At 36.8% G+C, this 216,262-nt stretch overlaps 8 protein-coding genes and 1 long non-coding RNA gene across 19 annotated transcripts; 4 read left to right on the top strand and 5 right to left on the bottom strand.

Annotated features, from left to right (window-relative positions):
• Nucleotides 1-15,601: 15,601 nt before the first annotated feature.
• Nucleotides 15,602-17,204, bottom strand: LOC137246185 (uncharacterized). Its single transcript, XR_010951429.1, has 3 exons — nucleotides 16,905-17,204; nucleotides 16,404-16,845; nucleotides 15,602-16,329 (listed from the first exon to the last, which is right to left on the bottom strand). It is a non-coding gene; the product is annotated as an uncharacterized lncRNA (long non-coding RNA).
• Nucleotides 17,205-17,964: 760 nt separating this feature from the next.
• Nucleotides 17,965-27,154, top strand: Pex13 (peroxin 13). The gene is made up of 3 exons (XM_067770314.1): nucleotides 17,965-18,893; nucleotides 18,950-19,176; nucleotides 19,597-27,154. Exons 1-3 carry the CDS (start codon nucleotides 18,226-18,228, stop codon nucleotides 20,094-20,096), a joined length of 1,395 nt encoding a protein of 464 aa, XP_067626415.1. The 5' UTR covers nucleotides 17,965-18,225; the 3' UTR covers nucleotides 20,097-27,154.
• Dp (transcription factor Dp) lies at nucleotides 25,363-37,428 on the bottom strand. The gene is made up of 10 exons (XM_067770315.1): nucleotides 36,682-37,428; nucleotides 34,686-34,807; nucleotides 32,244-32,298; nucleotides 32,090-32,181; nucleotides 31,955-32,025; nucleotides 31,569-31,884; nucleotides 31,269-31,504; nucleotides 30,491-30,573; nucleotides 30,338-30,421; nucleotides 25,363-27,700 (listed from the first exon to the last, which is right to left on the bottom strand). The coding sequence occupies exons 1-10, from the start codon at nucleotides 36,752-36,754 to the stop codon at nucleotides 27,504-27,506; spliced, it is 1,329 nt and encodes a 442-aa protein (XP_067626416.1). The 5' UTR covers nucleotides 36,755-37,428; the 3' UTR covers nucleotides 25,363-27,503.
• A 2,542-nt stretch (nucleotides 37,429-39,970) lies between these two features.
• Nucleotides 39,971-41,348, bottom strand: LOC137246184 (ribonuclease H2 subunit A). Its single transcript, XM_067777265.1, has one exon. The coding sequence runs from the start codon at nucleotides 41,203-41,205 to the stop codon at nucleotides 40,099-40,101; it is 1,107 nt and encodes a 368-aa protein (XP_067633366.1). The 5' UTR covers nucleotides 41,206-41,348; the 3' UTR covers nucleotides 39,971-40,098.
• Nucleotides 41,349-46,559: 5,211 nt separating this feature from the next.
• On the top strand, nucleotides 46,560-90,438 carry LOC137243095 (WD repeat-containing protein CG11141). Its single transcript, XM_067770313.1, has 5 exons — nucleotides 46,560-47,200; nucleotides 47,426-47,710; nucleotides 78,177-78,816; nucleotides 78,880-79,477; nucleotides 83,742-90,438. The coding sequence occupies exons 1-5, from the start codon at nucleotides 46,979-46,981 to the stop codon at nucleotides 84,409-84,411; spliced, it is 2,415 nt and encodes an 804-aa protein (XP_067626414.1). The 5' UTR covers nucleotides 46,560-46,978; the 3' UTR covers nucleotides 84,412-90,438.
• A 12,006-nt stretch (nucleotides 90,439-102,444) lies between these two features.
• On the top strand, nucleotides 102,445-129,011 carry Inos (Inositol-3-phosphate synthase). The gene is made up of 3 exons (XM_067770295.1): nucleotides 102,445-102,881; nucleotides 111,264-112,205; nucleotides 127,813-129,011. Exons 1-3 carry the CDS (start codon nucleotides 102,756-102,758, stop codon nucleotides 128,446-128,448), a joined length of 1,704 nt encoding a protein of 567 aa, XP_067626396.1. The 5' UTR covers nucleotides 102,445-102,755; the 3' UTR covers nucleotides 128,449-129,011.
• Nucleotides 115,269-170,910, bottom strand: LOC137243094 (uncharacterized). The gene is made up of 9 exons (XM_067770312.1): nucleotides 170,749-170,910; nucleotides 157,833-157,997; nucleotides 157,697-157,770; nucleotides 150,027-154,272; nucleotides 125,162-125,610; nucleotides 124,764-124,880; nucleotides 123,990-124,536; nucleotides 123,765-123,923; nucleotides 115,269-123,708 (listed from the first exon to the last, which is right to left on the bottom strand). The coding sequence occupies exons 5-8, from the start codon at nucleotides 125,312-125,314 to the stop codon at nucleotides 123,919-123,921; spliced, it is 822 nt and encodes a 273-aa protein (XP_067626413.1). The 5' UTR covers nucleotides 125,315-125,610; nucleotides 150,027-154,272; nucleotides 157,697-157,770; nucleotides 157,833-157,997; nucleotides 170,749-170,910; the 3' UTR covers nucleotides 115,269-123,708; nucleotides 123,765-123,918.
• Fa2h (Fatty acid 2-hydroxylase) lies at nucleotides 150,032-210,064 on the top strand. Of its 10 annotated transcripts, none has more exons than XM_067770308.1 (5): nucleotides 150,400-150,563; nucleotides 152,006-152,101; nucleotides 189,792-190,394; nucleotides 209,102-209,335; nucleotides 209,402-210,064. In XM_067770308.1, the coding sequence occupies exons 3-5, from the start codon at nucleotides 189,876-189,878 to the stop codon at nucleotides 209,897-209,899; spliced, it is 1,251 nt and encodes a 416-aa protein (XP_067626409.1). In that variant the 5' UTR covers nucleotides 150,400-150,563; nucleotides 152,006-152,101; nucleotides 189,792-189,875; the 3' UTR covers nucleotides 209,900-210,064. The 10 variants fall into 10 exon arrangements, with proteins under 10 accessions (XP_067626401.1, XP_067626409.1, XP_067626405.1 ...); XM_067770301.1 differs by lacking the exon at nucleotides 150,400-150,563 and adding an exon at nucleotides 153,957-154,248 and having other exon boundaries at nucleotides 152,040-152,188; XM_067770299.1 differs by lacking the exons at nucleotides 150,400-150,563; nucleotides 152,006-152,101 and adding exons at nucleotides 174,735-174,843; nucleotides 175,654-176,116.
• LOC137243090 (uncharacterized) lies at nucleotides 202,837-206,645 on the bottom strand. 2 transcript variants are annotated; one of them, XM_067770297.1, is made up of 7 exons: nucleotides 206,106-206,645; nucleotides 205,691-205,866; nucleotides 205,403-205,620; nucleotides 205,198-205,331; nucleotides 204,571-205,146; nucleotides 203,674-203,832; nucleotides 202,837-203,607 (listed from the first exon to the last, which is right to left on the bottom strand). In XM_067770297.1, exons 1-7 carry the CDS (start codon nucleotides 206,203-206,205, stop codon nucleotides 203,447-203,449), a joined length of 1,524 nt encoding a protein of 507 aa, XP_067626398.1. In that variant the 5' UTR covers nucleotides 206,206-206,645; the 3' UTR covers nucleotides 202,837-203,446. The 2 variants fall into 2 exon arrangements, with proteins under 2 accessions (XP_067626398.1, XP_067626397.1); XM_067770296.1 differs by having other exon boundaries at nucleotides 204,571-205,331; nucleotides 206,106-206,641.
• Nucleotides 210,065-216,262: the final 6,198 nt, after the last annotated feature.

Here is a 216,262-nt window from a genome sequence, read left to right as displayed (position 1 = left end):
TGCCTAGTAAACTTTTGTGCGCTAATTTTTGACCGTTTGCAGTTTTATGCAAAAACGCCTAATTAAAGTTTGAAAAATTGTGAAAATAATTCGAAATAATTATGTAAAAGTGCTGATTATAAATATTTTATCTATTTATACTTATTTAATATGTATTCCGGCCTTTTACAATATCAAAAATTAAATTGGAAAAAGTTGATGTTTCCATAAGCATACATGCAAAATGGTCAATGGCAACAGTGCTTATCTGTAAACAATACACACACAAATATGTTATGTACATGTACACAGACGCACACATTGATTCCTACGGACTTGGGAGTTCGGTCAAACGTGCTTCGTACGACAAACGTCCTTACGTACGGCACACGTCGGTGGGTAACTGCCGCACTATGCGGCAGTTACGAACGTACGTAAAAACGTGTCAGCTGACACGACCTATCTTATGAGTGTGCAATGTAAACGAAAACTCACCGTCGTGCAACGCCCGTACGTACGTAGCCCGGAACGTAGAAATCAAAACAATTTTGATTTTTTCCGTAAGAACGTGTCAGCTGATCGCTCTCTCACTAGACAGAGTTGCCTAGTAAACTTTTGTACGCTAATTTTTGACCGTTTGCAATTTTATGCAAAAACGCCTAATTAAAGTTTGAAAAATTGTGAAAATAATTCGAAATAATTATGTAAAAGTGCAGATTAAAAATATGTTATCTATTTATATTTATTTAATATTATTTCGGGTTGGATTTTATATAAGGTGCCACGATTTTCAAACTTTTAATGATTTGTAGGGGTAGAGGGGGTCCTAAAAATCACAAAATTATCATCCACAACTCTAGGAAACTCTTAGTTTATGAAATATAAGCCTTTTAATTTCCAAATTTAGTAAAATTTCAACTTAAGTCCTGCACTTAAAATTGGGGTCGCACATGTCGATAGCGGTATCAAAAGACGCGTATTTACGTCAAGATTCAGAATCCGAAAGCAGAAACTATATTTTTTATCTCGTTTAAAAGTTATTCGCGGAAAACCCGTCGGTACTATTGTCGCTTTTTTCGTTGTTGCAATTAAACAAATGACGGTGGTGAATAGTGTTGCCAGCTCCGCAACAATATCTTTTTATCTTGGTAGAACATTATAAGGTGGTGGCACGTCGACATAAATGCAAACAAACATACACTATTAATGTATTTGTTTTTGTAAAACACTTTTAATAATTGTAGTCTTATATTATTTGGGGTGATGCGCAGAAGGGTGTACTACGCAGAAGGACATCACCGTGGCGGTAGCCACGGTTATACCACACACCCGGACTTGGCATGGCGTAGCCCAGGGTTATGTTTTATAAGCGCGGCCGAAGGCCGCCTATGCAGAAAGGTGTTCTACGCAGAATTACCGTTGGAATCAGCATAAAAATCTCTATAAAGTCCAATTTTTTATTTTTATTTTTTTGACAAATGTGTGTATTCTGTACTTGTTCCAATTAAATACATTAATTTCAAATGATTCAGAGAATTACAAAACAAAATACATTGATAGTGTATGTTTGTTTGCATTTATGTCGACGTGTCACCACCTTATAATCTTCTACCAAGTTAAAAAGATATTGTTGCGGAGCTGGCAACACTATTCCCCACCTTCATTTGTTTTCGTTTGTTTAATTGCAACAACGAAAAAAGCGACAATAGTACCGACGGGTTTTCCGCGAATAACTTTTAAACGAGATAAAAAATGTAGTACAGGACTTAAGTTGAAATTTTACTAAATATGGAAATTGAAAGGCTTATATTTAATAAACTAAGAGTTTCCTAGAGTTGCGGATGATAATTTTGTGATTTTTGGGACCCCCGCCACCCCTCGAAAAAAGAAAAGTTGGAAAATCGTGGCACCTTATTCTAAATATTCCCCATTAATTCCAGCTGTCATAATATAAACAATCTGGCAACCCGAAAATATAACATGAAAGATGCAATGACAGAAAAGAAGAACGAAAAACAAGAAAAGTTCGAGGACATTCAAAGACACGACACAGATGAGAAAAGGCGCGTGAAAATACATACACGTGGTTTTGTGAAATTTACTTTTATATTTGCAAAACGAATTCTGTGTTAATTAAATAAAACGCTACGCTAACATAGCAAACATTACATGGTGTCAGGTAATCGAAAGCCTACGCACCGAACAAACTAAACATGGCCGAGATGGAAGAACTAAAGAAACAAATTGCGGCACTCCGGGCTGAAGTAAAAGCAACTTCATCATCGCAGGTGGTACCTGCACAAAGCGTGCTGCCACAAATTCCGCTTCCAGGACCGCCAAACATAAAGGAAGGAGACATAAGCGAAAATCTCCGACACTTCAAACAACAGTGGGAAAACTATCTCACTGCAACAGGGCTAGGTAACCAGCGAGAGGAATCAAAGAAAGCTATCCTACTAACTGCACTAGGGAACGATGTATTCAAAAGATACGCAAACATGCCCATAATAGAAAGCAGTACAACAACCGCAAGCCTACTCCTAAACGAAATCGAAAAACACCTAACTCCGACAATCAACAAACGCTACATAAGAGCAGTATTCAATATGGCCAATCAAGGACAAAATGAATCATACGACGAATACTTCGACAGGCTGAGGGGGCTCATCAAAAACGCACAATACGGTCAATTACAAAACGATCTTTTACTCGATAAAATCATCTGCTCAATAAAAGACCACGAATTAAGAGAAAAACTGTGGTTAGACAGCAACATCACGTTGGAAAAAGCCATCGAAATATTCAGATCGAAAGAAATAACAGAAAAACAACTGAAAAGCATGGAAAACAAACCTATGGAAATAAACAAAATTCAAAAAAAAGGAAAAAAAAGAACCTACAAAGAAAAAACCATGCGGGCGGAAAATTGCAGATACTGCGGTATGGAATACCACGAGAGCCTGCAACAATGCAGGGCGAGAAACTCAATTTGCAAAAATTGCAACAAAAAAGGCCACTGGGCAAAAGTATGCTTATCAAAATCATTGAAATACAATAAAAATAGCAAAGCAGTCAAGGCAACAGACAACACTAGCGAAACATCCTAATCAGAAGACGAAGAAGAATTCGTACTACAAACATTCGAGACAAACAAAGACGAAAAAGGCTTATACGTACAAATAAACATGATCAATAGCAACAATAAAGTCCACTACACAAAATGTCAACTGGACACAGGCGCAACCTGCAACATCATCGGAATAAAAGATCTAAAAAAAATCGAAGCCTCTCCAACAATAACCAAAACAAGAACAAAGCTCAAAATAGTAAAAGGACCTCAAATCGTACCAATAGGCAAAACAAAACTCAACATAAAACACAAGAACTTCGAACACAAACTATCATTCTACGTCATAAAAAGCGACCATTGTCCGCTGCTATCACTACAAACCTGCCAGCTATTAAACCTCATTGAGGTATGCAAAAACGTAACAAAAAATACAGGCGAAACCGAAGCACACGAAATCATCGAAGCCTAAAAAGACGTATTTCAAGGTCTAGGCAAACTAAGAGGAAACATCTCGCTCGAGATCGACAACGCCATCCCTCCCAGAAACGAACCGCCCAGAAGAATTCCGATTGCCTTGCGCGAACAATTAAAATCAACGCTATGCGAGATGGAAACCATGGGAGTTATCGAAAAAGAACCAGACTTTACGGAATGGACCAGCAACTTAGTATTGATAAAAAAACACACAAGCTGAGAATATGCATCGATCCGAAACATCTTAACGAAGCACTTAAAGACGTAAAATACCAACTACCAACCGTAGAGGAAATTTTAGCAGAATTAGCAGATGCAAACATATTTTCGATACTGGACGCCAAGCACGGATTCTGGCAACTGCCATTGGACGAAAAAAGCAGCAAATTAACATCATTCTGGACTCCTTACGGTAAATACAAATTTAAGCGAGTTCCATTCGGTATAAAACCTGCAACGAAAATCTTCCAAATGCGACAAAACCAAATAATATCAGGTCTGAAAGGGGTTGTCTGCATCGCAAACGACATCCTTATATTCGGCAAAGGTGAGAACAAGGAAATCGCAACGAACGACCACAACAAAAACCTAGAACAACTCCTCAAACGTTTACGGCAAGAAAATCTCAAAATCAACCGAGAAAAAGCGAAAATTTGTCAAAACGAAATTAAATTCTTCGGACACATACTCTCTAGCGAAGGAATAAAGCCGGACCCGAACAAAATTTCAGCCATAAAACAAATGCCTAGGCCCAAAGACAAAAAAAGTACTCTAAGATTTCTGGGGCTAATAACATATTTGAGCAAATTCATAAGGAATTTATCCGAGATAACAGAGCCGCTACGAAGAGTCACACACGTGAAAAGCAACTTCGTATGGGAAAACGAACAGGAAGATGCATTTTCAAAGCTCAAAACCATTATAACAAAAACACCAGTTCTGAAATACTACGACACGAACAAACCAATCGTAATACAAACAGATGCGTTCTCATTTGCGCTAGGTAGTGCGTTGCTACAAAATGGACACCCCATTATATACGCGTCAAAAACGCTAACATCAACACAACAATATTTTCAAATAGAAAAGGAAATGCTGAGTGTTCTGTTTGCATGTAAGAGATTCCATCAATACATCAGCGGAAGGCGAAATATTACAATCGAGACCGATCACTCACCATTAATCAACATATTCAAGAAACCACTCTTAAAAACCCCCAAAAGATTACAACAAATGATTCTAGGACTACAGAAATATAACTTCACAATCAAATATAAAAAAGGGACAGAAATGTACCTGGCCGACACACTGTCCAGAGCACCGGAAGATCCCCAAAGTTGCGTCGAAATATACCAAATCGACAGAGAACTCGAACGTTTCAACAAAGTCAACGACATTGAGGACGAACCCATCAGCGATACAACCACGAAGAAAATACAACAAGCTACAAAGGAAGACAACCTTATGCAAACCCTAATAAAGACAATAAAGGACGGTTGGAACGAAGACAAAACAAAGATAGATGGCACGATCAAACAATATTGGAATTAGTCACCAACAACGGACTGGTGTTCAAAGGCAACCGACTCATAATACCACACAAAATTAGAAGCAAAATATTGAACAAACTTCACCAACCGCATCTAGGCATCGAATCAACCCTAAAGCTGGCAAAGGAAACCGTATATTGGATAGGTATCACTGACGAAATCAAACGGACAGTAGAGAGCTGCGAAGTATGCAAGACAACAGCAACGAGAACCACTAAAAATTCCCGAGATCCCGCATAGCCCATTCGAAATCATTTCCATTGATGTCTTCGAGATGCCCATAAACAACAAGACAAGATACTTTTTAATAACAGTGGATCATTACTCAGACTTTTTCGAAATCGACGAGCTAGATAATCTATCAGCCACCACAACGGTAAACATATGCAGAAAGAATTTTAGCAGACATGGCATACCATCCAAAGTCATCACAGATAGCGGCACCAACTTCGCCAGCTCAGAATTCAAGAAATTCGCAGAAAAGTGGGAATTCAACCACCACACTTCCAGTCCACATCACCAACAAGCGAACGGAAAAGCAGAAGCAGCCGTAAAAATTGCAAAACATCTATTGAAAAAAGCCTTGACATCAAATTCAGACTTTTACAAATCGTTACTAATCTGGAAAAACACACCAAACAAAATCGGCTCCAGTCCAGCAAAACGCCTATTCTGCAGATGGCTAAAATGCGACATTCCCACAGCAAACCTAAACCAGGAAGTAATACCGGACGTACCGAATCAAATAAAACACCAACGCATAAAGAACAAAAAATAATTCGACAGAGGAACACAAGAAGAAAAAGATCTAAAAACAGGGGATGAAGTATACATAAAGATAAATCCAAAAGAAAATTGGGTAAAAGGCAAAATTGAACAAAAGGTATCGGAGCGATCCTTCATCATAAAAGCAAAAAACAAACAATACAGACGGAACACTATCCAAATACAAACAAACAGAAAAGGAAAGAATACCATCATGTCATTCAGACGCCAAATAACAAACCGATCGATTCACCGCAACAAGAAAATCAAGAGACGCATTCACCGTCGCAAACACCGAACGAAGAACCCTGCAAAGTATCGCAAGAAGCAGAACAAACTAACCAACCGCCGATACAAACAAGCCAACCAGCAGAATCACAACCAAGCCAGGAAAATAGCACACGAAACATTCAAGCTAAAGAAAGTGACATCCGCCAGCAAACAATATCCGCAAATCATCACCAAGATAACCAATCAAATCAGAGACCACGTAGAGAACGCAAAGTGCCAACAAAACTAAAGGACTACGTAATCGACTGAAAAAAAAAACAAACAAAAATTTAATTAAAACAAAGGGGATGTCATAATATAAACAATCTGGCAACCCGAAAATATAACATGAAATATGCAATGACAGAAAAGAAGAACGAAGAACAAGAAAAGTTCGAGGACATTCCAAGACACGACACCATTGTTTACTATATAGTTTGGCAGCTTAAGTAGAGGTTATGTTGCGAATAGAGTGGAAGGCAGTGGACTAGGCAGTCGAATGTCATATAATGAAGGAATGGTGTTCGGAGTTTTTTCAAAGTTAAAAAAAAAATGATAAAAGCTTTAATATAAATAAAACTGTTGTTTTAATAACAACAAACACGCCATATATATTCTGTATACATAAATTTGTAAGGGTTATCTCACTTTAAAATTTGAATTAAATAATCTAAAGTTTTTTTTTGAAACTGAGTCGAGAACTGTGCGTGTGAATGTGCGAATTTTCACCGATCAGCTGTTAGTTGCGCTACTTGGTAAAATTTACAATGCACGACACAGATGAGAAAAGGCGCGTGAAAATACATACACGTGATTTTGTGAAATTTACTTTTATATTTGCAAAACGAATTCTGTGTTAATTAAATAAAACGCTACGCTAACATAGCAAACATTACACCAGCCTTTTACAACATAAAAAATTAAATTGGAAAAAGTTGTTGTTTCCATAAGCATGCATGTAAAATGGTCAATGGCAACAGTGCTTATCTGTAAACAATACATACACAAATATGTTAAGCTGGAGACATTGGTGCTTTATCGGTAACCGCTTTATCGGTAACCGTATCGGTAACCTTTTAACAGCTGATTCGACCAACCTTATGAGGATCAATGCAATCGATTATTGGTGCCGCTAAAGTCGTAACCGTATCGTAGCCAACCAATTGGGTTTTGGTTTACCGTCGTAACGATAAACAGCTGATTACGTTAGGGATACGGATACAGCGATACGACATACGGCACCAATGACTCCAGCTTTATGTACATGTACACAGACGCACACATAAAAGGCTGGAATTAATATTAAATAAATAACATATTTATAATCTGCACTTTTACATAATTATTTCGAATTATTTTCACAATTTTTCAAACTTTAATTAGGTGTTTTCGCATAAAACTGCAAACGGTCAAAAATTAGCGCACAAAAGTTTACTAGGCAACTCTGTCTAGTGAGAGAGCGATCAGCTGACACGTTCTTACGGAAAAAAACAAAATTGTTTTGATTTCTACGTTCCGGGCTACGTACGTACGGGCGTTGCACGTCGGTGAGTTTTCGTTTACATTGCACACTCATAAGATAAGTCGTGTCAGCTGACACGTTTTTGGTATGTACGTTCGTGAGTAACTGCCGCATTATACATAATGAGTAGAATGCACGTATTTTAATGGGGAACGGCAGACATAGCGACACGGGCACCAGCTGACAGGAAAAAGTAGCCAACTTTTTGTTACAAGCAAAACATAAGAAGAATTCGACATTTGCCTTTTCACATTTTGCAAATTAAATTATTTTTACCACTTGTTGGTACTTTTCTAACATTTTTCTGTTAAAAACTGTAATATGACAAATGAATAGGACACAAAATATGTTAGCAAGTATTTTTCTTGTATAGTGAGAATGTTTATGTTTATATGCATCGCGAAATTTTCAAATGGAGCTGCCGAAAAAGTGAGGTATTATGGGTTATGGCATGTCTAAACGTGGTAAACTTATCCGAAAAAAATTAAATATCAGCAAAGTTAATAAATTCACTAACTCAAATATTTATAGATTCTGAATATGGCGAAAAACCAAAACCCAATTGGTATGGTTATGGCTAGGACGTTATGGTATGACCCATAGACGAACTACTTTCATTACCATAAGATTGGCCTTTTATGTGAATATGCTTCAGTGTGATACTATCGATAGTGTACATAACACATCGATAAATTACTTTTTTATGACTATAGCTATCACGGTGGCAAAATCCTGAGCCAGATAAATAATTTTGCATGTACCCTACAAGACAGGTACCCGTTCCCTAATCGATTACTTAATCGTCATCAATAACTTGTTCACCAATTATCGTCTTAATGACTTTTACATTGCTGTCGTGAAAAAGGTAACGCATGCGCTCTCTCAAAATAGTGTACGTGTGACTCGCTTTCTCGCTCTTACCTATTGTGTTTTCGACATTCCTTCTCGCTCGATGTTATTTACATTTTTAAGTTACTTCATCAGTTATGTTTTCGTTATCGCTAACCAAAACATATGCAACAACAACAACACGGGTAACTGGCCTATCGTTACCCGTATCGGTTACCTTCTGTCAAATCGCTTTTTCTATGAATGAAACGCGTCCTTTATGTTCAGATAATATTTAAATATAAATTATTCATATATACAATGTTTTTTTACAATTTAAATTACTGCCTTATTACTCTAGCGAACTTTACATATGTGAATTTTTATATTTATAAACTATATAAATACATTAACGTCTATTCATAGTCGTGCCCTTTCCGAAACCTTGTTTTGAAGTTCTTATTTTTCCTGCGCTGGTAGTGTTGCTCATCAGTGTGCAGTCATATTAGTTTGGTAGGTATAGTAACATCAGACGTAGGGAAATTAGGAAGCATGTCAGGAGTATCACCAGAATCCAAAAAAGCATGGTGATTCATTTCGTCACCTCCGTTTTCTTCCATATCCGGATTCATTTCATACTAGTCATTATAAATAGCTTGTAGATGCCACATAGGTTTAACCATACCCTCAAGATATTTCCGTTCAAATCTTGTGGTGTACACGTAAACTTGTATTTGTTCTAAATTATTCACCACATTCTAAACATAGAAAAGATGTATTAAGTGTTTGCGTAAATACCATTGTGATTACAATATGGACAAACATTCAATTCTAAACTTTTCGTTGTTACATCAATTGTTTCAGCGTGTTGTACACGTAAATGAAAATTCATACTTGAATGTATTTTCGTCTTCCAATCGCATAATTTACATTTTAAATAATGACTATTAGGCATATGAGAAATCTCATGGTCAAATAATTTGTTGAAGCTTGGTGTAGCTGCTTGAATATCACAAAATTTACATTTTGCACCACGTTCGTTATATTTAAATTTTAAATGTTCTGGTTTCTCTACACGATGCATAAAGTTTAGATCCTTTTTCCAACAATGTGCTGAATTTAATTGAAATACATACATTGGGCATTGTCTCATGATAAATTTTCCATAAATATACTGAGCCTCTTTATGTAGGCTCTTTTCTTAACATCTAATTCTGGTCGTACCGGATATGACAGTTTTGCTTCAGGTTATAATCCACACTCATACTATTTTCAGATTCTGTTTCATAATTTTCATCATTTTCAACATTGGACTTTGCATCAACATCATTATCATCATCGTCATTTTTTGATAACTCTGTTTTAAGCTTCATATTTATCAAAGGTTCATCTTCCTTAGTATTAGAATTAGAAACATTGTCATCTTCGGTTAAGTTTTTATCAAGTTTAGCTTTTTTCCTAGGCTTAAATTCTTTACTATCCGTACTAGAATTAATACCATCAAACATTTTTCGTGGTCTGTGTGAGTTTTTAAATTTGGTTCGCCTTTATCAGTATTAGAATCAGAATGGCCTTGGCCATCTTCACCGTGTTGCAAAGTAGGCGACACATGTTGGTGTTGATGTTTGCGCATATTGCGGATATGTTGGTGGTTCACTAGTCATTAATTGTTTAGAAGTTTCAACTTGTTGCGTTTGTTGTTGTTGTTGCTGGCTGATGATGTGGTGTTAACGTTTGTTGTACAATTTATTCGGGTGATTTCACATATTGTTGGTGTGTTATAGTGCTGGAAAACCTTCCGATATTGAAAGTCCTTGATTAGTGTAATCCCCACGTAGTGAACTACTCCTGTGACCGCGTCCGCGGTAACTATTACATCTGAAGGCGCTTAAGTTACAGGCATAGCTGACATCGCTTATATAACAGGTTGACTCTAAAGTAAAAACCAAAACAAAATATTAGAATCAGTGTTTATGAATAACATATTTAAAATAAGCTCTTACAACAACGTGATCGGTGGCTACATCCCCGTGAAAGTAGTGTGGTGTTCCTCCTTGTATAAACGTAGATACTGGCACAGCTGGAATATTTGGGATATTTCTATCGTCACATCGTCAAAATCAAATTACCTAGAATGAAAAAGAAACTCATATCAGTAAGAATAGATTAAAAGTTTTTAATATAAGCCGAAAAGTGTTCCATAAATAGGGCTCCACACATAGCTCTTTTCCAAAGGCACAAGAGAAATTTCAGATAACTAGAATCAGGACCTGGTAAAGTAACTTCAAAGGCGATTTAGTCGCCCCTACTTCGTATGCGCATTTCTCTACGCTCCCTTTCGGCATGCATCATCAATTTCGTCATTACTATAAAGGCCATCTTGCTCACAGCAATCCAACAATCTATTTGTCCGCAAATTCGTGGAACTAAATTCCTAATGGAAGGTTCCTCTCCAAAAACTCTGTTTACAGACAGTCTTTCGCCGTGAAAACGAGGGCAGTGAAATATTACATGTTCTGCGCTTTCCAATTCGGACGGACAGCTTGGACAGAAAGGATCCTCCTCTATCCTACGCTTATGTAGATATTCCTTCAAGCCACCGTGCCCGCTCAATATCTGTGTGAGATGGTAATTTAGTTTGCCGTGTTTTCGCTCGTACCATTCCGCTATATTCCGGACCAGCATGAAGGTTCAGCGCTCTTTTCTCGAATCTTCCCGCCGTTCTTGCCACCTAACTATTGTTCGTGACCTTGCGCTTTTCTTAGCATCTTCAGATGGTCGGCTGAATCCAATGCCATACAGATCGGCCATTTCACCTGAGAGTAGATCTACTGGGATTTTCCTGGATAAAACATGGATCGCGTCGTCGGAACAGCACATGCTATTCGTATAGCAGTAATGCGGTAGGCTGCTAGTATATCTTTTTGGTGGACCATTTTAGATCTGTGCCATACTGGTGCTGCATATAATATTATAGAGCTGGTTACGTTGGATAATCGCTGACGGGTAGCTTCGCTTGGGCCGCCGATGTTGGGCATTATTCGCGTTAGGGTTCCACTAACTCTAGAAACTTTGTCCCCCACCGCCCTAAAGTGCTCCCTAAAAGTTAGTTTTGAGTCAATGATTACTCCTAGATATTTCAAGGAGGGCTTTGAATTTATTTGAAAATCTCCTATGGTTAGGACCAACTCATCCACAGTCCGCTTTGAGCTCATCAGAACCACTTCTGTCTTATTGCTAGCCATCTCCAGCCCCGTGTTCGTCAACCATTCCGTTATTCTTCCCATGGCGTCATTACATAATGCTTGGAGCAGATCAAGTTTCTTGGCCACTGCTACTACGACAATATCATCTGCATAGCCGACAATTTCCGTGCCTCCGGGAAGGTCGATTTGTAGCACCCCGCCATACACCGCATTCCAAAGAGTTGGACCTAGAACAGATCCCTATCTAATCTATCTATCTATCAAATTATTCGGAGCAGGTACGGAACTTGTCTTGGGACACCCAAAGTGCACCCACGCTTCTCATGGCTCCAGCGGGTTAGCGGCTTCCTAGAACTTAAGCCACTTGCTGCTTCTAGATCTGACATCTGTCAGCTGGAGTCTTAGCCCGGCAAGCGCAGGGCACGAGCACAGAATAATATCGATCGTTTCCTCCTCCAACTCGCACTTCCTACATCTGCTATCACTGACCAAGCCTAATTTAAAGGCATGTGACGCCAGAAGGCAGTGTCCAGTAAGAATACCCGTCATGAGTCTAGTCTACAGTGATGATAATAAAAATATAAGAATCAGTGTTTATGAATAACATATTTTAATTAATCTCTTACAACAACCTGATCGGTGGCTACATCGCCATGTAGGTATTGTGGTGTTCCACCTTGTATAAACGTAGGTACTGTATGTGCTCAACCGTGCAAATTAACATTAGCAGTAACATTATTTACATAAACATAGCTTGGTATTTGTGCAGGCCTCAATATAGCATACATTGGTCCAGTTCGGTGTGCACCAGCCACTGGTACAAACACTTTTGAATGCATAGCTTTCATATAGGATGGATGTCCAGCAGTGCTCCGGTTGTGCCAATATGTAATGGGCTGCTCCGTCTCTTGGTACGGCTGTATAGGTATAGGCGGGTGCAATGTATTACTAGGCTCAAGATCGGAAGGTACATAGATGGCTCGAAGGCGCCTGAGGGGATTGGAGCCAGAGTTTTCGGACCCAGAACCAAAATAGCAGTAACTCTAAAAGCACATCCGAGCATTTTCGAGCTGAAGTATTCGCCATAAGTTAGTGCGCTAAGCTGAACCTTCAGCGCTGATACCCCAATGAAACAATTGCCATACTCAGTCAGGCAGTCAGGTTCCACTAAAGGCACTTGCGGCGTTCGAAATAAAGTCAGCACTTGTCCTTCAGTGCCTAGAAAAGCTGAACCAATTAGGAGCACACAACGTAGTACTGTTGGCCTGGGTCCTAGGCACAGGGGAGTAGAGGGCAATGAGCAGGCGGACTCCATGTTTAATTTGTTGCGTCTCTCCCACAAATTATCAACCCCCCCCGCAGATCCTTGCAGCGGGTCTGCGCCATACTCTCCTCTTCCGGGAAGGTATCGACCCCAATCCGGGGCCTTCTCCTGACCCCAGTACTGAGAAATGGGTACGCTGCGTTTGCCGGAAAAGAATCTTTTTAGGACGGTCATATATATAAGGGCCTGAAATATTTCAATGAACTTCCTAATCACATAAAAAGTAGTAATAACTTCAATACTTTTAAAAAAAGTTTATTGGAGCATTGTAAAACCCTTCCAATAAGATAGTTTTTTTTTCTTTTATTTTTTTACATGATATACCGATACTGGAGCGCGAAAAGGGAATGGTAATAATGGTAGCAGCAAAATACAATGCATCTGGCCCTAAGGAAAAGAAAATCGGTCGCCACCTGTAACTCCAGACAGTTCCAACAACTAATTTCGCTGGAATTCGGTATTTCCAGCTGGTATTTACTGTTGCTGATCGGAATCATTCGCATTCCGACAGCATAAATATAACAATAAAATTATATAATGTGTAACAAAAATAACGAAAATAAGGCCAAATAAAAGGTGGAGCAAGGGGGATTGGAAACACGTCCTTTTCAACCTCCCATTATATGTTGAGCTGTGCTAATCGGAATCTTCATGCATTCCGACAGCGTCTTTACTAAACAAAGTTGAGGGGTGATTGGATACACTTATTTTCAATTTCCAACATCCAAAGACATGTTTAGCTGCATTGATCGGAGACTAATACATTCCGAAAGGCTTAAAATACACATATAATTGAAAAATATAAGTTCCAAATTTTGTTGCCTTAAGCTGGGAGCACTGGAGGATTGGAAACGCGTCCTTTCGAACCTTCCTTTAATGAGTGGCTCCCAGACTCGTCCCTCTGTCACGCTAGTAAATATGCTGATCGGAATCACATGGCATTCCAACAGCATATTCAATAGAAATAAGTGATTATAACAATGAATTGTACTTAGTAGTTTAAGTTTTAGGCCTAAACAGCCGTAATAATAAATAAATTAAATTAAAAAAATAAATACTCTTGTCAGTGTTTCACGTGCAAGGGATGGTTGCATCGGACAGGTTGCTCTGGGCTAGATTCCAAAATCCAGCGTCCTCGTAACTTTTATAAATCTTTGTGGCTCTTGTTGTTCACGGCCTCATTACATTATGAGGAAATACGGCACCTGAGAACACAGCCGTATGAAGCTAAAAAACACAAGCATGTCTTCAGTGAACTCCACAAACAGGCGTCGGACCTCTATGCCGGTGATTCTTGTACTCAAAGAACAAAACTAGCAGAGGAGGAACGCACTCTCCCTAGGGAAACGAGAGTAGTCACTCTAGCTCAACTTCGAACTGGATAACGTAACAGGTTAAACTCTTACCTATCCAGAATCAACCCCGACATACAAAACATTGTCCTGTTTGTAATATGTCCCCACATGACACCAACCATCTCTTTAACTGTATTGTGGAACCAACGCCTCTAACACTCCTCTCATTATGGTCCACCCCTGTTGAAACAGAATACCAACCATCTCTTCAATTGTAATGTGGAACCAACGCCTCTAACACCCCTTTCCTTATGGTTCACCCCTGTTGAAACTGCAAGTTTCCTTGGACTCCCGTTAGAGGATATTGATGACAATTTGGTATCGGTCGCGACTATTAGGTGGGGCGAGCATTGCTACAACAACAACAACAATTGTGGACACACATAGAATACATAGAATTAGTGTAGAGAGTGAAACAAAGACATAGGCCCCTATTATGAGCATCTTTCGATCTTCGATCTTCGTTGGCTATCGAACATCGAAAATCGAATTAGAAGTTGGTATTATGACACCTCATCTCTGTCGAAATTTTCGTTGTGTACCGAATTTTGTAGCGAATAGAAATTTGTTGTCGACGCTGTATCGAATAGAAAAAGAATTGTTTAAAATGTAAATTTTTTGTATTTATGTTCTAATTTTTTACTACCTAGTAGTAATTTTAAACTATTTGAATTAATTTTATATAGGTCCAAGGTCGTGAGTACAAAACAACAGCTTGAAAGACTGGTTTCAATTATGGAAAAAAATTCCCATAAAGCAAAATTAACTTGCACAAAGGTTCAGGTGACAAAAAAGTGGGATAATATAACAGTGGAGCTGAACTGTTTAGGACCACCAGTAAGGACGACGAAAAAGTGGATTAAGGTGAACTAAAGAACCACAGAAGTCAATTCTGTATAATACAACTTTATTTTTGTCGTCTCAGGTGTGGGCTGACATGAAGTCAAAAACAAAAACAAAAATGTCGGAGAAGATAATGGAATACCGTGCAACTGGTGGTGGACTAAACAGGTTAAATATCTTTACGCATTCAGAAGAGTCTATAACGGGTTTGTTAAGTCTTCAGACCAGTGTAGATCCACCTGGACAAGAGCATGGCCTTAGTACTAATGCGAATGAAGAATGTTATATAATGTTATATAGTGATAACTTGGAATCGGATGAGAATTTGGAAGTAAGTGGACAAAGTGGTGCACCTGATGAGGAGAGGCCACGAAAAGCAAATAGAAAAAGTGCAGCAAAAACGATAGGCTCAAACTATTGCAAGAGCAGACAGCAAATCAAAAAAATGCTTAAGAAGAGATGCTGAAAACATTGGAAGAGATCAAAAAAAGTGCTCTTGAGACAGAAAAGTATGCGAAGAGAACGTATAGCTTGGAGTACTATTATAAACGTGATTTTTTTAAATTGAAACAGGAAAAGCTGGAGTTGTATAAAAGCCAAATGAAAAAATAAGGCCATCACAAATGTATGCTTTAAGTGCTGAACAATACCTGATTTTTTTTTTTTTTTAACATACATATGAAACTGAAGTGATATTTTTTATACCAAATTTATAATAAAATTTAAGACTGTATTATGAAAACTGAAAATCTTTAGCTTCTAAGAACCATAATGAATTTACCAAATATTTTTTTTATATATATACATGTATATGAATTTTTTATTTCAATAAAATGAAGTATCTACAAAACTCGCAATATTTAGTTTCTGATTTCTTCTGCTTCCGAGTTGGTTGTGGATTCAATTTCGGCGAATGGGATGTCATGGTCGTCATCTTCATTAGATAACTCTTCTACAGAAATTTGTATTGTGCAAAGCCGCACACACGTTTATAATTTGTATTGCTTTTTCTGATGTGTAGTGAAGGGCTCTTGCCTGTTCCAAATGTGATTTCAAGGCCGACATATTGAACACACAAGAATTATGTGTTGCTCCCGGATATTTTGCATTTATGTATCGGATAGTCATAGAATGGTCACAAAGCTAAAAAATATTTGTATAAAGATGTAAACTTATGTATTTACAACCTGAAACTAATATCAAAATGGTATACTTACAATCATAGCATTAATGCTGTAGAATCCTTTTCTGTTGTAATATAAATTCTGTAATTCTTTTTTGGGAGCAACAATTTTAATGTCTGTGCCATCAACACAGCCAATAATCCCTGGAATTCTGCTAATATTATAGAAATGCAACTTTGATTGATGTAGCTCAGCCTCCTCATAATTGAATTTTATCCATCTTTCACAAATAAAATTTTCCAAGACATTCAACACCTCTGTTAGAACCACAGACACATTCGGCTGGGCAAGTACGAATGCATTTTCGTTTCCAATGCTCAGTTGGTAGGATCCCCGAGCACAAAATCGGAGAACTGTTGCCTATTTTAGAATATTAGGAATATGCTTGGCTCTGGTGCATTGCTGAAGCAGTTCATCTGTACTGGACAACAAGTCCATGAACGCTTCCTTGGACAGTCTGAAGTTTTGAATAAATCTATAAACAAAACTTATAATTTCAACAATTTAACAACTTATTTAGAAAGCTACACTTACGTGGTGGAATTCATTTTCAATGTATTTGAAGCATCCCTCACGCGTGTTCTACTTCTGGCTAGCTCCAGTAAGCTTTTCTCTTCATCTGAAGAATCATCAAACCACAATTCCGTCGTAGTCATACTTATATTTTCAATATTTGCATTTAATAATTAGTTCTGCTTTTGTCTATTTATTTTATTTTATTTGACAGCTGAAGGAAATGTGCTATTGTGAACTTTTGAATTTATCGAAATTCACAATAATGCTTGCCTTCATCGAACGTGCGTCATAATACCGAATGAAAATTCGTTCGATCAGCTCTTTCGACCACAGTCGAAGATCGAAAGATGCTCATAATAGGGGCCATATATATTCAGTTACATCTGAGTATAATCTCTTCGGTATAATGCGTATTGAAATTTAGTAGTACACATTTTATACGCAGCAACTTCAGAGGTGTATTTAAAGTTTGACGCTTAGCGGCATTGTGAATGATGACTAAGTGTGATATCTTATCTGTCAACTGCCTGACAGGATGTTCAATATGGCTTCTTTTTGGCGTTTTGACAGGGTGTTCAATATGGCGGCGCCTATCTTCAGCGGGTGATAGAAAGAGATACAGAATGAGACAGCGATAGACAATTACAAATCAGGTGATCCAATTACTTTGGAATTTTGACGTCTATGCAGAAGATATCACACTTAGTTATCATTCACAATGCTTAGCAGTCCATATAAAGTTTAAGCTTATAGACGTTTACGTGAAAATAAACATGGCTTATATCTCACCTATCTACATATGGATAGTACCATCGATAGTTTTGTGGAACTATAGCTCAGTCAATTGCATTGTGAATGAAACATTTTCTCCATAGACGTCAAAATTCCAAAGTGATTGGATCACCTGATTTGTAATTGACTCTCGCTGTCTCATTCTGTATCTCTTTCTATCACTCGCTGAAGATAGCCGGCCCTAAGCGCAGCCATATTGAACACCCTGTCAAAACTCTAAAAAGTAGCCATATTGAACATCCTCTCAGGCAGTTGACAGATAAGATATCACACTTAGTTTCATTCACAATGGTCAATTGTTTATCATTCGATTTCGTTCATTTGTGATTTCATTTTAAGTGCAATGCTTTTTTCTGGCATAGTGTACAAGTATAGGTACACTATGTTTTCTGGTTAACTGGAAAAAAATATAGCAATTGTTTACTCTAACATTAACGCATATATATACAATATTACATCAACGCGCATACACAAATAATTTCTATATTGGCTCAAAGTTCAAGTAATACGTGTGGTTTGTTTTTTCACGTAGAAAACAATAACTGAAATGGTAGACAATGGAGGATCTGCAAATAATTTTCGAAGTCCTGTCTTGGTTGAAACAAATCTAATACCTCCAACGGGTATAGCAGGTACCGGACAAACGGGAACGTTGCTAGGCAGCGATGCGCAATTACGTACTCCATTTGCGGGTAATGTGCGCTCCCTATCAGCTCCACCACCACTGCCTCAAGCTCCACATGCTGCAGCAACGGGTGGCTATGGGACTAATATAGGCTTTGGGAGTTATAATGGATATTCTGGTTACAATAATTTCGGCAGCGGGTTTGGCTCCTATGGAGGTTACGGTAATGGTAGCTACGGTGCGGCAAATTATGGGGCCTATGGAGGTTTAGGCTCATACGGCGGTTATGGTAATGGTTTTGTAGGTACATACAATCGGTTTAGTATGGGTGGAATGAACCCGATGGATCCTGAAACGCGATTCATTCAATTAGCGGAAGCTAGCTCACGTCCAGCATTTCAGAGTATTGAATCTCTTGTGTCGGCTATAGGAAATATTGCTGCAATGTTGGATTCAACATTTTTTGCACTTACCAGCTCATTTCGTGCAATATTAGGTGTAGCAGCGAATTTTGGGCGTTTACGTGGTGTTTTTGCACAGTTTTGGCAAACATTTGCCGTGTTTCGTGGATTAACGTGGATATATAATAAGTGCGTCCAATTATGTAATAAAGGAACATAAAAGCATGTGTTTGTTGTTTTTTCAGACTTCTTTATTGGCTTCGCTTATCGAATATGGATCCGTCTAAGGAAAATTTCAAAGCAGCATTTGCTGAAGCTGTCAATGACTCATCACAACAATCAGGTGCACCTAAACTACCGCACAAAGGTCAATCGCCATGGCCGGTATTGGCTTTTATAAGTTTTATATTCACAGCGCCATATCTCATAATGAAGTTATTGGGTACTGTAACAAATACTGCGCAGGAAGAAGGTATGAACATTAAAAAATACATACATATGTATGTATATTAGTACAACGTTAATTAATGTTCTTTCCAACTTTTGAGTGCTACATACCACACTGCTGAACATCTGAGTAGGTTTAAATTTTAATAAGAATTCTTTTACAGTAGATTCCGACCGATACCGTATGAATATAGTTCATTTAAAATATTAAATCTTTTTTTTTTTTTGTTAGATTAATCACGAATCCATACTTTAAACCTATTCAGATGTTTGGCAGTGTGTGTTGTCTTGAATAAATAATTATCGGATTTTGCAAATGTACGTATGTCTGTTATGATACGAATTAAGTATACATAAATCACTTTACGAAAGGCGATATTCTTAATATTTTCAAAGATAAAAACTTGATCTAAAAAAACTTACAATTTTTAATTTTTTATAATAGCTCGCAATCCGAATAAATGGCTAAATCCTATTAAGACCATTGCAATGTATGATTTTCAAGCGAGAAATCCCACTGAGCTGACCATGCAGTGTAATCAACCATTGCTTATTGCACCAAAAGAAATACAAAATACGCTTGGTATGCTTAATACTGGCTGGGCTGTGGCTAGTACTGTTGATCTCCAAAGTGTTGGTATTATACCAATTAACTATGTTAAGAGTCCACAACAATTGCGCGAAGAACAGCAGCAGCTTCAACAAAAACATTACATACAACAGCAGCCGTCTATACCAACTAATCCGACACAGTTGACTAACTCAAAGATTGGCAACGAACCCCAGATTTCATTAATGGACTTATCAACATCTGCATTCCCTGCGGCACCCAAAATTCAAAACGATAGTGCTGCAAAGCCATTAGACTTTGATATATCTCCCCAACCTGTGGCACCACCCAGTGCAACGACATTTTTGACTGCAAGTAGTAATATCGAGCTATAATTAATGTATGTATATTAATGTTAAGATAATACAAATATTTATGTATGTTAATCTGTGTATGCCAGCAGAATTCCAAATTCCCTAAGTTATTTAAGTACATTGTTTGGGGTATTTGAATCAATTTGACTAGTCAGATTTTGCTTTACTATCCCAATTTGATATTTTTGCTGAGTATATTTCAACTTGCCATACGAAAACTTACACTTTCAAATTCTCTTACGAAAATCAACACTTTCGGTCTATGGCTAACGAAAACTATCAAATTCACTGACTGACAAAAAGTAGCGATTTGGTTTTGTTTTCCTGCTTGTATACAGAGTCTTGAGATGTAATGGAACTTTGATGAAAAGTTATTGCAAAAACTGATTCTGGCAACGCTAATGAAATTGATTCGTTTTCATATTAGGCTTCATTATTAATTCTTAATCGGGAAAACGTAAACGGATTGAAGAGAACACCAGTTTTTCATTTCATCATGGGTTTGAGGAGTATAGAAAATGTAGAAACCGTATACAATTTTTCACAAATTTTGCTGTTACGTGCAGAAAACTTTTGACAGTAAAATGGAAAACGTTCTACGTTTAATTGCGTCATGGGATTCCTCATGGAACTGGGGGGTTGGGAGCGGGATGGCCTAGAAGGTTTAATGTGGTCATATTAATCGTTCCCGAGATGGTCGGGGTAGTACCTTAATGGTGCTTTGTTACTGGAACGTACTGCATCTATATCCGGCAAAGGACTATGAACATCGATAACACTCAACAAAACCTTCGGGGAGTGTCTTTATCGTTAATACAACAACAACAACAACATAGGGTTGAGTATAGAAAACGAGAAACGTTTTAGAAACTTTACGATTTCTAATTTTAAACAGAGAGAATACCCCTATTCTCTCTGTCTATATTCCAAAGAAAACCTAGAAAGTTTTCGATTTTACTGTGAAAATTTTTTGACGGTTTTTACGTTTTCTATACCCAACCTAATGACTGACGTAATAAAACCAGACACATCACTAGTACAATAACAAAAATTTTACGGCCCTCATAATCCGGTCATGAATTTTAAAGTACTAGGGAGGCAAAATTGTTTTTACTATTTTGTTACTTTTTTATTACGTTAGTAATAATTTGCGGAAAAAACCAAACTAGATATATCCACATTGGAAACGGGACATGAAAGAAAAGTAGTTTAACGGGAGTTTAAATTTGACTAAGAGTTTAACCAAATTTAGTTTAAGCTTAGCTTAACTAACGGTAGTAGTGCAGTTTAGGGGCCCCACCTTAAAGTTGGGCCAAGATTTTCGAGTGAGGTATCAAAAGACGCATATTAATCTCGAGAACAATAATCCGAAGGCGGAAAAGAAAAATTTTATCTCTGTCCGGAGATATTTGCAGTTGAAGTTGGGGATTTTCATGTGGTTGTTATGTTCGTACCCACAAAAAAAATTGTGCATCACCGTGGCGGTAGCCACAGTTATACCACACACCCGGACTTGGCATGGCGTAGCCCAGGGTTCTGCGCAAAAATACTATGGATCCCACCCCCGGTTTCGGAAGTACCCGCGGGTCTTTTTTCGGTTTTTCGTTAATATCTTTTGAACGGGTAAAAAAAATTAACGGTAAAAGTCTAGTTGAGGGGTCGACTGCTAATACGCTACCAAAAATATCGAGAGAGGTGTCAAAAGACGCGTATTAATCTCGAGAACAATAATCCGATGGCGGAAAAGACACATTTTATCTATGTCCGGAGATATTTGCAGTTGAAGTTGGCGATTTTCATGTGGTTGTTGTTGTGTTCGAACCCACCAAAAAAATAGTGCATCACCGTGGCGGCAGCCACGGTTATACCACACACCCGGACTTGGCATGGCGTAGCCCAAGGCTATTTTTTTAAGCGCGGCCGAAGGCCGCCAACTCAGAAAGGTGTTTTGCGCAAAAATACTATGGATCCCACCCCCGGTTTCGGAGGTATCCGCGGGTCTTTTTTCGGTTTTTCGTTAATATCTTTTGAACGAGTTAATATTTTTATTTTCCGCCTTCGGATTATACTGATGTCAAGACGTGTCGTTTGACACCTCTCTCGATAGTGTTGGAAGCGTATTAGCGGTCGACCCCTCAACTAGACTATTACCAAATTAACTTTCGGATTCTTGATCTAGACGTGAATACGCGTCTTTTGATACCTCACTCAAAAAAAAGGCCAAATTTTAGGGTGGGGCCCCTAAACTGCACAATTACCTAACTAACTACTGAACAACCGGGCCTTATGCTGCTACAATCACAAAAATTTTGTAGGCTGTTTTGTTTTGATTTACTCATTGCGAGCAATTTTTGTTAGCAACACAGGAGCATAATGCAATAATAAAGGTAATGTCAACAACATAACCTCACTTTTTCGGCAGCTCTATTTGCCAGTCCCCCCTATTGCGAGTGTCGATTAGAGTAGAATCGACTATTAGTCGATTCCATCTTTTTCAGTTAAATTTGTTATTATGCAAGTTCATCGCCAAAACTTTAAATTATTAAAACAGTTATCTTGTACGAAACAGTTTTTGATATTGGTAATAGTCTAGTTGAGGGGTCGACTGCTAATACGCTACCAAAAATATCGAGAGGTGTCAAACGACGCGTATTAATCTCGAGAACAATAATCCGATGGCGGAAAAGAAAAATTTTATCTCTGTCCGGAGATATTTGCATTTGAAGTTGGCGATTTCCATGTGGTTGTTGTTGTGTTTGTACCCCAAAAAAAAAATTGTGCATCACCGTGGCGGTGATGTACCAGTCGCCTACAAAAATGTTTGAAAAAGATTATTGAGTAAATGATTTAAGTAATCGAACAGCGATTAAACAGGTGATCGAGGCTGTTTAATATTGTGGACGTTTTTATTAAACATCCGCCACTTGTATGAATTCACAATATTCGTGACTTAAATAAATTCACAATGAGTAAATATATATATCATGCCATGACTCAACCTAATGTACATTTGAATAGTAAATTTATAAATTTTGACAAATTTGTTGAAAACTAAAAAAAAATATTTGTGAGCGGCAGCTTCGAATAATGTTTCATTGTAGAAAATATGTATTTTATATTTCATCTTGGCGCTAATTACATTACTAAATCGAAACGGATGTTCTTGTGTAAATGGTACGTTCTCTGTGTATTAAATTTAGCCTAGAAACTTAAAAAAATTTTTTTCTTTATTTTTCAACTTTCAAAATTTATTTCTGACAAACTTCGACATTCACAATAGCAAAGGATTGTTAATTTTGTAAGGCGTTGCCATATTAAAAATAGTTAATGCTTTTAAATTCATGGAAGTTTCGTGCAATTAGAAGAAAATAAATCAAGAAATATTTTGCTTTGAGGCCGATAATGCAAATGAAATTCGTCTGACGCATTATTCTGACCGTGAATGGTTTAATTTGGTTGCAATAAAAATGTAAAATTTCCCAAATTGCCGCTTTTGTTAAGCGCAATGTGTTTTAATATTATTATGCTAACAAATGTTTTTACTAGTTTATTGTGGTTTGTGAATATGGTTTGTTAGAATTAAAATAAGCTGAAATAAATGCGAAAACAAATACTAAAAAAATGGTTTAACTTTGTAGATAGAAAACATCAAACAATCGAGTGTCATAAAGTATAGAGTAGGAAGAGTGGCATCACAGGCAAAGTATATTGACTAGTGGTGTGCGAATCCCGTTCGATACGAATCGAATAGAATCGATATTCGAGTCGAATATCCTCGCAGCGGGTTAGGGGGCTTAAAATATACCAGCGGCAGGTATGAATGTCGTAAGAGGCAACAAAAATACCAAATTGATGCAAGGGATTATATAGCGCAACCCAACCCACCACAAGTTTCTTATGAATCTAGGGGGTGGGCGTTATGGCCTAGAAAATTTCATGTCGCCATACTAAATCGTTCCCGAGATTGTATATGGTAGTCGCAGGTTTTTTTTGGGCGAGATGTGCATAAAAGTCTTCTATACATTTTCGTGGGGTATTTGAGTTTATTTTTCCGACTGTATTTAATTAATTAATTCTGTTTCCAAAAATCACATTTGCATAAGGTTCCAACACGGCATGGATAAATGCGAGCGAGAGAGATTAAAAATGTCCCTCTTAGAAAACATTAGGCATCAATTTTTTTAATTTCCAGCGAGTTACTCGCCACTCGTAGCAGACAGGTGGCTCTTATTATATTTATTCTCTTTGGTCGGGCTATTACCTCAATGGTTCTTGTTACCCTAACGTACCGGATCTATATCCGGCAAAGGGCTACCAACATCGATAACACTCCCCTAAACCTTCGGTGGGTGTCTCTTTTTGGATGGCAGTATACATATATGTAAGGTGCAGTGCAATAACGTCCGCGGTCGTATTTCCCTTTTGAATATTAAAAAAGTATTGCAAAATAACTAATTTAATTAATTTGTGTTCGCGGAAAATAAGTAAATAACCTATTAAATTACACAACAATATCTAAATTTAATCAAATTAAAGTAGTGGTGTATGGCTTTGTACATATTAACGTGTGTAGTTATATAAAAATATCTTGTGGAAGTGTAAAAAGTGAAACAAATTAGTTATAAGTTGTTTATAACAATTTTCCTGATTAATACTCGTTGGAACACACTGAGATAACATTTCCAGAGATTTTTAGTTTCCGAATAAAATGAAATGGACCATTAGTGTAAAGCCAACCCATTGTTATAAGCCGGGTGTGTTAAGCTCATGAATTCTTAAATATTCAATTTATTTGTTTAATATTTTTTTATTTTATTTTGTTTTATTCTACTATTGCTATATTTTAAAATTTTTTATTTTGTATTGTAATTTATTTTTTGTTGCCATTTTATTTTAATGTGAGCATGAAAATGTTTATAGTAAATTTTAAATGGCAACAGGGAAGTAGGCGTTATTTCCTAAAAATAAGACCATGACGCCCACGGGCTTTATCTCCCTTTAGAAGAAGAAATAAAGCCCGCATACCTGAATTAAAAAAAAAACTTCGATTATTGAATACAAAAATAAAACATTTAAACAGCAATATATTGGCACTCTGATGTTTGAGGGGAGTGTACACCGTATATATATATACGTACTTACTTAATTGGCGCGCCAGTCGCTTCTTTGCTCTGCCAGTTACATATCGATACATATGTACACAAATACGAAGTCCCCCATTCACCAACAGAATAATCATGATTAAAGTAATCCCACTTCTGAAAAATATCAAACACACTTAAGAATACATTCAAAATGATTAGAAATCATTTTTCTATTTATTTTTATAAATTTAAAACGATTTAGCTTTATTTAGCAATTTCATTACATTCTTGACAGTATCGAATTCGCCTTGATTTAAGCATTTAATTTGTTTGTCATTAACAAATATTCATTGAATTTTGTATTCACATTGAAGTAGCTCATTCATGCAAAATGCTAATTTATTCCAGATTATTTGGAAGGATTGAGCCAACTTTTAAAGAGCGAGTATTATTTGAATCAAAGTTTTCTGTTTATTAAAAAAACTTTCTTTCGAAGCTATTTGGAGCTATTTGGGGGACTTGGCAATATTTCAAACTATTTTTGAATCAAAAATAAAAATTTCCAAAATTTTTGGTATCTGTTTTAATAAATTTAAAATTAAGTTTCCTGCTGGGATGCTCATGCTCTCGCTCTCACTAATACCCTTACATTTTAGTTTTTGCCGAGCACTGTTCTAAAAGAAAAAAATTAGAATTATTTTGAGCATACTTTTCAACCTAAGTTGAAAAGCCAAATTTTAAAACCTACATCTGCCTCTTGTTCTCTTTACTTTTCCGAATATCCTCCAAAAATTAAAATCGGTTGTGAATAATTTTTAAAAACAAGGTTTCGATATTTATGGCCCCACTGTATGTCCCTGTTAATGAAACACTTCAGTTACGGAGGTACTTTTAGGATAGCTCGAGGCATACGAGTGTCGCTGACGCATGTACCGTCAAGAATACTGTTGTGAACTTTTCAATAGGCGTTTATTTGAACAAAGTGAAACTTCTGTTCATTTCACGAGAAGTTTTCAAGGTGCAATTGTTTTTTTAATCAGTTTATTTGTAGTGGTGGACCCAATTCTTTAGAGTGGAGATATCTTCGCTGACTCTCAAGTAAGTGTAAGTGAATAATAAATCCTTTTAAACAAAGTGAAGTAAAGATTAACTATTTCCAAGCTATGCAATCAAATATTGTAACTAGTGAAAGTATAATGCACTCAAAATTTAGTGTACTCGTCGTCACTAGTACTTCAGACCTGGTGCGGAGTTTAACTAACATTGTTTGATTTTTATAACCGGTTTTATTTAACACTCATTTGAGCTCTAGACAATTCAGAAACTGGTTTTAGTACTTTTTTTTCATTTTATTATGCAAATATTTGTATTGCCTAGAGCTGCAATAAAACTTAAATAAAGCTGCATTAAGTCTTTTATTTAAAGTGACACAAAAGTCCTGCTTATTGTATGTATTCAACGGATAGGATTTCTTCAACGTTTTGGTTTTTTTATCTTGCTGGTAATTGTTGCGAAAGCATTATTGGTGGACTCTGTCTAAAATATTTATAAGGATAAATTTGCAAATTCAAAATAGGTAAACAAAAATAACTTTCTGTTGATAGAAAATAATAAAGTACAAACTTTCCCAATTTAGTTAGCCAGTATTTTAATACTAATAATTAAGTCTTATGCACATTAAAATATTCAATGCATACATTCTCAAACAGATATGTAGAACAAATTATAAAATTAAGTCTAAGTAAAATAAGGGCTCAGAAAGCGAAACTAGAATATTTTGAAATATTCGCCTTGATCTATTTTTGAAGAGAACGGCTACATAGAAAATACATTGTAGCTCCGTTTTTGTGATGTAGACTTCATGAGCCTATTAGAGTATGCAAATATGGCCAAATGAATAGAAATGTATAAACAATTCCACAAAATAATAGCCTATTTTTTTAAACTACTGAGCGCATCTCACTTTACTCTTATCTTAATGCAAACCTAGTAAGGCGGAAATGAATGAAAAACTAAATGAATCCTCTGTTAAATGGCTGTTAACATCAGTGATAATTGTGCCCACTCCATTGGATGTTGTAGCATTTAACCTACATTGCGTTTGTTGCAATTCTTGCTGATCAGTTTCGGAGATTGCATTTGTATTACCAATAATATCACCACAATCTTTGCCACTGTCATCACCTGGAATAATGCTTGTTCGTTTGTTATCGCCCACAGAAAATCTTTCGTTTATTGCAGCTTTGTTGCTGTGTGAATGGAGGTTTTTGTTGTTGTTGCCGCTTTTTAATTGGTTGTAATTGTATGTATTGTTGCTGGTATTGTACGCAACTATTAATTCGCCTCAATCAATATCACTATTTTCTAAAAAATCTTCATCATCATCATCTTGGCGTATGCCATGAGCTCTTTTGGCACCCCCACTGCCATTGGCATGATTGCGCGAAAAGTTAAGCGATGAGGAATCATTAGTAAGTTCAGCATAGCCTGTCATGGTTTCATCGTCGAAATCGCATGTTAAACCTTTGCCATTACCATAAGCTATAAAAAGATGAAACAGTTTAGTTAGCCTAAATGTCTGAATATTTAAAATAAAATAAAAATAGAAAGGTAGTAACTGAAAAGTTTTGTTAAAAAATAACGTATCTCCGACATTCTGTTAATAAGGCCGTATCTCAGCGACTTCGTATCTCAGGTCAGTAAAAAAATTTTGACAGAAGAGATATGAACTAAATTTAGTTAAATTTCTTTTCACAGTTCGTTAACTACTTAATATGCTAAACGATATTATGGAAGAAACATGAATCCATATTTTGGTTTACCAATTTATGTCCTTTGCGAATTGTAACAAATAAATTAAGTTAAATTCAAAGCTTTTTTGATAATAAAAATATAAATATTTCTTCGGTTACAACCTTTTTAACCAGTCTCCTGAGATATGGCTTTAGTTATTAACGACTTCGCTCAGATACGGCCTTATTACAGGAATCTCTGAGATACGTCCTAGTTAAAAAAACGTTTAGGATAGGTCGATATATTTATCTATTAATTTAAAAATAAAATTCCATGTTGTGCATTTTCGTACGCTTTGTTCAACAAATTTAAATACCTAAAACGAAGTTACATATGAATGGTTGCCCGAAAAAATATTGGAAGCGAGAAAATTAAGTATTCAGGATTCGATTCGATTTTTTTATATTTCGGTGTAGGAGTATTCAAAAAACATTTCGGTAAGTAAAAATATATCTTCGGCCGGGACTTACTTACAGAACGGTAAGTTATCTTTGCAACACAGACTAAATTTAAGATTTGTCAAAAAAGGTATGAATTTAACTCCTCAGTATAAGTTTATTCCGAGTTGCGGAAGCGTTGATGCTATAAAGCTTTGTATTGCGCCTATCAACACCTTGAATCCCTTCGTTATTTCTTATGACGAAGAATTATACTATTTTTGCCCATACTTTCTTATAACATTTTTGGAATGCTTGCCCACATTATGAACCGGGGAATTTCGGCATGGTAAGAAAGCACACTACCGCATACCTTGGCGAGTGAAGCAATCCCAGTTTTAGTGTTTTGTAGAATAGAATCACAACCAGTCATGATGGGCCGCCAGATTTTTTTGATAAATTTTTTAGGTCGTGACTGCAAATAGTTTGAAGACCACTGGTCTATCATTGCATTTGCAAACTGGTATATATTATTATATTATTTTTATAATACACAAAAAAATATACGGAATAGAATACGAATAGAAACCAGCAACTGTCAATTTAAAACATGAATACGAAAAGAAAAATGAGAATTGAAAAAGGTGTTTACTATTCGTAGCTTGTATTTACAATGGGATAAATTTCCAATGTCAAACGCACACGATATCGCAGGTTATACCCGAAAGCTGATTATATTGCCAAAAATGAGCAAAAAAATTGGATTTTGGAAGAGATCGTGTAAACTTATTAGTAAGAAATATAAGTTGAAAGTTTATAGATCCATCATAGAACCGCACTTCTTATATTGCCCTACAATATTCTTTATTGCCAATAAAACACAAGTAGACAGGTTACAAATTATGCAAAACAAAGCTATGAGATTCATATTGAAAGTGAGGTACGACACTTCCATAAAGAGTATGCTTGATGCACTAAAAGGCTGAGCGTGAAACAGTTGATATTTTACCATAGTATGCAATTTGTATTTTATATCAAGCATGGTAAATTACCAGCCTACCTAAGTGAAAAACTTGTTTATGTGAATGAAACCCATTCTTACATAATCAGGGAAAATAATAATTTTAGATGACCTCTTCTCAAAACAGAAATGGACAATCAAAATTTATTTTACAAAGGCCTGAAATGTTTTAATGAACTACCTAATCATGTTAAAAATTGTGAAAACCTAAACACCTTCAAAAAAAGTTTATTAGAATATTGCAAAACTCTTCCAATAAGATAAAATATTTTGTATCTGTATTTCATGTTACTAATCCTAGAGCGTACACGGCAATCCAAATAGACACAGAGTAATCTTATGCATCAGGTCAAATACATATATTGCTCGCAATCAAATTAGGAAAGAATTCCTGAAAATATCGTCCCAGACAAACAGTTGGAGTGTTCATGTGAATCACGTATATTCCCGCAACAATGATGTATTGTAATTAATTGTGTTTACATAGGGGCTGGTACAGGGAGGATTGGAAACACGTCCTTTCCAACCGTCCGATAAGAGTGGCTTATTCTGTTAAGCTGCTGGCTTTTGGGTTGACCGGAATCAAATGCATTCCGACAGCATAAATAATAAAACTGGGTAATCATACGTCTTGGAGTAGGGCAGGATTGAGAACACGTCCTTCCAACCTCCCAATGATATGACTCCAAGACTCGCCCGTTGAGACCACCAGTTCCCGTGCTGATCGGAATCTCATGCATTCCGACACCCCAAACGCAACAAATCCTATTATTATTAAAATGTATTTAAAAATTTGTAATAATCTAAGTTTTAGGCTTAAAACGCCGTAATAATAAATAAATAATAATAATAATATGAAAAATTGCATGATCACATGATACGCGAGAGTTATTTCTTCCTTTAATACTTCTCATCGAAGCTACGAAGTTTGCATTATATGAACTTAAAAAAGCCAAAAAACTTTTATCATGCCCCTGTCACATATACCTTCTATGTATTTTTCAAAATTTGGTGGCACCAGGGTTTTTGCCCGTTCGATGTCTTCTTGTGAGCATTGACCTTTATCCAAACCTATGAAGAATAGTAAGCATAACAAATTTGTAACATTTTTTTTTTAATATTTTCGTGTTCTCCATTTACCACCAAGTAACCCCATTCGTTTCAGTACTTCTGCATCATCGTGCATTTCGAATTGATCATCGAATTTAAATATGTATTCGGATCTAGAACAAAATTATATTTTTAATTATACCAATTGTTATGAGGACACCATTTTTAAAGCGAGCCTAAACAATTTCTACTTGGATAACTGAATTAGTTATCTTATTGGATAGCGGGTCAAACATTAGCATTTTCCCTATACTTTGTTTTTAAAAAAATTGCAGTTGCAATAAATTGTGAATTAAAAGTGGTATTATCACTTCTATTGGTCATAACTTCTGAACGGGTAGGGATAATTTTAACATTTTTGTTTCGCATTAATCGTAGAACTCTATACTTGAAGCACAAGCCTTTAAATTTTTGGTGGAGCTATATTATTAGTACTTAGTATTTTTTTCTGCAAATTCGCGAAAAAATATTGTCTAAAATTTTCCCAAAAAAAAAATCTTTTTTAAATCGATTTAAAAAATAAAAATTTAGTAACCTCTTATGCTATAGAAATAGCAAGAGATTTTCGGATGCCACCTAGAATAATTTAATATATATTTCCGTAAAAATTTGTTTTCACTCGAATAGAAATTTGCAAAGAAACTGCTATCAAATTTCGCAATCGTGTGCAACTTTATTTAAATCAAAGTTTAGGGAAAATGATTCTTTTTGACCCCTTATCAAACAAACTAACTATTTTAGCTATCCAAGTAAAAAATTTTTTAGGTGGCTCGCTTTAAAAGTTGGTCCTATTATTCGTAATACTCACTTATCATTCGTAACGCTACAATTTATTTTTGTCGATTTGTGAGTATTTACTATGATAAAAGGTAGTTGTATGGATGAATTGGGTGTTGGTACATTGCCTTGTCGTTCCGCTTCTTTATTACGTTCGATCAGACTCTTGAAGGCAACTTGATGCAGCAATAGCTCATTTAATTGCTGATGTTTTTGTTGTATACGTTGACGACACTCTTCATTTTGCTTTTCCAGTTCAGAGCATTGCTACATTAAAATGATTTTATAGTACAACAAGAATTATTACTATATTCAAAGCAGCGATTAATACCTCAGCTGAATTCGATGGCAAACCAATCCAACGTATCTCCTTTTTGTCTTTTGAAATTATTTCCATAGCCATGAGAACGTTCAGCGCGTCATATACACGCCGACGTATATTCTTTTGATCACAGTTAGCAGAATCAATGGAATTCATATGCAGTTCTTCAGCGACTAACTCGTCGGCCACCTCATTGTAGGTAGTTACGCCTTTTTCCTTAACCTTTTCACAAACCTTAAGCGCAAAATGTCGTAAACCTTTACCGGCCTTTTCGGGTTTACGCTGCCTTCGTGCAGAGTTTGAGTGTAGACTGTTGGTGGTATGGCTATGATAGTAATAAAAGAAGAGGAATAAATAGTTCAATCCCTTGAAATTATTCTTTTAAAAAATCTTACAGTTTTGATTTCATTTTTGTATTGTTGTTTGGTGCGTATTTTGTGTACGGTTCCTCTGTTTTAACAGTGACCTATAATTATATACAAGTTTTCATTACCGTTATTATATAAAAGATTTGAGTAATTTGCGATTACTGTCTCGGGAGCTTCGTATTTAAACGTTGTAAATACCGGTTCCTGATTGCCAACACTATTTTGTGTCGATATGACGGTATATGTGTTGGAGCCTTTTTAAAAAATGAGATAATGTAGTTCAGTAGTCCTAAAACCGAAATATATTTAAACTTACTGTCACCACCTTGTATGTTATAACGGCTCAAATATTGTGCTTGACTCGAAGTTGACTGAAAATTAAAAAAGGAATTGGATTATATAAAAAACTTAGCACAAATCATAGAGTGGACAAAAGGATGATACCGTATACAGAAGGATATGCAAGTACTTTGAATGGCCATCACTGGAAATTCCAGTCGCGGGGCTCCATGCAAATGCATTTCAATAAGTACTTACTTAATGTTGCTCGCGCAAAGACATTCCTGTTTAGAACTTAAATGCGAAAAGTATTCAACCAAAGCCGAAAGTGAAATTTTGTATAAACTGCGAACTTTTAACACTATAGCACTGTGTGCATACACTTATAACTGCTACGAGAAGAAGATACCAACAGTTTTGGAGCCATAGACGAGGTGTTCGAATAACATTAATGATTACTTATTCTTTGGAAACCAGTTTGGAAAAACAATTAAGTTGTATTCCTACAGCAGCCACCATGATAAAAACATTACAAGGACCAACCAATTTTGACATCATTGACGTCTTCCAATAAAAAAATTTAAAACGTTTCCACCCATGATACAAAAAAGAAGGTAGTTCCACTCACAATTTTTTGACGTATTTGGGGATTTTTGAAGTTTCATAATGTTTGTTGTTTTGCCAGAAGCGTTGTCATATGGTTACTGTTTAAAGGCGAATCTGTGGTTTTTCGGGATGAAAATTTCCTTTAGGAAGAAAACGCAATGGTCATCTGAGACAATAATAATATGCTTTAGCAGGATTTGTGTGCATACATATCGATTGAGAATACAGTAAAACGACAGTGGACATTTCTCAAGGCATGTTGAGAAAAAGTGTATATCTAAAGTCTGCAGTGAGTGGTAGGTATTTAATTTGTTGGTACGACGGGCAAAAATACTCTCATAACTAGTGGATAACCTGCAGGACTACAGGGTAATGTTCTCACTAAAAAATGGTTAAACAATTGCCTCCTAAAGCGCAACGCTTGAATTATACAATAAATAAAAAAATATGTAATGTGGACTTTTAGCCAGTTTATCAAGAAATTGCGGTGTCGGTTTATAAGGAACTCCTTTGAGAAAGCAATTAACAAACGTGTATGCTTTGTCAACATGTTCTGAGCAAACGTACGGACAGTTAAGAAGGCCATATTCTCTTGCTTTGCATACTTCGATCCATGTTTCTTCCTCCAAAACAATTTTCGGGAGCTCGAAAAACTTATTAAAAACCTTCTTTTCTAGGCTGATATTTCGTATTAAAATATTCCCAAGGCATGGGATATTTTTTTTCTTTTTGATTTAAAATAACTATGAAAGTAATTAGGCTTATTCGTTAATATGAAATCCACCAAAATTAGAAAATTCGTAACATTTTTCAATCTGGTAGCTTGTATTTGGTGAAATTGTCATTGTCCTCGCAAAAGTAAAGTGGCTAAAGGCACACTAAATGGAACTACCTCCATTTTTTGTATCATGGTTTCCACCTACATACACACACGTATGGCCTGTTTTACTCAGTGGAAAATCTAGGAGTCAAACTTATGGTGAATAAGTTGTGCAAAAAAAAAAAAAATAAACCAAACAAGTATGTCTACGATCCGCGAATCCGCGAAGTTTTAATTTATTATAAGAGCGTACAATGGAATCGTTAGTATTAAAGGGCCTCGGGCACTGTTCAGCAGACACAAAAAACGGTCATACAATGAGGCAATTTCAAAGTAAAATCAACACTCCATCGCCTATAATCGCCTTTCGTATGGGGTAAACATGGATATGTGGCTTTTCAACAATAAAATGACATTGATAAAGGTATGGCATGTTCCTTAATAATAATAAACATTTCAATTGCTGGCGTAGCTGATGATACTGATATCATATGGATTGGACAGAGACAATACAGAAAGAATCGGCGCATTCGCTCCTTGGCAGTCGCGTCACTGTTTAAGAATATAAATTTGAGACTATGAAGGAATTCATCTATATAGGAGCCATCATTAACAGCGAAAACAATGACAGCTTAGAAATCCAATAGAGAATAACTCTTTCCAACAAGTGTTACACTGGATTGAATAGTAATTTGAAAACTAAAGATATCTCTCGTTCATGATACATGTCCTGATGTATGGTTTGGAATCATGGACGCTGTCTATGGAAGATGAGATGGTCCTTGAAACAAGGCTTCATGCGCTCCAAAGTGAATATAAAAAATATAATTAAAGTGACAGGGTAACTGAAATCTTCGGTTAAATTATTCAATTTGTGTAAACGAATTCTCATAAATCTTGTGATACGAGCTCATAAACTTTCGATATTTTCATGCTTACCAAGGCATTTAATCTTTATAATGAGTTCTATTATTCTTATAAGAATGTGAAAGAGAAGTTAATTCATGGAAGCGATTATTAAATATGAGTATTCGCGATATTTTTTTAACTTACCAACTGCGCGTAAGAGCCCGTACTTGCGTTATTCACATGCACAGTTCTTATAGTAGGAGAGTCGTTACTACCAATTGATTCTTGTTTGATATCCTTTTGTCTCAATATCTTGACGAGTTTACCTGAAAGCAAACAAGATCATATTTCTTAGCAAAACTATACCAATTATTTATTAAAAATGAGCTTAATACACTATTGTGAGAATTGAAGTTTACAAAAAAAGATTTTTTTTAAATAGTTTGTTGTCATAAGCAGGTTAATAAAAGACATTTCAGATTTCGTAAATTATGTAAGTGAAACATATTCATACATTTTCAGTAATCAGCTTTTTTAAAACAGAAATGGACAAGAAAAATATATTTTGGAAAGACTTGAAATATTTCAATGAAGTTCGCCATTACATGAAAAGTAGTGATAACTTCAATACTTTAAAAAAAGTTTATTTGAGCATTTTTAAACCCTCCCAATAAGAACCAGTGAATGAGGTTTACAAAAAACTATATAAATGCATGGCGCGATTTACCTCCGAGGTAAGTCAGAACTTCTCTTGTTTTACGCCGACTTCGGAGAGCATCTGCAAGGCAGATGAATTTTCAAGCTTTCCATGGCAGAAGTACACTCGCAGTGTTTGCAAATCGTTTCCAAGGGGCGACCCTGATTAGGAAAACTTTTTTATAAATTTTTCATGAAGTTGAACAGCAGGCAGAGCATGCTACCACCACACCGCGGCGGCCAAATAAGGTTTAGTTTTTTTCAAGTTATGCGCATATGTAAGAGCTCTGCTTGACTTTGCAATATATGACTATGTAGCGTGCAGTCTTAATACACAAAGTTTGTTAAAAACATAACCGCCTTGAACGTGAGCTTATTAAACATAAAGATATAATAAATCAGTCGCAAATCGTATTTAATATTGTAAGGGAAGGTTCTGTTAAAGGTAAATTCATATTATCCCTCAACATTGCTATATTGAGAAGAGGTAACAATCACTCAAATTCCGAGGGACTAGCACTTTTAGCTACTTATCCGACTATCATACAAACGATTTGACAATTTGAACGGTCAGTTGATCTGGCATCGAGTTGCACCTGCCGCGTAATGCATCTTAGTCCTCCGAAAGGAGCTTGAAGTCGGCATAGCCTTATCTACTGTGTAGATTTATATCTATAAAAGGACGCGCCACGCATTGGTGTGGAGACACTTGAATTTGGTAGGCTATATATTACGCTTCACAATTCCTTTAACACCTTTAGTACCGTCGTCACGCACACTATGCACTGCGCTATACACCATTACATATGTATATGAGCATCCAATACCTCTCGAGAGATTTCTCAAACTTCACACGAAAAAGGAACCAGGGCATATTGAACTTACATATTTATTAGCAACCCCGATGCCACACTGATTGCACATATAGAAATCTATCTCTGTAATTGTATATATACGTTCCAAAATTACGGGAGCTGAACTCATTAGCACTTGAATTTAATATTTATACTATTCTAGCAATTTTATCTTGTCTTCTGGCAATTACTAACATGTATTTTTTTCTCCTACTCAGCCCCATTTCCTTTTCCGTTTTGTTTTTGTGTTATGCTTTTAGCCTTTTACATTACAAATTACTCATTTTCCATTAAACGCTTTGCTGCAACGTTCAGTTTTCACGCGCTTCTCGCCCTCTTCTTTTCCTCATTCACTTCCAATTAATTTTATTCATATTCATGCCAACTAGCGCGATCTACACGACACGACCAGTAGCACAAAAACAATAACAATAATGAATAAATATTGACATGAAAATATAACACCACTACTCGGCCCATATTTGTTGGCAGTAAAGCGAAGGTAAATTAAGAAAATATTTTGGTATTTCCTTTTATTTTATTAGAGACAATACCTTAAATAAGTTTTATTTTTTGGTGCCATAAATAACTACAGTTCCAACCAACAATAAATAGATAGATCTAAATGACCATGGTTGTGCAGTACTTACCATTTGCATCCTGGATTATACAGTTTATTTCACTTGTCGTCGATGCGGCAGCAGCAGACGTTGAATGCGCCATTTTTCGCTTCGCTTTATCGTTACCTTAACTTGGTGTTTTCTCTGTTGGAACACCTACGCACCGTTGAATTCCAATTCTACCTGAAGTATTGGAAACTTTTTTTGTATTTAAGAAACTTATTTTAATTCAAGAATATGACGTTGCGCCTTAAAATAGTTCTTCAATCGATATCAATCCTCGCCCCAGACTCCATCTGCAGATACATGTACCAAGTAGGTTCAAACTTTGCTTTAGTAACTTTTTCACTTATCCTTTTGTTTTCCACAATTGGTAGACCGTACTGCCTCGGTATTTAATTGTTTAGAATCTCCCTTTATGGTTTGCCAATTTGTCGTACGTTGGAGGCAGACAAATTTTATTCGACTCAAAATGGCGAGAAGCAGCAGCGGAAATTCGAATGCCCCACCACGGCAGCGCGTTTTTTTCTAACCGTACACACACCGAAAAATACTCTTTTTTTCAGGCAATTTTAACCCACTTAATCACTCCGGATTTTTATCAGCTTAATAGCAAAAAATATACAAAAATTTTAGTTTTCGAAATCCAATGATTTAAAACCATATACTTAATGTTAAACTATTAAAAACTTTGCACAAAATTTGCAATAAAAAATTCGTGTGTGAAAAACTACACTTGTGATACTTTCGACGTGCTGCAGAAAGAGTAGGCAAATGGGCTTGACAGAGGCGAAGAGTACCAGCTGATTGTAGCGCGCCAAAGCGACCAAATCACGCATATGACAATGTTGCCGTCTTTTAATTTTATTGTAGGGAAAAACAAATGCTTTTGCCATGCTCCTTCGCCATAAAACTGATGACACATTGCGGGGTAAAGTATTCTTTGCATGTATTCTTATGGAGCTATTCACATATAGCGCCAGCAGCACTGCTATGAGCTGCATTGTTGATCAAATAGGAAAACAAGTGATGCGCCGCTGCCGCTACATGTTGCGCGGCTCAATGTGTCTTTAGCTTAAAGGCCCGAACACATAAGAATAACCTTCTTGACGATCCCCATACGAACACATGCAGTCAACTCATCTATCAGCACCCGATGCTGGAGTTGACTGCATGTATTTGTATGGAGATCGTCAAATAGGTTATTCTTATGTGTTAGGGCCTTTCGGTGTGCGGCAAAGCGTTCTATGTAGATCCAGCTATCTAACGTAACAAGAGCTGGTTCCAGTTCGGATTGCCATTGCTACTTTTCATTTCGAAACGACCAAAGCGTTTATTCTTATTTACTGTGGTGATAGAAATTTTGGTTTATGAACGGCGAGTTATCCAACTGACGTGTTTTGGACCCACACGCAGCCGAAACCGGAAATTAAAAGTTTTTCGGCTGTGAAAAGATATTTCCAAAAGAAATTAAAACTTTTCATGTGGTTATTGTAATGTTGCACACAGGAAAAGGTTTTATGTACAAAGGGATTTTGCGCGGATTAAATTTTGATGGACCGGCCAGGGTAACCTTTTATAAGCGGCGCAAAAGGCCGCCAACAACCGCCCCTACCCCCAGCGGGTTAGGGGTCAGAATATACCCGCGGTAGGTATGCCTGCTGTAAGAGGCGACTAAAATACAAGATTCAAGGGGCTGTGTAGCGCAACCTTTTCATGTTGCCAGCGCAATATATAGCTTCTCCAAACCCAAATATAAACCTCGCCTATCCGTGGCGAATCGTGTTGTACTTAAATACGAGGCTCTGAAGACCGCAAGCTCCTCATGGAACTTGGGAGTGGGAAGGGAGGGATGTCCTGAAGGTTTAATGTGGCCATATAAATCGTTCCCGAGATAGTCGGGCTAGCACCTTAATGGTGCTGTGTTACCGGATATGTATCCGGCAAAGGACCATCACATCGATAACACTCCCCAAAGCCTTCGGGGAGTAACCTTATCGCTACAACAACAACAACAACTAACTCTCCTCGCCCAATGGATGCGAATCGGCGAGTCTCTGGCAAACCTAAGCTTTACACGAAAAAGGGTTGACATCTTTATATGAAACAGTTACGTTGTGATATATCCAAAACACTCGCCGAAGAGTTTGAGGAGCACAGCGAGGTATATGAATCAGATGAACTCGATGCTCAGTATGAACTCCCACAGCACGAAGTCGTATAAGGCAATGCTAAAATTTTCCATTAGTGTGCCGCGCTTTGATTCTCCTAGACCCCAAAACTAAATTTTTTTTTCATCAGGAGGCTTCTAGTTTTTGCACAAAAAAAAATATATGCATATATATTTTTGCCTAGAGGGGCTCTGCCCCTCACCGCACCGGTGCTAGCGCCCCGATCCACCCACCTATGTTGTTGTAGCAATACTTCGCCCCGTCCGATAGGTGCGACCACCCACAAATTGTCATCAATATCCTCTAACGGGAGTCCAAGTTGACGAACAGTTTCAACAGGGGTGGCGTTGTTGTTGTAGCGATAAGGACACTCTCCGAATGCCTTGGGGAGTGTTATCGATGTTGATGGTCCTTTGCCGGATGCAGATCCAGTACGTTCCGGTAACCAGCACCATACTTATTGTGTGTTAAATATATGTACATCAGCTGCTCGAAATCACGTCCATTCCGACAGCACTAATAATTCCCGTGGTTCGGTATCACAGTTTATCCCGACAACTGATTTAATAGTATATGTACATACATACATATGTACTTTATAATTTTGCTCACCTTGTAACTGTGCAGTGTTAGAGGCGTTGGTTCCACATTGCTATTGAAAAGATGGTTGGTGTTATGTGGGGACACGCTGCAAGCAGTACATCCATTATGTATGTCGGGGTTGATTCTGCAGAGGTAAGAGTTTAACCTGTTACAGTATCCATATCGAAGTAGAGCTAGAATGATACGCGTCTCCCTAGGGAGATTGCTTTCATCTTCTGCGAGTTTCGGGTATTTATCTTTAAAAACGATGTTTGTCGGGCAATTCCTGGGTTAGAGGTCCAACGCCTTTTTGTGGATATCACTGAGGACCAATTTGTTTTTTTCTTCTACATACGGCTGAGTTCTCAGGTGCCGTATTTCCTTATAATGCTTGCGAAAACGACTTCTTAAGCACCTGTATCGCGGGCCCTCTTCAATCAGATAGGGGATGCCCAGATTTCTGGATGGAATACAAAGTTTTATCGTTAATAAATCATTCTTGATTAGATGCTTCGTTACTGACTCCCCCAAGCAAATACAACCATCAGATAACAAAACCCTTTAACTATTCATCGCCAGCACTCGCCGTACCATTACTTATCTATATTTCAACAAGATCAGGTTGGTATAAACATAATTTATTTTAAATATAGTTCGTAATAAAATATTAAATAAATAATTTGAATAATTAATACTAAAATTCTGTAACATTATCCAAACAACGTTCCCTAAAAAATCGACAAGGCTTGCGATGCACCTCCCCCACTTTTGCTGTGCCCTTGAAAAACTGCGTTAGCTTGGGACCTGCATACTTTATTTTTGGATCATCAGGCTCATCAAATTCCATATCATAAACTTTATCAGCCAACGCATTTTCGGCTGTTGACCAACTGAAACGTACAAGGCGCGGATAACCGAAGAACATATCCAAATTTTCGGTAAGAAAACATTTAGTAACCGGATCATTTGGATATCCGCTGCCAAAGTTAGCCGAAGTAAACGGTATACCCTCTGGAAACTTCCACACCTTCAAAGCATTATCGCGTGTAACCTTAGCGCAGATACTAGCGGTCGATACAATTGGAAAAGTGGAGTCAGCCTTTTTGGCCACTGTAATTTTAAACTGTGGAAATATGCTTTTCAACTTTTCTTGATATTTCTCTGGTGGCCCCACAGTATCAACATAAACCTCCTCAATGTTTACTCCTTCCTCCATAGCACGTTTTATTAAACCAATAGCTGAAGTCATGGATACTTCATTTAGTGAACATTTGGTCCGTCGAAGCATGCTGGTACTAATTATATTAGGTGATATCACCTCCACTGCCCAACCAATAGATGCACGTGGCGTTGCGGCGGTATTCATGTCGTTGAAAATCGTTTCACGTTTCTCCTCAGTTAATTGTTTTGAATCGGCACAACCTAAATCGACTAATACTTGTTTGCAATTTATTGGGCAGAATGCAATACCATAAACCATGGGTCCGAGCACTGGACCTCGTCCAGCTTCATCGACACCCAACATGCAAGGTTCCGTTTTGCAAATTTCTGGCACATCCTGGAAGTACACAGTATTTCGTGAATTATCTTGCGCAGCTAAAAAAGGTCCAAGAGTTTTGAGCGAATCAATTTTGTCCACTACTTGCTTGCCGACAATAGACTCCTCCGCCTGCTGCTTAAACTTAAAATTTGCTTTAGGCGAGTGTTGTACTTTCGATTCTACTTCATTGGTTTCTTCTTCCTCTTTAACCGTAGCAACTTCACTGTTAGCATTTAGTTGAGTTGAATCCCTTTTCATCATTTTTTTAATTGGTTCTAAATCCGTGGTCCTTCAAAAGCAGCACCCCTTTCTTCCCTCAAATGCTTTTCCCGATTTTATGTTGAAATACTTGGTGTACGCTGCGCGCCTTTCCTTTTGTTTACATTTTAGTCATAGTCATTGTAAATTTTACCAAGTAGCGCAACTAACAGCTGATCGGTGAAAATTCGCACATTCACACGCACAGTTCTCGACTCAGTTTCAAAAACAAATTTTTAGATTATTTAACTCAAATTTTAAAGTGAGACAGTTCTTACGAATTTTGTGTATATAGAATATATAAGGCGTTTTTATTGTTACTAAAACAATAGTTTTATTTTTATTAAAGCTTTTATCATTTTTTTTTTAACTTTGAAAAGACTCCGAACACCATTCTTTCATTATATGACATTCGACTGCCTAGTCCACTGCCTTCCACTCTATTCGCAACAAAACCTCTATTTAAGTTGCCAAACTATATAGTAAACAATGGTCATAGTGTACCTAGACACGTGTGTCAACTAAGCGATAAACGTCAAAACCATTTTGAATGATGACAAAGTGTGATCTCTTATCTGTCAACTGCCTGACAGGCTGTTCAATATGGCTACTTTTCAGCGTTTTGACAGGCTGTTAAATATGGCGGCGCCTATCTTCAGCGGGTGATAGAAAGAGATACAGAATGAGACAGCGATAGTCAAATACGAATCAGGTGATCCAATCACTTTGGAATTTTGACGTTTATGCAGAAGAGATCACACTTTGTCATCATTCACAATGGTCAAAACTACAAACAGCCTCGCTCACCTGATGCAAATCTCAGGTCTAGAGTTGCATTTTTCGTAAGAAGAGTACTGCAAGCTGAGTTGCATTTAATAGTTTAATAAAGCTTTGTACTATTTACACATGAAAAAGTTGCATATATTTCCGCGTAAATAAGAATACTAGAACATTTGTAACCTGCAACAATGCGGAAACATACGGAAAGCAAAATTTATTTAAATTAAAGTCAAAATATAAAGCGCCACACGTGTAACATGGAATATTTTCACTTCTAAGGCTGTTTACACAAATGCATAAGGGCAAAATTATATAAACGCTTGGGTCGCTTCAAAGCAATGATAACGTACGGTGTTTCATTGTTTTTCGTACGGCGTTCGCAAAGCGTAGGCACGCAACGAAGGCATTTATGGAAATTTTTCGATACTTCGCCCGACAGATGAATTAATGAATGCAACACAGCCAAATCGTCTATGTAAATCCGCCTTAATTTTTGTAGCTGTGAAAGTCTCCTGCAAAGAAAATGGTGCTGTAAATGCAAACAAATCAAACTCCTGTATGCACTTCGTATTTAAACGTCGTCGCGTCAAGTTCGTTTCCCCACAGTTCAACCGCGTGCAATAAAGGGACGCGATTCATGCGGTTGACAACAAAATGGCGGACAGTGAGGGAAGCGAATTGACAAAAAATTTAACTTAAAACTAAAAAGTTAGCATACTTGGAGTAAACCATTAAATCAATATTAATACTTGGAGTAAACCATTAAATCGAGATATATAATAACATCACAAAATTAAACTGAAGAATTGGCGTTGGCGTTTTAGCTTTCGAGCTGGCCAAATAATTCGAATTTTATTCGATCTTCATCCGGTATTTTATATACACGCAATGAAGTAACTTAAATCACAAAAAAAAAAAAAAAAAAACTCCTGTATGATACTACTTTATCTCCAGCTCACCGGGAAGTTAGTATAAAATCGATTGCAAGATTCAGTTTCAAGTCTCTAGGTCACCGGGAAGTTAGTTGAAAATGGATTGAAAGATTCCCAAATCAAAACTAGTTTTCTTAATATCTCGATCCATGCGCTATCTAGCCAAATTTTTTTGATCAAATATTGCATTGTCACCGGGTTGTGACTCCCGCCCAAGTTCCAAGTCTCTAGCTCACCGGGAAGTTACCTAAAAATCGATCGCAAAATTCCCTGCGTTTCTTCAGGGACTTTCGTTTATCTCGATTCGTCTGCCACCTGGCGGCATTCTGTTTTCCACGAATTGTAGTGCCACCGACTCGCAAACTATGTGCTAAGTCTCAAGTCTCTGGATCACCGAGAAGTTAGTTAAAATTCGAAATTTCCATTTTAAAATAAATTTTCTGTATATCTCGTCCCGTGCGCCACCTGTCGGATTTTTTTACTTGCATTGGAACTTCCCGAGATCTGAACTATGCTCTAAGTATCAAGTGTCTAGCTCAACGGGAAGTTACCGAAAAATACTTTTCCGTGGGTCAAAAATTCGTAAGGAAATGAGGGGACAAACATGAAAGCGACTTAATATAAAGGTACTAGAATACCCGGCAGACGTTGTCCTGCCCTAAATTTGGCCAATCTGCATACATTTTAATAATTTTTTTCCGTCTGACTCTGCCCTCCCTCCCTCTTAACTTTTTCCTAATCCTTTTATTCACTCCTCCCTCCATATTTTTCGCTTCATCTATCTCCATCTTCGTCTCATTCTATCTCTTTCTCAATCTCCTTCTCTCTTTTCTCTTCTCTCAATTTCTTCTCATTCTTCTGCATCCCTTATTGCGTGTCCCAGAAGGTGGTATGTATTTTATTCCAGTCCCAGTCCAAGTCCCACTCCGAGTCTCAGTGCCAGCCCTAGTCCTAATCCCAGTCCCAGTCCGTCTCTGGATAATATATTACTCTGTACTAAAGCACTCATCAACAGCTTTCATTTGATATCCATATTGTATAAACACTGTCTAGGCATCCACTGGTCCACGTTTTGGCCTATATCTCGAGACCCTAGTCACCCACGGGTAGGAAAATTACCCTCTGCTAAAGCAATCATCCATAGCTTTAATTTGATATCCATATTCTATAAACACATTCTAGGGGCACCCGGATCCACGTTTTGGCCTATATCTCGAGACCCTAGTCACCCAGTCACCTATCCTATATTTCAAGTTAGATCAAACTACAAACGGGGTGTAAAACAAATTCAAAATCGGTTTAGTAGTTTAGGAGTCCATTGGCCTCAATTGTGTAACATGTGTTTCTTATATATTAATATAATATAAAAACCCACGAAATACACAAGCCAGTTTGTATTTCATAGGGTTTTTTGACATTAGGCCGTTTTTTCTTTATTTTTTCTGACAAATGAAAATTTTGTTTTTAGTTTCAAAATTTTGTGCATAAAAACAGAACTAAATTCAAAGTGAAAATTGTGTGTGCAAATGAGTTTTCGATAAGTGTAGATTTTTCAGTTTTTCATAGTTAAGGAATTGACCTCCAGATTCTTGTGTTATACAAATATAGTAAACTTGGGTACAGAAATTCAAATTAAAGTTTTTCACAATAATTAGAAAAACTATACGTTTTCTCTGCTTTTTACACTTAAAGGAGTAACCCTCCGTAATAAATTAAACTTTTAATGAAAATGAATAACTCTGAACTGAACACTTTTCGCCATGATCTAAAATTAAAATGCTGTGGAACAGGAGCAACACTTTTGTGACTACATAAACCCTGTTTCAATCTTTTACGTCTCTGCACAGAACCCTAAATGACCGTTTTCAACCCAAACAACAATGGCAACCCAGATTTTCCCGTTATGCTCACTTAAGCGAGTGCCTGTCAGAAAGAAGTCAACACACTTGTACTTGTACACTATGACAATGTACTAAGGTCACAAATATGTTCGACTGTAAGGCCGCGGCACAATGACATTTTTCATATAGGTGCGTTAAACACAAGCTTATGTATTCCAATAATAGCCGTGCTTTTTAACACGCGTATATTCGTTTACTCTTAAGCTTTATATGGACTGCTAAGCGACAAACTTTAAATACACCTCTGAAATTGGTGCGCATAAATTTTGTACTACTAAATTTCAATACGCATTATACTCAGATGAAACTGAAATATGTGTCTTTGTTTCACCCTCTACGCTAATTCTATGTATTCTATGTGTGTCCACAATTCATCGCAACTGATTCAGCTATATGTTATACCCTATGGCCATCAGAGCGTTGTGTCTCCGCTTTTCGGTACACCCTGTTGCTGTAGCTAGTTGTTTAACCACAGCCGCTAGATGGGTCTCCTAAGCATTATCCATGGTTCAATTATGTACAGGTTGGCTCATCTCATCAGCTGATTTTATTTATGTCATTGCATGGTCGAAGGGATTGTCAAAAGGAGATGGCAAACTCAAAATGAAATCAACACATTGGCAACATTTTACTTACACATACAAAAACTGCTAAGTTTTAATTTTGACAATTTGAACAGACATATTTTGTTGCTTTACAGATGAGCCAACCTGTATATAGTTGAACCATGGCATTATCTAAGCGAGGATAGGCGTTTTTTTCACGCGCAAACGAAACGTATACGCGTGTATAAAAAAACACGGCTAATAGCTGTGTCTATAGACGTTTACGCTTAAACCAATCACCTGGTACTAAATTCGCCTTGGTACATATAATATAAGCTGTTAACGCAGCGTAAGCGCCAAAACGATACAAAAGTCGAATGTATTTGGGCTTTAAATGCGCTTTACATTCCACATACTTTGTGTAGCAAGAAAGAGGTGCAGCCACATGTTGAGCTCTTCTGTTGGATGAAGCAAAGCAAAAATTGCCGGAGTTACATAGCATGCGTCGTTGTGGTACTTCGCTTCGTAGATCTTACTACAAAAAGTTTGTGAATTATTAAGCGAAACAATAAGTTAAGATATTCCTTCAAATAGAGGCAGCGAGACAAAAGCTCTAGGTTAATCCGTAAATATGATTTCTGGCTTTTATAATCAAAGCTAATCAAAGGATATGAAGGAAAAACACGCCATTTCACAAATCTCCCGGCTGTGTATACCTGAGAATACTTCCTGACAGAGTTAAAATTTTTCTGTTTTAGACTTCAGATTATTGATGCTGAGGTTAGAATGCTTCTTTTGACACCTCTTCCGATATTTTTGGACACGAATTAGCAGCCGACCGCTGTTCTACACTTTTAGCTGGAGACATTGGTGCTTTATCGGTTACCGTATCGGTAACCTTTTAACAGCTGATTCGACCAACCTTATGAGAATCAATGCAATCGGTTATTGGTGACGCTAAGTTCGTAACCGTATCGTAGCCAACCAATTGGGTTTTGGTTTAACATCGTAACGATAAACAGCTGATTACATTAGGGATACGGATACAGCAATACGACATACGGCACCAATGACTCCGGCTTTTACCGTGGTCCGTCTGGCCGAATACGAAAAAGCGATATTCGGTTATGCTCTAGTAAGTTTTCCTGCTCAGCCGATAAAGCAGAAAAAGGCATTGTTTACTATATAGTTTGGCAGCTTAAGTAGAGGTTATGTTGCGAATAGAGTGGAAGGCAGTGGACTAGGCAGTCGAATGTCATATAATGAAGGAATGGTGTTCGGAGATTTTTCGAAGTTAAAAAAAAAAATGATAAAAGCTTTAATATAAATAAAACTATTGTTTTAATAACAACAAAAACGCCATATATATTCTGTATACATAAATATGTAAGGATTATCTCACTTTAAAATTTGAATTAAATAATCTAAAGTTTTGTTTTGAAACTGAGTCGAGAACTGTGCGTGTGAATGTGCGAATTTTCACCGATCAGCTGTTAGTTGCGCTACTTGGTAAAATTTACAATGGAAAAAGGAGTAAAGTAAATAAACAAACAATAAGAAAGTTTAGTTATAACAAAAAGTGATTAAATTAACGAAATACGCAATAATTAACCATTCGATGAGCTCCAAGGAATTGTATTCATTACGAGAATGGGCACCTTTAACAGATATAATGGAGAAAATACCACCGCGTATGACACGCGCACTTGGATTTTTCCCTGCCGATTTAAATATAACTTGTGTTGATGCAATTCCCGAATTTATTGCTTTGGGTAGTGATGCAGGCATAGTTTTTTGGTATGATCGGTATACCGGCGAGTTACAGAAGCTGCGGACAGAAGTGAGTATAAGAATTTTTTCCCCATTCATTCTAAAGTAGTCTTTAGATTTGCTAGTTTTAATCCATCGCAAAGCTCCTAAATGAAAAAGGATATCTATACCCAAATAAGTGACACACGCTCACACACATCATGGTACATGCAAGATTTATGTTAGCTAGCTGTCTGTTATTATGTGTCTAGTATGGTTTTATTTACAAATTTTTTCTTTTTTTTCTATTTGCTAGTTTGCAGCGCGCATCACTCGCTTAAAAATTGTTAGCACAGTGGAGTATATGATAGCGGCAGGTAATGCTACCGGTCAAGTAAGTATTTTCCAAATACAAAAACAGCTGCCGCCCGACCTAAATTTGGTGGCGCCATTTACACGCGCCAAACCCATCGAGCGTTACACTATACGCGATTTACATATTGGTGCAGTGAGTTGTGTGGAATGGTCCAAGAATGGTATGAAACTTTATTCCGGCGATCGACAGGGTGTTGTGGTGTTGACTGAATTTGATTTTCAAGCTGTAAGTAGTTGTAAAGTTTGCTTTGATAATTTTACTGTGTAATAATTGCATGCTAATTGTTTGGGGCGAAACGATGTGAAACTATATATGAAAGACCTGCCTATTTTATAATTAAGCAATAATATATTCCCGCAGTAAGACTTGGTCGGAATGGGTCCAGAAATTCAATCGGAGCGTGGCGAAATCATATTCGGCAAATGACTGGCAACATCCATAACAGTCTCTTAAACTTCAAGCAAGCGTACGGGCTTGGGGGGCTTAGAATATACCCGCGGGAGGTATGCCTGTCGTAAGAAGCGGCTAAAATACCAAATTGATTCAAGGGGTTGTGTAGCGCAAATCAACATCGATAACACTCCCCAAGGCTTTCGGGGAGTGTCCTTATCGCTACAACAACAACAACGATAGACAAAGGCACTTATAACACAAAGCTTTATAAAACCATGATAAACCTCCCAATGTTGTGTGATGGTAGCGTGCTCCGCCTTGCAGATGCCGTTCGGAGTCGGCATAAAACATGTAGGTCCCGTCCGGCCAATTTGTAGGGAAAATCAAGAGGAGCACGAAATGGGAGGAGCACCTAAGAGGTTGTAACCTCTCTACCGGTGTGGGTAAACTTTGGTCCACCGTAAAGTCCCTATCTAATCCGACTAAGCACAAAGACAAAGTTTCCATCGCCTTTGGCGACAAGGGGCTGTCGGATGCGAAAAAATGCGCGAGCGCTTTCTGCCGACAATATATAATGCATCCTACGGTCGACAAAGATAGACGGAGAGCCAATAGACACGCACATAAACACAAATTCAGCGCGTCACCAATCACCATCACCGCTAAAGAGGTTGAGGACGCCATTGGTCGCGCTAAACCATCCAAAGCAGTGGGCCCAGACGGCATAGCCATGCCGATGCTTAAAAGCCCAGGGAAAGAGGGTTTCAAATATTTAGCGCATGTCTTCAACCTGTCTCTTTCCACCTTTGTCATACCCGAGAAATGGAAAATGGCCAAGGTGGTCCCGCTACTAAAGCCTGGGAAACCAGCTAACTGTAATGGTAAAATGACTAGTCATCTTTTCAATGACACATATGGCAACACTATAACTTTCATCACTAACATGTCATTGTCATACATAAATAAGTATTCAGCCATCGTAAGGCTGTAATAGGGCCCATACATTACACCAGCTTGCATGCACAACCATGTGATTGCACAATCATGAATGAAGCATATACGATGCCATCTTGATTGTACAATTATCATTTGTTTAGAGGCATTCAGCGTGTTAAGTTGTGGATTTTGGTTAATAGATATGGATGACGATGTTATTTGTGCAGCAATTATTATTGCTATTGTCTTTAAAAAAAACGTATGAGGCGTAATCGCTTTTAATTTTCCATAATGCTGGCATTGACTGGTATAAATCTAAAAATTCACACCAAAACTGTTTTTCTTTTGCCATGTTTATTATGCGTTGTTGATGTTCTCTCAAAATATTTAAGTCGACTGTGCTAATTTCAACACCCACGACGCCATTCTGAGTGCACAATCATAAAAATATCAAACTCGTTTTGATTTAGCACAATCGGCTGGCACAATCACACCACTGGCCCACACACGGTCAATCAGCTGGCGCAATGACACGATTGTGCATGCAAGCTGGTGTAATGTATGGGCCCTATAAGGGAGAAAGATTAAGATACATATGTGGGGTGAAATATGAAAATGTCGATTTGCAATAGTGCCCTCGCCATTTCAATATTTCACCACCATCATCATATTTTTCGGCACTGTAAGTGACACACGCGTTTCTGAATTTTGTTTTAAATAAAACCAAGTAACTAATTAAAGTTTGTACGGAGTTTTTATTTGTATCGCAAATGAGTGTCTGGCGAAAAAGACCGCCTAGAAAAGAAGTTTAGTGGACAAATATGGCGACAATATGGAGGCGGCGCCCTCCACGGTGTAGAATTTGGACGTAGCATGGCGCTGGGATTACTTCCAGGTAATCGAGGGTGAGTTCTGGTTCGGCAAAGGAAAGCCGAACGCAATATGGCGACCGTGCGGCTGGAGCCTCGGTCATTTTTAAATTTGGCAGCGACGGTGAGTAGAGTGGAGTGAAAATTTGGAAAGTGGTGGTGCAGTGGAAAAAAAAAACAAATTAAATAAAATTGTTCTAACAAATATCTAAAAATTTTTAATAAAAACGGAAATAATAAAATTTTTCTAACAAATATCTAAAAAATTTTAATAAAAACGGAAATAATAAAATTTTTCTAACAAATATCTAAACAATTTTTAATAAAAAGGGAAATAATAAAATTTTTCTAACAAATATCTAAACATTTTTGATAAAAACGGAAATAATAAATTTTTCTAACAAATATCTAAACTTTTTAATAAAAACGGAAATAATAACATTTTTCTAACAAATATCTAAAATTTTTTAATAAAAACGGAAATAATTTAATTTTTCTAACAAATATACGCAAATCTATAACGAAAAAAAGAAGAAATACAATTTTCTAATAAAATACATGCAAATCTAAAACGAAAAACAGAGTTAATACAAATTCCTAACTAAAGTCCATAAATTCATAATTAATTTAACTAAATTTCGACCTAAAATTTATAAAAAGCAGCAGAAATAAATTTTTTTCTCAATTAAATCTACGACTATAAAAAGAAGCAGAGATAATACAAACAGAAACTACCGAAATGATAAGATATTTAAAAAAAAAAAAAAAACAGAAAAAAAAAAAAAAGATAATTATAATTCGAAAAACTAATTGGCCTACGTAAGGGCAAACTGTACCACCAAGCATCGGAATTTCTAACGGCATTCCTCCACCTACTCACAAAACGGCACAAAAACCACGCCATATGCATATACGAAGCAGCAGCAACAACACCAGCAGCGCATTAATACTGGCAGCGCAGTAGCAGCAGCACCAACATCGCAACAGCAACGCAGCAGAAGAAGCAGCAGCGACTAAGACAAAACCGCGGAAGCAGCATTTAAGTATATTACTATTTTACTTACATATGTCAATGTAGTTTTTCTGCAAATTTTTTCTACATACATTTACGTATATGTATACATAATTTTATTTTGGATTTTGACATAACGGTGGTTTGTGAAAAGCCAATTGATTTTTTTATATAAACGGTGGTTTGTTAAAAACCAAGTAATTTTTTTTTTGACAATATGCGGTGGTTCCGTTAAAAACCAATTAACTTTTTCTGATACATGCGGTAGTTCGGTTAAAAACCAATTAAGATTTTTTATTACATGCGGTGGTTCCGTGAAAAACCAATTCAATTTTTAATACATGCGGTGGTTCCGTGAAAACCAGATTGAGATTTTTTTTGAATAAAGCGGTGCGTCCGTGATTACATTTTGGAATTTTTACCAATTAATACTTACATACTTTTGAGCCATTTTAAAATCAATTACTTTTTACAGATTTTACATACAAATACAGCAGTTTCAATTAATTCTTCTAATAAATTGTTAAATATTTCTTTAGCGATTATTCAACTGTAAATCAGTTCCCTTTGTACAACATTTTTTTTCTTTTTCCTCAACACTTCAGCTTCAAATATAAATTCAACATTGAAACAAGTGCTTCATTAATTTCATATGTACAACCTTAGAAGTGGTAAGCGAGTGCAGATTCAGAATCCGATTCCGATAAATCAGCCTCAAGCTACGAAAGTTTAACTTCATCTTCGACCGAAAAAGTCACCAAACAGGAAAATAAGTTATCGTTGTCAGCAGATTTCTTAGGCTTCGAAAATTCTTCCATTAAAAATTTAACTTCTAATTTAGTTTCAAATCTTAACGATTCAAATAGTGAAATTTTAACTTCAACTTCTTCTACTTTAAAATCAGATCTTAACGATTCAAATAGTACAAACGTGGCCTCACTTTCTGCTAATTCAGCTCCAGATCTTAACGATCAAATCATGGCAACAGCTGAGGAAAAGAGAATTTTCATTAACACATGTGCTAATTCTATTAGAGAAAACTACAGTGGTGATCCTCTAGCACTTGATTCTTTTATAGACAAAATTGCATTACTTGAACAATTCGCTACTGCAGATTTAAATGATACTTTTATAGCGTTCTTAAAATCAAAATTAGAGGGTAAAGCCCGTGAAGCAATACCAACACAAGTAACTTCAGTCAATGAAATTAAAACAGCTCTACGTAGGATCAAACCGGACAACTCGAAAGTTGTAGCAGGGAGAATTGCAGCGTTGCACGTTAACAATAATAATTATACAGATTTTGCCAAAAAAGTTGAAGATTTAGCTGACTCACTTGAGCGGTCTCTTATTATTGAAGGGATCACTCAAGCGAAAGCTCATGAAATGGCAGTCGAACAAACTGTTAACGCGTGTAGTTTAAACGCAAAATCCAATTTAGTAAAAACCATTTTAGCCTCAACGGCATTTACAGATCCGAAAGACGTGGTAGCAAAATTAATTGTAGAACAAAACAACGAAGTAACTGAACGTCAGGTTTTAGCTTTTCGATCACGTGGTAACAACACATTCAGAAATTCACGTGGTAGTTGTCGACGTTTTTACCCAAACCGCGGCTATACTGGTTATAGAAATAATAATAGTTCATTTTCATATAATAACAACTATAACGGCAACAATAGTCAAAGATATAGGAATTATAATGGAAATAGATACCAGAATAACAACAATAATAATACGCGTCCAAATACAAATTCCAATTCAAATCAAAATAATAGTAACAATAGAGGTAACAATTCGAGATCAGCCAATGGTAGAGGTAGAAACGCAAACGTTCGCGCTTTAAACGCCAGCGCCCCTCAGGAGCGAACACTGCGGGAGGACGAACTAAGCCAGTAAGCGAACATCCCTCACCAATAGGCATCTATTGTTTAAATTTAAATTACTCTGATTTCATTGAATTACAACTTAACGAGTCACAAAAATTTTGTTTTTCTAGTAGACACTCAAGCGGGCATTTCTTTAATAAAGATATCATGTTTAGACAGAAATATAGCCTTAAATACGAACGACATTATTAACATTACCGGTGTCACTTCTAATTCAGTTTCTACTTTAGGTAAAATCACAGCAAATTTAAATTTTTCTAACTTTTCTATTAAACATACTTTACATGTAGTAAAGACTTTAATATTCCATCCGATGGCATACTGGGTAAAGATTTTCTGAAAATTAACAAATGCATTATTAATTATGAAAGAAATAGTATTTCCTTTTGGGTAGGTAATGAAAAAGTAGCGATACCAATCCTGCACGGAACAGAAAGCGACAGTTGTATCATTCCTCCAAGATGTGAAATATTCAGACTTTTTGATTTAGGAGATTCACCCGAGCCACTTTTCGTGGACTCGCAGAAAAAGGTGTTTTCACAGCTAGGCGCATTGTTAATTCCAGTAACCCAATAATTAAAGTCATTAACACCACGGATGATACAAAATATGTGAAGAGAAAAAGTATTCGGACAGAAAAACTTTCAAATTATAATGTTTATACAATTAACAAGACAGAAACAGAAGACAAACGTACGGAACAACTAACTTCGATTTTAAAAAATCAAATACCTCAACATGCTCCAAGTAAATTACTTGACCCTTGCATAGATTATGCCGAAATTTTCGCTCTTGACACGGACAAAATGACTTTAAATAACTTCTACGAGCAAAAATTAAGATTGACAGACAACGAGCCGGTATATGTTAAAAACTATAGATTGCCATACTCTCAACGCAAAGAAATAAATCACCAAGTAAATAAATTGTTAGACAACGATTTGATTTAACCCAGTTATTCCAATTACAATAGTCCTTTGATTGTAGTCCCAAAGAAAGATACTAATGGTCAAAAAGCTTATCGTATGTGCGTAGATTTTCGCGCAGTAAACAAAAAACTCATTGCTGATAAATTCCCACTAGCTAGAGTTGACGATATTTTAGACAATCTCGTTAGAGCAAAGTATTTTTCCACTTTAGATCTTTTTTCAGGATTGCATCAAATCCCCTTGCATCCTAACTCTCGTGACATTACGTCTTCAGCACTGACCGCGGCGCATTTAGATGGAAAGTGCTTCCATTGGGTTTAAACATAGCACCAAATTAATTCTCACGAATGATGACAATAGCTTTTTCGGGTATACCACCCAACGTCGCATTTTTGTACGTCGACGATATTATCGTCATAGGTTGTAGTGAAGCACACCACATTAAAAAACTTTCAAAAGTTTTTGATACTTGTAGGTCTTTCAATCTCAAACTTAACCCAAATAAATGCAACTTTTTACGCCCGGAAGTTACATTTTTAGGTCACAAATGGTCAGAAAAAGGTTTGTTGCCAGACGCCTCTAAAATAAACGCAATTAAAAAGTATACAAAACCGACTGACAAACACGCGGTACGACGATTCGTCGCGTTTGCAAACTATTACAGACGGTTTATACCTAATTTTGCGTCTATGTCAGCGCCTCTGAATCGATTAAGCAGAAAAAGAGTTGTATTTGTATGGGATGTTGAGTGCGAAAGAGCATTTTTATCATTGAAAGCAGCGTTACTTTCACCAAAATTACTTCAATATCCAGATTTTACTAAACAATTCATTATTACAGTTGATGCTTCCACGACTGGATGTGGCGCTATTTTGAGTCAAGAACAACGAGGTAGTGATTTACCAATTTGTTTCGCTTCTAAAGCATTTAATAAAGCCGAACAGAAAAAAACCATTATAGAATTAGAGCTTTTAGCTATTTACTTTGTAATCAAGCAATTTCGACCATACGTTTATGGCACCCATTTCATTGTAAAATCAGACCATAAACCTCTAGTATACTTATTCAACATGAATGACCCATATTCAAAACTTTCAAGGATAAGACTGGAACTATCTGAATATAACTTTACTATTGTATATATAAAGGGTAAATCAAACGTTTGTGCTGATGCACTATCGCGCATCACTATCGATGAAATTAAAGAAGCTAAACAACAAATTTTAGTAGTTCAGACAAGATCAATGACAAACGACAATAATCTTCATATTAAAACAGACAAAAACGACGAAAAACGAATTACTTTACATGTCTACGACAAATTTTCATTTAATTTTTCGAAAAAAGTCCCACAAATAGATCTGCAATTACGTACGATAAAAATAATAAAAAAACGAATTTAAGAATTTTTGCGCATATTAAACATAAGAAACTCGAGTTACTTAGTTTTGAGCTTGTTAACGAAATAATGACTTTAGAGAAATTACTTTCGAGGTTTGAATCAGAAGCCGGCAAACGCAAAATTAAGCAAATTGAATGGCCTAAAAACGATATTTTGTTCGAACATTATACTATTACAAATTTCAAAAATATTGGAAATAAAATTTTAAAATCATTAGAAATTATTCTAACACATCCAGTGGAGACAGTAACAGATGAAGATACAAAATTAAAGCTAATGAAAATTTACCATAATGATCCCATTTTTGGTGGACATTGCGGAATGAAAAGACTTTACGCAAAACTACGAGCAAAGTTTTATTGGAAAGATATGACTCGCGATATATCGAAATATATCAAAAATTGTAAAAATTGTCTCTTAAACAAGGTTAAACCTAAAACAAAAGAAAAACTTGTTTTGACACCAACTCCTTGTAAACCATTTGATATACTAATAATTGACACAATAGGACCCCTACCTGAGTCCAAATATAGTAACAAGTTCGCATTTACCATGATTTGCGACATGACTAAATACCTAGTAACAGTCGCTGTGCCAGACCAATCGGCAAAAACAATCGCTTCAGCAATTTTTGAAGGATTAATTTTAACTTACGGCACAATGAATGCCATAAAATCAGATTTAGTACAGAACTTAAAAATGATTTATTCGAAGAATTAACTAAACTTCTAAATATTGAACATAATTTGTCAACTGCATACCATCACGAAACTGTTGGCACGATTGAACGTAATCATAGAGTTTTTAATGAATACTTACGTGCATATTTAAAAGATACTTTTTCTGATTGGGATGTTTATTTAAAATATTTTACTTTCCTACACAACACTACGAGTAGCACAGTTTTCGACAATCAGTTTTCTCCTTTCGAGTTAGTTTTTGGGAAAAAGGCAACTTTGCCTAATGAATTGACAAAAGAAACAATTGACCCAATTTATAATGTCGAAAACTATGCCAAAGAAGTTAAGTATAGAATGCAGAAAACGCACAAAATGGCACAAAACCTAACTAATAAAAATAAATTACAAAGTAAAAATCTGTACGATAAAACGGCACGACCTTTAGTTGCCAAAATAGGAGATAAAGTACTTTTACAGAAAGAACCACATCATAAACACGAAAATATTTATCAAGGTCCGTTTACAATAACTAAAATTAACGAACCTAACGTAACTATTTTCGATGAAGCTAAAAACAAAGAAAAAGTAGTACATAAAAATCGCCTAAGTAAAGTAAATTAACATTACTTTCATACTTCGATAAAACTTTAAATTTGATTGAAAAATAACTCCAAATTTTTTTTAGTATGCACTAGCATTTAAGCAGCCACGAAGGTTCAACAAAAATTGTTAAAAAAAAAAAAATAGCACTGAAATTTTGCATATTCAAATGAAAAATGTAACCTATCAAAATTATAGTACAAGCAAAAAAAAACGTTTAACAAAAGTTTAGCCTATTATCGAACAAATTGTATTTACCAAGCTACAAACAAAAACATATTCTACATGTAACAAATTAATACTTTATAAACGAAAAAACCTTAAGTTGATATTAAAATATACATACTGTACAAAGAAAAATTCAAAAAAAAAAAACACAAACAACAAACAGAATATTTTCAACAAAAATGTAACTAAAATTCAAGTATTTTAGTTCTAAGTTCTTTTTTTCAATTAATAATAAAAATGGTTCCGAACCAACGAATTAAAAAAGGGAGGTACACCCTAATATAAATATATACTCGTTTATTCGCAACAATTTTTATAAGTTTATGGCCAAAGAAGAATGTGACAAAACTGATCACTTTGTCAATTCCTCTTTTCCCCAAAAAGGAAGATGTAATGGTAAAATGACCCAAGCCATCTTTTCAATGACACATTTGGCAACACTATAACTTTCATCACAAAACATGTCATTTTGAATACTAAGAGGAATAGGAAATATATACATAAATAAGTATTCAGCCATCGTAAAGCCCCCATTAAGCTGGAGACATTGGTGCTTTATCGGTAACCGTATCGGTAACCTTATAACAGCTGATTCGACCAACCTTATGAGAATCAATGCAATCGATTATTGGTGCCGCTAAGGTCGTAACCGTATCGTAGCCAACCAACTGGGTTTTGGTTTACCGTCGTAACGATAAACAGCTGATTGCGTTATGGATACGGATACAGCGATACGACATACGGCACCAATGACTCCGGCTTTACTGATACTTAGCATAGACTTGACTTGACTTGGCGTAAACTTGGCAACTTAGCCACGATTATACTCCACTTGGCGCAAAAAATCTGGCATCATAATCAGCGTTGAAATTTATTTTTAAATAAATGTCAATTTGTATGACAAAATGTCAAAATGAAATGGAATCAAACAAATGGCATCTCAAAATGTAAACGTCACTTAGAACTTACATAGAAAATCAAAATTCAACAGACTTCTAAGTCAAGTTAACTTTTGAGTAATCAGTAACATGCAATGTTCATTTAACAGAACTGTAAGTGACAGTTCGCAAGCCAAGTCAAGTCTATGCTAAGTATCAGTAATGGAGTCTTAAGGCTGTAAGGGAGAAAGAATAAAGCTGGAGTCATTGGTGCCGTATGTCGTATCGCTGTATCCGTATCCCTAACGTAATCAGCTGTTTATCGTTACGACGGTAAACCAAAACCCAATTGGTTGGCTACGATACGGTTACGACCTTACCGGCACCAATAATCGATTGCATTGATTCTCATAAGGTTGGTCGAATCAGCTGTTATAAGGTTACCGATACGGTTACCGATAAAGCACCAATGTCTCCAGCTTAAGATACATATGTGGGGTGAAATATGAAAATGTCGATTTGCAATAGTGCCCTCGCCATTTTCATATTTCACCACCATCATTATATTTTTCGGCACTGTAAGCGACACACGCGTTTCTAAATTTTGTTTTAAATAAAACGAAGTAAATAAGTAATGTTTGTACGGAGTTTTTATTTGTATCGCAAATGAGTGTCTGGCGAAGAAGACCGCCTAGAAAAGAAGTTTAGTGGACAAATATGGCGACAATATGGAGGCGGCGCCCTCCACGATGTAGAATTTGGACGTAGCATGGCGCTGGGATTACTTCCAGGTAATCGAGGGTGAGTTCTGGTTCGGCAAAGGAAAGCCGAACGCAATATAACATAGGAGAGACGTATCGTCCGATATCTCTCCTATCGCCAGTAGCAAAGACGCTTGAAGCCATTTTGCTCCCTTATTTCCAAGCAAATTTGCAGCTAGCCTCTCATCAGCATGGCTTCAGAAAACTCCATAGCACTACCACCGCGCTAAATGCCATTAGCACCCAGATAAATTGCGGTTTAAATCAATACGCCCACCATAGAACAGTACTCGTAGCGCTATACCTATCAAAAGCTTTTGATACGGTCAACCATGGCTCGTTCCTGCAAGACCTGGAATGGTCTACCCTTCCCCCATGTCTTAAAAGGTGGACCGCAAATTATCTGGGTGGTCGGCAGGCATCGGTGCAATTTAGAAACGAAACATTAAAACCAAGGAGAATTAAACAAGGGGTGCCACAGGGTGGTGTCCTATCCCCACTTTTGTTTAATTTCTACATATCTAAGCTACCTTCACCACCGGAAGGAGTCACAATCGTTTCCTACGCCGATGACTGCACAATAATGGCCACAGGCCCAGGCCCAAAGATCGATGAGCTATGAAATAAAATAAACGGCTACCTCCCTGATCTCTCCAGTTTTTTCGCCTCGCGAAACCTGGCATTATCACCGACTAAATCTTCCGCGACCTTATGTACAACATGGACGTCCCAAATGTCGACCATTTTGAACATCCACGTCGATGGCACTACGGTACCGACTGTCCTACACCCCAAAATCTTGGGTGTGACGGTTGATCAGGATCTACATTTTGGTGAGCACGCAGCCGCAATTGTTCCGAGAATTCAGAGCCGTAACAAAATCCTCAAATCCCTCGCTGGCAGTACCTGGGGAAAAGATAAAGAAACGCTCATGACTACATACAAAGCAATTAGTCAGCCGATTACGTGCTATGCGTCACCCATATGGTCGCCACGCCTAAAAATTACCGACTGGAAGAAGCTACAGGCCTGCCAAAATACTGCTCTCAGAATTGCCACGGGCTGTCTTCTTATGTCCCCAGAACACCATCTGCATAATGAGGCGAGAATACTCCCCATCAGGGAGAGAAATGAGATGCTGACCAAACAGTTCCTGTTGAATACCCAGAAACCTGAGCATCCCAACAGACATCTGATTGATGAACCAGCACCGCCTAGGGGCCTAAGGAGTCATCTCCGTAAGCATTTTGAGGAAATACGGCACCTGAGAACCCAGCCGTATGAAGCGAAAAAACGCAAGCAGGTCCTTGGTGAACTGTATAAACAGGCGTCGGACCTTTATGCCGGGAATTGCCCGGTGAATCCAGTACTTAAAGAAAAGTATCCAAAACTCGTGGAAGAGGAACGCATACTCCCCAGGGAAACGCGTGTCACTCTTGCTCAACTTCGTTCTGGATACTGTAACAGGTTAAACTCTTACCTATCCAGAATCAACCCCGACATACAAAATGTATGTTCCGGTTGCAATGTGTCCCCACATGACACCAACCATCTCTAATTGTAAAGTGGAACCAACGCCTCTAACACCCTTTTACTTATGGTCCGCCCCTGTTGAAACGGCAAGTTTCCTTGGACTCCCGTTAGAGGATATTGATGACAATTTGTGATCGGTCGCGCCTGTTAGGTGGGGCGAAGCAATGCTACAACAACAACAGGAGCACGACGCAAATTGGAAGAGAAGCTCGGCCTTAGACCTCTTCGGAGGTTATCGCGCCTTACATTTATGTATGTAAACCTCCCAAAAAGCAGCCTTAGAATTTTAAGAGTCATACTCACAGGTCACTGCAGACTAAAAAGCCCCATGCACAAACAAGGTACGTGGTCTAATAGCCTCATCCATCCTTTACGTGACGCGGTCGCGAGAAGTCTTAGGATCCTTGAATCGCGCAAACAAGAAGCCGAGCACCATTTGAGACTCCTCAGGGAACTCGGTTTGGACGAGGCGCTGTGAAGAGAATAAGGGCACAATAGACCTATAGCTCGCAGTGCTATACCCTCACAACGATCTATCTGCATATCTAACCTCCAGGGAATGTTTTACAGTTACAACAACAAGAGTTTGTAGAAAACATCACTCAGACTATATCGAAGGCTGAGGGGAATATCATTATATACGGCTGTCAGTTCCAAAACGCCCCACCTCGAGTTTGTTCCAAAAACGGCGTGTCTCAGTCCGTTGATAAACACAACCCAAAGTCAAAATATATTGCATTTTCGGATAGGTTGTTTTCAAAGGGCAGCCAAAATAGGATGATATTTCTTTCACTCAGCGGTTCATATATCGTCTATAGGGCGTGTTCGCATGAAGCTCTATCAAATCTATTCAAGAATAAATGAAAAAAGTAGATCTCTTGGTATAAAGCTAACCACTTTTTACAATGATTTGTAAGCCGAAACTATTTTTGTATTTTTGCTAATGAAATTGTATTATCTCGTCATCTTGTTTCCTTTTTCTTTTCCCCCTATTGTCTTAATGCTGGTCTCTACTTGCTTAATCTAATAATCATATTTGTATAAGTATTATATTTATTTTTACTAATATTATTGTTGTATTGTTTATTTACTTGTTGTTAATTCTATTGTCATATTAATTCATTTTAAATTTAGCTATTTACAATTCCTGACTAGCACTGTAAAATAATTTACCAAATTGTTGTGCTAGGAAAATATTTAAATAAATAAGTAAATAAAATAAAGCTAAGCTGATCCGGAGACGAGGCAGTTGCATAGAAAATGTTTGAATTATCAGCTTGTGCTGCTTTTATACTCTCCGCTGCTTCATTCGCATACCCCTACTAAGCTTTAGTAATTTCTCGAACTTCATGCTTGGTTATTAGCTATATACATGTATATTTGTAGTTTGTAACCATATGCGTGTGTATATGTGAGTACTATTTCGGCTGATGATTACATATGTTTGTGCGTATCTCTCCGTTGCCTTGTATATATGTGAGTAAATGGTGATTGATTTGTTTACGTATACAGGAGTGGCAGCTTGGTTTATTGTTGTTGTGCCTTTATTTAATAACCTTAGTGATGTGAGTATAAATTAGTGATGCTCATATTCGTCGCAATATTAAAAATTGCTTTAATCTGAGAACGTCATTTAATTAATTATTTCAAATTTTTCAACTACCGTCCACAGCGGGTTAGGGGCTTAGAATATACCCGTTGCAGGTTTCAAGGGAAGCGCAATTTATAGATTCTCCAACCCAATTGTCAACCTCACCTCCCCATGGCGAATCCAGTTTCTGTAAAGGCCGAGTTCCTCATGGATCTAGGGGGCGGGAGGATGGTATGGCTTAGAAGGTTTCATGTGGTTATATTAAATCATTCCCGAGATGGTCGGGATAGTACCTTATGGTGCTTGTTACCGGAACGTATAGGATCTGCATCCGGCAAAGGACCATAAACATCGAAAACACTGCCCGTTGGCAGTGGTTTGGCAACCACTCCAAGTGTATTTATTCCATGAAAAGCTTATCGGTGAAAATCGGAGTCGGCGTTAAATATGTAGGTCCTGTGCCGCCAATTTATAGGAAAATTAAGAAGGATATAAAGGGAAAATTGGAAGAGAATCGCACCAAATAATAATTTGTTTTATTATTTTTAAACTTTAAAGAGTTGGTCCCTATTTAAAATCTTTGTATAAAGAACGTAAAATCGTAGAAAAAAATTAAATACTCCTCTAAATATACAACGATTTGTATTTAATTCCTTTTGTTGGCATTTAGATTTGGTTGTATTCGGGCGCCAAATAATTCCACCAGTACTGCTACAATTCTATTTTATTGTTAATATGTTCCTTATACTCAAGCTCATAATGCTCTGAAGTATCGCAGTGAACCTTTTCATGTAGCGTTTAATTTGCTAGTGATGATAATTGTCTGAATTTCATTCGACGAACACGCGACGCTGCCACAGCTGCCCAAACTTTGCGATGAACGTAATGTTTTGTCATAAAAACTAACGCTTCTATACCAACTGCTAAGGCTGAGTAACACAGCACTGTGCTGTGTTATTGTGTTAACACTCAATAATGTGCGGCACGCACACGCACACTTATCGATCAATTTATAACACAGTGGCACACTCGATGGCACAAAGCTGACTGCATTGTACAGGTTTACAAGTATGATATGTATGAGAGGGAAACAATTTATTTCCCTTTCTAACACACGGCAGTTTGATACTTCGGTCAGTGTCAAACTAGCGTGGAACCCAGTGGAACCTGCGTGGAACATGAGTTTTGACACTGAACGAAGTGTCAAAATTACCGGGGTTGCTTCGTCGAAAGCGACACAGGGAAGCAAAAAAGGGATCGGAATATCAGATGTGGGTTGCTATGATGGTAAATTTCTTTTAACGAATTTAGTAGGAAATTTTAAGTGCACCCATGTGGGTCCTTCAGAAAATTATAAAAAAGTCTTCAATTGGGGTATCTGAGGACGCGTAGTTATTTCAGTATTAAGAATACAAACACGGGAGTTAAGTTTTTCTACCCGTTCAAAAGTTCTCCGCGAAAAACAGTTTGAAACCGAGGTCGACTGCAATAACCCGTCCAAAAAAGCGGAAAGAAAAATGAATAGACGCGTTTTGTCCTGTTGTCAATAGTCCGAAGAGAAAAAGTATTCGAATTATTGGAAGCGAGGCAAAAACGCGTCTATTCATACCTCCCCCGACGGTTTTGGTCGTGTTTTAGCAATCGTCCCCGTAAAAAAGTATCACAATTTGTTAATTAAAATTGTCCAAAATATATGGTTATTAAAGAGAGATGTAATTAAGTGCTCGTTTGAAAGTAAATAAGTATATTTCTTTGTAATATAAGAAAAAAAAATTTTAAGCAGTTTTCGATAGCAGCCACTAAACTTTGTTTGGTCCTAAGAAGTACAACAGTGCCAAATAGCATCCACAAAAAAAACGAACAAGAACAAGCATTTTATGAGGTGAGCGTGGCTGTGTATGTGCGTGCTGCTACATATCCTACTTGTAGACCTGTAAATGGCTGACTGTGCAACGCCGCTCAAACTGTTAAACATTGTGAATGATGACAAAGTGTGTTATCTTATCTGTCAACTGCCTGACAGGCTGTTCAATATGGCTACTTTTCAGCGTTTTGACAGGCTGTTCAATATGGCGGCGCCTATCTTTAGCGGGTGATAGAAAGAGATACAGAATGAGACAGCGATAGTCAAATACGAATCAGGTGATCCAATCACTTTGGAATTTTGACGTTTATGCAGAAGATATCACACTTAGTCATCATTCACAATGCTGTTAAATGCTCATAACACAGTAACACGCTCTATAGCACAGAGACCCTGCAAAAACGCTCGCGTCAATCCACGTCATTTGACTAGTCATTTTATAGTCATAGGTTATATTCAAAGTCACATTTGCATGGACGTGGGTAAGTTTTGTGACCAAATTTTTTGAGGGGAATGACACTCAGATCGTAAGTGCACATACATACATAGTCCATTGTGCTTGTGTGTTGATTGTATTGCTTTCCAATGACACTTCACTCAAAACATATTTATACACATGATACAAATATTACAAGATGAAACCGGTGAGAGGATAATGACATTTAAAACGATTTTAAAATTCTTACTGCGCTCTCATAATTTTTATTTTATTTTGATTTTTTCATAAAAAAATGGTGTCCACAGGGGCACTTACTATCCTCTTGATCAGATGATATGACTTTGAAAAATTGGAGTATGAAAGAAGATAAATGTTGCCATGATTTACTCTTCTAAATGGCGTCAAACGTGGCGTTAGAGGTAAGTAACACAGTACTGTACTCTGATATTGTGCCTACACTCATATCGACTTTCGATAATCAGTTATAACACAATTGTGTCAACACAATGTATTAACACTGCAATGTGTGCCTGTGCTACTGTGTTAACACTCAAAAATCAAAAAAATAGTGTCATTATCCACCACTACCAACTGCAGTTTGCGTTGTCTTATCTTACTTAAGCGGCAATTACCCACCGACGTGTGCCGTACGTACGGATGTTTGTCGTACGAAACACATTTGACCGAACCCTCAAGCCCTTAGGAATCAATGTGTGCGTCTGTGTACATGTACATAACATATTTGTGTGTGTATTGCATGGCGGAACGATACAAGGTGGCAGCATGGGACAGCTGATTATAAACTTTTTTTTATTTGATTTGATACATCAACTTCCGGCGCAGTACGATTTTGACATAAATCAAAATTGTTTTGCCGCAGCAGTTACTCACGAACGTACGTGCCGAAAACGTGTCAGCTGACACGACCTATCTTATGAGTGTGAAATGTAAACGAAAACTCACCGACGTGCAATGCCCGTACGTATGTAGCCCGGAACGTAGAAATTAAAACAATTTTGATTTTTTCCGTAAGAACGTGTCAGCTGATCGCGTTTGCAGTTTTATGCAAAAACACCTAATTAAAGTTTGAAAAATTGTGAAAATAATTCGAAATAATTATGTAAAAGTGCAGATTATAAATATGTAATCTATTTATATTTATTTAATATTAATTCCAGCCTTTTACAACATCAAAAATTAAATTGGAAAATGGTCAATGGCAACAGTGCTTATCTCTAAACAATACACACACAAATATGTTATGTAGATGTACACAGACGCACACATTGATTCCTATGGGCTTGAGGGTTCGGTCAAACGTGTTTCGTACGACAAACGTCCGTACGTACGGCACACGTCGGTGGGTAATTGCCGCTTTATCCACAATGGCAGTTTGAACACACTCATTTTGTTTGGGAGCATAACGCAATATTTGAACCAGACATGCTTAACCAACGAACCGATATCATTTCGTTATGATAATTAACGTCAATAAACGAAACAAAGTCATTTCGTTTCGTTTATTAACGTTAAGAACGTCAAATTAACGAAATGATTTTGTTTCGTTTTCTGCCATATCAAAGCGAAATCAAATCGTTTATGTTGATTATTAATTTCAAACTATGCTGGCAAAGCTGATTGATGGCGGAGTCATATAAGGTGAAAGCATTAGCCAAGCTGATTGCAACTTTTCTCATGAATTTTGACAGTACGAATATTTCTGAGAGTATTTTTGACATAACCACCAACGAATTACACAAACAAATTACATGGAGTTTGTGTGTATGTCCGCTCGCTGTTACCAACTTACAGCTTCACCATGGATATAGCATTGCCAGCACAATTCAAACATAAAGTATCACGTTTTTGTTAACGTTTTTAACGTTAACGAAAGCTTTTCGATTCGGTTAAAAACGAGATACCTACAATTTATCTTGATAATTTCTTTATCGATAATATTTCGAAGTGTTTCAACGGAAACGGTGGAAATTTTTTGATACACGATTAGCTTAACGTTAAGGTGCATCCCTCATTTGAACGATTCATTTTAAATTATTTCTTTTACACATCATCACAAAGGCGATTATTTGAAGACTCTGGCATCACATTGCTAAAGGGTTACCATGTTCTATAAATTGTTATACAAAGAATTCAAGAGTAGGAAATCCGGGACATGCCCCGGATTTTGATGAAATGTCCCAGATTTTACTAAATTCGAATACGAGAAAAACACCTGCTAATCCGAATGTGGCTTGTTTTTCTGAGTTTTGAATAATCGTTCAGTTATTTTTTTTTCCATTACAGCTGATAACGCTAACTGTGAGCGAGTGTTTTCATTACGAAATTCGCAATGTACGGACGAAAGGAAACGTTTCGATGTGGAAAACATGAGCCACATTACGATCGTGCAATTTAATTTTGCATACTTGACGTGCCGTGATTTTTTTTCGACATTTGTCAGACCCTATGAATGTTAAACTTCTAAAACAAATTGCAGAAGTATGGACTGAGACAGAAAAAAGTGTACAAAGATTCAATCGAAATTTATATTTGATTTGTACTATGAAGATTTGACTGAAGCTATTTATCTTACAATATGATTCGTTTCGCTAAACTGTTGAATAAATAACTGCAATATTCAATAATGCAAAATGGTCTTTATTAAAGTACGCCACAATAACACTTATACTTCGCAACCACTAGCGTGAGTTACGTCTTTATGTTAGACGCTGGGCAGGGTACTACTTACGGTTCGATAGTGCCTTTGGTAATAACTACACTTTAGTTTCGATTCAATAATATTTTATTTAATTTGGGATATTCAAGATATTGGTAGAAATTACTTATTACGTACAACTGTTTAGTGCTTTAGGAATTAGCGTTTAATTCCTTTTATTCGACCGCTATCGACAGGTCGTGGCATAGTGTACCTATACAAGTGTGTCAACTAAGCGATAAACGTCAAAACTACAAGCAGCCTCGCTCACCTGATGCAAATCTCAGGTCTAGAGTTGCATTTTTGGTACGTAAGAGTACTTCAAGCTGAGTTGCATTTGTTAGTTTAATAAAACTTTGTAGTATTTACAGATGAAATAGTTGCATAAATTTCCGCGGAAAGAGGAATACTAAAAAATACTAAAAACAATGCGGAAACATACGGAAAGCAAAATTTATTTAAATTAGAGTCAAAATATAAAGCGCCACACGTGTAACATGGAAAAATTTCACTTCTAAGGCTGTTTACACAAATGCATAAGGCAAAATTATATAAACGCTTTAGTCGCTTCAAAGCAAAGATAACGTACGGCGTTTCATTGTTTTTCTTATGGCGTTGTCAAAGCGTAGGCACGCAACCAAAGCATTTATGAAAATTTTTCGATACTTCGCCCGACAGATGAATTTATGAATGCAACACAACCAAAGCGTCTGTGTAAATCCGCCTTAATTTTTGTAGCTGTGAAAGTCTCCTGCAAATAAAATGGTGCTGTAAGTGCAAACAAATCAAACTTCTATATGACACTACTTTATTTTCTATGTATTTTCCTTGCATTTTCTCTTATATTTTTTGTCGAGTGAGCCAATAAGGTTTAAGTACTGGTGTGTGTGAACTATATTTAAAAAAACTAACGAAATACAAGAAAAATAAAACGTAGTTCATTAAAAACAAATAAGCCAGTTTGTAATTCGATAGGGTTTTTTGACATTAGGCCGTTTTTTCATTATTTTTTCTGACAAATGAAAATTTTGTTTTTAGTTTCAAAATTTTGTGCATAAAAACACAACTAAATTCAAAGTGTAAATTGTGTGTGCAAATGAGTTTTCAATAAGTGTACATTTTTCAGTTTTCCATAGTTGAGGAATTTATCTCCAGATTCTTGTGTTACACAAATATAGTGAACTTGGGTACAGAAATTCAAATTAAAAAGTTTGTCACAATAATTTGAAAAACACTAACGTTTTCGTAATAAATTAAACTTGTAATGAAAATCAATAACTCTGAACTGAACACTTTTCGCCATGATATAAAATTAAAATGCTGTGGAACAGGAGCAACACTTTTGTGACTACATAAACCCTGTTTCAATCTTTTACGTCTCTGCACAGAACCCTAATTGACCGTTTTCAACCGAAACAACAATGGCAACCCAGATTTTCCCGTTATGCTCACTTAAGCGAGTGCCTGTCAGAAAGAAGTCAACACACTTATACTTGTACACTATGGGTCGTGGTTAAAGCTGGAGACATTGGTGCTTTATCTGTAACCGTATCGGTAACCTTATAACAGCTGATTCGACCAACCTTATGAGAATCAATGCAATCGATTATTGGTGCCGCTAAGGTCGTAACCGTATCGTAGCCAACCAATTGGGTTTTGGTTTACCGTCGTAACGATAAACAGCTGATTACGTTAGGGATACGGATACAGCGATACGACATACGGCACCAATGACTCCGGCTTAAATTCCGGGCAACAACTGCCTCTTCAATATTTCTCAATCTTTTGCTTAACCTAAATACATAAGGCATCTTTTCGATGCAAATACATAATTACCTATTTACTAAGCCCACTCAACAATTCACATATTCCCACATATGTATGTACTTTGGCTGCAACATACATAGTTGCAGTCAGTATTATTATTTATTATGCTTATTGGGGTATCTCATTTCATTCAGGAATGTTTTGCATTCCCGAATGTTGACACCAATAAGTATGTCAGTTTGTATACCTGTATGCCTCTGTAGAACAACATAAGCAGAGGCATCAACTGAATTGGTTGCTATTAATGTATGTATGTTTGTACATTTGTATCATTGTAAATTTTACCAAGTAGCGCAACTAACAGCTGATCGGTGAAAATTCGCACATTCACACGCACAGTTCTCGACTCAGTTTCAAAACAAAACTTTAGATTATTTAATTCAAATTTTAAAGTGAGATAATCCTTACAAATTTATGTATACAGAATATATATGGGGTTTTTGTTGTTATTAAAACAATAGTTGTATTTATATTAAAGCCTTTATCATTTTTTTTTTAACTTTGAAAAATCTCCGAACACCATTCCTTCATTATATGACATTCGACTGCCTAGTCCACTGCCTTCCACTCTATTCGCAACATAACCTCTACTTAAGCTGCCAAACTATATAGTAAACAATGATTTGTATGCTTCCAAAGTGGAGTCATACACAAAGCCCAGTTTAGCTGGTTGCAACAAAGTATCTTATTTACTTTATTTATTGTGTGGGTGGCCTGATGTGAAATGCTGAGCAAGCATTACTTAAGACAACTAAGTTCTTATTTTGGGTGAACAAGTATATTTTAAAACATACTTGTTTTCCCTTTTTCTTCGGTATAGGGAGTATTCCACATAACTCCCCCACCGTTAGAGTTAGGAGTCTCCTGAGGCCTTTTATCTAAATTTACAATTTGATTGGGGGCTGCTTCTACTAACATTATTCCCCCAGCGTTAGGATTTGGCCTTTCTTTATTTTTTTCATTTACAATTTTTATTTTTAAATTTTTCTTACGGAAAAATACCGTCAGCACGGCGATCAGTATTAGGAAGCATATGGCTATTGTTATATTTATACCTTACGAGACATTTTTATGGTATTTTAATTCTTTAATTTCTTTCAAATTTTCGACATTTTTATTTTCTATTTCTTCAAACAGTATGTCCTGTTTATAGCTCTAATTTAACATTTTTACAGGGTAGTGAAATTTTTCTTAAAACTCTACTTTATTATTTTCAAAAATCTCATTGTCTATTTCAATTTTACAATTTGTGAATGTAATCAAAAAGTTATCTTTCAGTACGATTTCTCTATTATCGCAATTTTGGCTTAAGGCCCTTTCATGTGCATTTACAATCAATAATGTATCATCATCTATGTTAACAATTCTAGTTTTATTATTTCTTTTAAAGAGACAATCGTTTTTAAATATACAATTTTTGCTTCGCTTCAAATCCTTTAAGGGAGTATCTTTTCTGTAATTTAAATGTACTTTATTTACTGTAATAATAAAAAAAAATTAACTCTTTTTCTGCTTCAGGCATCCCCATTATGGGCTGCTGTACTGAACCTATCATCATCATTATCATCGGGGTTTAGGTTAGGCAAATTCGCAAATTCTTGTGGTCTTTTTATGTTGGAAGGGTGAACGTTTTGCAACGGGTTAATTCTGAAATATGGTTGATCCTTATGCCTTACTCTTTTATAATTTTTAATTGGCCTTGTCTCTCTATTTTCGGTGTAATCTTCTCTTTTTGAATTATGCTTGGCTATTGTTTTTTCTTTTGCTACCTTAATTCTATCTTGTAATATGGATGGACAAATGCTTTCTTTAGCGAACCTTGGAGAGCACTTGATAGTTGAGTGATATCGATCGTTATAGTTAGCTATAACCATCTGCATCCTCATTTCTGTTGAAAGACTCGTATCATCAATTCCTGTTAGTTTTTCCAAAAGGGTTGAGTGAAGTCTCTCAATGTCTGCATTACCAGTGTGGTTATTGGGTTTAGTTAAGTGGACCTCAATATTTTCGGCATTCAGATATTCTATTAATTGTTCTGCTCTAAATTCATTATCCATTATAACTTTCTTAGGTTTCCCGAATTTTGCAAATTTTTCCATTAGTATGGTCTTCTTTGACCTCCAATTCCTATCAGTAATTCTATATGCTGCTGCAAATTTTGTTAATTTGTCTATTGTGGTAACAAACGAATGTTTGTTAAAGTGAAAAATATCTATGTGAACAATTTCATTTTTATCTGTAGGGGTTTCTGTTATACTAAATTTTGGTTTTATAGGCTTCCTATCATATTTTATCTGTTGACACTTCTCACAGTTATTTATTATTAACTGAACGTGATCCCTAATTTTTGGATAAAAAATATTTTCTTTCAGTGTATTATATGTTTCTCCAATGCCGCTGTGCATCGATTCATTATTGTGATACAAAGAGATTTGTCTATACAGTTCTTCTTCCTGCTCTCTTTGTGCACTTTACGAATTCCAACTTGCTATTACAGGAGAACATGGATATTAGTAACAATTGAATTTTATGATAATCCCTATCGTCAACTTCAGAAAAAATTCCAACTTTGCCACCCTTAATGTGCCTTTCCAATATTCTTTTTAACGTTACTTCATTATTCAAGAGATCAAATTCTATTATCTTCCTACCATGTATCGTTTGGACTTCAGCTTGAGGGCTATATGTCACTATGATTTGAGTCCTGTACTTATTGACAATTTCCTCCTTTATAGCAAAGTGCTCTAATAATTCTTCCTCGGCCGAATGTATCGTATCCGACATTTCCAAATTTGATTCCCTATCATTATTTTCATTTATCTTTGGCGAATTCTCGATTCGGCTTAAAAAATCTCCTACCGCATTATTCTTTCCCTTTACATATTCTATTTCGTAATTGTATTCTTGCAATTTCAAAAGCCACCTCTGGTGACGTTGCGAAAACTCTTTTCCCTTATATTTATTATTAAGGTACACAATCGGACAGTGGTCAGTGATTATTTTTAATTTATTTCCATATATGTATGGTCTAAAATATGTAATTGCATAAATAATTGCCAGAAACTCCTTATCGGTAGTGGCATAATTTTGCTCATGATTATTCAAAGTTCTTGAAATATAGCATACTGGCTGACCCTGTTGTGACAATACTGCGCCAATGGCGTAATCACTTGCATCTGTTGTGATTGAAAATTCCTTATCATACTCTGGGTATTTAAGGATTGGGTGGGAAGAAATGAGAGATTTGAGATTCTCAAAGCTTGAAATATATTGTGGGTCATTAGGGTTTATTTTACACCCTTTTTTCAAATATTTAATCATTGGATATGCTATTTTTGAATAATCTTTTATAAATTTCCAGTAGTACCCTGTAGCTCCCAAAAAGCTCTTCAGGTGTCTTCCCGTTCTTGGTACTTTTAAATCTAAAATCACTGCAATTTTCTCTTTATTGGGCTTTATACCTTCTTTAGTTAAGGTGTGCCCTAAAAATTTTGTTTCTTTCCTTAAGAAACTGCACTTATCCGCCTGAATCTTCAAATTGTGCTCTTGTAGTTTTGAAAAAATTGTATCTGTGGAGCTCAAATGTTCCTCCAATGAAGTGGAAAATATCAAAATGTCATCCAAATAAACGACACATATTTTATTAATATACTCTCTTAGTATGTCATTCATAAGTCTTTGAAAAGTAGCCGGGGCATTTTTCAACCCAAACGGCATTCTAACATACTCGTACAAACCTAATGGGGAAACGAAAGCAGTTTTTTCAATATCCTTAGATGCCATTAAAATCTGATGGTAACCTTTTGCGAGATCAAGGGTGCTAAAGTACTGTGCTTTGCCCAACTTGTCCAAGATTCCTTCAATATTTGGCAAGGGATGCTTATCGTCAGTGGTTATCTGGTTAAGCCTACGGTAATCAACCACCAAACGAAACTTCCTATTTCCCGATTTGTCATCTTTCTTTGGTACAATTATAATAGGAGAGCTATACTTACTCCTACTTTTTTGAATTATACCCTGCTTTTCCAGGTCTGTTATTTGCTTAATAGCTTCCTCTTCATGTTTAGGAGGTAATCTATAAATTTTTGAATTAATTTGCTGGTTTGTAGTGGTCTTTATTTCATGAACCACCGCTTTTGTATTTGTTAGGGTGTCCCCCTCTCTATATATTAATTTTTCGTATTTTTTAAGCAATTTTTCAACACCTTTACGTTCATCTGATTTTAGATGATCAAGTTGAATATTTTGCAATTTTCCCGATTCCAGTGCGTAAACTTGCTCTTATCGTTTTTGAATAAAATGGTATTTTAACGCCATTCAAAAGTTCAATTTCCTCATTTTCTATGTCAATTATTTTGAAATTTCTTAATATAAAATCATTTCCCAGCAACAGGTCATATGGTTTATCAAAATCCATTTTTAACCACCTCATTTTTGCATTATTAACATATTAAAATTCAGAGGGACAGGGGGAGGCAACTCTGTCGTTTGCACCCCTAATATTCCCATTCAATGTATTTATTATTATTTTATTCCCCTCAACAACTGGCAAATTATATTTATCAAATGTTTCTCTTTTCATAATACTGATGGTGGATCCCGGATCCACCAATGTCAAAAACTTTTTATTAAACAGTGTCAAAATTATTAATATTTTATTTTCACCACCCGAGGCTAGTTTGTAAAAAACTCGTCATTTGTGTTGGTGTTTTCCACTTGACTCGCAGCATCGACGTCCATGGGTTGAGGCCCATTTGAACGTCTTGTCTGCTGGGAGGTATTTTGCCTGTTATTATTAAAGTTATTGTTTTGTTGCCGACTACCTACCTGATGACCACTTTGGGGTCGGCTACCTACATGCTGGCTGTTCTGAGGTCGGTTACTTACCTGTTGGTCACTTTGCCTGTTATACCGACCTAACTCATACCTACCGTTTGTTTGCCAATTATTAGGCTGCCCATTTCTGTTATTTGAAAAAAAAAAATATTTTGTGAACGGCCGCTATACCTACCTGAATTATTCGCGGCCGTACCACCGTTATTATTATTATAGCCGCTGCTATTTTGCCTTGCAAAATTATTCCCTTGCCTATACCCACTATTTTGTGGTCGGGAGTTATAATTTTGTGTTCGCTTATTTGCGATATACATTGGATTCAGATTTCCCGAATCCAATCCTATAAAATTATATACGAAATCCGCCATTTGCGCCCATTTTACAACATTTCTAATAGCGCAGGCAAACGAGCCTGACGTTAATTGTTTAATTCGTTGAATGAGCATACCCGTAAGTATCTCCTTCAACGTACCACCGTTTTCGCTTAGAGCGCTAAGCTCGGTGATATTATCAAGGATATCCTTTGTTTTTCGACTCAATTCGGCAATTGAGTCTACTCTTAAATTTGTGATGTCGTTTGTAATCGACATCTGGTCTTTTGTTGACCGAAAATGTTGCCTCAATTTAACCTTACACTCGTCCCACTTATCTGGTGGACTTAGGGACAAAAAATTTTGGGCCGATCCTCCTATCTTCAGATCGTAAACCACCCTAAATGCTTCCTCCTGCTGCGTTGTATAGTCTGCCAAAATTCTATCCACCGTTTGGATAAATGATGGGAATTTCTTTGTATTACCCTCACAGGGTTGTAAATGTTTGGGTCCTTTTCTATTCTCTGCCTAACTGTAGTATTACGCTGTGCAGCATTTTCCTGCAACAGTCTTGTAATAGCTACAAGGCAAGCCTCTACATTTTGAGCCATTTTTCCTTTTTTTCCCGTTTTTTTTTTTCAACAAACCAACACACACAAACAACAAAAAAAATATTTTGCCAACGATTGCCTTTTCAAAAAAAATAACTTTCCTTTTCCTTTACCAACGCTTACCGCTTTATTATTATTAAAATATCTGTATATTCTTTTTTTTTCAAAACTTTAGGGGTTACAATATTCTTCTTTCCCCCTTTTTCTTTTTCTATAAAATATTAAGGATTGTTTCTCTTTCTTCTTATTTTTCCTTTACAAACACTTTTCGTTTTATTAACATTAATACATCTATGTATTTTTTTTTCTTCTATCGAACAATATTTTTCAAACGATTACTTTCTTTTTACTATTTCCGTTCTTCTTTACAGGTATCACTTTGTATATTTACTATTATTTTATTTTTATTTTCTATTGAACAATAAGTACCACCTGATAAAATTCCTTCCTTATTTTTCTTTCCATTTCCATTTGCATTTACAATTAAATTTACTTATTTACAATATGAAAAAAAAATTTTTTTTTCTGCCACCCTGCTTAATGTCCTTTCTTTGGTGCTGCTATATATAGATGCTATGGGTTTTTTGCCAATACTTTATTCCACTCCCATATGCTGCCTGTCCTGGTAGGTCTCCTTCTTTTTTCTTTTTCATCGTTGCTGGATTGCAACACTCCAATATTCCACTTCGTTATACCGCTTTATTATTATTATTTTTTTTTTCTTTTATGTTATTATTGAGTTGCCGCCCGATTAATTGTTATTTTATTAAATTATTTTTTTATTTATTTATTTAAAAAAAAAATTTTTTTTTTCACTTCAATATTTTTTTCCCGGTTCGCCGCGACTGCGCCAGTTACGTCTTTATTTTAGACGCTGGGCAGGGTACTACTTACGGTTCGATAGTGCCTTTGGTAATAACTACACTTTAGTTTCGATTCAATAATATTTTATTTAATTTGGGATATTCAAGATATTGGTAGAAATTACATATTACGTACAACTGTTTAGTGCTTTAGGAATTAGCGTTTAATTCCTTTTATTCGACCGCTATAGACAGGTCGTGGTTAAATTCCGGGCAACAACTGCCTCTTCAATATTTCTCAATCTTTTGCTTAACCTAAATACATAAGGCATCTTTTCGATGCATATACATAATTACCTATTTACTAAGCCCACTCAACAATTCACATATTCCCACATATGTACTTTGGCTGCAACATAGTTGCAGTCAGTATTATTATTTATTATGCTTATTGGGGTATCTCATTTCATTCAGGAATGTTTTGCATTCCCGAATGTTGACACCAATAAGTATGTCAGTTTGTATACCTGTATGCCTCTGTAGAACAACATAAGCAGAGGCATCAACTGAATTGGTTTCTATTAATGTATGTATGTTTGTACATTTGTATGCTTCCAAAGTGGAGTCATACACAAAGCCCAGTTTAGCTGGTTGCAACAAAGTATCTTATTTACTTTATTTATTGTGTGGGTGACCTGATGTGAAATGCTGAGCAAGCATTACTTAAGACAACAAAGTTCTTATTTTGGGTGAACAAGTATATTTTAAAATATACTTGTTTTCCCTTTTTCTTCGGTATAGGGGGCATTCCACAAAACTCGTGCTTAAATCACACTGATATTCATGCCTCAGCCGGTGCTGCTTTTATACTCTTCGGTTTCCTCGTTCGCATACTTCTAGGCGTTTCTCCTTATAGAATTTACTAGTTCGCTGAAGAGTGCATACTTTTGTGAGTATCTCAGAAATATGCATGTGTATGTGTGAGAACTACTTTGCTGATGATTGCATACTGCTGTGTATCTCTCCGCTACTGTATGTACATATGTGTAGACATAATGATTTATTTGTTTATGTAGATACAAGTGACTGCTTATTATCGGCGTAGAGATGATAGTATGCCTTAGTGTTGCTAATATTCATCACACTGCCCCCACGTAAGTCTGATCGTCGCGATCAGACAAATTTCCTGATCTAAACGCTGCTAGCATCTCCAAATGAACCACCCTTCTATTTCGTGGTTTCCCAATGTTTTGTATGCGGTAGATGGTATCACTGATCTTCTTCACAACTTTGTACGGCCTTCCAACTGCACCAAAATTTGGATGGAACACCTTTCCACCGGTAAGGGTTGTATAACAGTACCAAATCTCCCTCGCGGAAACCTTCCGAATTATTGTTCTTGTACCTGTGTTTCATCCTAGTGCTCATTATCCTGATTCGTTCCCTCACACTCTGTTGTTTGGCCAACGAACTACTTCGTAGAGCTTGCGCTTGACGGATTGGCTTTGCATAATCAGTATCGATCCCACGTTTCACAACAGCTTAAGCTGCAACAGTGTTAACTTTTATATTGACAGTCAATTAATGCAAAAATTTCGCATAGCACAGCATCTAAATGGGTGTTGAGTGTAAGCAGTCTCTGGAGAGAATCGGGACAGGTAGAAGCCTACATCTGTATTGGGTTCCAGGGCATATGGGAATAGATGGGAATGAAAAAGCAGATGAACTAGCTAAAAAGGGCGCATCCCTTGAAGCTTGCTCCGTAGACGTCCCAATTAGACTGGGGGAGATTAAGAGAATGCGAGAGGTGCACACGATCGACCAAGCGGGAAAGGTGGGTTCAAGCGCGAGGCTGTAAAGTGTCGAAGATTATGTGTAAGTCTTACAACCTTAGACTAACAATGTTGCTTCTCTTATTAAAAAGAGAGGACTGTAGACTCATGACGGGTATTTTGACTGGACACTGCCTTCTAGCGTCACATGCCTTTAAATTAGGCTTGGTCAGTGATAGCAGATGTACGAAGTGTGGGTTGGAGGAGGAAACGATCGAGCACGATCTGTGCTCCTGACCTGCGCTTGCCAGGCTAAGACTCCAGCTATTAGGAGTGATACAGCTGCCAGATCTAAAAGCAGCAAGTGGCTTAATTCCTGGAAAGCCTCTAGTATTTGCCAAGAGGACGGAGTTATTTTATAACATAGGTCTTGGTTTTTCAGTTTGTTCGTTAAAACAAACTTCTGGTAACACTACGGACTCATGGACCGGCCAGTTCAACCTAACCTAAGGCTTATTTGATGCGGCCAAAATGCTCCTGGCATCAGGCCTTAATTCTGTAAGAAATACTAGTTGGCATATTCCTTACAATAGTCATTATTTTTCTGTACTTATGTCATCAGGCATAAGAATTATGTGAAAGAAAACGTTATATAAAACACTTATATCCTATATAAAATAATGCTTAAATAAGGTATATTATAAGCCATTAGGAAGAATATTATAAGGTTTATGCACCAAATAAAATAAGACTTACGTAATGCGTTATTATAAGATACTGCTGTCTGTATTCGGACCTTATATGTATGGGTTATAACTAGGGCTGGGACTATCCGCATATTCGAATATCTGGATATCCATACGGATATCCGTTGACACGGATAAAATCTGAACGGCATGGATATCCGGTTAATATTCGTTTGTGAAACTATACGGATATCCGGATTTATGAAGATCCGGTTAATAACTGTATTTTTGGGTATCCAGTGAAAGCAACAAATTGATGTACCATATATGTTTATTTAACATTAATAACAATAAATTCGTGGGGCATTTAAATCAATTAACAGCGTTTTTTCACAATATAAACAAATGGCACTGTTCTTATTTTCACTTGTTTGTAAAATTGTAGCTTTTTAATTTTTGACGTTAATTTAATAATCTACAAACATATTTTGTGAATCATTTTTCGATGTTTGCTTGGTTCAATTCTGATATGCAGATATTCAACTTTTATATTCCAGTATCCGGACATACGGGTATCCGGATTTTCCATTTACGTATCCGGATAGCCGAACAGCGGATATCCGGATTTCCCATTTATGAAGCCGGATATCCGGATAGCCGGTTTATCCTGATAGTTGTAAAATCCGGAAGGAGTTCACATCCCTAGTTATAACCCACTAAAAATCAGTCTTACATAAGTCGTTATAAGAAGATAATACATCGAGTACAATATCCTGATTATAAGGATTTTGAACGAGGTATAAGGAATAGTGTGCCATGAGAAAAATAAAAATAAAATCCGGTTTACTTAAAGATATTACGAAAATTCATCGACTAGAGCTAGGTTCCATTTACCATGTATCCCTTAAGTTTAGGCAACATTTTATTTATTTATTTGTTTACCTTAGGCATAGGGCTTATTTGAAGCTTAAATCAGGTGCTATTATAAGGCATATGGTGTGCTTTATTTACCTTATTCTAAAGTTTACCAATCAGGAGTGAAACCAATATTACTCCTTGCTTACAACCGCTTATGCCAGTTTTGGCTGGGTCCATATATATATTAATCTCTCTTTTCCTTTACAGCATCAAAGCAAGTCGGCCGAGATACTGAGCGAAGCATACGAAATTGTGCAACTGAGTGTTTGTCAGAGTTATCTGTTAGTATCGACGCTTTATCGCTCTGTTGTGTGTCAACTTAATACAACAACTGGGCAATGGCAAGTGACTCAAGTGGGCAAAACGGATCGCAAGGTATTAACGGATTGTGGTGGTATTTTTATCAAACAACAACAAATACGTCGGCCTATTTTGGTTTGTGGTCGTCCTGGTTTACGTTTTTGGATTGCTAATGCTGAGGGTAATGTTGAGAAAACTTTACTATTTCGTGAGGCAGTTGCACGTAGTCCTACTTGGGAGATACCGATATTGAATCCTAAAACATTGACACAACAACAATGTTCAAATATCGATTTAGGTGATAACAATGAATTCTGTAGAAGCTTCGGGGCCTTACATTTATATGCTGGTCAGGAAATGTTAATTGTAACCCACGATGAATCTACTTTGTATGTACTGAATTTGGATCGTTTACGTGTTGAGGCAGTGGCACGTGGTTTTCGAAAAATATTGGATTTTTGTGTGTGTGGCAAAGAAATTTTCGTTTTAGAAGGCTCCCGGTCGCTGTTGCGTCTAGCGCCGCTCCCCGAGAGACCTAGTAAAACTGGTACTTTTTGTCTTTTTTAAATAAATATTTGTATACATTATATAATGGGTCCAATTTGTTTAGCCAAAATAATTTTCAATCCATCAATGCCCCCACCAGTTCCCTTATTGGGCGCTACATTAACTGGAGCTTTTGAATCACCCGTTGAATCTTTTGAACCATTGGAACAACCAGTTGGCAAAGCAGATGAATGTTTTGAACTGCTATCCGTTGAGGCGTTCAATTTGAATGTACCAATAGAATTGGCAGTAGAATCGCCTAGAGCCGAACAAAATCGTCGTTTAGAAATCTTTAACCAAATTTCTGAAATGGATTTTGATCAATCCATTTTACATCATAGTGGCATATCACAGAATGGCGGCGGAGAAGGAGGACGAAAAAGACGTGCACGTCGTAGCCGCGTAGGCGAAAATGCCCCAGAGAGTATTAGTAGTCAATTGACCGCACGACCAATAATAAAGTCGCAGGGTATTGTAGAAATAGGTCGCATTGTATATCCGGAAACAGAATTGGAAGTTTCGAAAAAAACATTGATAGCGGTAGAAGTTATGGATTCAACGCCGAATATAAAACGTAAGAGCACCACCAAGGCCATTTTAATGGAAAGCAGTTTTTGTTCGTCAGCAGTTACGGATAATATAGAGAGTGGAGAGAAAAAAAGGTAAGGCAAAACTAATGTACCAAAATAGAAAGCAAATCTCTAGAAACACGTTTAAAAATGTGTAGTTAATAAGAAATCGCAAATAATTATTAAATTAATACCAATTTCAAAGCGAAAGGTCATGGAATCACAATTCTGTTTATTGAAATAGTTAATTTCTCCTTTTCACACTGGGCCACTTAACGAACAATCTGCCAGTGGACCAAAAAAAAAAAATATTACGCTTTTTACAAAAATTAGTTAAAATGTACATATGTATGTATAGCAGCCGCTTCTTTCTTAACTTTAAATACAAACAAAATAAAAAAATATTCATAAATGTTGCACCTAAGCAAATATGTCTATTTTTGAAAAAGCCATATTATCCTTTGCTGCAAAAATAAAATGTATCTATTTTCCGTAAATTATTGAAAGTAAGTTATCTTTTATTGTTATTTGTTATATTGACAACAAAATCCGAAATACCACCTAGCAAAACCGACTAGATTTTAAACTCTGAGATAGTAAAGGATTTGTATTTTGGATGTAAGATTGAATTCAGTAACGGTTTTAATGTAGAAAACTGGACTAATTATTTTATTAACATTCTGTGTGAAATTGGTACAACATATTGCAGCGAATTTAAATAATTCTCGATAGTTCTGCGCCTTCTCTTTTAACCACTAAGGCTAGGTTAGGTTAGGTTGCAAGGGCTGAGCTGGACACAATGGTATCAGCTCACTACTTAGGCCACCACTGGGCCCATTGTAATACCCTATACGGTCTCAAAGAGGACCCCTACCCTGCCTAAAGTGGGTCAAACCACCTCGTGGAAATTATAAATTTTGCTAGAGCCTTTACTTCATAGCTAGAGACCTCAGCGAGGTCATGTAGAAAAGGTTTACCAAGGATGGCCAACCTACGCCTACTAAGCGCTGGAAAATGACAGAGAAGGTGCTGGACACTCTCTTCCTCTTCTGTACATCTGCAGCTGCGACAATAGTCGAAGGTCGTTGCCCCCATTCTAGCACCATGCGTGCATATTAAATAATGCCCTGTAAGAATCCTTATCACGAACGATAGAACTGATTTGTTTAAAATCAGAAGCGCTTCTGTGCGCCCCTTGTCATATGGGGGCCAGGTTTGCCTGGATGTCTCACACGATGATATGGCTGACCATTAGGGCGGGTGGATTTAAAAATCGCTAATTGCTCTGTGAAAATCGTATTCTAGGGATCAAAATAAGAAACTTTGCCGAAGGAACCAAACCAATAAAACGAATTCTGATGTCCCCCCCTTTGGGTCGAACTTTTTGGTAGGGGCAATTTCAATTCTACCTGCTGTGTCTTGTGGTGGCTTAAAAAAAACAACACAAGCAATTTTACGATCTGCAATTGTGTCACAGTGATACCTTAATTTTTTAAAACGGTTGAATAAAAAACCCACAGAACTATGTTTACGACATGCAAATGCATCACAGTGATGCCTTGGTTTTAAAAGGGGGTTGTAAAAACGCTAATTTCTAATAATTTTTTTTTAATTTATTTTCTATTACTAAGTTAAATTCATTTTTTCATTTACATATGTTCTGACTAAATAAATTTCTAAAGAGAAAAATAAACTCCAAAAAGGAAAAACATAGGCATTTCAAAGTGGGATTTTTCAAAATTTGCCCCTACGACCCAGAATTCGTTTTAAAGGTATGGTTGCTTCGGCAAAGTTTCTTATTTTGATCCCTAGAATATGATTTTCACAGAGCAATGGGCGATTTTTTTGCCTCCCCACAAATCGACCCGGCCTACTGACCATAGTCCATTTGCAATTCTTATAGTGCTTGTGTTCACACGATGCCTGAAAGTGGCCATGGGTATACCTACCGAATCATTTCCCGGAAGGATATGGTCGGTGGTGCCTCTTCTGGCCAGCTCGTCTGCTCTGCAATTGGCTTCAATATCCCTGTGCCCAGGTACCCATATAAGGCTGAGCCATCTCGTTAAGAGATCTGCGGCATTCAGTGACCGACTTTGCCTTGTCGACGAATGAGTCCAGGGCCTTTAAAGCGGTCTGAGAAAATAAACACCCGTTTACCATCCTAAGGCATAGACCCGAGATGGTTCACAGCCCTGTGTATTGCCAGCATTTCCGCTTGGTAAACACTACAGTGATCTGGTAGGCGAAAAGAGACCTCTAGACACAGATCTGGCGAAAAAAAGCCTGCTCCCACCTTCCCGTCAGGCTTAGAACCATCCGTGAATATGTTGATGGCACCCGGTACCGTATGTTGTCTGGTATTCCAGTCCTGTCGCGATGGTATATACATATATACTATAGTTTTTAACGAAGCCGTTCTTTGGCATGCAGTAGTCAGTGCGTACCGGTATTGGGACTGGGGCGTTCATGCCCAGGATTGTTGCGTGTCCACTAGATCCATTTGACCAGAGACCTGTTTCCCTTATGCGTAGAGCGGCGATGACCGCTACTTCCTTCGCCACAAGGTCAAGAGGTGGAAGGTATAGCATTGTGTTGAGGGCTTCAGATGGAGTGGAGCCGAGAGCCCCGGTGATGCAGAGCTCCAAACTCCGTTGCACCTTTTGAAGCATTTTAAGATAGGTAGTTTTAGCTAGTACAGGCCACCAGACCAAGGCACCATAAAGAAGAATCGGGCGCACAATGGCTGTATAAATCCAGTAGGCCACCTTAGGGGAGAATCCACTAAACTGTCGAATAAAAAACTAAAATGCTCTGTATATAAAATGCTCTTTATTTAAAGCTCTACTATGGTATAGAACTTCGCAATTCAAATTATTCCAGTACTTCAATTGAGCTGCTTTCAAACTTCCAGTTAGCTCGCCATTATTTTCTCCCAGGGTAGATAATTTGGTGTAGTGGTGTAGTGGTAGTGTGCTCCCTCTAATACACCAAAGATCTGCAACATCAAACATTTGAAAAAAATTTTTTCAATTAGAAAAAAGTTTTTCTAAGCTGGGTCGTTGGATTGGAAGAGAAGCTCGGCCTAAAATATCTTCTGAGATTGTTGCGCCTTCTTTTATTGTGGACTTTTCGCGAACAGTCTTCTCGAATAGTTGCTTATTTATTTTTCGTTTTTTTCATATGTACATACATGTACATTAATATATCTGTAGTTTATGTAATTTCATATGCGCTATTTGTTGCTGCGAAAATGTGAGTAATATCTGTATCTTTGTTGCTGTGCATATGTGGGTGCAATGTCTGCGCTTTTGTTTGTTGCTGTTTATAAGTGTGCGTAGTTTTTTGTTGTCTCATTAGCTTAGATAGCTCTTGTAGTTGTGCAGCAGCCAAGGCGAATTCAGTAGAGGTGGTGTTATCCCAACAGCTGATTGCTTCTTCTTGATAATTTTCCACACAAAGCCTTGTACAACAAAATGTCAGTTAATCGAAATCTATGAAAATTTTCTTTTGACTTGACATTCTTCTGAACGGCGAGTTGATTGAATTCGCTTTGCCACCACCTGGTATAAATTCGCCTTGGCAGCAGCATAGTGAATATTGGAATTGCTAATATTCGCCGCAATATTTTTAAATATATTTGGCTGTCCCATGGGATATATCTAACCTTTTAAACTCGTTTCAGTTTTCAATACCAAAGTCGAATATAGGCTAAATATTTTTTCAAAACCTAAACCGTATCCAAAGCTGTTTCCTTTTTGAAACCCGTTAATTTTTTTTAAAACTGAAACCGTAGGCGTTAAGTGCGGTTTGAGTTTTCATAACCGTTGAAAACCGCTTAAGTTTTTAAAATCAAAACTGAAGCGCCGCAACAGTTTAAGTTTGAAATCTATCCCCTCTATTGTGAGTGTCGATCGCAGTAGATTGTCAACCGCGATAATCCATTATCTCTATAATGATTAAAAATTATGTTGTATGCATCGAAAAGTTAAAAAAATATCAAAATCTTTTTCGCTTTATAATAGTCCAAAGGTTTAGCTATTAATTTGCATAGTAACAAAATTAAATGGAAAAGATGGAATCATTAAATGGTAGGTTCCGTATATCGGTAATACATATATTTGCACATACATCCAACAACGCAGGTTATAGCAAACCCCATCCCGGTTCTCAAACAAACTGGCCATATATCTCCCGGCAACTTGGTACTTCAAGACTATAAAAAGACGTAGGAGCACATTTTTCGGTTGCTGAACTCTTTCCATTTTCCATTCTAGGGGCTGTTTTATACTTCGCAAAAGTTTCTTACATAAATCACTCATTAACAACAGTGTTTCAATTTCATATTACATTTCAGCAAATTAAAGACAACATTTAAGAGTAAACCTAAAGCTGGTTCTGTCTCAACACCAATATCACCCAATTCACCGGAAACGAGCAAAACATCACTCCCTACAAAACCCATAAGTCTTGCTGAAGAACTCAATATGGCTGGCATATCATTTGGTCCCAAACAATCCAGCATAGATTCTGCATCGCCATCGCCAACACACACATTTCCAGCGGTACCAGCTTGCACACCCACACCAACACCACTTAAAGAGCTGGCACTAGCATATCCTAAACAAACCAAATTAGAAGATGCTGGCGTTCAAACAACGCCGCGCAAAATAGCATATTACATTGACGAAGAAGAGAATGATATATGTTCTGCTGATTATAGCGCTGGTGAACCAATTGATGGCCTATGTAATGCAATTTTTCGATCTGCGAGTATACTTGAAGATTATGACCAAGTTAATGATGATAAAATCGCTACAACATCAAATAAGTCACCATCGGGAATGCATTTGCAATTTGTTAGTACGCAGCCAGTGAATGACGAAATCAATAGTTTCCTGCCAGATTTTCGACGTGTGTGTGATCCATGTGCCGCACCACCGCCACACATTGCACAACGGAGCGCCCAACCCCCTTCAGCAGAATCGAATGGCAGTTCTAGTGAATGGGAATTTTTAGATAATTGAAAATGAATATAGTTTGTACGTATGTAGTTTATTTTTTGTAAACGGTCATTCCTTATTTAATTGTGTATTTATTTTTGTAACTACTTACTGACTAAGTATATCGCTTATTGCAAATGCGCCATAGATTGTTTTTATCATCATTATTGCATGCAGGGAAATTATTATATTGAATTTGTAAATGTGCTTATTGAAAAAAAAATTTTGTTTTGCGATATCTAAATTTTAGGAAACGCAACGTATTACATAAAAAAAATTGTATTATCCAAAGCTATGAGTTTATGCTTGTTCGTGTCTCAGATTTTTGCTTTTTAGCAATATTTCACTATGATTTTTAACTTATCGTGGTTTCTTTTCTGAAAAAAATTTTACCCTCATGTTGCACTCGAAGATTTTAACTTTTAAACTAGGTCAGCTGGCGTTGTGCAAAATGGCTCTATTTGTAGGCAGTGAGCCCTCTTTTCTTATTCAGTGGAATTTATTTTTTGAGAGCAACACACAAAATCACGATAGAGCAAGGAATAACTAACAGGGCGACATTATTTTCAGAAAAGAAAACGACATTAAATGAATGTATGTATATATGTAGGTATGTATTCAATTTAATTGTGCATTTTTTTGCTAAACATACATATGTATGTATAAAAAATAATTTATACCAAATAAGAATAGTGTAAATGCTTCATACCATAAAAGAAAATAAGATGTATGCATGTATGTATGTAACTATGCAATATAGAATTTTATTTTATCGGCTCCATGTAGGTACTTTGGTTTATTAGCCTCTGATATTCAAAGTTTTTACTGATAAAAAGTCGGAAGTGCAATTTTTTAAAGCGGCCGTATTATGATTAAAAAATTATTTTAAAATAAAGACTCAGCTTAAGCTTAATGCTAGATATCCACTAGTGTCCGACCGAGTAATTGTTGTGGGTTCGGCTACAGAACAGTACGGCATACAGATTTTTGTTTACAGCTTTTCACTTTTTGTGGGCGACTCTGTCGTGGGTGGGGTTAGTACATCGCTATTTTGTGGTACCTTCACTCCTCTACCGGTTTTGTATTTCACTTTGTCCAACTTTTTTTTAATGAAAATTTCGTTTATTTCAGTTTATCAAATTTTAGAAAGACAGCACGACGCAAATTGGAGTACATGCTAGGCCTAAACCTCTTTGGAGGTAAATGGCGCCAAGTATTTATTGTACTTTTAACATATTTCTTAAAACTTTAAAAAATTTTCATGATGAAATTTCGTGTTCGGCATGGTTGAATCATGGGCAGAACCCCATGAGAAAATTCGAATGATGGATCGGATTTGGGTTAAATTTCTAGTTCGATGGGGCACTAATATGTACATCTGCATACATATGTGTACTTAAATGCATACGCTGGAGTGCAGAATTTGGGTAACACTGTCAACTCAGGGGCTAAGAAAAAAATAGTAAAAATGATTCGACCCAGATAGTATTTTTCATTCATTTCTTCAGTCTGCAGGTTAACCGTACAGACTATTGTTAGTTTAGATCAGTGAATATATTAAAATTGAAGATAGCTATAGTGGCATTAAAATCTATTATGTACGCATAATTGTTGCATAGACGTATATTGTATATTTTAGACCGGCACACCGGAGGGCAATTTTAATTTAAGATACGCAAATTTAGTAAAGGTTCTTTAAACTCATTCAATTTTATTAACATGAGACGAACAATAAGGATCCCACACAAGCCACAATAATCAAGGTGACAGACACCTTACTAAAAAGATATGTATAAAACGACTTCAGTGTGCATGCGTCTAAAAATTCTCTCAAATTTCGTCTGATTTATTATTTGCGCAACCCCAGTGCTGAAATATCTCAAGGCAGGGTCGGATTAACCCTCGACGGGGCCCTAGGCAACCATCAATTTTGGGGCCCTTTTTTCATGTCCGTTCCTTTCTTTTTTCGATTAAAAAATACAAACTTATATCTTACATAAAAATTTTATTGTCACAATGTAATAATATCAATAAAATTACTATCTACATTTTAAACATGTCGTTTTCTACATTTATTTTCGGCAAATTCATCAATTATATCATTAATATCGATTTTGTTCAATAAATCTGACTCAATGCAAAGTATACCTAACATCTCGAGTCGCTCTTGTCGCGTTGTAGCTCTTTCAGCAGCTTTGATTCTTTTTAATTGCGAGAAGGATCGTTCGGCAGAACAATTTGTGATCATTAATGTTAAAAAATCCGAAGAGTTATTTCTGTGTTAGGAAATAGATCGGCTAATTGATCTTCCATTAGAATCTTATACAAATGACTGTGAGTTTTTTGTGCATCAGTGTATCTGGAGTTCACGTAACTTTAGAATTGTTTCATTACAATGAAACATTTTTCCAAATCTCTAGAATAAAAACGAACTAAGTTATTTATAGCTTCGTGGAGGTCTCCATCACTAAGAGAAAAGTAGATGAGAAATGCAAATCTCTCTGAAACTTCCATATACACTTTCGCACGTTGTTTGATTTCACTGTGAAGAGTGTCGATGATTTCAAGGAAACCTTGTGTCCTAAAATCATCGCGAGGCGAAAATTCTACTTCTGCACTTCTGGAGCATTTCCGTCATTAGGTTGGTTTTTTCTACGACGAATACGTTTTACGATTTCTGTATAACTTACACCAGGTAATAATTGTTTTGTTTTTTCCTCGAAATCACTGAACTTTTCACGGAATGAAACTAAACTCTCTTCTAACAATCCGTACAAAAAACCTAACGTTTGCAAATCTGCTTTTTCACTTTGCAATAACTTACTCACTGAACGCATAGCAGTCAAAATATGTTTCCACAAAATCAACATGAAACCAAAGTCGAATTTTTGCATTTTATTCGCGATACACGTCGCCTCCTAATGAGTATCAGTATTTTGTGATTCATCATGAGCAATGATTTCTTGAGCTTCTAATATGATATCAAATGAATCATAAACTGCATTCGCCGCATTCGAATGTGCTTCCCAGCGTGTAGTTGACAATGTCTTCAAAGTTTTCTCATTGTTTATTTTATTTTTTAATACAGCCCCAACGACAGATGGAAGCGGAAAAAAATTATATAACGTCTGCATAATGGCGAAAAATCTACTGCATAAAAACAGCACTTCACAGCATGCTCTCCAACCAAATTAAGGGAATGCGCGGAGCAGGGAACATGGATCGTATTCTCATTCAAACTCAATATTTTTCCTTGCACACCTTTATACTTCCCGGACATGTTTAATGCGGTGTCGTATTATTGTCCTCTACATTTTTGAATATCTAAACCACAGTCTTCAGTAAGAAACTTTAAAGTTTGATTCGCTAGACTTTCACCAGTATGACCTTCCAACTGAAGAAAAGATATAAACCTTTTTTATTATTCAATATACTTTCCTTTCACTTCGATACACTTCTTTGCACGCTCATACAATTTGTCAAATGAGTCGGAAATGTCCTTTTTAGGAACCTTGTCTAGTTTGTCGGTCGTCGCCTTTTGAATGCGGTCATTTGAGTTTTATTTATTTGAGTAAAATTTATTTTCAGTTGTGATTATATTTTTCTTTCACTCTCTAGAATTTTATGTTTGTAAGAGTAAGGCAACTACCTATTCTGGCTACTTGTTAATCCGGCCCTGTATCAACGTCCGATTGAAGATTATGACGGATCATTTGAACTACAAGTGGCATATAAACTTTGACATAATCGGCAACTTAGAAAACAAAAAGTATTGTGGCATGATGTTTATAAACAGTATAAAAACAGTAAGTTCCTTGTGGTATTGCCGGCAACAGAACGCGAAACAGGTATGACTTCGCCTAGGCAATTTAGGCTCAAAGAACGATGACTCCATTTTCATGACGTGCACTATAAACGAAAAAGTTTTAAATGAATGAGCACGTGATACTGATTAACCGCCCTTATAAGAAAACAATTTTTTTTATATCAAATCGTTTGTGTACGAAGCCACGTTATTGCAAAACATGGTTAAGAAATTTTCTCATTTCAGCACTCAAACGATGCGTGATCAGCCAGAAAATAAGGCGCAATTACTTAGAAACAAGTAAAGCAATAGCGGTAATCATAATCTTTACCGTAAATGGAGCCAACCGTACAATCTGTAACTATAACTGTAATCGTAACTGAAATCACATTTTTTTTACTCTTCGATTCAAAACACAATGCTTCTCCTCTAAAAAAAGCAAACGCTTTAAAATTAAAAGGCCAAAAGGCGCAGTCCTCATGCTCCACAGGAATCTCCATGGTCGAGATCAAGAATGTTTCAGAAAAAAGGACCTTTCTCAAATTTTCTAGTAGAAGTTTGAGTAACTCAATCCAAAACTTTTGTAGTGTAAGATCATAAATGCAACCATGTCAACTAATTAATAGAATAAGCAAAAATAGATCACTGTAAAGGAAAGAGAAGATGGTGGACTTCCGGTTCATGATTGGATTGGATTGAAGACTGAAAAATAAAGTACTAAGTTAACTAATCCGGACGTTTCTGCTGTTTTATTAACCATCGAAGGTAGAAGTTACATCTCAGGTGTGTTAACGAGCCTCGCGCACTATTATAAACAACTAGTTTGTAAAATGGATGCTCGAGAGAACATTGTCAAAGTTTTAACTGAAAATAATGTGGATTTCCCTCCTACTGCCAACATTATACAATTATGCAGATTACTGCAAAATATAGTTGGCGTGGGATATAATAGCTGCGCAAATACGATGAATACCATTCCGAACCAAATAAATTGGAGAACATTCCGGACGAAATGATTGAGATAAACCCTGCCGTTTCTATTGATTCCTCTTCCGCCACTGCCGTTACCGCCGTTCATACTGCCGCCAAAGAGGATAGATTATCTATCCTCTTTGCCTCTACTACCGATGTTTTGGTTGAATTCAATTCAACACCTGCCGCTCACGATGTTTTTGCTGCTGCCCCATCAAACTCTGCCCCAATTGACGTAAGAGCCACAACCATAAGTGTGGATGACGAACTGGTGGCGCTACGAAAACGTATGGAGATGTTAAAATTAATGAAGGAAATCGACGAGCTATGAGCTAGTACTGGGGTACAACAGCAACGTAGACTGGATTTTGCCGATATAGAGCATGCTGTTTCCAAGTTCAGTGGTGACGATATATCAGTGACGGTGGAACATTTTCTTCAAGACTTCGAAGAAGTAATGGAGTCGTCAAGAGTAGACGAACGATTTAAATTGCTGGCTCTTCGTCGCTGCCTGGTGGGAACAGCCAAAGTTTTCCTTACCACCACCAAAGCGTTAAGCTATGCCGAGTTAAAAAAGGGCCTTACGATGGAATTTGATGTGCCGATACAGAGGAACGAAGTTTATAAAATGTTGGCAAGACGCAAGTGGGACAAAAAGAGCGAGTCATTACATTGCTACGTTCTATTGATGCAGGCAATAGGAAAACGGGCAAACATATGCGAAACAGAAATCATGGATTTCATAATAGACGGCATAGGTAATGTAGTGCCAAATGCACATCTACTGTTACCGGCCAAAACACTTGATGAGTTGAAGGTATTAGTGAGCCATTTTCAAAGAAGATATTTCATAGTAGAACCAGACTAATATTTGTTAGAAATTAAGTTATAATGTATCGAGGTCGATTACAGTGTCAGATTGGCCGAGCTGTAACTCTGAACACAAATAAAGAATTGTATTAGATTAGGTATTAGATTTAGATTAGGTATTAGATTAAGAAATGTACGATAGTGAAGATAGAAATTAAGTTATAATGTATCAAGGTCAATACAGTGCGAGCTGTAATTATGAACACAAATAGCGAATTGTATCAGATTAAGAAATGTACGACAGTGAAAATAGAAATTAATATAATGTATCGAGGTCGATACAGTTTCAGGTTGGCCGAGTTGTAAGATCATAAATGCAACCATGTCAACTAATTAATAGAATAAGCAAAAATAGATCACTGTAAAGGAAAGAGAAGATGGTGGACTTCCGGTTCATGATTAGATTGAAGACTGAAAAATAAAGTACTAAGTTAATTAATCCGGACGTTTCTGCTGTTTTATTAACCATCGAAGGTAGAAGTTACAGTAGTCACATGTATCACCAAACCAAATATGCTTCGAGATTGAGACCTTGCAGGTAATTGTCAATTTGGGCTCACTGAAGGTGGTTCTGATTTAAAATTTCAACTCAAGTGCAGTCTATATTTGGTTTCTATTTCAACCCCAGACTATTAAACTTCCGATTTTCTTATTTACACAATACGCACCAATTACAAATTTTAAATAAATATATTTATTCAATTCGCTCAAGCTTACAACTTTTATTTATTAGGCCAGATTTTTATGTGCAAGTTTAAACTCCAGTTTAAGTTTAATAAAGTTGAACCCTAGCACTATGGCCGCTCAAACTAAGATGAGCATCAAAATTTTATGTTATCCATCAAAGGGTAAGGTTAAACTCCATTAACCTTTAAGTGGAGCTAAACCCTGCATTAAAAACCCGGGCTTTAATAAGGAAACTGGGCACATTGTGTGACAGTATGCCAATCAGTTGATCTGTCATGAAGCAGATGGTGAAGTGATCTTCTTTAGAATGTGCGAGCGATCGTATTGAGATAGTAGAGACAACATAGAAGAAACAACATTCAAGAAACACCTACTTAATGAGGCATCAGAGTTTTAGGTTGACGATGATTAAGGCAAATAACACAAAAAAGGTAAATAAAATAGCAACCATAATCAATTAGAAGTTATTTCGAGATTACCTGCCTCTCTTCAAGGCCTTATAATAGCTGTTGAAATTATCATTTGAATAAAATAAAATATTTGCGTCGTGCTTACACATAATTTTTCCTACGAATTGGCGGGACCTGCATGTTTAATGCTGAAACCAAAATTTAAGAAATTTTTTTTTTATTGATTGTTTTTATAATTGCTCCTATACGGTTTAAAATCAAAACGAAATAATATTTTAAATAGCTTTAGTAAATTTGAAGGTTTAAAATATTGTACAAAAAAGGTAAAAAAAACTGCTTAAAAAGATTAATGGTTTAGAATTTAGACTTAAAGTTCTAAACCTGCATAAGTAGAAGTTCATCAGACCACTTCACGTGATAAACAACAACAACTGGATAAACTCCCGTTCCAATTCTCCTACGATGATAAGTACAACTGTTTTCGAAATAAAGCAGTGCCAAGTAAGCAGGATTTCAAGGTCCAAGGTCCTTTTCAGTTTTATTCTTTGTTTAGTTTAATTTGTCCATCTTAAAGCTTGCATGGAGTATGGTTAAGTTTGTAAATAAAATAAATGTTTTTTTTGTTAGATTAATAAAAATGTGTTAAACTATGAGTTTAAGCTGTGATTATTATTAGCCGTGTTTTTTTTAACACGCGTATACTTTTACGTTTGCGCGTAAAAAAACGCTTATCCTCGCTTAGATAATGCTTAGGAGACCTATCTACTCATGAACCAATAAACAGATCCCGCTTTAAGAAATGAGAGAGCAAAAAATCATAGTTAGCTGTGAAATAAATTTTCTCGGCGTGACGTCATGCTTTTGACAACATGTTTCATTGCTGACGCAGTGTTCAGACTTTATTCCAATCGGAGTATTTTGCTCCGCTCTTACCTCCTACTACATTTTTTATCTCAAAGGTTTATTTGGGTCAAGTTGAAGGCTAAATAGTATTACTACCTAATATCTTTTTGTTGAAGTTTTTATTGCATACGTATGAAAAGCTGATTGTTTACAAGTGAGGATTGGCTGACATATTTGTTCACATTTTACTTACAGTTTTTTTTTTTTTTCGCACGGAATGAAAATAGGAGTAAAATATAAGAAAAAATATGTGTCCGGACGCGATCTGTAAATCCTGCCAAAATTCAACATACAGCTCTTCTTGAAGTTTTATATAAAAACGAAGTACCTTCAGTGAGTGAGGTCAGCTAACCCTATTTTGCGATAACAGTCGCCAGATGGGAGCACCAAGCGGGGTCAAATTTTCCTCCAACTGCCTCTTCCAACTCAGTGAAGGTCTTCACTTTCCCCTGCTTGCAAACTGCGGTTAGTTTCTTTCTTGGCCGGAGCGTATTCGTCCATCCGCATAACATGGCCTAGCTAGCGAAGCTTTCTGATTTTATTCGCTGCAGTATCGTCAGATCTGCGAAAAGCTCATATAGCTCATCATTATACCTCTTTCGATACTCGCCGTCGGCATCACGGACAGGACTATAAATCTTCTGGAGAACTTGATGTGATTTGTAGAGCGAGATTTTTGTTCGTCGAGAGAGGACTTTACTTTTCAATTGCCTAAAGAAGCACTTGTTGGCAAGAGTTATTCTCCGTTTGATTTCTAGGCCAACATTGTTTTTGCTTTTAATGCTGCTTCTCAAATAGACAAAATCCTTCACAGTCTTGAATTTATATCCGTCAACAGTGACATGGCTACAAGGGCCACGATGACAGCAAATAGTTCGTCTTACCCTCATTACCTGGCACCTTGTGATTTTTTACCGGAGATATTGGCATTCTCACTTCGCCATAGTTGGATGCCGCAGCCTGTTTTTCATCATCGGTGATCGGGTTCGCAATCCCCCACACTCTGTTCGTCAGTTACCAAGTCGCCATTATCGTTCCTGCAGGAATCTGCCCCGGTCTTGAAACCTTCCGTCATTAAAAGACCATGAAATATGTATGGTAAACCGAAAATAATAATATTTTTTCTCGATAAATGTCCGGGGAGATGGAGCCCACTTTTCTTCCAGAATGTGGTGTGCTAATGGGTACCATAATTGGTCATCCTATATGTTTTAGACGGACTCCTTGTGAATCTGATAAGGCAGATAACTTTTTTTCTGAGAAACATTTCATGGCAGAAACACAATCGAAAGGTTTGCCAAGCCACCAAATAAATTTGATGTAGTTGTTCGCCCGAAGAAGAAAAAATACTCCGAAAATATAATTTTTACTCCGGCGTCGTCGTTTACTCAGGTAACAGTTTTAAATACTCCGAACACTGGTAGCGAAATATGAGAGAAATGTAATAAATCCAAATATTTCAAAAGCGCTACGTCATCAAACTTTTTTTCAAATTCGATTACAAGTACAACAACTCCGGAATGGTAGATCTTGGCTCATGCTATCTACCGGCAGTGGATAAATAACTAGCTACAGAACAGGGTGTACCTAAAATCGGAGACACAAACCTCTGGTGGCCATAATGTATAACATATAGCTGAATTAGTTGCGATGAATAGTGGACACGCATAGAATACATAGAATTAGTGGGTGAAACATAGACACATATTTCAGTTACATCTGAGTATAATGCGTATTGAAATTTAGTAGTACAAATTTTATGCGCAGCAATTTCAGAGGTCTATTTAAAGTTTGACGCTTAGCAGTCCATATAAAGTTTAAGCGTAAACGTCTATAGATGTAAAAAAAGTACGGCTAATATCAGTATTTAGTACATACAACCTTAGAAAGTTAATTCACTTTGTCGAATGGCCATTACTGGACAATACAGCTGCGGATATCCTCGGCATGGAATCCACCAAAAGCCTTCTTTACAACACCCCACAGCTGTTACGTATTTGAAGGATTATCTTTCCCTACTTATCGCTTGACCTCTGTCCAAAGATTCTCTATGGGGTTACGGTCACGGGACTGCGCCGGTCAGTCAATGACCTCATCTCCATTTGAAACAAAACAATTTTTTGCCAAATTGCTGGTATGCTTAGGGTCATCGCCTTATTTATAAACTCATTTCAGTGGCAGCTTCCCATCTGCGTGTGGTAGCATAGTAGATATTCTCTTCTATCAAATAAAGCGGACCTGTGCCATAGTAGTAAGAGAAGAATTGATTGAGAACATTGATTTTGCTACCTCATGTCTTATATCGTGCAGGAAACATATCTGGGCTCAAAAGAAGCATTTTCTGGGCTCCGTACATAGTCTCGACGCCCTCTCAAGCCAAATCATTGCACCATAAAATGTTGCGCCATTTTTCGACTGGCCAGTGCAGATGCTGTTCGGCAAATTTAATTCCGGTTGTTTAAGTAGGGGCGCACTTCTTGGACTTCTGCTAAAAAGTTTAGCTGCTATCAACTTCTTTCTGATTGTGGACCAGTTAACATTAAGATTTAACTCATCCTTAATTTTTTTAAGTTATAAAAATACCTATCTCGAGCTAAAGCCACTACTTTTCTCAACTCTGTCCGCGAAAGAGCTTCCGTTCGCCCTCTTGTTTCGGGATTTGGTATTCATTTTCAGGCATTCGCTATCATTTTTGCGGAACATAATCAGCAACCTTCAATACTAAACTGAATGAGCTGGGAAAAAATGTTAAGCGAAAAAGTTGATCACGATCCGTAGCTTTGTTTGCAAATCAAATTCACAAAACTCCGAACTTCCTTTATATGTTTTGTTTTCGATTTCTTTCATTTAATGCAAACATTCACTTGTTCGCTTTTCGTTTGCAAATATTTTATACCTACATTGTAGGAAAACTACTAGACAGTAACAAATTACTTCGAATGGTGACAATGAACCATAGAATTATTAAAAATGTGATATGTACGCACACATTGGACAACTATCGAGCAGTGCTGGCCAACCCAAAACTGTCACTCTTAATAGTAGAATTCACTATTATGCAAAATATGGTCGGACGAGCGCATGCTTGCTGATTGGAATTAAAGTGTGCTTTCCGCAATCCATAAAAAAAGCGATCCCACAAACCCCACCAATTACCGCTGAATAAGCCTGTTCAATATCGCATATAACGTTCCACCAAGCATATGATGCGAGATAGCGAAGCCCACTGTTAAATGTCAGTGTACGTTTTGACCTGGTAAATCTAGTATCAAACTGATTTTCAGGATACGTCAAATCCTAGAGAAGACCCACTATATAATAATCAACACACCATCTCTCTTTTGGGCTATATCCCTTTTGTCTGCATGAAAATAATTTGCTGGCAATTCGAAACTAAGTGAATCTTCTTTTGTCTTATGCTGGGGAAGATAATTCTAGTAGCAGCAGATTTAATTGTGCTGGTTATATAGTGTTAAACCATGGTTCAATTATATGGTTGGCTTATCTCATCAGCTGATTTTATTTATTTCATTGCATGGTCGATGGGATTGTCAAAAGGAGATGCCAAACCCAAAATGGAACCAACACATTGGCAACATCTTCTTATACATACAAAAACTGCTAAGTTTTATGTTTCCATTCCATACCATTCGCACCAACACCAATACACAGATTTTGACAATTTGAACAGACATATTTTGTTATTGTACGGATGAGCCAACCATATTGTTGAACCATGGTGTTAAACTATATTTTTGTTAAAAATTTATTCGATATTCAAATTTTTTTTTTAATTCTAAAATAATTGACTTGAAAATATCCATTCTGAAAGAACATTAAAAGTAAAGTAAAATAAAAATAATTTTGAAAAATACAGTATATTTAACTTACGTAGATAACCCTACCCTGGTAACTATAATCTACTACAAGACGTACACTTTTCTGTATGTTGTGATACACTGTTATAATTGCCCTTAACAAACGCGCCCTGGCCTTGGGTAAACGACTCTGATCAACAGTACTTGTGCTAGGAACCTGTCGACGGACCGCACAATTCTTTTAAGAGAAGTAAAGACTTCTCTGGTTAAAAACTGGGATATCGCATGTGCAAACCGACATATGTAGTCCAAATTTCAAACCAGATTTGATTTAGTAATATATGTATGTAGTACCTATAATAAAGTTTCAGATTTAGAGTCAAACCCACCGCGCTATTTGTAGTAGAAATTGAAATATTTATAGTTGTCTAAGAATTTCATAGGTCATAGGATGTGAATGTTAAGGTCAACCCCAATGATAAAGTCGAACTCCCATTCGAATGGAGAGTCACTTGAAAAATAGATATTAACATAACATATAATGTATATACATACATATATATCCAGCAGCGAATGCCACTAGTTTCGAACTATCGCAGAACTTTTGTATTATGGGACCACTTGTTCTAACTCTGTCTTCTCGCGGTGCTTTCAACTGACACTTTTAACAGTGTGATGTCCTACGAAATTGCAATTGCCCCCCTTTAAATAAAAATTGCTCAAGCTATAAGAATGGCAACCAGCTGTCCTGTCCTGTATCCGATTAGCACAGGTTGTTGTTTTTGTACCGATAAGGTTGCTCCCCGAAGGCTTTGGGGAGTGTTATCGATGTGATGGTCCTTTGCCGGATACAGATCCGGTACGCTCCGGTAACACAGCACCATTAAGGTGCTAGTCTGACCATCTCGGGAACGATTTATAAGGCCACATTAAACCTTCAGGCCATTCCTCCCTTCCCACCCCAAGTTCCACGAGGAGCTTGGGGTCGCCAGAGCCTCGTCTGTTAGTGAAACAGGATTCGCCGCAGATAGGTGAGGTTGACAATTGGGTTTGGAGAAGCTATACGTTAATGTATATACTTAAGTTTACAAGCGGACACATGTTCTAAGCTCCGCTCCTAGTCAAGTGCAATCAGTGCGTACACACATTTGGCGAGATCGTTTGCATGATTCAATTACATAATGGAAAACCATTAGCATCTTCAGCATGCTCACACCAGCGCTGCCATTAGTTCAGATTTTTTAAAAATGAGCTAATTATGGTAAGATTTTTAGATTTCCAAAAATTGCATTTCAAATATCCTAAGACGCTTTGAATTTCTTTCTCCTGAAGATTCGTGTCGGGACGTGTCGGTTAAAAGCTTCGTTGGCATCGCGGACAGCACCATAAATCTTCCGGAAAAGGTTACTCTTGAATATTGAAAGGGCCAAACCATCTTATCTCGTCACCGTCCATGATTTCGAGCCCTACATAAGAAGAGGTATTATGGGAGATTTATAGAGAACTTACACTTTTAATGCTTATTACAATAAAAATGCACTGCAGTTTTCTATCGCACGCAAATAATCGACTTTTTTTGCCCTAACCGAAATAAAAATGCGTTGGTACAATGTCAAACATGTATACAAATGTTAAAGCGAAATTCAATTTCTCTCACACAATTTATATGTGGCTGAGACATTTTTAACAGAAAACTGCTGCAGTGCCTTTTTATTAGGTTGGCTTTTTGGTCCAAAGTTCTTCATCGTCTCAAATTTATCTACATATGTCAACATAGACGTAAATACCAAGAAGCGAATGCAGCGATACTTTCTTTGACGTTCCCAAGTACTTCATTTGACTTTGTTAATCGCATTATCTACTCTTTTCGCCTCTTTGTCCAATCTAGAGAAGGCGGAACTTAAGACTAACGATGTCAACGTCACCAGCATGTCACCACTTGCACGCTAATGATTAGATTAGTTTAGATATGCTGCTAGAAATCGCACCATAGGGAGTTGCCTTGCCTAAAGCCTCGTGAAGGTTTTTTACAAATTATTTCTTAATGTCATTTGTCAGAACTTCATACGCTTTGCAGGGAATTCAACTTCAGCAACTAATTTTTCCACTGTCAAAAGCTGTTTTGAAGTTGAAAATAAGATGGTGCGTGTCGATTCTTTTATCGAAAGTCTTCTCCAGTATTTGGCGTATAGTAGGTCGATAGCAGATGTACCAGGTCTGAAATCGCACTGATAAATTCAAATCAGTGCGTTAAATTTGAAATTTAGTCTATCATATAATACGAGCGCGATAATAAGTCTGAATCCGCGATAGCGCGGTTTGCGGTCGTATTTTTTGTGGTTTTGACTTACTTTCATTACATCATACTTATGATTGATTTTAAATATAAATGTTGGAAGTTTCGAAAATAAATTTTCCTATTTATACAACCACGACGGTGTTGTGTACGAAATACTTTACCAGCAATTCCGTAAGTACTTATAAAATACATCCAAGATTTTATCATGCGATGGGTGAAAACTTTTAGGTCTTTAAAAGACTTCTTTCAGGTTTCAATCTCCAATAAGATATTTTTTTCCTCTGGCAACTTTGTCTCACACACTTAACTTATTTTAATATCATGAGAGCGGAAGAAATATCCAGAACATTCCGCCACTGACAAAAGCAATACGTTCAGTATTAGCTGCCACACAAATGGCGTGCAACCAGCTATGGCTGCCAGCGAGGTGGTGGCAACTTCAACGTGTCAACTTCAGCGGAGAGCACCTCACTGACGATCCCCCACTTTTCGTTTGTTTGGATGTGTACATATGTAGATGTACATTAGACTGATTACAATATGTTTCCCATATAAACAATTTTTGGATGCACTTCATATGGAACTGGATTTTTGGTTATTAATTGTTAAGGAATCACTAATATACAATACGTAAGGAGCGCCCAACAAAAATTATTAATCGTTCAAAAAAAAGGAACGAAAATAGAAAAGTGCGACTTAGGCCTGATTTCACTAGGTCAAATTTTACGGTAAACGTTGTCATTTTAATGAAAAAACAAACGCGTTTGCCGTCTGTTTTGACAAGGAAGCGTTTTTCGTTTTTCAACAAATAAGTGAGAATGTTAATTGCCTAATAGCCAACGAAACACCACTTGTCAACATTTTTTCGTTTGCCAACTGGCGTTTCGTCAATTTGTAATGCCACAGCATGTGAAACAACTGGAAATAATAAAACGGAAATATACATATGCACATAAATGAACACAAAATGGCAAACATTACTTGATATCATGACAATTAATTTTCACCCACGAAAAAAATTTTTGATAACAAAAAATAGCTTTTTTTGTCAAGCTGTCTAATGTATGCACATACATTTACATAGGCCGGTGTGTGATTATTTTTATTTGTTGTTGTTAAATTTGTTTTTATTGGAATTTGGCTCGTTTTAACAGTTTACAAACAAACTATTGTAGGTTTATGAATAACTAAAAAAATAGTTAAAAAAAATTAATTTAAAGTGAAGGAACCATGCGTTGTAAATTTCCATATGCACATGCACTCACCGAACAACTGCACCGAGACTATGGAATTTTACCGGCCCTCAGGCGTACCAAGAATATAATGAAATAAATACACAAGTGAATATCCAGTTGGATATATTTGTTTACACATTTATGTACCTACATGCATATGTAAAATCTCAAGCTTCTTAGAAAAGCCAGAAATTTCGCGGGGGTGGGCTAGGGTGCGAAGTAGAGCTAAATAGTGGTTTTATTAGGTGAGGTAGGCTATACACAGTGCGTTGTCTAGAAAGTCACTTGGGGAGCCTTGTTCTTCATTCGTTTAGAACAATGAGTATTGAACCTGGCCTTCCGGACAGGTGTCTGTGTCTGACACTTTATCTAAGCTTGGCTTTCGGGTGTTTCTCTTGATCACACGTAAATAAATTGGTGGACGACATTAGAAGAAATCGGTTGTTATTATCTTTTGTATGGTTAGGCACGGGTTCCACGTTTCACGTTGAGGCTCCTGATTTGGAATTTTTTCCACATTGATTTAAAATATGTAGTCCAATTAACATGGCAGGAGCACGTACGTATATGATTCTTTCTCTGAGAGTTTATTGTTGCATGCGTTGACTTAGCGCCAAATACGCACGACATGTGCCGGGGTTATCGGCGTTGTTGGTTGCGTATATAGGAGAATTATACAACGATCACAACTGATCGGGAGAGTAAGAAGTCTAGCTCTATGGAGCTATTCCGAGGATGACTACTTGGACCGTAAGTACACAGGGTTGTACTGAAATGACAATCATTAGTCTAGTACAACTAAAGTTATTTCGGTACGTAGAATCGTCTGTGGTGGAATATAATAGGAATGCTCCTTACCAAATTTCAAACTTTTTTTCTACACGATTATTAAGAGTAGATTAGCTCCTACGTAGACAAATTCACACAAACAAAATATTTAAAGAAGGTTGTTTCCCAGAAGTCCAAGGCCATTTTGACAAAAAACAAGAGCTACTAGACTTTTAAGTAAATCATAACTTCTAATTCTAATCAGATACCATTGTGCAACAAGTTGCAGAGCTTTATATTGCGAGTCGAGTTTACAAACGCTTGCAAAAACTTTATTTGATGTCTGTCGGGAATTTTATCTAGAATACAAATATTTAAAAAGACTTTTTTGTTCTAGTACGTATGACACGAGCTCTTGTGGTTAAATTTGATGCCGGCATCTACGCAATGTTTGGCGTGTGCCCCCACAAAATTAAAAAAAAAAACATCAATAAAAAATGCATACAAATACATATGTACATACATTTGAAAATACTTTGCATGTACATTTTACATACGCACACAAGGTATATACACATGTAAGTGTTAGGGTTCAGTTGGTCTCGTTTAGCTTAAAATAAGTATTAAGCAATTTACCCCGGCGTCGTTCTCCTTTTTAATTTTCCTTCAAATTGGCGGGACGAAACGAACATATTTTATCCAACTCCGAACGGCAGCTCCATGACAGATGACCTTTCGCTGGAAACTTTTCATGGTAAAAATACACACGGCATGTTTGTCAACTCACTGCAATGAGCCGACCTTTTTGTTTTTTTTCTAATGGAACAATTTTTTTCTAAATTTTTGATGTTGCTTTGCCCAGACATTGAGCGCAGAACCTTCTGTGCGGTAGACGGGGAACGCTACCACCACACTACGGCGCACACTTGACTTTATCTCGAAAAATCAGAATGCGCAAATGGACCAGTTAGTTTCGACTTGATGCATCATTGCTAATTAAGGGAACTAAATAAGGTTGAATACAAATAAGATTACGGCAAATTTCACTAGAAGAAGATCGTTCACTGGAACGAAATCCTTATATAAATAAAAGTTGGGGAGTTTAAAACTAATCTAGCAACTAAAACCAGTAAAGGTAGTATATGGAAGAGGCATAGTAATTCCGTTCCCATGAAGGAAATTGAAACATTAGCTCCGGGCAGAATTGAGTCTGTAGCTTCCTTTTTAGTTTCAATTAGAGCTTACGATTTCTTATCGAATACAAGCGAGATTTTCGCGACCCGAGAAATCGAGAACTCGACTTCTCGCAAGATTCTCGCGTCCCGAAGTACTCGTAAATATCGCGAGCTTCTCGACATAAACTTAATCGCTGTATGGACAGTATTTATACACTTGGTTTATCTTACTTGTGACTTTTTTTGTTGATTAAATTGCCAATGACACTTATCTCAAAACAAATTTATTATACATGCATATAATTTTGTTCACAATATTTTATTTTTTTAACAAGACATCGAGAAAACGGCTTCTCACGAGCTGCTCGATTTTCAATTCAGTCGCTGCATTGGCACTATTCCATACATTTCGGCGTTTTTTACTTGTGGTTTTGTGGACATTTTCGCTTGTGTTCCAGAAGAAATCGTAAGCTCTATATAAAACAGCCAATGAATCGATTAAGTTGAATGTCGAGAAGCTCGCGAGCCTTACGAGTAATTCGAGATTCGAGAATCTCGCGAGAGCCGAGACACGCGAGAAATCTCTTCTCGAAAAAGTTCGAGAAATCGTAAGCTCTAGTTTCAATAAATCATGCTTTACCACCAACCCACCGAGTTTAACCACCAGTCATTAGTCATTCCCTCTTTTATAATAAATTACTCCAGGAAGAAATAACAATTAACCTGTGAGTAATCCCACAGGTTGCTTACACTCAATGAAAACAATCAGACATTTTGAGATTGCTATAGCTCGTTTAACTTGTAATAGGAACTGTGAAGATAGGTGAAGGCCAAGTGGTTTTTCAGTTTTAGGAATTTACTTAATTTTATGCCAAGTTGTGCGAACATTGCCTAATCGAACCATAATTCAACAAGATGTGCTTTTGTATGTTTGTATGTATAATAACAACAACTTATTGGAGGAGGGTTTTGAATGCTCCACTCTATTGCACTATCCTATATTCCTCTCAATTCCATTAAAAATGGTTCACACACACATTGAAATAAATCTGTTACGCGCAAACGCCGGCTAGTCATGAACATAAATAGGAGCGTTTGGCTGAGTGAGAGTTCATTAGTTGCAAAACCCCAAAACCGAGTTGAGCTGTGACAGTGAAGAAAATATAAAAAGGACATACCTACATAAATACAACCAACTTATATACCTATTGGAAATATTTAAAAAATAATTTAAATAATTAAGCAGAGCCCGAACTAAAAAGCAAAAAAGACTGTAAAACACCACCGAATTTTTTAAAGAGCGTTTTATGTGATTTATTTATTTTGTCTCTCAAGACTCATTACAAGTTACAAAGAGGTGTGAAAATAAATTTTATTTGCTATAATAAACAAAAAAAAAACACTTAAAACCAACAACAAATTCAACATGAAAGTAGATACTGCTACCTTGGAAGTAATTTCGCCAAAGGTGAAAATCGGTGAACGTTATATTGAAACCGATTATGAATACCAAACATCAAATGTGAAACGAACTGCCAATGGCAAAATTCAGGTAGGAAATAAAATGGGAATAAAAAAATCTGTATTAATTAAAAACATGGCAAGGGTGGAAAAGGGTGCCGTTTTCGGATAATTCATTTCTAGAGCGGTTGAAGCGTAGGACAGCTCAGAAATCAAAAAAAAAAATTTTTGAATGTAAAATAAGTAATTATTAAAGAGCGGACAAGTTGTCACCAAATGCATGCAAGTAAGAGTGTTCAATACATATTTTGGTTTTATTTTGCCGGCAGTATCTGCGTTTGGCCAGCAAAAAGTTTTGACAAACTTGTAACAATTATTACTGAACCTCATTCGGTGAGAAAAAAAACTTGTATAATTTTCAGCGAGAGAGCACAATTTATACATTTCATTTGGATGGGAAGTTGCAAATTCGTCCTAGGAAAATTTCTTTTAGCACGAAAACATATGATTGTTAATCAGCTGATTGCATTTTTTGTTTAAATTTTTTAATGAGTGATTTAATTAAAAAACCAAGTCAGCAGATCTAAGAGCTAAGGTAATTTGGTTAAGTTCAATGATTTAATAGTAAAAAAAAATATCCACAGACGAAAGCTTGAAAGCAAACAGAAATTTGTAAAAATGTCAGGTTAAGTCTGGGTTAAAAAAATTATAAAATAAAAAAACCGAAAGCTTTAAATATATACTTAGTTATATCAAGAAGAATTTCCGAGCTCTAGGCCACACATATATATTAGTAATAAAAATGCAATTGATTATACCATATATGTTGTATTTATTTATTTTGTCGATATTTCGATTTCAATTAGAAATCATCTTCAGGGCTGTAAAAAATAAATTTTTCTATAAAAACCATAAATGCACAAACATAATCTGACACTTACACTTGTGAATGCACCTTGTCGACTAATATAAAATTTCAATGCAGAACACAGAATATCATAAACAGAAACAAAAATGTATACAAATAATAAACAGTAATAATAAACAAAATATCTGCTAACAACAACGTATATATTAACTTCTTGATATAACTTTTGAAAGGCCGAAAATAAAAATAAAAACAACATCAATATACTTAGTTATTTTGAATTTAAATTGTTTTCCACCTGGTCCTTCAAGCGAAAACGGGCCGCCCTCTTCCTCTGCTTCCATAGGCTGGTTCCGATAAAAATACTTCCTTAGTTGGAGCACCATCTTTAATTCGCATAACATGGCCTAGTCAGCGTATCCGCTGCATTCGTACAGCTCATAATTAAATTTTCTGCCGTCGCAAACGCGTAGAGGTCCAAAAATCTTCCGAAGAACTTGTCTCTCGAACACGTTCAGAGCCGCCTTATCTGTTGTCATGGTCCATGCTTCTGCTTCATACATATATCAGGGAGAGTACAGTAAGTGACTCGGCGGCCGCCGTGGTGTGATGGGTTCACACCCCGGTCAAAGCAACATCAACATTTTAGAAACAAGTTTTTTCAATAAGAAGAAAATTTTTCTAAGCGCCTCTCGGCATTGTTTGGCAAGCACTCCGAGTGTATTTCTGCCATGAAAAGCTTCTCAGTGAAAACTCATCTGCCTTGCAGATGCTGTTCAGAGTCGGCATAAAACAAGTAGGTCCCGTTCCGCCAATTTGTAGGAAAAATTAAAAAAGGAGCACGACGCAAATTGAAGAGAAGCTCGGCCAAAAATCTCTTCGGAGGTTATCGCGCCTTACATTTTTCAGTTTTTTTTTTTACAGTAAGTGACTTGTAGAGCATAATTTTCGTTTTCCGAGAGAGGACTTTACTTTTCAATTGTCTACCTAGCATAAAGCAGCATTGCTTTTGTAGTTTTACATAGTTGTTTTGAAATCAACTATTAGCAAAAGAGCAACTTGCAATATAATGAACAGCCTAATGTGCGTATAATACATACATACCTATGTATTTATGAATTTTGCAGGTATTATATGTGTATAATGCAAATGATTGGGTGTGGTGTGATAGTTTATCAGTACATTCCCAATTATCGATTTTCGCTTTCTTCCTGTATGGTATATTTTGTTTTGTTCTAGAAATTTATATAAATATGCACTCGACCGTCTCAGGAAAAAGCTGTTTTTCTTCCCAAACAGGCTAAGAAAAATAGTTTAGGGGTAAAAACGGGATTTTAAAAATGAACTTATAATAGGTATATGTATATACACACCTGCTGAAAATAATAGGTACACAGCAGTCCTTCAATTTCAAAACAGGAAAAATCCATTTTATTAAATCAATATTATGAAAATAAAACACAATTTTATCCTTGTCCTATTTATCAATGAAAATAAGCAAACTTCACATTAAAGTAACGAAACACATATTAGTTATTATTTAAAAACATTATGTAGCCGAAATTAACCTGCTCATAAAAATAGGTACAATTTTGATGAGATAGTAAGTATAAAAAAAATATATGAAACAAAACTTTTCTTTTACACATTTAACATTGCTTAGTTAATAACCAATATATCCACCTTCATTCTGAACTACTTTACCCATTCTTTTGACCATATTATTGATTAAAGTCTAGCAGGTTTCTACGGGTATATCAAACCAAGTTTTTTGAACACATTCCCATAACTAGTTTTTGTTGGAGAAAGTTTGACCTGCCAATTTCTTTCTTAAACCTCCCCACAGGTTTTCAATCGAATTTAAGTCCGGGGATTGACTAGGCCACTACAAAACACTAAGATCATGGTCCTAAAGGATTTCTTTTAAGACATCAAAGGTGATAGCAGCAGAAATAGGCAACGTAGTTAGTGCACAAACGGTTAGCAGCCGCTTGCACAAGGCTAATCTACCCGGAAGAATAGCCAGAAAAGTTCCACTAATGCGAGGGAAAAATTTAAAAACAAGGTTAACATTTGCAAACGAGCTTTTGGATTGGTCAGGACCTGAAGGATCGAAAAAGTGGGTATATTTCTCCACTGGAACGACGAAACAAAAATAAATATGTTTGGAAATGATGCGGAAAGAAATGTACGTCGCCCAAAAGGAAACGAGTTCCGCTTCTGTTTCACAAAAAAAACTGTTAAGCATAGAGGTGGAAGTGTTATGGTATGGGGTGTTTTTCTTGGTATGGGGTAGGTCCTATATGCAGAAGAACCAATAAAACGACAGCTGTGGATTACAAGGACATACTAGAAATTGCCATGCTACCCTATGCTGAGGAAAACATGCCATTACGCTGTGTGTATGAGGAAGAAAACGACCCAAAACATACATCTAAGCTGGTCAAGAAATCCTTTGAGGACCATGATGTTAATGTTTTGAAGTTTCCTAGTCAATCCTCGGACTTAAATCCGATTGAAAACCTGTGGGGAGATTTAAGAAAGAAATTGGCAGGTCAAACTTTCTCCAACAAAAACCAGTTATGGAAATGTGTTCAAAAAACTTGGTTTGATATACCCGTAGAAAGCTGCCAGACTTTAATCAATAATACGGTCAAAAGAATGGGTAAAGTAGTTCAGAATGAAGGTGGATATATTGGTTATTAACTAAGCAATGTTAAATGTGTAAAAGAAGTTTTGTTTCATATATTTTTTTTTTATACTTACTATCTCATCAAAATTGTACCTATTTTTATGAGCAGGTTAATTTCGGCTAAATAATATTTTTAAATAATAACTAATATGTGTTTCGTTACTTTAATGTGAAGTTTGCTTATTTTCATTGATAAATAGGACAAGGATAAAATTGTGTTTTATTTTCATAACATTGATTTAATAAAATGGATTTTTCCTGTTTTGAAATTGAAGGACTGCTGTGTACCTATTATTTTGAGCAGGTGTGTAAATAGCGGAGTTATTAAGGAATGCAATCACTCCGGAATTCAATCCACGCATTCCCATTTATGGAATAACACTTTTGGATTTATTCCTTTTTTTTTTGGAATTATGAATACATTTTTTAGTCATTATTCCTTTTTCTTATTACGGAATAATTAATTATTCCTGTTCAAGTGGAATAAAAAATCAAAAGTATTACTATTATGGAATAACAAAATTCAAATTTATTCCTCTAGTGAATAATTGCCTTAAATCGGTTTTTTCAAATTGTTTCATGTAAAATGGCCACAGTGTGACCCTTCCAATCAAAATTAGAAATGATTGATACTACTAACTACCGTTTTCAGTGCTAGTTAAGCTACAGTTAGAGTTAAACTTAGATTTACTCCGCTTCTTTGGTAGTTTACATTAAGATGAACATGCAAATGTTCTGAAAACGGTCATGGTGGTGAGTTTTGAGTGCTTCTTTTCCATTTTGGTTACTATGACAACTTTCCTTTTGTAGAGAGCAGTATATATATCTATTTAAAATTGTAGATACTGCTCCTGAAAAGGTTTTGTAACAAAATATATTAAACAAATTAATATTAAACTTAACAGTTCTCTCTTTTCTGTAGGATTTCTTGCGTTAAATGAAAACCCATTGGTTCTTGTTTAATTTGCCTTGGTGTTTTTTTTTTTTTTAATTTTGCGTTAAGCGAGAGCGGTAACCACAGTTTCTTTGGTTTAGTAGGAAATCAAAATTTTTAGGCCCACTTGCAGACTGGCAAGTTAAATTTTTAACTCAGAGTTAATCCGACATGAGGAGTTGAACTCGTACCTGAAAATTTTTTGAAATTACAGCAGTTTCTTGATTTTACGAACATCATCGTTGCAGGGTTTGTTCGTAAAATCGATTTTTTCGTAAAATCGAGTACCATAACATTTTTCATATATTCTTGATTAAAATAGCTAAAATAACCAGAGAAAGTACACGTGTTTTTTTTAAACTTAATTTACCCAAATAAGTAACAAATGCAAACAAAAAGAAAAAATTTATTTCAGAATGGTTATCACCGTATAACATACATACATATGTACATACATATTGCATATTTTATCTTAGGTGTGCCAAGAACCAGGAGTAAAGTTTTCGTTCCATTCTTGAAAACTCGCCACTCTTAATTGTCATTCTGTTTTTTGAGTTTATATTTTCTGCATTTTTCAAAAGGTTTTCTTTTTTCTTCAAGATAGTTGAAACAGTAGAAGATTTTAAATTAAAACAATTTGTACAATTCAGAAACGCGTGCTCCTTTGTTGAATTTATGAACAATTTTTAATTTATCCCCAATGCTTAGTTTTTTTCTGCCACTCATTTTCACGTTTTTTATTAACACTTTAAAAGTCACGCCACAAACGAAGAAAATATTCTCTACACATTAAACTTGCTCTCACGAATTGTGAATTGAATACTCTTTAAAGCAGTCATATGTTTTTAATGAAAACTAACGGTTTTTTTAGTTATAATTTTTTTTTTCTTTTATGTGGAGCTTGCTTACCTCTTTTTTATGATACAAAACACAAAATTTGTTAATTGTTCGTACAACCAAGTACTGTCGATGCACGTTTGTTCGTACTATAAAGTACTCAATGTAAAAATTTTGAATGTTCGTAAAACCGAAATTTCGTAGAATCGAATGTTCGTAATATCAAGAAACTGCTGTAACTCTGAGCAAAAAAAAAAAATAACTTGCCGTTCTGCGAGTGGGCCTAAAGCCGGAGTCATTGGTGCCGTATGTCGTATCGCTGTATCCGTATCCCTAACGTAATCAGCTGTTTATCGTTACGAGGGTAAACCAAAACCCAATTGGTTGGCTACGATACGGTTACGACCTTAGCGGTACCAATAATCGATTGCATTGATTCTCATAAGGTTGGTCGGATCAGCTGTTATAAGGTAACCTTTTAACAGCTGATTCGACCAACCTTATGAGAATCAATGCAATCGATTATTGGTTCCGCTAAGGTCGTAACCGTATCGTAGCCAACCAATTGGTTTTTGGTTTACCGTCGTAACGATAAACAGCTGATTACGGCTTTAAGCCTACAGTCCTAGGCTACCCAAAACGAAAATAAAGAACGCATGCGCAAAGTTAAAAGTGAAAATATACAACTGGAAATGGAATTTTCTTATATACATACATACATATGTGTGTGTAAGTAGCCATGTATTTATATTGTCACATACACACTGTATTCGTGTAAAAGAAGGGCGGTATGCGAATAAAATGTGAAGCAAATATAATAAATTGATCAGCTGTTATTTGTCACATGAACCCCACGAACACGCTCTTATGTAACCCATTTTTCCTTACCACAGTGAGAGAGTTCATGTTCAAGGTCGGCGTATACATAGGTAAGAAGCACGGTTGCCACACCATGTTTTAATTTGGAACCAAAATTCATCGAAAAAAGGACCAAATGCCAAAAAAAGGACACAATTTTTGTTTTATTTTATTGGTATGTAAATAGGCACACTAGAGTGTCGTATTCGTTGTAAAATATAAAACGTTAGGATGTTTCCGTGGTTTCCTATATAAAATTTTACTAGACATAGTAAATACTTTGCTTTAATTTAAGGAACAAACAAAAATAAAATCGAGTTCATGGTATTATATTTTCACATTTCTAGGATAAGTCTATGTCGTTCATTCTTAAATTTATGGTTGTAGAACTTATCTCAGAAGCAATTTTATAAGGAAAATACATATCGCGGGTTCGAATCGAGCTCAAGGCCTAACAATAATTATTTTATCATTATTATTGTTATGATAAGTTTTTTCTTAATTGAAAAAATTATTAAATTAGAATAGAAGAAAGGAAAAATTTATCATAACAATAATAATGATAAAATAATTATTGTTAGGCCTTGAGCTCGATTCGAACCCGCGATCTTACAAATCAATAGGCCGATATAACAACAAAAATATTGAAAATACATATCTTCAAATAAAAAATGTTCAAGTTTGGCTTATACCTATATGACACTACTTTACTTTCGTGTATTTTTTCTGTACTTTTCTCAAAGAGTATAATTATAATAAGATACGTCACTCGTTACTCGTAGCCGTTTACTTGATGTTTTCTATGAGGTATTCGCTGGTTTTTTTTTTTTGCGAGATGTGCATAAAATGTCTTCTATACATTTTCGTGCGGTATTTGTGTTTATTTTTCCGACTGTAATTAATTAATTCTCTTTACAAAAATCACATTTGCACAAGGTGCCTACACCGCATGGATAAATGGGAGACAATTCAAAAATGTCCCTCACAGAAAACATTCGGTCTCATTTTCTTGATTTCCAGTGAGTTACTCGCCACTCGTAGCAAACCGGTGGCTCTTATCATAATTTATCCTCTTTGGCTCTTATCATAATTTCTCGTATTTGCTTTTCTTGTATTTTTTCTTCAATTTTTGTGTCGCAGTCCCTCCTAAAACAGCTTCAGTACTTGGTGTAAATGTGCAAACTATATTTTAAAAAGCAAAAAAATATAAGAAAAATACAATGAAGTTTGTTAAAAACAAACAAGCCAATTTTCGTTGGGTTTTTTTGAAATTCTGCTGTTTTTTCTTTATTTTTTCTGCGAAAAGAAATATTTGTTTTTATTTGGAAAAGTTTGTGCACAAATACGAAAGGAAAATCAACGTGCCGTGCTTAACACCGCACGTAAAATATCTGAATAAATATTTTATATATGTATTTGGCTTGTATGTCATGATTAAAGTGTGGTGTAAAGCAAATACAGAGCTCAAAAATAAAAATTTGAAGGCAACTGTATGGTATGGTATGGCGGTGGAAGTGTGATGGTTTTGGGCCTACTTGGCTGCCTCTGGAGTTGGCAAAATAATTTTCTTTGATGGTACAATGGACAAAAATTTGTATTTAACCTTACGGAAAAGCAATTTGTTGCAAAGCGCCCCTAATTTAGGTGTACGTGATCGATTTCGCAATAACCAAGACAAAGACCCTTAACACAAATCCGGGCTTGTGCAGGCATGGGTATTATGGAACTGTCCACACTTCATAAATCAACTTCCACAATATATCGCCTTAAATGTCATTGACAATTTTTGGTCAATTTTGGAATCGGCTACACGGCAAAGGCAGATTAGTACGATTAGCGATTTAAAAACTACTCTAGTCGAAGAAAGGCATAAGATACGACGCGAAGCCGATGAAAAACTGATTGAATTTATGGGAGATCATCTTGAAGATGTTATTTAACAAAAAGATGGTCATACGAGGTACTAAACTAAATAACAAAGTATTTTTTTTTAAGGCAGCGCGCAGTGCACGAAATAAGCTGTGGCCTTAGTTTTTGAGAAAACGTGTCAACACAGGAAAATTAAGTATTTCTTCAAATAAAAGCATATTTTTATTAAAATGTTGCATTTAAATTTTTTTGACACCGTCACTAGTTCCTTTTTTATATACATATGTAGCTCAACAGTTCTGTTCCGTTCAGTAGCTGTACGAAATAAGATGTGAGCCACTGTAGGTTTTACAAGAGGAAGATATAAAAATATGATTTCGCTAAAGTTGCCTCCTTTACTCTTCCCTCGTTTTAGGTGCATCCCGAAACTGCTGCTCTGACAATTCGCACTGATCGTAGTGTACCTAAGCTGGGACTCATGCTTGTCGGTTGGGGAGGCAATAATGGCACGACGCTGACTGCTGCTCTAGAGGCTAATCGACGTCAATTACAATGGCGTAAACGTACTGGCATACAAAATGCCAACTGGTTTGGTTCGATAACGCAAGCATCCACCATACTTATTGGTTCCGATGAGGATGGCAAAGATGTATATGTACCCATGAAAGATCTTGTACCCATGGTTAATCCCGATGATATTATTGTTGATGGTTGGGATATAAGTTCATTGAATATTGGGGAAGCTATGCGACGCTCAAAGGTGCTCGATGTAGAATTACAAGATCAATTGTATAAGGATTTGTCAGCACTGAAACCGCGGCCATCCATTTATGATCCCGACTTTATTGCAGCCAATCAGTCGGATCGTGCTGATAATCTAATCAAAGGTACTAAATTTCAACAATATGAACAAATACGACGTGATATACGCGATTTCAAACAAAAAACTGGTGTGGATCAGGTGATTATATTGTGGACTGCTAATACAGAACGTTTTTGTGAAATAAAAGAGGGCTTGAATACAACCATGGCTGAGTTAGAGGCGTCGTTGAAAGCGAATAAGGCAGAAATATCACCATCAACTATATTTGCAATGGCCAGCATTGACGAGGGCGTAACTTACATTAATGGCTCACCACAAAATACGTTTGTACCTGGTCTTATTGAATTGGCCGAATTTAAGGGTGTTTTCATTGCTGGCGATGATTTTAAATCGGGCCAAACTAAACTTAAATCAGTGCTTGTTGACTTTTTGGTAGGTGCAGGCATCAAACCTGTTTCCATAGTTAGCTACAATCATTTGGGTAATAATGATGGCAAGAATTTATCAGCCCCACAGCAATTCCGCTCCAAGGAGGTGAGTATTAATCTAATCGACTTGGCAAAGTGCCCTAATCGTTTCACTATCATTAATTTCGGGATGTTTTCTGTATCATTTTCGGAATCGTTTAAAATTTTCCCGAGATTTGTTCCGGACGTTTTCGATATTAAGAAAGGAACTTACGATACATCTACTGATGTTGTTGTATTAACGATAAAGACACTCCTCAAGACCTTCGGGTTTATCGATGTTGATGATCCTTTGCCGAATATAGATCTGGTACGTTCCGATAACAAGCACGATTAAGGTATTAGGCCGACCATCTCGGGAACGATTAATATGGCCACGTTAAACCTTCTGGGTCGTTCTCAGTAAGTTAGGGTTGTGGGTGCGTTACTAATTTTCCACCTCACAATGACAGCTTCTGCAGAGGGAATTTGGTGGTATACGCCATCGCCAAAACATCGGCGCGGTAGAATAGTACCCTTGTGATGACACTTTTAATAGACAGCTCAGTGGACGTTTCCCAAGGCAGCCGGTTCTATGTACCGAAGCGACTCGGGATTTTCCCCGACCAACGGCTGTCATTTCATTGTAACCCCATTTAATTTGTTGCGTCCCTCCCACCCCACTGCTCAGTGGAATAAACCTCTATCTCGGCTGCCAGTTTGAAGACATCTACTCTCAGAATATTTTTCAAAGACGACTTATTTCAGGATTTGCTTCAAAAACACCCTGGTATCTATGTATTATGAGACAACTTCGATCTTCAACTAAGGTCGAAAATTTGATCGATCGAATTTTTATTCGATATTGCGACGCTCATTAAATGTAGACTAGTGTTATTGTGAATTTCGATAAACTGAACCGTTCACAATAGCGCATCTCCATCAGCTGCGAAACAAAATAAAAAATAAATAATGAAAAGCAAAGGTATGGGAATTGAGGAATAGAAAGATTTTTCACTTGTATTTGTATGAATTCACAATGCATATGACTGTGGCTGCACGGTTGGTCAGACATTTAAAATTGGCAACAGTTCCCAAATTTGTACTAAGGGATCTTACCAACTGAGCATTAGGAACGAGAATACACTTGGATGGATTTTGTTCCATTCTTTAAACTAGTTGTTGTTGTTGTTGGAGGGATAACGACACTCCTCGAATGTTTTGGGTATGATTATCGATGGTAATGGTTCTTTGCCGGATATAGATACAAGTAAGTTCTGGTAACAAGCACCATTTAGGTACTGGTCCGACCATGTCGGGAACGATTTAATATGACCACATTGAACCTTTTAGGCCATCCCGCCCCCATTCCCTTATTTCATGAGGAACTTGGTCGCCAGAGCCTTGCCTGCAAAATATGTGAAAGACACATTCATATTTGTAACAGGATTCGCCTCCCGTAGGTTGAGGTTGACAACCCTACAAGAAACGCTGATAGTTTTACTAATACACTCACACTTGTATTTGACAATGCTGATCCTGCGATGACGTAAACATTGATAATCAAATTTACGTATGTTCCTTTGTTCGCACACGCGTGTCCGCATGTACCCAACGACAGCCTATAATCATGAAAAAGGACTCAAACTGGGAAAGCTTCGGACACCTGGTACAGAACAGAAGAACATACAGCAGATAACATTATGCAGGTGAGACAGATACATAATTCTCAACGGAATTTTATGTATGCGAGAACAGTTTATCCGATTTAATCATGTTGTCACTACTGGCTGTCATATTACAATTAAATGATTATCACGGTTGTTTTGTTATTTTTTAAATTCCGCCATTTTCAACCGATGAAAACCATATAAAAAATAATATTAAAAAAAAACCCAAAAGCTGTCGGAATGTGTGGGACCCTCTCAAAAAATTGATACGCGAAAAATAATAGTGGTTAGTGGTGATTCATTTTTAAATGTGTTTCCGCATGAGAAAAGCGCTCTTCTGTTGTTTTGTTATTTTCTGAATTTAAATTGAACATTCTGAACTCGAATTCTTATAAAACTATTTATTTTAAACAAATAAGAAACACGTATGCTTTTATCACGTACAAAATTAAAAACGTAATGAAATAAAGTAAATAAAAAGCAAAAAGCATTGTTTCATTTTTGGCGGAATATAACAATGGTCATTTATGATAGTATAACAGTCAAACCTGATATCACAGTAAACTATCATTTATGACACATTTTGATAGTAATAGTGTCAGCACTGATCAAGGAAAAGGAATGAGAGTGAGCAGTACGGCTATATACTTAATCAGTAGGCCATGTTGGTGTATAAGAAGGAGACAAAAACTCACACGTACACAGTTATTTACATCACATTTGCGCAAGTCCCCTTAAGTTTGTGATAGACAGTTTGTATGAGGCGCTGATCGTTAGGTTGACATTGCTGACAATCAGATGATAGTCATATGATAGTCAGTATTCTTGTAGGGAATTGATTTGCGGAAGCTGCGAATTTCTCTTGGACTTGGACCCTTTTAATAATAAATACATTGTGCCAAAGAATGTTGAACAACAAGAAGGTTCATCGTTTGCTCTCATGCTAACTCGTGCGCCTTTAGTTCGCGAGTAGGAGAGAGAATATTCAATATTTTATGTGACAACATCTTCTTACCACGTGGGTGGTGAATTTCTTAGTCACGAACGAAAAAAGTACGTAAAACCGCCGTAAAATTAACATAAATAATTAATTAAATATTTTGCCAATGTTAATTTTACATTATGAACTGATAAGTGCAAAACATATAGTCAATATTGCTATAATGTAGAAAAGACATTAAAAATGTAGGAAAATGATTATAGAATTAGTTGCTATTGATATGAAAAATGTCATATTAACATTTTTTTCAAAGTAAGATTGATATGAAAAATAATGTTAGCTTGACATGTTTTAATGTTAATATGATATGAGGTTAATGTAAAACGAATAAGATAAAATGTTAAATAAAACACAGTGAGAAATTTACTTTGGAATTCATTACTTATTTATTATCAATTATATTTATTGCATTTTATCGCAATATATTTACCTAAAATATCTTATTTCTAACCATTGTACTACCATCAGGTAAACAATATAAATGAACAGGTGGACCTGTAAAAACTTCAATTTTCATAACATCAAATAATTCACACTTAGTACCCACAGTATAAGACTGATAATGTTTAGAAAAATTCAATACATTGTACTCATTAACAATAAAGTAAATATTAGTATTTTGGCTGATTATTATATCTAAAATTTCATATACATTTCTATCATTTGTATTTATTGTTTTAACTACAAAGTAGCCTCTTTTATAATTACTTCCTTTATAGGTTACATGGTTTTTTGTTAAACAGTTTTTTAAACAAGATTTTAATTCTTCATTATTTTTTAAATAGTTGAAGTAATCGGAACTTTCAATATTAAATATATTTTCTTTTTACATTGGATTAGTTTCGGCAGACCATCTTTATGTTGTCTAAGGAAAGCACTAAATTTTAATGAAGCTTTTATACTCAAAGTATATGATATATTTTTACGAGATGTTATATTTTTCGCATATGATTTTGCTTCCTTATGCTTAGATTCGTATCTGTAGCTCCATAAATACTTGAGAGGGCCTGAAGCTTTGATTATTCTTATGTAATGGGTCATAAAGTGAAACTTTGGCTTAAGTGGTTTTTTAAATAATTTCATATAATCCTCGTTATGATTTTTAATTAAAATTTTCAGTTCATCGAGTAGTTGATCATCAAAGCTGCTTACTAACAAAATATCGACTATTTTTAAAAGAGTTATAAGAAAACCCCAAACATCATCCTCTCTGGGAACAAGATCACCTATAATAAGAGGGAGGAAATGAATGAATGTCATCATTTCACGAGCTGACATTTTTATTTTATTGCTTGTAATTTGGAGGAGGTCTAAAGGAGGGGACATATTACCGATTTCACTTTCTCCATAGTTATACATTTGTTTTCGGTAATTGAAGGTTTCAATCAAAAAAAATTGTTTTTCGGAAATAAACCATTTTAAGATTTCACATATATCTTATCTGCAAACCCCATCATACAAGTCATGAACAATATCTACAGAAAATTTTTTTTTACATGAAAAGTCGCTAGCTCATTAAAAAAGCAATTTGATTTTATCCCTGTTAACTTAGCAACGTTTTTTATTAATGCAGCGTTATAATTATCTTCCGTTCTCATATTTTCTGGTTGTTCCACAAGGTCACGCATCATCTCGCCCCGATATGTATTACAGAAACGACAATAATAATTTGAAGAGAATGAAGTCGTAAACCCGAGTATATCATTAAGCCCCAAATTGTCGCCTAGTACGTTACACATTACGAAATGATTGAACTTGATTGAAACCAGATTTAGTTTTTATTAACATTCCATTTTCCTCAAGATCTCGAAATTCTTCAGTTAATGGTTTAAGGAATGGATCATTGCCAAAAACCTTTTGATCGCTGCTTTTGAAATAAGCAGCTACAAATATGTAGCTTAAATTCGATAAGAGATGTTGTGGTAAAACCGGAAATGAATAATATACTCCACATATTGAATCTACGTTAGCATGGCTGTCTAGAGGGTTATTTATTTCAAAGCTATCCAAATAAATAAAAAACGGAACAATAATTTTTCCATTATAGAATTGAGCCTTTTCTTTAAAACTAGTGGAATTAATGAAATGAGTTATGTCATATTCCTTAGAAAGTATTTCCATATTTCTTAAGACAGTATCTAAAACAGAAGGAAGCTCGAAGAATTTGCGAATCTGAAAATGTATCGGCATTATACAACCTTGCACTTTGCTTTCATCTAATGTACATCTACCTTTTACTATAACTTCTGACATTTCATTATTGACATTGAAACATTTTGGTTTAGCAAAACAGTCCGATACCGACATGGATTTAAATAGCTTATATTCTGATTTTATATTCGCAAAAGTTAACTAAAGCAAGAAATGTTTCCTTTTCCGATTCCGACAGGTATTTGCAAACTGTATATTTGATTGGCTCTATTATACTTGAAGTTATAGCCGAAACTCCTTCCTGTATGGATAAAATATCTTTCCTAGTAATATTACTTTTCGCGTTATTTATTATCAATTATATTTATTGCATTTTATCGCAATATATTTACCTAAAATATCTTATTTCTAACCATTGTACTACCATCAGGTAAACAATATAAATGAACAGGTGGACCTGTAAAAACTTCAATTTTCATAACATCAAATAATTCACACTTAGTACCCACAGTATAAGACTGATAATGTTTAGAAAAATTCAATACATTGTACTCATTAACAATAAAGTAAATATTCGTATTTTGGCTGATTATTATATCTAAAATTTCATATACATTTCTATCATTTGTATTTATTGTTTTAACTACAAAGTAGCCTCTTTTATAATTACTTCCTTTATAGGTTACATGGTTTTTTGTTAAACAGTTTTTTAAACAAGATTTTAATTCTTCATTATTTTTTAAATAGTTGAAGTAATCGGAACTTTCAATATTAAATATATTTTCTTTTTACATTCGATTAGTTTCGGCAGACCATCTTTATGTTGTCTAAGGAAAGCACTAAATTTTAATGAAGCTTTTATACTCAAAGTATATGATATATTTTTACGAGATGTTATATTTTTCGCATATGATTTTGCTTCCTTATGCTTAGATTCGTATCTGTAGCTCCATAAATACTTGAGAGGGCCTGAAGCTTTGATTATTCTTATGTAATGGGTCATAAAGTGAAACTTTGGCTTAAGTGGTTTTTTAAATAATTTCATATAATCCTCGTTATGATTTTTAATTAAATTTTTCAGTTCATCGAGTAGTTGATCATCAAAGCTGCTTACTAACAAAATATCGACTATTTTTAAAAGAGTTATAAGAAAACCCCAAACATCATCCTCTCTGGGAACAAGATCACCTATAATAAGAGGGAGGAAATGAATGAATGTCATCATTTCACGAGCTGACATTTTTATTTTATTGCTTGTAATTTGGAGGAGGTCTAAAGGAGGGGACATATTACCGATTTCACTTTCTCCATAGTTAAACATTTGTTTTCGGTAATTGAAGGTTTCAATCAAAAAAAATTGTTTTTCGGAAATAAACCATTTTAAGATTTCACATATATCTTATCTGCAAACCCCATCATACAAGTCATGAACAATATCTACAGAAAATTTTTTTTTACATGAAAAGTCGCTAGCTCATTAAAAAAGCAATTTGATTTTATCCCTGTTAACTTAGCAACGTTTTTTATTAATGCAGCGTTATAATTATCTTCCGTTCTCATATTTTCTGGTTGTTCCACAAGGTCACGCATCATCTCGCCCCGATATGTATTACAGAAACGACAATAATAATTTGAAGAGAATGAAGTCGTAAACCCGAGTATATCATTAAGCCCCAAATTGTCGCCTAGTACGTTACACATTACGAAATGATTGAACTTGATTGAAACCAGATTTAGTTTTTATTAACATTCCATTTTCCTCAAGATCTCGAAATTCTTCAGTTAATGGTTTAAGGAATGGATCATTGCCAAAAACCTTTTGATCGCTGCTTTTGAAATAAGCAGCTACAAATATGTAGCTTAAATTCGATAAGAGATGTTGTGGTAAAACCGGAAATGAATAATATACTCCACATATTGAATCTACGTTAGCATGGCTGTCTAGAGGGTTATTTATTTCAAAGCTATCCAAATAAATAAAAAACGGAACAATAATTTTTCCATTATAGAATTGAGCCTTTTCTTTAAAACTAGTGGAATTAATGAAATGAGTTATGTCATATTCCTTAGAAAGTATTTCCATATTTCTTAAGACAGTATCTAAAACAGAAGGAAGCTCGAAGAATTTGCGAATCTGAAAATGTATCGGCATTATACAACCTTGCACTTTGCTTTCATCTAATGTACATCTACCTTTTTCTATAACTTCTGACATTTCATTATTGACATTGAAACATTTTGGTTTAGCAAAACAGTCCGATACCGACATGGATTTAAATAGCTTATATTCTGATTTTATATTCGCAAAAGTTAACTAAAGCAAGAAATATTTCCTTTTCCGATTCCGACAGGTATTTGCAAACTGTATATTTGATTGGCTCTATTATACTTGACATTATAGCCGAAACTCCTTCCTGTATGGATAAAATATCTTTCCTAGTAATATTACTTTTCGCGTGTAAGCCAGTTGAAAATTCTTCACATTTTTTTTTAAATATTTGTTTTGTTTTCATAAAAGTTGGTATTTTGCTCACAATTTTCGAAATTACAGTTTTTAGTCATTGTTGTACAACCATTCCCATTTTGAACTGCATCACTTTTTAATTTTTTAAATTCACTATTTTCCATAGTACCGGGGATATCTAAATATTGATCTGCATAATTATTATGTAAATGCTTTCGAAAGTGTTTTTGGAATGCGGATAAGTTGGAGAAAATTTGAAATTTATCATTAAGGCCGAGCCCGTGGATCAATTTAAAATGACGAGTAAGAGCTGTAAGCCCATCAAAATTGGCTTTGCATATAAAACAAAAAATTACAGAACTCATATTTACTTATTTTAGTCTTTGAAATAACTTAGGAATTCAGTTAATGCAGAACTCTTAATGTCATGTGGTGTTGAAATTTCATACACGTGATATTGTAAAAAATGCCATACTATAATCGATTCGTTTGGATCATTTAAATGAAATACGTGAAAAATTTTGAAACACGCATCTAAAGCAATGATGAAGGAGCTAGATTTTAGCAAACATTTATCAAAACATGTATAAAATTCTTTTAAGGCTTTGATATCGGTGCCAAGAACTATAACATATTGTAACGAATTTACTTGCAAATTCTCTTATTTGCAACCTTCTGCTAAGTTCGAATCACTACACTGTTGAATAAATAACTCCAATATTTAATAATGCAAAATTGCCTTTATTAAAGTACTTCACAATAAATAACTCTGCTATTGCCCGACAGATTGCGTGCTTAATCAAAACTGATTCTAGCGCCTCTATCTGTCGCTGCCTTTTATACTCTTTGATTTCCTCGTTCGCATCTTCTAGGCGCTTCCATTTCCAGAATCTACTAGTTGGCCATCAGCTATCAAATTTCTCAGCTGTAACTACAATTGCACGATTTTATAGCTTCTCTCATTGCATACTTTCGGGAGTATCTCAGATATATGCATGTGGTTGTGCGTTGCTTCTCAGCTGCGTATACGTACATATGTGTAGACATAATGATTGATTCGTTTATGCAGATACATAATGATTGATTTATGGATGTGCATACAAGGCGCTGCTTAGCATCGGCTTAGAGATGGCAGTACCCTTAGTATTGCTAATATTCGTAACACTGCCCTCCACCTAAGTCTGATCGTCCCGATCAGACAAATCTCTCGATCTAAACGCCGCTAGCATCTCCCAATGTACCACTCTTCTACTTCGTGGTTTCCTAATGCTTTGTATGCGGAAGATGGTATCACTGATCTTCTTCACTACTTTGTACGGGCCTTCCCAACTGCACCGAAATTTGGACGGAACACCTTTCGCCGGTGAGGGTTGTATAGCAGTACCAAATCTCCCTCCAAGAAACTTTCCGAATGAATGTTCTCATCGTAACTGCGTTTCATCTTACTACTCATTATCCTTGATCGTTCCCTCGCACTCTGTTGTTTGGCCAATGAACTACTTTGTAGAGCTTGCTCTTGACGGATTGGCTTCACATACTCAGTATCGTTCCGACGTTTCCCAACAGAAGTGCGCGCTGGCTTGAAACCACCCTTGCATCCGTCGTTTTAGTGTGTCCATTAGGGTTTGGTAATGCCAGTGTTTCTCTCGCAGGTATCTTTGATTTTGCTTTGTTTGGCCCATTCATTCCATCAACCTTCATCTTTGACTTTCGTGGCCTTTGTCGACCCTGCTCCACCAGTAATCAATTACTGCTGAACCCTTTTTCCAAACTGAAGTTAAGTGGTATATCCTGGTTCTTATAGCGCATAATCTTGCTCCGCATATCGATCCTGATGTCATGGTCAACTAAGAAGTCCACTCCCAATATGACTTCATCAACAATCTCCGCCACAAAGAATTTGTGTAGAACCATGACCTATCCAACTAATACCTCACATACCACTTCTCCTTGGACTTGGTTATACTCGCCAGTGACCGTACGAAACCTTGCTCCAGGTAACGGTTTTACTCTCCTGTTGACCAAGTCAGATCGTATTAAGGAATGAGATGCGCCCGTATCTACATTCAGTACACGTTCCTTGCCATCCAGCTTTCTTTCGACGGCAAGACTGCTCGATTTTCTTCCAATTTACGACACAGATATCACAGGACATTCAACAGCTGGGGCAAGTTTTCGTTCTTTACATCTGACATGCTCTTGCTCATCTCCTCCAGCTTTGAGTTTACGGCCACCCACAACTATTGGGACCAAGATCGCAATGACGTGCAATGTGACCGGGCTTCCCGCATTTTAAGCATTTGATAACTCTTCCACTCCGCTTTTGCGATCCTTTCAGCACCTCCAATATTGCGTCTACCCACTCTGGCTTTCTACTTCCACACGGCGTGCTTTGAAAACTGGCTTACACAGAAACGACGCTGTTTCCTGAATCAGAGCTTGTGACACCATTTCTGCGAATGTTGGCTTTGGGTTTGCGTATGTAGCTCGCTTTGTTTCAACGTCCCGTATGCCATAAAGCTCTGAATCTTTACCCTTTCAGTGTATTCCACGGGTGAGTCCGCATTCGCTAAATGTGCCGGCCTTTCAACATCCGAAGCAAACTCTTGCAATGTTTCACCAGGCCTCTGGAAGCGGTTCAGTAACTCTATTTGGTATATCTGTCTCCTATGCTCAGTTCCTTATCGTCCATCTAAAGCACTCATCAATGTTTCGTAGTTGTCTCGCTCCCCCTCGGGAATAGTCTGTAGAATTTCAGCAGCAGGTCCTTTCAATGCCACGAATAGTGCAGCAACTTTATCTTCAGCACTCCAGTTGTTCACTGCTGCGGTCTTCTCAAACTGAATCTTAAACACCTGGAAAGGAACAGAGCCGTCAAAAGATGGAGTTTTTACCTTCGTATTGCTTGCTGAAACAACTGGGCGATTTAGTTGCAACTCTTGTATACGACCTCTCAAAGCATCCACTTCGGCTTCGATTTTTTCCTCAAACTGCGTTATTTTCTCGTCCATACGAACTTCGGGTTTTGATGATATACGCACCTCTTGCGCTTCGAGTTGTACTGTTATGCGTGCCTCTTGCTCTTTCAGTTGTGTTTCCATCTATGATGTAATTTGTGTCGACATTTCTGAAATACGCGTTTCTTGTGCTTCAATCTTTGATGTTATGCGTGTCTCCTGCGATTCCAGTTGAGATGCCATATATGTCTTCTGTTCTTCCATCTTGGATGTTATACGGTTCTCCTGGGATTCTATATATGTCTTCTGTTCTGCCAGTTGAGATGACACTGTCGATGTTTGAGCAGATATTGCAGCTAAAATCATGTTTAAGTATGTGCTCGTAATTGTCTGCGATGTTTCATTTTTCTCTTCAATTTTTGTTGTCTCCTCGCCATCAAGAGGAAAGACATACTCTTCGACGTTAATTCTTTCTGCTTCCATTGCCTCTCGTAGTCGTGCCTGAAGTTCGAGTTTAATGCCGCTTGTATTCAATCCACGGCTCTCCAACTCCTTCTTCAGTTGCTGGATCTTCAATTCACTGAACTTTGCCATGTCCAAGTTGTATTCAAAATCTTCGGAATTTATTCAACAATTCCTCTTCTGACACCAATTGTAACGAATTTACTTGCAAATCCTCTTATTTGCAACCTTATGCTAAGTTCGAATCACTAAACTGATGAATAAATAACTCTACTATTGCCCGACAGATTGTGTGCTTAATCAAAACTGATTCTAGCGCCTCTATCTGTCGCTGCCTTTTATACTCTTTGATTTCCTCGTTCGCATCTTCTAGGCGCTTCCATTTCCAGAATCTACTAGTTAGCCATCAGCTATCAAATTTCTGAGCTGTAACTACAATTGCACGATTTTTGTAGCTTCTCTCATTGCATACTTTCGGGAGTATCTCAGATATATGCATGTGGTTGTGCGTTTTTTCTCAGCTGCATATACGTACATTTGTATAGACATAATGATTGATTCGTTTATGCAGATACATAATGATTGATTTATGGATGTGCATACAACGCGCTGCTTAGCATCGGCTTAGAGATGGCAGTACCCCTTAGTGTTGCTAATATCCGTAACAATATGGTTGTATCGTTGTTTTCTTTGTAATGAATCTTTCACGCGTTCTTCTTGTACTCGTTGCAAATCATTAGTACATTTTACATGAACAATGCTGCTTAAAATTACGTCAGCTATTGTTACTTTGCTAATAATAGTTTTACCTCCAACTTTTGATATGTTTCGTGAAGTCGGCTTCAAGACAGTGTTCAGCAGCATTATTAATATGCAATCCCTTGAACCTTTAAGGAAACAGAACATGCATTTACAACTTCTAATTATGTATTCCCGTACTTACTTTCGTCCGTAGATGGCTCCACGATCGAAATAGTTCTGCAAAGTACTTATCTTTAATATTATCTTTATAAATTTTGTTAAGTTTTTCTTTCATTCTTTCCCATTTGTTCATCAAATTGAATTTTGTGGCTGAAAACATTTGGTCATAGTCATATTCAATCTACATACAAAAAATAAGAAAAATTAAGCATATAAATATCTAAATGGAGTTTTATGTTAGGCGTACATTTTTCACCCCGGGAGGCCTGTTTGTAAAAGGGCCATCTATTCAAAACATCACTTAAACCTGTTGCAACTTTATTGTCACTACAGCGGAACTCGTGAGTCGATATCCACATATCCATTGAATCATTTTCATCGCCACTCATAAACCTCATTTTATTTTGTTGAGAAAGTATATCTGGATGAATGTCTATTTTTGTTAAATCAACTTCTGACGTCGTCGTTGCTAATTTCTCCGTCTTCAATCTTTTACGATTTAAGTTGTTGAACCTATTATATAACATGCCACTTGGATTTGGTTTTCGTGCGTCCGATCTTGATATGTAGTATATGTCTTTACTCTCCGTTGGAAAAATCTCAGTAATTGCTTCAGCTATTGCTTTCATTTCGTGCGGCCGTGGAATATAATATTTGTTTTCCTTTGGAAGGTAATAATGTTCTGTTATTAAATTGAGTAATTTTTTTCTATCGTCGTGACAAGATTTTTTCTTAGCGTATACGTTCAGCAGAAAATTTCCAAAACTTGACGATTTGAGTATATCCATGATATTCTGGGAAATGATGTTGTTCACAAATTAGAAACTAAGGCCCACATTATGTATGTAAGAAAAAACATAAGATAATCGCTAACATTTACCGATAGTGACTGACAGTCACTGAAGTGAATGAAAGCTCATATATGATCGGAATTTGGTTTCACTTGGGTGAAAGTGAGTCTTTACATTATACATAATGAGGCTGTAAGCCTGTAAATATATATTTTTTTAAACTCACATACCGGTCCACTTTGAGGTGACAATGGCGATGAAGATAAACTATGGGAAAACTGCTGGGAATTGATCCAGGCCAGTGTGTTACACTTTTCTGGTACAATCGTGTGTGGTGTCTCCCGCAACTGAAAACGTTTTATAGTACATACTGATTAAAATGTTTTTATAACTAGACAAATCGTCGTTGGAGTAATGATGTAGTGTCTAATGAAAATAATAGTGTTGAAAAAAACCAGCTTGAACTTTTTATAACCCACCTTTAAGCTTCAATTGCGAGCGCGTAATTTTTCTAGTAGATTAAACGCACTTACCTAAAGGTGCAATTACTTAATAATAGTGTATGTGAACTTACACTGTTTCATTAGTCCAGCGACAAAATGCAAATTAAAAATATTGAGTATATTACATTTTTCGATTTCCACATAACAATTTTTTCACGTAATTCAGGCCTTAGGCCAATGTTTGCTTGTCCCGGAAAAACTGCTTTTAAATCCTCCTCATTTATAAGCATCAGTCTTTCGTATGTGAAACCGCAATCTGTTTTCACAAAATTGAACATTAAGCTAGTTTAATTTCGAGTAATGTCGAATACCTACCAATAAATGCCTTGAAGGTACATATCTCCCAAGTTGAACGATTCGAGCAATTCCTTCATATTTGCTTCGCCATCGTACATTTGCTCTTCAGCAGTTTCAATGATGATATCGCCACAATCCTCTTGCACGTATTCCAAAATTGACTCAGACGATGGCAGTGTGTCATTTGTTTCACCCAGCACAAATATATTTTCTTATATTATTTTGCTCTTTACAATTGCACGCCGAATTGATATATGTACTTTTACAGATGTGAGACCTTAAAAATTTTTGTAACGTTAAAACAACATGACACCATGACGAATTGACAACGAAAATGAAAATTTTAATTTATTAACATTTTTTAACGTTAAAACAACATGAAAGGATGTGGAAATGACAACGAAAATAGAAATTTACTTTTATTAACATTTTTTGATGTTAAAGTAACATGGTCCTATAAGAAATTTACAACAAAAATGTCATTTCGTATGTATACGTTTTTAAATGGTTTTAACGTTGAAAATTGATATTATAATGTAAAACATGACATTGTTAATTCAACATTTCTGCTGCAAATTTAACGTGAAACACGATAATTAAGCATTATTCCTACGAAAATTGATAATTTTTGACTTACATTGCAATTAACATGGCGAAATGTTGAATTTACATTGTAATTTTTCGTCCAGTGTATCCAAATTTCCGGCAAAATATTGTTTTTCACCCGATTGGTGGCCCGAGAGCACGGCTGCGAGACTATCAGTTCGTGACTAAGAAATTCACCACGTACGACATTATCGTTGTGTGGCCAACTTCAACCAGGTGTCTGACTCAGATCTTGAAAATTAGTTCTACCATTCTTCTTCTTTAATTTAACATTTTTAACATTAAAAACACGTATTTTTTTAGAAAATAAAATTAAAGCATTATAATGACGTTTTTTTTTATAATTAAATAAATAAATAAATAAATGTAAGGCGCGAACCTCCGAAGAGATTTTAGGCCGGGCTCTCTTTTCCAATTTGCATCGTTCTCCTTTTAATTTTTCCTACAAATTGGAGGGACGGGACCAAGCGGCATCTGCAAGGCAGATGAGTTTTCACTGAGAAGCTTTTCATGGCAGAAATACACTCGGAGTGCTTGCCAAACACTGCGAGGGGCGACCCGGTTAGTCAAATTTCCTTCTAATTGAAAAAACTACTACGCTACCATCACACCATGGCGGCCGCTTGTTTATTATTAAAAGGGCACATGTTCACTAGCTAAAACGCCCAAAAAGTCACAAGAAATGAGCGAAATAATTTAAAAAAACTTTCAAAAGCTGTATTCCTCTTATCTAAAACCTACCATTTACAATAACTGAAAATCTTAATATATGAAAAACACGTGTCACTATGTTTGAGGCCAATGGACTTCTAAACTACTGAACCGATTTTGAATTTGTTTTGCACCCCGCGTGTAGTTTGATCTAACTTGAAATATAGGATAGGTTATATCTCAGTTTATTTTATTGCAATTTTTTTTTATTAGTTTATACGTAATAATAAAATGTTACGTATACGCACCGGCGTCACATTTTCAGGTGGTGCGGATATACTTCCATCGGTTGGTGTTTAATTAAACAACGTGCTTATCAATAAAAAATATTATAGCGTATGATATCAAGTATAGCACATCACCAGGGCCGGCGAGAAAGTGGGGGGGCGGCTTTCTGAGGGGGCCCACGATCTAGAGGTACTATGACATTTTTTTTAATTCAGGAGACTCTTTAGTTGTTATATGTGCAATTTTTAAGCCGAGTTTCAAAGGCAACGAAAATCTGCATTTCGTTTTAATATTATAGTGAAGTGTGAAAAATAAAAATCTATATATATAAAAAGAAAGGCTAAAATGTGTGTTAGTTGGTCGCCGGTGTTTGAAGAGATGCGTCGGTCGATTTTGTTCAAGCTTTCACACAAGTTGCGTAAACCTCACGCGGTGGTTACTACATAGGTTTGGTTGCGATCGACGTACAGGGTCTCGATATATAGGCCGAAACGTGGACCCGAGTACCCCTAGAATGTGTTTATAGAATATGGATATCAAATGAAAGCTGTAGATGAGTGCTTTAGTACAGAGTAATATATTATCCACAGACGGACTGGAACTGGGATTAGGACTAGGACTGGAACTGAGACTCGGAGTAGGGTGAAATTCCGCTCAGCAGTCGAAGCACTTTCACTGCAGTTTTGATAACTTTGAGAAGAAAGCAGGTTCTTTTCCTTTCCAAAGGTGATCATACGGAACTCGAAAATCAAATATATTTAATATTTTTCCAGGACTCGAAAAGTTTTCAAAATAATACTGAAACGCTTCCGAACTGTTACAATTGAACCTATGTATACTGTTAGGGCTATTTAATAATTTTTGGTTTTTAGTGAAAAACTATCGTAATGTACAAATTCCTTAGCTCACTTTTTTTGTTACATCTTCTTTACAGATATCGAAAAGTAACGTTGTTGATGATATGGTCGAATCGAATCAAATACTCTTTAAACCTAATGAACATCCCGATCATGTTGTGGTCATCAAATATGTACCCTATGTGGGCGATAGTAAACGTGCTATGGATGAATATACCTCAGAAATTATGATGGGCGGTCATAATACACTCGTCATTCATAATACATGCGAGGATTCATTACTCGCTTCACCGCTCATACTTGACTTGGTTATTTTGGGTGAATTGTGCTCACGCATTCAGATTAAAAATAATCAACGGGCCGATGCGCCATGGGTCTCATTTAATCCCGTACTTTCCATATTAAGCTACCTATGCAAGGCTCCATTGGTACCGCGTGGCGCACAAGTTATCAACTCGCTCTTTCGTCAGCGTTCGGCTATTGAGAATATATTACGTGGTTGCATTGGTTTGCCACCAAATTCGCATATGATGCTGCAGCAACGTTTTGATTTTTCATTAATCACCAATGAGCCGCCCACTAAGAAGTTAAAGGGTATCGAGAGTAGCTGTGCCGCTGAAGTGAACGGCAAAAGTGCTAGCACTGGAGCAGCAGCAAAGGCTCAGTATGATAATTGTAAATTAAATGGTCATACGAACGGGCACAAAAAGTAATACATAGATGCTGTTTAGTGTTAACGCTTGTTAGAGACATTGGTTGCATTGATTGAAGGCTGACGTGAATGAATTATTTCAGTACTGGCGTAGATATAAAGGTTACTTGCAAAACTATTAGTATACAATAGCAACCTTTATATGAATTGCATACATCATAATACATATATTGGAAATTTCCAACAATTTTCTTTTACCCAATACCAAAATTATTGGCAGGTTTACATGGCGCACTTAACTGGCAATTTACCATTTGTAGTTTACAGTACTCTTATACAGTACTCTTATATATATAAATACTTACTTAAAAATATACATGCATAAATGTAAAAAATATGTATTAAGTAAAAACTTAAAAACAAAAAGCAATAACTATTTCCCAACAAAATAGCGTTTAAGCCTAACAAAAACCTACGAAAAAAGTGAGTCCCAAAATTCAATAAAATCAAATATTTTACATAAAAAAGTACCTAAATAAATATTTTTTAAACTATTAAATGTATATGTATGTATATAATTAAATAAATAATAAAATAATTAAAGAAAGTAAATGTGAACAAAAATATTCGACGAAAAGCAGGTGCAGCCCTTGAAGCATATTCGGGAGTTGTCAAACTCTGATTGGGTAAGATAACAAGTAAAGGTGTCTAAGTTCGGGTGTAACCGAAAATTATATACTCAGCGTGAGCTTCAATTGTACATTTAATTTCAGATAAATTACTTTTCTACATAACACGTGGCACCGCCCGTTTAAAAGAAAAATATCTCCCCATTTCCTCTTACAATAAAACTTGATAAGTGAAATATCATTGATTCAAAACTATTTTTTGCTAAGTTATAGCTTATTATTCTAGTCTACGACCCTTTTAAACTTGTTTTATATCTAAGTTGCCGTGGTTTTTAACCGATCCCGTCCATTTTCACTAGAAATGTTTTCTGCTATAAGGAAAATATGTGTACATTACGAAATGTTAATTTTTCTTCGAGTTATGGTTCCCGAAGCATAGAAAATTGCTTAGTCATAAAAGAGGGGGTGCAACGCCCATTTTTTAAAATTTTAAGTTTTTCCCATTTATTGCTATAAATCCACTTGGGAAATGAAATACCATTGATATAAAGCTCTTTTATTCGTCCACGACCCTTTCAAAAATCTTTTATATAAAAGTGGGCGTGGCCCTTAACCGATTTCGTTAATTTTTCTTCAAAGCATTCTTATAGCAAAGGCAACCTCTCTGCCGAATTTTGTTACGATAGGTTTAACGATTTTTGATATATGATTAATATTTGTAAAATTGATTTTATCACAAGTGAGCGGTGCCACGCCCATTTTAAACATTTTTTTTTCAAATTTTTATCCAGAGTCTCAATATCATGTCAAATTTCAACATTGTAAGTGTATTATTTACGAAATAATCAGTTTTTTTGTGTTTTCCAAAATGTTATATATATAAAAAGTGGGCGTGATAACCATCCAATTTCGCTCATTTTCAATACCAATCTATTCTGGGTCCAGAATTTGGTGAAGCTATCTCAATATTTACTCAGGTTATCGTGTTAACGGACGGACGGACGGACGGACATGGCTCAATCAAATTTTTTTTCCATACTGATGATTTTGATATATGGAAGTCTATATCTATTTCGATTCCTTTATACCTGTACAACCAACCGTTATCCAATCAAAGTTAATATACTCTGTGTGCAAAGCACGCTGAGTATAAAAAAAGGCAATAGCTGGCTGCGCCAGTCACTAGTAGTGACACAATTTTTCCGATCTACAAGTAGCAATTAAGTGGGTCCTAAAAACTCCTAACATAAATTGTTTCTTGATAGTGGTTTTCTAGGTTTTTATTTGAAAGCCTTCGGGGCTGGCCAGCACAATCCCACCTAAACCTAGTTATTTGTCTCCCCCGTCTCTAAGATGCATCTCTTTGCTGATTGTATATGAAGTAAGATGGATCTTCACGGAGTTCGGGCAAAATCATATTTTTGACGTAGATTGAAGCCCTAACTCCTTACTTTTTAATTTTTTTATTTTAAGATTCACTACAAGCAGATATAGCATATGAAAAACCCAGTTTCGAAAAATCTGCTGGTTAGGGCCTTTGGGAATAAACTAACGGTATACAATTAAATGAGAAGTTCCAAACAAAATGCACTAAATTACTCATAATATGTTCCAAGATAAATGAGGGAAAGTGCTTAGTCTTAAATGGAGGCATATCTTCAAATGATACTTATGATATTATAGAAGTTATGAAAGAACACACATACATCCAAAAATTATCGGATGTAGTTAAGACAGATAGTTGCTTGTAGTTCTTGCGTTTTGAACTGGAAACAAATTATTTATTTGTTTTTGGTTCGAAAACTTTAGAACTGTTGCGTTTTGGTTTGGAATTTTTTGGAGTCTGAGCACTTGGGTGTGAATAGTATTTGCTATTTATAGAATGAAAGACCTGGTGCCGTTATTTCAAAAATAAAAGAGCATAACGAAATGCTGAACAAACAGTTTCGCTTGACTGTCACAAATCTGGACACTCTAGCAAACAACTGTTTGATCTAGCCCCGTCTTGAAGATGGTTAAGGGAACATCTCCATAAGCACTATGATGAGAACGGGCACCTGCTAAACACAGCCGTTTGATCCAGGCAAACATAAGCAGCCCTAGGCAGAACTCGTAAACGCCTTTGCCATAACGCACCCAGTAAACCCCGCTATCAATCTATACTTGCCTACCCTTGCATAAGAAGAAAGCAGACTACCAAGGGTGATACGAGTCACTGTTGCCCAACTTCGTTCTGGATACTGTAACGGGCTAAACTCTTGCATCCTTTGAAAAGGCAACAGTGCCCTATCCGAGGGTAAATTCAATAAATGCGGAATTATTTCATCCATATTGTGACGAATATTAGTATCACTAAGCTGTTAGCAAATAATCACAACAACAAAACAGCAAGCAACGACACTTATATACACATTAAGGTAAGCAAGGCAACAAAGAGATATCTCACACACACAGATGTAGTCATCAGCCGAAGTAGTTACTCACACATACACATACGCATATGGCTATAAGAAAAACATAAAATACAAATATACATGTATATAGCTGGTAACCAAGCATGAGATACAACTGTTCGCGAAATTACTAGACCTTAGGAGAAATGGGTGAACGAGGAAACCGAGAGTATAAAAGCAGCGCATGCTGAGGAATCAGTAATCAGTTTGATTTAAACACGCGCTATTGTAAAGTAAATATTGAAGTATAATTGTACTACTCCCAAAGGAGACTAAATAAAGACCATATTGCAATACTAAATATTGGGAGTTATTTATTCGACAGTTCAGCGATAGGAACGTTAGCAGAAGGTGCATAAATATCAGAAATCCCCAATTGGTGTCAGAAAAGGAATTGTTGAAAAAATTCCGAAGATTTCGAGGACAACAAGGACATGGCCAAGTTAAGTAATTTGAAGATCCAGCAGCTCAAAAGGGAGTTGGAGAACTGTGGATTAAATACAACCGGCAATAAGTCCGAACTTCAAGCACGGCTACAAGATGTTATGGAGTCGGAAGGAATTAATATTGAATAGTACGTCTTTCATCTTGATAGTGGCGAGACAACAACAAAAATGGAGGAGAAAACCGAAACACCACAGATAATGGCGAACACAGACTTGAGTATGATATTGGCTGCAATATCTGCACGAACGTCTAAAGTGTCTTTGGAGCTGCAAGAACAGAAGCATCTCAACTGAATCGCAGGAAAACCGTATTATTTATTTGGATTAAAGTCGACACAGACACAAAACGGTCGACTACTAAGATAATATTAACATAAATTAATGTTACAATTAAAAATAATTAAATAAAGATGTATATATTAAATTCAACCATACATATGAAAGAAAGTACAAAATATCAGGCCAGACGTGGGAGTATTGAATTATGCAACGCGGTAAACGAACATTCAAAGCTGATGCAGTGTTATACAAGTTGTTGTAGTGCGAACACCAGTTACGCATTGGATTATTTTTGGCAAAATTTTGCCGGCAAAGTGGTAAATTAAAAGGCACAAAGTGCCTGGACGTTCTACCAGGCACGGAAAAATTTAATCGACTAACAAGATCAGAAGAGTCAATCTTGCCCATAATGAGCTTATGAATGAACATTACCCCTATTACAGTTCTTCGATTTTCTAAAGTTGGCAGATTAATAAGGAGAAGCCTATTTCTAAATGGTGGCAAATGCACACTTGAATCCCAGTTAAGACCACGTAGTTGAAATATAATGAATTGCTTCTGTACCGACTCAATACGCTTTATAGAGTTTTGATACCCTGGACACCAGACACAAGAACAATACTCTAAGATTGGTCGTACCAACGATGTATAGAGCGTCTTAGTCAGATATGGATCATTAAACTCCTTAGCCCATCGCTTGACGAAACCGAGTATACCCGTTGCTTTGCTTACCATTGATGAAATATGCCTCTTTTAGTAGTTTTGGATCAAAAAGAACGCCCATATCACTTATAACAGATATACGCTCCAAAGGCGTGCTGTTTAGCGTATACGATGTCAAACTTGGCTTTACTCGGTGAAATGTCGTTAGTTTGCACTTTGAGCAGTTCAAGGTAGGTATAACATCCAATATGGAAGCACAGGAGGCACGCATTTCAGAAATGTCGTCGCAAATGTCATCTCAAATGGAATCGCAGGAGACATGCATAACATCGAAGATTGAAGCACAAAACTGCGTATTTCAGAAATGTCGACACAGATTACATCAAAGATGGAAACACAACTGAAAGAATAAGAGACACGCATAACAGTACAACTCGAAGTGCAAGAGGCACCGTATATCATTAAAACCCGAAGCGCGTATGTACGAGAAAATAACGCAGTTTGAGGAAAAAATCGAGGCCGAGGTGGATGCTTTGAGAGGTCGTATACAGGAGTTGCGAATAAATCGCCTAGCTGTTTCAGCAAGCAATACGAAGGTTGTTTCTTTGCAGGTATTCAAGCTTCAATTTGAGAAGACGTCAGCAGTGAACAACTGGAATAAGGAAGATAAAGTTGCTGCACTGTTCGTGGCATTGAAAGGGCCTGCAGCTGAGATCTTACAGACCATCCCAGAGTACGAACGTAATAGTTATGAAGCATTGATGGCTGTTGTAGAACCCGTAGAATACACAGAGAGGGTAAAAATCCAGAGCTTTAAAAATGGCATACGGGACGTGGAAATGAAGCGAGCGACATACGCAGACCCAAAGCCAACATTTGCTGAAACGGTATCACATGCTCTGTGTGTGAAAATTTTGTTAGCTGACCTAATCATGTGAAAACGCTTCATAGCTTAAAAGGACATTAGACGGAAATGTTAAGCTTCTCAAGGCCAAAATAATGGCATATCAATTTTAAAAATCGGATGTCAAATAATCAAGTTACAACGAAAAAAAATTTTCGTCTGTATTTCGAAGGATCAAAAAAAATTATTCCGAAACCATCTCAACATAATCTTCAAATTTAGGGGCGGACATTGGCAACTTTTTTTTCGACCCAGTCTATTGCATACTTCCGTTTCCATTGCTCTGCTTAAGTTTATTCGATCGTCTTGCAGACCTTCGTTTTCGGAAGTCTAATTTATTTTGTGGAAGGATAATTTATTTTGAGTTCTTTGGCGACCTTTTTACTCTATATCAGTTTTTCTGACTGGCTTGCTATCAGGAAATTATGTAAAAAAAACTTTAAAAAGGAAGTCTGGATCATCCACGGCATGTGGAACAAAATCGTGATTTAGACCAATTTGTAGCAATGCAAGCCAGCTGTCCATTCCCACACCGCACCGGTGTAGTGGTAACGTGATGCCCTAACTAAGCTAAGGGTCCCAACTCAAGTGACGGCACAACTAAAATCAAAATACTTAACAAAGTTATTTTGTAACGGAGTCGTCTCTAAGCAGTGGTTTGGAGAATGTATTTCAGCAAAAAAAAAAAACCTTATCACCAAAAATTTATTTGCCTTGCAGATGCCACCCAGAGTCGGCGTAGCTCCGCCAAATTTGTAGGAAAAAATGAAAAGCACAGCACACCAAATTGGAAGAGAAGCTCGGCTCTGATTTTCTCGGAGGCATACAGTGCCAAAATATCATAATTTTATTATTGGGAACACCAATTACAAGATCAAGTCTTTCTCCACCTGTTTTTTCATTTGAGAAAGGTTTTCCCCTTCCTGTACATCTACCGTTGAGTTTTGACAGAAACGACATCGGTGATGGAGCATTTCAATGTGAGTCCTTCTATTATTCCAACATCTGTTCAATATAGATAAATATACAACAAACCCAATTATCGCCAACTGCCTTACCTCGAACGTTATTTGCACATTTATTGTTTTAACATTATTTATTAGGTCACATGGTATTACTAACTCACATCGAATGTAACTCAATAAATGGACAAAATAATAACTATCGATCAAGTATTAGCAGAGTTGATTACAGCAATTAAGGGGAGAGGGTAGGTAGCCAAAGCTCAGGCACAAACGAAACCCACCGTGAATGTGATGATAATACAGAGGCATAAGTTGGTTATTCCGCAAATTGTGCTTTTGGGTAGGGGCAATTACAATTCTACCTGCTGTGTCTTGTGGTGGCTTAAAAAACAACACAAGCAATTTTACGATCTGCAATTGTGTCACAGTGATACCTTCGTTTTTTAAAACGGTTGAATAAAAAACCCACACAACTATGTTTACGACATGCAAATGCATCACAGTGATGCCTTGGTTTTAAAAGGGGGTTGTAAACACGTTAATTTCTAATAATTTTTTTTAATTTCTTTTCTATTACTAAGTTAAATTCATTTTTTCATTTACATATGTTCTGACTAAATAAATTTCTAAAGAGAAAAATAAACTCCAAAAAGAGAAAACATAGGCATTTCAAAGTGGGATTTTTCAAAATTTGCCCCTACGACCCAAAGGGGGGGACATCAGAATTCGTTTTAGAAGTATGGTTCCTTCGGCAAAGTTTCTTATTTTGATCCCTAGAATATGATTTTCACAGAGCAATGGGCGATTTTTTTGCCTCCCCACAAATCGACCCGGCCTAGTATGTATGTATATATATAAATATGTATGTATGCATGTGTCTACATATGTCAAAGATAAACTTGTTTAGTGAGTAGGGCCGTTAAATTTCAGACCAATAGATTGTGACATTGTTAAAGTTTTATCATGATAAACAATGATAATGGCAGCGATTAATGAATACATAAGAGGACCGACTAATAAATGTGTAAGAACTAATAAATAAATGGAAGCTGAGCTAATGCCCCAGTGCCAACAAATCCAGCCACAACGGGTAAATCAAGGCCTGTAAGGAACCAATCCTGTGGTCACCCTTTTCATATCGTGGAAGGAGAAAATGACTCAACTATACATACTAGAGATATACGCCGTCGATAAGCGCCGCCCCCGCCGCCGATTTGTGACGTTTTTCGCACGCCGCCGCCGAATGTCAAAAATATCGGCGCGGCGTTCGGCGCGTTATTATATTTTCTACTCTTTTAAGACTGTCTAGCCTATTTATTCTTCATCTCGAAAATTGGTCTGATATGATCGAAAGGGGTATCAAGGGATGCGCATCACTGCCAGTTATAAAAATCCAATTACGAAATTTAACACATTCTAACCGTTCAAAAGTTATTTGAGAAAACAGGCGCTTTCAATGCCAGCTTAACTCGAATTTCGCATCACCGAATTCAAGTTATTAAAACAAAACACATAAAGAAAAGTTATATAATAAATTTACATGCTCACTTCGCATAATTTTTTCAAAAAATTAGTACAATGAATTTAAATAAGGTGTCCCAAGTCGAATATAAGCAAAAACCAAGTTGCCCGAAAAAGGTGCTGAAGTTTATATCCCGATTGGCTGAAAGAATAAGCGAAATCAGTGATGCAAAATCCTTTACTAGGCTCCAGTGGTTTAAATTCTCCTATGAAATGATTCTCAGCTCATACTTAAGTTGCATATATCTTCAACACGTATGAGAAGGGTATGAAAAATCACTTTATTTGCTGAACTATAAAATAGCGTCTTAAATCTTAATTTTGAGTTTCACACTTCATCATTCAACACCCAAGTCTCCCGATTTGACATTTCCTAAAGTAGGTGGCCCTATTCCCCAACTAGTCCTTGGAGTGAATCACATTGGATATAGCCTATCAACCATGTTTAAATATCACCTACGCGTTACGGCTACTGTTACAAATGTGAATACGTAGGCACATTTTTTAACCAGGTTAGGCTTTGTCCTTCGCAAGAACACTCAAAGTGGTGAAGTAAAAGCTTTCTCAAGACAGTCGAACAAATGACCGGGTGTTCTACTAGCCTAACGTAGGGGATAGTCGAACCAGTCTGAAAACTGAAGGCGGTCATCCATAATGAGCTCTTATATCATAAGACCAGAAACGAAGGCTACTGGGGTCAATGTATCGCACACAAACGTCTGCAAATTTTGGTCTACATTTTAAAACTTTTATCCACGGTCCTTGCAAAGTTTAAATTATGTAGATGTGCCAAGGATATCCACTTAGGCCGCTTATGATTTCGAGAGCGGCATCCTTGGCCGGATAGTTACACCCTAACGTTTCAAGGTGTTTTTTGGTGTAGCTCGGAAGCATAGCGCGACAAAAGCATCCCTCAGAAAGTCTGCGGAGCTACACCTAGAGCTTCTAGGAAAATGGCTTCTGTGCTGGCATATGGTATAAGGGCCAGGATGCGTGGTAGCGACTGGTGGTCGGGATTGCTACTCTTCGCACGTCGGGAATTGTAGCTATTAAAAACAGCCGAAAAAACTGAAGGCGACCTTTGGCGCGATCAGCAATAAGCCAGCATTGATGCTAATCGTTAAAACTGTGCCACGAGAGTCATGATTATTAGTAGATAATTGATAGCAACCGTAAGTCGCCTTTGTGCGTGACCAGCATGTAGCCACAAATGATTTAAAGAAATCGTGCCGACGACGGGTATTAGAGTTAGCCCAGAACATCTCCTTCGGTGAAACTACGCTGCAAAAGTGTGACCATTTTAAGTATTTCTCCCTCTCTCCGAAAGGAGCTACTCCCGAAATTTTTTGAACGATCTACGAGATTTTGAAGCAAAAACCGCTGATCTTTCCGAAATGGCCGAAACCTCGATTTCCTTAAATACATATAAACAAAACCTTTCCAGACATTTTCTCAAATCCGCAAGTTAATGATATTGTTCCAGATCGTCCAACATACCATTGACGTCAGCAATATGTTTCCATATTCATTAGTTGTGGACAATGTAATACTCTGAAGTCCAGCCATTCAATTCAGAGGTTTATGCCGATCACTCTGTCGGCGCGCCGGCCATGCCGCAGCGTAGAATCCATAGCATACTACGATTTTCTTATGTAAAAAGTAATATTTAGGAAAGGTTTTGTTTATATGTATTTAAGGAAATGTAGGGAAAATTAAAAGGAGCACGGCACAAATTGGAATAGAAGCTCGTCCTAAATTTCTTCGGAGGTAAATCGCGCCAAGTATTTATTTTATTTTATTTAGGAAGATCAATATTTTGGCTATTTCGAATCTCCCGCGGCAACCGGTTCTATATACTGGAGTGATCCGGGATTTTTGCAGGACCAATGGTTGATATTTTAATGTAACGCGGGTCAATTTCTCACGGATCGTTTCAAACATTTCATCCAAGGAGTAGCTCCTTGCGGAGGGTCTGTGCTTCATTCACTAACTCCAGGGAGGCTTCGAACCTAACCCCGGTCCTAGGGACTGGTACTGCCGCGTCTGCTGAAAAAAATACAAATACTTTAAATGGTCACACTTTTGACTCAAAGTGGTAAAGCAAAAGCTTTCCCAAGACAGTGGAACAAATGCCCGAGTGCTACTACCCAAACGTAGTTGGCTAAGATACTTGGCTTGGATATCATAGGTGGTTCCAGGCTCTGGATCAGGGACTGTTATCAGTCTTAGACCGGCCATAGTGACGAACGTCATGCGTGATTAGTTATCACGTCCTGCACGAGGTGCCCCTGCTTCTACTGATAATGGCGGATCTAGAGAGGACAACTCGATAAAACCCGCACCCCTGAGTCATTGTGCCGAGCTCAGGGGAGGGAGGACTCTTTAAGAGTCAAGATCGGTACACAACGGTGGTAATGCGTCAACCCTCGCGTGGCCTCCCTGCGTAGCATAGATAACCACGAGACCGTTGAAGGGCGACTACACAATCGGCTCCGGATAGCGGCCTTGAGGGAGAAATTTTTAGAATGAACAAGACTAACACGAATCCGCCAAGGATGGGGTGCGGAAGAAGAACGGTTTTGATAGAAATCCGTCAAATCAATCTTCAGCACTCTAAGGCGGCTTCCGCAAATTTGTTGCTCTGCCTTGAAAAAGGCGGAGTGGATATAGTCTTTGTCCAGGAGCCGTGGCTGAGTAGTAACGGCAGTAAGGATTAACGACTGGAAAATTCAACACCTTGGTGCATGGGGAGGCAAGTAGACCTAGATCCTGTGTACTTGCTAAAAAAGCGATTAAAGCTTTTATTCTCTATAATTTCAGCAATGCTGCGTAACCACGGTCTGCCTAGAGCGAGGAAGTAATGAAATCTGGGTGGTCTCAGCGTACATGCCCCACGGGGACGTAGCGGGGGACCACCACCTGCAATACTGGGCGAAATCACCGCTGAAGCAAGGCGGAGAGGTGTTGGCGTGATCATCGGTGCCGATGCTAATGCCCATCATAGCATCTGGGGAAGCTCGGATACCAACACTAGAGGTGAGTCTTTATTTACTTTTATTGTAGATGAGGGACTTTGTATATGTAATAGGGGGAATGACCCGACTTTTATTACTGCGGTAAGGGAGGAGGTCCTGGACCTCACCCTGGTTAGTAGAGAACTGGAAGGTCGGATATCTGGCTGGAGGGTTCTCAACGAGCACTCCTTCTCTGATCACCGATATATTCAGTTCTCGGTGAACGAAGAACGTCCCGGTAAAATATCTTTTAGAAACCCTAAAAGTATTAACTGGGACTTGTATTGTAGGAAGCTGGGAGAGCTATTGCCTGCGGCGCCTACCGTTAGTTCGGACCTGTCCGAATCTGAGATAGACGTTCTGGTGGAAAACTTCACCTCGGCTAGCAATAGCGCCTTTCAGCTGTCCTGCCCATTGAAAACTCACAGGAGGAAGGGCAAGCCGCCCTGGTGGTCGGATTCTCTTGACGACCTAAGAGCGTCCAGTCGGCGGCTCTTCAACAGAGCCAGGAGGAGTAAGTTACCCTCGGACTGGGAGCTCTATAAGGTGAGTCTGGGGATTTATAAATATGAAATAAGGATAGCCAAGGGAGATGCAATGCGAAGCTTCTGCGAAAACTTAGAAGGCTGCAATGAATCCGCGAGGCTTAGAGAAATACTCTCTAGGAATCCCGCTCCTCTGGGGTATCTGAGAGATGATGGTGGGGACTGGGCGATGAGTAGCGAGGAGTCCCTAAAGCTTTTACTGGACAATCATTTTCCCGATGTCCCAGTTGCGCAGGGATCTTCGCCTGCATGGTCGGCGGTCGTTGGCCATGCAGAAGTGCCTGCCATTCCAATACGGGAAAGTCAAATAACCTGGGCTATAGGGTCGTTCAAGCCCTATAAGTCTCTGGGCCCGGATGGAATCATTCATGCGCAACTTAAAAGTCTTTGGGGATTTCCTGCCGCTGGTTGGCCATCATCTATACTAACTGCCTCAGGCTTAACTATATCCCGAAGTCTTGGCACACGGTTAGCGTTATTTTCATTCCGAAGGCCGGCAGAAGCTCTCATGTATCACCTAAGGATTTCAGGCCAATCAATCTCTCGTCGTTTCTTCTTAAGACGTTTGAGCGGTTGATTGACCTGTACCTACGGGAAATGATACCTCGGGGGTTACTTTCGGCTTCACAGCACGCGATCCATTCGATTGTAAAGCAAATAGAGGGGTCCCTAGAACACAAAGAGTATGCTCTGGGTGCCTTTCTAGACATCGAGGGGGCTTTTAACAATGTATTACCGGGGGCAATCGAAAGAGCTCTGGTGGGTTTAGGAGTCGAGGCGGCTGGTTGAATTTATTAGCAAACTTCTATGCGGCAGAATTGTCGCAGCGGAGTGGGGAGGGGCCATAATTAACAGGAAGGTGTGCAGGGATACGCCACAGGGCGTGGGTTGTGGTAGTCAACGAGCTTCTTGTGGAGCTGGAAGCCAAGGGTTGTCGGGTGATTGCCTATGCAGATGACCTCGCTATCCTAGTCAGAGGCAAATTTCTGGGTACCTTGTGCGATGTTCTGCAGGGCTACCTGGATACTGTGGCTAGGTGGGCTGAATCATGTGGATTGGCGGTCAACCCGAGAAAAACGGAATTGGTTCTTTTTACAAGGAGATATAAGATGCCCGATTTTAGAACTCCCTCGATTGGAGGAGTACCGTTGGTACTTTCTGATAGGGTTAAATATTTGGGGATTGTTTTGGACAAGAAACTGTCCTGGAGACCCAATGTGGAAGATCGGGGCAGGAAGGCCGCCATTGCCTTGTACTGCTGCAGAGGGGCTATCGGAAAGAGATGGGGACTCTCGCCAGAAGTAGTACACTGGCTTTATGAGATGGTGGTCAAAACGATTCTGCTATATGGGGTGCTGGTCTGGTGGAAAGCACTGGACACGGCGAGTACCTCCAAAATGTTAGAGTCAGTGCAACGGACGGCGCTGATCGCTATCAGTGGCGCTCTCAGAACAACACCTACCTTGGCACTGAACGTCATGCTGAACATATACCCAGTAGATATTGCGGGAAAGGCGGCCGCGGCAGGGTCGTTGGTCAGGCTTCGTGATATGGGATATGGACTTTCTGACCGCGGACACTCTAGCCTTCTTACCAGTTTCGACTTTATCCCGGACAGAACGGACTATTATATGCCGATAATTGCTCCCTATACAACCTTCACCCAGTCATTCCAGAGAGAGAGGAGTGGGGAAGACGAATTATCTGGGGCATGGGACCGGTTAACTTGTTCACGGATGGGTCGAAGCTGGATGGAAAGGTTGGTGGGGGGTCTTTTGTCAAGAGCTAAATTTAAGCCGCAAGTTTAAGTTGGCTGGTCACTGCAGTGTATCCAAGCGGAAGTTTCTGCGATTAGGGATGCGGTGGATGGAATGCTATCCCGTGCTACTACGGTTAGGGAATTTAACATCTACTCTGATAGCCAAGCGGCTATCAAGGCCTTGAGCTCAACTACAGTGTGATCGAGGGTGGTCTGGGAGTGCCTGACCTCGCTTGCGATTGCATCGAATTGTTTTACAATTAAGATTATCTGGGTACCGGGCCATATCCCGGGTAACTGTCAAGCGGATCTCTTAGCCCGTATCGGTACAACTGAACCGGATGAAGATGGCTGTAGGGATTTCGGGATCCCGCTGGCCACCTGTGGATTGCTCCTCAATAGCTGGGCCTCGTGTCAGCTCAGCAAACGTTGGGCGGACACCACGTCTTGCAGGGTAGCAAGATCTTTCTGGCCGAAAGTGGATGGCAGGAGGTCTGCTGAAATAATTGGGTTCACTAAGGCTCACCTATCAATGGTCATTGGGGTTTTGACAGGGCACTGTCCCATGGGTATCCATGCGGTACGTCTCAATATACTGGAATCTCCATCCTGCTACAGCTGTATGGAGGATGATGAGGTAGAATCACCAAATCACTTTATGCTTGATTGCCCAGCTTTTGCCAGAACTAGGCGAAAGTACCACGGTCGCGACTCACTTGGATCTCCCGAGGATTTATCCAAAGTTGATATCCGTATCATTCGGAGCTTTATCGTTGCTACCCAACGATTCTCTAAGTAGCTAGATCTAAGTCACCGTTATTTTTTGTGTATGTGGTATCACAACGGACCTTCGTGTTGTCCAAGTGAGCTATCCTTATCAGAGCAGCTACCACCTAACCTATTCTATCCTAACGAAGTGGACAGTCGAAGTAGTCGGAAACTATGCAGTCATCCATTGTGAACTTTTATATCATAAGGCCGGGAAAAGAAAACAATTTGGACTGAGCATATACCCATTAACATCTTTCAACTTAAAATTGGTGGACTTTCATTTTAAAATAAGGTTTTGGTTTAACGAAGGCCATTGAAATTAATGTCTCAAACAACAACGTCTGCAAATTTTGGCCTACATTTTAAAAATTGTATCCAGGGAAAATGGAAAATTGAAATTATGTAGATGCGCCAAGGATTTTATGATTTCCACCCATGACCTAGAGCTTCTAGGAAAGTGTGGTCGACGAAGGTATGAATTCGAAGTCGCAATCCTATATGTTCTGTGCTGACATACGATGCGAACGCCAGGAAACTCGATAGTAACTGGTGGTCGGGATTGCTACTGTTAGAACTTTAGAAACTGTAGCTCTTAAAAACAGCCAAAAATGAATTTAAAAAATCGCGTCGATGAAGTGTATTTGTAGTTAGCCGAAGTCTCCCTGGAGTAAGTGAATCCCTCCGCATGGAAATTTTTTGAACGATTTGCGAGCAATTGAGCCGCGTTACATTGAAATGTCAGCTATTGGTCCGGGCGAACACCCCGAATCACTCCAGTATATAGAACCGGTTGCTGTGGGAGGTCTGAAACGTCAAAACGTCGATTTCCTTAAATATATATACACAAAACTTTCCTCAATATTTTTTTTTTTCAAATAAGAAAAACAAGTTATTTAAAGTAAATACGGTAAGTCGGTATACTATGGGTCCTACCCCACCGCCGATAAAGTGATCAGCATAGACCTCTAATCGGTTAGTTGCGATAACAAGAGATACTTCGCTCCGGTCTCAGACTGACAAAGTTGCTAATATCTCTAAAGAGAGAAGACTTAAGGACCACGATAGGCATATTAACTGGACACTGCCTTCTGGAGCCACATGCTTATAAGGCTCAGGCCTCGTCAGTAACAGTAGATGCAGGAAGTACGAGCTGCAGGAAAAACGGTTGAGCATCTACTGTGTTTATGCCCTGCGCTCGCCAGGTTAAGGCTCCAACTACAAGTAGCGGCAGAGTAGCCAGATGTCGAGCTTTTAAGCTAGGTCCTAGAAAACTTTTAGTATTCGGCAAGAGAACGGAGTTACGGTACATAGTTGGCTTTTTTAATATTTGGTCGTCAAACAAATTCTGGTAACAGGTTGGACACATTCCGTCTATGTGAGGTCTTTATCGGCCGGCCAGCTCAACCTAACCTTACCTTAACTATTACTCGACGATAATAATTAGCTATCGATAATGAGCGGACGAAATTTTTCTTATAGCGCCCGAAACTATTTGTTTCTGGTAAAGTTACCTCTGTTGTGGTACAACTTCAAAACCTGGACGAACTATAGTTCATTTAAAAACATTAATTCTCCAGATGTACACATTTATGTATACACATCGAACTTCACGAGTACTTGGTACTCAAGTCTTTTTGGGATGGTCCTCCTCATAGTCGTAACTCTGTGCCCGTGCAGCGCAGGCGTAGATGTTGAAAATTTCGCTTTGATGCGGAGGGTGGCGAGCAACCAAAAATGGCCTTTCAAGTAAACGTGAGAAAGCCGGTATACGTCTTGCTTGGTTGCTGGTTTGTGTTTTCCATTTTTTTCTACTTATTTTTCGATATACTAAAACCACTGTGGGGTGCTCTGAAACGGATTAAAAGCTATTAATGAAATTAAAAAGTTAAAAAAAAATAAAAGAAAAAAAAACAATCAACAATGTTCACACAAAAACAAAGAAGAAACGCAATATTAACGAAAAGCTTTACAAACTAAATGATAACAAAATTGTGCCGATAGCCGGTAAACTACGGAGTTAAAGGCTCAAAAAAACACTCAGCATTTTGCTTTTAGCAACCCACACACCGGCGTTGGAAAGCAACCTATACCATGTCAGCTTTATCACGCACGTGGCCATAAGCGACAAATTAAGATAGGTAATTGTTTGAAAATGTGAGTAAAATACACCCATTTACCAATGCGAGGCTCCGAAGTCAGTCGAAGGTATTTGTTGATATCATCCTGACTTTGTTGGCTGTCAAGCGCCTGAATATTTTATGAGATAATATTTTAATCACAAATCATATGTTCAGCGGGGTAGAGACTTCACTATCGCAAAAGTGGCACACTGGCAGACCAGCAGTGGAACCCTGGAACTTATAAAAGATAATTTTCCGTTCGATATCGCAATTAAATGATTTTTGCGATTGTGAAATGCTCTAAGATTTTTATACTGAATTTTATCACGAATGTGACATTAACGGCCATATTCCGAACGTTACCGGTAATTATGTTATGGGAATATTATGTAACCGAAAATCGTTATCAGTTTATGTAACAGCGATTCTAAAAATATGATCTAAATTTTGTGTTAAAAAGTATTAATATTGTTTAGAAACTCGTGTACATTAAGATGGATGTACTTCTTTTTGTTTATTTTGTTCAAGCAAATATTTAGCAAACAGAAAACGAAAAGTTGTTTGTTATTGTTGTGTTAACGATAAAGATACTCCCCGAAAGCTTTTGGGAGTGTTATCGATGTTGAAGGTCCGGTTAGAAGCTCCATTAAGGTACTAGCCCGTCCGTCTCGGGTACGATTAATATGACCGCATTAAACCTTCTAGGTCATCCAGCTCTCCACCCCCTGGTTCCATGAGGAACTTGAGGTAGTCAGAGGCTCGAGTGACATTTGGTTTACTTAAGCTCTGAAGCTATAAAGCTTTGTATTGCGCTTGTTAACTCCTTGAAATATTAGCTTAGAATAAGGGTATGATAAAGATAATTTGGGGCGATATACCACAGAGCAGCTTAAGGCGGAGCTTCCCTTCCAATTTGCTTAGATGATTTTTTTGCAGGAAATATTTTCATGCGGGAGAGGTGTCTCTGTCTGCTGTGGAAATGCGGTAACCTGCTGAAAATGTGTGACAATAAAGGGATACATCCACACTCTCGACCGTGTAGGTTAGACGAGGACGATCCTACCCGGCCGATCTCTGTCCTTACTAGTCAGTTGTTAAGGAAAAACTGACAGGGAACACCAGGTCCCTAATGTTTGACTTTCTTAGCAACCCTTATGAAAACTTTGGTTTTATCGGCCTTTTCTTTCCATCAGCAACAGTGGCTTCCTTCAGACTGCACCAACCTTTGCGTTCACTAAACTCTTAAATTTTAGCTAGTTTGGTGCTTCACCTACCCTGGGTATGCCTTATAATGTGTTCAGAAGTACATATGTAACTGCGTTAATGTTATGTACAAGGCTATGTTTGTACAATCATTTACTAGCCACACCTTTCATGTTGGGTGTTTCCTTAAAATAAATTATTGTTTCTTGTTGCTTTTCTGACCTGCTATTAATTCAGAATGTTGGAATCTGAATAAAGGACGTGGTCAGTAAACAGTAAGAAAATTTAGTATGAGATGACGATGATGATGATATAGATTGATTACCTCAGCAGGGTGGGAAAAAGGGGTATCAATGAATGTAAGTAACCTCAAAGTTCGGAAGAAAATTAATAAATTAATAAGTTTGACAATTGTTCATAGGGCGTATCAGAAGAACGCCCATTAAGACGATGGAATTTCTGTCCAATAACACTGGTTTACAGCCAAAATGCACCAGAGACGCCATTATGAAATTCCTATGTAAAATCACCCCCTGACTCCGAAAATCAAGGTTATTCTTAATTGTATGTTAACGTTTGTTGAGATATTTACGAATAACCGTTTTTCCAAAAAAAAAAAAAATTGGGTCACTTAATCATATATATCTCAAGAACGAATTGAGCAATTACAAAACGGTTTGAAGCTTTTAAAAGGTAATAAAATTTGCTATAAACTGTGCATACAACACAATTTTTTAAATTTAGATTTTGAGCAGTATTTTTAAACTTTTTTGGTTTTATTTTAAACCAGAAATGTTGACAAGTTTCTATTTCTATTTCTAGATTTTTGGGCTTATTTGGAAAAAAATTTCAGATTTCGACTTATTGTTCAGTTAAGCTTAAAGTTGCAAAATATGCAGTACAAAATTAAGAGGTTTATAATTTAGTTCACAAAAGTATGAATGTATGCTTAAACCGATGAATGAATGGTATATATGATAATTTTTGATGCTTTTCGGAGCAAAATGTTTGCATGGATATAAAATTTTTTTTTTCTGTTTATCAGAAACATGGTTCTCATACGGTTTGGCCAACTGTCTGCGTGATATTAAAAACTATAACCTTGTTGTGGCTCGGTAGGTGGATACGGGTTAGGGTAGCTGTATTTTAGCGGCGAATATTTGCTGATTAAATTTTCGAGCTCTACTTCCAAAATGCTGTTCTGCCATCCCAATAAAGAATGTGGGTATCTGCATTTTATTTTTCAAGATTAGTCATTTACAAAGGCGTCAGATTCGATTAAAAGGAGTTCAGTTTTGACTTTTTTAAACGGTTTTATTTAGCTTGACTTGACAGGCTGGTTGGTTGGCTGGCTGGCACGAATTTTGTAATTGAAATTTAAGCAACTTCACGATAAGCTGCAAGCTTGAAACTTATAACAATATAAGAAAAAAACTCCGATAGATGGCGCATGGATCGAAATATTTCAAAAAATCGTATTTGTGGTACGATTTGGCTCATATTTGGAACAAATGTTACATACAGCCCGTAGAAGTGACATAAAAATATTTTGGAGTTGGAGGAGGGACAAGCATACGTTGCGCAGAGTCGAGTAAAGTCTTTGGAAGGATTATGTATTGAGGACTTAGATTGTAACAAATTATCAGATTACTCACAACTATAATAATGAGAGTCACCAAATGAACTAAATAGAATGATGACTAGTCACCACACTCCTCGTCAATCTAGGGCGTTGATCAGACAATTAAATAAAAGCGTTGGACGCGTAAAATTTCTATTGATAGTCATATATAAGACCAACTGAACCTTAGTAAGGTTATGATACTCCTCACATTTTTAAAAATTTCACGCGCCCAACGCTTTTATTTAATTGTTTGAACAATGCCCTAGATTGATGAGGAGTGTGATGACTAGTACCTAGGCCCTACCTAATTATTTTCTAGCTTTGAGTATTATTATTACTTCATGTAAGTATTATTTTCAATAAAACGGTTTACCTAAACATTTTTTCATAATTATTTTATTTCCATAAAAAAAGCAGCATATATTGGAACGTTACAATCCAGTTAATTCAATTTGTCAGTTTCAGGAAAAATTGGGTACCCCCATTTTTTTTTAGGACGGAAGTATTGTCCTGTGTTTATAGTCGGAAATTTAAGTATATCTTTATCTATTAAGAGTTAAATGAATTTTTATCGATAATTAATCGAAAATAATCGATAGTGCGAAAATAGACAGTTTTCCAGCTCTGTCGTCTAGTCATTCTCACTTGACTGCATAGAATGTACTCAAATCTACAAACCGACATAAATGCATTTGAATAAACTATCGGAGACAATTTAATAAATTTATAAACAAAATCAAAATCGAAAGTATGTACATAGTATATATGTACGTAGAGCTCCTACTTGTCGATGCATAATACATAATTGTTTGTACTTTTATTTTTTAACCAACTCTCACTTTTCCTTTTGCATAATAATTTGCAATTTTCTATAGGAATCGCAGTATACGTCCAGCTTTAAATGTTGTTGTTATCACATTTATAGTCGTTTTAAGAATTTTGTTTTTGTTTGAGAATTTAGCGCTAATGAGTATGAACCATGGACCGTAGCTATTATGATTTTTATTCGTTTCATTGTGACTTGTTGTTTCTCTCAAAGTACCTTCATATTTTTATTTTATTTTTATATTAGGAAGCCAAGATTTTTTAGATGTTTATGTTACTGTGAAATGTAAAAGGTTAAAAAGTTTGACAAAGGGAACGCAAAACTTTTTACGAAGAGGGAGAAAAAGAGAGAAAGAAAGATTTATAAAGCCATATAACCTGTTGATAGTAGGAAGGAAAAATCTTTTGGTTATATGAACTACCAACAATAAAACATGAATTTTTGCAAGAATTTATAAAAGAGAAGCTTATAAACATAACCCCAAAAACGAAGTGCAAAAAAAAGTTCAATAAAAATGGCAGGTGATATATAAACTTCATTTAAGGATTAATTGGTTGTCTCATTTTCACTGAAATTATTTTTGTACCTCGTTTTTATGGATATATTTTACAGTTCTTCTTTTATTCGCTCTTGAAAAAATCCATGTTTTACTGACGGATTCCAAAGATTCATATAACCAAAAGATTTTTCCATTCTACTATCAACAGGTTATATCACACACCTTAATCAATAGCGAAGAAAGCTAAAAATCAGAAATTTTGGAGTTATGCGAACTCTTCTCCGATTCTATATCTACCGATATGTGTACTCTATTATATAGTTGCTCGACTACTCACCTAGAGAGATCTAGGTAAAAACTAAAAATTGCATTGGCGCATATGAAGAAATCAATCAGTTTTTGCCTTTCCTGAACATTGTGATTTTTTGAGTTGATCGTTGTTTTGATCTAGGTGGGCGGCGATACGCCTTTATGCATCTTTCTTTCGCTCTCTTTGTAAATCGAAGCAGGAGGTAGCTAAATGAGTTCTGGATGTTGAAATAATTTGGTCAGAGTAATTTATTTCGGCCAAAACTACACCTCAAACTTAATGTTTTTCAAATTATTCATGTACTATGTATGGCAAGAGAAACTGCACAAAAATAACATCGTTACTGCGGAAAATTTCATTTAATACATCTGATGTAAAACTGTTTCTTCTTACAGGTTATATGTGTGGTCATCCCTGTCGTATATTAAAGCCATGGCGGAACCAGGAACAGGTGACCGCTGGAAGACACCTGATTGATACTTTTTTAATATGATTTGACAATTCAATTTCCGGTGCAGTACAATTTTGACATTAGTCCATCGATTTACAAAAACAAAGAACATGTAATTTGTATTTATATATATTTGTATGTATGTCACCGTGCTGCCACCTTGTGGGGCTCCGTCATGCTTAAAGCCTTCTCCGCTCCCTTATTACCTCGTTTCCAACTTCACTCCATCGACATCCCCATCTAATTAGTCATCATAATTATGTTTCTTGTTCTTTTAATTATTCCATTTTTCTATACTTTTGTTCCATTTTCATTTCCTTTTCATGGGCCCTCTTGCCTTTTTCTTTTTCTTGTTGCTGCACAAACAGCCTATAATTTGCACATTTCATACTGCATTTCGCCTACCGTCAGCACAGATCACAAAAATACCAACAATTCTTTTTGATCCCTGCCATGGATCAGTTGACGCAAACGCGTCTACGCCACCTTATTTATATAAACATTCGCACGAATCTAAGTAATTGCATATTGATATTCACGAGAGTAATTTGATTGTATAGGGAAAGAGGGATGAGGAGTGGGGGTGTTCTGTGTAACAGTAGCCAAAACTATGGGCATTCACAAATAATAGCATCACATTATCACATCCAAACCTACCATATGTAGATACTAGAGTACGCAGTCGTCACGGTTTCATCAGCTGCGCAAAATCGCAAGTCGCGCGTCCACATCAGTGAAATCTTAGTAGTGTTCCTTGAATGTTTGCGGTTGTCACAGCTCTTTGATAGGCGACGCCACCACAGCTGCCGTCAGTGTAAAAGCGAGCAGTACTAAATGCATTCTTCGTTGGTTATTCGATTCGGTTAGTAGGCCAATATTGTTGGTAAAGTGATAAAATATGTGGTGACTACGTTCGAGTAAAGTTTTTTTTTTTAAGCTTTATAGAAAATAAAAGTGAATTGTTAGAGTGTAAATTTAATAAAAAAGAGTATTGTGTTGCTAAAAAAATATTAAATTTCTTATTAAAAATTTAATAAAAAAAATTTGCTTAAATACTTAAAACAAAATATTTATTATAAATAATGTAAATTAAATTAAGTGGACAAAGCAAAAACTTGCCAAGCATTCAATATAAATAAAACACAAATATTTTCTCACGTTGTGTACTTTCAATTGTGCTAATAATAAAATCAGGTGCGGAAAAAGCGCCGTTATCGTGATAAATTCCCATAATTTTACTTATCGAGAGATCTAAAAATTTTTAAGACTTTAATAATCCCCAAATTTATAAAAAAGTTTATATAAACAATAATTTAAAATAAAAACCTATTATAATAATAGTAATTACTTGTGGCGATATACTACCTTGACGCGAAATATACTCGGAGGCTTTGCTAAACCATTGTCGGGGGATGATTCCGCAGAAAAATTGTTATCTAATGTTATTTGATGGTACTTTTCCTGGCCTTGAAACTGGGACTAGTCTAGCTCAATAACTCCTCACCACAGCAGTCGTTGTTGTTGTTGTTGTTGTTGTTGTACTAACGGTGCTTCGCCCCATTCAATGCGCACGACCACTCACAAATTATTATCCTCTAACGCGAGTCCAAGGAACCTGGCTGTTTCAGCAGCGGTGCACCATAGGGAGATAGGTGTTAGAAGTGTAGGCTCCACATTACACTTGAAAAGATGGGTGGGGTCGGGGTTGATTCTTGACAAATAAAGAGTTTAACCTGTTACAGTATCCAGAGCGAAGTTAGGCGCGTCCTGGCAAATGCGTTTACCGATTCTGTGTGGGTTTGGCTTAGGGCCTGCTTATGCTTGTCTGGATCAAACGGCTGTGTTGGCAGGTGCCAGATCTCGTCATAGTGCTTATTGGTGATATTCCCTTCATCCCCTTGGAGGCCGTGCTAGATCAAGCGGTTATTTGATAGGATGTCCTGGTTTGCGACAATTTAGCAAAAACTTCCTATTCAGCATTTCGTTGTGCTCTTTAATATTGAGCTCTAGGTAGGTGGTGTTCGGGGGTCATAAGGAGACATCCGATGGCAGTTCTGATTGCAACATGCCTGTAGCCTTTTCCAGAATGTATTTTTAAGACAAGGCAACTAAACTGGTGACGCGTAGCTCATGAACGGCCGGTCAAATTCTTTGTAAGCAATTACCAACGTTTCGTTATCTTTTCCCCAGGTGTTGCCGGCAAGCGACTTGGGGATTTTGTTGCGACTTTGTACTTTAGATACAATTTCGGTGGCATGAGCCTTGAAGGTTAGAGTATTATCGAACGTTATCCCTAAGATCTTTGGGTGACTGACAGTCGGTAGTGTGACACCATCGACGCGAACGTCCAAACTTTTGCGACATCTGTGCCTTCCACGTCGTTAACAGAGTGGGCGTGGATTTTGTAGGTGATAATGCCAGGTTGCGCGAGGTGAAGAAACTGGAAAGAGATAGCTGGGGAGATAGCTGTTTGTTTTAGAAACTAATTCATCAACTGAAGGGCCAGGTCCTGTTGCCATAATCGTGCAGTCGTTGGGGAAGGGAGTTTTGATGTGTAGAAATTAAACATATTTCTACGGCAGTCTTTAATTTAATATACCAGTGTGTGATATACTTCTCTTTTTATTAATAACTAGTTGAGGAAATTAGAAAGGTTACACGAATTTACGCAAATGATAAGATTCAAAACAATTCACTGAATTGCGAGGCGATTATTCCATAGAGTGATAACGGTAAAATAACAAATTTTGCAGGTATAACATTAAAACTACAAACATTCTTGGCCCAAAACATCAAACAGAATCAGTTCGAATAAAACAGTAATTTTTGAAATTTAATTCCGAAAATCTACTAATTATCTTTTAACACTACATATGTACATACATATGTTAAATTTTCTGAAGTATATCAGAATCTTCCTATGTTGGTTTTACATTTTCTAATTTAATACCAATTTCACACAGAACTTTAATCGAATTACAATTTTATTTAATGACTTGTTTCATTAAGGGACGATTTGTCAGCAGCCCAAAAAAAATATTACGCTTTAAAAAAAATTGTTAAAATGGTTAGTAGCCGTTTCCTCCTTAGCTATTAAGGCAATCAAAATAAAATGCATGCGCAACCACCACCTAACCAAATATGTACACATTTTCCTTTTGCAACAAATGCAGCAAAAATAAAATTTTGAATTTTTTTCGTTTTTCTATTTTTTTAAATAATTTATTTTTGGTTGTAATTTGTTACATTGGCAATAAAATCCGAAACACCAAGCAAACCTGACTAGAATTTTACCCCATTAGGCATTCAATAAAGTGGTAATGAGATAATTAAGGATTTGCATTTTGTATGAAAAAAGGAGTTCAATAAGGGCTTTAATGTAGGAGACTTTACTAATTAATTCATTAAGCCTTTGTGTGAAATTGGCATAAGGCTCTTTTTGAATTCAATCATCCATACAAAATACAAATTCATAATTATCTCATTCATTATTGGTTTATTGACTGCCTAATGAAGCCAAAAATATAGACAGTTTTGCTTGCTGTTTCGAATTTTATTGTCAATGTACCAAATGATAGTAAAAAAAATCAAATTTCAATAATTCACGAATAGAAAAACAATAAAAATGCCAAATTTTAATTTTTTAACGTTTTTTGGGGCTGCTGGAATATGTTCGTTAATGAAGGAAGTGGCCCTGTGTGAAAAGGAAAATTAATTATTTGATTAAATAAAATTGTGATTCCCTTATATTTCTGTGTGAAATTGGTATTAATTCCATTATTTTTAAGTTATCTAAAAAAATTTCAACTGTTCGGCAATGCAAGGTACTGGAGTAGAGGATTTCATGTACTTAATTAAATATTCATTATCATTTTTTTTCTATGTGGTTTGAAAAAACATTTTTAAGTTACAGGCTACACATAATGCAATAATAAAGGTGATGTCAACAACATAACCACACTTTTTCGATTTGACAGTATTTCTGTGTATTACAAAAGTATTAAATTTTTGTTGCTTCTTTTTTCGTACAAATTCTTCAAAGAAATGAGTTTTCTGCAAAATTGTTTCTATATTTTGTTGGGGAATACAAATTTACGTTAATCTTTTTGTCTAAAAAATTATGGTAGCGGCTCATATATACTTATTAAATTTCTAAATGCATAGTAACATATACTCCAATCGTAGTATTATCAAGCCAGGTATGCATGCCGAACTTGTCAGAATAAGGAAAAATGTCAACGGGATGAGAACGCCTGAAAATTCATTTCATCATGCAGCCTGTGTCTGGAATATTTGATGCGAGCACTTTCCTTAATCCTCGAAGCTATTAGACATCGTTATGGAATTTGAACAAATTCCAAATATACATACATACATATTTTTAATTTACATTCATTTTGCTGATCTCTATCAATTCATTTACTAATGCAATTAAATATTTGTGTATAAATACTCGTATTTATGTAGAATGTATGTTACCTGGTGTTGGTGTTTTTGATGCAATAAGTCTTAATATATTATTCAATGTAAGGTAGGTATTACATATTCATTTTTGTCCACGTTTTTGTTCTTATGTATATACATTAGGGCGTTTCATTTTAAGGCGATATATTTTGCCTCTGAGCTACCTGATTCTTTACGGATGACAAGTGTCAAAGGTATGCTAAAGTTGTGGAGGGAGTATTTCTTCTCATTGCTGCCAGTCGACTATGAGGAAGTGAAAATTTTAATATATACCGGTTAAAGAATTACAAGACGGCGAATAACGACAACTTTGATGCTGCTACTATCAACCACATTTTCACTATACGCCAAATCCCAGACGATACTCACGATAAGATCACCTTTTTGTCATCTACAAAGCAGCGCTCTTGAAAAGGTTTGATACTTTGCCAAAAATATTCTAAAAAATTAAACACCCCAATGTACATATGAATGAGTGTATTTATTTAGCTCTATATAGAGATTTGCATTATATTTAGACATTTTCACATCATTGAAACACATTTCTGGTTACATTTCATGCAAAAATAAAAACATTAATAGCACTTCTATAAAAAATTGGATTATCACTAAATCATTGATCGTATTCCAGAAAATAATGAGCAAAAAAAAGTGCAATTTAAATTTATGAATAAATAAGTCGACTGCTTGTTTTGATCGAAAATGCCTAAGTATAAACATATGTATGTATATAAATATGCAAGTATAAACATAAATTTTGTCTTTATGGGAGTTTCCATTGTTACGATCGCGACACTTTTGTGCAAAACTTTTATAATTTTAAAGGAAACTGTCGAAGTAATGATTGGATTATTATACGCAAAAAATACTGCAAGTAGAAAGAAATGTAGTCAGCAAATTACAAATGAAAAAGTTAATTGGTAGAGCCCAGGAAAGGTCAAAGATTGGCGGGAGCAACAGCGGACAGTTGATGTGACCTGCTGTTTATCAATACTCATAACACTCATACTCGACTCTTAAAGGTGCTTATAATGAGTATAAATACTCCGATTAGGGACTGATTTCTGTATCTTTCAGAAAAATAGGAGTAGAAAAAAATAGCTTTCTACATAAGCCAGTACAGAAACTGTTTTTTTCAGCATAAGAGTGCTACCAAAAGGGGATACCAAGGACCAGTGTGAGTTTGCATTACTGATAACATTGAATATAAATAAATAAATTTAATTTGACCAATTACTACCAGGTGTTGTTATCCCAACAGCTGATTGCTTCTTCTTGGTTATTTTCCACACAACGCCTTTTAGAACAATATGTCAGTTAATCGAAATCAATGAAAATTTTCTTTTGGCACAGCGAATCGGTTGAATTCGCCTTGGTATATACATATGTAGTAAACCAAATCTCGATCAATCGAAAACTAATGTTGGAATCAACAGATACAATTAAGTATAATTTTCAATCGGTTGGTATTACAAGACCGTTAAACTTTTAATTGCACGTTCCTCCTACTTTTTCCACACATGTTTGTCAAAACAAAAAGTTGCGAGTGGAACATTCTCGCTAAAAAATATGTACGCAGTGGCTACCTATACACATGGATTTCAACGTGTGTGGGAAACATTTTTTTATTTCAAATTAATCAAACAAATTACGTCTATTAGGTCTGTTATTGCCTTTTTTCTTTTATTGTCAAAAACTTTCAAGGGCACAGGCCAATTGTTAACTAGCGTACATATGGGGTATTCCATCCCATTTCGACCAATTTTGAACCCGACCCCTTTAGAATTGGCTGAAAGTTTTTATTCTTTTTCTAGCTCACGAAAGACGTTTTTCAGAAGTTTTTCAATTTTTTTCATCCAACTCAAAAAAAGTTATGAATTTAAAAAAAAAACACCGTTTTTGTTTTCAAAATGCTATAACTTTTTCAAAAATTGACCGTTTGGGATCATTTTTTTTTTTAAATATGTTTTTAAATGTACTTTTCGGAAAAAATACAAAAAAAATTTTAAAGTTTTTTTTTCAATTAAATAAAAAAAAAAAAAAATTCTCGGCCCACTCCGGGATTAGTGGGGATGATTGCAGAATTGATTGAAGTTTTTTATGAGAAAAAAAAGGGCGAAATTCGAAAAATCTCGAAAAACTGAAAAATTACAAAAAAAAAAAAAAACTTTAAACATTTTTTTGAATTGTTTCCGAAAAGTACATTTAAAAACAAATTTAAAAAAAAAAAAGATCCCAAACGGTCAATTTTTGAAAAAGTTATAGCATTTTGAAAACAAAAACGGTGTTTTTTTTTTAAATTCATAATTTTTTTTGAGTTGGATGAAAAAAATTGAAAAGTTCTGAAAAACGTCTTTCGTGAGCTAGAAAAAGGAGAAAAACTTTCAGCCAATTCTAAAGGGGTCGGGTTCAAAATTGGTCGAAATGGGATGGAATACCCCATATATATATACATAGTAATGATATGTTCAACTATTATACTAGGGTACTCGATTATTTATCACAAGAACCGGTTAGTAGAATATAAAAACGCGTGTAGTTCGGAATTCGAAAAGCCCTTGAAAATTCGGGCTGAGAAAACTGAGTTAATCACTCTACTAAACATGTAGTCTTTAAACATAACATTTTTCTTTAGTCTCGGACGTTCTGGCCGCGCACTACCATCACGTGGCTCAATGAAATCAACCAGGCTAATCCTCTTCACTATTTTTTTTTTTTTTTGCCGTGTCTTTGAAAGGCAGTGCTTTGTTAAACGTCGAGATCTAAAACTGCTTTGCTGCAGAGAGACTCATCAACTGAGAAATAAACATACACAAATAGAATAGATAAACAAGTAAGGACGGACTGTCTTCGGCTGCGCTGAAGGCTTCATACTTTTCATGAACGGAAATGATCAATAATCGTATCCCAATCGGTGTATTGGAATAATCTGCTGCATAAGATGGTTAATATCTAAAGAACAGATGTACACTTATCGACATTAAAAAATAGATCGGTAATCCTCACAGAAGGGTTCACGTTTCTTGTTGTCTGCATTAGATAGCTATGACCATAAATCAGTTATCTGAACAATATATAACGTATACTTAAGTATTTGATCAAACTTGAACCTTCTAGGTGTCAAAATGGGGTAGAAATTGAATTGTATGGGATATATGCTATTTGTGCGACCGATCTCTATGATTTTTTCAGACAACAATGTGTGCCAAATGGGTAAAATTTTCTGAAATGTTTCATGATTTATCGACGGTCAACTTTTTGGTTTTTTTTTATAATTTTTTCATTGACATAAACAAGTAAAATATTTTAATTTTTTACTTTTTTTTAATTCGAATTTTTTCGAAGTTAAACCACTTTTGGGTTTTCTGAATGAGCTAAAATTTTCTTTATAGCTCGTGATAGCGTTAATGTTAATGCTTTTTTTTTAATTAAAAACAAATTCTTTTTTCGAAAGTTTTTTGGGTAAATATTTATATTTTTGTATTTTTACTTGTTTCGTAATTAGTTCCTGTGCAAAATAAAAACATGAAAACTTTTAAACGGACACAAGTTTGTTCCACTTTTCTTATGAAGCGTAACACTTTTCTAGGGAATTTCAGCTGGTATGTTAACATTAATATCACAAGTTAATTGTCAGATTTTGGACAGAAATACATGTATACCAGTATGGTTCAAATATGGGCAGGCATTTCTAGTTTAATTATGTTTAGTGAAAGTAGTTTAGATGCCTCACAGTGGTTTGGGATACATTAAACAGCGGAAAAGCTTAATGGCGCATAAAATAGGTTCTAAAGTTAGTTATAACTTTTTCACAAAATTTTCTATGGACTGTCTGTCAAAAGTGCTGCAAATAAATTTAGTACCTGCTTTATTCTTGCAATGATTATGTGCCAATATCTACATACATACATTTCGTTATGATTTCAAGGTCGAGGTCCTAAATAATTTAAATTCAAAGTCATTGATTACTAAATAAAAATAAGTTTTTAAAAAGCTCACCTGAGTTAACCATTTTTGTTATTCTTAAGTTGACGGAAATCTGTTATTTTAACAGTTTCCATTGGTGCTCTTAGGGTGACATTAATAATTGTTGGTAAACAGGCGGCCGGCATGGTGTGATGGTAGTATGCTCGCCTGCCACACTGAAAATCCTGGGTTAAAGGCCTGGAAAAAGCAACATCAAAATCTTTACAAAAAAGTTGTTTCAATTTGAAAAAAAATAAAACAATTTCTGAGCGGGGTCGCCCCGAAAATATTGTATTTTTTTCTGGTTGACCCTGGAAACGTTTAGACAGACATGAATAGCCGTATGATCAAAACCGACAGACATGGTTCCGAATTTCTCTATCTATCCACATGCCTCTCCTTGGCTAACTCTTTTCATACTCTCTTATTTCCTCTCCACTCTGTGTTTTCTAGTTTAATTTAATCGGCCGTAAATTTCCCCGTTTTTCCTCTTACTCTTCCTGCTCTTGCTCATATCAAAGTCTAGCTATCACCATTACTCTTAATCTTATCCTTATATTATTCTTACCCTCAAAAACCTCTTTTTACTAATTTCTCTCAAACCATTAACCTTATTCATACTTTTACTCTCACTCTTCCTGTTGGTCTCTTTACTTTTCCCACATCCCTCCAACTTCCTTTATTTTTCTTCCCTTTACCTCTGTTTTCTCCTAACTTTTCTGTCATATTCCCGTTTTCAATGTGTGAGATATATCAAGTCTCTTCTCCGCACATTACGTTGCTATAGTACTATAAAAGCAACAAAATAATACCAAAAATTGTCCCTTCCTACAACTTTAAAATTCATTATCGGATTATGGGGACTATCAAATTTTTGTTGTTGTACTACTGAGATCACCTGCCTGGTTTTGTTTGCGTCATGCGTTTGATGAACTTTTTGTTTTTAATTTGACTGTTGAAACACTAACGATGGATATTAAGTGGCAGAAATTTCGGTTGAATTGGCTCGTTATTCGGTTTATTTTAGCAGCTCCCGTGGTGTGGTGGTAGTGTATCCCGCCTACCACACCGAATATCCGAGCTTCTCAGTGAAAACTCATTTGCATTCCAAATGTCGTTGGAAGTCGGCGTAGAACATTCTGCCAATTTGTAGGAAAAATTAAAAGGAGCACCACGCAAATCGGGAGGGAAGCTCGGCCTATTTTCTCTTCGGAGGTATACCGCGCCTAACATTTTCTCGCAGTAGTTTGGGTAAAAGGACATATGCTGATATGCAAAAAGTGTTTAACTAATTGGGAAAGTTGCGTTTTTTGAGTACTAGTACGAGAGGAAGCATGAAAACTAATTATTATATCGGAAATTATGTTCCGCAGTAGTACTGCTGGCGGACGTCCTGCACTGTGAACATATCGCGCACCCAGATCAAAACAGTGCTCAACTAAAAAAGTCACCGTGTTCAGAAAACGCAAAAAACTGGCTGCATCCCGTATATGCGGCACAGCAATTTTTATTTCTCGCCGAGTTGTGTGGGTATTAGTAAATCGAGTATAAAGTTCATTACAGTTCGAAATTTCAGATTTTTGAGTTAGCCCTCTATTGAGGTAGGTGTGCGATATCAAATTCCTTCAAATTCAATCAACTTATGTAAAGCCATATGCAGGCAAATAATTGGAAAATGCAATTTCTTTCAAGTGCAACAAGAACAACAACAATACCATACAATTAATAAACATTAGTTACACGGCCTCGGTCAATGGGACTAGATACAAATGCTTTTAGCAAATATTGAATTTGTAGTCATTTATACTCCTATACAATGTTGCCACTGCCGAAACAAATTTGGTGGTATTTTTTCAAATACCAAAAACTATGTTGGGCATGGTAGAATTTTTGAAAATATTATAACAAATATTTACCTTAAAATAAAGACAATGTACAATGCCAATTTTGTATCATTTTTCTATAAGATGGCTTAGCTTAGATAATTTTTTATTTGCATTTAAAGATTAATATGGCCACAAACACTTTGAAATGCCACTCCCGTTTTTAACATTTTTGCCAAAAGCATCATAAAGTTTCCAGGTGGCTATGCAAAACGTAGCAAAAGATTTTCTTAGGAATTTTACTTCTCGGACAAAGATTGTTGTATGCTGTGATGGATCAGATCCGAAGTAGAAGTATGAAATGTTAGGCTATTTTGTAGTAGCTTTTCATAATTGGGTAGTTGACAAGAGTGTCGTATTAATGTAAAGTTTGTGAATTGCCTAATATGTATTATATTGCCCTATATATATTAATATGTTTAATACTTTATATAAAAAGAGTAAAGATTTTATTTCCAACCAGGTGGAATGACTGTCATTCCTTAGAGTTTGTTATATAAATCAGAGTTATTAAGGAATGTATTCCATTCGGAATAACTAATCCTTTGATTGCACCTCCAGAGGATTGCAATATTTTTTTGTTAGTCCGGAATAATGAATAAAAAATTATAGTTAAATTGCTTTTGCATTCCGGACTAATTATTCTTTTTTTATTCCATGGATTGCATATATTGGACTGCAATACTCGGAGGATTGCATTCCGCAATTCTTTGAATTACTTTTTTTTTTTCAATATTATTATAAACTTGCGGAATGCTTTTAAATGTTATTATTCCACATGAGGAATGCAAAAAAGAATACTTAGTCCGGACTAACAAAAAGGAATAACGACTGAAAAAATGTATTCATTATTCCAAAAAAAAAAGGAATGAAGGGTGCAATCTAAAAGTTTTAGTCTAGGAATGGGAATGCATGGATTGCATTCCGTGGTGATTGCATTTTATAACAACTCTGGTATAAATTGACTAATTGGCTTAATATCGAATACTATTAAAAATCTACGTTTAACTTGGTGGATATGAAATTTCATTATGTACTGTAATATTGAACGGAAGGAGAGATTCGGTCAGCCTCTTTATCATTTCAAGTTTAAATAAACTTAATTTGTGTCAGTGACCGCCAAAATGTGTTTCCTGTGTATTTTTAAATAGTTGATTACGCTGAAAATTTTTGATATGAACATTTTGCAAAAAATATTGTGTTAGATTTTAAAAAAGTAAGTAGAAGTGGTCGAAACTAAATTCCCCGAAAAAGCGTTATAGTGGGTACACTGCTCATATATTGATAATAAATGCAAATATATATGCGCTTGTACAAATATGACAAGAAAATTGCAAATGTTGGCAGGTGTTTGTTATTAAATAAAACACGCTGTTTTATTTTACAAATAAAAAGATACTTAAAAAAAACTGTAGTAAGATTAGTTTAAAGTGGCTGCCTCCAAGGCGCACATGGCCAGTGTCAGGAGACGTGGTGTGATAGCACAAAAAGACACCAATACCTCTCCTCTTCGACAAATTTCGACCAACTTTTAAAATTTTTGAACGGTCGGTCCGTGAGGTCCTAAAATAGAGTAAATGAGTCCATAGTAAATGCTAACAAGTTATTTTGTTTCATAGATTTTCCGACAGGATGAAAAATTTATGTACATATATTGAAACGTCATTCGTTTTGAAAAAGAAAAATGACACTGAAGATGGAACAACGTCGAAACCGGTTTTTTTTCACACCAAATATGCCAAGGGATGACGAAAAATCGTTCCTATTACATCAGCTAACAAATCCTTGATGTCGTACTCCACGACCTAGCGTACTTAGATTATCCATAAAGGGAGATCCTAGGCAGCGCTGTCTCGCACCACTTAACGCCGGGCAGTCGCACATGAAATAATCCACCGTTTCCCCATATTCGCCATCTTTACATCTTCTACTGCTTTGACTATGGAGGACAGGGTCGCTTAAGATCCATTTTTTGCCAAATTTTCTTAGATGTCCGACAACCTGAGGTTTGTAGCCATCTGTCGTTAGATTAAGAGCAAATGTACAGTTTTAGCATTTGCTTTCATGTCAAAGGGTACACCTAGTGATAAAACAATACGAATAATGAGTGAGTAGTATCAATACTTTTTCAAAAAATACACATTACCAGCTACTGAGTGAAGTATCGCTACTTTACCAGCTACCGATGGTCTAAAGGTTTAAGATCAACCAAAGTATCCCATAAACCGACAACTTGAGCAAAAATTTAGATTTCTTCACCAAATGCTAATGCGGGGTCTCCCCAGAAAAGTTTGTCATACGGACAGCAACGAACAGTTTGATAATATTTCTTTACCTGTCATTGATATAAATATGTATTCACATACTATTAAAAACCAAAGGTCAAGCAAAGTAAATACAATTTTTTTATTTGCAGAACATTTTGTACCAGTCCTTATATTAAGACCCTCATTAACAACTTTCATTTGATACCCATGTTTTACGTACAGATTCTAGGGTTACCTGCGTCCACGCTTTGGTCTAAAGACCCTAGGAAGCCAGCGGAGATATGTATCATATATTATATACATAAATTATTTCTAATTGCTGTTTTTATGGACGGGTCCCTTTTTCTCTCTTATTTGAAATCCAAATCTATAAATAAAGTTTTGGTTGTAAAGATGGAGATTCGTACTATTAGCGAGCTTTGGGCAATTTTGGTCGTAGCGCTTTTGTTTAGCTTTATTTTATTAAAATAATTTGTTAAAAATAAACGATTGTGAGCACACAAAGAAATCTATTTGTACTATGGCACTATTGTGAATATTTGCACTGCATTACCTGCAGTTGCTATCGTACGCGAGATGGCAGCGCAAGCTGTAATTTTAATTGATTGATAGAATAGCTGATTTCTGTTGATATTTGACAAGATACTTTTATATTGGTTGCGCAAGATGCGCACGAGTCCGGCTCGGAGATATGTATCATATATAGATTTTGATCCCGATTGGACATTGTAAAGGTATTTCACTCAGGTGGCTAAGTTCAGATTACCCTATAAAAACTCAATATATTGAAATATGAACTTTAACCACTATGCGACACCGCTTAACCATTTCCAATCGGGACCAAAGTTTATAAATGTTATCGTCTTTTATAATAATATCGATTTCGGGTATTAAAAACAAAAATTTAATTTAAATTTTTTGAGTCTCCTTGAAAAGATCTTAACTTTTACCGGGTGCGATACCCTTTAACAGTCTCCAATTGGGACCAAAACTTATGTATATGTGATACTTTTTACCTTGAAATTTTCCTTTGAAGGGAAGGGACTGGAGAAAATCACTAGCTCGATATAAAAGGACCACCCTAATACATATTTACAAATAAACTGCTCGTTTAAAGTTATAAGATAAGATTGTTTACATAGTAGATTTTGCTGACTGAATAAACAGAGATCATGAGAAGCATTAGCAAATTAAAGAGCTGATTTGACAGTATTAAGAATTGGTGCAATTTTGTTGAAACAAAAATTTACAAATTACACAAATTTGAGTTTGTGTGACAACATACCACAATACTTGAATTGTCTCAATCAGTCTGCAAGGTAATGGAAGTTGTATGTGAACATATAGAACATTGTTGTTGTAGTAGCAAGTAATATTGCTAAGCTGGGCAATAAAATAGCAAATAATATCACAGTATATTTGTGGACTAATCTCTGGAGCTCAGAAGAAGCGATATACCAACCAAGTAGTATATCGAACACAGGCAGGACGACTAAGCTGATTTAGCCATGTCCGTCTGTCTGTCTGAACGCAAACTCGTTCCTCAATTTGTATGGTAACGATATGAAATTCGGTGATCGGGTATAAAAATGTGTGACAAATGCTTCTGTTTACTGAGAAAGTAGATTGTACATCACAGAGAGGAATACTAGATATCTGGCAGGAAAAGCGATTCAGTGGCAGTGGAAGTTGAAATTGGAATGGGTTCGGGAATGGGAGGAAAATAAAAGGAATAAAAGACGGACAGAAAAAAAAAAAATAGAGGATATAATAAAGGAGAATGGGATAGAGAGTGAGAGGGAAAGCGATGCTCACTTTAAAAATCTAGGCAAATCGAGGAAAGTCTGTAGGATATTCTAGTTTTGTATTGCATATGGATATGCATGTAAATATTAAAACCAAAAACACACACACACACACGTGATCATAAATGATAAACTAATAATGCCGGCGCTCTTATCAATACGTATACGCCCTGACGCACCAACCTGTATGCAGTATCTACATCTGTATGTTTGTAGGTACCTGGTACGTCATAAAAATAATCTAGACATTCATACACACTATAAGATTATTATCTGATAAAGCAGCGATTAGGCTGCCTAACCATTTTTTATAAATATTTATATATATATTATTTTCACTACAGCAAAACATATAAAGATAAAAAAAATTACTATAACTTATGCTTTAAGCGTAAATCACTAATAAAAATAAAAACAATTTTAAAAAGTTTAGGCGCTTGTAAATAAAAAAACGCTATAATAAACATATATATGTGCATATGTACATACATATACACCATACACGCCAGTATTTGCCGATAAAAGTACTTCTATGTTGCTTAGTACGTTTTGGCGCAGCAACGGTGCTGGACGAGTTAGTATTCTAACATTTGGTCATTTCTGTCAGTCTGACAGTTGGCGTGTGGTGCGTTAGGTGGCCGTGCAGTTTATTCATTTTATTGTTCAGCGTTATTTTTGTTATTGATAAGATTGGCATGCTAAACTCGTGTATTTGTTTTATTCATATTTGCATATGTTAAAAAAAAGCAAAAAAAAAAAACACAAGGAATTAGTGACTGGATTGGAAAGAGTTTAAGTGTTTAATTACATTTTTACGCAAACCACAAAACAAAAAAAAAAGTTGTTAAAATTTAATTTTTTGTTTAAAATTTTCAGGAATTAATGAGCTTAACACCGATAAATGATAATTGTTATTCAATTATCATTTTTTGGTTTTATTGGGAAAAATTTAAAAGAAGGAAACATTTACTGGCATATTGCGATGGTACCATTTCGAAAACCGTCACGTCATCATTGTCAGGCAATTTCTAATGTTTATTTATTTCAACAGGTTTTGCCGGGAATCGAACAGCGGTCAAACTGCTGAAATCACAATCGCCTAACCATTGGGCTATTGGGCAAATACCACACAATAGCCCAATGGTTAGGCGATTGTGATTTCAGCAGTTTAACCGCGGTTCGATTCCCGGTAAAATCTGTTGAAATAAATAAACATTACGAAATTGCCTGACGATGATTACGTGGCGGTTTTCCAAATGGTACCATCGCAATATGGCAGTAAATGTTTCCTTCGTTTCAGTTTTTCCCAATAAAACCAAAAATAATAGTTGACTAACAATTATCATTTATCGGTGTTAAGCTCATTAATTTTTAAAAATTTTAAGTAAAATTGAACACACCATTAAACATAAAAACATATTGGTATTTTTTGTTTGCATTTTTTATTTAGATTTAGCTTAGCTAACAAACTGTGGCATTTGTCGGTTTATTCATTTTAAATATATATCTTTTTTGATTCGGTAGTTTTCATTTGTTGTTAAACAAATTGACACACGATTGTTTGAAGGAAGTGAAGATAAAATATAAAATAGTGTGAAAATGGTGTTACAAAAGTATAATTTTATTTATATATATTGTGTGTGAAATAATTAATTAAATGCGAACAAATTATTTATGTACTACAAGTTAAAATATATGATAAATGCAAATTGAAAAAACAAGAAGAAAACTGGAAACAATGGATATTTACATAAAGGGCTATCAACGCAAAAGTGGTGCAACCCACAATTCAGGCTGATTTCGATTGAGCTCTAAAATACTTCCTTATATTATTTCATATAAAAGTAAAATATACAGGATCAAACAACAAACAAAAATTCAAAGGAACGCCCCTCTTATTTTTATTCTTCTCAATACAGTTGTTCAGGCCACCAGCCTAAATATTTTTAAAATAACTTTCGGTTCACCCTAATGCGCCCCGTACACTTAGTTATTACCGGTAACTGTCCATGCGCCGCCGAGAACTACTTGAGTAGGGGAATACTCGACGAAAGTTAGTAATCGGCGGGTGCCATGGACTTTTTACTTTCCTTTCACGGTCACTTCTTTTTTGAACGTCAGCAAGTGAGCTCCAGCAACCAAGCCGAAGGTAAGCATTCCTTATTGTTTCAAGTGTAAATTCCATACAAGTAAGCTAAAGTTTGATTTCCTAAATACTTTTTTTTTAATAAAGACCCTTTGTTATTAATTAGATTAGTGAAAGTGTTGTTTTCAATAAGACACTAACTAGTTCCTTTTCGTTTACATTTCTTTTTTGGTGTTACGTGCGAGCGAATCCCCATCGTCCCGAACCAAACATAATCAACATTCATAACTGTTTTTTTTTTATAACTTGTTCATTTCGAACTTTTAAAATTGATTTCCTTGTATTCCTTTTGTGCTTGCAAGTTTCTCTCATAAGTTCATTTTTCAATGTTACGAGCACGACAAAGGTACAAATAAATGGGAAAGGAAGGTAAACATTTGTGTGTTTGCTGGGTAAACACAGCAAGAATTTTGTATGTCTATAAAACCGCGAGACATTTTAAATCAGTTTAAACTCATTTAAGTTAGTGGCTATGATTGCGCCAAGGAACGAAAAATTGTTTTTCTTTCCCCTAACTGAATTTAAGGGGAGCGTGGAAAATGTCATACCCCTTTTCGTGTTTTACTCCACGATGCCTAGAAGAAATATAGCAATAGGGCCCAGGAATTTTTTGTGCATAATTACAAAAAAAAAACATTTTTTCCAATCCAACCCCTTCAGACGGTAATACCTAGAACAAAAACACGACAATTTTAAATTTTGGGTCTCCATAGAGCAATCTTAACTATAACTGTGCGACACCCCTTAACTGTCTTCAAACTTGACTAAAGTTTATATGTCATCGGCGCCCTGCTTTTTACTGAAAATGTCTCTTAGATACAGATGGAATTTGTGACGATTTATGCACATGGCTGTTAAAGAAAAGGTTGTGTTTAATGTCCAGAATCGCAAAAAATTACTAAATAAAAATAATAACGCCTAACAAAATTATTATGAAAAACTGCTAGCTCCATATATTTTAAATACATTTTGAAACATAGAAACTTGCGATGAATAGATTTTTTTCGTTCTTCTGTAAAACATTGTTGAATGGAGTTTTTGACTGAAGGGATGAGACTGGAAAAAAACGTTTATTTGATTTATTAGGATCGCCCTTGTGGACACATACATACCGACGGCTTTCATTTATTTGAGTTGCGAGTTAATTGTGGATTGGCCGAGGTAAAAATACATAAACAATACGACTAATTTAATAATCGTTACAAACAAATTATAAATTTTAATTAAAATAACTAATATAATTTTAAAAGTGCTATATTATACCAAACACAATAAAATGAAATTAAAGAAATTAAAAATTTACAAGTAGTATAATGAGAGCTACTTATTATATCAGTAATATAACTTTGTACCTATTAAAATTTGCTAACAAAGTCCGTGGATTGTAAACCTACTGAATTTTAATAAGAAACAAGTAACGAAGTCTAAACTCTGGTGACATCGAACGTTATATACCCAGATGAAGGCTACAGCATATACAGTTGCGAACACGAAAATAGCAGTGGCAATTATAAACAGATTTTATAAATTACATATATCGTGGTGTGTGCTTAAAGTTTAGAATCAGTTAAAAATACTACAAATAAAACTTGCTAACTCCAAAAGCTGCTAACTTTATGTATTTTCAATACATTTTCAAATTGGAAAGTTTTTATTCAATTAGGTTTTTTGTTCTACTTTAAAATTTTACTTATGTATATGACACCATTTTCTCTGTATTTTCTCTTATATTTTTTGTTGCCCTACCTCGAAATACGGCGTAAGTGTGTAAACTACTATCGGACCAATTCTAAATATTCTCGCGGAATTTTGTTCTCGCGGATTTTTTTATTCCCGCGGAAAAATTCCTCCAATTCTTTTCTCCTAGGGAGAAGAATAATTGGGGAATAGGAATTTCGAATTTTCGAAGTCAGCTGTTTTGTCAATTGAAATTTCGTTGCGCATTTCTTATTTTGTTTAAAAAATTGTAAAGTTTAATTATTGTTGTCAATTTGTTTGAAATTAAGAAATAAGGTATAAACAATGCACATTATTGCATTTCATGTAGTATTCAGTGAAATGAGTAATGAATTGGTGCCACAACAACATCAACAGAGGAGCATAAGAAGAAGACTGGCGGGATAACACAAATCCGCCTGAGTTGCCTGCATTCATTCTGCAAAGCAATTTTCTGGCGGCCAAGTCATGTTGAGTTCCCCTTTCGCCATATACAAAAATCTATTTAGGCCTTCTTAAAAAATCCTTGCCCAATTTTTGGATGGCTGCATCAAATATGCGAAGATCTCTTCCGTTGCTTATGATATACTTTTCGACTTAAAATAAAGAATATTGTGGTTGTTGTTGTTGTTGTATTAACAGTGTGAATATTGTGGTAGAATGTAAATACATATTTTAGCACAAATTTGTACAAATGAGTGTTCTTTCTTAAAATAACCAATTTCCTTTAACTATTTTGATGCATTCCCTTTAATTTAACTAGTGAAAAAACTCCTATGAAATAGCAGAGAAATCTCCCTCTCCCTCACATTCATTATACCTACTTTTCTCCCATAACCGGTTTCCGCTTTTTCGAACATTGTTCAGAATAGGAGGAAACGGAGAAGTGAAAAACTCACAAGTAATTTTTATTTAGAATACGAGGAATGGGAGAAGGGAAAAAACTCGCACGGAATTTTCGTTTAGAATTGGGCTGTATATTTAAAAAAACTAACAAAATATAAGAAAAATACAACCTAGCTCATTAAAAACAAATCAGCCTATTTGTATTTCGAAAATTTTCTTTTTAGTTTGAAAATTGTGTGCATAAAAACACACCTAATTCAACTTTCTTGTGGAAAAAGTGAACCATCAGAGACCGAAATAATTTTCCTGTGTTATTTGCATAGTTTTTATACTCAGCTGAGCAGAGCTCACAGAGTGTATTAATTGTGTTCGCATAACAGTATTCCGTAACGGCATAAACTAATCGAGATCGATATAGACTTCTATATATCAAAATGATCTGGGCGAAAAAAGAAATGCATTTATCCATGTCCGTCCGTCCGTCTGTAAACACGTTAACTTGAGTAAATTTTGAGGTATCTTGATGAAATTTGGTATGTAGATTCCTGGGCGCTCATCTCAGATCGATATTTAAAATGAACGAAATCGGACTACAACCACGCCCACTTTTTCGATATCGAAAATTTCGAAAACCCGAAAAAGTGCGATAATTCATTACCAAAGACGGATAAAGCGATGAAACTTGTTAGGTGCGTTGACCTTATGACGCAAAATAGAAAATTAGAAAAATTTTGGACAATGGGCGTGGCACCGCCCACTTTTAAAAGAAGGTAATTTAAAAGTTTTGCAAGCTGTAATTTGGCAGTCTTTGAAGATATCATGATGAAATTGGGTAGGCACGTTACTGCTATTACTATATGTGTGATAAATAAAAATTAGCGAAATCGGATGACGAACACGCCCACTTTAAAAAAAAAATTGTTTAGAAGTCAAATTTTAACAAAAAATTTAATCTTTACAGTATAAAAGTAAATTATGTCAACATTCGACTCCAGTAATGATATGGTGCAACAAAATATAAATATAAAATAAAATTTCAAAATGGGCGTAACTCCGCCCTTTTTCATTTAATTCGTCTAGAATACTTTTAATGCCATAAGTCGAACAAAAAATTACCAATCCTTGTGAAATTTGGTAGGGACATAGATTCTATGACGATAACTATTTTCTGTGAAAATGGGCGAAATCGGTTGAAGCCACGTCCAGTTTTTATACACAGTCGACCGTCTGTCCTTCCGCTCGGCCGTTAACACGATAACTTGCGCAAAAAACGATATATCTTAACTAAATTTAATTCACGTACTTATCTGAAGTCACTTTATCTTGGTATAAAATATGGCCGAAAGCCGACTATGACCACGCCCACTTTTCCTATATCGAAAATTACGAAAAATGAAAAAAATGCCATAATTCTGTACCAAATATGAAAAAGGAGATGAAACATGGTAATTGGATTGGTTTATTGACGGAAAATATAACTTTAGAAAAAACTTTGTGAAATGGGTGTGACACCTACCATATTAAGTAGAAAAAAATGAAAGTGTTCCAGGGCGAAATCAAAAGCCCTTGGAATCTTGGCAGGAATACTGTTCGTGGTATGACATATATAAATAAATTAGAGGTACCCGGCAGAAGATGTTCTGGGTCCCCCGGTCCACATTTTGGTCGATATCTCGAAAACGCTTTCACATATACAACTAAGGGCTACTCCCTTTTAAAACCCTCACTACGTTTTAAATAATCATTAACACCTTTCATTTGATACACATGTCATACAAACACATTCCAGGGTTACCCTAGGCTCATTTTGCTAAATGGTGATTTTCCCTTATTTTGTCTCCAAAGCTCTCAGCTGAGTATGTAATGTTCGGTTACACCCGAACTTAGCCTTCTTTACTTGTTTTATATTGTTTTATTTCATTTTATTAAATTTTTTTTTTTCAATTTATTAAATATGTATATTGTTTTATTTTTATTTTATTTGGTTTTATTCTACTTTTGTTATATTTTAATATTTTGTATTTAGTATTATTATAATATATTATTTGTTTCCATTCTATACCAATGTGAGCATGGACATGTTTATAGAAGTTACAAATGGTAATATGGAAGTACACGTTATTTCCTTTAGAAAGGCGATAACGCTCGCGGGCTTTATCTCCCTTTAAAACAAAAAAATAAAGCCCGCGGGTGTTATTACCAACTTTAAGGAAATTTGTTGAATTTTGTTATTTCAACCGTTTCTTACTAAAACTAACTGCGCTATATATTTTATTTCATTCCTACCAACTTATCCTAGAAATGTGAATATACATAGAACTTAAAGGATCTGTGATCCTTACACTAAAAAAAATTAATGGGCCAACTTGCCCTGGACATTAAATAAGAAAAGAAGCGTTATTAGATTTAAGATTTAACACTTTATTCAGTATTCTAAAACTAAGTATGATAGCGGTTAGTATGAAAGCCCCGACGCAACTGCCCTCTGCGTGGACTGCTGCTTCCTTTTATAACATTTTGTGCAGCTACATTCTGTAGCTAGATATATGCGACGTCTGGGTGTGAGTGTGGCCTTGACTTCCCGCAGGTGTCTTACTTGGCTGGCATGTGCAATGCAAAAGTCTCACAACATTGTGAAATAGAAATATGCTGACTCCGCTGCAATGTGCATAGGTACTGACTTGGTTCCCATAGAATTGATAACGTTGCGCAATATTGTCATTGCGCGATATGATGAAATGCACTTGCACTTGAAGCGGGTGTTGGGTTGCAATTATGCTGCTTACAATAACTGCCACAACTACGTGCACAAATTATTGCTCTCTCTTGTGACAACTCAGATAAGATATATGCATGTATTTGTGCATTGCCGCTCAGATGTTCGTATACGTACATATGTGTAGACGCAATTATTTATTCGTTTATGTAGATACATAATGATGAATTATTGATGTGCATTCACGTCACTGGTTAGCATCGGCTTAGAGACGATAGCATCGCTCAGTGCTGCTAACATTCGTTACAATATATATATATGTAGTACCCAAAAGAACACTTTATTTTTTTGTGTGGAGTTTGAATTAAAGCTTTCACTATGTTTAGTCTTCACTATGTGTAGTAAAATTGTATATAGGAAACCATGGAAACATCATATTTTACAACGAATATGACACTCGTGTAAAAAAATGTTGGTCGTTTTTTTGAGATTTGGCCCTTTTTTTGATGAATTTGATCCCAAATGAAAACATGGTGTGGCAACCATGATTTGGAGTAATGGAAATTGAGAGAGAGATATATATATAGAGAGAGTGGGAGAGAAGGTCAGAGAAAGAGGAAGACTGATTTATGAAATTAAAGCCCGACACATAAGCACTTTTTCATATAGATGAGTTTAACACAAGCTTATGCATTATGAGTAGATTGCACGTACTTTTATGGAGAACGGTAGATTGAGCGACACTGGCGCTATCTGATACTGAAAAGTAGCCATCTCTCAAATTTTGTTCTCTCAAATTTTTGTTCTAGGGGCATCAACACCCCTTTGAAACGATTCTTACCTCATACTTAAGTTGAGGATATATGAACGTATGAGAAGGGTTTGAAAAATCACTTGGACTTACATTCAAACATCTGTTGTTTAATTGCGAAACTATACAAAGCGTCTGAAATGTTAATTTTGATTTTCACACTTCATCCTTCAACACCCAAGTCTCCCGGTTTGACATTTCCAAAGTTGGTGGCCCTATCCAAAAGTAGTCCCTTGGAGTGAATCACATTGTGAATACGTAGGCACATATATTTACCACGTGAGGCTTTGTCCTTCGCAAGAACACTCGAAGTGGTGAAGTAAAAGCTTTCCCAAGACAGTCGAACTAATTACCGTTTGTGCTACTACCCTAATGTAAGGGGCAGCCGAACTAGTCTGAAGCTACAAGGTCATCCATAATGAGCTATTATAGCATAAGGCCGGAAAACAGCAGTTAACATCTTTCACCTTAAAATCGGTCGACTTTCATTCTAAAATATCGTTTTGATTTAACGAAGACTATTGAAATCAATGTTGTGTACGCAAAAGTCTGCAAACTTTGGTCTACATTTTAAAAATGTTCTCCAGGGTCCTTGTAAAATTTTAATTATGTAGATGCGCTGAGGATTATACGATTTTCACCCATGAGTTACGCAATGACATCCACTTAGACTGCTTATGATTTCGAGGGCGGCATCCTTGGCCGAATAGTCACTCCCTAACGTTTCAAGGTGTTTCTCTAGTGTAGCTCGGCAGCATAGCGCGACAAAACAAAAAAAAAACATCCGTTAGAAAGTCCTCGGAGCTACATCTAGAGCTTCTAGGAAAGTGACGTCGAGTCGAGGAAGGTATGAGTTCGAAGTCGCAGTCCTTTGGCTTCTGTGCTGGCGTATGGTGTGAGGGTCAGAAGGCGTGGTAGCGACTGGTGGTCGCGATTGCTACTGTTCGCACATCGAGAATTGTAACTCTTACAGCCGAAAAAACTGGAGGCGCCCTGTGCCACAAGAGTCATAAGTCTTAATACACCATTAATAGCAACCGTAAGCCGCCTTTGTGCGTGACCGCCAAGGAGCCGCAAATGATTTAAAGAAATTGTGTTCGCGACGATTATTAGGAGTTAACCCAGGTGAAACTACGCTTTGCGCGAGATATACAGGCAAAAGTGCGACAATTTTATGTATCTGTATTTCTTTTCAGCAGACGCAGCAGTACCAATTTCAAAGACCGGGGTTAGATTCGAATCCTCTCTGGAGTAAAAGAACGAGGGACAGTTCCTCCGTAACAACAAAACCTTTTCTAAATATTATTTTTTTAAATAGAAAAATCAAGGTTTTTAAAGTAAGAACACCGGCGTATGCCGGCGCGCCGCCACCGCCGGTATATAATAGAGCCTACGCCGCAGCCATCGATAAAGTGATCGGCGTAAAACTCTAATCACCGTGGCGGTAGCCACGGTTATACCACACACCCGGACTTGGCATGGCGTAGCCCAGGGTTATTTTTTATAAGCGCGGCCGAAGGCCGCCAACGCAGAAAGGTGTTCTGCGCAAAAATACTATGGATTTCACCACCGGTTTCGGAGGGACCCGCGGGTCTTTTTCGGTTTTTCGTTAATATCTTTTGAACGAGTTATTCTCCGCCTTCGGATTATTAATACTGATGTCAAGACGCGTCGTTTGATACCTCTCTCGATATTTTTGGACGCGTATTAGCAGTGTTATGCTGTCGTAAAAAATTACAGCAGTTTACTCCTATCTCTTGACAGAGTTGAAGTTTTTCTTTTCCACCTTCGGATTGTTGTTGACGAGTTCAAGACGCGCAGTTTGACACCCCTCCCGATATTTTCGGACGCGATTTTACAGTCGACCGCTGTTGTATACTTTTACCTTACCTTTAACAATTTACTTTTTATTGTGTATTCACTTACTTACATACTTTTTAATTTGTATTCAAACCTCTGGGGTTTGAAATGCATACCTAATATATGTTGTTTTTAGAAAATAACTTTAAGCCGATTTAAAAAAATTTATTTTGGTATTAGTGTTCTTAATGCTGATAGCAACACGAGTCATTTGATACCCATTTTTATAACATCGAACCAATTTTCGATGTAGATAATCAGCATTATATAGCCTAAAATAAGTACAAAATATAGTACCGCGCCGGACGCTGCCGCCGCCGCCGCCGCGCCGATTATTTTAACATTCGGCGGCGGCGTGCGAAAAACGACGAAAATCGACGGCGGCGGTGGCGTATATCTCTAATTCATACACACTATTAGATTATTATCTGATAAAGCAGCGATTAGGCTGCCTAACCCTTTTTTATAAATATTTCTATATATATCATTTTCACTACAGCAAAACATATAAAGATAAAAAAATTACTATAACTAATGCTTTAAGCGTAAATCACTAATAAAAATAAAAACAATTTTAAAAAGTTTAGGCGCTTGTAAATAAAAAAACGCTATAATAAACATACATATATATGTGCATATGTACATACATATACACCATACACGCCAGTATTTGCCGATAAAAGTGTTTCTATATTGCTTAGTACGTCTTGGCGCAGCAACGGTGCTGGACGAGTTAGTATTCTAACATTTGGTCATTTCTGTCAGTCTGACAGTTGGCGTGTGGTGCGTTAGGTGGCCGTGCTGTTTATTCATTTTATTGTTCATCGTTATTGTTGTTATTGATAAGATTGGCATGCTAAACTCGTGTATTTTTTTTATTCATATTTGCATATGTTAAAAAAAGCAAAAAAAAAAAAAAACAAGGAATTAGTGACTGGATTGGAAAGAGTTTAAGTGTTTACATTTTTACGCAAACCACAAAAAAAAAAAAAAAGTTGTAAAAATTTGTATTTTTTGTTTAAAATTTTCAGGAATTAATGAGCTTAACACCGATAAATGATAATTGTTATTCAATTATCATTTTTTGGTTTTATTGGGAAAAATTTAAAAGAAGGAAACATTTACTGGCATATTGCGATGGTACCATTTCGAAAACCGTCACGTCATCATTGTCAGGCAATTTCTAATGTTTATTTATTTCAACAGGTTTTGCCGGGAATCGAACAGCGGTATTGTGTGGTATTTGCCCAATAGCCCAATGGTTAGGCGATTGTGATTTCAGCAGTTTAACCGCGGTTCGATTCCCGGTAAAATCTGTTGAAATAAATAAACATTACGAAATTGCCTGACGATGATGACGTGGCGGTTTTCCAAATGGTACCATCGCAATATGGCAGTAAATGTTTCCTTCGTTTCAGTTTTTCCCAATAAAACCAAAAATAATAGTTGACTAACAATTATCATTTATCGGTGTTAAGCTCATTAATTTTTAAAAATTTTAAGTAAAATTGAACACACCATTAAACATAAAAACATATTGGTATTTTTTGTTTGCATTTTTTATTTAGATTTAGCTTAGCTAACAAACTGTGGCATTTGTCGGTTTATTCATTTTAAATATATATCTTTTTTGATTCGGTAGTTTTCATTTGTTGTTAAACAAATTGACACACGATTGTTTGAAGGAAGTGAAGATAAAATATAAAATAGTGTGAAAATGGTGTTACAAAAGTATAATTTTATTTATATATATTGTGTGTGAAATAATTAATTAAATGCGAACAAATTATTTATGTACTACAAGCTAAAATATGTGATAAATGCAAATTGAAAAAACAAGAAGAAAACTGGAAACAATGGATATTTACATAAAGGGCTATCAACGCAAAAGTGGTGCAACCCACAATTCAGGCTGATTTCGATTGAGCTCTAAAATACTTCCTTATATTATTTCATATAAAAGTAAAATATACAGGATCAAACAACAAACAAAAATTCAAAGGAACGCCCCTCTTATTTTTATTCTTCTCAATACAGTTGTTCAGGCCACCAGCCTAAATATTTTTAAAATAACTTTCGGTTCACCCTAATGCGCCCCGTACACTTAATTATTACCGGTAACTGTCCATGCGCCGCCGAGAACTACTTGAGTAGGGGAATACTCGACGAAAGTTAGTAATCGGCGGGTGCCATGGACTTTTTACTTTCCTTTCACGGTCACTTCTTTTTTGAACGTCAGCAAGTGAGCTCCAGCAACCAAGCCGAAGGTAAGCATTCCTTATTGTTTCAAGTGTAAATTCCATACAAGTAAGCTAAAGTTTGATTTCCTAAATACTTTTTTTTTAATAAAGACCCTTTGTTATTAATTAGATTAGTGAAAGTGTTGTTTTCAATAAGACACTAACTAGTTCCTTTTCGTTTACATTTCTTTTTTGGTGTTACGTGCGAGCGAATCCCCATCGTCCCGAACCACACGTAATCAACAGTCATAACTGTTTTTTTTTTATAACTTGTTCATTTCGAACTTTTAAAATTGATTTCCTTGTATTCCTTTTGTGCTTGCAAGTTTCTCTCATAAGTTTCCATGGAGTTCATTTTTCAATGTTACGAGCACGACAAAGGTACAAATAAATGGGAAAGGAAGGTAAACATTTGTGTGTTTGCTGGGTAAACACAGCAAGAATTTTGTATGTCTATAAAACCGCAAGACATTTTAAATCAGTTTAAACTCATTTAAGTTAGTGGCTATGATTGCGCCAAGGAACGAAAAATTGTTTTTCTTTCCCCTAACTCAATTTAAGGGGAGCTTTTCACTCAAAACGTCTCTTAGATACAAATGGAATTTGTGACGATTTCTGCACATGGCTGTTAAAGAAAAGTTTGTGTTTAATGTCCAGAATCGCAAAAAATTACTAAATAAAAATAATAACTGTTATGGAATCGCATTTTTGGTGGAAGCAGTAAGGAAGGCGGTCGGCATGATGTGGTGGTGCAGGGATTCAAGGGGTTGTGTAGCGTAATATATAGCTTCTCCAACCCAATTGTCAACCTCACCTTCGAGCGGCGAATCCCGTTTCACTAACAGACGAGGCTCTGGCGACCCCAAGCTCCTCATGGAACTTGGGGGTGGGGAGGGAGGGATGGCCTGAAGGTTCAATGTGGCCATATAAATCGTTCCCGAGATGGTCGGGCCAGCACCTTAATGGTGCTGTGTTACCGGAGCGTATCGGATCTGTATCCGACAAAGGACCATCAAATCGATAACACTCCCCAAAGCCTTCGGGGAGTAACCTAATCACTACAACAACAACAACAACAACAACAACAACATGTGGTGGTGCACATTGGCTAGTCATTGTCGGCTGGGGCGGGTCCTTGCCAACCTTACTGTTCCTGCGCCATAATCAGAAAAAAAGGTCATATCATGCCTTTAAAAAAAACTGACAAAAGCGCAGAACTAATTCAAAACGCTCAAATGGACTAAAACAACATCCGGTCGAACCGGATGTCACGGACAGACCGTTAAAACATTCAAAATTTAAACTCAAAATTCAAAAAAAAATCTAACGCAACAAAAATTACCGAACCGGACATGACCGGTTACTAACTCTAAAATCAAAATTCAAAAAAAAAAAAACTGCTGAAAAATAAAAATACAAATAAAAGGGCCGAATATATCTTGGGGCGCCGCGGGTGTTGTTGCGACGCCCGGTGCATATCCCACCCTCAAAATCCATGGCCACCGTCGCACCTAAAATTCCGGTGGCCCCTTACCTGGTAACCCTACGTGCCTTCTAAATGAGCCAGAACACCAGCATTCCCATTTTAATTACAAAGTTTATTTAAATTTCATTATTATTAACGTAAGTATGCTACAAAAAAAATGTTTACGGTAGTACAGGTTTCTTAACCAGGGCTACCGCCTAGGCTCCAAAGCCAAAACAGGTCTGCTTATAGCATCGTCCCAAGACAACTTCAGAACAAAAAAAATGTTGGACTACGAGCAGCTATTTACGCTATGAAAATGTATGTAATTGCGTGTAGCATATAAAGGGAGAGAAAAAAAAATGATCCAACAGTTTCCCACTTTATTGGGCCGAAATTGAAAACGAAATCTAATATGAATATTTAAGTCTGGCTAAGTTTGTCCTGCTGGGGGTTCCTTTCTTTTCTCTTACTTTTGCTCGTAATATTTCAAGCTATACCTATATTTATGTCACCCCTTTTTTTTTGATAAGGGTTATACACGCTTGGTGTGAGAAAAAAGTGTGATTAAATGTGCTTATGGATAGTAAATATACTACATACAAAAAAAAATTTGGTTTAATGCCCTTTTTTTTTTTGTTATTCACAAAACATATTTTAGGGCTATAAAGTTTGGATACAAATTCCGATAATTGGGGCCCCCTTACAAAATTATTATGTTGTTGTAGTAGAACTTATTTTGAGTTTAACAAAATATCAAATTGCTATAACGCATAGTATAATGACACTAATATGTAATATGTACTAAGAAAATTTGTTATAAAAGCAATTAAGATTAAATTTGGGGTAAATCATACTCCTCGAAGAAATCGTTTCACATATTCAAGTAAAACGTAAACTTTTAAATTCATAGTAAATCATACTCGTCAACGAAATCGTTTTACATATTCGAGTAAAACGTAAACTTTTAAATTTATAGTAAAATTAACGGAATCGTTTTACATTCTCAGGTAAAACGGGAACTTTTAAATTTATAGTAAAATTAACGAAATCGTTTTACATGTTCAAGTAAAACGTAAACTGTTTTGCATTTACCAGTCAGTGCTGGTATTGTTTTGTTTTTTTTTTTTTTTTTTGTTTCTAAGTTAATTAAACCTCTTTAACTTAACATTACGTTACGTCTACTTTTTTAACTTTACTACAAGTGGATGCTGCTTGCTCTCTTTAACTTAGGTATATGCATGTATGTATGTATTACATGTTAAGATTCTATACTAGGGTTGTAGCCTTAAATTTGAATATGTTTGTATATTAATACTATATGTTGTTGCAGAGTCAAAAGAAAATGAAAGAACAAGGTTGAGGCTACAAATATGTATATTTAGTCAGTATCCGAACGAACTCACCGCTTTAACCGCTGATATTCGTTGTCGTAATCGGGATGGCCGCAGACCTATGTTCGCTGCCCTGCGGTTGTTGTTGTAGCTGGTATTGTTACGCTGGTATCGTTGTAGCCTGAATGGTCGTGGCTGATAAGGTTGCGGCCAGTATTGTTGTAGCCGGTATGGTCGTAGCTGATAATGTTGCGGCTAGTATTGTTGTAGCCGGTTTGCTCGTAGCTGATAAGGTTGCGGCTAGTATTGTTGACGGTGGTACCGCCTGCTGTTGGTGTTAACATTAGTGGCCGCAGGCCTATGGTCGCGGCCCCGCTACGTGCGTTGCAACTGGTGGTGGCGGTACGTCTGGTGGTTGTTGCGCCCGTGGCTGGCGCTAATGAAGGGGTTGGGGGAGGTACTACCGATGGTGATGCCCGTGGTAATAGTAGGCGCCGTTGGTGGTGGTTGGCGCTTTGGTCCGAGGTAACCGAATGACCCGGGTGGCGATAAAGCTTCGTGCTGGCCTTTACGAGCCGGATGACTTGGCCATTTTGACGTTAGTTGTATTAGGCGGCAGCGTACTGCTGGCCCTGGAGGCGCAGGTGGTGTCGGACGCTTTTCCGCAGGTGGTCGTGTTCTTCGTAAACGTAGAGGAAGGGGTTTATCTCACTAGGTGTGACTGTGAACACCGACCTACATTCAACTGGATCTTGTGTCAACACAACACAACCAGTGTAAGGTTTATTACCACCCAAAAATAGACGCGTAGAAACGAGATTTGTCGGAATGAACGGTTTCAGTACTTTGCGCTATCGACTCCTTCCTAGTTTCTGGGCATTTACCTGTTTAAGCGCACAGCCGGCGAGGGTGTTTTGTGATTAGTTGAGTATCGTTGGGGAGGCGCAGTTGAAGTGAGCAATAAAGTTACTGAAGCAGTATATTAACTGAGCTTGATGCCTTTGCTGTTGAAGTTGTGTCCCTAAGTGTGATATGATCCCTCATATATAATTGCAGGGCCGCCAAAAATTTTGCTCAAGCAATTTACCAACCTTTCTCCTTTTTTTCTTGCCGGAAACTCATGGCTTTTTTCGCTAGTGATCGCCGAATTTTTCTTTTCTTTGTTTCGATACTTTTGTATCGCAACTTTCGTCCCATCCTCAGTCACTAGGTGTGTTCGCACGAAAACGCTCCCAAGTGGACCGTAACCGTAGACCATAACAGCAGACCGTAACATAACGCCTAACTCCAACAAAATTATTATGAAAAACTGCTAGCTCCATATATTTTAAATACATTTTGAAACATAGAAACTTGCGATCAATAGATTTTTTTCGTTCTTCTTTTTAAAAAAAAATGTTTACAGTCAAATTTTAACAAAAAATTGAATATCTTTACAGTATAAGAGTAAATTATGTCAACATCCGACTCCAGTAATGATATGGTGCAACAAAATACAAAGATAAAAGAAAATTTCAAAATGGGCGTAACTCCGCCCTTTTTCATTTAATTCGTCTAGAATACTTTTAATGCCATAAGTCGAACAAAAATTTGCCAATCCTTGTGAAATTTGGTAGGGACATAGATTCTACGATAACTGGTTTCTGTGAAAACGGGCGAAATCGGTTGAAGCTACGCCCAGTTTTTATACACAGTCGACCGTCTGTCCTTCCACTCGGCCGTTAACACGATAACTTGCGCAAAAAACGATATATCTTAACTAAACTTAGTTCACGTACTTATTTGAAGTCACTTTTTCTTGGTATAAAATATGGCCGAAATCCGACTATGACCACGCCCACTTTTCCGATATCGAAAATTACGAAAAATGAAAAATTCTGTACCAAATATGAAAAAGGAGATGAAACATGGTAATTGGATTGGTTTATTGACGCAAAATATAACTTTAGAAAAAACTTTGTAAAATGGGTGTGACACCTACCATATTAAGTAGAAGAAAATGAAAAAGTTCTGCAGGGCGAAATCAAAAGCGTCTTGGAATCTTGGCAGTTCGTGGTATTACATATATAAATAAATTAGCGGTACCCGACAGAAGATGTTCTGGGTCACCCTGGTCCACATTTTGGTGGATATCTCGAAAACGCCTTCACATATACAACTAAGGGCTACTCCCTTTTAAAACCCTCATTAACACCTTTCATTTGATACACATGTCATACAAACACATTCCAGGGTTACCCTAGGTTCATTTTGCTAAATGGTGATTTTCCCTTATTTTGTCTCCAAAGCTCTCAGCTAAGTATGTAATGTTCGGTTACACCCGAACTTAGCCTTCATTACTTGTTTTATATTGTTTTATTTCATTTTATTAAATTTTTTTTTTTCAATTTATTAAATATGTATATTGTTTTATTTTTATTTTATTTGGTTTTATTCTACTTTTGTTATATTTTAATATTTTGTATTTAGTATTATTATAATATATTATTTGTTTCCATTCTATACCAATGTGAGCATGGACATGTTTATAGAAGTTACAAATGGTAATATGGAAGTAGGCGTTATTTCCTTTAGAAAGGCGATAACGCTCGCGGGCTTTATCTCCCTTAAAAAAAAAAATAAAGCCCGCGGGTGTTATTACCAACTTTAAGGAAATTTGTTGAAATTTGTTATTTCAACCGTTTCTTACTAAAACTAACTGCGCTATATATTTTATTTCATTGCTACCAACTTATCCTAGCAATGTGAATATACATATGTATATGTAGTACCCAAAAGAGCACTTTATTTTTGTTTGTGGAGTTTGAATTAAAGCTTTCACTATGTTAAGTCTTCGTTATGTGTAGTAAAATTGTATATAAGAAACCATGGAAACATCCTTAAGCTTCATATTTTACAACGAATACGACACTCTTGTAAAAAAATGTTGGCCTTTTTTTTGAGATTTGGTCCTTTTTTTGATGAATTTGGTCCCAAATGAAAACATGGTGTGGCAACCATGATTTGGAATAATGTAAATTGAGAGAGAGATATATATAGAGAGAGACTGGGAGAGAAGTTCAGAGAAAGAGGAAGACTGATTTATGAAATTAAAGCCCCGACACATAAGCACTTTTTCATATAGTAACGATTTTACTTGCAAATCCTCTTATTTACAATCCTCTGCTAAGTTCGAATCACTAAACTGTTGAATAAATAACTCCAATATTGAATAATGGAAAAATGGCCTTTATTAAAGTACTTCACAATACACTTATACTTTGCTACTCGCTGGCTTAATAACCAAACTGATTGATAACTCAAATGAAACTCTACTATTGGCCGCCAGATCGCGTGCTTAATCAAACTGATTGATAGCTCAACTCAAACTGAATTACTTCTTACTCGTCTGCCCCGCTTTTATAGTTTACGCTGCATACTTCTAGGCTCTTCGATTTCCAGGACTTACTAGTTTGTTTCGGCTACAAAATCGCCAGCCATAACTACGTGCACAAATTATTGCTCTCTCTTGTGACAACTCAGATAAGATATATGCATGTGTTTGTGCATTGCCGCTCCGCTGCTCGTATACGTACATATGTGTAGACGCAATTATTTATTCGTTTATGTAGATACATAATGATTGAATTATTGATGTGAATGTTTGTAGTTTACAGTCTCTCGCGCATACATAGGCGTATAAGTAAATGCATCTGTGTGTGACTTATTTCGGCTGCCTTATATATGTGTATACATGATTTGATTATTGACGTAAATACTGCTTATCGTGGCCTTAGCATCGCCTTAGTGATGGGATAACTTAGTGATGCTAATATCCGTGACATTGCCCTCCACCTAAGTCTGATCGTCCCGGTCAGACAAATCTCCCGATCTAAACGTTGCCAGCCTTTCCAAATGGACCACTTTCATTTTGGTTCGTGGTTTATCGATGGTTTGTATGCGGTACACTACATCGTTGATCCGTTTTACAACTTTGTATGGGCCTTCCCAATTACACTGCAATTTCGGGGACAAACCTTTTTTACGTTGTGGGTTGTATAACAGCACCAAATCTCCTTCCTGAAAACCTTCTGAATTAATTGCTTTATCATATCTGGCTTTCATCTTGTCACTCATAATCTTTGTTCGTTGCCTTATTAGATCATGTATTTCTCTTAGCTCTTCTTCCAAATCACTAGTGGATGTCCTGACATTTCTCTCCGCATTGGCATCTATCCCAAACTTCAAATCAGCTGGCAGTCTAAGGTCATTGCCAAAAATTACTTTTGCAGGGGTTTGGCCCGTTGTCTCATGCACTGCTGATCGGTAAGCCATCAATAACAATGGCATGCGGGTATCCCATTCTTTATGGTACTTGTCTACTACTTTCCTTAAGTGCTCCTCCAATGTTCTATTGAATCGTTCTACCATACCATCGGATTGAGGATGCAATGCAGTTGTCCGTGTTTTTCGAATGCCCAATGACTTACACATTTCCTGGAACACAACTGATTCGAAATTCCTGCCTTGGTCAGAATGTAACTCCATTGGTACACCATACCTTGCAACCCATTCGTTTTTAACCACTTCTGCTACTGTTTCTGCTTCTTGGTTTGGGATTGGGTATACCTCTGGCCATTTACTGAAATAATCCATAACCACCAGTACGTATTTGTTTCCGCGGTTGCTAGTAGGAAATGGACCTGCGACATCCATGGCGATCCTTTCAAATGGCGCACCTGAGTTATATTGCTTCATCTGGCCATGACTTCGTGTTCTGGGCCCTTTCGCTCTGCTGCAAACCTCGCAGTTCGCAATCCACTCGGTGACCAACTGACGGCAACCAACCCAATAGAATCTCTGTGAGCACGTCAGGAATCCTCTTTCTGGGAACAACTATCAGTTTATTCTTGTATTTACCATCCTCACACTCCCATACTCGATGAAGGCAACCGGATATCAATTCTAAACTGTTCCACTGTGCCCAATATGACTTCGCAATGGGACTCTCTGCTGACATCTCTTCTCTGTTTGGTCTTTCATTTCGTTCGAGCCCTTGCATAACACGTGACAGATCTGCATCTTCTAGCTGGCACTTTCTTAGCTGTTCCTTGTCCCATTCATCTGTACATGTTATATTCATCCGGACATCTATAATATCTTCTTTAGCCTCGGCTTTTGAACAGTGCTTGCATTCGAAACTACATGGTCTTCGTGACATTGCATCAGCATTTCCATGGGTACTACCTTTTCGATGCTCAATGGAAAAGTCGTAGCTTTGTAGTCGCTCGATCCACCGTGCCAATTGTCCTTCCGGATTACGGAACTGCAGAAGCCATTTCAACGCTGCGTGATCTGTCCTGACACGGAATCGCTGGCCGTAGAGGTATTTGTGAAAATGTTTAATGCACTCTACCAATGCCAACAGCTCTCTCCGCGTAACACAGTAGTTCCTCTCTGGTTTTCCAATCGAACGGCTGTAATATGCAACTACCTTCTCCTGTCCATCGACCAGTTGTGATAAAACGCCTCCTATAGCATATCCACTCGCATCTGTATCTAGAATAAATGTTGCTCCTGGAATCGGATATGCTAACATTGGGGCAGTGCATAAACGCTCCTTCAATGTTCGGAAAGCCACTTCTTGCTCCTTCTTCCATTCAAAAGCTTTGTTTTTTCTTGTAAGCTCATGGAGGCTATGGGCTACGCTGGAAAAATTTGGTACAAATCGGCGGTAATATGTGCACAGCCCAAGAAAACTTCTCAATTCATGTAGGTTCTGTGGTCTTGGCCAATCCTTTACTGCCTCTATCTTTTCATTCGCTGTACAGACACCTTCTGTAGTTACTTTGTGGCCCAAATAATTTACTTCCTTTTTAAACAGCGTACACTTTTTGGGACTTAACTTCAAACCAGCGCCAGCTATTCTCTGGAAAACTTCCTCCAAGTTCTTAAGATGTTCATCAAAACTCTTGCCCAATACGATGATGTCGTCCAGGTACACCAAGAATGTTTTCCAATGTAGTCATTTCAGTACCTGGTCCATGAGTCTCTCAAAAGTAGCTGGTGCATTACAAAGTCCAAAAGGCATCACTGTAAATTGCCAAAGACCATCACCGACACTGAAGGCTGTTTTCTCTTTATCTTCCTCCTTCACCTCAACTTGCCAATAGCCGCTTTTCAAGTCCAGTGTGGAAAACCATTTCGTACCAGATAGCGAGTCCAGAGTGTCGTCAATTCTTGGCAATGGGTAGCTATCCTTTTTCGTAACGTCATTTAACTTCCGGTAGTCCACGCAAAACCTCATTTTTCCATCCTTCTTCTTTACAAGTACTACCGGTGAGCTCCATGGACTAGCTGATGGTTCGATGACGCCGCTGTCGCTCATTTCTTGTATAATTTGACTCACCACTTCCCGCTTCGCCAGTGGAACACTACGTGGAGCTTGACGTATCGGCCTCGCCTCTCCAATGTCAATTTGATGTTTCACAACATTGGTGCGGCCTGGTTTGGAACCATCCTGGTCAAATATGTTCGCGTATTTTATGAGCAGTTGTTTTGCCTTACTCTGATAGGCTTCCTCTAGCTCTTGCGTCCATGCCGTGATATCATTTGAAAGATCAGTATTACTAGATGAAACGTGTTCCTGGAGCTGTTCACAGTTAATAACTACTTCGGCCTCTTGGCATCTTCCCAAAATAGCTCCTTTGGTCAAATTGAATGGTGACTTGAACTCATTGAGTACTCTTACCGGAATACGTCCATCTTGTTTTGTCATAGCCAGGGTTTTTCCTACAAGTATGTTCAGTGCTGATTTATTTGCTGCTTCGACAACCCACAATTTGTTTGTCCCACAATCTCCATCAACCTTTGCCCAGATGACTGCTTCTGATTTTGGTGGTATTTGCTGACTCTCTTCCACCAGCACTCGTTTACTACTGTAGCCTCTCTCGTAGCCGAAATTAAGTGGCACATCCATGTTCTTATATCGCATCGTCTTGCTTTGCATATCGATTTTGATGCCTTGGTTAATTAAGAAGTCCACTCCAATTATGATTTCATCAACAATACCTGCCACTATAAAATTGTGTAGTACCGTGACGTTCACATTCTACTTCTTCAATTACCTGGGTGTCTTCTCCAGTGGCTGTACGCAATATTGCTCCATGCAATGGTCTTATCTTCTTTTTGACTAAATCCGCTCGAATGATGGAATGAGATGCACCCGTATCTACAGTCGGTAAACGTTCCTTTCCATCCACATATCCTCCGACAGTAAGATTGCTCGACCTTCTTCCAATTTGTGAGATAGAGATTATGGGGCATTCAATTGAGGGAGTCAGCTGCCGCCCCTTGCTGCTGAATCCCTTTAGTTTAACGATTGATTTGACTTGGAGATTTGCTCATCTCCTTGTGCTCTGCGTTTACGACCACCCACATTGTTGGAACTGTTAGGGTTGGTGTTGCAATAACGCGCAATATGACCTGGCTTTCCACACTTAAAGCATTTGACTGCATCATTATTCTTCTGCTGCGTACCCTTCAATGCTTCCAAAATTGCGTCTACCCAGTCTGGCTTTTCCACTTCCACGCGATGAGCTTTGTACGCTGGCTTACTCAAAATTGAGGCTGTTTCCTGAGTCAGTGCATGCGATACCGTTTCAGCAAACGTTAGTTTTCGATTCGCATATGTAGCCCGCTTCGTTTCCACGTCCCGTATGCCATTTATGAAACTCTGGATTTTTACCCTTTCAGTGTATTCCACGGGTGCGTCCGCATTTGCAAGATGAGCCAATCTTTCAATATCTGAAGCAAACTCCTGCAATGTCTCATTTGCTTTTTGGTAGCGGTTTTGCAACTCAATTTGGAATATCTGTTTTCTATGCTCGCTTCCATAACGTCGTTCTACAGCAGCCATCAATGCTTCATAATTGTTCCGCTCTCCTTCGGGAATCGTCTGTAGGATTTCCGCTGCTGGCCCCTTCAATGCCACGAACAGTGCAGCAACTTTATCTTCCGCATTCCAGTTGTTCACTGCTGCGGTCTTCTCAAACTGTAGCTTAAAGACCTGGAAAGGAACAGAACCGTAAAATGATGGTGTTTTTACCTTTGGATTGCTTGCTGAAACAGCTGGGCGGTTTAGTTGTAATTGCTCCATACGACTCAATTTTGTCCTCGAGTTGTAAAATTTTTGCATCCTGCTCTTCCAGTTTCACAAAGAACTGCGATGATACCTGTTCCGAAATTTGTGCCGACATTTCAGATATACGTGCCTCTTGCGCTTCCAGTTGAGATGCCAAGTATGTCTTCTGTTCTTCCAATTGTGATGTTATACGGGTTTCCTGCGATTCTAGTTGGGATACCATATACGTCTGCTGTTCTTCCAGTTGTGAAGAAATTTGTGTTTCCTGTGCTTCAATATTCGATGTTATTCGTGTCTCTTGGGATTCCATCTGTGATGACATATACGTTTTCTGTTCTTCTAGTTGATATGACATATACGTTTTCTGTTCTTCTAGTTGAGATGACATGTTGGTGGATATTTGCGATGACATTTCTGTTATACGTGCCCCTTGCGCTTCTAGTTGGGATGCCAATTGCGACGACATTGATGCTACTGTCGATGTTTGTGCAGATATTGCAGCCAATATCATGTTCAAGTCTGTGCTGGTAACCGTCTGCGATGTTTCGTTTTTCTCTTCAATTTTTGTTGTCTCCTCGCCATCAAGGTGAAAGACATACTCTTCCACATCAATTCCTTCTGCTTCCATTGCCTCTCGTAGCCGTGCCTGAAGTTCGAGTTTAACGCCGCTTGTATTCAATCCACGGCTCTCCAACTCCTTCTTCAGTTGCTGGATCTTTAATTCCCTGAACTTTGCCATGTCCTTGTTGTCTTCTGGAATTTATTCAACAATTCCTCTTCTGACACCAATTGTAACGATTTTACTTGCAAATCCTCTTATTTACAATCCTCTGCTAAGTTCGAATCACTAAACTGTTGAATAAATAACTCCAATATTGAATAATGGAAAAATGGCCTTTATTAAAGTACTTCACAATACACTTATACTTTGCTACTCGCTGGCTTAATAACCAAACTGATTGATAACTCAAATGAAACTCTACTATTGGCCAGATCGCGTGCTTAATCAAACTGATTGATAGCTCAACTCAAACTGAATTACTTCTTACTCGCCTGCCCCGCTTTTATAGTTTACGCTGCATACTTCTAGGCTCCTCGATTTCCAGAACTTACTAGTTTGTTTCGGCTACAAAATCGCCAGCCACAACTACGTGCACAAATTATTGCTCTCTCTTGTGACAACTCAGATAAGATATATGCATGTGTTTGTGCATTGCCGCTCCGCTGCTCGTATACGTACATATGTGTAGACGCAATTATTTATTCGTTTATGTAGATACATAATGATTGAATTATTGATGTGAATGTTTGTAGTTTACAGTCTCTCGCGCATACATAGGCGTATAAGTAAATGCATCTGTGTGTGACTTATTTCGTCTGCCTTATATATGTGTATACATGATTTTATTATTGACGTAAATACTGCTTATCGTGGCCTTAGCATCGCCTTAGTGATGGGATAACTTAGTGATGCTAATATCCGTGACAATATAGATGAGTTTAACACAAGCTTATGCATTATGAGTAGATTGCACGTACTTTTATGGAGAACGGTAGACTGAGCGACACTGACGCCATCTGATACTGAAAAGTAGCCATCTCTCAAATTTTGTTCCAAGCAAATCATAAGAAGAAGAATTTGACATTTGCTTTGGCTAAGGGTGTTGGCACACTTTGCAAGTGAAATTATTTTTCCCACTGGTTGGTAAATTTTCTAACATTTTTCACAATTAAAAACTGCAAACCTGAAAACCATTTTCAGTCAAGCGATAACTATGCAACTGTCAAACTATTTCTAAAAATTATAATAAGTTATGGATCTAACGAGTACTATTTGCCGCTAGTTCGCATATGCCATTAATCCGATCCATTCAGAGCTATTGTAATTTAAAAAATTAATTTCGATCACGGATCGTTACACGTAATACAGGCCCAGGTCGAGCTTCATTTAAAAGGATGTAGCCACACGTTATCCAAACCTGTCTCCTTTCGGTAATAATGGTTCTCCACAGTTTTAGAGTTTCAACATCCATTTTGATTGAAATTAACCCAACTCTTATTGTTAATGATTGCATGGCTACAACTGATTCAATCAGAAGTAATCATTGCCGCGTAAAGCTTGTGAGTAAAATCCTGTACATGGAAAGGGCGTACACTTTCATATATAGGGTGTTCACTTGTGTGTGATACGCAAAGTGCAAGGTTAAAGACTGTACACTCATACCTTTGCGCTTGCTCTGATACGCGAAACAATTAAGAATTAAACAAAACCATTCTAGTGTGCATATGTACTCACATATAAATCGTAAGCATTTAAGCAAATAACATAGGTATCGTCCCGTTTATTCGTTAACCGCGTAACTACACCTTTTGAGAAAATCAGTTTTTTATGTGAAAACACTCATAAGGCATTGATAAACGCGATGAGATAGTGAGTTTGTACAATACATTACCTTCATGGTTTTAAGCTCCTTGATTTTATGTATGCAATACGCAGGCTGTTCGGGTACTTTTTTCGCTTTAGCTAAAATGTCTCAGTTGTAGAAACGAGGTTAATGAATGAACGAACGGGACGATACGTAGATGAGAGCTGACCGCAATAAATAGCTTCTCCAATCCAACTACTCACGAATCCTTTGAAATGTATGTTAAAATATCAATATATCAGCATCATCATTATGTATACAGCATTTTCAAATCAAATGAAATGTTTTCAAATCAAAAGAAATCGCACCTCATAATACTTATCTTAAAATGTTTCTTCTCTTTTATGACTTTTAGTATTTCATAAAGTAAATAAATGCAAATATCAACACAGATACATACATACATACCGATAACTTAACAGTGGTTAAGAGTAACATTATGCCGACTACAGTATCAGATTTAACTCTATCAACGACAACAATAAATACCATGTCAAATGGTAAGATCGTGCAAATTCAAAGCGAAGAACTACAACAACAAGCAAATCACGTACAAATTCATACATTTAACCGAAATTTCTTGAATAAGAACAAAAAAGAAGCACAATTTATAGTTAAATATCGAAACAAGTATTATGATATAGAAAGATTTGTAAGAAATCATCCAGGTGGAGTAAATACATTGCGTGGTCTCTACGATGGTGATATGACAACGCGTTTTCTGCACGCCCCACCACATTCAGATGCTGCTATGTACCTGATGAAGGAATATGAAATAAAACCCCAACTCATACAGTTACAAAATGGTGTAAAGCGAAGACATCATTTACAACCAATTCCAATTGATCGGGAGCAAGAACAAACACTTGACGCCGCAACCTCTTTAAACGGTGTTGAACTCATAGCTGATGCTGGACAAGAAGACAAAAACAACAATCAATTGGATGAGAGTATGGAGGTAAGTGCGTTTAAAATTTAACTTATGTTTGCAATTGTTTCTTGTATTTGAGAAGGTTACTGTGGTTGTTGTAGCAATGCTCGCCCCACCTAATAGCCGCGACCGATCACAAATTGTCATCAATATCCTCTAACGGGAGTCCAAGGAAACTTGCCGTTTCAACAGGGGTGGACCATAAGGAAAGGGGTGTTAGAGGCGTTGGTTCCACATTACAATTGAAGAGATGGTTGGTGTCATGTGGGGACACATTGCAAGCGGGGCATACATTTTGTATGTCGGGGTTGATTCTGGATAGGTAAGAGTTTAACCTGTTACAATATCCAGAACGAAGTTGAGCAAGAGTGACACGCGTTTCCCTGGGGAGTATGCGTTCCTCCTCCGCGAGTTTTGGATAATTTTCGTTAAGTACTGGATTCACCGGGCAATTCCCGGCATAAAGGTCCGACCCCTGTTTATGGAGTTCACCAAGGACCTGCTTGTGTTTTTTCACTTCATACGGCTGGGTTCTCAGGTGCCGTATTTCCTCAAAATGCTTACGGAGATGACTCCAGGTTTCTGGGTATTCAACAGGAACTGTTTGGTCAGCATCTCATTTCTCTACCTGATGGGGAGTATTCTCGCCTCATTATGCAGATGGTGTTCTGGGGACATAAGAAGACAGCCCATGGTGATTCTGAGAGCAGTATTTTGGCAGGCCTGTAGTTTCTTCCAGTGGGTGATTTTTAGGCTTGGCGACCATATGGGTGACGCGTAGCACGTAATCGGCTGGCTAATTGCTTTGTATGTAGTCATGAGCGTTTCTTTATCTTTTCCCCAAGTACTGCCAGCGAGGGATTTGAGGATTTTTTTACGGCTCTGAATTCTCGAAACAATTGCGGCTGCGTGCTCACCAAAATGTAGATCCTGATCAAACGTCACACCCAAGATTTTGGGGTGTAGGACAGTCGGTAGCGTAGTGCCATCGACGTGGATGTTCAAAATGGTCGACATATGGGACGTCCATGTTGTAAATAAGGTCGCGGAAGATTTAGTCGGTGATAATGCCAGGTTTCGCGAGGCGAAAAAACTGGAGAGATCAGGGAGGTAGCCGTTTATTTTATTGCATAGCGCATCGATCTTTGGGCCTGGGCCTGTGGCCATTATTGTGCAGTCATCGGCGTAGGAAACGATTGTGACTCCTTCCGGTGGTGAAGGTAGCTTAGGTATGTAGAAATTAAACAAAAGTGGGGATAGGACACCACCCTGTGGCACCCCTTGTTTAATTCTCCTTGGTTTTGATGTTTCGTTTCTAAATTGCACCGATGCCTGCCGACCACCCAGTTAATTTGCGGTCCACCTTTAAGACATGGGGGAAGGGTAGACCCTTCAAGGTCCTGCAGTAACGAGCCATGGTTGACCGTATCAAAAGCTTTTGATAGGTCTAGCGCTACGAGTACTGTTCTATGGTGGGGGTATTGATTTAAACCGCAATTTATCTGGGTGCTATGGAGTTTTCTGAAGCCATGCTGATGAGGGGCTAGCTGCAAATTTTCTTGGAAATAAGGGAGCAAAATGGCTTCAAGCGTCTTTGCCACTGGCGATAGGAGAGATATCGGACGATACGACTCACCTATGTTAGCTGGTTTCTCAGGCTTTAGTAGCGGGACCACCTTGGCCATTTTCCATTTCTCAGGTATGACAAAGGTGGAAAGAGACAGATTGAAGACATGCGCTAAATATTTGAAACCCTCTTTCCCCAGGCTTTTGAGCATCGGCATGGCTATGCCGTCTGGGCCCACTGCTTTGGATGGTTTAGCACGACCAATGGCGTCCTCAACCTCTTTAGCGGTGATGGTGATTGGTGACGCGCTGAATTTGTGTTTATGTGCGTGTCTATTGGCTCTCCGTTTATCTTTGTCGACCGTAGGATGCATTATACATATATTGTCGGCAGAAAGCGCTCGCGCATTTTTTCGCGTCCGACAGCACTTTGTCGCCAAAGGCGATGGAAACTTTGTCTTTGTGCTTAGTCGGATTCGATAGGGACTTTACGGTGGACCAAAGTTTACCCACACCGGTTACTCATACGTCCCGGTGAACGGTTGCTTACCAGCTAAACAAATTTTAAGCCCCACTTCATTTTCAGCAAAAAAAATTACAGCATGACTCCTTAAATGTGTACGGATATTATCAGTTGTAAGGTACTCCTTTACTTATGTACCAGGCATAATGCTTATCTGGGCATTTATGACATGAATTGAAGTCCATGCTGTGACGTCATGAATTGCCATCCCTTTGCTATATCGAAAGCGATGCACATATTATAAGGCTGCTAGAAAATGGCACCGAAAACCGAGAATGCCACTTCCCTTTAGGTATTCTCCTGGTTGTAAATCTGTTGGAAGGAAATCCCAGCACAAAAAGCTGAAAATGTCACTTCATTTGGGGTGTTATCCCGATAAAAAATCATTTAATTCTTTTTATGTATAAAATACTGAGGTGGACAGTTTTGATATATAATGGGGCATACATATTAACGTTTTCATATTTATTCACATATATGTATATATGTAGACTGAGTACAGAAATGATCCTGTGAAGTATAGTCTTGTTGCACAATAGATCTGCACAAAGGTTGCAGTGCTTCCAGACCTATCAATAATGTATATATGTATAAATCTTTGTATATAGACAGTTACTACATATACATACATATATATATATATATAATACCAGCAGACCCGGCAGACGTTGTTCTGCCCTAAATTTGGCCTATCTGCATACATTTTAATAAGCTTTTTCCGTCTAACTCTGCCCTACCCCTCTACACTTTTTCCTAATCTTTTTATTCACTCCTCCCTCCATCTTTTTCGCTTCATCTCCATCTTCGTCTCATGCTATCTCTTTCTCAGTCTCCTTCTCTCTTTTCTCTTCTCTCAAGTTTTTCTCCTTTTTCTTCATCTCTTATTGCCAGTCCCAGAGGGTGGTATATATTTTGTTCCAGTCCCATTCCGAGTCTGAGTGCCAGTCTCACTCCGAGTCTCAGTCTCAGTCACATTCCAAGTCCTAATCCCAGTCCCAGTCCCTTTCTGGTATACTTCCCGGAAAAGAGCATCGTAAATACTAAATAGGCAAATTTATATACGAAATTTCAGGCAAATCGAATAGGACGTATATAAATAGGTATGTGGGTATTATTAATTCTTGTCTTTATTTCGCCTTCGCATGCATATTTATCAGTTTTGCCAGGTTGATGCGACTAAATCGAATATCACAATGAACTTTAGCCACTCAGCGGTGTAAAACTTACTCTGCATTATAGCACACATCAACAGCTTCAATTTGATACCCATAATATAAAAACACATTGTAGGTGTATCTGGGTCCATGTTTTGGCCTATATATCGAGACCGTAGTCACCCAGCGGTGTAAAACTTACTCTGTACTAAAGCATACATCAACAACTTCATTTTGATTCCCATAATGTAAAAACACATTCTAGGTGTATCCGGGTCCACGTTTTGGGCTATATCTCGAGACCCTACCCTCTCAGTTGTATGAAAATTATCCTGAACTATAGCACTCATCAACAGATTTCATTTGATATCCATATTGTATAAACATATTCTAGGGGTACCCGGGTCCACGTTTTAAGCTATATCTCGAGACCCTAGCCTCCCAGCTGTATGAAAATTATCCTGTACTATAGCTCTCAGCAACAGTTTTCATTTGATATCCATATTGTATAAACACATTCTAGGGGTATCCGGGTCCACGTTTTGGCCTATATCTCCAGACCCTAGTCACCCAGGGGTATGAAAATTATCCTGTACTATTGCACTCATCAACAGCTTTCATTTGATATTCATATTGTATAAACACACTCTAGGGGTACCCGGGTCCACGTTTTGGGGATATATCTCGAGACCCTAGCTCCCAGTTGTATGAAAATTATCGTGTACTATAGCACTCATCAACAGCTTTCATTTTATATCCATATTGTATAAACACATTCTAGGGGTACCCGGGTCCACATTTTTGGGCTATATCTCGAGACCCTAGCCTCCCAGTTGTATGAAAATTATCCTGTACTATAGCACTCATCAACAGCTTTCATTTTATATCCATAGTGTATAAACACATTCTAGGGGTACCCGGGTCCACGTTTTGGGCTATATCTCGAGACCCTAGCCTCCCAGTTGTATGAAAATTATCCTGTACTATAGCACCCATGAACAGCTTTCATTTGATATCCATATTGTATAAACACATTCTAGGGGTACCCGGGTCCACGTTTTGGGCTATATCTCGAGACCCTAGCCTCCCAGTTGTATGAAAATTATCCTGTACTATAGCACTCATCAACAGCTTTCATTTGACATCCATATTGTATATACTCATTCTAGGGGTATCCGGGTCCACGTTTTGGCCTATATCTCGAGACCCTAGTCACCCAGGGGTATGAAAATTATCCTGTACTATAGCACTCATCAACAGCTTTCATTTGATATCCAGATTGTATAAGCACATTCTAGGGGTACCCGGGTCCACGTTTTGATCTCAAGACCCTAGGCACGTAGCGAAAAAAAAGGTAGACGTTGACCAATTTTCAGACCTACCCAATATGCTCACAAAATTTCATGAGAATTGGTTCAGGCGTTTCGGAGGAGTTCAGCCTCTAAAACCGTGACAGAAAAAATTTTTTAGAAAAATTTTAGTAAAAATTTTATTAAAAAAAATTTTTTTTAATTTTTTTCAAAAGTTGGCATTTTTCATATTTTTATTTTTAAATTAAAGCTTGATATCTTTCCTTTAAAATGATACCTATTTTATTTTGCACGCGAAAATTTCCTTAATACATTTTTTTTTAAACATATAGGCGCATATTCATAGTCGAAATAAAATAGGTTTTAAATTTAGTTGCAGCTTTTTTGACAGATAGCTCATAGAAAAATATGTCAAAAAGCTGCAACTAAATTTAAAACCTATTTTATATTGACTATGATTATGCGCCATAGAGTTCCAGCAAAAATTCACCCATAAATTTTATAATTTTTATTTTTTATTTTTTTTTTCAAATTTGAACATTTTATGTATTTTTATTTCTATTTTTAAATAAAAGCTTGATATTTTTCCTTTAAAATGATACCCATCCTGTTATGCTGCCCGAAAATTTCTTTGATACATTTTTTTTTTAACATAGAGGTATAACGAATTAAAAGATCATTTTCATTCAGCTGAACCAATACCTGGAACACAAAAATTTCATTCATTTATTCCTGCTTCTACAACACAGCTTGAAGTAAAAAGATTTTCCCTTCATACTAGCAGCCAAGAATTTCCCAAAAACAAAAAAAGACATTAGTATGTACAACTCTACTATATAGACTTTGAACTGAATAGATTTTAATGCCAGTATGTATAATTTTAGATGAAATTTATTCACTAAACTAGCAATAGTCTGTAAGTACAACCTGTAGAATGGAATAAATAAAATGGTTTTATACACAGAATAATATACAGGTGTTCAAGTGATTATAAAATTAATATAATGGCATTATGTGGGTGAATTTTTATCTGTACCTCTATGTTAAAAAAAAAAATGTATCAAAGAAATTTTCGGGCAGCATAACAGGATGGGTATCATTTTAAAGGAAAAATATCAAGCTTTTATTTAAAAATAAAAATATGAATAATGCCCCTCTTTGAAAAAAATTAAAAAAAAAAAAATTTTTATAAAATTTTTCTAAAAAATTTGTTTATATTTATATTCGAAAAGAATGGAAAAAATACTTTAGAAACCGTTTTATTCATTTCTTCTTAGAAAGCCAATTACACGACTTATGATTTATAGAAAAAAGGCTTCCACAAAAAAAATTGAGAATTCAGACGCTTATATCTCCGTAACACACCAAAATTTTAGGAGCGAACTTAAGTGAAATTAACACTACTATGTAGCACAGCAATTTCACCAAATTTCATTCAAATCGAAGCGATGAAGGTTTTTAAGTGGAACGGTTGATATACTTTACCCCATAGCTGAATCAATTGCGATGAATTGTGGACAAGCACCATTTTAACAGGTGGTACATAGAATTAGTGTAGAGGGTGAAACATAGACACATATTTCATTTACATCTGAAATTTAGAGGTGTATTTAAAGTTTGACGCATAGCAGTCCATATAAGGTTTAAGCGAAAACGTCTATAGATGTAAAAAAAAACACAGCTATTTTTGAGGAAATTGTTACGAAAAATGGAGCAACCAAAGTTGTATTACTTTTGTAATTCAAGTAAATACTGGCAAATAGAGCTGCCGAAGAAGTGAGTTTATGTTGTGTTGATATCACCTTTATTATTGCATTATGGGTTGATTTTTAAAACCCCTTACAAGGCTATGCCAATTGCTGGTATCAAAAAAATTTAAAGTGTGCTGTAGTCAAATAGCAACCTGACTTCGACATAGATGAAAGAGGACGTACTTACTTATTTGGGAAAATGAAGAGGATAATGATTTGCTATTCCCTGGTGTTTACGAATGCCTTCAGTTATCATCCACAAGAAAAATCAGATACAATATAAAAAGTGTGACCCGATAAGTGACCCACATTAGCAGGAGTTTTTATACACGAATTAACTTCTACATAGTTTTTCAACTAATGTAATGTACTAATGCAAGAAATTACTTTTGGTACTTTTCTTTAAAGAATGAAATGTAATCAATTCCTTTGAGGTGGAGAAAAAAATGTATTACTTTATCGAATTACTGAGGATTGTAATTGGTAATGTAATGGAATTGAATTTACCCAGCGCTATGAACAGTCCGGTCAATTTAAACAATTGAAATAACAAAAATTACGACAAGACCAAATTTTGGTGAGGTTTAGTTTACTATAAAAAACAAAAATTTTAAAGTCGACGGTCAAAATTTCAGGTTTTTGAGTTTTTCTCGAAAACGTTAAGTTTTATCAAGACCAAAGTTGTAGATCTCGCAATTCTGGCAGTATCACCGTGCTTGAGATATCGCAATTATAAGTCACATTGTATATAATATGCATACTTTTCGCTCTTCCAGTATGCCTATTCCATGAACCGTAATTTTTAGTCGCAAAAGTTTCTTAACTGTATGCAGATTTTTCGCATTGATAATGGTTATTAAATTTCAATGCCATTTTGATTTATTTTTTTACTTTAATCGGATTCATACTCTTCTTATTCTTGGTCCTCCTGTTGTTGTTGTTGTTGTAGCAGTGCTTCGCCCCATAGAATAGGTGCGACCAATCACAAATTGTCATCAATGTCCTCTAACGGGAGTCCAAGGAAACTTGCAGTTTCAAGAGGGGTGGGCCTGTTATATAAATTAAAAAATATACTTCCTACACCTTTTTATCTAACACTAAAGTCTTACCTTGCCGAAAGATCATTTTACGTAAGAGTGAATGAAGAAATATCTGAAATAGAACACATCAAAGCTGGAGTACCACAGGGCAGCGTACTGGGCCCTATACTATATACCATTTTTACATCTGACATACCCAAAACCGAAAACACCGCTATCCTAGCATCAAGTCAGTCTCCAATTGATGCAACTAATCTAGTTCAGAGAGAATTAAACGAGATACAGACGTGGCTGGACCGATGGAAAATAAAAGTAAACACAAACAAATCTGTACACGTTTTGTTTTCACTTAGACGGAAAGACTGTCCTTCACTGCAGCTAAATGGTGATATAATTCCCAAACATGACAGTGTCAAATATCTTGGAATACTTTTGGACAAACGGCTAACCTGGAAATGCCATATTCAAGCCAAAAATAAACGATTAAAGATAAAAACCAACAAACTTTACTGGCTACTAGGCCCGAAATCACCGTTAGATTTTAAAAATAAAATTTTAATATACAAGGCCATACTAAAGCCAGTATGAACCTACGGAGTACAACTGTCGGGTACTGCTAGTAATTCGAACATAGAAATTCTACAAAGATACCAGTCCAAAACTTTAAAATTAATTACTGGTGCACCCTGGTTCCTTACTAATAAAGCCATTAATTCTGATCTAGAAATTCCTTTTATAAAAAAAGGAATTAAAAGAATTAGTACAAAATATTTACAGAGAATAAGTAATCATGATAACGGGCTAGCAGTTGCATTACTTGATGAATCTAATGAAATTATTAGACTTAAAAGGCATCATGTATTAGACCTTCCCTTTTGAATTTAATAACTAAATGTAAAACTAAAATATTAAAATGTAACTTAGATGTCTGAATATAAGCATACATTTATGTAAGTTGCATAATTGTAAGCACATATATTATTATTGACCTCAATGGAGTTCAATAATATAAGTCACTTTTCTTAGTCATAAGTTATAGAATTTGCTTATTATTTTAAAATAGATTGCAAATAAACAAATTATAAAAAAAAAGAAGAAAAAGAGAGGGGTGGACCATAATGAGAGTGGTGTTAGAGGCGTTGGTTCCACGTTACAATTAAAGAGATGGTTGGTGTCATGTGGGGTCACATTGCAAGCGGGGCATACATTTTGTATGTCGGGGTTGATTCTGGATAGGTAAGAGTTTAACCTGTTACAGTATCCATATCGAAGTTGAGTTAGAGTGACTCGCGTTTCCCTGGGGAGTATGCGATCCTCTTCCGCAAGTTTTGGGTACTGTTCTTTGAGAACTGGATTCACCGGGCAATTCCTGGCATAAAGGTCCGACGCCTGTTTGTGGAGTTCGCTGAGGACCTGCTTGTGTTTTTTGGCTTCATACGGCTGAGTTCTCAGGTGCCGTATTTCCTCACAATGCTTACGGAGATGACTTCTTAAGACCCTTGGCGGTTTTGGCTCATTAATCAGATGTCTGTTGGGATGCCCATGTTTCTGGGTATTCAACAGGAACTGTTTGGTTAGCATCTCATTTCTCTCCCTGATGGGGAGTATTCTCGCATCATTATGTAGATGGTGTTCTGGGGACATAAGAAGACAACCCGTGGCGGTTCTGAGGGCAGTATTTTGGCAGGCCTGTAGCTTCTTCCAGTGAGTGGTCTTTAGGCTTGGCGACCATATCGGGAACGCGTAGCATGCAATCGGCTCCCCAAGTACTGACAGCAAGAGATTTGAGGATTTTATTACCGCTCTGGACTTTCGGTACAATTGCGGCTGCATGCTCACCAAAATGTAGATCCTGATCAAACGTCACACCCAAGATTTTGGGGTGTAGGACAGTCGGTAGCGTAGTGCCATCGACGTGGATGTTTAAAATGGTCGACATTTGGGACGTCCATGTTGTAAATAAGGTCGCGCAGGATTTAGTCGGTGATAATGCCAGGTTTCGCGAGGCGAAAAAACTGGAGAAATCAGGGAAGTAGCCGTTTATTCTGTTGCAAAGCTCATCGATCTGTGGGCCGGGCCTGTGGCCATTATTGTGCAGTCATCGGCGTAGGAAACGATTGTGACTCCTTCCGGTGGTGAACGTAGCTTAGATATGTAGAAATTAAACAAAAGTGGGGATAGGACACCACCCTGTGGCACCCCTTGTTTAATTCTCCTTGGTTTTGATGTTTCGTTTCTAAATTGCACCGATGCCTGCCGACCACCCAGTTAATTTGCGGTACACATTTTAAGACATGGGGGAAGGGTAGACCCTTCCAGGTCTTGCAATAACGTCCCATGGTTGACCGTATCAAAAGCTTTTGATAGGTCTAGCGCAACGAGCACTGTTCTATAGTGGGGATTTTGATTTAAACCACAATTTATCTGGATGCTAATGGCATTTAGCGCGGTGGTGGTGCTATTGGGTTTTCTCAAGCCATGCTGATGACAGGCTAGCTGCAAGTTTGCTTTGAAGTAGGGGAGCAAAATGGCTTCAAGCGTCTTGACTACTGGTGATAGGAGAGATATCGGGCAATATGACTCTCCTATGTTAGCTGGTTTCCCAGTCTTTAGTAGCGGGACCACCTTGGCCATTTTCCATTTCTCAGGTATGACAAAGGCGGAAAGAGACAGATTGAAGACATGCGCTAAATATTTTAAACCCTTCTTCCATAGGCTTTTAAGCATCGGAATGGCTATGCCGCCTGGGCCCGCTGCTTTGGATGGTTTAGCATGAGCGATGGCATCCTCAACCTCTTTGGCTGTGATGGTAATTGGCGACGCGCTGAATTTATGTTTATGTGCGTGTCTGTTGGCCTTCCGTCTATCTTTTTCGACCGTAGAATGCATTATATATTGTCGGCAGAAAGCGCTCGCGCATTTTTTCGCATCCGACAGCACTTTATCGCCAAAGGCGATGGAAATTTTGTCATTGTGCTTAGACGGATTCGATAGGGACTTTACGGTGGACCAAAGTTTACCTACACCGGCAGAGCGTTACAACCGCTTAGGTGCTCCTCCCAGTTCGCCCGCTTGTGTTCATCCACAAGCAATCTGATGCGTTGGTTTATATTCTTTATTTGGGGGTCGCCGGGATCGAGCTGTCTCATAAGGACCCGTTCTCTCGCTAAATTTGCGGCCACCACCGGAAAGTGATGCCGAATTTCGGGAATTCTACCGGCGGGAATGAAGCAAGCCGAGGCAGATTCAATGACCTTGCGTAAAGCACGCTCCCCTTGGCGAGCATTAGTCGGGATGGGGAGGGCAGTAAAGCCGTTGTTTGTAAAGGATTTGTATTCGTCCCACTTTCCTTTTTTAAAGTCTATGAAAGTGCGTTTTTCTGTGGAGGCCGTCCTCATCCTCTGCTTCCGTAGTCGGGTTCCGATAGAAACACTTTCTTAGCCGGAGCGTCGTCTTTCATTCCCATAACATAGCTTAGCCAGCGAAGCCACTGCGTTTTATTTCGCTGAACTATTTCAACGGGTTACCTTCTTCCGTACTTGCCATCGCCAACGCGTAGAGGTCCATAAATCGTTCGAAGAACTTTTCTCTCGAACACTCCTACAGCCGCTTCATCTGATGTTGTCTTGGTCCATGCTTCTGCACCATATAGCAGCACGGGTACGATAAGTGACTTGTAGAGTATGATTTTCGTTTGCAGAGATAGGACTTTACTTTTCAATTGCCTACCTAGTCCAAAGTAGTATTTATTGGCAAGAGTGATTCTTCGCTGGGTTCAGAGCGTTTCATCGCTCTCTCCAATTAGGAGCACAAAGAAGTGTTCCGTCCATAATCTAAGCACTCTCCGGGCATCGGTTACCAGGTCGCCGTTCTCGTTTTTATAGGTTTTCCCAGGCTTAATTAATACCTTCTGCCCGTCTCTGAATTTGCTAGTAAAATTTGCGGGCCTTAACATTGGTTGCTAGTTGCACTTCCGCCTTTCTGCCTCTGTTTTTTTCTTTCTGTAAAGGCGCCACGCTTCCCTTTTAAATTCGTGAAAGCGTTAACACACTTCTGTTGCGTCTGCTTTTAACGTAGCCTTGTATGCAGCGTTTTTTTTTTGTTGCAACGCGGCATTCTTCATATTATGTAACCTATTGTTTCCCCGCGGTACGAAGTGCTTTAGTTATATGCTCCCACTGCTCCTACATTATGTCGAGCTTCAAGGAAAATGACGTCGACGAAGGTATGAGTTCGAAGTCGCAGACCTATAGCTTCTGTGCTGGCTTATGGTGTGAGAGCCAGGACACGTGGTAGCGACTGGTAGTCGGGATTGCTACTGTTCGAACTTCGGAAATTGTAGCTCTTAAAAACAGCCGAAAAAAGTGGAGGCGCCCTTGGGCGCGCTCAATTATATACCAGCATTGATTATACTCGTTAAAATTGTGCCTTGAGATTCATGACTGTTAATATACCATTAGCAGCGGCCTTAAGTTGCCTTTGTGCGTGAACAGCAAAGAGCCACAAATGATTTGAAGAAATCGAGTCGACGTCAGTTATGTCAGGAATAACATTACTAAGCTAAAATTCACTCTACATTTTGACTAGCTATATGAATACATATCTACTTATATACCTAGCTTCATTCGTATAATCTTGATAAGAATTAAGTTCTTATACAGTCATTTATGAATATTTATAAAATAGTTCAAATACTGAATCTATATAGATAAGATAACGAAGTTGGTCGTTTGAAAACATCGTATTTTGACTCATATTGTTCAGTTACGTGATAAAAAAAAATCCCGACAACAATGATTATACATATGTACTTGTTATAGCAATACTAGAATTTTTGGGACTAAAAGAGTAAATCTGCCTATTGATGGGCATGTTTGTTATGTTGCTCAGAAGGCTGATCAGCATAAGCAAGACTTCTGAAATAATAACCATAATCTTGCCTTATTGCGCAAGTTATATCGGCGGTTCCATTGAAATTTTACACGATTCATCATTCTTGTATAAAAATAGAAGCGTTCAGTTGCTCGAGTGGATGACTAAGACGTTTCGTTTGTTTTCCCAGCGATCGTATGACATAAGCGATAGTAGATCCAACACCAAAGCAAAAAAAGGCAAAACGTAAATTTAAAAAAGGCACAGTTTATTCGTAAAAATACAAGTTTTGTATACAAAGTGTATACTCGTATGTACACAGTTTTTGTTTTTGGTTATGACAGTCTTTTCATTGTTCATCCATTCATTGTCATTGGTTAATTGCTAAGGTTTAAAGTCTAATTCAAGTTTTTTTTTTGTTGCCAAATATAAAACTGCCATCAGTTAATCAAAGGAAATATACATAGGTATGCATATACTATTCAAGGCATGTACTTCACACGCATACCTTGCAGCAGACAAGCGTTTACATATATAAATACTAAAAAATATACATATTCTTTCACTCCACCTCTATATCTGTACATTATAATCTCAGGGATTACTTCTAAATTTTAATGTGCATACCTAAAATAGTAAAAGGCAATGAAAATAAGAAAAGAAAAAGCACGCACGCCAAATAAGTTTAATTAGTGAGGCAAGCCAATATACGGTCATGGTATTCATATTATTATAATATAATGGCTTAATGCACATATTTGTTATTCGGTATTTATTTTATTTGCAATTAGTTATAAAACTCACTGCCAACTGCTAATTAAGTTTCTATTATTGCGTGCGCATTGGTGTTTACTAAACAAATCCTATTCCTTGTGTTTTACATAAACTTTAGTTTTTGAAAATACTCTTATATCAGTTTCAAGCAATTTTAATTCCTTTTCAATTTCCGCTTTACGTAGGCGCATACGTAACGTTTCTGTTGTCATCGGCATGTGATTCAACTCGTTAATGAGTGTTTTGAATCCTGTGGGGGAAAATACCAAAGTCTATATTTTATTTCTATAAATGCAATAAACAACCAACAACCAACTTCTTTCCGCTGAGTGCAGTGCTTCTTGACGCTCTTTATCCGATAGTGGGTAATGACCAGGTGGGCAATTTGGATCGTGTTCGCTTTGTTGTTGGCGTTGTTCCTCTTTTTCGCGTTTTTCACGCTCTAAATATCGCGGTAAATTTAAGTTGTCGCGTGCTAAAAAATTTTGAATGAAATATGGAGTAATAAAATTAAGGGTCATTCGCCACGTCCGGTTAACACTTGTCGGCGTTTTATTTGACCGGACTAGGAGAAAATGGCGCTAAGTATATTAAATATGTAGCACCGTGTGTTAGAAGTTAACTTCTTATATTAGGAGCAATATCTCGTATACATTTGACGATAGAGAGATAAAGCTGATCCAAATTTAAGTCCGTTTAACCCCTTTCTACTGATACCCACATTGCATGCGCATGATTAGGTTTAAGCGCAACTAATTTTGGTCGTTATTACAAATATCGGTTGAGATATAGAAATAACACCCAGTTAAATTTACTAATAAAACCCAATCCAAATAGAATGGACTACTTAGTCTCGGCCTAGGGTCTACATAGTAGAGGGTAAGAAGCGAATAAAATCCACTATCCCGAAGGTTCGAGGGGTACAAATAAGTTCGAAATTAATACACAAAAAAAAAAAATTCCGAAGTAGTCGGACTGGTACCGATGCGTACTGGACTAAATCCGTCTAATTACTCCTCATATCGAAACACTGCCTTATCCTTCGGGTAGAGTTTATGTGGTTAAAACTACAACAACTGCAATAAATCGAGACGTAGCAGTTTATGGCAACAATTTCCCAAATTCGAGTAATGATTCTTATAATAATTTAATTTTCTCTCAAGCTTTGATCACGCCGTCTAAGAAGTTAACTTCGGATTTTAAATAAATTTACATCCTATCTTATGTATGCTGCCTGTAGAACGCTTCTTCTGTAAATCTGTATTGCATTGCTGTAAGAAGTTTGTACGGCGACTCCGAGCAGATATAGACACAGCATCTACCCCACCGATTATTGCATCATCCGCATTGCAAGAAACATCATTTCCATAAGGGCCATCGCCATCGCCACCAGCACCACTACCATTATTTATTCCCATATTTTCGAAATTTTTACGTACTGCATCGTCTTTTACATTTGGTTGCATTCGATAATGCACCGATTGTTGTTCCTGGTGTTGATGTTCAGGTGGTTCATAAGATGATTGCATTGTTGATGTTGGTGGTAAGCCATCGCTCTCCACCATATTATAACCATTACTATAGTGTTGTTGTGAACGTGGTGTTGGCACAAAATTGTATTTTGATGATGAGACTGGTCCGTAGAGGTGCTCAATGCTTTTGTTGTTGATGTAGTGCTCAACATCATTTCCATTGCCAGTGGCATGTATTTCGTCAGCTGGCGGTCTAAGGTCCTGTTGTTGTGCATTGTACTGCTGCCCTTGCGTCCTCTCATACTCTTCATATTGATCTGTAATTTGAGGTTGTGGTCCTGCAGAATATAAATTTCCATTGCAATTACCGAGTTTTCCTGGCTCCTCGTCGACTTGTGCTGCTGGATAAAAAGAAGTACGACTTTGCGCATCAAATGCTGTATAATGCGAACCGGGAGTAAAATTTGGTTGAAGTCCATTATAACGTTCATTTGTGGTGCAACTAAATAGAAAATATATATATGTAAAACCAAAAAAAAAAATATTTAAAACAAAATAAGAACATTGCCATACCGTTTAAGCGCATCATAAAGAAATTGTTCATCTTGTATATCCTCTGTTTGTACTTGTTTGTGCACAGATTTCACGGTAGTTGTGCTGTTCGTACGCGATACACTTCGTCGGCTATGATGATTACCGACATCACAAAAACTACCCACTAAAGTACCGCCTATGGCACGGCCGCTTGGTACACGGGTCAATGATGGGCAACGTGTGACGACTGTTTTTTTCTACAAGTCAAACGATATATAATTAAAATATGTTTGCTTCCATAAACCCCCGAGGCATGCTTCTAGTTACCTCCAGTGCATTATTGTTATTGCGCTGCTGCGAATTCGCTCGCCGACCGGCATATTTTTGTTCCCGCTGCACCTGTTCTTGCTGTTGTTGCATTTTATTTTTATTCGTTACACGTTGCAGTTCCCGCAAGCTCAATTTATTCTCGCGTAAGAAATTGCGACGATTCCGATCCATCTCTGTATGAAGTTGGTGAAAGTGTAAAGTATTTAAGTCACAGCAACTAAATATTTTTACTATAAATTTTTTTTTATGTATAAATATCCGCCAATTTGTTGCTATTAGCAACTGGCAAGGCTTAAACGTTCACTGCAATAGCTGACCACACTTCCACTGACATCAAATATTCCACGCAATTATATACTTTATTTGGTAAAAGTCCAGAACCCTTTTTATCTCACTGTCATGTTATACTTACTGGGCATACTGAAGATTCCCTTTAACGTTTCCATGGGTTTTAATGTTGTCGCGGATACTACATTTTTACTTCGCGCCTCTGCTAATCCTCCACTACTCATTAAGGAGCAGCTTTCGTTCTTTCGTTTATTACCTTCCGTTTTGTTGCTGTTACTGCTTTAATAAAATCGGACAAAATAAATATTCTTTCGACACAAATTGTAAAATAAAAAATTTCAAAAGAAAATTTGAAATCGTTTCGTTTGTACGTGACAGCTGCCGCTAAATGACATTTGTTAATTTCCTGTTTGTTTTGGTTATTGCGTTCGTGTCATTAATCCTCCTGTTCCAATGACACATGAACCAGATACGGATGGATCAGGTTGTTGCATTTGGAACACGAGGAATAACAACCCTGCAAAAATCGTGTGACCAAAAACCACAAATCACCTACCTTGTGTGATTTGTGACCAAAAACGCACTAGCCACAATCACATTAACGCCCGGTTTTCAGTACCATAGCGCCAGAAATCAAAATCATTGTAAATTTTACCAAGTAGCGCAACTAACAGCTGATCGGTGAAAATTCGCACATTCACACGCACAGTTCACGACTCAGTTTCAAAACAAACCTTTAAATTATTTAATTCAAATTTTAAAGTGGGATAATCCTTACAAATTTATGTATACAGAATATATATGGCGTTTTTGTTGTTAATAAAACAATAGTTTTATTTATATTAAAGCTTTTACCATTTTTTTTTTTAACTTTGAAAAATCTCCGAACACCATTCCCTTATTATATGACATTCGACTGCCTAGTCCACTGCCTTCCACTCTATTCGCAACATAAATAACCTCTACTTAAGCTGCCAAACTATATAGTAAACAATGATCAAAATGGTCTTTCAATATTGTTGTTTCAATTCACACGTTCCTCCGTTATTCACAGAGCTTCGTTATTCAATATTTAAGTTCCGTTATTTCTCGGAATGTTAATTTTTTATGATTGTTTTTAAAGACACAACGCCATGCACACAATCAAAAATAATTTGCTTTTTTAAATGGTTTCACACCAGGCACAAAATCAATAGTAATTAAGTTTTTAAATGGCACCACGCCAGGCACAAAATAACTAATATTTATGTATGTATTTCAAGGTTTTTTGTAACACTGATTCCTGTTAGGAGTGCAAAGGCACCATCCTGACTCCAGGTCAGGGAGGCATTGCAACTCCCAACTCCGCCAAAACGCCAGAAGGAAGCACAAAGCCAACCTTGAGGCCTCTTTAAATTTTCAGCTCAACTAAAAAGCCCGACAAATTGTAGTTGAGCCGAGGATGACACTGCACGACCACTCCGACGAACTCAATAGAACGGAATGGTCTGTATTTGTTATTTAACAATTCTTTGTACACTTTTTATTCAGCTTATCTGTTCAGAATTTAACTTTTTCTCTCTAAAATTCCAATCAGTGTATTTTGTGTGCTTAAAAATTTTGGGAGGTGTCATACGACGCGTATTAAGTAAGCTCAACAAACAATAATCTGAAGGCCGAAAAGAAACATTTTATCTCTGGTAATTTTCGTCTGGTTTTTGTAATGTTGTTGTATACAAGAAAAAATTTTGTACAAAGGGATTTTGCACGGGTTTAATTTTGATCCCAACCCATTGGTGGACCAGCCAAGGTAATTTTTTATAAGCGCAGCCGAAGGCCTCCGGTTCCGGAGGGGCAATGGTTCATTTTTCGGTTTTTTGTTTATATCTTTCGAACGAGTTAAAATTTTTATTTTCCGCCTTATTATTATTACTGATACCTCCCGATAATTTTGAACGCGTATTAATTAGCAGTCGACCTCTGTTCTAAGCTTTTATTCTAATAGCAAAAAAAAAATATTTAACAATTTCCTAGTAATTTATGGTTAAAGTTACTATGTTAACACCACCACTTTTCTCTTTAACACGAACACTTTAACAACTTATTTTGATAGCCTTTCTTTTTTGTTAGCCTTAAAATTTTAAATCTAAATATGTAATAATAATAACTTATTTTTATATTCACATGTTATTATGTATAAAACAGTTTTCAGATGTTTTTATAAACATCATCAAAAAAATGTAGTTTCTAGCCTATATATTTTAATTTCGTATTATAAAAATTAAATTTTCACCTGCGGCGCCTTTGCTAATATAAAATGAAAATTTGGAATTAAAAAAACGAGCGACTTATTGTGTACTTTTTTCATTACAAATATTTTCCCATTTGGTAGCACCATTTTTGGAATTTTACATTTTATAGGCAACTTTAAAGGTGTAAAGGTGAACGAAATCAGGGTGTTTCGGTTATGGTGCGAGAACGGACCCGACGCTGCTAATGTTTCGTCTCGTCACGATTCTGATTTTGGTTTCTTTTGCGGTGCTGGTCTAGATACAGATTTATATTTCGGTTCTAGCATAATTTCAGATTTCGGGTTTCGGTTCAGATTCCCCGACACGTTTTATGGGATAAGAAATACGTATAACGCGATATCAAGCGGTGGTACTGGAATCTCCTTGCTAATGAGTTGTGCATAGCAGATCAGTGAGCCGCCAGATTGAGTACTTGGATGTTGTTTCATATAAATATTTGTACCTCTTCATAGGCGGGCAGGGAGCAATTTTTCCTTTTCTTCAACTATAGGCTCGGCCGAACGCTGTCTCCCTTTCTCCTATCAAAAGTGTAGATAAGCGCTCCCTCCATAAGCGAAGTTAAAACCAAAATTCGAGTTAAAAACTGCCAACAGATTATGGCGATTACTAACTTGAGCAGCAAAAATATTTGTACTCTTACAACAACATTTATGGTTTCATCTGTCTCAATTTGGCTAAACGACCGTATTTCCGGACATAGTAAATTGTCTTTTTATTAGGTTGAGCTGGTTGGTCCGTATAGATCTTTTGCAGGCTGAATGAGTTCATAGTATTATTTAATTCTAATTTTAATTTCAATAAAAACTATCGTGTTATCTTTATTTTTCAGCATTTGGTAGACTGGTCAAAAGCAATGGTGCCACAGATTTCGCACATCACCCGCTATTACGATGAATGGGTGCATAAACCTGTGGACAGACCACTTCGCCTCTTTGGTCCTTCGTATTTGGAGGTGTTTACTAGAACACCATGGTGGTTAATACCGCTTTTTTGGATACCCGTAATAAGCAATTGCATTTGGGATGAATATACAGAGAAATGGAGTACAGCTAGTATGAGCAGGGTAAAATTTTTATGAATTACTAGTTAGAAAAGCATTCAATAAACCGAAATTTGTTGTATCACACAGCTAATGATTTTTGCTATCAACTTTATAGCCGGTACAATATTTTGGACTCTACTCGAGTATATGCTACATCGTTTTGTGTTTCACATGAAAATCAATGCGAATACAAAACCTTGGTTGTGCACATTTCATTTTGTAATACATGGACTACATCATAAAGTGCCCTTCGATTCAAAGCGACTTGTGTTCCCACCACTGCCAGGTGTTATCATTGCCACTGTCATTTACAAACCAATTAGTTTTCTATTGCCATATCCACGTATCGTATTGGCTGGTGCGCTCTTGGGTTATATCTGTTACGATTTAATGCATTATTATCTTCATTATGGAAATCCTTCCTTGCAGCGCACACGATTTATGTATCATATGAAACGTTATCATTATCAACATCATTTTGCTCATCAAGATATGGGTTATGGCATTAGTAGTCCTTTGTGGGATATGGTATTTAATACGCGCATCCACTTGAGGCAGCTACGATTTCCATTAAGATGGCGGTAACTACGGTGAAAGGATCTTATATCAGCCCGATTATGAACAACACATTTTTTGTAATAAATATACTTACATTTGTAATATGTATTAAGTAAGAAACAAAAAAAGCTTACCAAAGAAGCATTTGATTATATATCATTCCGTAAAAATTAATATCACATTTTGATAGAACGCGGTGTATTTTATTTATTGTATTAAGAGTAAACTTCTTAAGTGGGAACACAAAAAAGCAGTTTTAACTCTGAATCTTGTAAGTTTTTTGGCACATTTCCACCTAACTTTTTTTCAAAATCGCTCCATAAAGTTTTACTTAAAAAATAAAAGAAAACTATCAAACTATTCTTTATTTACCTTACTTTGGTAATAGTACTTCACAATTACAATACACGCGTACTTCACTAATAGCTTGTTAAAATCAAATTGATTGGTTCTTTATCAGGTCGCGCTGCTTTTATACTCTTTGTTACTTTGTTCACTTACTTTTCCTAGGGTATAGACTTTCTACGAACAGCCTTCTGGCACAGTTGGTATTTATTTCTCTTATCTATGCACATATTCACGTTTATCTTCTTGTGATATGCGTTCAACGTAATCTCATGCATGCCACTAACATCGCCAGAATAATCACGCAAGATATTGCGTTTGTAAATATGAATGAACTTCAGACTTGGCAATTGAAGTTTATTTCGCCTTGCCCATTCACGTACAAAGTTTGCGAATCACTGTTTCAAGCATTGTAACTACACAAAAAATATACTTGCTAACATATTGTAACGAACTTACTGAAACTCCTCTTATTTGCAACCTTCTACTAATGTTCGAATCACTAAATTGTTCAATAAATAACTCGAATATTGAATAATGCAAAAATGGTCTTTATTAAAATAAAAAAATAAATGTAAGGCGCGATAACCTCCGAAGAGATCTAAGGCCGAGCTTCTCTTCCAATTTGCGTCGTGCTCCTCTTGATTTTTCCCTACAAATTGGCCGGACGGGACCTACATGTTTTATGCCGACTCCGAACGGCATCTGCAAGGCAGATGAGTTTTCACTGAGAGCTTTTCATGGCAGAAATACAATCGGAGCGCTTGCCAGACACTGCCGAGGGGCGACCCCGCTTAGAAAAATTTTCTTCTAATTGAAAAATCTTATTTCTAAAATTTTGATGTTGCTTTGCCCGGGAGTTGAACCCAGGGCATACGGTGTGATAGGCGGAGCACGCTACCATCACACCACGGTGGCCGCCATGGTATAGCTTGCTTAAATCAAACTGATTTTCGTGCCTCAAATGTTGCTGTTAAAATAGTGTTTGGTTTCCCTGTTGACATATTTCTAGGCAGTTCTATTCAAGAATTTACTAGTTGGTTAGCAGCTATAAAATTACCAACTATAACTACGTTTATAGCTTCTCATATGCGCGTCTATATGTGAGTTTACTTGCACAAATTATTGCCTAGTTTTAAGCGCATCTCAGATAAGATATACGCATGTGTTTGTGCGTTTTCTCTCCGCTGCGTGTACGTACATATGTGTAGACATAATGATTGATTCGTTTATGTAGATACAAGTGACTGCCTGCTTTACTGTTGTTGTGGCTTCATTTACTTAGCATCAGACTAGTGATGTATCACTTAGTGTCACTAATATTCGTCACACTGCCCTCCACCTATGTCTGATCGTCCCGATTAGACAACTCTCGATCTAAACACTGCCAGTTTTTCCAAATGAAACACTTTCATTTTGGTTCGTGGTTTGCCAATGGTTTGTATGCGGTACACTACATCGTTGATCCGTTTTTCAACTTTGTATGGGCCTTCCCAATTACACTGTAATTTCGGGGACAAACCTTTTTTCCGTTGTGGGTTGTAAAACAGCACCAAATCTCTTTCCTGAAAACCTTCCGAATTAATTGCTTTATCGTATCTGGCTTTCATCTTGTCACTCATAATCTTTGCTCGTTGCCTTACAAGATCGTGTATCTCTCTCAGCTCTTCTTCCAAGACACCAGTGGATTTCTTGACATTTCCTTCCGTATCGGCATCTATCCCAAACTTCAAATCAGCTGGCAGTCGAAGATCATTGCCAAAAATTACCTTTGCGGGAGTTTGGCCCGTTGTCTCATGCACTGCTGATCGGTAAGCCATCAAGAATAATGATATATGTGTATCCCAATCCTTATGGTACTTGTCTACTACTTTCCTTAAATGCTCCTCCAAGGTTCTATTGAAACGTTTCACTATACCATCGGACTGAGGATGCAATGCAGTTGTCCGTGTTTTTCGAATGCCCAATGATTTACACATTTCCCGGAACACAGCTGATTCGAAATTCCTGCCTTGGTCAGAATGTAACTCCATTGGTACACCATGTGGTTATATGAAAATATGTTGTTTAGACTTTCCGTGTAACCACTAGGCGTATACGCAACTTTCTCGTACTGAATGTACAGATCCAATTGTTTAGACTTCCCGTGTAACCACTAGGCGTATACGCGACTTTCTCGTACTGAATATACAGATCTGACTAAATTCATAAATTTCTATTTAATATATATTATTTTATAAAATGTAATTTTTATTTTCATAGATATTTATCTTTTATTATGTTTATATTCAACACAATTTCTTTTTGTAATGAAAATTTTTGATAATCACAAAATCAATATTGAATATTAAAAATTGGTAAAACATTTCAAAATTACAAAATTCAAAGTAACTTAAACACAAAGTTAAATGAAAATAATAAGAATCCTACATTACTCCCCCTCCTTTCTTTTTTGTTCTAATGTTATTGTGATGAGTGTTAGGGTTGTTAGACAACGTTTCAATAATCGCTGGTTTTAACCTGTCAATCGAGATAGTTTTGATTTCATTATCAATTTCTATTTTAAAATACTTCTTGTTTTTTTCAAGTACCTTGTATGGACCTTCATACGGTTGTTGTAAAGAACGCTTATTAATTAAACGAACAAAAACAAATTTACATGTTTGTAAACTTTCGGAACATAAAAACCAACATTAGAGTTATGATGATTTAAACTCGAATGAACATTTCTAAATTTTTCACGTAATTTACCCAAAATTTCATTTGACGATGGATTTTCAGATGTTGGAACAATAAGTTCACCGGGTAATCGTAAATTTTGTCCAAGAACCATTTCAGCCGGTGTAGCCGAAATATCTTCTTTAAATGTTGATCGCAAGCCCAACAGTATTCGAGGTAGCTCTCCATACCAATCTCTGGTTCCATTTGTAGCCATTAAAGAAGATTTCAATTGCCTATGAAATCGCTCTACCATGCTATTCGCTTGAGGATAAGCTGACGTTGTAATTTGATGACTGCCTAATAACTTTGTTAATTCTGTAAACAATTTTGAAGAAAATTGAGCACCCTGATCAGTAGTTATTTCTAGAGGTACACCAAACCGAGATATATATTCACGTAAAAATTTATTTGCAATTGTTTCTGCAGAAATTTCTCTTAATCCGTATACTTCTGGCCAACGTGTGAACCTATCGATAATAGTCAAAATATAGCGATGTCCCTTTGAAATAGGTAAAGGTCCTACAATATCTAAATGAATATGTTCGAATCTTTTGTTCGGTATTGAAATTTTACTAACTGGTGATTTCGTATGTCGATAAACTTTAGATTTTTGACAACTAATACATTCTTTGGACCATCTATTAATTTCTTTATTCATGTTTGGCCAAAAATATTTTTTTATTAGACGTCGAGTGGCTTTAGTACCCGGATGTACTATTCCATGTAACTTATCAAATACTGTTTTTCGTAAATTATTTGGAACGAACGGTCTAGGATAATCTCCAGATGATTCACACCATATATTGAAATTTAAAACAGGAATTTTAACTAATTTTAAATTTTGAAATGATTGTTGAGATACAAGGTTGTTTAGTTCATCATCTTGTTGTTGTTCCTTTTCTAAAATTTTAAAATTAAGTTCTGAATTTTGAATTGTTTCTATTTCAAATGCCCTAGATAAAGTATCGGCTACCACATTTGCTTGTCCAGTAATATGCTGGATATCACTTGTAAATTGTGCCATAAATTTAAGATGTCTGGTTTGTCGTGGACTACGTTCAGTTTTTGAATTTAGAGCGAAAATTAAAGGCTTGTGGTCAGTAAACACAGTGAATTCTCTTCCTTCTAATAGGTATCGAAAATGCTTAATATTAAGATAAATTGCTAATAGCACTCTATCAAAAGCACTATATTTCATTTCAGCTGGAGGAAGTTTCTTCGAATAGAATGCGAGAGGCTCAGATTTATTGTTAAAATTTTGTTGTAGAACACCACCGACAGCCGTATTGGATGCATCTACAGTTAAAGTCAATTTTGCATCTTTGCTAAAATGATTTAACAAGATCTTAGATGCAAATTTATCTTTAATGCATTCAAACGCTTTAATAGATTTATCATCCCAAACTAGAATTTTGTCTCTTTTTTTACTTGATTTGTTAATTAAATCATATATAACTCCAGTAAATTCTGCTAATTGTGAAATATATCTATGGTAATAATTAACCATACCAATAAACTTTTGTGTTTGTTCAATGGATTTTGGTAGTTCAAAATCTCGAATAGCTTTTATTCTATCTTCAGATGGACGTATTCCTAACTCAGAAATACTATGCCCTAGAAAATCAATTCTAGTAACACCAAAAATACATTTATTTGGTTTAACATTCAAACCATATTCAGACAAACGTTCAAAAAGTATACGTAGATCTTTAAAATGTGGCTCTTCACTCTCACTTGCAACTAAAAGATCATCAATGTACGTGAAAACAAAATCTAATTCACCTACAACTTCATTGATGAATCTTTGAAAAGTTTGTGCTGAGTTCCTCAAGCCGAAAGGCATTCGAATGAACTCGAACATACCAAAAGGAGTAGTAATCGCTGTTTTGTAAATATCTTCTTCTGCCATTGGTATTTGGTGATACGCTCTAACAAGATCCAACTTTGAAAATATCTTTTTATTTCTTAGATTCATATTAAAATCTTGAATATGTGGTAAAGGATAGCGGTCAGGAACAGTAACAGCATTAGGATAGGATAGGATAGGTTAGGTGGTAGCTGCCCTGATAAGGATAGCTCACTTGGACAACACGAAGGTCCGTTGTGATACCACATACACCAAAAATAACGGTGACCTAGATCCAGCTACTTAGAGAATCGTTGGGTAGCAACGATAAAGCTCCGAATGATACCGATCTCAACTTTGGATATATCCTCGGGAGATCCAAGTGAGTCGCGACCGAAGTACTTTCGCCTAATTCTGGCAAAAGCTGGACAATCAAGCATAAAGTGATTTGGTGATTCCACCTCATCATCCTCCATACAGCTGCAGCAGGATGGAGTTTCCAGTATATTGAGACGTACCGCATGGATACCCATGGGACAGTGCCCTGTCAAAACCCCAATGACCATTGATAGGTGAGCCTTAGTGAACCCAATTATTTCAGCAGACCTCCTGCCATCCACTTTCGGCCAGAAAGATCTTGCTACCCTGCAAGACGTGGTATCCGCCCAACGTTTGCTGAGCTGATTCGAGGCCCAGCTATGGAGGAGCAATCCACAGGTGGCCAGCGGGATCCCGAAGTCCCTACAGCCATCTTCATCCGGTTCAGTTGTACCGATGCGGGCTAAGAGATCCGCTTGACAGTTACCCGGGATATCACTATGGCCCGGGACCCAGATAATCTTAATTGTAAAATAATTCGATGCAATCGCAAGCGAGGTCAGGCACTCCCAGACCACCCTCGATCGCACTGTAGTTGAGCTCAAGGCCTTGATAGCCGATTGGCTATCAGAGTAGATGTTAAATTCCCTAACCGTGGTAGCACTGGATAGCATTCCATCCACCGCATCCTTAATCGCAGCAATTTCCGCTTGGAATACACTGCAGTGATCAGCCAACTTAAACTTGCGGCTTAAATTTAGCTCTTGACAAAAGACCCCCCCACCAACCTTTCCATCCAGCTTTGACCCATCCGTGAACAAGTTAACCGGTCCCATGCCCCAGATAATTCCTCTTCCCCAATCCTCTCTCTCTGGAATAACTGGGGTGAAGGTTGTATAGGGAGCTGTTATCGGCATACAGTAGTCCGTTCTGTCCGGGATGAAGTCGAAACTGGTAAGAAGGCTAGAGTGTCCGCGGTCAGAAAGTCTATATCCCATATCACGAAGCCAGACCAACGACCTTGCCGCGGCCGCCTTTCCCGCAATATCTACTGGGTATATGTTCAGCATGACGTTCAGTGCCAAGGTAGGCGTTGTTCTGAGAGCGCCACTGATACCGATCAGCGCCGTCCGTTGCACTGACACTAACATTTTGGAGGT

Source organism: Eurosta solidaginis, chromosome 3 (assembly GCF_040869045.1).
Source record: "Eurosta solidaginis isolate ZX-2024a chromosome 3, ASM4086904v1, whole genome shotgun sequence".
In the NCBI taxonomy this organism is placed as follows: Eukaryota; Metazoa; Arthropoda; class Insecta; order Diptera; family Tephritidae; genus Eurosta; species Eurosta solidaginis.
The sequence above is the reverse complement of the archived record's forward strand: the minus strand, read 5'-3'. Positions and strand labels throughout refer to the sequence as shown.

Bases quoted from the DNA above. Each gene is read 5' to 3' on its own strand.
- Pex13 (XM_067770314.1), top strand. From the start codon at position 18,226: ATGGTAGACAATGGAGGATCTGCAAATAATTTTCGAAGTCCTGTCTTG. The intron at 18,894-18,949 runs GTGCGTCCAATT...TTGTTTTTTCAG, and splicing joins TTAACGTGGATATATAATAA to ACTTCTTTATTGGCTTCGCT. The intron at 19,177-19,596 runs GTATGAACATTA...TTTTTATAATAG, and splicing joins AAATACTGCGCAGGAAGAAG to CTCGCAATCCGAATAAATGG.
- Dp (XM_067770315.1), bottom strand. From the start codon at position 36,754: ATGGCGCATTCAACGTCTGCTGCTGCCGCATCGACGACAAGTGAAATA. The intron at 32,299-34,685 runs GTAAGTTAAAAA...TTTAATTTTCAG, and splicing joins CGGGCTCTTACGCGCAGTTG to TCAACTTCGAGTCAAGCACA. The intron at 30,574-31,268 runs GTGAGTATTACG...ATTTTGTTCTAG, and splicing joins TGTAGCGTTACGAATGATAA to ATCCGAATACATATTTAAAT.
- LOC137246184 (XM_067777265.1), bottom strand. From the start codon at position 41,205: ATGATGAAAAGGGATTCAACTCAACTAAATGCTAACAGTGAAGTTGCT.
- LOC137243095 (XM_067770313.1), top strand. From the start codon at position 46,979: ATGAGCTCCAAGGAATTGTATTCATTACGAGAATGGGCACCTTTAACA. The intron at 47,201-47,425 runs GTGAGTATAAGA...TCTATTTGCTAG, and splicing joins TACAGAAGCTGCGGACAGAA to TTTGCAGCGCGCATCACTCG. The intron at 78,817-78,879 runs GTACTTTTTGTC...CAATTTGTTTAG, and splicing joins CGAGAGACCTAGTAAAACTG to CCAAAATAATTTTCAATCCA.
- Inos (XM_067770295.1), top strand. From the start codon at position 102,756: ATGAAAGTAGATACTGCTACCTTGGAAGTAATTTCGCCAAAGGTGAAA. The intron at 102,882-111,263 runs GTAGGAAATAAA...CCCTCGTTTTAG, and splicing joins CTGCCAATGGCAAAATTCAG to GTGCATCCCGAAACTGCTGC. The intron at 112,206-127,812 runs GTGAGTATTAAT...TCTTCTTTACAG, and splicing joins AGCAATTCCGCTCCAAGGAG to ATATCGAAAAGTAACGTTGT.
- LOC137243094 (XM_067770312.1), bottom strand. From the start codon at position 125,314: ATGTTCAATTTTGTGAAAACAGATTGCGGTTTCACATACGAAAGACTG. The intron at 124,881-125,161 runs GTAATATACTCA...AAACGTTTTCAG, and splicing joins TTATGTGGAAATCGAAAAAT to TTGCGGGAGACACCACACAC. The intron at 124,537-124,763 runs GTATGTGAGTTT...ATCATTTCCCAG, and splicing joins TGTCACCTCAAAGTGGACCG to AATATCATGGATATACTCAA.
- Fa2h (XM_067770300.1), top strand. From the start codon at position 189,876: ATGCCGACTACAGTATCAGATTTAACTCTATCAACGACAACAATAAAT. The intron at 190,395-209,101 runs GTAAGTGCGTTT...TTTATTTTTCAG, and splicing joins AATTGGATGAGAGTATGGAG to CATTTGGTAGACTGGTCAAA. The intron at 209,336-209,401 runs GTAAAATTTTTA...TGTATCACACAG, and splicing joins GTACAGCTAGTATGAGCAGG to CTAATGATTTTTGCTATCAA.
- LOC137243090 (XM_067770296.1), bottom strand. From the start codon at position 206,205: ATGAGTAGTGGAGGATTAGCAGAGGCGCGAAGTAAAAATGTAGTATCC. The intron at 205,867-206,105 runs GTAAGTATAACA...AACTTCATACAG, and splicing joins GGGAATCTTCAGTATGCCCA to AGATGGATCGGAATCGTCGC. The intron at 205,332-205,402 runs GTATGGCAATGT...TTTTCTATTTAG, and splicing joins CTTTATGATGCGCTTAAACG to TTGCACCACAAATGAACGTT.